This window comes from Eschrichtius robustus, chromosome 3 (assembly GCF_028021215.1).
Source record: "Eschrichtius robustus isolate mEscRob2 chromosome 3, mEscRob2.pri, whole genome shotgun sequence".
NCBI classification, from domain to species: Eukaryota; Metazoa; Chordata; class Mammalia; order Artiodactyla; family Eschrichtiidae; genus Eschrichtius; species Eschrichtius robustus.
Genome location: NC_090826.1, coordinates 14,958,815 through 15,176,644, shown reverse-complemented (window position 1 = coordinate 15,176,644; position 217,830 = coordinate 14,958,815). Strand labels below are relative to the sequence as shown.

Below are 217,830 nucleotides of genomic sequence, written 5' to 3'. Positions count from 1 at the left end.
AGCTTGATGATGTGTTACAGTGAACGTATACTGAGGCTCAAGGTCTAGTGGAAGTCGACTTGTCTGCCACCTTGGACCCATTTGGTTCTAATCAGTTTATGTCATGTCCTCGGGCTATGTCATTCTTTCAAAGGTTGTGTCCTACCCCCTTCCCTCCTGTTTCAGAGCCATGCAACTCTCTGGGGGAGCAGAGTTCTGGACAGAGGGAAGGGCAAGATCAAAGACCTTGAGGCCAGAGGATGTTGGTGTTGTTGGAAGAACAGCCCAGAGGCTGGTGTGGCTGGAACAGAGTGAGTAAAGGGAAGAATGGTAGGAGGGAAGATCAGAGAGACAATGGGAGGACAGATCATGCCCTGGTAGGCCATGGTGACAACTTTAGCTTCTACCCTGAGTTAGACAGGAAGCTGTTGGACAGCATGAGCAGAGGTGTAGCATGATCTGACTTTGGGGTTTTTTGGGTTTTTGTTGTTGTTGTTGTTTTTGGCCATGCTGTACAGCATATGGGATCTTAGTTCCCCGACCAGGGATCGAACCTGTGCCCCCAGCAATGGAAGCACAGAGGCTTAACCACTGGACCTCCAGGGAAGTCCCTGAGTTTGGGTTTTAAAGAATCATCCCACCCACCAACCAACCAACCAACAGCAGAAGGAATACTCTGACAGCTGTGTGGAGAACAGACTGCAGTAAGCAAGGCTGGAAGCAGAGAGGTAGGTCAGGCATCTGTTGCAATAATGCAAGTAAGAGATAATGTTGGCCTCGACTAAGGTGGCCACGTGCTAATAGTGAAAAAAAAAAGTGGCCCGGGTCTGGATGTGGGGCAAGACAATGAATGAACCAACCAGGTGTACCTTGAGGGTCATATGACAATGATGGGGATATTTGTAATTATTCATAAGGACATCCACAGACTTTTGGCCAAAGGGCATCCAACTCCCACCTTCCTCCTATTAATACACAAAGCGCCCTCTGTTGGGACTCACTTGGAGTCTTACAGGACGGGCTATTCCTGACACCCTTACACTTATAAATGGAGCTGAGAGGGCCAGATCCTTCCACCCTCTGTCCCTTAGGGATGGGCCTGTTACATAAGTTCAGCCAGTGGACTCTCCAAAGACAAAGAGAATGGAAAAGGGGTTGGGAACCCCAGATTCATCACAGAGACAGCACTTGAACATGAGTAGCATAGTCTTAGCTATGGTTTCTGCTGCGCAGCCTTCCTCAGACAAGGTTACCAGTGCACTGTACAACTCCAGCGGGGCACCATTTCATGCTATTCTATCTTAGTCTAGGGCAGGGGTCAGCAAACTTTTTCTGTAAGTATTTTAGGCTTTGCGAGCCATATGATCTCTGTCACAGCTACTCAACTCTGCTGTTACAGTGCAAAGAGGGCCATAGACAACATGTAAAGTGATATGCATTCCGGGGGCAGTTGTTGTTCTCTGCAGCCCTGATGGAAGAAACCAGCAATGTTGTAAGAAAGAGGTATTTCCAATAAAACTTTATTTGTAAAAACACGTGGTAGGCTAGAATTGGCTGGTAGGTCACAGTTTGCTAATTCCTGGTCTATGGGAAGAGTGTCTTCTGCTACAGGAATTGTACAAACATGACTGCCAGGCCTTGGAGGTCCCTTTATTCCTGCTGGTTTTCTAAGCTTCCTCTTGATTCTGTGAATCCCCATATCCTTAGTCTTAGTCAACTCAGGCTGCCATAACAAAATATCATAGATTGGATGGCTTAAACACTAAGATTTATTTTCTCACCATTCTGGAGGCTGGAAAATCCAACATCAAGGTGCTATCAAGGCGGGTTCATTCTGACACCTCTCCTCTTGGTTTGTAGGTAGCCTCCATCTCACTGTGTGCTCCCATGACCTCTGTTTTGCGTGTGCTGAGGGTGAGGGGAGAGAGAGAGCTAGCCCCCTGGTGCCTCCTCTTATAAGGGCACTAATCCCATTGTGAGGTCCCCACCCTCATGACTCATCCTATCCTAATTACCTCCCAAAGGCCCATCTCCAAATACTACCACATCAGGGGATAGGGCTTCAACATGTGAATTTGGGAGGGACATAAACACACAGTCCATAACAGCCTTCTAATGAATTTTGGTTTTGCTTAAGGTAGAGTCAGTTTCTGTGGCTTGCAACCAGGAAGCTTAATTGATGCAGCACTTAATTTCATTTAATTTTGTGTGGCTCTTAGGAAAGAAAACAAGAAGGGAGAGTGAGGATAGCTCAAAGTCCCTCATTCCAACTGCTAGAGAAACAGCCTAAGCAGATTACAACTAACAGAAGTCATTAGTGTCATCTTGATTTATGATACATCCGTGTGTTTAAGAGTTTCCTCACTGCATAGTTTTAACTTCCTACCTCTTTCTTAGAAGGTTCAATCAGGACTGCAGTGAACAATAACTGCCCCTGGAGCTAGTTCATTCACGGTCGCAGCCTTCATCCCCACATCCTTCCCTCATCAGCTGCTTGGCTGTTAGAGCTGTGTGTTTCCTGTTTACAAAGGGATATGAAATATATTAGTTGAAGAGTCCACCCCTAGTGTTTCGCTGCTTCCTTCTGCCTCACAAGATGAATTTCACTTGGCCCTGGAGTTTTATTTGACTTTGGAAGTAATGGATTTGATGATGTTTAGAAATTCATGACTATAGAAGACCATATCTGTAAGGTGCTCATTCATGTTATTCATCTGTGTTTTATTTATTTATATAATCCACCCTGTTCCCAAGAGGATTGACTAAATGCATGCTGTGTAAAAGATTAAAAAAAAAAAAATAGGGCTTCCCTGGTGGTGCAGTGGTTAAGAATCCGCCTGCCAATGCAGGGGACACGGGTTCAAGCCCTGGTCCGGGAAGATCCCACATGCCACAGAGCAACTAAGCCTGTGCGCCACAACTACTGAGCCTGAGCTCTAGAGCCCACGAGCCACAACTACTGAGCCCACACACCGCATCTACTGAAGCCCCTGCGCTCTAGAGCTGGTGCTCCGCAGCAAGAGAAGCCACGGCAATGAGAAGCCCGTGCACTGCAACGAAGAGCAGCCCCCACTCGCTGCAACTAGAGAAAACTCACATGCAGCAACGAAGACCCAATGCAGCCAAAAATAACAAATTTTTTTAAATAATAAATAAATAAATAAAGTAAGCGATGAAGCTGGGGCTAAGCAAAAATTAGGGGAGGGAATATATCAGATGAATTAAGAGGCAAATGAGAACACAAAGTTGCCTTAACACATAATGTCTATAGTTATGTGCAGATCTTAGAGATGTACTACAAATCTTGTTCTGAGCTTCCTGGCTGGCAAAGCAAATAGGGAAACACTTTGGTGTATAATTGATAATGCCTTTAAGATAGAAAACAAACTAAATTGTTCAGATAATATGGCTGGTTCTAATTTTTTACTTACACAGTAATTGGTAGTTGAATAGGTACGTTTTGTTTGGGCTCAGAAAACCAAACTTTTTTAATCCCAGGAAATGCTATATACTTTTTAAAAAATATTTTATTTATTTATTTATTTATTTGGTCACACAGGGTCTTAGTTTTGGCCGGCCAGCTCCTTAGTTGCGGCACGTGTGCTCCTTAGTTGCAGCAGGTGGGCTCCTTAGTTGCGGCTCACCAGCTCCTTAGTTGTGGCATGCATGTGGGATCTAGTTCCCTGACCAGGCCCCCTGCATTGAAAGCTCAGAGTCTTAACCACTGCACCACCAGGGAAGTCCAATGCAATATACTTTCTTTTTAAGAAACAATCGGAAATTCATACTTTTTTTAAAATTTATTTATTTTATTTGATTTATTTTTGGCTGCACTGGGTCTTTGTTGCTGCACACAGGCGTTCTCTAGCTGCGGCGAGCGAGGGCTACTCTTCGTTGCGGTGCGCAGGCTTCGGTGACTTCTCTTGTTACAGAGCACGGGCTCTAGATGCGTGGGCTTCAGTAGTTGCAGCACTGCAGGTTCAGTAGTTGTGGCTCACCGGCTCTAGAGCGCATTCTCAGTAGTTGTGGCGCACAAGCTTAGCTGCTCTACGGCATGTGGCATCTTCCTGAACCAGGGCTCGAACCGTGTCCCCTGCATTGGCAGGCAGATTCTTAACCACTGTGCCACCAGGGAAGCCCCCAGTGCTATATACTTTTGATGCCCTTAAGAGAACTCAAGAAAAAAAACTTAACTTTTCAAATCTGATAAATTAGATTTGCCCACTCTCACTGCAAAATAATCATTTCTTTTACAAAGAGCCTCTTTAAAACACTCAAAAGATTTAAAATTTAAATAGTAATACTGTTGCATGTTTAAGTATATGCTTACAGCTAGATTTCTAGCAGGGTCTCGTGGGACCTGAAAAGCCTTCTTGTTCATCCCTCCAGTCTAATAAGGAAAGATCATTAACTTTTTAAAAACTGTAGTGAAAAACACACAACATAAAATGTATCTTCTTGGGACTTCCCTGGTGGTCCAGTGGTTAAGACTCCGTACTCCCAATGCAGGGGGCCTGGGTTCGATCCCTGGTCAGGGAACTAGATCCCACATGCCGCAACTAAAAAAAAAAAAAAAAACCTGCATGCCGCAACGAAGATCCCGCGTGCTGTATCCTCTTAATCATTTTTAAGTGTATAGTTCAGTAGTGTCTAGTATATTCACATTGTTGGGCAACAGAGCTCTAGAACTTTTTAATCTTGCAAAACCAAAACTCTATACTCATTAAACAACACTCCCCATTTCCCCCACCCCCCAGACCCTGGCAACTACCACTCTACTTTCTGTTTCTATGAATTTGACTACTCTGGGTACCTCATATAAGTAGAATCATACAGTATTTGTCTTTCTTTGACTGGCTTATTTTACTCAGCATAATGTCCTCAAAATTCACCCTTGTTGGGACTTCCCCGGTGGCACAGTGGTTAAGAATCAGCCTGCCAATGCAGGGGGCACGGGTTCAAACCCTGGTTGGGGAAGATCCCACATGCTGTGGAGCAACTAAGCCTGTGCGCCACAACTACTGAGCCCACGTGCCACAACTACTGAAATCCGTGTGTCCAGAGCCTGTGCTCTGCAACAAGAGAAGCCATCACAATGAGAAATGAGAAGCCCGCACAGCACAACGAAGAGTAGCCCCTACTCGCCTCAACTAGAGAAAGCCCGCGAACAGCAACGAAGACCAACGCAGCCAAAAATAAATAAATAAATTTATTTTTTTTAAAAACCACAATGTGATACAACCATACTGTTCATCTATTAAAATGGCTAAAATCCAAAACACTGATAACACCAAATTCTGGCAAGGATGTGGAACAACAGGAAGTCCCATTCATTACTGGTGGGAATTCAAAATGGTACAGCCACTTTGGAAGACAGTTTGGTAGTTTTTTTTTTTTTAACAAAGCTAAACATAGTCTTACCGTAAGATTCAGCAATTGCATCCCCACAAATGTATCTCTATTCACCCAAAGGAGCTGAAAAATTATGTCCATGCAAAACCCAGCACATGAATATTTATAGCAGCTTTATTTATAATTGCCAAAAATTAGAAGCAGCCAAGGTGTTCTTCAGTAGGCTGGATGGATAAACATACAGTGATACATCCAGACAATGGAATATTATTCAGTGCTAAAAGGAAATGAGCTCTCAGCCATGAAAAGACATGGAGGACACTTAAAACGCATATTGCTAAATGAAAGATGCCATTCTAAAAAGGCTGATTACTGTATGATTCCAACTCTATAACATTCTGGAAAAAGCAAAACTATAGAGACAGTGAAAAGATCAGGGGTTCAGGGAGCATGGGTGTTGGAGGGGATGAATAGGCGGAGCACAGGGGATACTTCAGGCAGTAATACTATTCTACATGATACTATAATCATGGATACATGATATGCATTTCTTAAAATCCAAAGAATTGTTTAACAAAGAGTGAACCCTATGTAAACTATGGACTTTAGTTAATAGTAATGTATCAATATTGGGTCATCAATTGTAATAAATGTTCCACACCAATGCAAGATATTAAAAATTTAGAGGTGTTCCATACCAATGCAAGATATTAAAAATTTGTTATGTGTGGTGGGGTAAAATGGGATATGTGAAAACTCTCCATACTTTCTGTCCAATTTTTCTGTCAACCTAAAACTGCTCTAAATAATAAAGCCTATGAATTTTTAAAAATGTAAATGGGGGGAATTCCCTGGTGGTGCTGTGGTTAAGAATCCGCCTGCCAATGCCGAGCACACGGGTTCGAGCCCTGGTCCAGGAAGATCCCACATGCCGCGGAGCAGCTAAGCCCCTGCGCCACAACTACTGAGCCTACACTCTAGAGTCTGCGTGCCACAACTGCTGAAGCCCGTGCGCCTAGAGCCCATGCTCTGCAATGAGAAACCCCCACTCGCCGCAACTAGAGGAAGCCCGTGCACAGCAACAAAGACCCAACTCAGCCAAAAATAAATAAATAAATTTATAAAAAACAAATGTAAATGGTATTGTGGTTAAGACAATGCTATGTATCTTCCTGAGAAGATCACATTTCCCAGCTCTCTAAGAGTTATTTATGTTGGCTCCAAGTGACTGAGGTCTGTGCAGTGGAATGTGGCTACAAGCCATGTAAGCTATCTCCAGGCCTGGCCCTTCAAAATGTGCCACCTCACCATCCAGTTTTTTCTTCCTTTTGCAATGACCTTGATCAGATGATGGGAAAACAAGACTAAAGAGGGCTGCCCAACCCACACTGGATTCTGTATGAATGAGGGGGGAAAAAAACCCCACAAAAAAACTGTTATTTTGTTAAGCCACTGAGAGTTTCAGGATTTATTTGTTACTGCAGCGTAGCATGATATAGCCTGACCAAAACAAGTACAAACAGACTTATAACAAAAACAAACAACAAGAAAAATGCAGTTCCCCTAACCTGACCTCTCCTCACTTTCTAGTCTTATTCCCCAGCTGCTGTTTTAGCAGCTTCTTTGGGCATTGATGTCCATATTTCTACATATGATTTTACTTCTAATTTTTTATGTATCTATTTTAGGCATTATCTATTAACTTCCCAGTATGGCAGATGACATTTTTAGCATCCTTAAATCATCAAGTACCCTGACTCTCTGCTTTGCATCTTCACCAGGTGATAAATATGAAATGTGGGGGGTTAAATCCACGTTCAGTTTTGATGTTATTCAGAATATGCAAATGTAGAACCCTGGTGAGCCAGATAGTGTACTATCATGTTTCCTTTCTGAACATTTCTTATTTTATTTTTATCTGGATTTCTACTTGTCTTATATTTGGTTTCATTTGCTTAGTTTTTGTGTTGTTTTGTTTTGTTTTAGTCTATGTAGTACGAATTCTTCCTATACTTCGATAGCAGCTATTTGTCATTCTTCCTGGCTGCCCAGATTTAAACCCTTCCTGTATTTGGGGAATTCCCCCTTAGGAGACTTGTGGGAAGCAGAACTTCCTTCATAGATGTGGAAGATTCTAGATGCTTACTTTCCCAGCCTCTTGCAGCTTAGGGCATGGCCACTTGGCTTGGGCTCCACCCAACAGATGCACACATTTCTTTTTTTTTTTTTTTTTTCTCTTGTTTTTTTCTTTTCTTTTCTTTTCTTTTTTGGCCGCACCACACGGCATGCGGAGCTCCCCTGACCAGGGACGGAACCCATGCCCCCTACAGAGGAAGCACTGCATCTTAACCACTGGACCACCAGGGAAGTCCCATAATGCACACATTTCTGACTTTGAATAGATAACTAATGACTGGAGAAGCAGAAAATACAAGAAACCTTTTTTTGGGTAGAAGAAGTTGCAGCAGGGCAGCAGTGCGAGACAATGACCTTCAGTGTACTAGTTTACAGCCTGCTTTAAGGAGTTTCCTCTAGTAGGGTAGCTATGATGAGTGTTCTCTAACCCTCCTGGCATTTTATGGACCACCTGATATTCTTTGAATAAATTCCCTTTCTCCATAAGTCAACTAGAGTTTGTTTCTCTTAGCTTGCAGATGGGGATGGCTATTGCTATAGTTTTCTTTCTTTCTTTCTTTTTTAAATATTTATTTATTTATCTGGTTGCGCCAGGTCTTAGTTGCATCAGGCAGGCTCCTTACTTGCGGCTCACTGGCTCCTTAGTTGTGGTATGCGAACACTTGGTTGCAGCATGCATGTAGGATCTACTTCCCTGGCCAGGGATCAAACCCGGGTCCCCTGCATTGAGAGCGCAGAGTCTTAACCACTGCGCCCACCAGGGAAGTCCCCAGCTATAGTTTTCCACATGGTCACATGCAAGGCCGACTTCCTGGGCGTATGACCTATGCAGTTCCACAGGGCCCCATTCTCAGAAGAGCCCACGCAGTTTTTGTTTCTGTTTTTTTATTTTATTTTATTTTATTTATTTATTTCTTTTGGCTGCGCCAGGTCTTAGTTGCAGCATGCAGGATCTAGTTCCCCAACCAGGGATGGCAACTGGGCCCCCTGCACTGGGAACATGGAGTCTTACCCACTAAACCATCAGGGAAGTCCCCCACCTAGTTTTTTTAACGCCCTGCTTTTACCATCTTGAAATTCTTAATAAGTTTCAAGCCAGAGGCCTTGCCTCTTTAGTTTCATTTTGCACTGGGTCCTGTAAATGACGCAGGCAATCCTGGTTGCATGGAGTGGATGATGTGTGAATTTCCCTATTTTTCAGGAGACCTCAACCCCGGAGCCCTCTGCCTTCCTATACCCATCTGGCCAGAGCTGTCTGCACAGCTGTCATGCTGTCTTCCTTTTGCCATCAACTTGGGAGTTCCCCTCACTTTTGGCCTGGGTTGGAGCCACTGTCTCCTGGATACTCGTCTTTGTCTTGTGTTTTCCTCTCACATGGGTGGAGTACATCATCAATCACTTTCTGAGAAAAAGTGCATGGGAGGTAAAATTTTTGAGAGTTTGTGTATCTGCAATTATGTTTATTCTGCCTCACATCTGATTGATTGATTGGCTAGGCGTAGAATTCTACCTTAACATTTTTCACTTAGTGTTTTGAAGGCTTTGTTCCTTTGCTTTCTAGCTTCTACGTAATTTATTATTTAGAAGTTCAAGGCCGTTCTAATTTCCAAGTCCATACATGTGGCATGTTTTTGGTTTTTCTTTTCTCAGTCTCTCTCTCTCTCTCTCTCTCTCTCTGAAAGCTTTTTGACCTCCAGGCCAATGCCCACAAGTTTCCTGGGGATGTTCCTCCAATGTCAAAATGTATTTCTTCATACTCCATAGGGTTCAAACTAGGAATAATAATTACAGAATCTCCTTATTTCTTTCATTCAACAAATGATTTATTGAACACTCACTGAGTGCTGGACAGTCTGCTAAGCCCTGGGTTTGCAATGGTCAATAGGGCAGAAAGGACTTTTGCCCTCAGTGGAGCTTGTGCTATAGTAAACAGGGAAGTATGTGTAATTAGATCAAAGAATTGCATATTTTGGTACTTACTATGAAGAAAAGATGGTGTTGTGACAGTGAGGGATGAGGGTGATCAAGGAGAGTCTCTCTGAGTTCTGAAAGATGGGAAAGAGGCAGCACGTGAAGAGCCAGGGTGGAATGTTCCAGGTAGAGGTTTCTACAGATACCAAAGTTCTTGTGCCAGCCTGTCAGACTCACCTGATTAAGATTCCTGTTACTTCTTGAATCTCACCTCTAACTCTCTTCCAGCCCCTCTGGCCACCTCATTGTTCCTTGAACATACTGGACACGCCCCAATCTCAGGGCCTTTGCACCGAATACTGCTTCTTCTGAGAATACTCTGCCCCCACGTGTCTGCCTGGCCTGTTCCCTCACCACCTTCAAGTCTCAAATGTCACCTTCTCGTTGAGACCATCCCTGGCTACCCTGTTGAAAATTGCAAATCCACTCCTCAGCACCTCTGATACCCTCCCTCAGCTTTATTTCTTTTCCCTTAGTCCTGATTCTCATCCAACATACTGTGTTCATTGATGTGTCTTGTTTACAGTCTGTGTCCCCTCACTAAAATGTAAGCTTCCCCAGGGCAAGGATTTGTGCGCATTTTGTTCCCTGCTGTACCTTCAGTGCCAAGGACAATGTCTGGCACATAGAAGGTGCTTGATAAACATATTTCGAGCGAGTGGATGGCTCTGAGTGTGAAACAGCTTGGTATATTTGGGCAACAGAAGGCCAGTGCATGCGACAGGGTGAGCAGATGGGGGAGGGCAGGAGAGGAGATTGGAGAGGTGGGTAGAAGGCAGACACATGGGCCTGGTGGGGCATAGAAAGTTGGGTGGATTTTATCCAAAGCATAATAGAAGGCCTTCCAAGGGTTTTAAACAGAGAAGAGACATTATCCAACCTGAAAAATTTATTTATTTTTTACAATTTTTACTTATTTTTTTACAGTCTTTTTTTTTTTTTTGGCTTCACCATGAGGCTTGTGGGATCTTAGTTCCCTGACCAGGGATTGAACCCGTGCCCCCTGAAAAATTCCCTGAAAATTTTAAAGGATCACTGTAGCTGCCATGAGGGCCTGGACTTAGGATAGGGAGTAGAAATGGGGAGATGAATTAGGTGGCTACTGCAACAGTCCAAGCATGAGGGCAATGCAGATGGTCAAAGTAAACAGATTCCAGATTTGATAAGAAATCTGCACTCAACCCTTGTCTCAGGATCCTTGCTAAAATCCAGGTGTAAGTTTACTTTTACCTCTTTTTAGAAGATCTTCCTTTAAATTTCAAGTTTGGTTTCATGGTTAATGATCCAGTTAGACTCTAAGAGAGATTGGAAGGGGATAAATTAAATCCTGCCAGCCCTCAGAAGCTAAGACCAAGAAGTCAGAGGAATCCTTGCCCTAGCCTTCAAAGTCCTTAACATAAGATTTTCTCCCCTCTACTTGGCTCATGGCTGATCATATTTCCTTGGTATTCCTTGAATCTGTCCTGACCTCTCCATGTCCAAGGAGCGAACCCTTCGTTGCTCTCTCCTGTTCCCAGTTCACCTGGTATGTAGATCAACCTCTGCTTACTGCTCTGCGTTGAAATTATTCACTGGTATGCCTGTCTTCCCAACTAGACTGTGAATTCTTTGAGGGCAAGGACCTTCTCTACTCATCTTTGTGTCCTGGTCTTGTCTACAGTGAGTGGCACATAGCAGTTGCTCAGTAAAAGACTGTTGAACTTGACTGCCATAGCCACACTGACCATGCCCTCAGGACAGCTCTACTGCTAACATCCTCATGGTGAGAGAAGAAAAGCTGGCTTGTCTTTATCAGCCCTGAGCCCTCAACCTGATCAGTCACAGACACTCTTTCCAGGATCTTTTCCACATTAGGCAGAGACTTCCCAGATGCAAAGGCCTCTGACAGTTCTCTCCAGCAAGTGCCGAGACTCGGCTAGCCAGGGAAAGGGTTCTGAAGTTGTCTCCAAATAAGGTGAAGGGATAAGCTGCTGTTAAAACAGCATGGGAGCTGTCAGTAAGGAAATAGTCTCTCTGAGATGGACCCTCCTGAAATTGATAATATGATGCTTTCAAATATGAGCTACTGACAGGACAGAAGCCTGCTTATCCCTGAGTCTGACTCTTCCTTCCCAGCCAGGGATCCAGTGGTGCCAATCCCACTGAGGGCTGGTGTACAACAGATGTCAGGATGCAGCCCACTTGAGATCCCAGGCAGGGAAGGGTCCTTAATTAGTTAACAGGCATGGTCTAGTAATAGTAATGTCACAAGAAAAGTGTGGGTTTAGGCTTTCTGAATAGTGTTAAAACACTATGTAGAATGAACAGTCAGAAGTCTCCATGAGCCAAGTATTATTAGAAAAGCCTTTGTTTCAAACTTTTATCAAGAATATTCATAGAAAGTATATTATTATCTGTTGCTTTGTAACAAATTATCCCCAAACATAGCCACTTAAAATGGCATTTATTGGGACTTCCCTGGTGGTCCAGTGGCTAAGACTCTGTGCTCCCAATGCAGGGGGTCCGGGTTTGATCCCTGGTCAGGGAACTAGATCCCTCATTCCACAACTAAGAGTTCACACGCCACAACTAAAGATCCAGCACGCCACAATGAAGATCCCGTGTGCTGCAACTAAGACCCGATGCAGCCAAATAAATAAATAAATATATTTTTTAAAAAACCCCAGCACTTATTATCTCATGGTTTTTCTGGGTCAGGAAATTGGAAGAGGCTCAGATGGGTGGTCCTTGCTCAGAGTCTCTGATGAGGATGCAGTCAAATCTTTGACTGGGGCTGCATCATCTGAAGGCTCGACTGGGGCCAGGGGATCTGCTTCCGTGATGGCTCACTCACATGGCTGTTGGCAAGAGGCCTCGGTTCCTTATCACATGTACCCCTCCACAGAGCTGCTTGAGCATGCTTATGACATGGCAGCTGTCTTCCCCCAGAGCAAGCGATCCAAGAGGGAGACCTCCATGATTTTTATGATCTGGTCTTAAAAGTTGCGCACTGTCACTTCTACTTTATTCTATTTGTTAGAAGCAAGGCACTAAGTTCAGTTCATAGTCAAGGAGGGGAATTAGGGTCCACCTTCTGAAGGGAGTGTCAGAGTTGCAGACATATTTTAAACTGCCTCATCCAGTCACGAAAAAACAAGAAGACTGAAAGTCTTGAAGCTGCTAAAATTTCTATTGCATTTAGGTCAAAGGGGATTAGGCATGAAGAAGAGTCCCAGACCAAAAGTGATGGCGAGTTTGTTCATTCGTCCATCCATTCATTCATCTATTCATTCCACAGCTACCCATTAACACCTACTGTGTGTAGTTGGGAATCTGGACTATATGTTATAGGGCTCATGAAGAGGCACAATTATAATTAAAGTGACCGTTGCTGACCTTTATAGAGCACTTACTGTGTGCCCTTGCTGCAGAGAGCTTTAGATCTAATTATCTCATTTAATCCTCCCAATAACCCTTTGAGGTACTATTATTGTTCCCCATTTCACAAATGAGAAAGACTTGGAGTGAAGTCAGGTACGGTCAAGAGGTAGAATCCATGATTTGACCCAAAGGACTCTGACCCCAAAGCCCTTACACTTCTACTACTAATAACGGTCACAAGTATTATTCCTACTTTAATTGTCTGTTCCTGTTATTTGTCTGAGACTGAGAGGTTGAGTGACTTGTCCAAACTTGTTTTGGCAGAGCTGGGCTGCAAAGCCAGTTCCTGAGAGTTCCAAGTCTGTGCTCTCTCTCCTTCACTTGCATCAAACCAAGTCCTTTCTGTCCTGCTTCCTGCAGAAACAGAGCTAAGATGGGAAAGGGCCCAGGGGAGCGGGGAGGGGTGTGGAAAGGGGAGAAATTATCGCTGAGGCCTGGAAGCTTTTATAAGCGTGGCTTTCCCCTGGTTGGTGGAAGAACTCATCAGCATCTCTCCCAAGGCTGCTGTGGAGATGCCGTGGGCCTGAAGAGGTGTTGCTCTGCCGAGGCTGTCAGCCAGCTGGCCTCTCAGAGAAGCCCCTGCGGGGTGTGGACACTCCAGACCCTGAGCTGCAACGAGAAATGATGTCAGATGTGGCTAATCATTACGGAGCCCTCACTGAGCGTCAGGCACGTAGCTAAGGTGTTGTGTGTCGTGCACGTACACTCAGGGCATCCTCACAGCTGTAGACGAGTCTGCACTAGCTATGATTCCCATTTTACAGAGGAGGAAGCTGCAGCACAGAAAGGGTGACTTGTCTGAGTCCACACAGACATCCAGGCTTAAAGTGGGTTAACTAGGGCTTGGAGAGGGGGTGAGCCATAAATAGTTTAAGCGCAGGCGCCTAGAGTTAGGGGGTCTGGAGGCACTCCTGCCCTTGTGGGCCTTTCCTTCCAAAAAAAATATTTAAAATCATATTTTAGGACTATGTTGGAATAAGGATGAATCAAATCCAGACTAAATTCGTTATATATTTATTATCATTATATTCATTTTTTTCCTCTCAATTTTAAAATAAAAAATTGGGGGCTTCCCTGGTGGCGCAGTGGTTGAGAATCTGCCTGCCAATGCAGGGGACACGGGTTCGAGCCCTGGTGTGGGAAGATCCCACATGACGCGGAGCGACTAGGCCCGTGAGCCACAGTTGCTGAGCCTGCGCGTCTGGAGCCTGTGCTCCGCAACAAGAGAGGCTGCGACAGTGAGAGGCCCGCGCACCGCGATGAAGAGTGGCCCCCACTCGCCGCAACTAGAGAAACCCCTCGCACAGAAATGAAGACCCAACACAGCCATAAATAAATAAATTAAAAAATTTAAAAAAAAAAAATTGGGAATTCCCTGGCAGTCCAGCAGTTAGGACTCCACGCTTTCACAGCCAAGGGCCTGGGTTCAATCCTGCAAGCTGCCAGCATGGCCAAATAAATTTTTAAAATAAAATAAAATAAATGAAAATTAAAACAATGTGTGGGCCCCTAAAAATATCATGGACTTCATGCAATGTGCCTCTTATGTCTAATGGAGAAGTCGGCCCAGTCTGGTGTCCTGATTCCCTTGCTCACTGACCCTGTGGCCTTGGCAGAGTTACTTGACCTCTCTGTGCCTCGCTTTCCCTCCCTGGAATATGGGAATAAATGGCAGACTATATTATAAACGGTGATAATGAGGATGACATGAAGTAATACATGTAAAATGCTCAGCACAATGCCTGCCATAAATGAAAATGCCCACACCGAAGATATGGGACTCACCAGCCTCCATAACTGTGAGGCTCAATTCCTTATAAACAAACAAACAAATAAATAAATCCATCCTATTGGTTCTGTTTCTGTGGAGAAACCTGAATAATATGATACACTGTCATGATAAATTTTTGAATAAAATGTTTTCTCCTACAAAATAAAAATAATACTTGCATATTAAAGAAAATATTCCAAGACAACCTCTGCTAACATTTGGGTATATTTCCCTCTACCTTTTAAAAACAAAATTTTAACATAGTTGAGCTCTCCATAATTTTGGTTTTTTGCTCTTAAATTTTAACATTATAACAAATTACATTTCCTCATATTATTACAAACCTTGAAAACATAGTCTTTTCTGATTTAAAATAAAAATAATACATGCTTATTGTAGAACATTTGAAAAATACAGAAGAGTGTAAAGAATGAAAAGTCTCCTGTGATTCCACCACACGCTAGTATGTTTTTGTAATACATTCTAGTCTGTTTTCTTTTCATGGATATAATATAATAATATTTATTCTACTTTTTTATATTATAATCTCATTAAATATTCTTCAAAATCTTATTTTTAGTTGGCTTGTTATTCTATGAATATACCATGAGTTTTTTAGAGTACATATCACCCCATTTTTTGGTTTTGTTTTTTATATCACTCTATTTTTTACATAAATTTATTTATTTTATTTATTTATTTTTGGCTGCATTGGGTCTTCATTGCTGCGCGCAGGCTTTCTCTAGCTGTGGCGAGCAGGGGCTGCTCTTCGTTGCGGTGCGCAGGCTTCTTATTGCAGTGGCTTCTCTTGTTGTGGAGCACGGGCTCTAGGCGCGCGGGCTTCAGTAGTTGCAGCACGGGGGCTCAGTAGTTGTGGCGCATGGGCTTAGATGCTCCGTGGCATGTGGGATCTTCCTGGACCAGGGCTCGAACCCGTGTCCCCTGCATTGGCAGGCGGATTCTTAACCACTGCGCCACCAGGGAAGTCCAATATATCACTCTAGTTTTGAACTGTAAAATGTAATTTTAAACTGTAAGTTTAAAATTAAACTCCCCCTAGAGTTAGGCTCCATAAATCACTTCACCATTCCCCTCTGGTTGGACATTTAAGAAGACGCAGTAAATATTAAAAATACCAGATGATTTCTCCTTCCCACCAGTGTCCTGCAAAACTGGTCCATTTGTCCAATTTACCCCCAACCTCTTTCCTTCTGATCCCACACTCCATACTTGCTTAGCTACACTTGTCTTTGTGTATGGGATGAATGAATGACCACAGTGGGCAATAAATTGAATGCCTGCCAGAGGATCTCAGATCTTAGACTTTATTTTATAGGCGACAAGGAATGAGCAAAGACTTTTTAATAACAGAGGGCCTTAAGCAGATCAGATCTGTTTTCCAGAAAGATCAGTCTGGTAGGAAATGAACAGTAGGTGCAGAAGGGAAATGAAAGAGGCAGGAAGTCTAGGTAAGAAGTTTTTCAATTGAGAGGTGAGAGCAGTGGAAATAGAAATGAGGAGATAGATGAGAGAAAGACATTCCAGATAAAGAAGGGACAAGGCTTGGTAATCAAAGAGGAGGGAGGAACGTGGTAGAGAGGCCACTGATAATTGAGGATGATGAAGCCATTTAAGTAAAATCCTGCCCTTATGCCCACCAACCCCTGGAAGGGCAAGCAGGCGGAGTCCACACCCAGGAAGTTCCCCAGCCAATCACAAACATTCTCAACATCAAGACGATAATGTAAAACATCTTCGCTATTCCTGTGCTCTCTACATTGGTACCTTCTCTCCCACTTTGCCTCCTCTTTCATCTTCTACCCCTGGCGCCCCCACCACAGGGCCTCTGGCTCCATTGAGCCACAACCCCTTGTGATTGAGGCTAAAGAGACTTATTTCTGTCTTACCAATATTAATAGGTTCTTGTAGATCTTTGTGGCATTATTATGATAAAAGATCTGCCTTCTCATCTCCTTCCAGGGTTGAGAATGGAAAGGAGCAGAGAGAGCGCAGGGCCCAGGGAAACCTATCCTGCCACACAACCAAGAGAGGAAACACACAAAGGACCAGGTTTGAAATTCATGATGCCAATTTTCACTGGATGCATTGTTCTTTAGGTAGCACAGGCCTTGCCTGCCACAGTCAAGAGGGAGGTTTTGTTGGGCAGAGGGTGACGTTTTCTTGGCAGATGATGTCAATTGTGGTGACTGGAGCAATGCTTTTGAGTCTCGGTTTTTCTACCAGTAATGTGGCCTGAGTATTACCAGTGTTTTTGCAACTATGCCTGAAGGTAAACTATCTCTTCAAGATCAAGTTCTGCTTCCTGATTCAAGCAGTGGTCATCTTCTCTGCCAAGAGGCTGTGTCTGGGGGGTCCTTGACCAGGTCCTCAGTTTGCCCTTATTCTTCATCAAAGTGTCTTTTGGTGTGAACCCCCTTTTCTCTGGCTTCAAGTTTCCATGAGGCAGGAGGTCCATCAAAGTAACATGTCAGCGGCTCTTGGTTCCTTCTCTTACCGTTGTCCATAGGAGGAGGAGTAACGATCTGATTGGCAGGTTTGGGAGAAGGAACTGGACATGCTCAGCTCAGTGCCTTCCTCCTTGCTTCTCTCTAGCAACACACATCTTCTTCTGCTCCTCCAAGCCGTAAGTCCAACAGGAGCAGGCTCTACCCCTGAGGCACAGGTCTGTTCCTGTCCACTGCCATCTCAAACTGGGTGGCTAAGTCTGCCTAATTCTAGGGTGAAGAATTAGAAGGCCCCTTAGTCAGACACCAAAAGCCAACGTTTTCATTATCAGCTTTATTGGTAATGAAATTTCTTTCATCTCTACCTACTTGATTCCTGTCTTCCCTTCATTTTGTTCCAAATTCAAGCAGGAAAGAGTGGCATGTTATCTACTGGGCTTTCCCCAAACCCTAACAGTCCCAGTAGAGACACATCTAAGAAGATGCTTATAATAAAATTAGAGAATTGGACCTCCCAATAAATAGAAATAACACACATTCATTTTAAGTCTAACAACAGAGACAACATATAATTCATTATAAGCCTAGCAACAAAGTGATGGGATTTCCAAAAAAAAAGTTGTGTTCTTCCAATCTGTAGCTAAAATATTTACATGGGGCCCTGGTGATATGCAGGCAGTGGTTTACAGAGCGCAGCCTGTTCAAACCAAACAGTTGCTCTATTCCTGATTTTGGAAACTCGTCAAGGAATCAGTGTTTACTTAGACAACTTGGGCCCCAAGCAGCTCTTGTGTAGGCTGGATTCAATCCAAGGAGAAGCCATGGCTCGGGAACATTCCTTCTTCTCCCCTGACCATTAAATCACAGACCTCTCAGCTCTCCAGGGCCCTCTAGAGGGCATCCAGTCCAGCCTCTGGTCAACTGTCCAGTCCCCAGGCTGGGCTACGTAGACTTAAGTTCTGGTTTAGAACTGGCCCCTTGGCGCCCAACCTAACGAGTAATCCTGTGTGTGAATGTCTTATTCATTTAACTCCCAAAGAGAGAGTATAGGCTTGAGGGCAAAGGATTTGATGTTTAATACGTGGATGACTTGAATTAGTCTGGAGCATAACGCAAGGGGTGGGCCAGCTGTGGGAAACAGACCATGGAGAACCTAGGAAGGTCAAGTCTGAATGTCCAGGAAACAAGATCTGCTATTTCTACCCAAAGTAAGAAAACAAGCCCAACATTATCGAAGAACAAGCACAAGCATGAGGATCAAGAATAATGCACAGGGACTTCCCTGGTGGCGCAGTGGTTAAGAATCCGCCTGCCAATGCAGGGGACACGGGTTCGAGCCCTGGTCCGGGAAGATCCCACGTGCCGCGGAGCAACTAAGCCCGTGTCCCACAACTACTGAGTCTGCGCTCTAGAGCCCACGAGCCACAACTACTGAGCCCACGTGCCACAACACTGAAGCCCACGCGCCTAGAGCCCATGCTCTGCAACAAGAGAAGCCACCACAATGAGAAGCCTGCGCACCGCAACAAAGAGTAGTCCCGGCTCGCCGCAACTAGAGAAAGCCCACGCGCAGCAACAAAGACCCAGTGCAGCCAAAAATAAATACATAAAAATAAATAAATTAAAAAAAAAAAAAGAATAATGCACAGAAAAAGCACGTGCCACTGTACCTCGGCTCTCAATACGAGATAGTATTGTTATTACTGTTCTCATTGAGATGATTTTGAAAACTAATGAGATTAGCGTGTGGGTAGGCCCAGTGCAAATAACAGTGATGGGGTTAAAGCAGTGACTGCCATTGTTTCTGTGTGCTCCATCCTTTTTTCTATTTGGTGACTGCCTTTTCTTGACCTTCCATGGTTCTAATGGAACCATCAGCCACTGCCCCTGTTGGTACAGTGGTGGACAGTGACTTAGGCCAATCTTTTCTTCCAATGTGATTGGTCCTGGGATAGGCACCTAGAGCCCGTGCTCTGCAACAAGAGAAGCCACCGCAATGAGAAATGAGAAGCTCGCGCACCGCAACGAAGAGTAGCCCCCTCTTGCCGCAACTAGAGAAAGTCCACCCGCAGCAACGAAGACTGATGCAGCCAAAAATAAATAAATACATTAATTAACTAAAAAAAAAAAGAAATGGTCTTCAGTCTAGATGCTGGAGCAGTGCTGTCTAATAGAACTTTCTGTTATGATAGGAACATTCTATATCTGTGCTGTCCACTACAATAACCACTAGCTGCATGTGGCTGTTGACCACTTGGAATATGGTCAGTGAGACTGAAGGGCTCAATTATGTATTTATTTAATTAATTTAAATTTAAATATACACATGTGGCAATGGCTACCATATTGAACAGAGCAGCTCTAGACCAAAGCACGGCATTAGCAAACACAGATGTGGGTGAGGATAATACCCAGTGCTTGCTTGGCCAGGAACATGTGCAGGAAGGGCTACAATTTATAAGTGGCAGGGGACAGGGGGACTCCAGGATTGCAGCAGTTGGTAAAGGAAAGTCATCTCTCTAGTTAGCAATTTAAAACAATGTATTCTGAAACCTAGAGATTATCATACCAAGTGAAGTAAGTCAGAGAAAGACAAATATCACATGATATCACTTATATGTAGAATCTAAAAAAAAAAAAGATACAAAGGAACTTATTTACAAAACAGAAATAGACTAACAGACATAGACAACAAATTTATGATTACCAAAGGGGAAAGGAGGGGAAGGGATAAATTAAGGATTTGTGATTAACAGATACACACTGCTATACATAAAATAAATAAACAATAAGGACCTACTATACAGCACAGGGAACTATATTCAATATCTTGTAATAACCTATAATGGAAAAGAATCTGAAAAAGAAAATATATGTATATATGTATACATATATATATATATACTGAATCACTTTGCTGTACATCTGAAACATTGTAAATCAACTATACTTCAATGAAAAAAAAAAACAATGCATGCTGGTGTATGTGCTCTATTGCAAAGCTACAGGACTTCAGAGAAGACTGTCTTAGAATATTTTTTTAATATGTAAATTGCACAGTAATTTAACCACATTACAGAAAGATTAGTAACCAGAGGGGGGAAAAATCCCTCTAAATTCCACCACACAGTTGTGATTATATTTATATATTTACTTTCAGTCTTTTGCACATGCTTGTTTATACTTCACATGCTCATTTATGTAGTGGACATACATTTTAAATTATAACCTCCATGGATATACATTTTGTATCCTACATTTTCCATTTATCACAAGTATTTTTCTGTGTCATCATATTCTGTGTGTAATTTTCAATAACTGCAAAATATTCTACAGGTTACACTCACTCTATATAATTCATATAACCATCCACTGATTTTTGTATTTTTTAGGATATTTCCAATTTTCTTCAGAGGGTTGGCGGGACAGGTGTCCTAAGGCACATTAACTCCCCGCCCCTGCATATTTTGTGGAGCAGGAACATGAGCTTTGAAGGCAGGCAGACCTGGGTTTAGATCCTGGGCCTCCATCACTTAGTAGCTACATGACCTCTGAGAAGATCATTCATCTCCCTGAGTCTCAACTTTTTCATCTATAAAATGGGAATAATAATACCTGCCTTTCAGGTTGTTGTCAGGTATTTGTAAATTGCCTCCCACACTGCCCGGAATCTAGGAGATGTTCATGAATTATAACACTATTATAAATATTTTTAGATTATAGTTTTTTTTAGAAAGTTCAATTACTAGTAGTGTTTATAATCTAGTCAGTGTTCTGAGGACCTCTCAATTGCAAGAAATTTCCTGATTTATGCTAATGAGTTTCATGGCCCATCCCACCTGCTTGGACCAGAATCCCTGTCAACTTAGACGCTGGGACGTGGAGGGTCCCTAAGGCTTAGAGAAATGCGGGCTACGGGGAGACTCGGGGGAGGCACTGGGGGAAGCTGCAGAATGGGCTGGAGAGGTGGGCAGGAAGGGGATTTGCCTTTCACCTACTAACCAAATGCACAAGCTTCCCCTTTGGCTTTTGCTTCTCTCCAAAGCTCTTCTTTTCCCACAGCGATGGGTGACATACTGAAAATGGGGAACATCAAAGTGAGGGCGGAGGAGGAAATAAGAGGATTTACAAGATGTGCTTTCCTGCCAGAGCTGGCCGCCCCGGGGTGACAGGTAAGGCACTAAAATATAGGGAATTCTGTCCCTCTGAGGACTTCTAGTCCTGCCTGAGCTACCGTGAGCAAATTCTTAAGCCTCTGTGAGTTGGGCTTTCCTTGTTGATTAAGTGGGGATGAGAATAATAATGCCCACATGGAATTGAGAAGCTCCAATAAGAAAGAAACAATAGGGCTTCCCTGGTGGCGCAGTGGTTGAGAATCTGCCTGCCAATGCAGGGGACACGGGTTCGAGCCCTGGTCCGGGAAGATCCCACATGCCACTGAGCAACTGGGCCCGTGAAACACAACTACTGAGCCTGCGCGTCTGGAGCCTGTGCTCCGCAACAAGAGAGGCCGCGATAATGAGAGGCCCGCGCACCGCGATGAAGAGTGGCCCCCGCTCGCCGCAACTAGAGAAAGCCCTTGCACAGAAACGAAGACCCAACACAGCCAAAAATAAATAAATAAATTTATTAAAAAAAAAATAAAAGAAACAATAGTGCCCAGTCCTCAAGCGTGGAGCACCTGCTAAGTACCAGGTGCCAGGTGGGGCGATTCACACCCATCACCTCTTCCATCAGTCACAACAGTCCCCAAAGGCTGGTGTTATTTCCACTTTACAAGGAGGAAATCAGGGCTCTGAAAGGTGAAGGCCCGTGCTCACCCCAGTGCACCTCCCTGCTTTGTAAACTGTAAGGCCCTGGACGGCTGTAATCTGTTGTTATGACCCTCTAGAGGTCTTCTTAGCTCATTCCCTGGAGAGTTTTGCTAGAAAGTTCTTCTAGAGGATTGCAGAGTACATTGAACAAACTGATTTGACATGTATATGTTGAGCGCCTACTGTGTGCTAGGCATTGTTGTGGAGACTCAGCAGTGAATGCCACGGATAAATTATCCTCCAAGAGTATACATTTTTGTGTGAGAAGGCTGACGTATTAAAAAACAAACAAACAAGTAGGGAATTACCTGGTAGTCCAGTGGTTAGGGTCCCGCGCTTCCACTGCAGGGGGCACCGGTTCGATCCCTGGTCAGGGAACTAAGATCCCGCATGCCGTGTGTCACAGCCACACAAACAAACAAGTGTATAATATGCCCTGTGATGATAAGTTCTGGGAAGAAAAATAAAACGGAAGGGTGATTTTATGTGCAATGGTCAGAGCAGGCTCTGTGATGACAGCTGTGCTCACCCCTCAGATATTAGGGTCTACAAGGGTGTCATCTCCATAAGGACAGAGCCCTGGGATCTCATTCGTCCCTGTAGCCCCAGTCCCCGGAAGTGGTCCTGGTTCCCCATAGGTGGTGAATAAATATTGATTGAATGAGTGAATAAACAGCCATCATCTCAGACCTGCTGGAGAAATGTCCACGGCAGGGTAGGCACGGGGTTTTGGGTTCAGTTTCTATCAGCTGACACCTATGGAGAACCTTCTGTGTGCCAGGCATTGTTCCAGCCTCTGTGGCCGCAGAACAACACTTTCCTTTGAAGATCTTCACTAGAGATGATGGTGGAGCTTGCAATCTAGGAGTCTAGAAGAGAAGGAAGCGAAAAGAATAAGGGGAGAGCAAGGGGTTAAGTGCAAAGAGTAAGAGTTTCAGGGTCAGGAAGGAGTTCAGCAACTGTATTGCCTGACTTTTTTTTTTTTTTTTTAGTGCAAAAAATAGCTAGTTCTGCTTTTCGGACTGAGGCTGGCTGAGTCAGGGGTTCAAAGAGAAGAGCATGAGGATAGGGGTGGCAGTTGTCATCTGCAGCAGATGGTAATGCCCCAGAGACAGATTTGTGGACTTGAAGATGCTTCCCTCCACCCCCTCTGGCCCAGGAATCAAGGTCAGGGGCAGACAACCAAGCTCAGTTCCCTGGGGTCCCCATCCCAGCCTCTCAACCAGGCCAGCCCTTCCCAAGAACATCACCCTTGTTCCACCCTTGGACTCTACATCAGGCTCAGCAGTCTCAGAGGCCAAGGGTGTGAGAAGAATCATCCCAGCATGTGTTATGAACCATTATTTCCATTCCTTTGGCTGTGCTTTCTCCTGAGCCCCGAAGACACTAGGTCAGTGCTGCTTTCAGCCCAAACGTCTGACGTGCCAGGCCTTTGTTCAGCCTCACAAAAGAAGGGGATGATTATTAAAAGAACAGACTTGCACTCCATATTTACCCCAGATGACATTGCCTTGATCCCTAAAATAACTCCAGATCGCCTGGGTGGAACTTGCTCGTTCTTTTTCATCTTGCTATTTTGCAACTGTTTATGGAGACCATCACCATAGTGATATTATCAGAGCAGGTCAAATGAAACTCCAAACCCTTGGGTTGTTATTGGTTTTCCTTTGTACTTTGGAACATGACTTTTTCACCCTAGACCAGCTCTTTCATTTCTTTTAAGCACTTTTCTCAGCTCCAAGTCAGCAGCAGCACTTTCTAACTGATTCCCAGCAGTTAAAACCACAGAGGTGGTCCACGCTGAGATGAGGGATGGAAGTACTTGGGCTGAGTTTCCAAACTGGAAACCATATTTACCAGAAATCTCCTTTTCTTCAGATAAAACTTGGGTCAAAGTTTCGGAGTATTGAAAGAGGCACTAAATAAACTAAAAGTCTAAAGAACCTTCAGTGTTTGGTCCAAGGAACATGGCTGTAGAGTTCAACAAATAAACACAGCTGGCGTGGGGAGAGCCTTTAGCAAATACTTATCTTCTTGATTATTTTTTTCATAACCATCATCTTGGCCAACAGCCTTTATTGTAGCATTCTCATACATTGCTGGTGGGAGTGTGAATTTGTAGGACTTTTCTAATAGAAAACTTGGCAATGGTTAGGAAAAGCCTGGATAGTGTGCTCTTTCTGTGAAGCAAACTTCTACTTGTGGGTTCTAAGAAAATAATTAGGGATGTGAGCAGAGGAATACATATGAAGACGTTTGTTGCTAATAATGGTGGAAGAATGGAAATAACCAAACTGTACAATACAAAGGGATTGCTTTAAAAAAATCACCATCTATCCATACGATGGATACTAAACTAGAATTACAAATTGTGCCACAGGAGAATCTTTAATACATGTAAAACATTCATGATATGTTCTCAGGTAAGAAAAAACAGGTAACAAGAATGTGCATGCAGTATGATCCCATTTTTGTAAAACATGTATGTATATGGAAAGGAAAAAGATTAGAAGGATAGGTTCTAAAAAGATGGCAGTGATTATTCCTTGGATAATTTTCTGGTTTTGCTGTTGTATCTATAATTTTTACAATGAGCATGTATTTCCGTAGTCAGATGTTTAAAAAGCTATTTTGAAGAAGAATAAGCCACTGTGCCTTTAAAATCACCTCTGGGGACTTCCCTGGTGCTCCAGTGGTTAAGACTCTGCACTCCCAATGCAGGGGGCCTGGCTTCCATCCCTGGTCAGGGAACTAGATCCTGCACGCGGCAATGAAGATCCCGCGTGCCGCAACTAAGACCCGGAGCAGCCAAATAAATAAATATTTACATATTTAAAATCACCTCTGATGGATTTTGTGGGCAGAAACAGACTCTTATTCCAGGAGCCTCCTTACATAAAGCTCATAAGATAGAAAGTGCTCAATGATCTCTTATTGTGGTTGAAGATAATGAATGAATTGTATGGTACCTGGGACCGATAAATATTTAGCAACCATGGGTTTTCTGCCTATTTAGAGTTTAAGGTCAAAAATATACAAGGCTGACATAACCAGGCATAAAACACACACACAATGTAGTAAGACCGGCAAATGTATTTACGAAATACCAAGAACCGTCTGATGTTCCGTAACAGCAGTGAGGATTGTTGGGGGCAGGGGAGGGAACCATCCATAAAATCAAAGAGCACATGATATGCCACCAATTTATTGCCTGTCTTATTTAAACCTCATGACAATTGTACATGGTAGGTATCATACACCCATTTTACAGATGTGGAAACTAGAATATGGAGGTTCAGTCACCTGCTCTCTCACCATTGCAGAGAGATAGAAGATGCAATTATTCAGCTAGAAGAGGCGTGGAGCCCAGCTTATGACTGGAATGGGTGGGACAGGAAGGAAGGAGTACAAGGAGAAGGAAGACCTATATACCTCTATGGCATGGTCCCCAAAGACTTCTACCAGACTGGTAAACATTTAGGTTGCAGGCTGGAGAAAATAATAATTTTAGCTACCCTCCTTTGAGTACCTGGGCACGATGTCAATATAAAAATGAAGATTACAGGATGTCATTGTATCCAACCTCACTGGCTTGTGGGAAGCGGTAGACGTGCTGCAGGAATATGTAGCACAAATATGCCAGGGAGTAAATTACACAGAATCCTAGAGTCTGTCATCATTATGATCATCACTCAAAACATCTAAACACCTCCTTGTTTGGGGTAATGTGGAGAAGTGAAAAAAAGGATAGGCTTTTTGGATCAGACAAAACTCCAGTCAAATCCTGGCTCACCTTTCTATAGTGATGTGACCTTTGTCCATCTTCACTGGCTCCACCTTGAGGTACCTGTGGAACCTTAACACATTCATGGAAATCCTGCTTCAATATTATCATCCCAATCATTTTCTGCTATGTTGGAAGCTATCATGGGTAGCTTTTTAGACCTGTATTAGTCAGGGGAGTGCTAGCTGCTGAAACAACCTTCAGTGCTTAGTGGCTTACAGCAAAGGTTTATTTTCCCCCTAGGATACAGTCTGACTGGATGTTTTCAGTAGACTCTCCTGAATGGAATACAGGCTTCCTCCAACTTGGAGCCTCTGCATTCGGCTGGCTGATGAACAGAGAGAGAGGGAGAGTACGGGGTAGGTCCCAAGGGGCATTTGATGGTCATACCTGGAGGTGGCCCATTTCACTTCCTCCCACATTCCATTCATCACAGCCCCATCACACGACCACAACCTAACTCAAGGGAGGCTAGGAAATGTAGACAGTGCTTGAGCCCAGGAAGAGGAAATGGAAAAGGTGACCCTGTAGCTTGGCAGTGCTACATACCTGTAGCAATCACGAGTAGTGTGGGGCAGAGAACAAAAGGTCATCAAGATAAAGCCTAACAGAACTGCCATGCCAGTTGTCCAGGCAATGCTGCCTGACAGAGAGATATCTTTGGTGATCAGAGTTTTCTCATACAGGTTTTAAACTGGGCCAGATCTTACAGGATCTTAGACCAAGTATGTCTGATCCTATCTGGCAGTTTTAAGCTATAAAGAAGGTAGCACGATGAATATTAGAAATGGGTCCCATCACGACTGGCATTGCTCTGTGCTGAACCACCCGTCCCACCATGCCCTGCACTTTTCCCCTGTGCATTTGGCTCTCAGTGTGCCTACCTTTAGACTTGGTGGTTCATTTTCTCCACTTAGCCACTTTACCTACCAGACTGAATACTTGCCATCACTCCTCCGCCTTTGGCCTTTGCTTTCCTTTCTGGCCCAAATATGGAGTCTTTCTGACTACAGTGGCATTGATTGCCTTAGATAAATAGGTCACCATGTCTAGCCTGGTCCGAGGCGTTAACAGCCTCAACAAGGTCCTCGTATGCTCTGCACTCCAATGGTTCACTTGAACAAAAAATAAAGCTGAATGAAAATAAAAACAAAAATAAACAAATGGGATCTAATTAAACTCAAAGCTTTTGCACAGTAAAGGAAACCATAAACAAAACAAAAAAACAACCCTCAGAATGGGAGAAAATATTTTCAAATTAAGCAACCGACAAGAGATTAATCTCCAAAATATACAAACTTCTCATGCAGCTCAATATCAAAAAAAAAAAAAAAACCCAATCAAGAAATGGGCAGAAGATCTAAATAGATATTTCTCCAAAGAAGACATACAGATGGCCAAAAAGCACATGAAAAGATGCTCAACATCACTAATTAGAGAAACATCAATCAAAACTACAATGAGGTATCACCTCACACAGGTCAGAATGGCCATCATTAAAAAACCTACAAACAGTAAATGCTGGAGAGGGTGTGGAGAAAAGGGAACCCTCCTACACTGTTGGTGGGAATGTAAATTGGAACAGCCACTATGGAGAACAGTACGGAGGTTCCTTAAAAAACTAAAAATAGAGCTACCATATGACCCAGCAATCCCACTACTGGGCACATACCCAGAGAAAACCATAATTCAAAAAGACACATGCACCCCAATGTTCATTGCAGCACTATTTACAATAGCCAGGACATGGAAGCAACCTAAATGCCCATCGACAGACGAATGGATAAAGATGTGGTACATATATACAATGGAATATTACTCAGCCATAAAAAGGAACGAAATTGGGTCATTTGTAGAGACGTGGATGGATCTAGAGACTGTCATACAGAGTAAAGTTAAGTCAGAAAGAGAAAAACAAATATCGTATATTAACGCATATATGTGGAACCTAGAAAAATGGTACAGATGAACCGGTTTGCAGGGCAGAAACAGAGACACAGATGCAGAGAACAATGGGCTTCATTCATAGGGCACCATATTCCAGCTCTGTCCTAATTGTTTGTGATGTGACTCATGGTCCCTGCCTCAAGGAGCCCAGAGAGTAGTAGGGGCAAATTACAAGTGAAAAGGTGTACCTAGTACAGCATTTCCACGGAAACACAAAGAAAGAAGCCCCAAACTCAGCTTTTGAGGGGACAGGCAGAAAATACTGCATGAAGGAAGAGGTGACCATTCTTCTGAGTCTGAAGGGTTAGCCTTAGATGCATTGTAGAGGTCATCCCAAGCCTAGTGGGCAGCTGGTCGGCCGGCATAATAAACTAAATATGACTTCTCCCAAATATGCATATTAAAGCTCCAACAGCTGGCCCACATTTGAGAAGCTGTTCTCTAACTCTGAGCAAGACCTCACAGATGGTCAGGATACAAATACTTCTAGTCCAGCAGAAGGCAGCTGTGAGTTCTCCCAGGTACCTATTAGAAAAGCAAAAACAGGACTTCCCTGGTGGCGCAGTGGTTAAGAATCCGCCTGCCAATGCAAGGGACAGGGATTCGAACCTTGGTCCGGGAAGATCCCACATGCCACGGAGCAACTAAGCCCGTGTGCCACAACTACTGAGCCTGCGCTCTAGAGCCTGCGAGCCACAACGACTGAAGCCCACGCGCCTAGAGCCCCTGCTCCGCAACAAGAGAAGCCACCGCAATGAGAAGCCCGTGTGCCGCAACGAAGAGTAGCCCCCGCTCGCCGCAACTAGAGAAAGCCCATGTGCAGCAACGAAGACCCAATGCAGCCCAAACTAAAAATAAATTAATTAATTAAAAAAAAAAAAAGCAAAAACAAAAGCCCTGAGAGGATGATGTCTAACCTCAGACAAAGCATCCCCTTGACACTGATGACTTTGGGGTGTGTTTTTGTTTGTTTTTTGAATTTTAGAATTTTATTTATTTATTTTATATAGCAGGTTCTTATTAGTTATCCATTTTATACATATTAGTGTATATATGTCAATCCCAATCTCCCAATTCATCACACCACCGCCCTGCCACTTTCCCCCCTTGGTGTCCATACGTTTGTTCTCTACATATGTGTCTCTATGGGGTGTGTTTAAAAGAAGTAGAGTGCTAGTGGTCTGTCTCCCTCCACCTTCTTGCTACGTGTTCTTTCAGGATGCTGCGGGTGGGAAAAGTTGATCTTAGTGGTCTAGCCGAGGCTGCCTCCTTTGCAAACCACACAGTGTTCTGTCTACAGAGGAAATCAGCATTTTGGGGGCCTGTACTCAGTCCTGCTTAGGGTTCCAATGATGAGAAATTTCTGAGACCCAAAAGGAGCCTGTTTTGATAACTTGCATGAGCTTTCCCAGAATGCATGCTTGTAGTGACCATCTGTTTTTTTTTTCTGCTCTTCAGCCTCCCTTTCTCCTTCTTTTGTGAATAGTACCCTGCTTCCCCTCCCCATTACGTGGGAAACAGCTCCCCTCCCCCATTACGGGGTCCCCATCCCTGCCAGCTCCAGGAGTGGGGACGTGACTGAGGCCTGTTGGTAACTGAGGACGTGAGCGTGGATGAGATTGTCTAAGGAGAAGCCGCAAAGTCAGAGGAGGAGAGAACCCCATCATTTAGGGGTTGCGTAGAAGAGGATAAGTCTGCAAAGAACGGAGAAGGAGCAGTCAGAGAGGTAGGACTGAGACCAGGAGAGTCACGCGATGTCATGGAAGCCCGTGGACCAGAGTGCTTTAAGGAGGAAGAAGTGACCAATAGTGTCAAGTACTCCTGGGGAGTCAAAGGAGCTGACGATTGAAACACGTCCATGCGCTTTTCGACATGGAGGTAGGGGTGACCTGAGGGTCATTTCTGTGGAGGAGGGATGGAATAGAAGGGGGAGTAGAAGTGGAGAGAGGAAATACTGACAATTCTGTAGCTGAGAAAGACAGGAGATAGGGTGGTGGGCTAGAGGGATCCATGTAGGCTTTTTCCTTCTTTCTCTTTCTTCCTTTTTTTTTTTTAACATATGAGACACTTACGCATGTTTAAAACCACAGTAATCATCTAGTTGAGAGGGAGTAATTCAACAATCTGGGGAGAGATGGGATAACTGAGGTTCCTGAAAAAAACAGAATCCCCGAGCAAGAATATTGTTTACTGCATTTCCCACATTTACCTGATGGACCATCCCCCTTTAGGCAGAGTTTAATTAGTGTTCTACAGGGAGCACTGTGGCCCAAATTAGGTCAAGGGCCTATCCTCAAACCAAGGCCACACTTTGGCTTCAGTCAATCAGGATCCTGTCCTCAGGAGCTGGGGGTGGGCTCAACTCCACACAAACTAAACATCTGAGAATGAGGAAGGGTTAAGTTGTAGAAAAGACCACTAACCCGGCTGAAGATGGGGAAGATGGAATTACCAGGTGACGTATCTTCCCTCCTGGTACTCTTCCTAATGAAGATCCTTACATTGAATCCCACTAGAACTTTAGTATATGGAGGTAGAATGTTCAAGGAATATGGTCAATAAAATTTAAAAAAGAAAAAAAGTAAATCAACTATACTTCAATAAAATTTTTAAAAACAGATATGGTTTAAACCCCTTGTCTGTAGAATTCAGTGTAGTGAGGGGTCAAAAGTTGGCTAATTCTAGGGTTCTTTCTTATCTCCAGACACACAGTAAAACATCTAAAACCACTGTTAGTAATCTGAGAAGATCCCCACCTCAGGGAGCACGCTCTGGCCTGTTAAAGTCAGAGGTGATTTAGGAGCTAAACAAGCCCCAGCCCCCTGGAATGATTGTGCATTTATTAACCCAACAGTTCCAGCTGTGGAGACTTAATTGAAGGAGGAAAGATAGAAACCATGTTGGGCAAGTGTCTGGGTAATGCCCACTTTACGCGTCTTATATTAGCTGATGAGCATCACAAAAGATTCAGCGTATGGTGGAAGGTTGACTTGAGTCTCCGAGGTCCTCAAGATTGCTTCTTCCTTCCTCGGGTGATGGTACTATTTGGTGCGGGACTTCCTCCCACCCTGCCTCAATTCAGCAAACACTCATGGGCACCTACTATGTGCAAGTTGCCATGCTGTGTGCTGCTATGTACTGTAGTAACATCGTCTTTTGCTGTTTACAAAGCACTTTCCTACATATGATCTCAATTTAGTGATTCTGAGAATTGACTTTGAGTCAGAAAGACCAAAGTGAGGATGGGTTCATCCACTTATTTTTTTTTAAAGGTTTTTATTTTTATTTTTTTGGCTGAGCCATGAAGCTTGCAGGATCTTAGTTCCCTGACCAGGGATTGAACCCGCGCCCTCAGCAGTGAAAGCACCGAGTCCTAACCACTGGACCGCCAGGGAATTCCCTGTCCACTTATTATCTGTGTGAACTTAGGCAAGTCATTTGTCTAAGCTTCAACTTCCTCTTCTAAAGAATGGTAATAATAGGAATTCCTAGTGCAAAGGACTGTTGGGAAGACTTAGTGAGATAATACAAGAAAAGAGCTTAGCACATAGTAAGCACTCAATTAAAAGTTGCCACTACTTTATTATTCATTCTTGGTCCACTTTTCACGCAATAATCCTATGATGCGGATGCTATTATCTTATTTCACAGACCTTCACTGAGCACCTATTATGTTCCAGGTGCTGAAGACCCACAGTGACTAAAAGAGCATTTAGATACAGAAAAGAAGGGACCCCAGAAATGAGTCCTCAGCAAAGGAAGTGGAGGCATCAAAGGGAACTCAGAGGAACCCTGAGTCCCAAGAGAGGTGTAACAAGGAAGAGAGCGGCCAACTGTAATAATGTCAAGAGGTCAGGGACTTACCTGGTGGTCCAGTGGCTAAGACTCCGTGCTCCCAGTGCAGGGGGCCCGGGTTCGATACCTGGTCGTCTAACTAAGATCCCGCATGCCGCAACTAAAGATCCTGCACACGGCAATGAAGGTCCCACGTGCCACAACTAAGACCTGGCACAGCCAAATAAATATTAACAAAAATAATAATACCAAGAGGTCAGCAGTAAGACAAGGCCCCGAAGTGACCACTGGCTTCTGCAACATGGAGTTTCCAAATCGACAGGTGGAGGCAGAAACTCGAGCCAGACTGATTTAAGGAGAAACCGGAGCTGATGTGGAAACAGCCACTGCAGAGAACTCACACAAGGTTTTGATGCTAAGGGGAGCAAATAAATGGGGGAGGTGGCTGGAGGGAGATGTGGGATCAAAGAGATTTTTGTTGTTAAAAACATTGTTTTAGAATATTGGGACATTTTCTAAAGCAGGTGGGAATGATCCAGGATGGGGGAGAAATGAGTGACTAAGGAAGGGAATCCAGAGTAAGGAACTAGAAGTATATTCAATAGCCTGTGATGAACCATAATGGAAAAGAATGTACATGTGTGTACAATGGAGTCGCTTTGCTGTACAGCAGAAATTAACACAACATTGAAAATCGCCTATACGTAAATAAAATAAATTTTTAAAAAAGCACAGGGAACTCTATTCAGTATCTTATAATAACCTATAATGGAAAAGAATTGAAAAAAAGGCATATATATATATACGTATAAGTGAATCACCTTGCTGTACATCTGAAACTAACACAATATTGTAAACCAACGATACTTCAGTTAAAAAAAGCAAGCAGGGAAGGCAGAAAACCTGGGCAAGATGCAGAATTTTTGGTAGAGGAGAGGGTTCCTGTCTGACTCTATCGTGTCTGTGAAGCATGAGGCAAGCTCATCTGCTTAGAGTTAAGGATGAGAAGGGGACAAAGGAAGACGATTGAAAAATCATCCTTGTAGAAAGTAGGAAGGCTAGGCAGGACTGAGGGTTCAGTTGAAATTCATGGACATCAACTTAAAGTGACATCTGCCAGTTTTAATTTTCCAGCAATATTCAGATATTCTGAGACAGGTAAAGAGTAGGGGAAGAGCTTTGTTTAACTAGAGCTGGGCAAGCTAGAAGAAAAGAGAGGAGCAAAGGGGTTATGGGGTTTTGCAAGGAAGTGAGTATATTGATTATGACTGAGTGGGTGAGGAGGGAAGTGAGTACCAGTGGGAAAATAAATGCAAAAATCCGGCAGAGTCAAAAGATTTGCAGGTCTGGATGAGGCTGAAGAAATGCTTGTGTGTGATACTGCAGTAAAGACGTTAAAGTCAGATTTTAGATTCTGTGATTGTGTTTTCTGAGATAGTGCAATTCCTGGTGAGAATAAGTCTGCTTTAAGACCATGGGAGTGGGTATTTGGGGGCGGGGGGACTCAGTGGTGGGGAAGAAATCGGTGAGAAGTCAATAAGATTTCTCATGAAAGGGAACCCTCCTACACTGTTGGTGGTAATGTAAATTGGTGCAGCCATTATGGAAAAAAGTATGGAGGTTCCTTCAAAAACTAAAACTAGAATTACCACATGATCCAGCAATCCCACTCCTGGGCATATATCCAGAGAAAACTGTAATTTGAAAAGATACATGCACCCCAATGTTCATAGCAGCACTATTCACAAAAGCCAAGACATGGAAGCAACATAAATGTCCATCGACAGATGAATGGATAAAGAAGATCTGGTACACACACACACACACACACTGGAATATTATTCAGCCACCAAAAAAAAACAAGGGACTTCCCTGGCAGTCCAGTGGTTAAGACTCTGCACTTCCACTGCAGGGGGCTCGGGTTCGATCCCTGGTCGGGGAACTAAGATCTTGCATGCTGTGTGGCACGGCCAAAAAAAAAAGAACAAAATAATGTCATTTGCAGCAGCAATATGGATGGACCTAGAGATTATCCTACTAAGTGAAGTAAGTCAGACAGAGGAAGACAAATGCCATATGATATCACTTGTATGTGGAATCTGAAATATGATACAAATGAACTTATTTACAATAGAAACAGACTCACAGAGAAAACAAACTCATGGTTACCAAAAGGGAAAGGGGTGGAGAGATAAACTAGGAGTTTGGGATTAGCAGATACAAACTACTATATATAAAATAAACAACAAGGTCCTACTGTATAGCACAGGGAACTACATTCAATATCTTGTAATAAACTCTAATGAAAAAGAATACCTATGTGTATAACTAAATCACTTTGCTGTACACCAGAAACTAATACAACATTGTAAATCAACTATACTTCAATTAAAAATAAAGAAAAAAATAAGATATCGCATGGATTATGCTTACGGATGCTCAAGTCATAAAGTAAGGTGCAGGAGGTGAGGTGGAGGTCAGTTCATGAGAAAAAGGAGGGGTGGCAGGTTGAAAAATATGATAGTATGAACTTCAAGGAGATTAGGTTTTGGAAAGAGGAAAGAAGAAACAGTACTAAAAATATTAATGGCGTTTGCCTCCTACCCACAGGCCCTCAAAGGCAGCTGTGTTTAATGCCCCATGCCTCCATGCTCACAGCAACAGTTGACTGGTCAAGGGGTGGGATCTGACCTGTGGGCAGCCAATCTGTGGGCTGGCCAGTGACCCGTCCAATGAGATGTCATCATTAAAAGATGAGATGAGTTAACTGGATTCTGTCTTGGGATTTGAACTATGAAACACAAAAGAATCTGCCAGTTAATAGAATGAGCTGATGAAGAGAATAAAGGAGGGACAAGGTCACCAGGATGAACCCCATGCAGGCTGAAATGTTGAGGGAATAGGGCTATAAGCAAGCTGAGGATGCCAGACAGTCAAGAATGCAGCAGATGCATCAAAAGCAGCAGAAATGGGGATGTGTGAGAGAGATGGAGTAACCTGTCTCTGAGTTCTGGGTTGGTCCTGAGCCTGCTTATTATGTGGGAACTTAATTTTTAAAGGTTTTTGAGGAGGGAAGCAACAAAATCAGACCTGGGGTTATGAGTGTGGGCTCTGGTCCCAGACTGCCTGGCTTTGAAAAAATTAGCTGTGTGATCTCAGGCAGGTTACTTAACCTCTCTGTGCCTCAGTTTCCTCATCTGTAAAATAGAAATAACAGCACTGCCCTCATAGGGTTGTAAGGAGGATTAAATGAGAAAATACAGGTAATGCATTTTGAATAGCAAGGCTTCCTTTCAATTTTATTTTCTTCAATTAAACAGTTCAAATGTCACTTCTTTCACAAAACTTTCCTTCATGCTTTTATCTCTTAGCTTCCAGGAGGGACACCACCTTCTCGTGGTCTTCTTCCTTCCTCCTAGGTCATTACTCCTTCTCAGGCTCCTTGCTGGTTCCTCTTTCTCTTCTTGACCTCTTCTCTCTACGCTGATCTCCTAAGTGAGCTCACCTACGTGTCTCGTGCTTTTAAGTACCTCAAAATATCATTTATTAGCTGACAGTTCTCATAAATTTATCACCAACTCCAAACTTTCGTATCTGATTACTTGACATCTCTATTTAAATCTCCAAAAGACATCTCAAACATAACTTGCCCCAAACTGACTGTTACCAGCTCCTCCCCCTAAAAACACCTAAACCCCTGCTCCTCCCCCTACAATCTTCCACAGATCAATAAATGGCAAATCCTTCCAGTGTTGATAACGCGAAAAATCTTAGCATCATCCAACTCCTTTCTTCTTCTCATGCCCACTAAGCATCTGTGTCTCTCTGCTGTGTGACTTTGGTTTTACCTCCCCGGGCCTCTGAGGATTAAATGAGTTATTATTTGTAAAGTGCATAACAACATCCATCACATATAAAGCCTCATATAAGTGCTTTTGAAATAAATAAAAAATGCCTTCAATACAGAAAGAGCTTTCTAACGGCCCTAGTCCCCCTACAGTCCATTTAGAACACAGCAATCTCCTGATCCTTTGAAAGGCCAGGCCAGATCCTGTCACTGCTCTGCACCTCTTTGACCTCAGCTCCTGGGGCTCTCCCCTTGTTCAGTCTGGGCCAGCCACCTCTGCCTCCTTGTGCCACCAACACACCAGGGACTGTCCCCATCGGATCTTCGCCCCTGCTGTTCCTTGTGCCTCCCTCTGATCAAATGTTAGTTCTCTGCTGGCCCCACTTTGCTAATCTGCCTGCCCGTTCCCTCACTCTGATTTTTCCTCCCCATCTCTATTTTTACTTAGTAGCTGGTTGTCTCCCCTCCCCCGGTTCAAACTCTGCAACAACACGGATGGTCTTGTTCATTGCTCTATCCCTAGAGCCTAGAACAGTGCTTGGTACACAGTAGATGCTCAATAAATACTTACCAAGTGAAAATTCCAAAGTGCCACGCCCTTTTCTGAATTCCCGTAATACAGGTCTGAATCATTCTTGTGGTACTTACCTGTATCGTCTTTATGCCGGTGGCAGCTTTTACTTGACTGTGAGCTACCTGAAGACGGGGGTCTAGGACATGGCCTGGCTCGTGGTGCTCATTCCTGTCTTTTGTGCAACACTTTACAGTTTACAATCCCCTCACGGGTGACCTGATTTGAATCTCACAAAAGGAGAGAGAGCAAACTAGGGAAGGCAGTTATTATTAGCAGGGCTAGCATCCCAGGCCTCCTGCCTTCTAGACCAAGCTTAACAAATATTTGTTGAATGAAGAGAAAAAAAATTTCTGAGTGACTCTGTGGAATGGGGCAGCCCCACTCGGCAAATGGGAGGGTTCTCTGGAGCAAATGTAAAAATACTCTTAACATCTAACACTTATTGCCCCGGGTTTTCTCATTTCTACCTGTGTGGTCCTCACAGCATTCCCGTAGCAGGTAGCTGTGAGAGCATCTTTATGTCCTGTCCTGTTCACCTCTGTTATCTTTGGTGCCTCAAACAAGGCCTGGTATGTGGTAGGTGCTCAGTGAGTGATGTGGGCCGAGGCTCCTTTTTTAGAGATCGGGTCGAGGTGCAGCGACTTGCTCCAGGTCCCACACGGAGCAAGTGGCAGTGCTGGGATTCCATCTCAGGTTCCTTACTACTCTATCTCTCCGGGATGGGCCTGCCCCGCGGGCCGCACCAGTTCCGGGTGCGCCGCAAGAGCGAGCGCGTGCACCGGGTGGGGCGGGGAGGGACTGACCCCTCCCAGACCCAGCGCCTTCCGCATCCCCGCCCGGAGGCCGACGGGCACCGTCTCTGTGCCGCCCCGCGCTGCTGCATCCACAGGGCCGGGCGTTGGGTCTAGCTGCGGGTAGAACGTACCCCCCAGGCCCGGGCTCCTGCCTCCACCCCTCATCCCGACCCCGCGCCCCGAGCCCTGAGGCGACCCACCCATCCTGCGGCCGCCCACCCATCCTGCGGCCGCCGCGCCGCGGCCCGCCCCGCTCCGCCCGCAGTCCCCGCCCCTCACTTCCCCGTTCGGCGCTCCTCCCCCCGTGCCGCGCTCCTTACTTGGCGATCGCTGCGGCCCTGCGCGCTCATTGGCCGAGAGCCGGCTGCGTGGGGGGCGGGCCCGGGCTGGGCCGGGGCGGGGAAGGAAGGTGGCGGCTGCCCGGAGCGGGAGGAGGGAGGTGCTGACCCGGATGTTCACTCCTGGGCACCCGGGGAAGTGGAAGCGCCGGGCCCTGCTGCGGGGGGGAGAGCCACAGACGCCGGGACCGGGACCGCCGCCGCCGCCGCCACAATGGTAAAGGCCCGACGACCCCCTCCCCCAGGTCCGGGGGCCCCGCCGGAGCTCGCGTCCCCCTTCCCCCACCCACCTCCGGCCCGCGAAGGGTGGGTTCCCCCGGGTGGGGGAGGGGCGGGGTCCCGGAGCCCAGGTAGACACCATCCCTGCCCGCTCAGGAGGGGGCGGCCGGCCTGGGCGGCTTGGGTGGGCAGCGACCCTGCCTCCCGTTCCCAACCCCCGCCCTTGGCTCAAGCTGGGCTCCCACACTCCTCCTGTGGGGCCAGGCTAGTCTCCCGCGTAGCCCAGGCTAGACCCTCCTGGACCCGTGGTCCAGGCCAGGCACCCCCTCCGGGGACCCAGGCGTAGTCCCCCTTTCTCCTCCCCATGGCCCGGGCTAGTTCCCCATCCCCTACGGCCCAGGCTATGCCGTCGTTTCTTCCTCCCAGGGTCCAGGCTAGGCCTCTGTCCCCCACCTCTCCTCCATGGCCTCAGTCCGGACCCCCGTTAGCCCCTTATCCATGGCTTCAGCCCACATTTGTTCCCGTGTCCTCCATGGCTTCAGCCTGAATCTTTTCTTTCCTCCATGGTCTTAAGTCTGGACCCCCCTCCTCCGCCCCTGGCCCCCGCCTGGACGTCACTCCCTTCCCCCCACTCCCTGGTCCCTTTCCCAGGACTTCTCACCACTCTCGGCGTAGCCTGCGTCAGCCCCACTCTGTCCGGGGCTTCACCCTCCCTCCGGGGCCCGGCTCCCTGCCCTGCCCCTGACCCAGGTGGTCCCCTCCCCTCTACCTAGGGCGAACCTTCTTTGCTGTCCCTGGGAAGTGAGAGCAGCTCTCCAGCCCGGGTGGGGATGGGGGTCCCGAGGCTGTGCCTTCTCAAGTTGAAGCGGTGCCCCTTCTGGGAGGCCGCCTGGGAGCGAGCGAGGGCAGGGCGGGCATCCGTATGCCCGTAAGGCAGCGCGGCGCTCTGCGGGCGCTTCCCGCGGCCGCCGCCTGGGTGCCGCGGGGTGCGGTGCTGACGGAGCGTCCTGCTGGGACCCGCGGCGCCGGGGCGTGTGCGGGAGCCGAGGGATGAGGATGGGGGAGCCGCGGGACGGGGATGAACGCACAATCGCCCTTGTGAGGCCGCTGCCGTTGGGAGACCCCCGGGCCCCGAGGCCAACAGACGGCCCGGACACGATGTACCCCAGCAGGCGGAGCCTCCCTTTCCCCCTTAACTGTCAGCTCGTGAGGGTTGGAACTGCTGATTATGGAGGTGCCTCGGATCAGGTGAGCCAGACTCCGAGGGAGAGAGCTCGCTCCACTCCTGCTGTTTGTTTTGGTAATGAAGGCAGGTGCTCTGGCGGCGCTCTGGCCCGAGGTTTCACCTAGGCCCCGACCAGTGAGTCCTGGTCCGCCCTCCCTCCTCCGCTTTGGAACCTTCTGCAGGGCAGGCCCAGCACCCAGGTTGGAAGGGCCAGAGGGCTTCTGCCTCAAGTGGCCAAGGCATCTTTGGAGAGTGGACTGAATAAGGGCGGCCACCTGCTCCTCTGGCCCGGTGCTGGCAGATGTTTGCATGTGGACTTCGGGCCCCAAAGGGTTTTGGGGCTCTCGGTTCCTTGTTTAAGGAAGGGATGTTGCTTCTGAACTAGGGTGACTAATTCGGAGTGGCTGAGTTTTTTCTTCATGCCTTCCTGTATGTTGATGAAAAGCGTGGCCATTGTTATTGGACTTCTCCGATAGCAGCCCCAGGCCTGGGTGGGGAAGGACTTCTCCAGGACAGTTTTGGATGAGGACTTGGAGTGAGGTTTTACAAGTTTGCTGTCAGGACAAAAGCAGGGGAGGGTGGATGGGATGGCCAGGTGGGGCTGCTCAAGGCAGCATCTCTGGCAGTGGTGGGGAGAGGGGGAGCATCTTGCCTTGGTCCTCAGTGCCAGAGTCTCCAGACCTGATGGGAAAATGCCTGTAATGACCCAGAAAGAACAGGATGATACATGAGGCTTCTTGAGAGTCCTGTATTTGGGTCTTACCTGGATAATCGGTAAGGACTGTGGAAGGGGTGGAGGAAAAAGGCTAACTTCTCTGTGGGGAGTGGGAGCGGGGCGGCTACTAGATGCCAGGCACTGTGCTCTGTGCTCTACTTACTTAACCCACACAGAACCCTTTGAGGGATGCTGTGTATTACCATTTTACAGGTGAAGAAGCTGAGGCTCAGGGCATGGAGGGACTTCCTTAAGATGTTGCTTAGTTGACGGGAGCACATCTGATGGGCATCCTTTCCATTGTCCCAGGCTGTTTACGTGTTGTTGGTGATGCAGGCTTATTTAACGTGAGCTCTTTGAGGGCAGACATTTTTGTCTTTTGTTTTCCGTGTCTGTATCCCTGGGGCCTAGAACAGTACCTGGCACTAAAGGAAATAGCTTGGGGTGTGTCTTGAACTTAGCCACTTGGATTTCATACTCATTCCCTCAGTAACTTGTTCTTAGTATCCCCTAGGCTTACAGGTAATTTCTGACTGCTTATTGTTCAGTTTATCCCCTACTTGAATATTCTGACTAATAAACCAGTGTAGACAGTTGGAGTAGGACAGAAGTGGTGGTGTGGGGTTGCGTAATAGGTAAATGTATTAAAACCACTGTGGTTTTATTTTCAGTAGGGTTGATGGTAGAGAAACCAGCTAGATCTCAGTTATCCATGGAGGGAAATAGCAGTTTGAGAGTCTAAAGTGCACTGGACTTTGGAGAAAATTCCGTGATTTCTGTTGGCATCAGTTACGAATGCATAAGCAAATGGAATTTGCTTGCATTCTCTTAGCAGGTAATGATCTCCCACTATCTGTAAGTGCTTTATAGTTTCAAAGCACTTTTCCTTACCCAGCTCTAGCATCTAATTTAGGAATTATTGTCCTAATTTAGAGTTATGATTCTGGTGCTGGATGGTGAGGCTGTAGCATGCAGGGATGGGCCGGGCCCCCTCATGAGTTGTCCCTCCAGCTCCCAGATGGTTTGGCCTGACAAGAGATGATAGGAGAAGCCTGTTATATTGTTACAAGGTGAAACAATACAGTTGGTGTCTTGGCTGGTCTCCTGGTGTAGACCTCCTGGTGTAGGTCTAGCTCCACTCAGACCCCACATGCATATACAGCCTTGTTTATTTAAACCCAACTGGCTGCTCTTTGGTGGAATGCTTGAAAAAAGTAGCCAACAATCCATAGCTTGAGATTAAAGAGATGCTAAATCATATGTTTGTTTGTTTTAACAAATTTATTTATTTATTTTAGTTTTGGCTGCTTTGCGTCTTTTGTTGCCGTGCACTGGCTTTTTCTCTAGTTGCAGCAAGCAGGGGCTACTCTTTGTTGTGGTGCACGGGCTTCTCATTGTGGTGGCTTCTCTTGTTGCGGAGCACGGGCTGTAGGCGCGGGGACTTCAGTAGTTGTGGCACGCGGGCTCAGTAGTTGTGGCGCACAGGCTTAGTTGCTCCGCGGCATGTGGGATCTTCCCGGACCAGGGCTCGAACCCATGTCCCCTGCATTGGCAGGCGGATTCTTAACCACTGGAGCACCAGGGAAGCCCTAAATCGTATGTTTGAAAGCAGATATTCCTATTTATAACTCAGAAGTCCTGTTCTTCTTTTACATTCCTTGGGGGAGGGGAGAGGACAGATGACTGGCAGCACAGGGAAATGGTGGCTGGGCAGGTACTTTGAACATTGAGACTCTTGCTTCCCAGGCTGGGAAACTCTTAGCATTAGGCAAAGACAGTGGTGTGTTAGGCGTTGCTTGAAGCTCATGGGTGTATTTATGAAGTGCCTTCTCTGTGCTGCTTTATGTGCTCAGGACAAGGAAGCATGGTAAACAAGGCAAACAAGGGTCCACGCCTTCACAGCTTATGTTGTTTGGCAGGGAGGCGTGTCACTCTTACCTACAGTTTAAGGAAGCAGAGCCTTGTTTAATGTAACTGCAAGCACACTTGGATGAGATAACGCAGGAGACTTCAGAGAAAGTTGGGGCTTGTGCCCAGCTTCAGCCCCGGCCTTGAGCATGCCTGCCCTTGTTTGGCCACCACCACGGAGGTGAATGGCACTGCACACGCGGTCTGTCCCCTGCAGACCAGAAGCTCTCCCGGCCGGGAAGGTTTGTGCCACAGAAGTCCTGCCCTTCTCACCTGGGTAGCTACTGTTGATTGAGGATCTGCCGTCATCCAGAAACCTTGAGGTAGGACTTAGGTCCTACCTCACCCCGTGATGGATGCTCGCTCGAAAGGTTGAGTGGCTGGTGTGAGGGGCGGGCCTGGGACTTGGCTCTGGGTCCACCCGACTCCTGTGCCGGAGGCTCACTCTGTTTCTCAGAAACAGTGAGAAGTAGGGCCCACAGTACAGGCTCTTGTCCCATTTCTCCTGGAGGCAGATCCCGCCAGTGAGAGTGGGGTGTGGAAGTCCAAAGGGTACAAGATCACCCACGTTAAGACCAGCGAGAGTAATGCCATTTCCAAACCGAGGCTTTTAGAGATCAGCGCTCTGGTGTGAGGAGTGGAGCCTTGCCCGCTGCCGCGAGCTCCGACCCACATGCAGCAGCCCTACAGGGAGGTGCAGCCTTAGGAGGGAGACAGCATTGCGGGCAAAGTTAGGACTTAGGAGCCAGACGGCCTTGGGCTAATAACAGTACCTTCTCATAAGGCTGTTATGAGGATTAAATGAGATAATATTCGTCAAGTGCTTTGAACAGCATCTGGCACATAATTATATACGTAGTGACTATTATTATCACCATTTTACAGATGAGGTACAAAGGGTAAGTGGATAGTCCCACTATAGCTACTAAGTGGAGGAACTGGGTTTTCTGACTTCAGAGGTAGACCCGTTTTCTCCACTGCTTACTGCCTGCTGAAGGAGTATTTGGAGTTTGCTTGGCTTTGGGCTGTGTCTTGAATGAAGAAAGTCCCTGATAGAGCCAGAGGCTCTACTCCACCACAGAAGACAAGGCTCCCTGTGCTGTGGACACCACGTGTTGCTGTATCTCAGGCTCTGGATGCCTCGTCTGTGCCCGGTGGAGCCCCTTATGAACTGAGTCCTTGCCCTCTTCTGGGCTTGGAAGAAGAGGGACAGAGCCTGTGAGTTCCGTGAGAGCAGGGACTTTGTCTCTTTGGTTCCCACCAACCACCCAACACCTTGCACGGGCCGCCTGGCGCTTGGTAAGCGCCTCATAGACACTGAATGAGTGCGTGGTGAGCACTTTTGTCTTCTGCCTGCTCCACAGAACATGGGCTTTGGGGTTGGGCTGATCTGGCTTGGAGTCCTGTCTCTGCGACTCATTGTGTGACCTGCAGTGAGGATCTTACTCTCCCTTGGCCTCGGTTTCTTGACGGGTAATGTGAGGATGGCATTTTATAGGGATACTGGGAGAAGGAAGTGAAATTTGTAATGTGCTTAACCCAGTGCTTGGCGCACAGTAAGTGGTAGCCAGGGTTATTATTTGTCTTATTCTGCATACTACAGAGTGAGGACACAAAGAGAAGCCGTAATCCCTGTCCTCTAATCCAGAAGGGGAGGCAAGGTGCATCCAGAAAATTAAGTGCAGCAGGAAGGAAGGAGTAAAAGGAAAGCCTTAAAAAGGGCCACACGTCTGCCCATCCCTGCAGGCTTGCCTCGCGGTCCGCCGCCTCCACAAAGCCCTGCCGACCACTCCAGCCCCCAGGCAGCCTTGGTGGGGGCTGGGTGTGAACCCGGGGAGACCTTGCCCAGGCGGAGAGGCTGGGGTGGGTGCAGGGGCCTGGAACAAGAGCAGAGGTCGGGGTGACGGTCAGCCTTGTGCGTTTGGGGACCAACCGCAGAGTGGACGGCCAGTGGGGAGCCTCGGTCTCGGGAGGGAGTTGTGGAGCGCCTGAGTTGCTAAGCTAGGGAGTTTGCATTTCATCTGGGACAGTGTGGAGCCAGTTAGATTTTTGACAGGGCAGGTAGAAATTTGAGGAGGCTGGCAGAGTTGTGGTATTTTAGGAAGAGTCATCTGGCGGTGGTGCGCGGGAGGGCCCTGGAGGGAGGCATTCACAGGCGGTAAGCCTGCGAGGTTCTAAGGGTCCTGGCCGCTGGGGGGATGGACAGGAAGGGATGGGTGAGAAAGATAAAGATAGGAAGGCAGAGCCAGCCGTCGTGATTTATCACCTCTGGGCTGAGGGGGAAGCTTCTGCCCCCAGAGCTGCCCTGTTCAGGCATTTGGAGAGGATGCTTTATCATTGACCCAACAACTATTTTTGGGCAGTTTAAATCCCAGATGGTGGTGCCTGCAAAGCCTTGATATGCTGCTAACGCCTGAACGGGGATTTCAGTCTGGTTAGCCCGGTGACCCAGCCGCCCAGCCCTCCCGCATGGGCAGGTGGCCCCGAGTCCCGCTCTGCCTGCGCCACCTTCACGTCGCCCTCATCACGCAGGCCCGCCTGCCTCCGGAGCCCAAGCTCTGGACGCCGGGCGCCTCTGCAGCTCACGTTTGTTCCATCAGGCCATTCATTCCGTGGACGCTCACGCAGCAGTCAGACCTATGAGAACACGGGTCTTCAAGTTAAATGGAGGAGCAAATGGCAGCAGGCGGGTCTGAGATTCCGCCCGACCTGGGCATCAGTGCGGGGGCAGCAACACGTCCCTTCTCCCGGCTTCCTCCTGTTCCCGCCCCGCGGCTTTCGGACAGCTCTGGACACCTGTAGGAGGAGCCTTCGTCTGCAACTTTCTAGCGATACATTTCCAGTCTGGTAGTCCTATGTCTTCCAAGGTAGCAACCCTGACGTTTATACCCACCTGCCCCAGGGGGGTTATTGTGAGGATTGAGTGAGTTTGCGTGTGGCAAGTGTAGACAGTGCCTGGTACGTCGTCGGTGCAGCAGGAGTGATTATTTTATTAACATGGATGGTTGATAGATGGTGTTGTATTTAACCTCCCAGGCAACCTGGATGCAAGTGGTAGTGGCCCCCAGTTCTGCTGAGACCCCGAGAGGCAGAGTCCCTGGCCCACGGCTGGCGATCTGAAGGGCTTCCAGCCCAGTGCTTTCTGGCCGCGAAGCTCTTACCACACTGCAGATTGCAAACGCTCGTTTCCACTGGCTCAGACCCCGAACTTCTCCACCCACTGCTTAAAACTGCTCCGCGAAGCTTCCTCTTCTAGCACTGAACTCAGCAGGACCCTTCTGAGTTAGAATCATGGTTATTTAGTGGGATTTGGGCTTATTGCCTCAGAAGTTTCCATGGGATTTGGGCAGAGGACTCATTACGGTTACCAAGTGAAATATCTTTAGTTTAAGATGTTAGGGTTATGTAAAGATGGTTTTGCCCATACTCTTTCTGCTGGGGTCAGTGACAAGCAGCCTCCCACCAAGTGCCCTCTTCCCTTGTCAGTTGCAGCCCTGAGAGGCAGACAGACAGTTCAGGTCTGGCTTGCTCACATGTCATGCTGCTTCTTGAGGCTTCTTCATTATGAGACTTTGGCCCTGAAGGGGTATGTCTGAGTTCACATGGATGGGCTTCCTGCATGCAGTTTTGTGCTCAGAAACTGAGAGGAGGAGCGCTTTATCCACTGCACACTCCTGGTGAAAAGTGATTTAAGGTACTGTGGCCACTGAAAGACCTACTCTTGAATTTGTCTCTGTCTCGCCTGTGGCTTTGTCTTTTATCAGTCCTTTGCTTCTCTGCTGAGCGCAGCTTGGTCAATGCGTGGTCCCTGGGGCTGGATGTGGACCCAACACAGCAGCGCAGGCTGGGCCGCTTCGGGTTCTTGGCTCTGTGAGAGTTTCTTTCTTTCTTTTCTTTTCTTTTTTTTGCCGCACCATGCGGAATGTGGGATCTTAGTTCCCCGACCAGGGATTGAACCCACGTCCCCAGCATTAGAAGTGCGGAGTCTTAACTGCTGGACCACCAGGGAAGTTCTTCTGTGAGAGTTTCTGATGTGTGCTGTCCTTGCTTTCTTCTGTTTCCTCCTCCAGACAGCTCCTGTCTCGAAATCTCTCAGCCATAGGGGGTGTGGAGCCCCGGTAGTCCTGGGATTTGAGGCCTCTGACTTGGTCTTTTTTTTTTTTTTTTTTTTTTAAAGCACAAACATCATTTATTTTTATTTTTTTATAAATGTATTTATTTTATTTATTTATCTTTGGCTGTGTTGGGTCTTCGTTGCTGTGCGCAGGTATTCTCTAGTTGTGGCGAGCAGGGGCTACTGTTCGTTGTGGTGTGCAGGCTTGTGTTTGCAGTGGCTTCTCTTGTTGTGGAGCACGGGCTCTAGGCGTGCGGGCTTCAGACGGGCTCAATAGTGGTGGTTCGTGGGCTCTAGAGTGCAGGCTCAGTAGTTGTGGTGCATGGGCTTAGTTGCTCTGTGGCATGTGGGATCTTCCTGGACCAGGGCTTGAACCCGTGTCCCCTGCATTGACAGGTAGATTCTTAACCACTGCGCCACCAGGGAAGCCCTCGGACTTGGTCTTGAGGAACAGGAACTGGAGGTGCCCTGAGACAGCAGTCTTCCTCCCATAGGTTGTCAGGTCTCTCTCCTGGACTCTGTACAGTACCACCTCCCTTCTGCCTGTGTTCCTGCTGGATGCACAGTCACTCTCTAGTTCTCTCAAGCCCAGCTCTGTGAGGTCTGTTTCCTCATCGTGCAGATGAGGCAACTGAAGCTCAGAAAGGTTTAGTAACTTGCCCAAGGGCCCCGGCGAGTTAGTGGCCGAGTCGGCGTTCTGATCCAGGTCCATCCACTCATGCCCGTTGAGCTCTGCCGTCCTGTTCCTCTCACACATGGACCCACCAGGATGCTTATTTTACAGATGAGGAAACTGAGGTCGAGAGGTTCACCTATAGGTCCAGCCACGGCGGCTGAAGAAGTCTGGGTGTAGGTTAGAAGTTCGGAGGGTTTTTTGGTTCAGGTTGTTGAAAATGAAAGCAGCTGGAACCTTCGGTCTGTTTTTAGAGAGATACCTGCTAAAGCGTAGGGATGCACCTTGGCTTTCTGGGCAGCACCGTTGTTCTTGGCATACATCCTAGTCATTGTGACAGCCCCTCATTGACGAGACCATACAGGGTGCCCTGGACTTTTTCCTGTGAAGCCTGGGCACCACAGACAGTGTCAGGTTGCCCAGGAACCTGAGGGGAAAGACCATACTGGCCGTTTTAATAGTTGTATGACCTTGAGCTGGGTGAGCTGGTTACCCTCACGATGCCTAATACGTCCTGTCTCTTGTCCTCGGAGGGAAGACAGATGCTAAGTCCCCTGCTCAGAGCTGTGAGTACTGTCGCCGTGTTCCACTGTTCCTGGCACGTGGGCCGTGGCTCCATGGTGTTGAATTGATGAATGTCTAGTAGGTCCTTAATGAAGGTAAGTGCCCTCCCCCCCACTGGGTTGAACCACATGAACTTGCTGTTTTCCTAGGTCAAAAATGGCTGGATACCAGCATTTCATGTGGTTCAGCTTAATACAGACCAAACTCTAGGGCAGGGCAATTCCGGAGTGAAGCTTTCTAGCAAATGTCCAGATCTCCTTTGGGACATGAGCCCTTGGCCACACCTGGCTTCTCAGGACATCAGTGTTGGGCTCCTAGTAGGTCTGTGTCACTTGAGGTGGGCGTAACAGGAGTGGAAGGAGCTGAGTGTGGGGTCTGCCCCTGGGGTTGGGTCAGTGCTCTCCCGCTGGTCGGGCCACTCCTGGCGCCGAAGGCTCTCGGAGGGTCCGGTGGTGGCGGGACCAGGGCCTGGTGGGAACGGGGACCCTAACTGCGCCGGCATTCACTGCAGCTCCGCCACGTGGCCCAAAGTCACACGACTGGCGGTCCTTGGAGTTGAAGGCAGTCTTGATTCTAGAGTCCAGGGCAGTGAAGGGCAGGTTTTGGAGCCTGACCGCCTGGGTCGCGATCTGAACCTGCAGCCTTGGAGCTTCCTACACTCTCTGCCTCAGTTTCCTTGTCTCACAGTGAAGTGAGAATAAGAGTATCTATTACTGATGGACTTTATGAGGATTAAATGAGTTAATACATGTAAAGCCAGACACAGGAGGACATTAACTACTTTTATTAACAGTACTATGTTATTATCAGCAGCATGGACTCTTGGCATGTTATTAGAGCCGAAAGAGACTTGAAATGTGTAAAGTCCCTCTGCTTTTTTTTATTTTTTTAAAACTGTTCTTAAATTTATTTATTTATTTATTTATTTTTGGCTGTGTTGGGTCGTCGTTTCTGTGTGAGGGCTTTCTTTGGTTGTGGCGAGCAGGGGCCACTCTTCATCGCGGTGCGCGGGCCTCTCACTGTTGCGGCCTCTCTTGTTGCGGAGCACAGGCTCCAGACTCGCAGGCTCAGTAATTGTGGCTCACGGGCCCAGTTGCTCCACGGCATGTGGGAATCTTCCCAGACCCGGGCTCGAACCCGTGTCCCCTGCACTGGCAGGCAAACTCTCAACCACTGCACCGCCAGGGAAGCCCCCCTCTGCTTTGTGTTGGGAAGAGTTGGGACTTCGCGTCTGTGTCCATCTCCCAGAGGAGGCGTTGTCTCTCCTAGAGCTCGCTGGAAACACACACCCTTGTTAGTACAGGCCTTGAAGAGCACACACCTGCCTCTGCATGAACAGGTTGCTTGAAATGGTGCTTTTGTTCTAGGTTATAATAAAAGTCACTCTTCTGGAAAACGGCTTAATTTTTTTTTCTTTCTTGGCATGAGTGGCCAACCCTGGAGTGCCAGTTACATATGGTGCCCAGAGCCTCTGAGGGGAGCAGGGCAGGGTACTAAGCAGTGAGCCTTATCCCCCCTCTCCCCCGCACCCGCCCTGGATGTTCTGATCCATTTTCTCCTTTTCTGAAGGTGGCATGTTTTCCCAGGGGCTCTCAGCTGCTGCTAACCAGTGTTGCATTTGTGAACTGCTACAGACCCGCCAGAGTTCACTGCCTCAGGGGTTTCATGTTTTATTTTTAAGAACATGTGTTTGATTTTAAGGTATGTAGAATGTTGGGGTTTAGGGGTATAAGAAGGAGGCAGGATACAGTGGGGGAAAAAACGATTGTTGGAAGGCAGCCTGGTATAGTATAGTGGAGGAGACCCCTGGATCTGGCTGCTTAGGGACTGTGTGAGCTTGAACTACCTACTTCATCTCTCTGAGCCTCAACTTCCTCATCAGTGAAATGGACATAATACCCTTCTCTTCACAGAGGGTTAAATAAGAGTAATACACATGAAATGCTGTAGCTCAGGCCTCATATGATGGCGCCTTATTATCTACAGGAATCTCATCATTTGTCTTGCAGTTTAGCACCATTCCATAGGGAAGAGAATTGGATTGACTAAAAATCCCTGTATTAAGGAATACTGTAAATCTGAAATGCGGGTGTCATGATGACACTAAGGAGAGGCCCTGACCACCAGCTTCCCAGGGGCTTGCTCTTGGGCCGATCCTTTACACAGAGCAGGCCTGTGCACGTTGGCTTAGAGGATTTATCACGCAAGGGGACTTGCATGGCATCAGCCTCTCTGTGCTGAACCTTACAAGTGCCGTCTCATGTCATCTTTCTCATTGCCCTGGTCATGCCCCCATTTTGCTGTTGTGAAAATGGAGGCCTAAGAGGTTAAAGTGAATCTTGTAGAGGATCACACTGCTCGTAAGGGGCAGGGGTGGCCTTTACACTCGATCCTTCTGATTCCAAAATCCAGCCCTCAGTACACACTGGAGGCTGGTCCAAGGGTGCATTTTCAGGTACAGAGGAAAGTATGAGTACTTTCCTCTGAACATCTAACAAATGTTCTTTAGTACTTTTTGCCACTCAGAGCAGACTGTTAGGTGACTGCTCCTAGTTTGGCTTAGATGCCTTGGAGCCCATCTTAAGATGCGGGAGAGTAAGCATGCAGTAGTTGCAGTTCTTTGTTTACAAGGAAGCCTCATGTCCCGCATAGAAACTTCTAACCCACGTCAGGTGTGGAATTGCTTTTGAGGCCTCGGGCACTGTTATAGTCTTTATTCCTCCCTGCACCATCTCCTCTGCTCTGTGCACATCGAGGCAGACTCTGAAATAATGTAGCTGTCAGTGAGCAAGCTAGCATTCGAACTCGGGACCAGCTGCATGCCCTGGCTGTGTCACACTGCAGCTGGGGCCAGAAATGAGCAGCGAGGCAGTGGTTGCGGCTCTCCTAGATGACTAGTGGGTAAGTGATTATTCCGACCTGAAGAGGCAAAACCACACAAAGGTACTGAACAAGGTTCCTGTCCTCAGAGAGGTTAGAGTGCCGGGCTGTGGGTGTCAGCATCTGTCCACAAGATGGGCAGGGTCTCCACGTCCTTGGGTCAGGGCAGCCTCTGTTACTTGTCATCTCGTTTGGCACTAGGTGATGTTCCTGGGAAATAGGTCCAATCTTCCCAATTCCTTAACTACCTTGATTTCTTCATTCTTTCCTTTAAATAACCTTCTCCAGAGGCATTTATCTAACTGCTAGCTAGAATTCCCTTGTCCTTTTGCCTCCCGTAAAGCTGGCTTTATAAGGCTTTTGTGTTGATGGACTATTGGTTTCTTTCCTTTCCTTTTTTTTTTTTTTTTAATTGAAGTATAATTGACAAACAACACTGTATTAGTTTCAAGTGTACAACATAATGATTCAACATTTGCATATGATGGATTGTGGTTTCTGAGCTTGCTGAATTCCAGATGGAGAGCACACAAAAGCATCTTGGGAATTTTCCCCCAGATCCTTTTTATTTTGATTCCGTGGGATCTGTTTGGTACATATTGATTGTCGAGGAAGCAGTTCTTGAAATAACAGACAAGAACTGGTTGCTGTGGTCCCCAAGGAAGGGCCCTCCCATCATGTGCCTAATTGGCAGAACCTGGACATATAAATAGTGTTGGACCTTTGTGTGGTGAGCTCAGAGTGCTCTGTGAGGCTTCAGTCTTACGCCAGCATCCTTGTGTGGCATTGGATTAACCGCTAAAATTCTGTGAGTTGAATTCTATTACATGCCAGAGTCTCTAAGGAAAGGAAAAAAAAAAATGATTTCTAAGCCTCAGGTGATGGGCTGTGTATTGGAACAAGTACAGCCAGATTCCAAATCAGCTGAAGCATTCAGCAGGCCCTCCGAGTCAATAAGGAAAGGGTGGCAGTACGTCTGTTACTACATACTTTACTTAGCACTTTACATGCATTATCCTATTTAGTTTCCAGAATTCTCCTAAGAGTGAGGTCTTATGAATTCAGGACTTTATGTAAATTTGAAGATTTTACAGAGATTGCTAATAAGTGGCAGAGCCAGGACTTGAACCCAGCTGCTCTGACGTTATAGCCTTTGCCTTTCACCTCTGCTGTGTCATGGAATTTCACCACTCACACGGGGCTTGTGGTTTGTCCGGATCCCACAGTGAATCACCAGGCAGCTGGGACTGGGGTCCTCTGTCTAACACTCTAGAATCTGGACGCCACACTCTGGAGTAGGCCATTGTCTTTTCTGCCACATAAACTCAGGCCCATTTTTATTTTATTTTATTTTAATTAATTTATTTTTTTGCCACACTTCGAGGCTTGCGGGATCTTAGTTCCCCGACCAGGAATTGAACCCAGGCCCTCAGCAGTGAAAGCACGGAGTCCTAACCACTGGACCACCAGGGAATTCCCTGAAAACTCATCTTTGAACGTGCTTCTCCAGGAACGCATTAGAAAGACCACGCTTTCCAGCATGACCTGGTGAGGGAGCTTCATGGCGGCTGGGTTGACCAATGCAGAAAGCCAGTACTCTGAGTTAAAGAAGAAATCTGGGGACAGGTCCAGATTCAAACCCAGGTCCTTTTGGGAGTTCCTGCAGTGTACACAGGAGGCATGAATGGCAGTGACAGGGCGCTGAGGAAAGTGGATGTTCAACAGTAGGTTGAAACGGCGGTATGGCTGTTCAGTGGGATGTGATGCAGCTGTTCAGATGTGCAATAGGAGCACCGTGTAGCAGTATGGAAAGGTGTGTGAGAGTGTCGAGTGGTGCGCTACTGTCCTCTCCTGTCCTCAGACTCTGCAAAAATTCACGTCAGAAAACCTACCTCATGGCGTTGTTGTGAGGATTAAAAAGTGAACCATTTGTAAGCCGTTTACTGTGCTCTGTGTTCCTTGCAGTGGATATCTGTCTATATCTTTATCTACACACACACACACACACGTACACGTACACGCATACGTGTGTTGTATGTATTTGTCTCCCCTCCTTTTGAGTCACTTCCTTAAGATAGCTCCTCAGGAGTGGGATTGTGGGGCTAAAGAGAGCAACTGTTTTTCTCTCCACACATTCTTCCCGTCACTTTTCTCTAACAAGTGCTGTAGCCTGTACCTCACTGGTGTGCCCCAGGGCCCTCTGATCTGACCTCACTCTCCCTGCCTGGCAAACTTCGCTTCTTCAGTCTGGCTCACTGTTCTGACCAAGTCGAGAGAGCTCCTTGCTTCCCTGCAAAAATGTCCTAAGAGAGAAACTTTGTCATTACCACAAGCGGAAAACCAATATTAATTGCCATGAGTAGAAAGTACACATTGAAATAAACTTAGGTAGCTGTTGATAATAAAAGATGCTCATCTGTGGACCACCTGAGACCGTCTGGTGACCCCCGGTGTCTGGCTCGTTCCTGTCTCTGGGCCTCAGAAGAACCTGGGGAAGGGAAGATGATGGCTGTAAGGGGTGTGTGCAGGTGCCTTGAAGAAGGGGTCTGGCTGAGGGGAGTCAAGGCAGGGACCCCAAGGGAGAGGTGTTTTGTTGGAGCCAAGATGAGAGGACGCCTTTGCCAGGAGGACAGGGGGCGGCTATAGACATGGCAGTAGAGAGAACAGAATGTGCCAGACGCAGACGTCATGTTCAGGGCAACCAACAATAATTTAAACTGGCGGGAGCCAAAAGACTGGGAGAGCTTGATGTGACTGGGCAGGGAGACAGGGCCACCTCGCAAAGGAAGTCCCACGCCATGACGGAGGCTCCGATTTCGATTTTGCCCTTGTCCATTTCAGCACCCTCTCCATGGCCCGACCAGACTGACAACACAGCCTTTACGCAGGCAGCCCAGCAGTTGGCTTTCTTTCCTTGGGTATTATTTGCTGTCAGTTCACTGCCCGTCCCCGTCCCCCATCCCCCGTCCCCCCCCCCCACCGCCTTTCTTTGTCATTATTTGCTGAGTGTCTCCTGTGTGCCATGCTCTGCCAGGTCCTGGGACACTGGCCTGAAGAAAAGGCGGTCCCTGCCTCAAGCTGCTCACAGCCTAGGGGAGGAGGTGTGTGGCCTTCTAGTTGGGCGTGAGCACCAGTGGCAGGGACCCGGGGAAGCTTCCTGACCTCGTTCCCTGATATAAGGGATCCCTTTGGAATCTGACGTTATTAAAAGAAAGTTTGCAGTGTTTTCTCTTTGTTATAAAAGTAATGTATTCGGGGACTTACTTCCCTGGCGGCCCAGTGGTTAGGACTTGGCGCTTTCACTGCCTTGGGCCTGGGTTCAATCCCTGGTTGGGGAACTAAGGTCCCGCAAGCCGCATGGCGTGGCCAGTAAATAAATAAATGAGTAATATGTTCATTATAGAAGAGTTGGAAAATATGAAAGAAGAAAACAAATTTGCCCATAATCTTACCCTGCCAGCAGGTACTGTTTACTTTTTGGTATATTGCTTCAGCAGCTTTGTGTCTGTATAGTTTAAACATTTTTAATGTGATTGAGTTCATATTGTCTATGCTATTTTTATATCCTGGTTTTTTTCACAAGAATTTTCTTGTTATAAACCCTTCAAGAACATTTTAAATGACTAATACGTCAACTGGTTGATACTGTTACTTACCATTCCCCTGAAGTTGGACAAGTAGAGGTTTCTAATTTTTCTCTATGTTGTACTGTACTGAGGGTCTTTGTACAGTACTTTTTGTTCTTTTTCCTATTCTTATTGCTTATTGATTGTTATGACTGCTCCTGTAGCTTGTGTCTGGAGGTGTGAACCTGCTCTCCCTGCCTGTGTGTATACAGTTTGTTCTTGTTGCTCTGGGTTGTCATTCTGTAAAGTCGCCACGAACACTGAGTTAGCAAATCCTGAACCATTATTCCTAGGGGAACATGGTAAGGTTCCTGGGATGCTCTAGTGACAACATTTTTATCATCTGATTAATACATAACCGGAAAAGACAAATACTGCATAGTATCACTTATATGTGGAATCTTTTTAAAAAGTCAAACTCATAGAAACAGAGAAGAAAATTGGTTGCCATGGGTCAGGAAATTAGGGAGAGGTTGGTAAAAGTATGTGAATTTTCAGCTCAAAGATGAATAAGATCTGAGGATCTAATGTGAAACATTAGAAGAAAAAAAAAGACCTTGTTTTATGTGTGTTTCTGCTTAAGGACACCTTACTTCATATATATTGTTGACTCATCAGCCATGGCCGACAGCTCTGTGACTCAAGTCTGAACGCAGCTTGTCCAGCACGTGTTTTCTCCGTAAGTGCATCGCAGCCCTCTGCTGCTTGGGGCGCTGGGCAGCGCTGCGCTGGGGGCCGTTTTTAAACAGCAGAATCAACAACAAGGTGAAAAATGTGGCACTAAATAGACTGTGAGAAGGGCTCTGTTTACAGCTCGAGAGCTGAAACAAGAAGGCAGAGATCGCCTCATTCACACTCAGCTGGGTCGCGCATGTCGGGTGACCCAGATTCTTCACCACTCTGCGTGTGTCTGGATGACCGTGCAAGTGCCCTGAGTATTGATCTGGGGGTTACACGTACATCTTAGCAAGCGGGCAAATTTGCAGAACGGAATATGCAAATAAACAGAATCGGCTATTCACGCCAGGTGCCCACCAAGCCTGGTTTGTGGCCCATGTTGTACGTACCTCGTGAGGTAGAGGTAGTTACAGTGAGGCTGCTTTAAAAATAAGATTTTAATAGCGTTCTTCCACAAATTTGGGTTTTGTTTTTTTTTTTTTTGTAGGAGGGTGATGTGGAGGAAAGTATAATCCCTATGAGTATTTGATACCTAGTTTTCTAGTAAACCAGTGAGTCTTTCTCAAAGTCTAAGAAGGCTTGAGTGTTTGCGAATCACTTTTTGCCGGTCTTAAAACGTCTGTTCTCCTGTCTCTTGGAGGGGGTCCAACTACAGCTCGATGATAAGGCCCTTTGTGTCCCTGGCGATTTTAGACGAGCATCCCATTCTTAGGACCCACAGGGGTGGGACAGGCACAGCTCTGGAGAGCCCAGCTACCCTGCAGTGTTTTCCGGCTGTACTTCCCAGCAACTGATGCTGGTGTGGAAACATGCGAACCCAAATTGTCCTTTCAACCAAGGCAGCCTTGGTAATTAGGGCTCTTGTGAGCTGGGAGGCTTTGAGGGGGGCTTTTGGCATGCAGCAGAAGAGAAAGGAGAGTCACTGAGGCAAGGAAATGGGTTAAACACTGACAGCTGGCTCAAGTATAGGGAACAGAGGGAGGTCACCTTGACAGTAGTCTTGGAGTGGGGACTACTTAGGACATTTACTCCCCCTGACTGGGCTCATGTGTGGCGTTTGGACCTTAGCGTGTTTGGGGTGGGAAGACTGTAACGTAGGCTGGGTTGGCTTGGCGGGGGTGGGGGGGGTGGGAGGGGGGAGCGAGGCACTTTGATGTCCTGAGCTGCAGGGCACTCAGTCCCTGTGCAAGAGCTGAGTCACCTGCGGGGACCAAGGCGGCACTCCACACCTCTATTGTTCCCCTGGCTTCCTCCATTCTCCCTTCTTTTGTTTCATCCTTTCCTTTTTTTCTTTCTTGCTTTAGCCTGCGCCAGAGTGAGCCCAGGATGGTGTAGGACATGTTCCCCTACTTGGCCATCTACCAGCACCGTTTATTATTACTTATTTAATGTTTTTCTTTAAATTGTCTTGAGCTTAACACCTCAATCTACTCTAAGGAGAAAACATCTGTAAGATCACACGTTTGATGCGCTAGTTATATTTTTTCTATGCATATTAAAAATAGGTAACCACTAAGACTTCCCTGGTGGTGCAGTAGTTAAGAATCTGCCTGCCAATGCAGGGGACACGGGTTTGAGCCCTGGTCCAGGAAGATCCCACATGCCGCGGAGCAACTAAGCCTCTGCACCACAACTTCTGAGCCCGCGCGCCTAGAGCCCGTGCTCCGCAACAAAGTGAAGCCACCACAATGAGAAGCCCACGCACCGCAACGAAGAGTAACCCCTGCTCACCGGAACTAGAGAAAGCCCGCGCACGACAATGAAGGCCCAACGCAGCCATAAATTAATTAATTAATTTTTAAAAAATTAGGTAACCACTAAATTGCATTCGTCCATATCCCTTCTAACACCTCTCTCGAACCCTGGTGATCTGCATACCACACTCTGGAAAATGCTGGAGGGGCAGAAAGAGCAGTTGCTCCAGGAGTCTGGAACCCTGAATGCAGGCCACATCTTGGCCCCTGACCTGCTGTGTGATGTTGAACTGTTCCCCTCCTGCCTCCTGGCCTCATTTTCTTCATATTGGGCTGATGAGTGTCGGCTCTCTCCATGCTGAAGGGTAGTTGCAGGACGCTGTTCAAGTGGTACCTCCGTGGTTCCTAGCTTCTCCAACAGCAGCTCAGGACTCTGACCTGGACATGTGATTCATTTGCTCGAAGAAATAGAGACTTCTAAAATTTTGGAGCTCAGGAACATTTTGTCTTCAAACATACTTCTTACTTTTATTTGGGTTTCAGCTCTCACTGCTTGTTAGCCAAGGAAGCAGCTTGATGGAGTAAGGGTTTTGGAGCCTGGCAGCATCATGACTCTCTCCATCCTTCTGGCTCCTTCTCTCTGATGTGAGAATGGAAGACCCTCCTGGCAGGGCTCTTGTGCTGCGGAGGAGGCCAGGCGCACAGATCCAGGTGGTGTCTGATGTGGGTTCCCTCCCCAGCCTCAGCCTGCATGGGTGTAGAAGTTAGTGTTGCCTCTGTCCCAAGAACAGAGTTGTTCTTGGACAGAGATGTAAAGCTTGGCTTCTGGAGCCAGGCCGCCTGGGTTTAAATTCTCGCTCCTCCACTTTCAGCTACATAGCTTGGAGCTTCATTTAACTCTCTGGGACTGGTTCCTCATCACAGAGTCTATTTGAGGTAAATAGTTAAATAAAGCAGGTAAAATGCCCGCCATCGTACCTGGCGCGCAGTGAGGGCTCCATCCGTGTTGTTGATTCATCATAAATAATGAGGTGATAGATGCCAAATGAGTAGTAGCATCTGGGATATAGTAAGTGCTCAATAAATTGTAGCTATTGTTTTTCTAACATGTGACAGGAGGCCCCGGACTGGGAGTGCTGGCTTCGGGGCCTAGAGGACAAGGCTGCTCTTCTACCTGCGACTCTGGTTGGATCAGACTTTTCATCCTCCCCAACCCCACCCCCTTTAAGCCTTTCATGCCTGGAACCCACCCACAGGAACCCGCCATTGGACCATACTGGCCCAGCTGAGCCCGTGCATAAAGCCCTCCTCTGCGTTTGGCTTTGAAAGAATTGTAACTCAGTTTTGGAAAATGCAATACAGTCACAACTTCCAGAAATGAAAATATGTGCGTAAAGCACTGTATAATGAAAACTCTCCCTCCTGCCCTTGTCCTCATCTGCCCAGTCTCCTCCAGCTTGCCCCTCCCTCCCTAAATCCTTAAGCCCTGGGTAACCACTGTTAGTATTTCTAGGGTCTCTTTGTTTTGTTTATTACACTGAAACTCACCAGTTTTAAGAGGACAGTTTAATGAGTTTTGGTAATAATCCTGTAACCTCCACCACAGTCAAGTTGTAGAATAGTTCCCTCACCCCAAATAGTTTTCTCGTGCCCCTTTGTACTCCCTCCCCTCTTCCTTCACCCCCTTCCCTAGGCAACCACTGACCTGCTTTGTCACTGTGGTTCTGCCTTTTCCGTAATTTCATAGAAATAGAATCACAGTACATAGATTTTTGTGCTTGACTGATTTCACTTAGCATGATTTTTTTTGGAGATTCATCCATGTTGTTGCATGTATTGCTATTTTGTTCCTTTTTAGTGCCGTATGGGACTCTGTAGTATTCCATGGCATGGGTGTACCACAGTTTGTCCATTCACCAGTTGATGGACATTTGGGGTTGCTTCCAGATTTTGGATGTTACGAATCATTTTGCTACAGATCTTCACTGGTGAGTTTTTGTGTAGACATTTTCTTTTCTGTCCTCATTTCTTTAGATATAACAAACAAATACAAATAAATTCTGTTTCTCCCCCCCTTTTTTACATAAAGGGTGAAATATTATAAAAATGCTTCTGGCACCCTCTGTTTTTTGAAAGGGCCTCAACATCATATGAGAAGATCATAGCCAGTCTCTAATTTGGTCACGTGTCCTAGAGTCCTAGGAACTAAGGGTGCCAGGTGGTCTTCCTGGCTCCTGGAGTGGGGGTGCCAGCCTTCTGGGACCTCGGAGAAGGTGATGGAGGTGGGCATGGCTGCAGAGAGGTTTGCTCTCTGGGCCTTGTTCCGTCTAATAGGGCTTCTTGCTCTGTGGATCATCGAGGAGGGCAAGTGTGAGGCTGTGCTGGGCTTAGATGGGGTCACGTGAGTATTTTGGCATCAGAATTGTAAAGGAAATTAGCTCATGCGCCAATCACATCCTGTTGCAAAACCACAGATTCTTAGCAGAGGTGAATACCCGCCCTTTTATGGCCCTTCTGTGTAAGTGAGGCTGGGTGAGTGGGTTGCTGACCTATTTTGAAGAACGTTCAGTTTACTGATGTGGAGGACAGTGGTGCAGATTCTGTGTTTGCTCAGAGCACATTTTGTTAGAAGTCATACTTTTACCTGTCCCCGGTCCCCATTGCCTTCTAGACCCCAATATCCCTCTGCCCCCCAAGGATATACTGTTTTGAACTTTTAAAGGGAAATTAGGCTTGATACAATATGCAGATTTGGATTAAAAAAGGAAGGCTACTGAGGTCTTTACCTTCTTATCTTCTGGTAGTGCTGTTAGCAGGCAGTAGGATTTAGGAAACCAAATCCACCGTTTAAGTAAATAAAGGATACGTTACTTAAGGATGTCTTCTCCTGTGGCTGTACTGTCCACTAGAACTTTCCATGATGCTGGAAATGCCCTCTATCTGTGTGCTATCCTGTAATTACTAGCCACGTGTGTCTCTTGAGCCCTTGAAATATGTGTAGTGTGACTGAGGAACTGAATATTTAGTTTTACTTAATTAGCTTAAGCATCAGTAATCACATGTGGCTACTGTATTGGACAGTGTGGGTCCAGATGAAGGTTGACTCCCATTGAGAAATTTTCTTTAATTAAAAAAATTATTCTAGGGACTTCCCTGGTGGTCCAGTGGTTAAAACTCTGAGCTTCCACTGCAGGGGACGTGGGTTCAGTCCCTGGTCTGGGAACTGAGATCCCACATACTGCACCGTGTGGCCAAAAAAAAAAAAAAAGAAAAAAAATTATTCCAGATAGAAACCATAGGGAACACCCTTAACACTGGACCTGTTTTAAGTGATTTTTAAGCAGATTAGGTGAATATGTTCTTTCATATGGGGTATTATTTATACAGTATGTTTACTGGGTGCTCATTATTTATAAGGCCCATGGTAAGTGCTGTATTGGATAATCAGAAGTTGTCGAAGTTACTTACCCTCCTTGGACCTCAGTGTCCTCATCTGTAATGAGAGTATTGGACAAGATGGGCTTTTTTTTTTTTTTTTAATAATTTTTCTGTGAGTTATTCTTTTTTATAATTCTTTATTTTATTTATTTATTTTTGGCTGTGTTGGGTCTTCGTTTCTGTGTGACAGCTTTCTCCAGTTGGCGGAAAGCGGGGGCCACTCTTCATCGCGGTGCACAGGCCTCTCACTGTCGCGGCCTCTCTTGTTACGGAGCGCAGGCTCCGGACGCGCAGGCTCAGTAGTTGTGGCTCACGGGCCTAGTTGCTCCGTGGCATGTGGGATCTTCCCAGACCAGGGCTCGAACCCGTGTCCCCTGCCTTGGCAGGCAGATTCTCCACTGTGCCACCAGGGAAGCCCAAGATGGGCTTTTTGAAGTCCTTTCTTGTGCAGTCATTTTTATGGTCTTGTCTTTAATAGCAATAGCATTTATTTATTGAACACACCTGTGTTCCAGGAATCGTATCCAGGAAACTAAGTAAATGCGTTATCTCATTTAAACGTAATGATTTAATCTTCATTTGGTCCCAGTGAAAGTAGGTGTTATCCTAGTTTCATAGATGAGGACATTGAGGCTTGGTGAGGTACAGTAGTTTATCTGTCGTTACGTTGCCAGTTAACTGTAGAGTTCAGATTCCCACTCGGGTCTGCCTCATTCTGAGCTCATTTTCAGTTAAATCTTTATTTATGAAATGGCTGTTTTAAAAAGAGATCTGTTTCCTTAAACATTTACAATTCTTGTTTTAAGTAATAATTGAATCAGGTTTTTGGTTTTTTTTTTTTAAATGGACTTTACAGTTATGCTTAAGTCGGGGGTTTAGGAGTGAGGTGAGCAGGTGGCATGGGTGGAGGCCAGCTCACCTGGCAAGGCTCGTGTTCTCCTCCACGCGTATCCATGAAAGGCCTGCTTTGATCACGCTTCTGCTGGAATGCCCTCTGGATGCCTAGGCTGGGCAAAGCTCAGCTCCTGCCAGGAGCTGCAGGCAGTGGCGGTGGCCTGGGAGAGAGGGGAAGAGGTAGAGCTTGGACCTGAAACATCCTCTTGCTCCCACATGCTACCAAGCAAGGGAGGCCCACAGAAAGGCTCATGGATTTGGAGCCTGACGTTGACTCTGCCTACCACCTGCTTACTGGCTGGGCGACCTTGTGCAGATCACTCCACCTCTCTGAGGCTGGATGGCTTCACTCCCACATGCACCAGCAGTACTTCTGGAGACTCCCATGAGCCACACACTGTTCTGGGTGCTGGGAGCCCAGCAGCGAGTAAGAGAAGCTGTGCCTTCGTGACGCTTCATTCTGATTGTTCCTTTTCCCATCCTTGATATAGGGACGCGGACCTCGGGGACCTGCCTCATGGCATTGTTTGGAAGAGTAATGAGATACCTGATTAACCCAGCTTCCGGTGCCCTTCCCCAGAGCTAGCTGGGTTGGTTCCTCAAGGCTAGTACCCTGTGTCAGTTAGTGCATCTTTGGCTGGAGTCCTTGGCTGCCCAGTTGGGCCTGCCCTCGTAGCTGTTCCGAAGTGGCTGGGTGCTCCAGCTCAGCAGAAGGGCAAATGGTGCGGGGGAAGCACCTAGCACGGTGCCCAGCCTTGGCGGTCTCCGGTACTAGGTGTTTCTTTCTCCAACCCCTTTTTTCCCTTTTTTTGGATAAAGAAATTCTACCATGTGGGAACTGTGTAGTAGGGGCTGAGAAGCTGAGCGAGGAGTGGTAGGAGGTTTAAAAAAGAGGTCAGTCAAAGCAGATCTCCCATTCTCTCTTATTTCCTTCGTGTTTTTCTGACTACAAAAGCAATGCTTATTCTATTTGAACAACGTAGAAATGTGTAACTTGCAAAGTGAAAGCACTCTTTAATTCCACCCCCAGAGATATTGCTAAGAGTTTGATATACATATTTTTCTAGATATTTTCTGCCCATGTGCTTATACTGTAAAAAAAAAATAGTCCCATCTCTATAGACGGATATTCAGTCTGCCTCTTTCACAGAGTGACTTCCTGTCCTTCAGATCCTGTTTTCTGGGCACAAGGAATCAGGGTACTTTGCTGAATAAAATCAGCCTTGTCGTGAGGCCAGAAAAGGGAAGTAGACATCCTCTAAGCAGCTGGCCTGGAGAAGTGGGTCCTGGTTGAAGATGAAGGAGGCCTCTGGAAGGGCATGCAGAAGTGAGAGGGGAAATCCAGTAGGGACAGAACTTTCCCTCCATCACACCCTCCTACAAAGAATCACTCCAGTGTTTGACTTTACATCCTGACTTTCCTGACCCGGTGAAGGCTTTCTGCAAACTGTTTGAATTTATAGCACAGAAGTACCATCATGGTAGTGGGTGGAGAACCTGCCTGCATCTTTCAGAATTGGGCTTAAATATGGTGAAACCTTCATTAGGTGTTTTTTTCTATCAGCTATTTCACGTCCTTTTAGAAGGATTTCTTTACTTTTTTGGATTATAAAATTCTAAAGGTTGGCTTTTAGACCGATCAGCTCGTTTGCCCACGTGTGTGGAAATGTTTCTTTATATTAAAGAGTGGGTGGTGGTATAGAATAAAGATAAATGCTATGAATGTCTGAAGTTATTAAAACTTATTTTAATTATAAAACTATTAGATTGAACCATATGAAATTGCCATTTTTGTAGGCCAGAAGTGGGTGACCATTGGCAATTTCATATGGTTCAACTTAATAAGCTTCATTGGGGGAAGTTTGGATCATAGAAGGAAAAATCACTTGTAACGGTTTTTTAAAAATTTTTTTATGAGTCCTTTCTTTTTGCATAGACATGTGATTTTTGACTAGTTATAGTCATAGGCTACATATATTTTTTTATCTTCCTTTTTCAAAATATGACCAAACACTGAGATACCACCGCACACCTGTTAGAATGACCAAAATCCAGAACACTAATACCACCAAATGCTGGCGAGGATGTGAGCAACAGGAGCTCGCATTCGTTGCTGGTGGGAATGCAAAACGGTGCAACCGCTTTAGGAGACAGCTTGATGGTTTCTTACAAAACTAAATGTACTGTTAACTAAACATATAATCCAGCATTGGTGCTCCTTGGTATTTACCCAAAGGAGTTGAAAACTTGTGTCCACGCAAAAATCTTGCACACGGATGTTTATAAAGCAGCTTTACACTCCAAAACTGCACGTCCAAAACTACAACTCTATACGTCCGAAAACTCTACACTGCCAAAACTTGGAAGCAACCAAGATGTCCTTGACCAGGTTGAATGGATAAACAAACTGTGGTCCATGTAGACAATGGAATATTATTTAGCACTAGAAAGAAATGAGTTATCAAGCCATGAAAAGACATGGAGGAACCTTCAATGCATATCACTAAGTGGAAGCAGCCAGTCTGAAAAGGCTACATACTGTGTGATTCCAACTATATGACATTCTGGAAAAGACAAAACAATGGAGAAAGTAAAAAAGATCAGTGGTTGCCAAAGGTTAGGGGAGAAGGAGAGAGAGGAATAGGCAGAGCACAGAGGATTTTTAGGACCGTGAAACTAATCTGTATGATACTCTGTAGGGTGGATACATGTCACTGTACATTCGTCCCAACCCATAGACTGTAACCAAGAATGAACTTGGAACCAAGTAATGTAAACTGTGGGCTTTGGGTGATAATGGTGTTGTCCGTGTAGGTTCATCAGTTATAACCCAGGTACCACTCAGAGTGGTGGGGGGGTGTTGATTAATGGGGGAGGTTATGCCCAAGTCAGAGGAGAGTTACATGGGAACTCTACCTTTTGCTAAATTTTGCTGTGAACCTAAAACATCTATAATAAGTCTATTAAAAAAATTAATATTTCTTTTGCCTTTTTCCACATTACTAGGAAGTCTTCATAATCATGATTCCTTAGTGGCTGCCCAGTACTCCTTAGAGAAGAGAAGGTAGACACAGCAGTAACTTCCCTGATACTCCACCTTTAGGTCACTTCCAGGGTTTTGCATTATAAACAGTGTTACAGTGACTGTGGTCCTTGATGCAGTTTTCTTTGTATTTGGATTCTTTTGTAGGATGGACTCCCAGGGGTAACATTATCGTGTCAAAGTATGAACACTTTCACAACTCTTGATAAATACAGCCAAATTGTTTTCCAGAAAGTGTCATGCCAAGTCATAAGGCCACCAGCAGTACGACTGTCATTTTATTGCTTTCTTGTCAACCTTGGGTGTTTTTCTCCCTTGATTTTTAATTTAATAAGCAATAAATAGTAGCTTATTTTTCATTTGTAGGTTAACAAGTTTGAATGTTTTTGTCCACATATGCGCTTGCTAGTTGCATTCAATGTTGTTTCTCCCCACCTTCGAGCCTTATGTGTGTATATGCTTGACCCAAGTTAGGGAGTTATCAGTAAGTAGTACTGTAAGAATAGAGCTCCCCAAGTGTATACGGTGGATTACGCAGCCGCCCCCTGAGCCATTGTTTGGGGAATTAGAGGTGCCTAATTAGTGTGGATCAAGGCTGGAAGCAAGCGCTGTGGGCCTTGTCTGCAGTCTCTGGGGCTCAGTGGTGGTTTCTGTGCTGTCTTCCACCTTCGGCTGTTCCGTGAACCCAGCTGAAATTTGATCACATTACAGTATGTCTAAAGGGCCTTATTAGCTGTAAACCTCAGGAAATTCGAAATTAAAGAGTCCATTAATCCCAAGGCCCCTCCTTTTGTGAATGGCTCTAATTCCCCTTTGGTTTGCTTTATTTTCCTGCTGTGCTTTAGTTCAAACAAGACTTGGATAGAATGACAGCCTATTTGCTGGAACTTCCTGCCTTTCTGGGGTTAAATGTAACCCTTTAAGGCCTCCCCTCTCGCCTCCCCCCACCCATTGAGCTAATCTCTGATTAATAGTCTGGAATGCTGGTCATTATTCCATTTCCTGGATGAAAATCCTCGAGTGCCTTAAGGTGTCTATAATGACCCTTAATGGTGCCCCTTACCATCTTGTGACCTGGAGGGACAGAGATGACCTGTGCGGTGGCACCTCTTGCTGAAGTCGTGGTAGAGACTAAGCATCCCTGTTTCTTCTCCCTTTAAAATGCTAGCGGTCTTGTGCTGGGCTTTGGATTCCTGTGGCCTGAACAAAAATCATAGAGCAGTCAGACCACTGCATTCTCCCTTCCCAGGTAGACCACAGGGGCAGCTCACGTGAAGTACAGTCTGTTCGAGGATGTCATATGGTCAGATGGGCTGATACTGAAAGACAGGCTGGGCCTGGGAATTAGAGTGTGCCTTTCTGTACAGCGCAGTCGTGCCTGGATGGGAGCGGCTCTGCATTCCTCCTAAGGCAGTGTATTTGTGAACTAAGGGTACCTACATGTAAGGGAACTCAAGACTGGGATTTTGAGGCTGGTGGTGTTGGAAAGATGTTCCTGTACGCCAGCCTCTGTGAAACCAGAGATCTGTCTGGTTTCACGCGCGCGCGCGCGTGTGTGTGTGTGTGTACGTACTAGCTTCCTACAGAATATCTGATCCTGCCTTGGATTTGCAGCGGACCCTCTTCTGAGAAGTTTTATTAGCATTCAAAAATTATTTTTGTATTTCTTTCATCTACTTCTCGAAGCTCTCACTTCTCTCTGTAACTCGTTCATTTCACTGTATCAGTTGCTCTTTTGAAAATTATGAACGTTGCATGTAAGAACCCTATAAAATGCCGGAAAATAGGTCTTTATTTTTCTTGCATAAATAACTGGCTCTGAAATCGTGACCTCTTCATAGCTTGGAAACGAAGTGTCTGGTAGTCTCTGTGGTGCTGGATGTGGCCGTGGCTGTGGACCTCTGCGTCTGCCAGCCCTTTGGGAAGAATTTAAGATGACCAGCACGTTCGGGCCTTGGGGCTGTTGTCTTCTCTCTCTCTAGCTCCTCGGCGACTTTTGGATTGCAAGTCCAAAGGGCCATCGTGGCAAGTAGATGATATCAGTGAACTGACCTGGCCGAAGAGACCCAATAAGTGGCAGGGCCATGACAGACAGAAGGGCACATAGCATGGATGTCCTGCTTGTCCGAAACTGCCAGTGTGTTACAGGATAAATTAAACTGTGTGAAAAACTAATGGTCCCAAGCTATAACGTGAGGATCAGGGAGGGATTCCTGCTCATCTGGGCCTCTCATCAGGTGGGCATGCAGAGGCCCTCTTGAATTGGCTTCTTTTTAAATTTTTTTCTCAGTTTTACATTTTTCTTATAACTTCAGGTTTGTACCTGTTGAATACCCTTGTCTAATTCCACCTTCCCTCACCCCCGCCTCTGGTAGCCACAAATCTGATCTCTTTTTCCATGAGTGAGTTTGTTTTTGAAGTATAGCTGACCTACAACACTATGTTAGTTCCTGGTGCACAAAACACTGAATTGATATTTCTGTAAATTTCAAAATGGTCACCATGATAGTGATAAGTCTAGTTGTCATCTGTCACCATACTATATTGACTATATTCTCCACGCTGTTACATTTCCTACCTCTGACTCTTTTTTTTTTTTTTAACTATAGGATTTTTAAAAATTGAAGCATAGTTAATTTACAGTGTTGTGTTAGTTTCAGTGACTCATTTATTTTGCAGCTGAAAGTTTGTGCCTCTTAATCTCCCTCACCTCTGTTTCTCCTCCTCCCACCCCAGATAGGCCTCTTTTAGAAAATAAAGTTTATTTATTGAGTTAAAAAATAGAAATGGGGAGAGACTGGCATCAGACTCTTGCATGCTCTTGGTTGGCAGTGTTGGTGTTCGGTGCTCTCCTGACACACGCCACTTGCTTGGTCTGCAGTTTGGCTTCCTCTTTGCAGGACGGTTCCTTTAGTTGAATTCACAGTTTGAACTCACCCTCTCAGCCCCTCCTCCTTCCCTTTACCAGGAGTTTATCTCTCCTCCAGGGTTCCTGCTAACACCCGAGGTTTCTTGCCTGGGGAGCTCTAAGCTGCGATGGGGCGCTTGCAGCCAACACTTAGAAGAGCCGGGCTTCACTCAAAGGTGGTTCTGGTTGGGCCTTCCAGCCTCAAAGCTCTACTACTTGAATGCGTACTTTCAAGTCATCTGTAGAAAACTGGGACACGTTTCTGAAATGCATTCTCGAAGCTTTCGGCTTTTCTGGTAACGAACGAAAGTTTGCAGTCCGACAGCCTGGATTTCCCGCCTCCCCCTGCAGTGTGGCCTGGGCCAGGTTCCCTCCAGTCACTGAGCCTCCCTGGTGGGTTGGGATGATCGTGTGAGCCTCGCAGGGTTCTAAGGATCGAATGAAGATGGTGTGTGAATGTGTAACATGTAGAAGACAATTAATAGTAGTTGTTAGTAATCGTGTGTAACTTTCCAAGATAAAAGCAGTAGGAAACCCCTTCCAAATGTCATTTGCTTGGAAAAGCAAATGTCCATTTCCTGTGGAAAAGAGTTTTTAAAGACCAGAGTGTAGCTATTTTAGGGTGAAACAGGCGGCCTTACAGAACAGACTTGCTCTTTGGAGGGTCCGTCGTAGCGGCTGGTACCTCGTTCCTTGTGGCCCCCAGGGGCTGCCGCCTCCTCGCAGGTGTGGGTGAGAGGGAGCTGCGCTGCTGGCCTTGCCTGTGCTTTGTGTGGCTTCCCCCATCCCTCGGTTATTTCTAAGCTTTTATCCAGGACCTCCTATCAGAGGGCCGGGCCCTGGGGAGCAGGTGCCGTTGACACAAGGTGCCCGCCCTCCAGGCGCCCCCATATCTGCAGGAGACGGAGCTGTGATCCGGGAATGCACGAGAGGCAGCCCCCGGGGTGGTGGCCAGCAGCGCGGTGCTGGAGCTGGCTGCCTGGGTGTGAGTCCCACGTGTCCTTTGTTCCTCTCTCTCCTCGTCTGTGGAAGGGGAGTAGGGTTGTTGTTTGGCGGGTGAGCAGATACATCTCTAGGGCCGCTTTCACTGCCTGGTACCCAGGAGGGACTTGGGAATTGTTTGCTATAAACGTCATGAGAGGCAGTGTTCATCGGTAGCGTGAGCAAGACCAAGTCCCTGCTTTCTTAGCAGGAGCGTGGACGGTAATGAGGGCTGTGAAGAAACAAAGCAGGGCATGTGCTAGGACCTAGGAGGAGGGGCGGGCCGGGAGGGCAGGGAAGGCCCCATCCCTGGGCAGCTGAGCTGGGGCAGCTGAGGGGGAGCCAGCCATGGGGGCATCTGAGGAGGGGACAGCTGGGGTCAGGGCAATGGGTGGAGGAGAAGGGTCTGCTAGTGAGCAGAGCACCACGTCGGGTTGCCAGGTCAGCGGGATCACACAGGGCCTCGTGCTCCAGGCTTGCTTTTAATGGTAACAAGGAGCCACAGGGTTTTAAGCAGGAGAACACTGTGATATTACTTATGTTAAAAGAGGTTATTCTGACTGCCGTGCAGGTAAAGGATGATGAGAGGCCAGGGTAGGCGCAGAGGGAGAGCAGTTAGGATGTCCAGTGAGAGAGAGGGTGGTGTAGTGGAGGCGGACAGAATTGGGGTTTGCTTGGAATCATAGGACTTGGAGATGGACATTGATTCCAATTAGCAGGCCCCTGGGGTTTGTCTGGGTTGAGGGACGGACACCGGGTACCGTCGCCATGAGGCCTCCCGAGTTGGACATGCAGACTCCACATGCAGTGTTCTTCCTGCGCCTCCCCGCTGCGTCCACGTGGTGGAAGGCCCTCCAGGACCCGGAGTCAGCTTGCAGCCCCTCCTCTTCTCGGTGCTCAAGCAGATAGCAGAGTCATTGATTTGTCCCACGAATGTTTATTCACTCTCCATGAGTTAAACTCTGTGCCGGGCCCAGGTGTTATGGAGGTGGCTGGGAAGGACATCACCCTCGTTCTCCTGAGCCTGTAGCCTGGTGGGGGAGATGGACGCCAACCAGATAGTGGCCGTGCCCAGAGGGAGGCACGCTGCCATGGGACAGAGGGCCGGGCCGGGAGGGCTAGGCTTGCGTTGAGGGAATAGCAGCGAGCAGAAGGAACAGCACGTGCAAAGCCCCAAGGCAGGAAGGAGCGTAGTGAGTGTGAGGGCCCAAAAAACGAGAATGAAGAGATGGGCGGGTCTGTCTTTATCCTGGGAGCCCTTGAAGGGTGTAAGCAGTGAGGGGTGAGTTTGAGTTCGAGTCTGGAAAAGCTTTCTCTGAACCAGGTGTGGAGAAGGGAGGGGGCTGGCACAGGTGTGGGTCCGTCAGGGGACGACAGGTAGAGCAGGTGAGACCTGATGGTGCCTTGGGTGGGGGTGGGGTGGGGTTGGTATTGGGGATGGAGAGAAATAATAGTAAAATAATAATTATAGTAAATAATAAGTTAAAATGCTTCGTGATGTTATTACTGACACGTAAAATGCTCAGTAAACGTTAGCTATTACTTACATGATAATTACAGGTTTTGGTAGAGGAAAACCCTGAGGTTCGCTTTACATAAATTGAGGCTGAGGCACTTTTGAGTCATCCAGAGAAGTGGAGGCAACAGTAATTGGATGACTGAGCGAGCATCACTCGCTAGTATTTCCAAACTGTCCTGTGCAGAAGTGCTCACTTCTAGCCGCAGCCTTGTCACTGAGCAGCTGTGTGACACTGGGAGCGCTGACCCCCCAGAGCCTCTGCCCCCTTTTCTGTAAGCGGGGCTGGTGTCGCCTACCTTACAGCTTTGTTTGAGGGTCCAGGAACTTAGCTGGGAGTGCTCTGCAGGCTCTTTGGTGCTACACACATGCGGGGTGGGATATTATTTTGTCTGGTATCATATGGTCCTTTCCATCATTCCACCACGTGTTAGTTGGGAGTTGGGAAAAAAGGCTTTCATAGTTAACATTCCTAGGTTTGTTCACTTCCGCTCTTCAAGGCTTCTTGTATGCCATCTGGGTCAGGAAGTTCTTTTCCTCTCACCCGTGGTCTTCGTTTCCCTGTTCCTTTCCTGTTTCTGCCTCTGCCCCCACCACTCTCCTTCCTTGATCCACTCCCCTGCCATGAACCAGCGCCCAGAACCCATGCTGGGTTCTTCTTGGGAAGCCGTGCTGACTCTGGGCATTTCTGAGCAGTTCACCTGCTGAGGTTGATGAGCTCTTGGATGAAAGTGTTGTTAAGGTCTTCAAGTAAAATAGGAACAGCTGGTAGTGATGCGAGGCGCAGTGACAGTCCCTCCACGTGGCTGATTTGCTGCGTATCAGTTTGCACTGCAGTGTGACACATACAGGGCAATGATAACTTTTACAAACTTTATAATTCAGCAGTCTTTCCATGGCACCAGATGAGAGCATTCCTAGCATGCAGGAATGAGTCATGTAGCCGCAAAGATAATTCTTACAAATAATAAACATCCCTTACTATTATTCCAAAGACAGGCATTTGGTGGTGGTGTCAGTGGGGTTTCTCATAACCTCTTGTGGACTCCTGACTGGTCTTTTCCAAAACAAACATGGCGAGTGTCTGCATTTTAGGTACTTTCCCTCCCTGGCCCCTTTATCCTTCAGACGTGCAAGATTTCCCAACACAAGCCTAAATATCAGCTGACATTGCCAAAGTGTAAAAGGATAGTCTTTAAGGGTTTTTGCTTCCAAGGGGTCTTGGGCCAGCTTCCCTTTTTTTTGGATTCAGGGTTCTTGTTTGTGAAATGACAGGGTGAACTTTGAGCATCTCCAAGCGCTCTCCCTCCTCCTGCTTCAAGGTGGATAATCCTGTCGGGTGGCCTTTGCTCTTAGGGTGGCCTTTGCTCTTAGACCGTAGAAACACTCCAGAAGTGTATAGTCAGTAATGTTGACTTTTTGGGTATCAGACAAACCCTAAGGGTCGATATAATGAACTTAAAAAAATTTTTTTAAGAAGAAAACTTCTTCTGCCACATGTGGTCAGCCCTGGTCGGAGGTCTGTTGAGGAGGTTGGGGGAAGGACTAGAATGCTCATCGGTCTGGTTTCCTAAAGCAGGCCCCCCTCCCCGCCCCAGCGGGTCAGGAAGCAGCAGCAGAGCGTGGTCGTGCTGTGGCCTGGCTTACTATCAGCCTCTGAGGGCGCCTCTTGGGAAGTGCTCCATCGTCCAGTTTTGCAAATGGGCACGTGTTCGCCACTGGTCCAGACCGTAATCCACAGTGATGTCGTCACTGTTACCCATCTGAGCCTCCTGAGGTTGAGCTTTTTGTCCTGATTGGGAGACCTGGGTAGGGCCAGTGTCCGTGGGCCAGGTGCATATTAAAAGACCACCACAGGACTTCCCTGGCGGTCCAGTGGTTAAGACTCTGCGCTTCCACTGCAGGGGATGCGGGTTCGATCCCTGGTTGGGGAACTAAGTTCCCACAAGCCGCACAGTGTGGCCAAAAAAAAAAAAATCATCACCACACCACTCTGACCTGGAGTGTACCAAAATGGCAACCAAGTCTTCCTTCCTGAATTCAGTGCTGAAAAATAGACTGCTCCTAGGTACAGCTTTAGGAGGCGAGGGCCGAAGCTCGCTCCCAAGACCATCAGCATCAACCTGTCCGTGAACTTGGACTGAGTTAAGGACAGCTGGGGGATTATGGAACCAGGGGGATTAGGTTTCGAGTGTGAACAAAGATACTGAGAACCGCGTTGTAATCATTTCAACATGAGGTGTGCACTCTCCTCCCTGGACCCTAAGGAGTCTGAAATCGTTGAAAAGAAAGGGAGCAGCCCAGAGAGGAAGGTGGTGATGAGAAGCCCCTAGATTGTGGTAGCCTGTCCGTCTTCACCTGGAACTTGCCCTGGAAGGGGTGTGGGCCCTGGAGGTGGGCAGACATGACCTGAATCTTGGTCAGCCTCTTCCAGGCACCATAGCTCTGGGCAAGCTCCTGAACCTCATTTTCTTCCCTTCATCCACCAGGGAGTAGTTAGGAAAAGCTGACTTGAGGTATGTTACATGCCTAGTAGGGTGGCCCTCAAGAAGTGGTAGCTGTTCTTATTGTGAATAATGTTTTGGGCCCCCTGGAAAGGATGTAATGCTGTTATGCCAGGTTCTGTGCCAGGAGCTCTACCTGTGCTCTGATTTCATCCGAACAAGTCTCTGAGGTTGGGAGTGGTCCTCCCATCTCACAAGTTAAGAAACTTGTGCGCTGGTGGGGTGGGTGGTTAAGTAACCGTGTGAGGGTTTCATTAGACTTGCTGGCACTGATTACTGACGATCCCTAGTGCCAGCACACTGAGTATCTTTTTTTTTTTTAAGAACATATAAATGATAATAGTTTTGGTCTCCTTCTGATTTTGTAAATTGTAGAAAATTAGAAAAATAGCAAAGTACAAAATAAAATCACCTTAATCCCATTACTTAGACAAAACATTCGTTATTTTGGAGTATTTCTCTCTGGTCTTTTATAATAATTTAATTTTTTGGAGGGTATATACCTAGTTACTATTATGTCTGTATTATATTGTGAGTGGCAGTATTGCATGGAGTCAGAAACATGGCTTCTGGAGCCATGCCCTGCCACTTACTAGCTTTGTGATCTTTCACAAGTTCCTTGACCTCTCTGTTCCTCAGTCCTCTCATCTATGAACTAGGGTTAATGACAGAAGCTGTCTTATAGGCATGTTGTGAGAACTGAATGAGTTAACACATGTAGCTAAAGCACTTAGAACAGGGTGCCGCCCGCAGAAAACCCTTGGTCAGTGTAACTTGTAATCACCGTTTTTGTAGATCATCACCTTTTCCTTTTAAGCCTGATTTTAGCTGTTTCGTAATATCACATTGTGTAGGTATGTCATAATTAACATTGAAGACCTGCTTATTCCTTCGTTCTCTTGGGCGTGTTGGAAAAATGGCTCCAGGACAAGGTCCGACTTCCTGGCGTCTTCAGTGTGAGACGCGGTGGGGCCGTTTTGAAATCCTCTCCCTGTGTCCACAGCTCCAGGGCCAGACTTTGAGTCGCCTCTTGTCACACCAGTGCATTTCTTTTTCTTGGCTGTCAGAATTTTCAAGCACCTAGACCCCACTTTGTTCTTTAACCCCCGGTTCCGGCCTTGGGGCGTGTGGCCTTCCACTCCCACTTGGTGATACACAGGTGCACTTCGTGCCTGTCAGCTTTACGGCGACTCAGGGGTCGGGGCTTGTGGCCGCGGAGCTGCTGGGGCTTCATCTGGAAATGAAAACCACCTGGCCAGCTGCTTGGGCCAGACGGAAGCCAGATGGAGGAGTCAGGAGGGGCACCGGGCCGGGGCTTGGAGCAGTGTCCTGTGTCCTGTCATCCTCCCGCTGCCCCGGCCTCTCCAGCTGCAGACGGTGGCTCGTAACCGTCATCTCCTCCAGTGCCCAGAGGATTCCAGGATACGGGGCTCCCCCATCCGGGCCCTGGCCAGCCCAGAAGACGTGACCCAGAACCTAGAGAAGTGTCAGATCGGATGAAAGAAGAGGAGCAACAGGTGGCTGAGTGGCCATGAGGGTGGGAACTTTCACTGTTGCGGTGAAGGGAGACGGCAGGGAAAGTAAACAGCAGAGTTACTGCAATGCACACGGCACACAGGTAGAGATTTTTGGATGTGAGCGAGGCCAACCTGGCAGACCCTGAAGACAGTCGTCCCACGCCCCCCCCTCACCCGCCCCCCCATGTGTTGGCTGACGACAGCTGTTGCAGACTAGGGAGTGAAGTTGGTCAGGCCACCAGGCAACTCCTAATGTGAATCATTTGCAGTTGAATGAAGGATAGAAAGCATAGGTAAGAGATGGTGAGACACTTTGCATCTTTCTTTGGTCCGGATTGTCACAGCTGCCCCAGGTTTTGATTCGTGGTTCAGAGAGGGAAAGTTTGGGAGTTTTTACCTCTGGGCTTTGTGGATTAATGAGGTTGCTGGAGTGGGAACTAATTATTTCCGTCTCTAAATGCTCTTCAACTTGGGGCAACAAGAGTAGAAAAATATTCATCAGATGCCCCAAAGGGTGGGAGGGAGGAGGAGAGGCGATAGATAGCCCTTTCAAATTGATTTACCACGAGGAGTCAGAGCTCCGCGTCTTTGGAAAGGAACAGAGTCCCCTCCCAGGTGGAAAGTGCCAGGAGAAGGTCGGCTTTTGGGTGTTTGCTTTTGCCTCTGGAGCGGCCCCAGCGTTCCTGACTGTGCCAGCGGCACACCCCCGTGTGCTGTTGAAGCAAAGGCGCTGCAGCCCCGATCTTACATTTGATTACTTGGAGATTGTTTGGCTTCCCATCTCTCTAGACCATGGCCCCTTAACGCTTGATTGGCTGATAGGTGGGGTAGGCTCTTAACCTCCAGGAGGAAAACGCACCCGACGCCCCGCCCACCCCACAGCAGAGGCTGGGATCTGCTTAGTCCCCACACCCCACCTCCGCCACCTCTGTCTCCATCTTTTCTTCCCACGTCCAAGAAAGCTTGTTAGAATGCAGGTGAGAAGGTCGTAATTAGAGCGCAAACATGGAATCTGTTCTGACTCTTAAACGTGGAATAAACTTTATACTTTAACTACAGGTCCTTGCAGATAGGTTAGGTGGCACCAGCTCTTCCGTGTGGCAGAGCATTGGGATTGAGACCACTACTGGAGGAGCAGAAGGCTGGCGAGCTCCTGGGGCTGCGCTGAACAGGGCTGGTGAGCTGTGCCCGCCTCCACCAGTTCTCAGCTGAGCTAGCTCTGGGCAACTGCTCTGACCCTGAACCTGGGGTGGCATCCCTGGGGCACGTCTAGCTATCAATAAAACTCATTTAGCTGGATTGTTGGGTCTTTTTAAAAAAAATAAATTTATTTATTTTATTTATTTTTGGCTGCATTGGGTCTTCGTTGCTGCGCGCGGGCTTTCTCTAGTTGCGGCGAGCGGGTGCTACTCTTCGACGCGGTGTGCGGGCTTCTCATTGCGGTGGCTTCTCTTGTTGCAGAGCACGGGCTCTAGGCATGCGGGCTTTAGTAGTTGTGGCTCGCGGGCTCAGTAGTTGTGGCTCGCGGGCTCTAGAGCGCAGGCTCAGTAGTTGTGGCTCACAGGCTTAGTTGCTCTGTGGCATGTGGGATCTTCCTGGACCAGGGCTCGAACCTGTGTCCCCTGCATTGGCAGGTGGATTCTTAACCACTGCGCCACCAGGGAAGCCCCTAGCTGGATTGTTGTGTCCACAGAATACTCTTAGGAAGGCACAAAGATCTTGTGGTTCCATCTTCCTTCTAGGTGATGCTGGGTTCCCTCAAGGATCCGGTCTGGTCCTGCCCAAAGACTCTGTCTGGGCTAAGTTTTAAATTTGTCAGTATTTTTTTTCTCACAATAAAACAAAGCAACAACTACTACAAAATCCTTGTTTCCCAAAGGGTGGTAGAAGTTTCATATGCTCCTAGTAGAGATTACTCTCGGCGAGGCCTGGGCTAGGCAGCACACCTCCTGGGGGCTCACTGTCATCACGTGTGTGGCCGTATTATCAGTGGGGTTGTAATTTGAGGAAGCACATTCAGGGTTAGAATTTTATGTGTGGAGAATAAAGTAAAGCCTAGTTTCTACACAGTACAAACCCTAGAGGGTAAAGTTAACAAAATCCAGTTGGCAGATGGATCACAGATTTTTTAGAGATTGAGAAATACTTTCACAAAAAATTTGGAAAGTTCAGAAAAGTAGATAAAAGGAGAAAAAGAATCTCTTAATCTCCCTACCCAAAGAAAAACACTGTTAACATTTTCATTTATTGTTTCGCTCCAGGATTTGGACATTTTTTTCTTAGTTGGGATTAAATTTTTATATCCTTTGCTAATTTAACATAAAATAACTTCCCCATGTTTTCAAGGGCACTCTACACAGACATGGTAACAATACAGACTATTTGATCATTTCCCTATCGTTGAGGAAGTTATTTCCATTTTTTTGCAACAAAATAGTGGGCATATTTGTGCATAAATGTGAGTGATTTCTTAGGTTAGATTCCTGAGAGGGTATGAATACTATAAAAGCTTTGCATACATAGTCGCCAGTTAACTGTCTAAGAGAATCGTCCTCTCCTGCAACCTTTCAGGCATCCCAGGTGCTTTTCTAGTCTGTAGTCCTTGTGCCTTTTATGTAATGAATGATCTTCCACTCACCTCTTGCAGACGGCTTATTGTCATATTACTCATTTTTAACTTTGGCCCATTTCTTTTCACCTTTGAGGACTTCCAGGGAGTGACATCCTGTCGGGGGCGGCTTTACAGTTTCTGTTGAATGAGAGTAGTGTTCTCAGTTCTCCCACACAGCGGCATCCTGAGCTCCGGAAGGCATTTGGGCCAGTGCTCTGTCTCCCCGGCCACTTGTCTTTGAGGCGAGCGTGGCAGCTCAGCCTGAGCCTTGTGAATGGCTTTTCAGGACCAGTGCTTTTCTGCGTTCTAGGTACACTGGAACTGACCTCCTCCCTCCTCCCTCCTCCCCCCCCCCCACCCCCCATTATCTGCTGAGCCTCTCCATGTAGGCTGTTTGTCCAGTGATTCTGAGAGGCTGCCAGCTTCCTCTCTTCCTACCACATGGTCTTGCCATGTGCTCTTGAGAGAAACAGGGCACAGAGCCGCGGGCGGAGATGGGGCAGCCAGCACTGCCCGCTCCTCCAGACCTGCCGCTGTGTGTGGTGTTCGGTTTTTTTTTTCCAACTGCTTTATAGAGGTGTGACTTAACATATCATAAAACTCCCTGTTTTTAAGTATGTGATTCAATTTTGTGAATTTTTTTAGTAAATTTAGAGTTGTGGAGCCATCCCCACAATCTAGTTTGACAACATCTTTATCGCCCCAAAAAGATCCCTCACACCCATGTGCGGTTACTCCCGGTTCCCACCCCTGCAACCACAAATCTTTCTTTCTGGACACTTGATACATATGGCGTCACATGGATTTTTTTTTTTTTTTAATTGTTTTATTTATTTATTTTTGGCTGCGTTAGATCTTCGCTGCGGTGCGCGGGCTTCTCATTGCGGTGGCTTCTCTAGTTGTGGAGCACGGGTTCTAGGTGCGCGGGCTTCAGTAGTTGTGGCTCGTGGGCTCAGTAGTTGTGGCTCGTGGGCTCAGTAGTTGTGGCACATGGGCTCAGTAGTTGTGGCTCGTGGGCTCTAGAGCGCAGGCTCAGTAGTTGTGGCGCACGGGCTTAGGTGCTCCATGGCATGTGGGATCTTCCCGGACCAGGGATCGAACCCGTGTCCCCTGTATTGGCAGGCGGATTTTTAACCACTGCGCCACGAGGGAAGCCCTGGATTGTGGTTTTTTGGTTTTGGGGGGTTTTTTTTAAGGAAATTATTTGATTGTAAAAATAATGCTTGTTGGAAAACATCTGGAAGAGCAGAAGCCAAATTATCATTAGTAGTTACCTTTGGGGAGTAATTACCTCTAGGTGGTGGGATTATAGGAGGACTTTTTATGTTCTGTAATGCTTGAATTTTTTACAGCAAGCCAGTATTATATTTACAGTCGGGGGGAAAAGGTGTATGTTTCATTTGTGGAAAATGCCAAAAAGTATAAAGAGGATGAAAAGATAACAGTCACTTAAAATTCCCCCTCTCATGGATAAAACCACTTTTACTTTCTTGTGTTTTTCTTTTTCAGTCTTCTCTGAGCATATTTTTAAAATATAGCTTTCATATTTAAAATTTTGCATCCTGATTTTTCTCATTGGCATCACAGAAGTCTTTTCCCCACCTAACTTAAAACACCTTTGCAAACTTCCTGTTAATGATTTTAAGTGGTTCGCCTTTTTTTTTTTTTTTTAGCTGCTTTGCATGGCATGCAGGATCTTAGTTCCCTGACCAGGGATGGAACCTGTGCCCCCTGCAGTGGAAGTGCGGAGTCTTAACCACTGGACGGCCAGGGAAGTCCCTTTAAGTGGTTCATCTTAATGGTTGTACCATAGTTTACTTACACTGGGCATTAAGGTTGTTTTCACTTTTTGCTACTATAAACAGTGCTGAAATGAATGTCTTTGTAAAAGCTTTGTGTAAGACCTCTGCAGAATTCTGGGCCAGGGGGTTTGTACCTGAAGAAAAATTCTTTTCTCCCAGTTTGGAACTGTTTTTGCAAAATCACTTTGTAGAATTCTTCTCTGAATTTCTACTCCTTGAAATGACTTACTTTGACCCCAGGATTTCCTGGAGATGGCTCCTTTATGTCAGGTTGCAATACAGGGCGGAAGTGGCAGGAAGATGAGTGAAGAGCCAAACCAGGGCTCCTGAAGATGACGGTGCCCTTAGAAGCCAGGATGTCCTTTATCTCAACAAAATCTTGCAGTCTGGACAGTGTTTAGGCACGCTGTGTTTTCTGTAAATAGTCCTTTTTTGTTGATCCTTGGTTTTCAGCAAAGTTTGTGTACTTATATGGGTGAGAAAATGTTTTGGTTGTTTTAAGAGGGTCCAAAGAGATTTTTGATCAGATTCAAGCCAGAGTTGCCAAGGGGTGGGGAGATGGCAGCACGGACACAGAAGGGGCGGGAATTCCCTGGGGGTCCAGTGGTTAGGATTCTGCACTTTCACTGCCAAGGGCCCGGGTTCAATCCCTGGTCGGGGAACTAAGATCCAAAAAACAAAACAACAACAACAACAATAACAAAACCCAGAAGGGGCAGCCTCAGGGGACACACAACTAAAGGAGGGGGAGGTCGAGGCCAGTATACATTCCCCACCCCCTATCCCCCCCCACCCCCTTGCTCGCAGAAGTGCTTCAGAATCTGAACAGAGGTTTTAAACCTGGGATGTTTGGGGCATGAGAGGGATCTGTGAATCCACCAGATATCTTATTCAAACTTTTGTATGTGTGTGCATTTCTCTGGGGAGAGGGTCTGTAACTTTCATCACCTCCCCTCTGGCCTCACAGAGGGTAAGAAGCATGAGCTGCCTTGGAGGTTTGGTGTCTTCCTTGACGAGGAACACCGTGTCTGGTGCACACCCAACACTCTGGCCACCACGCATCCACTGTGTGGTCTTGGTCAGGTGACCTAGCCTCTCTGCACTTCAGTTTCCTCATTTGTGAAGTGCTGGGCACACTGGAGGCACTCATATTCACATCAAAATTATTACTTGAATTTTTGGCTCACGAAGGTTTTAAAGGCAGCCATGGACCAGAAATTGACCTGGGTAACTTTTTTTTTTTTTTTTTTTAATATGTATTTATTTGGTTGCACTGGGTCTTAGTTGCGGCAGGCGGGCTCCTTAGTTGCAGCAGACAGGTTCCTTAGTTGCAGCATGAGAACTCTTAGTTGCGGCATGCATGTGGGATCTAGTTCCCTGCCCAGGGAACGAACCTGGGCCCCCTGCATTGGGAGAGCAGAGTCTTATCCACTGCGCCACCAGGGAAGTCCCGACCTGTGGGTAACCTTCTGTCTCTCACAGCTGGGCCCTGAGTTGGGCGATGGTTGTGTGGTTCTGTTATACAATATCTTGTTTATTTTAAAATGAGGAATGGATTTTTAAAAATCTCTTTGATAAAAGTAAGACATGCTCATTGTATAGGAGGGTATAATTATTATTTTTAAGTGTTTGGGAGGGGGAAGGTATGAAATCAAACCACTGCTAGACGTCTACGTGTTCACCCATCTGAACACTGATGGGGTGGGTGAATGCAAATAACGAAGCCTTCTTTTAGTGCAGTTGGTGTAGAGTTAGTTACCCCAGCATGAAGGAGCTGTATTTTTATGGTGGCCAAACTAAAGCCAGAAGCAATGGAACTTTCCTGAAAACAAACCAGAGTTGCAGATTCTGGAGTGTCTGGTGGCATCTTTACAGGAAACCTGTGAAAACACAGCTTTCCAAGTTGAAGGGGTTTTGGTGATTTTTGAGGATGCTTTGTGTTTTCGGTCCTTGAAGCACCTGTTCTGTTGCAAAGTTTCATCTAGGGTTTCCTTTTGCTCATCCTTTAGGAGGGCTTCTCTGGACCAAGTGCAAGCGAGAGGCGGTTGCCTAATGTCCGGCAACCATTAGACTCAAAACAGGCCTTGAAGCCTGCAAGAGCCTGGCTTAGATGGCACCTGGGACTTCACGCAAGGGAGGGGTGCCCGATTTGAATTTTTTAAAAACTTTTTATTATGGAAAATTTCAAGCACATAATATAATGAACCCCGTTTACCTGTTGCCATGGCCAGTCTTGTTTCATCTATACCCACCCACTCCACCCTCTCCCAGCTTAAATTAGTTTGAATCAGATCGTCTAGTTTTATTTTAATGAGCAGTCTGGGCCTCTCCATTCTGAGAACAGAATTCTCCTACACACTGTACCAAGGTTTCATCGACCAGAGTGATCACGGGCTTTTGTTTTTTGAAAATTGTCAGTTTATATACTTTTTAGCCCTTTTTATGATTAAAAAGTAACGCCTGCCCATTACAATTGGAAATCACAGACAGAGCTTAAAGGTGTATGAAACTCTCTATAATGCCACCATCTGGAGACACCCATAGTGACGATTCTGAAGGGGCCCTGTGGATGCCTCAGGGCTGCGGCTGTCTGTACCTTCTGCTCTGGCCACCCCCCGCCCAGAACCATCGTTGCCTCTGCCTCTTTGGAGCCTGGGGAGGGTCTGATGTGGTCCTGTGCCGTTTGAGTGAGTTGGTGACACACTGGGTGCCAGTTGTACAGCAGGGTTGAGCACGCCCATCACCACCCTCCATCAGTGGCTCGTTCTTTATATCCGTGGTCGGTGCCCAGGGGGTGACGTTAAATTGATGTGCTGTACCCCACTCCCACTGGGCCAACAGGGCCTTCTGTTTCTGCCTTGAAACCCTTCTCTCCCTGAGCTGGGCGGGTAACAAAGCTGAGTCCCAGAGAAAACTGTAGTGCTCCCAAGTACACCTCCTGCACTCACTCCACTTCTAAGGAAAGTCCTCAAGCAGATGAACTCCTGGTATGCTGAGGCCACCAATGTGCCACGTGTCCCCACCCTCTGAAGGCAGCGAAGGGGTAGACCCCAGGCTTAGCACAAGTGCACAGCCAAGAAATGCACAACAAACTAACTGGGATTCACTCTTTTAGAGTTTTCAGCCCTGAGTATTATTATATTCTGTGTATTTTCTAATTTCATTATTCTTCGGAAACGTGGTTTTAACGTAACAGTCTGTCTTAAGGATGAACTGGAGTAAATGAGTAGCGCTGGATGCAGTGACGGCTATCCAGACACTGATTCTGAGTCACTCTGCCTGGGGGGGCCTCAGCTTGGGTGTCTGCAGACTTTCCCTCCTTACCTCGTTCACTGGGGTACAGTCCACACGTCCCAGCAGCGTGGCTTCGGATCCAGTGGTTGCCATCCAGAGCAGTCGGCCTTAGGCTAGACCGAGATTTACCCTTTCTCTGTGAGGAAAGGTTGGACTGAGCTGCCAGGGTTGCATTTCAGGAGAAACGCTTGATCTGCGTAAGAGAGCAAATTGTTGTTACATCACCTTTCCCAGCATCATTTCTAACAAATATGCATTACAAATGAATCTTGTATTAAAGTGTTTTCTGAATGATTATACCTCGAAGTACTTTCTAAGCAGTTTGTTGGGTGTGACAGTAAAGTGTGTGTGTGTTTTCCCTCAGCTGTTGGAAAGTTGGGTAGCCACCCCTGCCTGCTCACGCTCCGGCCCTGTCCTGCCTTCTTATGCCTGGGCAGAGGGTGTAACGGCAGCTGGAGAAACTGCTGAAGTACTAGATGTTAGGACCTTGATTCCATCAAAAAAAAAACAAAAACAAAAAAAAAAACACCAACAAACTCCAGGGGCTGAATCTAACAGGAATAAGATCTAAGATGAGTGGCATGCGGTAAAACACTCAGCGAGTCAGTGGAATTAACCCCAGGGACACCCGATGGTGAGGGGTCCCAGAACTGTGTCACACGCAGGGCACAGGCAGAACCAGGAGTGTGTGGCCAGGAGGTGAGGAAGGATGTGATGATTTGCTTCAGGGATCTGAAGGGATGTTGCTTGGCCAAGAACTTGTACATCTTTGGATGGCCCTAGAGGACAGAAGGATGGACAGTGGGTGAGTTGCAGATGTTCGTCCAGTGCCGTGTGGAAACAGGCTGCCCTGGAATGTGGGGAGTTTTCCCCCTCTGGTGACGATCAAGCAGAGGCTAAAAGACCCAGTCCTTTAGGGATTTCCTAAGGGGGAAGTGGTCACTAACACTCTGAAATTCTGGATTCTTTTAGAACAAAAGACCTTTAACTCAAAGACTTTACTAGTTGATACCATCTTTTCCCATATTAACGCGAATGTGCATGCTTATGTTCTACAGGAAGGAGGTGGTAGTTAAGGTGGTTTTAAAACTTTTATTTCTGTAGAACATTTATGTGAAGGGGGTGGTTTTGTACTTTATCTCACCTTTCCACTATGGGAGCTTTGGGAATACCTTCCAAGGGGCATGTTGTTTCCTGTCTCTCTGATGGGCTCGCCTCTTCCAGCGTGTGCCACCACACTCCGTACCTCCTTGGACTTCTGTGGTCTTGGGTGGAACCCACTGATTTTTACATCCTGCAAGGAAGAATCCTGGCCGATGAGGAAATCTGTTTTCCATCACTGATTGGAAATGGATTCCTACCCCTGCCCCCTTGCTCTGGATTTAATCTTCCTATGAGAATCAGCTAAGCCATTTTCCCCCATCACAGGACATCCCAGCACTGACCAGCGGCCTGCCGTTGGTTACAAGGGAAGCCAGCAGGAGGGTGGGCAGCCCTTGCCGGTGACCTTGAAGGCTGCTCAGGGCCTGTCAGCCTCTGGTGGGGACCTGTCTGTGTACTGACTTCTTTGAACAGCTCAGTGTGTCTGAGAGCTGAGATCCTATCCTGGGCTCTCCCCGGCCCCCTTGCTCCTGTGCTGAGGCTCACTAGGGAAGCCGCACAGGAAAACGGAAGAGGTAGGGCAGATCTGGTCTGGGTTCTAGTTCTGCGTGGAAGCTTGGACGGGGCCCCGGATTCCGCGGAGGGTGCGGGAAGCCTCTGGGATCATCTCCCAGAGCACCTCGGTGCTGAGGCCTTGGGAAAAACCTCCTCTTTCACTCAGCATGCTCTGGGTTTCCATAAGTTTCCTTCCTGATCGAATTTTCTCATTAAAACCTGCATTCCCTGAGCTGTTGGGCAGCAGTGCACTTTTGAGGTGGAGGAAGAGTGGCCGGCTCTCTTGTTTCTTTTCTTTTCTCCCCACCTTTCCTGAGGTCTCACTGAAGCACTCTCAGCCGCACATATGTAAAGTGTGCACAATTTGATCGTTTCTAGTTGTTTTATGATAACGGGTGACATCTGCCTCCCTGCACTCCCCTTCCTCCTGCGTCTCGTCCTGCATTCCCTAGCTTTCCAGGCTCTTAAGGAGCAGCAATCCAGCTGGCAGAGCTGGAACAAGTGTTTCCGTAAGCATTCCCACGATCCTTGAAGTGAGGAGCTTGACCTCGGAACCATGTGCCGGGTCCCCTCCCCTGATGTAGGAGGAGGTGGGAGGTAAGAACAATACTTGGATGGGTGGATCCCTGTCTGGGGCACAGCCGGAAAGCTGAGCATTTGTAGGCCATCCAACCACTGGCGTTCTCCTGGGATTCAAGGGTTAGAGGGGAAAGTGAATTGATTTCTACCTTCATGTTAGAGGCAAGAGCCAACAAAACAGCCCCCTTTACTTTTCTAAGCTCTCCTATGGTGCCTCCCATTCGTTTTGGTCACAGAACTTATGAGCTAAGTATAAGAAAATTGGCAAAGTACAGCAAAGATGTTTTCTCTTTGTGTCATGAAGCTCTCCCGCTGCGGAGTTGAGGCTTACTTTGCTGAGGTCCCTGGTAAACAGTTTATTGGGTTTCCCCTGGGCTGGTGGGAACACGGGGAGAATGCCTTCCTAGCTTTGGAAACCTAGGAGGGTGTCTTGCTGTGACCGGACCGGGGATGAGTTTCACTGCCCATTGTGTTTTGTTTCTAAATCGCTTTTCCAGTTGCAGATTCTCCATTTCATATCAAGCCTTTCAGACTGTGCAGAAGGGGTGTGAGCGTCTTAGGCCGGCTGACTTTGCAGTCTATTTATTCCTGTGATGGAGAGACAGGAAGTAATTGACGTTACCATTTATTTCCTTTATTGGACACCAGCAAGCATCCCACTCAAAAACTTATTTAGGAAAGCATGTCTCCTGGGGCTCAGTGGCGTGCTGCGTGGTGCTGACTGCAGTTTTCCTCTGTAGGTGAGGAGTGTCCGAGCTGGAGGTGATTAGGGTAATAATATCCCCGCCCTTGAGTCGTCCAGCACCTTGTCCTCAAATTTCTCCCCATCCTGCCCTCAGAACACATTGAGAAGGGCCTCTGGCCTGAGGCAGAGTGATATTTCTTATATTCATGGAAGACCTTACTCAGTGAAGGTTCCAAATTACAAGACTGCTTTCTAAATTTATTTATTTATTTATTTTTGGCTGCGTTGGGTCTTTGTTGCTGTGCACAGACTTTCTTTAGTTGCGGCGAGCGGGGGCTACTCTTCGTTGCGGTGTGCGGGCTTCTCATTGTGGTGGCTTCTCTTGCTGCAGTGCGCGGGCTCTAGGCACATGGGCTTCAGTAGTTGTGGCTTGCGGGCTCTAGAGTGCAGGCTCAGTAGTTGTGGCGCATGGGCTTAGTCGCTCCACAGCATATGGGATCTTCCCGGACCAGGGCTTGAACCTGTGTCCCCTGCGTTGGCAGGCGGATTCCTAACCACTGCGCCACCAGGGAAGTCCCAGGACTGCTTTTAATGAAAGCAGTCAGTCAGTGGATTTCTATATCTGGATGAGGTACAGTTTTATCTCCTATGGAACAGGAAAACACTATTCTGAGGAATTGAGTGTTGAGATTCATAAAGAATTGTAAGCCATCCTTGAACTTCGGCTCTGTAGACGGGCATGTGGAAATAGACTCAGCCCAAATCACCGAGCCTGGTCTAGCCCTCCTTTGATCAAACCACCAACCCGTCAGGCTCTGTGGGCCCAAGAACTTGCTGGTGCCGTGCCTGGATGCACACAGCCCAGCATTGTTTTCTAGAGTTTGGCAGAAGGCCAGAGAAGCCTTTATTTTGAAATTTTAGGTTATATCCTTCTACCTTTTTCCCCTTCCTCTTCCCTTTTGACTTAACATGTAAAATGTATATGTCACCAGGTACGTGCTAAGTGCTCTGTGAGCATGAACCCCACTTGATCTTTAAAATAACACTATGAAGCATGTGCTATTTAATTACCCTTGTTTTACAGATGGGGAGACCTGAGGCTCAGAAGAGTTTAGTCACTTGTCCAGGGTCACACTGCTAGAACCTGGCAGAGTCAGGATTTGAATGCAGACCTCTCTCCCAAACCTGTACTGTTAACTAGAGAGCTGTCCCTCCCTTGCTGCTCAGCTGTGCAAAAGTGGACGTTAAGTTCCTCTTCTTTTGGAGCCTTGAAAACAAAGAGGTGGCTTCTGTGATCCTTAGGACAAGAAGGGAGCATGGTGGCAGCAGGTGGCCTGGCTGCCGGCAGTACAGGGTAGGCTTTGGGGTCAGACCTGCCTTTGAAGCCCAGCCCCACTGCCATTACCTGTGGAACCTCACCGTGTTGCAGTTTCCGCATCTGAGAATAACACTAGGACTTACCTCCTGGGACTGTTTGTAAGATGAGGTGAGACAGTGGCATATAAAGCACTTAGAGCAGTGATTTAATACGTTTTAGCTATTGTTTTTATTAATGCGTTCTGAGCCCTTAAGTCTGAGCCTGCCATGGAGTAACCGCCCAGCGACAGGCGTTGTTGGCAGTGGTCGTAGTGTTGCTGCAGGGCCTGCTTTGGACGGTGGAGGGAAAGGTGGTCCTCATAGTGCTGTGCAGTGCTTGAGCTTAGTCTCTGGTTTTCAGAAAGATAGCTTGGGATTGGAACTTGTTGCTTCCCTTTCTTTAATTATTTTTGCTCACTGAAGGACTTTAAGCTCCTTACTCAGCCACCAACTTTCTTGAGACGTAGCACTCAACGTTTAGTTAAGGATGGAGGGAAAGAAGGTTTTGAGCTTGTGAAAAATGTCTTGTTGGCAAGATGTTCTCTAAGGAAACTTGTCTGTTGAGAGAAGAATGGTGTTTTCACTCATAATGATCGGTTTCCTCTGGCCCAAAAGAGTGAAAAAGGGGTGGCCGTGTCCAGTTTGATTTCTCAGGCTCTTGTTCCATGGCTACCCACTTGCATGCCTTCAGGTAACGTTAACCACAGAAGTGGGGGGTGAGGTGTGTGCGTGTGTGTGTGTGTTTTAATGCCATGTGGGAATGTTAGAGTCCTGTGCCCTCTGAAACTAAACTCTGTGGAAGAGGATGGTGATAGCACCTATTGTTTAATTGAGCACTTAATATGTTTTAGAAACTACTGGTTTCTTCACACATACTTTATGATATTGTCCTCAAAACAACGCTGCAAGATAGGTATTATTGTTAGTTTCATTTAACAGATGAGGGAAATGAGGCTCTGGAAAGTGAAGGACTTTTCCAGACCTCCATTGCTAGGAGGTGGCAGTGAAGGATTTAAACCCTTGTCTGTCTGACTTCCAAGGTCCGTTTTGCCACTCACAGCCCAGCAAGGGTGTCTGTCTTAGGTCTTAGATATCAAAGCCGGAAGGACCTCGCTTTTAGGCATCTCCCTGCCTGGTGGGTCCTGACACCTGGAAGTTTTGTAACAGGTCTTAGGTTAAATTTACAAATTTAGCACAGACTGGTAAAATGTTGCATTGTCCTTCACTGTCACCAAAAGCTGTGAAAGCTTTGGGGATGTATTTGGAGGTGCCAGAGGGCCCAGCATTGTTGCAGGGATTCCCTTGTACTGTGATGTGCTGTGCCCGTGGTTGATGGTGTAGAGTGTGGCCCTGTAAGAAGGAGCTGCCCTGGAGCTGGGTAGGGCAGGCAGGGATTCGGGGGGTTTCCACGTTGATTCACACTGGCATCTGAAATAAGAGCTCAGGAACCCAGGGAGGAAAGGGGCCAGCTGCTTTGGTTGACGCGTCAACACTGTGTTCTTCTTTTCCTCAAACCTCCCTTTGGATATAAGTTAAAAGGCAGCACTGCCCTCTTGTAGATGAAATACTTAGGTTGACGGAGGCTTTGTCTCCTCCAAATCCCTTAAATCTTGCTGCTTTCCCATCATGACTTGTCCATTTGTGCTGTTTGCCGTTTGGACCCAGGCTCTCCCCAACACCTCTGGAAGCCATGTGCATCGTGTTATTGGCGGAAACCCATGGCCAAATGTTACGGATTTCATCCAGGCCATCTTATAAATCAGCTTGGGGGAAGGTTTACGTGAATTGGCTGCTTCTGCTCTGAGAAAGGGAGTATGCTTTTCTCAGCCTTCGTCAATGAACATGCGGATGATGTTTTTTCCAAAAAAAAGAAAATTCTTTAACTCTTCTTTGGAATATAGGGGCACTCTGCTTTAACCATCTTTGACTTTGGTTAAAGGCTTCTTGAATTTCTTGTGCCTTTGAGGTAGAAGTGGACAGCACGCATGGCATCCATTGAAGACGTCTCAGGATCTCCCCTACTTCTGTGTCTAACTACCAGTTGACAAAGTGGAGGGATTAGTCTCTTGTTACATGAAACCAGCCAGGGTCCTGCAGAGGCAGCAGCTGTAGACATCTGTGAAACATCGATGATCAGACAATAGGTAATGGCACCTTGCAGATCTTCTGAAGGGGTCCAGGAAACCATCAACCAGAGAAACTCTCTGAAAAAGCCTCTACCGTTTTTGAGAAACCCACCCATCAGTGATAGTGTTTGTGAGAATAGAGTCTGTAATGCAGGGGGACAGGAGATTTCAGAATTTGGTAGGAGGTAGAACTGTCCATAATTTGCCCAGCCTGGAAGAAGAGACTTCCTGCCCCTGTCTGGTTTTGTGAGCTAGCAAGTTGTTCTCCAAGTCATTTGAAATTAATTTTCTTTTAGTTTGGGTTGGTTAACATTCTCTAGAGATTGTTTGGTCACAGGAAGCAAAACATGTTTTGTTCTGTGTCCTTCTCTGTTATTCAGTGCCCAGGATCTAGGACAAGTCACTTAACCTTCTGAGCCTTGGTTTATTTATCTGTAAAGCTGGGATAATAGTGCCCATCTCAAGGAGCTGTTGTGATGCTTTCCCAAAAGCCACACATGCAGTGTCTGGTCCACAGTCGGCCCAGAAATTAAGCTAGAGAAAAGAAAATCATAAGGAAAAGAAATACACTTACAGTACAAAATATGTATTTATTGAAAAAAATCTGTGTGTAAGTGGACTCACACAGTTCAAACCCATGTCGTTCACGGGTCAACTGTGTAAGTACTCTTAATGATGCCATTGTTAATTCTAATAATATGCAGTTTTATTTTAAACTGTATTTTTTTAAAAAGTAAATCCAGTCCCATTCTTCACTTTTGACTTACAGTTAAACTGTAAGCAGATGGAAAGTGCTAAACTGTGTAATGAAGAGATTCATTTTCTGGTCCTGGCTCATTTGCTGTTTAGTTATATGGTAAGTTTTAATTAGTTATGGATAAGTCTGGGCCTCAGTTTTCCTCATTAAAGGAAAAAAAAAAAAAAAGAGGATTTCCCTGGTGGCGCAGTGGTTAAGAATCCGCCTGCCAATGCAGGGGACACGGGTTTGAGCCCTGGTCCGGGAAGATCGCACATGCCGCGGAGCGACTAAGCCCACGAGCCACAACTACTGAGCCCACACGCTGCAACTACTGAAGCCCGTGTGCCTAGAGCCCGTGCACCGCAACGAAGAGCAGCCCCTGCTCGCTGCAACTAGAGAAAGCCCTCACGCAGCAATGAAGACCCAACGCAGCCAAAATAAATAAATAAATAAACAAACAAACAAACAAATTTTTTTTTAAAGTTGCCGATTAGATGGTTTCTGAGATCCCCTTTAGCTTAACATTTCTGTGATTCTGTTTTAAAATCTGGAGAGGTAGAGGGAGGCACACCCAAGATACAATGCTCCAGTTCACCCAGCTGGCCTGTTAGCAGAGCCAGGAAGAGTGCGTGAGAAATCTGGCAGACGGAGGTCCATCCCATCCGGAGCCGTGGATGTGTCAGCTGTCATCTGACCTGGGGTGTTTCCCCGGGTAGACTCATCACCGCTGCTTTGTATGGCAGAGTCATAAAGAGCAGGCGGCACTTGCCTTCAGGTTGGGTGCTGATTGGGAACCGAGTTGCCATGCGTAGAACGGGTCAGCAAGCTTTCTGAGGTACTGGCGGGGCTGGATAGAGGTGGAGGATGCCGGAGGGAAGGGGCATCTCTCTGCTTCCAGGGGAGGTAGAAGACCCCAAAATACACTGCTCACCTTGCTCCGAGCAGTGACTGCTTGAGCGGTTAGAATGTGCTTGCACCGTTGTGCCTCCTTCGGGACCCCAGTTGGCTAACTCCTCGTTGAGAGTTTTCGCCATTCCACCAAACTCACCAGGTAAACTTTGTCCCTGCAGAGAAGCCATTCCCGGTTCTGCAGTTACAGATTTGGGGAATGTAAACATTGAATCGGTTATCTGAGACCTTTTTCGTCCTCAGCGTCCTCAGCCCCTGGCAGAGATAGAGCTCCACCTCCTGAGTGATTCATTTTGGATCCTCCACTCCCTGAAGGGACGTGTAAGGGAAAAATCAGCGGATGGCTGTTGTAGTATTTGACACGGAGCCTGAATGTAGGTTGCTAAGTTTTGCTCCAGAATAAATATATTTTGGAAATTCTCATTGCTGGATAGGGAGTCGAGGTAATTTTGGGGTCTCTGCTAGCACTGTCCCAATTTTATGTTTCTGATGGCCTCAGCTGGGCTTGGGAACACCAGCAACTAGGGAGAAGGCGAAATGGCGGGAATATTTCTCGGTGTCATTCCGGACTAGAGAGATGGGTCAGAGGACTTTGGAAAGAAGGCCGAACAAGGAGAGGATAGTACAGAACAGAGAAACAGAGGGCAGAAGATCCTTTGTGGGTGAATGTGGACTTTGGTCAGCTCGTACCTGGTTTTCTGCCCAGGAGTTCTGTCCCTTCTCCCACTCGGGTTGTAGGGGAGCTGTGCACTCCTTGTAAACAGGGCGCGGTGGCTGTGAGTGGGGGAGAGTTGTGGCATCTGCTCTCCTTTGCTGGTGCTTAATGACTTGGAAACTGAAGTAACACTCCGCCTGCCTTTCTAGAGACTCCTGGCAGCCTAAATGGAAAACTTGTGTCAAATGAGCAAAAAATCAGGGAGGAAAGGGCCCTTGAGCACCCAAAAACTATTATGTTAAAGTCCTAGCAGATACGCCATGTGCTTCACATCCTGGGAGAGTTCCTAGCGCTTGTAGAGGACGGACTGTGGGGACGCCCTCCAGGGTCAGATGCTGCGCCACACACGTCACCTCATTCCCAGCGGCCCCGCAGGGTGGAGCGTTGTTAGGCCCATGTTTTAAGGTTTGAAAAACTGACGCTCCAGGGAATTAAGGGATGACTTGCTTACTCCCACCCTGCAGGTTAAGTGGAAGAATAGGAATTTTGATTATTAGATCACATCTGTGCCTTTACAGGCTTAGACTTCTTTGAGAAAAGGACGAAAGCTGTGGGCCCTTAACCTTGAAACACACACACACACACACACACACACACACACACACACGCACGCGCACACACACACACACACACACACACACACACACACACACACACACACCCCTACCCCTACCCCTACACTGTCAAGGTGCTCACAAACCGTGGGACTATGACTCTGGACCCCAATTTATGAATCTGTGATTTATTCCTTCTCTCAAAGTTGGGGGTTTTCCCCTGTTTTTTTGTTTGTTTCTTTTTGTTTGTAACAAATAGGCTTCTGATTTCCTAACCCATAGCAGATTAGATGAGGGAGTGTAGCTGATGGCCTGTCCAAGAGGTAGAAAAATTTAAAACGCAGACACAGGGCCATGTTCCAGGAATGGGCACTCCTAACGGTGTCCTTGGCCAGTGAAAAGTGGTATGAGTGTGTTCATTGCATTGTCCTCTGTGTAAAAACATGGACCTTATAATACATTTAAGAGGGAGTCCCATCTTTTAGGATTAATAGAAAGTTGGTACATTTGTGCCTCAGTATATCCACGGGGGATTGGTTCCAGGACCCTCTGCAGAGACCAAAATCCAAGGACGCTCAAGTACCTTATATAAAATGTCATAGAACAATGATTACAGTCGGCCCTCTGTATCTGAGGGTTTCGCATCCCTGGAGACAGAGGGCCAGCTGTGCTTTGCTTATCTGGAAAAGGTCCCTGGGAGGAGTGCCCCGTGCCTCTGTGATAATGGGATAGCTCTAAATATAGAGTAGGAGGGTGCAGTCCTTCTTTCTCGCATCTTTTTTCTGGCTGTCTTCTTCCCCGGGTCACGAGCTCCTGGAGGGCAGGGACCACGCCTCAGTAGTTCAGCTCTGTGTGCCCAGTGCCTCCCCGTCACCCAGCAGTTGACTGAATCAAGTGGAAAGATGGCAGGGGTGTAGTAGCAACCTCTCATCGTGATACAGAGTCAGGTGCTGATTCTGCCACTGACTGTGTGACCCTGCACAGCTTTCTCTGAACCTCATTAGCTGTCTGTAAGATGATGGGGCAGGGCTTAGATAAACTTGAAAAGTATATCCGGACCTAAATTTCTGTGATCTGGCAGATTTTTTTTTTTTTGACCCAGAATTTTATTGTGTCAACAACTTGGTTTTCTGTTCTTTCTTTCTTTTTTTTTTTTGGCCATGCCATGCAGCTTGCAGGATCTTAGTTCCCCAACCAGGGATTGAAGCAGGGCCCGTGGCAGTGAAAATGCTGAGTTCTAACCACTGGACAGCCAGGGAACTCCCCTGGCAGAATTTTTTTTTAAAGCAGAGACTGGTAAAGTGATTGTTTTCACAGTGCTCAAAACCATATTGACCCAAGGCACTGAATTAATTCACCTTGAAATGGTTAATTTTATGTTGAAGATGACCTTGGCCCAGCTGTGATGATATACAATGGACCCCAAAAGGTAGAAGGAGGCTTGATCTGCCAAATGGGCTTTCACTGTGGTTTTGATTAACTTGGTATAGGGTTTTGGATTTTCCCATGGGAAGGAAAGTCATGCAAAGGGAACGCTTGTGTTTGTGTTTGGTGAGCCATCAGCCTCCATGTGCTGCTGTCATCTCTGTGTCCCTTCCAGAAGATTCAACCAGAGGGCCCTCAGTCAGTGGGAGAAACACTTTTCTTTTTATTAATCCAAACTGTGCAGTTTTCCAGAGTGACCTACAAATGAGTGGTTGGCTGGGCTGGCCTGTGAATCTTTCCCAAATAGCCGCCAGCACAAATTTTTCCTGAGCCACATGGCAGAAAACAGATTCAACTCTTAAACAAAGTTGCTTGTTGGGTCACAGATTATACAAGACAAACCATGGTTAGATTAGACTCGATAAATTTGTGATAAATCAGCCTGGGCTCCAGTGAAGATTACCTTTGTGTTGTCTGTGAAGTATTTTCTAAGCCTCTTGGGAGTGTAAACGAGTGAAGGTCTTGATGAATTTAAGAACAAACTGTGAAGGCCTTGAAGCTTTGGTTGGTTGTTTATGTTTAGACAGATGCTATTAAGTAATGATCTGGGGACTTCCCTGGTGGCGCAGTGGTTAAGAATCTGCCTGCCAATGCACAGGACACGGGATTGATCCCTGGTCCGGGAAGATCCCACATGCCACGGAGCAACTAAGCCCGTGCGCCACAACTACTGAGCCTGCGCTCTAGAGTCTGTGTGCCTAGAGCCCGTGCTCTGCAACAAGAGAAGCCACCGCAATGAGAAGCCCACGTACCGCAACAAAGAGTAGCCCCGGCTCGCCGCAGCTAGAGAAAGCCCATGCACAGCGATGAAGACCCAACGCAGCCAAAAATATAAATAAGTAAATACATTTATTTATTTATTTATTTAGAAAAGGACTGATCTGCCTCAGCCAGTCACTAGAGCAGGCCACGTAAGACTTATGCTCGGAAAGCCTAGCAGTTTCGAGTTACTGCTTGTCCCTGAAATTACAAACACTATTTTAAAAGGGCACACACAGACATACACACACCAGTGAGGCTGCGGCATCATCTTCTAGCAGGTGGTCCCCACTGGAAAACTTAGTCATCTCAGACTTCTCGTTTCTAGTCGGTACCCTTGACTTGTCTGTCCTGCCTCTTAAAGTCTTTGACCCTCCCTTCCTCTCCAGCCCTACAGCCAGAGAGCCCTGGTTGCTGTGGCGGCCCCTCTGCTGACCCTCTTGCCCCCAGTCCCATCTCTGCTCAGACTGCCTCCCCACAGTCACCAGAGGCATCCTTCTCTATCTGTTACTATTGCGTCTAACAAAGTCACTCCAAAACCTAGTGACTGAAGATAACAGTAATCCTCACATTATGCATCTCCAGTGGTTTTGGGGGCCAAAAACTCAGGAGAGCCTTGGCTGGGCGGTTCTGGCCTGGGGTCCCATGCTGTTGCAGTCAGACAGCTGAGGCTGGAGCAGTGGGGGCCTGGAGCATGGGGCTGGCCGGGCGGATCTCTTGAGAGTCACAGGGTCTCTTCCTGTGGCTTTTCCACCTGTTGCTCTTCCTTACAGCAAGGCTGCCTCAGGGCAGTTGTTGTGCTGTTTACATCACCGCTTGGGGCCTGCAGGCGTGGGTGTTCACCACGAAAGCTGGAAGACGGTGCTCTTTTCTGGCTCAGGAGTGACAGAGGTCAATCCTGCTATTCTGTGTTGATAAGAGCAGTCACAAGACTCTCCCCATTCCAAGGGGAGGGGATGGGGACGCGGACTCCACCTCGCAGTGGAGGAATGACAGAGTCACATTGTAACGGGGCGAGGGGGTGGGAGAGCTTGCTAAGGCCGGTTTTGGAAACCGTAATCCGCTTCACCTTCTAAGACAGGACAGTATTCCTCTCAGTCCTCTGTGGAAAAATCTTCCGGGGCTCCTAATCCCTTCTGGAGAAGCACATTTTAAAGTTTTACAGGCCAAACAAGCTGTACCTATAAAGTCGACAAATGCAAGACGACTGGGAGCAGCGAGGTTCTGTCCCCAGGCCTGGGAGCTCTGTGGAGCCCGGAGCCTGCTGAGGACACCACTGCCCTCTGAGGGGGGGTTTGGCTGTAACGCAGCCTTGCTGTGGGCCCTGGACCAGGGCCACACCCCACTGCGTTGCCTTCCTCCAAGCGCGCCTCGGCTCTCCTGGCCTCGGCTCTCCTGGCCTCTCCTCGTCTCAGTGCGCCTGCTGCCTCCGTGTCTGCCCGGGGCACCCCTGCCCAGCCCGGGATAACCGGTGCGTGTACCCCCTCTTCTGAGGCATCTTTTGCGGTTCCCTGCACCACTCATATGTACCTTTGCAAAACGTTTTTCATTTTTGTGGATAGGTGTGTTTATTGTATTAAGCTTTTTTGAGTTTATTGCAGTTTGGGACATGTCCTGTTCTCTGCATCCCCACCTGGGGACTGAATAGCTGTTGTTTGGTGATGATTTTCAAATTAGTCTCTGCCTTTTTAGTTCATTGAGTAGGCCAAGTTTCACAGTTATGCAAATTGCTGGCAACACTACCCAGTGTCTGAAAATTCCTTAGTAGATTTTTTTAAGCTGTAGTGTTTTATTTGACTTCTTATTCTGAAAAGTTGTTGTAGTCTGTATTAACAGTTGTTTTACTTGTTGTAAGGTGATTTTTAAGCAGTTTGTGTGTTTCTTCCAGTCATGTGAAAAAAGAGCAGAAAGTGAAACATTCCCCAGCTCAGTTTATATTCTGAAAAAACACAACCAAAAATCTAAACCGACACCTTGAAGCCTCACCAGCTTAAAGCAGGGGCACTGTCCCCTCCATATTCTGACATCCTAACAAGGATTCATCTTCTGTCTTTTTCTGTATAGATTTTGACTACACCATAAGTTCCTGGAGACAGGGACTTCGTTATGTTAACCATTCAGCGTCAAAAACAGTGCTTGTTACCTAGGAAACCCTCAAATAATTATTGAATGACTAATTGAATGGGCAGAGAATTATGGAGAGTGAAGTGAAATGGTCATTCTTTTTTTTTTTTCCCCCCTGAATGTTATTTATTTATTTATTTGTCTTCATTTGGGTCTTAGTTGCGGCAGGTGGGATCCTTTGTTGCAGTGCCCGGGCTCTTCGTTGCGGTGTGCGGGCTTCTCCCTGGTTGTGGCGTGTGAGCTCCAGAGCGGATGGGCTCAGTAGTTGCAGCATGCGAGCTCTCTAGTTGAGGCACGCGAGCTCAGTAGTTGTGGCGCGACGGCTTAGTTGCCCCGCGGCATGTGGGGTCTTAGTTCCCCGACCAGGGATTGAACCCTCGTCCCCTACATTGGGAGGTGGATTCTTAACCACTGGACCACCAGGGAAGTACATCATTCTTTTACTATTTACCTTTCAACTTGGAAAACGCCACCCATGGAAGGTGGAACTGGGAAAGCTCGTTTTATGAGGGAAGTGTCTAGGATCAGTTAGGGTTTCAAAGGAGCCATCACATGGAGAGCCCTTGGTCATGAGGTGACAGTATACAAAATCATGGAAAGCCGGGAAATCCTAGGAATATAATTGATACATGAAAAAGTGTACATCAGTGTATTGTGAGCTATGCCTCATCTCTGTAGCTTCTATGTCCCGTTGCGCTAGACATCACACTTGCCTCATATGATCATATGCCTCACATGATATGCTCTTTTGTGGATGGTTCCTTGAGGGTCAGGACTAGGTTTCATTCACTGGGCCTGCTTCAGGGCGGGGCCCATGGCCGGCACTCAAGGCTTGGTTGTTGAATTGAAACCTAGTTGTTGGCCTGCAGGGGGCCGTTGAAGGGCAAGGTGGGTGTGGTGGGTGCATCTGCGCAGAGACTGGGATACAGTGCACAGCCCGCTAGAAGGAGTCTTAGAGGCCCTCTCCCCCAAATCCCAGACCATGAGGTTAAGTGAGCAGACTAGCTCGCACAGACATCCAGTGGCAGGGCAAACTTTGGACTCCGAGCTCCTAATTCCCAATTTCTGTCCTTGTTTGCTCTTGTTTGTATTTTTTTCTATTACCTTTAAAAAATATTAAGTGAAGTGAAACCGTGACAGTGAAACAGAGAGCTCAGAAATAAACCCATGCATATATGATCAATTAATTTATGACAGAGGAGCCAAGAATATACAATGGGGAAAGGATAGTCTCTTCAGTAAATGGTGTTGGGAAAATTGGACAGCCACATGCAAAAGAATGAAACTGGACCCCAGTCTTACACAATACACAAATATCAACTCAAAAATATTTAGATCCTTGATAACTATAAAGGAACATATTAACATATATGTAAGTTTAAGCATCATGATATTATGAACATCCTTGAATCCATTATTCTGTGCAAGACTTAGATGAATATCAACTTTCGTCTTCCCCTAGTGGCTTCTTCCCTTATAACTATTCTTCTCACTCTTCTGAATTTTGTAGGTAACATTCTCTCGTCTTGGCTAATAAGAAAGAAAGCCTTGCTATATTGGTTTAAAATACAGACATACACACACACAGTGTGCGTGCGTGTGTGTGTGTGTATGTGTGTGTGTGTGTGTGTGTATCTAAATAACAGTTCAGTATTGCTGGGTTTTGAGCATCCTAGGTAGTCCCCGTGGACTTGCTTCCCCTCCCCCACCATCATTCTGTTTCTGGGGCCATTCATGTTGTTGTACGTAGCTGTGGACCATCCATGTTTTCTTCATTCTCTTGTGCTATTTCCCGTTTGGGACCCTCAGGATTTGGGATGACCCCCCCCACACACACGCCCCCCAAGCCAAGGGCTCCAGTTAACAAGCTGTCATTAAGCTTTCCCATGTTGCTTGGCTTATGGGAAGCTTTTAGTCATTTTCTAATTTAATGCTAGTTAGACATCCTTAGCCTTAGAAATTTGTAGTGAATATTTCCTATTAAGATTGTTAGGATTAATGCAAAATACAAGTTAGACCATTTTGCAGTAGTATTTTAGTGCTTTCAACTCAATCCAGTCAGAGGACTGTCCAGAAGGAAGCCTTCATGCTACCAGCACCCTTGGGGGGTGCGGCTGTGGTCAGCGTATTGGGGTTGGGGGCATGTGAACAGGCTTCTTGGAAGGGTTAAAATAGTGTCTTCTCATGTTGACCTTCTCTGGACAAGTTATGACTTTCCTTTTCCTAGATAATACACTACACTCAGTTTCTAGTTAATCCCTTCTGAACATCCCACTGTGTTCTGGATTAAAGATTCAGTGTAGCTAGGCTTATATCTAAAATTTTTTTCTAGTTCTCAGGAGTATTGTTAATATCCAGTTGAGACAGTTTCCAAAGACCAGCTGTTTTTAGGGTTACAGGTAGTCTGTGAGTTAGAACTGTATGTAAAATGTTCTGTGCCGTTTTTTGGGGCCTTATCTTTGACCAGAGTCTGGGAGTCTGTAGTCCCCAAAACAATCCTTTTAAACCAAGGTTTCTCCAGCTTGGCTCTGCTGACATTTGGGGCCAGGTTGTTGGGGTCTGTCCTATACATCGCAGATGTTTTGAAGCATCCCTGGCCCCTACCCGTTAGATGCCAGTAGCTGCCTTTCCAGACAGCGATGACAACCGAAAACGTCCCCATACATTCCACATGTTCCTGCGGGTTGGTGGGGAGGGCAAAATCGATCCCAGTTGAGAAACACTAATTCACACCTTTGAAAAAAAGAAAAATGACTTGATTTTTTTAAAAGCAGTTTTAGGTTCAAAGCAAAATTGAGCAGAAGGTACAGAGATTTCCCATATACTCTGTGCCCCCCACACATGCACAGTCTCTCCCACTATCAGCGTCCCCTACGAGAGTTACAATTGATGAATCTACACTGACATGTCATAATCACTCAAAACCCATAGTTTTCATTAGGGTTCGCTCTTGGTGTTGTACATTCTATGGGTTTGGACAAATTTAAAATGACACATACCCACCATTATATATAGTATTATATAGTGTAGTTTCACTGCCCTAAAAATCCTCTGTGCTGTGCCTACTCTCATCCCTCTCTCCCTTCCATCCCCTGGCAACCACTGATTTTGTTACTGTCTCTATAGTTTTGTCTTTTCCAGAATGTCATATAGCTGGACTCATATAGAGTATGTAGCCTTTTCAGATTGGCTTCTTTCACTTAGTGGTAGACATTTAAGTTTCCTCCACATCTTTTCATGGTTTGATAACATTCCCTTGTCTGGGTGCACCACAGTGTCTTTATCCATTCACCTACTGAAGGCATCTTGACTGTTTCCAAGTTTTGGCAGTTATGAATAAAGCTGCCATAAACTGTTGTGGGCAGGTTTTTGTGTGGACATTAGTTTTCCTCCTTCCTCCCTCCGTCCCTCCCTTCCATCCTTCCTTCCTCTGCACCGGGTCTTAATTGCGGCATGCGAACTCTTAGTTACGGCATGTGGGATCTAGTTCCCTGACCAGGGATCGAACCCAGGTGCCCTGCATGGGGAGCGTGGAGTCTTAGCCACTGGCCACCAGGGAAGTTCCTGGACATTAGTTTTCAGCTACTCTGGGTAAACACCAAGGAGCGTGATTGCTGGATTGTGTGAGGAGTATGCTTAGTTTTGTAAGAAACTGCCAAACCGTCTTTGGAAGTGGCTGTGCCATTTTGCATCCCACCAGAGTTACTGTTGCACCACCTGCTTTTCAGCTTTTGGCGTTAACAGAATTCTGGATTTCATTCATTCTAATAGATGTGTAATGGCACCTCATTTTAATTTGTATTTCTCTCGTGACGTGATGTTGAGTGTCTTTTCATATGCTTATTTGCCATCTGTATATCTTCTTTGGTGAGATGTTTGTTAAGGTCTCTGGCCCATTAGTTTACACCTTTTAAGTAGTTTGACTTGAATCATTTAGGGTTTTCTCTTCTTGCTCGGCCAAGGGAGCACATAGCTGTTTACGGAGTTTGAATACCTAGCTCCAGATGAGAGCAACAGGAAAGATTTCTGGGTTGGGTCGAGTGGGGCAAATGTTATAAAATACTTACATTTTAAAAATTAAAACACATGTTTGCACACATACACAGAAAACACTCCCAGTTAAATGCATACTGCTGCGTATTAAACAATTCACAGGTATTAATCAAATCATTCCAACAACCCTATGAAGTAGACACTATCCCCATTTTATGGATTATTGACCTTAAAAATAAAACAGCCAGTTATTTTACCAGTAAAATGGATTTATTCAGGAATTGCAGAGAATTGCAATTCAGGGACGGAATAGCAAAGACTATATAGGCAAGTCCAGAAAACAAAGGAGAGGAACATTACTTTACAGAGAAAAACGAAGTTGGGGTGGGGGGGGGTTGCTTAGAAGGAATGTCCATCAGAGGAAGGCAAGAGTTCAGGGTGGTGATGGCTTCCCATTGGCTGGGCTCGCTGCTGGACAAGGAGAAATCTTCTTTCCTCCTGCTGGCAATACAAGGTCCCTCTCTTCCTGTTGGGGTGTGTAACTGATGCCTAGTGCTGGTGCTCGAGAGCTCCCCCTTCTGGCCTCCTGACTCCATTTTAAATGTGGTTTTCTTTATTCGGTGTCACAGGATAAATAGAGGTTCCTGGAGGTTAAGAAATTTGCCCAAGGTCCTAAGTTAATGAATGGCAGAACAGAGCACTGAATATAAGTCTCTTTAGTGTCAAATCAGTTTATCTGCGTTCTTGACCCTAGAAGTGGTGTTAAAATGTCTTCCCATGTCAGCTGGCCAGACCCATGTCCCCGTGGCCTTGGCTGGCATAGAAGGCACGGCACAAGTAGGGAATACCTGGTTGCTAGAATGTTTCACTAAGCAAAACAAGTGCTGTAAGGTTTCTGGAGTGTGTGTGTGTTTCTTTGCAGGGTATAGCCAGTTTGTTGTGCGTCCCAGAATAAATTGTCACTGATAACCATCTCGAGCAGGGGACAGGTCTTTTGTTTTTGTTTTCTTTTTCAAAAACAGCCTGCTGTATACGCCACATCGATTACCTGGGAGTGAAACTGCTTCCAGTTAACTTATGTGTTATGTGTTAACGTCTCTGGTGTATACAAAGTGGGTCCTTGCGTCCCACAGCCTGTTTGTGGTTGATGTACCTTGAAGTGCAGATGGTTGGATTCAGAGGTTATATTTCATTACCGCCAAATGTGGCATTTCCAGGATTACCTTGTGTACTTTATAAAGATTCTTAAGCGGAGATTAAGGAGGAGATTTAGGGCTTTCAAAAGTCCTGAGATTGGTCTGAGCAGAGCAGATTCAGGATACAAATCAGATAGTGCCTCTGGTTGGTTGTGTTGGGGGCTCCACCTGCCTTACTTGCACTTCTTAGCGTTGCATGCAGTGGTCTTCATCATTTTCCTGGGCCCACCTTTCCCACCTTATTTGTGGTTGCTCCTCTTGAGCCTCTGGCCTTCCTTCTGTGTTACAGCCCACTGTACACTGAATCAATACTTTGCACCCTACCAGACTCTCTACCGGTCTCACCCTCACTCAGTGCCTTCCTTCCTCTCTCCATTACTTATTGCATGTTTATGGTGACTGGCACGTGATGGCTCTCACTAAACATCTGCAGCATGAATATTAAATGAAGAGATCATTGTGAGAACGAGAGCAGTCTTTATCCTCCCGGGCCCCTGCGGCAGCACTGACCCCGATGTACGCATTTGTTGTTCACTTTGCCAGCGAGAGTGAGCTCTCGACTGTAGGTGTTTTAGGTCTTGGTCTGTTTTGCCCGGGCCTGGCACCTGGGAAGATGGGCCCAGCCTCAGTAGAATGACTGAAGCACTTAAACGTTTGTGCACATCTTGCCGCTTGTTCTTTGCCTGGCTTTGTCCCTGGCTTGGAGCTCATCAAGGAACCTGGCCAGGTGACATTTCCTGACGTTCATGTCCAGGTTACAGCAAAGAACAGTGCCTAACCTGCTCCTCGAGCCTGCTCACTGCAGAACCACTTGGGAGTTAATACATCTGCTGGTCTGGAGAGCTGCTGAAGGAAGTTGGTGAGGCTTTGAGACGTGGACTGAGCAAGGCAGCTTTCCAAACTCTCCAGCCCACTTCCACATGCTTGACTGTTTTTTGGATGCCTCCACTTGAGACAGACACTGCCATCCGGGAGGGACTGGCTAGTCTCCCCCCAGGAGCCGTGCCAGAGGGCCCACTGCAGACCTCTTTGGTCTCAGGGTACCTGGGCAAGTTGCAGCTGGTGAAATGCTTTTGAAAAGGGGGTTTTTGGTGTTTCTACTGGCAAAATGACTCAGACACTCCTGTTTCTCCTTTGACAGAGTGATCAGCAGCTGGACTGTGCCTTGGACTTGATGAGGCGCCTGCCTCCACAGCAAATCGAGAAAAACCTCAGCGACCTGATAGACCTGGTATGTGCCTTGTTCGTATGGTTTTATTTGGGGGCTGGGGCTCGTACTAGATTGCTTTTGTGTACCCTTTTCCACACACAATTCAGATCACACAAGAAACCTCCTCTGTTTCCAACTAGACACCACCACTGGGTCATGAGATTCCTCCAGAGAGGAGAAGGGTTTCCTCTGATTGTCATTCTTTCAGTGCCACCTATGTAAATCAAGCCCAAGATAGGAGCTCTGAAGTTGATACTACCTGTCCCTTTCCCCCAGCTGCCTTCTTTTCACTTTTAGAAGCTTACCTTTAGGCCTAGGGAAGAAGAGGCCACACATATCCAGCAGGTGTTCAGCAGGGCCTGGTTCCAGGCTTTACCTAGTCTCTTTGCCATTGTGGAAGTTTCTCTAGCCAAAGCAGTACAAAAATCTAGCCTCTCAAATGCTTTGGTGGCTTCACTTCTATCTTGAAATGGCATAAAACACAAAAGTGGGCTTTTTAAGAGCTCATCACATCTATTTTTTAAAATATTTATTTGTTTATTCATGCATATATGTGGAATGATTGGTCTCAAAATGATGCCAGAGATTAACTGGTACCATAATGTTATTTGAAAATGTTCAGAGTATTCAAAAACACCTATAAAGCTATGGTAAATGATGAAAAGAAGTAAAATAAAATCAGGCCCCAAGAGCCAGCCGAGTTAGTAGATCATTTGGCCGGTGAGTTCTGGCTCCGGGTTGGAACCTGAGCCCTCCCAGGTCGTCCTCTGTCCTTTTCACTGTGTCCCCCATCTTCTTGGATGTAATTATCAATTGCCAACCATTGCTCAACCATCAACTAGATATCTTTTAAAATAGTAGCTTGAAAACTTGTTCATATGCTGTAGTGTGATACATTTAGTTTCGTTGTAATCATTCAAAACAGTTTCACTAGGGGAAAACGTTACTGCAGGAGACTCATGTCATTCACAGATAAGACTCTCCGCAGCAGTCTGCAAGGTCCACGGTGCAACTATTTGTGTATTTATAGAGACACAGACTCCCAGTGAGAGGCAGCTCTGTGAACAGAGTGAGCCTGTGGATGGAGTTGTGAACTTGCTTGCTTTTCCATGTAATAATTCAGGAAATGAGGCGGAGGAGGTTTCTCAAGGTAAATAGCCCTGATGAGAAAGCCAGCTACAGGTGCTTGTGATGGAAGCACTGAAGCTATCTGCCCAGCCATTTTAGATGACTGTTAAAGAACAGAATGCTGAATTGTGATGCGAGCGAACCCACCAAATGCTCGGAATCGGGGGCGGGGGCGGGGTGGGGGGATGCCACACCCAGAGCCCTGGGGGGGTGACGTAGATGGCTGAAGTGGCCTTGATGTAAAGAAGAGGTCTGGCCGGCAGGCCCTTTGCTCCTGTCACTTCTTGCCCTGTGGGGTCTGATTCTCTGTGGCTTGTTCTCAGATTTTTCTGGAGGTGCCGTACATACATTTGGAGTTTTAGATGAAAGATCCTAATTTTTAAACATTGGCTCAAACATTGGATGGTCGTGTGAAATGTGAGTCAGAGAAACAGTCTCTGTTGGGAAATGATGGAATATAAAGTTGGATGGGTAGGAGGTATCCTTGGAAGTCGGCAGGAGGGCTTGGATTTGATGTGGAATTGTTGCCGTCAGCCCACGTCCTGCACTTTGGACACGGCGTGCTGTGCTAAGCGTTTTCCTTGCGTGGCCTCATTTAACTCTCAGCGATCCTGTCAGGTAGCACCGCAAGACGCAGCCTGGGAAGTGCGGTGTGGCTTGTTTTTCTTGGTTGGAGAGTTTTGGTTGAGCAAATGCGGAAGTGGGTGGGCAGAAGCCGTGGGTAGGATCAGGCCCCTAACCTGGTCAGCTGCAGAGGCTGATGCCGCTTTCCCACTGAGCACGACAGTGTGCCCGGCTGCGTTTAAATTTAGTTTGCCAATTTAGTTATTACTGTATTTTAGAAGTAGACCAAGAATAGAAGTAAGAGATGGGCAAATTTTTCTCGGTAGAGTCTTCTTGGCGTTTCACAGGCTATTTTGTTCTTATGGCAACTGAAGTGTTTTCCTGTAGCTGTGTCGCTTCTCTGTGACTCGCTCGTCACTGTTGCAGGGATGTGTGTGTAGCTACTTCTGTGGAAACCTGGTCAGCTGGTATACCAATTGCTGTCTATACCAATTTTACTTGGGCTCAGCAGGGAAATTACAGCATTGATGGTGAATGAAAGAGCCATGTCAAGAGCCGTCCTTCACCTTGGCCAGATAATACTGGGTGAGAGAATCGTCCTGAGGGTTTAGTTTGCAGGAGGACACTTAGACCCAGGTTGACGTCCTGTACTCTATCTGTCCCTGATGTTGCGATGTGTAGTATGTGACATCCCAGAGATTACTGTCAGAGTGTGCTGTTTTCCCACTTGTCACGTTGTCATCTGTAGAATATGACTGGAGAGGGGATGGAGGCAGATGTAGGTTGTAGGGTCGACAGCTCCCGTTTGTTGAACACCTGCTATGTTCTCTGGACTGAGCTGGATGCTGCTGTTTGTGTTATTTATCATTTCATCTAGTTTTCACAGTACCCCTCTGATGCACGTAAGGCCACTGCACCTTTATTGGATGCTGTAGACTCTGAGGAAGAAGCAGGGTGGTACTCTGGCCAACCAAGCAGCACGGGGAATCCTCCTGCCGGGATAACTGCTGGGTACCTTTGGGTCGAATCGCTTACACTCAGAGCAACAGATTAAATATGGTGTGTCTCCCTCATCTGTCTGTCTTTCCTGTTTGGGGGGAAAATGTTAAATAATTTAATTCATTTCTAATCTGAAATATTTAAAACATAGATGTATTATGGAAAATAATTTAAAGTTCACATAATTAAAAGAAAACCAGAGACTTGAAAGACGTTCCCTCCTTTGAGCCGGGCCACTCAGACTGCGCAGTTCGCTCTGGTCCGCTGCTTCCTGGAGGACCTGGGAGGTACTGACTTCCCCTCGCCAGGTTGTACGGGACCCGCCTTGGGCCCCATCTACCTCCAGAGGCTGAGCAAGAGGCCATGATGGATTCCCATCGTCCAGGATGGGCTGGGGAGTTGGCATTCTCATTAATTTTTAAATTTGAAGTATGATGAGTGTCGAAATGGAAATGGGGCCTGACTTTTCACTGAATTAGGGTCTGGTAAGGCGTGGCCTCGTTAAAACTATATTGACATGCTTCTGAAAGCCACTTGAGGCCCCTGCTGTGCACTGTAATGCATAAGGAGCATCTGGGTTGGTTTTGTAGTCCTGGAAATTACTCCTTTGAATGTTTTTCTTTCATCACTGCTATTTTTCTTCCATTTTCCCTGGGAATGACTGATTTTCCTTTTGTTCTGTTTTTTGTTGTTGTTTCTTTTAAACTGGATTTGCAAAATTCTTCCATTCCTGTAAGAGTCAGTTCGTGCTGAGTGTACTGCTGTGGCTCTGAAGTCCACTTGTAGTTTTAGTTCCTTCCCAAAGCTGTAATTTTAGGAAACTCGCCCTGTCACGGGTCTCCTAGAAGCAGTGCATCCGGGCCTTTGTTCCGTGTAATCTGGGATCGGTCAGACGTTTTCAGAGCCGCTAACGCGCTGGCCCGGTGCACAGCACTGCCGTCACTCCTCCCGCGCTCACCTTGCCGCAAGTAATGACGGGGAGGTGGAGGTGGTTTTCACGCAGAGTCTCCCATTCTGAGACTGACAAGAATGTCCAGATTTGCCAGCAAACCCCATGAAGGGAACGGCCTCGCTTAGACGTCGGCGCCAGAGAAAATGTGGGGAACTTTTCCGGTCCACCAGTGGTCCAGTTACAGGGGAGTATTAAAGAGAAATGCGGCGTATGCTTGGCAGCTAGGCCGAGGCAGCCCAATTTATCGTGCCAGATCGGTTTTCTTTTCTCTTTCTTCTTTCCACTGTCAGAGCTTTCGCTGCTTGGGATTATGATGCGTGCTCTGATTGGTGGGAAATGACCTTCCTTTGCAGATGGCCAGAACATCATTTTATTACATATTAATCCCATTGTGCTAGAGTGAAGCCAGCCGAAATCCGTCGTTAAGCTGTTTCAGAAATACCCACAGGTCCATGTGGGCCAAGAATCATATGATGTTAAGATGCTCCCTCGGCTTCCTAAACTTTGACCTTCTATGGCTTTACTCTGCACACTGGCAGCAAGAGCCAAAACTTCTCCGCTGGGGTGTATTTTGAGCCCTGCGCTGAGGAAGGAGTTTGTTTCTGCAAATTGGCACCCAGCAGGCCGCCGTCCTTTGCCTTTTTAAGAGCAAACCAAAAATAGACCTAAATCTGTTTAACCAAGTGGAAAAGTCTTTGCTTGCAAACGTTGGTCACTTCATTTTTTAATTCCTTCTCTCTACTTTGCTTATAGCCCCCCGAAGATCCAGCTCTTGGGCGTCCCGCAACGGGAGGGAAAGCACCCAGGCCGTCCCGCCAGGCCTGTGGGTTAGAGGTGGAAGAGCCATCCTGATGCTCTGACCAGGGAGTTGAGAACTTGATCGGTTTTCATTTCAGCATAGTTCTTTTTAGCAACCAGAATTGCCCTCCAGAAATAGAAAGGGCCAGCCTCGGCAGTGCCAGTACTTTGAACAGCTCGCAGAAACTGTCCACCTGTAGGTAGTGCAAGGTCCGCAGGGAGATTACCACTTGACAGACTAGAAGGCTGGCGTGCACGGGGTGCACCTAGACGTGGGGGATCCTGAACCAGTGAGTGGAGACCTCCAGCTGGTGCTGCCAAGACCTGCTCCCCGTGCGGGAAGCAGCCCGTGGAGCCAGGCTCACACACCTTTGTGACTGAAATTGAGGCTGATGTTATTATTTAACAGTCATTAATATCATTGATTATCTATCTCATCTCTGCTAAGCATTGTTAGTTTCCAGTCCCTAACAGCTGAACCTAGGAAATGTGGAACTGATTTTCCCAGTGATAGCTGTGTGAAGTAAAACTCACAACTCAAACTCAGTTCTGTCCCCAGACGATGAAGATGTGCTGGGCCTGGGGACCTTAAGGCCAGACGTGATCTGGTTCATCTGTGGTCAAGAGGGACCAGGCCCGTGTTTTCTTCTTGCCTGGCTTCCCAGTTACCGTCACCGTTTAAAATAGTCCCGTACCAGCATGTTTTCCTCCTTTGTTTCAAAGACAGCATTTAAAATGTCTTCTTTCTGAAGAGGTCTTAGACTAAATAGGTGAAAAGTGAGTGGGTTCAGTCAACGTTTACTGAGCATCTCCTATGACTCCGACACAGTGCTCGACCCGGGAAGAAGTGCAGCCTTTCTTCCTCGTCTTCTCTTCCACAGGGAAAAAAAATGCAGGGATCCTAGAGCTTGATCCGTGATAAAGCAGCTAGGCCAAGGACCCCTTGGCTGGGTCCTCTCAGCCCTTGGGTCTGGACCAGCTAATCAGCTCTGAGGACAGCTGTCAAGAGTTGCAGAACTGAATTATTCTTCCTACAAGCATTTAACATCTCCCTGTGCCAGACACCATTCTGGGTGCCGGGGGTACGAGATGAAAGGCCTGGCTCCGCAGAGCTGACGTTTAGTGGGGAATTCAGGCAAGATTTTCTGGAAGGCGGAAGGCTTGGCCACGCCAGCTTTGCACGCTGTTATCTCCCTCACAGATCACAGCAGGCACGATTATTTGTCTTCACTTCTGCGTAGAAGTAGTCTCGGCTCTCCGGTGAGTTTCGCCCTCCCTTCTGTCTCCTTGCTGGCCACCTTCCCCCTGGCCTCTTACTGTTTCTCAGATTCTTTTCCCAAAGCATTCCTGACAAAGTATTCCTGACAAGAGCAAACACTTATCTTTGTGGAGTTTTGAGGGCAAAGCCAAAAGTGGCTGCCTCTAGCAGAGAATTTTATGTTTTGTCTTTTTAAAAAAGAATTGCATTCCAGTTCATAACATGCCCACATGCAAGACATTTTAACATAAAAAGAATGCTTTCTTCACCGAAGCCTCGAGTCCAGTTGGCGCTCCAGGAAGTAGGGCAGGCACTCCATCCCCACGCCCTGGTGCCCTGGGACCTCGTTGGAGATGCTCAGCCGGGCTTTGTGACCGGGCCTGCCCACAGTGTTTCGTTTCCCTGCTGCCGGCCCCTGGGAGCCGAGGGGAGAAGGGCTCCCGACCCTGGGGCCAGGGCTCTGTAGGCACGCCAGGCCCAGGCGAGCAGGGGGCCTTCGCTGGCACCTGGGCAAGTTCCCTGTGGGTTTCTGTTGGAGGTGGGAGCGTTTGGCTTCCACTCTTGCATTTGTGGTGGGGTCTACAGGGAAGTTTTCTCCCCCAGGCCAGATGTTGTCTCTGGAGCAGGCGTAGGGCAATGGATGGAATAGTCGGTAATTATGCAGGGACCCCTGAAAACAGTCTGTCGCACTGATGTTTCTGAGCTCGTTCTGAGCTTTCCTACAGGCGACTGTGCTGCAGTTCCGGTTTTACAGGGCCAAAAAGCATTCCAGCCAAGGGCCCCCAGCAGTATTTTAATGAACTCCATTCCTTGGAACGTTGTGGTGAGCCTTTTCATGCAAACGTTTTGCTCCTTGAATGGACTGCAGCTGTAGTGACTGAAGCAAGGCCGAGGGAGAAAGCGGACCCCGGACTCAGGGTGCTGGACCGGCCCTCTGTTCCCCACCCAGGGTGTCTCTGCGGAGGGAGGTGGCCTTTCACGACCCCAGCCTGTTGCTGAGGCGAGGACTCTGCCACCTGATGGTGATTTATGTCAAGGTGGCGCTAGGCAGCCCTTCTAAACTAGGACTAAATGTCATGATTTGCTTAGAAAGAGGAAATGGGGCTTCCTGGTGGGCCCTCACCCGACCCCCCCCCCCCCCCCCGCATAGATATGGCCGGAAGTTATTTGAAATTCTGATGAGTTCTGTTATATGCAGAATAATAGACCCTCATTTGATCCAGTTAAGGAGGACGTGGATTGCCTCCTGACCATGCAGTCCAGACCTGTTAAAACTTGAAACCGAGTGAATAAAGGAGAAGAGTACAGGGTCATTTGCTTTCTTGTGTGTGCGTGTGTTCCTCGGGGAGCAGAGGCGGCTTTGCTCCCGGAGACTGTCCTGAGCACTCTAGAACAGTCGAGGCAGATTACCCACTATGGCTGCGGGCTTGAAATTCTCCAGAGCTAGGAAATTTGAAAATTAGTTGTCTCCCATCCCCTTTAATGTCAGCCACCCAGTAGTATGCTTTTGTTATTTTTCATAGGATATTATAGAGCTCAAAATAAAAATTATTTTTTGTTGGGTCTCAGATTTAGAGTTTGCTTCTCCCCTCTTTTCATTCTTCATAAAATCTTTTTCACTGGATGACATAAGAAAATAAATTGCTTTCATGGAGATCCATCAAATGTCAGAAGCACTGATATATATGGGCTTCGTTATTAATACATTTTATCCATTACCTTGTTTAATCTCCACAGCTGCTCTGTGAAGCGAGTGGCGGTGGGGGGGGGTCCCCTTTTATAGATGAAACTGAGAATGTTCCGGCACCCCATGAGTCCCATACCTGATCCGTGACCGAGAGGAGAGTCTTGTCCGTTGAATTGCTGTCTTTAAAAATGAAAACATTACAGTATGTCATTTCTCAAAGGTCCTGCTAGGGCCAGACTGTCTTGTAAGGTGAAACTATAAAAGACATTTGTGATGGGGGCAGGGTAGGCACCGTGGAACTTGTTAGGTACCTCAGGAAAAAAGACGTGTAGAATCTCTCTTCTATCTCTCCTGCTATGAAGACCTTTCAGAGTTTGATGAGCAAAGGAGCAGCTGTGCCGAGGTGACTACCCCCACCCCCAAAATACACACACACACACACACACACACACACACACACACACACACGGTGTGCACTGTGTGTGTTGGGGGGTGGCCTGCTCCTTACAAAAGCATGTTGCCCAAACCCAAGTAGTATGTCCCTATCTCTTCTTTCAGTTAATTAAGCCAATCTAAAAATTTTAGGAAAAGCAAGTTCTTGCACTGCAGGATCTAAAGGGATGGGTCAGGAAAGTGACTGCTTTTAAATCGAATGTACCAAAGTTAGCATACACACCAGCATAAACCGGTTAGAATATATAAGGTGCCAGGGGATGGGAGGGCAAGATGCCACTTGTAACAGCAGAACAACATGCCACCTAGGAATAGGCTTCCCACAAGGCAAGTCGGCCAGGCCTGCACAGGTCGGAAGTAAGGGCAGAGCGGATGCGGTCCGAGAGCTCAGAAACAGGCCCCGGGGTGTAAGAACTTAGGGTGTATTACAAGTGATGGTCACGGTGCACTGCGAGGAAAGAATTGATTCTTCAATAAAATTGCTGGAACAGCTAATAGTTTTGAGGGAAAACAAGCTGAATATCTATTGCACGGCATGTACTCATACTCCTGATGGATTAAGGGACTAATATTAAACGAACATGAAAGAATCAGAGGGAAAACGTCAATAACGTTTGATGTTGAGGTGGGGGGAGGCCTTTATAAGGCATAGAAGCTAATGCCGACGTGATGGCTTTGAAATATGCAAATTTAACTTAAAAGTTTAATCAAAAAAAAGTTAAAAGGCAAAGAACAAACGCTGAAAAATACTTGTAGCCTCTGGCCAAGAATGTATCTCCTTATATCTTCAGAAAACACCTTCTGAGGTTGTTGCTGTCATCCGTCCCTACTAGGCGGAAGCAACAGCAGGGGCTTCGGCCACTTGTCCAAGGTCACCAGGTAGTGGTGGAGGAGCCAAGCTGTGAACCCAAGCAGCCCAGGGCCCTCAGCCGCTGTGCGCCGTTGCCTCCACTAATGAGAAAAGTAGGAATACTGTGTGGGACAGAGCAAGATGCACAGGGGAGGCCGTGCAAAGGCCTAATCCGCAAACAAAACAAGATGGGCTGGCTGGGAGAGTCTCCTTCACTGCTGGCCCCTGTTTCTGCTCAGTGGATGGATTTTATTTCCTCCTGGATGCAACTTACACTTTTCCCGACTTTCATGAAATTGGTCAGCTCACCTTGGTGTTGAGCCTCTTGAGGAACAAAGACAGCGAACAATTGAGGAAGCGTGGCGCATTCTAATTACCTTCTAGGAGCTTCTCCTCCAGCTTGTCATGTTAAAGGTTCTGAGAAGTCCTGCAGTTAGCAAAGGAAAAGGGAGAAAAGAACCGGTTTTCATTTAACTCAGCATTTCTCTAGCTCACTTTCATGAAATCCACTTTGGAAAACACTGGTTTCCTGGAAAGGTTCATAACCTACATATCAGATGACCTGGATTCTAGATCCTTTTGGGCAATGGTCCTAAGTGTGATGTTTAAATTTTCATAACTGTTTGGTAAAGTGTCATGGAAAGAAACATAGCTTTTCTTGTTGCTTTTTTCAAATAGAGGACTAATTCCTTCAATAGGAGAGAGAACACGCTGCGTACATTAAGCAAGTCTTATTGGAAGCCAGGAGGCCTGGGTTGTGGCCTTGGGTGCCACCAGCTTGCTCTGTGACCAGCAGGTCTCTCTGGGTCTCCGGCTCCTCCTCTGTGAAGTGAGAGCTGGGTGGTCTCAGGCTCAGAATCTGAGTTCTGTTGCCCAGCACTAAAAGAACATCACCATGGATACCCTTGTGTCGATGTCACTACCTTCAGGATCCCCTTTTGCTGGCAGAAGAAGCATCTATTTCCCTTGGGTCTGTGAGAACATAACCTGCCCCGAAGGGTAACTCTGGGGAGAAAGGCAAGCAGGTGGGGCCCCTGGCACACACCCCTCCCCCACCCCTCCGGTCAGGCAGAGCGAGGCGGACCCGACTTGAATCCCTCCTCGGCCGCCGTCCAGCTTTGAGAGGCAGGTCACCTTGCCCCCCAGAGTTGCCTCCAGTACACAAGATTGGCATAGGAAACCTGCATTCCTGGGGCAGTTGTGAGGGCTTGGGAGTGCGTATGAAGTGCTAACGTGTGCAGGAAAGACAGGTGCTTAAAAAAACGCTCACTGATGCTTTTACTACCTTCACTGGCTTCTAGGACCTGTTTGCTAACCCCCGGGTTCTGCCTGCCTGGGGGCTGTGCCCTGACGTTCTGAGCAGCCTTCCTGGCTGTTTTCACAGGTGGGCACAACCCCGGCTTTGACTTGCGTGGGGGTGGGGTTTTATGACCCAGCGCACGAGTGTAAGGACTTGATTGGTTTCACCCGGAAGGGAGGCGGTGACAGGGCCCTCCACCGAGGCATTTTAGATGGCCTTGAACACCCGCCGCTCCCTCACCCGCCACCTTTCCTGAGTTCTCAAGTTGGGATCCCTACACGGAAAGCTGGGAAACGCCGTTGCCCGGCACCGCAAAGCCACCCCAGAGCCAGTGGAGCGGGCCAGAGTCAGGCTGTGGCTGACGGGTTTCGTGACTAGTAACAAGGCCCATCGTTCCACAGAGGTGGGGGTAATCTGAGAGCACACTTCTTGGTCTGCCCTGGTGGGGCGTGGGCTCCCTGGATGGTGTGGGTCTCTTCCACTCCCCTTGCTCATTGCTTGGGCGGCCACTCTTCTCACTGCTCCAGGTAGTTGGATGGTCTTACGAGGTGGAGAGGGGTTTTAAGGTTGATCTCAATGTCCAAGGACAAGCCAACTGACATTGTCACCTCCCAGGTCATTTGACCTCATGACCTTCACTCCAGCCATCCAGGGGTGCCACCCAGGTACCCACCTGTATATCATCCCGTACAGGCCAGCTGCAAGCTCTGAGTCCCCAGGATCCCTTTCTCTATTATCCAGTGTCGTGCTTTCTCATGCCTTCACTTGCATTCACTTTACACTTGCACCTTATCAAGACTGCTCATTTCTTGTCCCTGGCTTGAACCCCCGTCTCTAATTTTTATCCTCCTCCTCCCCACTGCCAGTGTAACCCCCAGGCACCCCTTTTATCCAGCTGGAGAACCCCCAAGTCCACACCTGAGGCTCTTTCACAGTCAACCGGCAGTGGTCCTCTATTCCATGGTTTTTGTCCCCTCTTGAGCCTCTCCTGAATCTGCTTCTCGTGGTGGGGAAGCTATTTTAGCATCTCACCTGCTCTTGCCTGTTCATATCCTCGATGCATGTGCCACCAGCCAAGGAGTGGAAGTTTGGGGGGTGGGCTGGAAGCAGAGTGCCCGTTTATTTTGCACTCTCCTTCGAAACAGATTGGTTATTTAATGGTTCCCTTCTCCCCGTCCCCTCCTCTCCCCCTTACCCCACCATTTGCCAGGTTAAAACAGCCTATTTTCGTATACTTGGAGATCAAGCTTCTGTAAAATTCTTGGTTAGGTGTTTTTAGGGCAACTCTTAGTCTGAGACCGGGTGGCCGACATGTCTGCTAAGGAGCAGTGGGATGTGATTCAGTTGAACGCCTTGCAGTCTGAAGCGCCAGCCAAACTCTGCTCTCATCTTCATCACATCTTAGCTGTGTGTCCTCGGAGCCTTGACTTCCCCGTCTAGGAGGTGGTGGGCCTGACGACCCTGACCTCGAAAACTAGAGATCGTGTATATAAAGCTTTAGCATAGTACCTGGCTTAGAGGGGCTCCACGGAGTTCTGGGGTCGCATCAGATTTGCACAAGTGCAGTGTGGTCAGTGTGCAAATGAATAAAAACCGTGCTGGTCTCCTGGCTTTAATTGATAACCATCAGATGCCAGAGACTGTTCTAGACGCTTTATACATTTACCACAAGGTTAGTCTTCTATAGCCCCATTTTACAGATGAAGAAACTGAGAAGCTTAATGAGTTGGTCAGAGCCTCACAGCTGATTAGTAAGTAGCAGCGTCAGGGTCCCCAGGCCCATCCAGTCAGAATCCTGCCCTTCTCCTGCCTGCTGGCTCTGCCCACAGCTCCCCCAGGAACAGCTTTCTCCTTGTCACTGCAGGTCACCAGCGGATGGCTGGCTCTGAATGCAGATATTGTCACAGTAATTAGCACCAGCAAGACGCTGTTCAGTCTTCAATAGAGTGTAGCTTTCCCCTTCCCACCTTGAAAGGGCGTCCTGTTCAGGCGTCCGTGGTTTAAGCCGAGAGCCTGACGGAGACGGAAGCATCCACGGTAATGCTCACATGGTCCCCACCTCCAGGCAGCGGCTGCCACCACCCAGCGGCACCACCGCCCCTGTTTTTTTTTTTTTTTGTTGGGGGATTGGAGGCGGGGGAGGCTTCCCATTGCTCGCATAAAGGAGTAAGAGCTTCTGAAAGGGTGCAGGGGTGAAGGATGATTCCGCCGTCCTCCATTTTTGGGTCAGTGGCCCTCATCAGGCCGGACACTTTTTATTCATTAGTCGGACGGTTCACGGTTGCCCCTTTGCCACATCTGTTGCTGCCTTCCTGGGCCCGTCGCACTCACAATTAAGGTTGATTAGAGACCCTGTCAATCACAACATGCACAGAACCTGCCTGTGAGAGGCCTCACGAAGGGGCCGTCCAGCCTGTGGCGCCCCTTTGCACACGATTACCGACCAAACTCTGGATGTTTGGTGAGCAGAAGAGGTATGAATGGCACTTGTGACACTCCAGACTTTCGGGTCCTAGCGGGCCTGTTACCTTCCATGTAATCGAAACCTTCAAGCTAAGAGCAGAATTGATGTTAGAGATGGTGGTGGTAGGAGTTATGTCAGATGGAGGCTTTGGAACAAGTATTTGACAGCAGGCTACTCAGAGGAGCGATTGGAAGCCAAATACAGAAGAGATTTAATTATCGTTAATCTCCCTGTCCCCTCTTTCTGGAATGTACAGGCACACTTAATTACTGTTGACTGGAAGCTAAAATAACACTCTGGGTTCAGAACAGAACCCTTCAGGAGATTTGCCCCAGGCTGGAAATGATTATCCTTCACACGAGTGGGTTTTCCTCTCTTTCTGACTGTGTGTCGAAAGCAGTTGGGAGTAGGGATGTGCACCAGGCGATGTAAGTTGCTCACCTACTACTGCCTCCCCAGCATTTTCCTCCCTGTTTCACTGAGCTTCCTGTTTCTCAGCACTGTGTGTTAGGGAAGCCACGTCTCCAAGTTGTGTCACGCAGCAGGGGTTGGCTTCGAGCACTTCCTGTTGATGGTGTGCTGTAATTTTGTATTATTAGCACCCAAGGGCCCTCTGGATTGGAAGCACCTGTGGGATGTAACCATGCACGTCCGTATCTCCAGACCCTGTGCAGTGCCTGGCCATGTCGTCGATGCTAAATAAATACTAGTTAACCATCCAATAAACCCGCCCATCCCCGAACTCTGCGAGGGGAGGGGGCATATTATGCTTCCTATGCTGCGTCATCTGAGGCGGAGAGATGCAGGGAGACAAAGATGCTGTGCAGCTGAGACGTAACGCAGGAGACCTCAGCTCCGCATGCCCAGGGCTGGTGGCCCTGGCAGGTGGCAGTACTCGGAAAGGCGGTAAATCATCTTGAGTCTTTAAGACCACGGGAGTCTGAGTTAGCGGCCTCTGGGTGTGCCCTGAATTATCCAGGTGACCTTGAGTAGGCGACTTCAGTTCTCTGTGCCTCAGTTTCCTCGTTTATACAAGGAAGCGAATGATGACTTTACCTCATTCTCAAAGAGGGCAGCTGTGAGGACTGAGTAGCGTGGCTCAGGGGCTTGGGGCGGTGTCCGGTTGCAAGTGAGCGCTCAGTGTCAGTGCTAACTGCTGTGACAACGAAAAAGAAGATGCTGGCCAGCTCTCCTTGTGGCCTTGATGACAGCAGGTAGTGAGTGGAGAAGTTCAGTGACAGAGCAGCTTGAATTCTTGGCCTTGCCCGTTAGAGCTCAGCTGTCCTTTTAAGGAGTGTGCCCCTTGTCAGAGTGGTCTGCTTTCCCCCTGGGCCCGGCCGCTGGGTGAGTGCTTCCTGATCAGGCTCTAGGAGATGCAGCCGGCTCCCCGCCGGGAAGGGGGCAGTGAGGCGGGCTCAGGCCTCCTCAGTCTTAACGCCAGTACCTCTAGTGCTTCACCTCCTGGGTCTCGACAGTGAAGGCGTTAGTAAGCAGGCGTGTGACGGCTGGGGGTCCAGGAGAGAGGCAGGCCCCAGCGGCGTTGGGTGCGGCTCAGACAGTTGGAGACTAGGGGAGACATGGTTCCATGTGCCCAAAGTGGTCACTTGGAAAGAGCGCTGCCCACCCCCATCCAGCCTGTCGGCGGAAGGTGTGTTTATCTTCATGTTAGAGCAGTCCAGTGAACACTCTCTTGCTGCTACCCAACCCTGGATCACTGGCTGCCCCTGCCAGCCTCTGGACCTCCGTGCCTAACAGCCCCCACCTGCCCCAGCTCGCTTTCTGCAGCCAGAGTAGCCATTGCCCACGTGGTGCCGGTCATGACCCTCCGCGGCCCTTCACGGCTCCGCAGTGTCATCAGGGCCGAGCCCAGACAGCGGTCTGGGTTTGAGAACTCTTGATCGGGCCCCGTCCACCCCTCCTGCCTTCCCCACGGCCCCTCTGCTCCAGCCATACTGACCTGCTCTAGGGTCTCCCAGAGGCCCCGTGGCCTGTCTCGTTGGGTCTTTGTCCGTGCCATCCCCTTTACTGGGAACACATCTCACACCCACCCTACTTGTCTGGCAGCCCTCCGCTTGGGCCCCACTCCCCACCCCCTCCCACCTCATCACCCGGCCACGGCGCTCACCTTTACTCTCGGCAGGAATGGCTTAATTATAGGAATCTGCCGCTGCCCACTCAGCTCTCTGAGGGCAGGGATCTCATGTCTGCTCTGTTCACCTTTGTATCCCCAGTGTGTGGCACGTGATGGACACTCAGGGAAGGCTTGTTGGAGCCCCTGCTGAGTGCTAGGGCCTGAGCCAAAGCCCTGGGGTCAGAGTGATAAGTGCAATGAGATTTGTCTTCAGAGCGCGCACAGTCCTGGGCAGGAGGGGGAGCAGATACCCAGGTGGATCCACTACAAGGATTCCCATGAGAGGAGCACAGAGTTCTGTGGAAGCACCACCGAGGGGCACCAGGGAAGGCTCCTCGGAGTAGGTGGAGCCTGAGACAGCCTCACAGGGCGCTAGGAAGGGAACCAGCCCGGCCAAGACTGAGCAGGGACAGTGTGTTTCCGTCCCGATCGCAGCCCGAGAACCGATGCCTGATGAGCCGTGGGCGCTGGCTCAGGCCTTGTGGATCCCTTGCCAAAAAGCAGGTGATGGGCGCACACTCCAGTTGTGCTGAGGATCAGCTGTTGGTTGCTGCTCAGACTTTCTAGGTGGATGAGGGAGGGGACGGAGATCAATTGACTACCTGTAATTTCAAGATTAGGGCTGGGAAATGGGCCTTTTTCTTAGGTTACTCCATGTGCCCGTCTGCCTCTGGAAAAGCCCACCTCAGTCCTCTCCTGGGAAGCAGTGAGCTTGCTGGCCAAGTGCTTTATGGAGCTGCCAGTGCCACCGGCCTTATCTTGTCTGATCTCACAGAGACCTGGGACTTTCTGAATCCGATCAGTCAGGCGTTCTGTCAAGTCCGGGCGCCTCCTTTGCAGCTCTGGTCAGTAACAGCTGCTGCCCCTGAGGGAACCCAAAGTAAACTCCTGACTTTCCATTTTTCCTGAACTCTTAGATTTTGGTGGTGGAGAGGGGTGCAAAGTCTGTGCCTTTGTTCCTGATCCTTGTTACCCTTATCATTTAAGATTTGGTAACTCTTCTTGTGACTGCTGGGAATCCTCACACAGGGTATCCTCCAAAGTAGAGTTTAATTACCTGTGCCCCAGCGCTGCATTGAATGTCACCATGTCCCAAAAGAAGAGTATCAGCGCGGGTGTCGGCTATTTGGGGAAAACCATTGTTTCTGCTCCTGCCCCTTGGGAGTCCGAGTGTTCCATTTGGATGAGCAGGGGATATCATTTTTCCATTTTATTACAGATCATTTGCCCAAGTGCAGGATATTTAAGTCCACTGGAAATACTTGTGAGAGTGCTCTATAATACATGCAGAAATACAGTCCCTAGGTCTGGGCGGGGGCTGGGGGGGGAGGCGGTGCCAACGGGTTAGTTTTCCCTTGAATCATGTTTTTGCCTTAAAAGTCCTTGACAGAAGAGCTTTCCTGCGTGCTGTCTGTGGGAAACACCCTTAGGAAGGAGAAAATCCAGCCTGTCTTCGCCCACGGCCTGGTGGTCGTCTTCTGTTGCTTTAAGGGATCACTGGGACCGCTGAAAGGTGGCAGGGGACAAGACCACGTGCTTCCTTCTGGGTGAGAGTGTCAAGCAAATTGGAACTTGTTGATTACCCCATTGCTTTCCACATTCTTCCCATTCCGGAGACGACGGGGAGATTTGCCTATGCTCCACAGGCTTTGCAAATCTTTCCCTAATTAAAGGGCCTCCCAGCTGCGTGCATAGCTCTTCTGCCTCAAATCTCTGCCCTTTGGTGTTTGTGTTTAAAATTCCATCTTTCCGAAATGTTTGCCACTCAGCAAGTCTCCCTGAAAGCCCCCACTCTTGTTTGAGGGAAGTTTTTTCCTTTTTGGCTTTTATTCTGCCTCTGTACAGGAAATTTAAGTCTCTTTGGAATTGCGTGCACAGGTGCTCTTTGGTTATTTGTTGTTGTTAACCTCGTTGTCTGTATCTCAGCACGGCACTGGGAGGTGGCAGCGGGTGCTGCTGGTGGCCATGCTGTTGTAACTTCTAGGTGGATGAGGACAAAAGAGCTTCGTCCCTCCCGTGCTTCTGTTTAATGGGAGCCGTGCTGCAAGGCCAGGGAAGTACTTCAGAAGGAATCTGACCTAGGTGAGGATCAGGATGTGTTAGCAGGAAGCTAAGCTCTCCCCAGGTGAAGAAGATACCTGGTCCTTGTCAGCTGGAGCCAGAGGCACAATTCATCAGAAATGCACAAAGACCCCTTCCTTGGCCTTGCCCTGATAGAATTCTCCAGTAGGAGGTCTGCCTAGCGCCTGCATTTCAGGAACTGTATGGCATCCTGTTGCTGGGGGGCTCAGAGAGCAGAGTTTTGTGAAATGCTCGGAGAGCTTCCATGAAGAGGGCTCTCTCTAAGTTAGATCCTGCCCTCTGGTTGATGAGCAATATGATACAAGTGAGTTGGAGAGAGATTCCACTTCCCAGGACCAGAAGAGGCAGAAAGCGTTTCCTTTCTGAGGGCCGTCAGGAAGCCCTGTGCAGGCTGGCAGGCACTGGCCCTGGAGGAGGAGTGCCCAGGTCACGCCCTTAGTGCGTGTCTAGTTTGGGAGACAGATTTAAACCCTTGAGCAGAGCGTGGCACTCTCAGCCTGCTTTCCCCAACCTTTGCAGTCGGCCGAGAACAGGGTCCGTGAGGAGCAGCTGCGGGTCCTGCCGGCTCTGGGTTGAGGCCACCCAGCAGGAGCCTCAGATCAGTGAAGGGGACACTCAAGTTGATAAAGAAAGGTCTGTGCCATGGGGAGCAGGAAAAGCTGGGCTTCCCTTTAGGGAATAGGACTGGGGCAGGGGCCTCTGGGGGCAGGAGAGCACTCCTGGAAGAGAGAAGGGGGGGTGGTAATTTGGGTTTTACAAATAGAGAACTTTCCTAAGAATTTTAAATTTGAACTGGAGTTCAGGGGAGAAGCGCATGCAGTCACAAGCTTTCTTCTTCTTCCCCTGTCGTGGGTCATTCACGCCTGTGCATCTTGGAGACAGGCCCAGGGCTTAGTCAGTTTGGGGTCTCACCAAGTACCTTGCTCAGTAGACATTTTGTTTTAGGAAGAACGTCACAAGCTTTTTTTTTTAGAATGTCACAAACTTTTGATGAGTTCATACAGCCATATCCTGGATGGTCGTGGAGATGATAAGTAAATAAACTAAGTTTTGCGCTATGAAACTTTGTAGGATCTTAACACTGAAATGAACCTTACTGGTCATCTAGTCTAGTGGTTTTCAGACATTTTAAAAATTAGTGGAGCCCTCTTTTCAAACTAAATCTTTTTTTTAATAAAGTTTTTTTTTTTTTTTTTGGCTGCGTTGGGTCTTCGTTGCTGCGTGCGGGCTTTCTCTAGTTGCGGTGAGCGGGGGCTACTCTTTGTTGCAGTGCGTGAGCTTCTCACTGCAGTGGCTTCTCTTGTTGCGGAGCACGGGCTTTAGGTGCGCGGACTTCAGTAGTTGTGGCATGTGAGCTCAGTAGTTGTGGCTTGCGGGCTCTAGAGCGCAGGCTGAGTAGTTGTGGCGCACGGGCTTAGTTGCTCCGCGGCATGTGGGATCTTCCCGGGCCAGGGCTCGAACCCGTGTCCCCTGCATTGGCAGGTGGATTCTTAACCACTGCGCCACCAGGGAAGCCCCAAATTAAATCTTATAGCAAACTTGAATGGATCGTGTTGGGCCCAGACTTCCCCTCTTACTCTTTTACCACCTTGAGCCCCACCAAGTGCCTCTCCTCTGCCTTGGAGAACCATGACATCCATCTTGTTCAGTTTGGGTCCATTTTATTTTATTTTTTTAAAAGATTTTTTTGTTGTGGACCATTTTTTTTTTAATAGATCTTTATTGGAGTATAATTGCTTCATAGTACTGTGTCAGTTTCTGTTGCACAACAAAGTGAATCAGCCATATGCATACACATGTCCCCATATCCCCTCCCTCTTGAGCCTCCCTCCCCTCCTCCCTATCCCACCCCTCTAGGTCGTTGCAAAGCACCGAGCTGATCTCCCTGTGCTATGCTGCTGCTTCCCACCAGCCAACTACTTTGCATTCAGTAGTGTATATATGTCGATGCTACTCTCACTTCACCCCAGCTTCCCCCTCCCACCCCGTTTCCTCAAGTCCATTTTCTGTGTCTCCTTCTTTATTCCTGCCCTGCAACTAGGTTCATCAGTACCATTTTGTTGTGTTTTTTTTTGGACTCCATATATATGCGTTAGCATACGGTATTTGTTTTTCTCTTTCTGACTTACTTCACTCTGTATGACAGACTCTAGGTACATCCACCTCACTGCAAATAACTCAATTTCGTTTCTTTTTATGGCTGAGTAGTATTCCATTGTACATATGTGCCACATCTTTATCCATTCATCTGTTGATGGGCATTTAGGTTGGTTCCGTGTCCTGGCTATTGTAAATAGTGCTGCAGTGAACATTGTGGTGCGTGTCTCTTTTTGAATTATGGTTTCTCAAGGTATATGCCCAGTAGTGGGATTGCTGGGTCGTATGGTAGTTCTATTTTTAGTTTTTTAAGGAACCTCCATACTGTTTTCCATAGTGGTTGTATCAATTTACATTCTGCTGTGGACCATTTTTAAAGTCTTTATTGAATTCTTTACAGTAATTGCTTCTGTTTTGTGTTTTGGTTTTTTGACCCCGAGGCATGTGGGATCTTAGCTCCCCGACCAACGATCGAACCCACACCCCATGCATTGGAAGGCTAAGTCTTAACCACTGGACCGCCGGGGAAGTCCCTGGTCCATTTTAGAGCCGAGGAAACTGAGGACCAGGGCAGCTGTGGCTCATCTGGTGATCTAGCCCCACTTCACTGAAGACCCACCTCTGGCTGCCAGGCTGGTGATACATCCCTACCATGTGCTGCATTAATTTATTCTCATTTAGAAAGCTCTGGGTTGTAAGGGTCAATAACCAGATAGATACAAGAGTGAAGAGAAAGATAACCCTGCCCCTGGTTCCTGATGCCCGGGGTCACTTTTTACTAACCTAAAACTTAGGTCATGTAACATATTCTTATCTGCTGGAAACCCCAATTAATTTTTTTGTATTTGCATTGAACTTACAGTTCCCTGGAATATGCCTATGCTCTCTGCCTAGAATATTCTCTCAATTCACCTTTTTTTTTTTTTTTTATTATATGCAATAGAGATAAAATTGTGATTATGTAGATACAATTCACGTACTATAAAATTCACCCTTTTAAAGCGTGCAGGGGCTTTTCAGCATCTTCACAGAGTTGTGTAGCCGTCAGTGTTCGGCGTTCCACGCCGCACTCCTTTGACCAGATGGGCACTCCTGCCTCTCAGTCCCGCCGGCTTCTCTGTGACCTCTTCTGCCACATACGTGCTTCAGTTTTTATAACTGAGCTCAGATGTTAGCTCCTCAAGACATGTACCCCGGCCTCCCCTGCTCCTCTTCCCCTCCAGAGAAGCTCTGGGCAACCCCCCTAGTATCCATAGCATCCAGTACTTCCCCGGTCCAGAGCACAGAGCACGCTGGGGCTTCACTTGTGCCCCGCTCTCTCCTATTAGACTTTGAGGATGGGGACACTGTATTTAATCCTTCATACGTTAGGTAGATTGTAGCTGGAGGATTTGGGTTTTACTTCCTAATGAGCCAAAGTGGAGAAACAGAGGAGCTCTTGATCCGGGAAGACACAGACAGCGAAGGGGAGACATCCATTACTCCTGAGCGGATCTGACTGTTTCCCCAATAGGAAGAGTTGCAGATTTTTCTTTGGCCGTGCGTGGTCATTTTCTCTGGCTGACTTGGTGAAGTTAAAACAAAACCTTGATGAGACATCCATCCAGTGGAAAGAATCCAGTGTGAAACGTTGTGGCCAGCCAGCCAGGATGATTTTTGTGCTAAGGCGGAAAGAAAAGCCACCGACTTGTTCTGGGTATCCCTCACATAACGTGGCACATCCGTGCTGGCCCCCACCCTCACTCAGACACACGTGCTCGCACGGCGTGAGCGGTTCCACTTGAAGGGGACCGGCAGCATCACTGGGTTCTGGTGGACTGTTGCGCTGTCTGGGTTGTTTACAAGTCTGTGGTCTTGAGAGTTTGGAGAGAACATATGGTGGAAAGAACCAGGACTGTGGCATGTGAATCAGTGGTTGCGTGGCTCTGAGCCTTGGCTGCTGCCTCACAAGGTCCTTGGCCTCCCCGGGTGGCCCTGAGGAGTCCTGGGGTGGGATTGCGTGGGTTTCCTTGAATTCTGGCTCTGCCACCTGCGACCTGTGTGACCTTAGCCAAGTTATTATTACTGAACCTCCCTGTGCCTCAGTGTCCTCATCTGTAAATTATGAGAACTCGGCATAAATTGGGATAACAGTAGCACCACTGCTTCGTACAGGGTTGCCATGATGATAAAATGAGGACGTGTGTTCCGTGCTTAGAAGAGTGTCTCATGCATAGCAGGCACTTAAAAAAAAAAAAAAAAAATCTTTGCTGTTGTTAGGATCATTGCTTTAATAATACTAATAACACTAAAACGGTAATACTAAAACAGATGGACCCTCTGTCCGGCCCGTGAAGTTACATTGTCTTTGCAAAAAGACCATGTGATAAGCGAGTTGTTTTAATGTATTTTTCCCTGGTCTTTTTCCCAGAAAGATTTGAGGTGATTTGTAAGAATGCACCCAATGCGATAATGCTTTAACACAGCCTGAGAAAGCAGGACCGCAGGCCGTTCGGGAAGAGATCTACACTCTGTCCACACATGCCTTCCTCGCACAGGGGAGGCTATGGGCCCAGCTTCAGGAGGCGCCTGTGTGGAGTGTGAGGGGCAAGGGCCGGCCCCACAGGTCCTCGCAAGGTGGTGGTCCACACCCCAGGGAAGGTGCAGGAGCTCAAGTCTGCATCCGCCTTGGGAGGCCCTTGGTCACAGTGATGCGGTGCCGCCCCAGGTCATCACCCTCTCACTGTCGCCCCCACCCACCCACCCAGCTGATCCCTAGTCCAGCTCTAGGAGAGGTGCTGAAGAACACTGGGGGGCGCTTCCCGCTGAGACAAGACATGGGCTTCAAAAGATCAGAGCTCCACCTGAGTGGCCCTCCTTTTCCACAATTCAACCACGGTCCCACCGGCATTTAGGAAGCCCAGCCAGCCTTACGCTAGGCCCAGGGCCGTCCAGACATCTCATCCCTGCCCTGAGGAAAGACACCCCATCCCGAATCCGTGCGGCCTGGGACCCAGTCTCATATAGAGCGGCAGGGGCGTAGCCCGTAGATGAGGGGCATTGCCTTCGCTAAGGAAGCCTTGGGCATGCGTAGAAGAGGACCTTGAAGGATAACTGGGGGTCACTAGGTAGCACCGGGAGAAGGACAGGCGATCCTGGTGGAGAGACTGTCAGGATTTCGGCTGGAGGGGTGGCTGAGGGGCTCGCGGGAGAGACATGGGGCTGCGGCGGGAGGCTGGGCCCAGGCCAGGTCGGGGAGCTTCCCGCCCGCGGCCGTCCAGGCCGAGGCAGTTGGCTGCCCCGTGTGCAGCAGCTCCTGAAACCAGCCTGGTGGCTGTGCGAAGCCCTCAGGAGCCAGTGCACGTAACTTAGACCCAGTGAGTTTTCTGCCTCTGGCTTCTTAAAGGTGCTTGTGTATCGTGCCCTATCCCTCGGGGGCCAGCCCTTCATTAAGAGGAGTGGGTGGCTTAGAAAGACCCCAGCTTCTCTCAGCGCAGACACAGGTGATGCGGTCGCTCCCGGCCAGGGAACAGTTAATTTAATTAGGCTCCAAGCACCTGGTTCGTCCCCTTCCGGAAGCTTAGGGTTACATGTGGACAACAGGAGCCTTGTGTGTGCCCCTGGATGACCCACATGTAGTGATTTCAATTTCCCCTTCCAGTTTGTCTTCTCTTTGTCCTGCCCCCTCCTGACCCTTCTTCAGAAAAGGCTTCTGGCTTCTTACTCCAGCCTGCAAGCTTCTAGAAGGCAAAGCTTTGGGGTATGAATGGCTGAAACCCAGCCCAGGAAGTTTGCCTTTGTTTATTATTTATCTCTGGGGTGGTTTGGGGCACCTGCCTAAGAAAAGAGCGGCGGGAGGCTTATTGTTTCTTGAGAAAGCTCTTTGTTGTTAATGGCACATGAAAAATTGATTTCTAGGCAGAATAAAACGTGTTGATCAGAAACGCTTTCCTAATGTTGGCAGCTTCCCATGTGTTAGACCCTCAGCGATGAGACCCGGCTGGCAGTGTGTGACTCTCAGGAGCCCGTGCCAGTGGCCCGAATCGGAGGGGCACGGTTCGCACACGTTATGATGTTGCCAGAATTGGGAGATTGCTTCCTACACTTGTCGTGGACATTTAACAGTGCTCTCCTTAAAAGCGCATTTTATAATTCGCAGTCTTCAAGTGAAGGAAGCGGTCTGAACTTGTACTTAAAGAATATTGTTCTCAGAGTCCAATGATAGCTTAATTAGAAGAGAGGCCGGATCTGAAACACGAGGAGGGCCGGCGGCCCTGGGGTCAGGCTGTGCTGGGTGGTGGCGCTGGCAGTGGCGCAGGCCCCTGCCCACAGCGCAGGAGTCGGGGTGGGCGGGCAGGGACCGTGCAGACCCCGAGTTCCCCCCGATTCTCTTCCTTTTTCACCCCCTCTCCTCGGGGCCCCACTGGAAGGGGGAGTGGGAGCGGGAGCCCCTCGCCTTGCCGGCCCAGCGGGGCCTGTGCTCTGGAATCGCTGGGTCAGAGCCTGGAACTCAGAGTCCAGTTCTGCCCTGCCCCCGCCTAGCCGCCTGTGTGAGGCGCTTCCCTGCACTTGGGTTTTCCCGTCCGCACGGTGGGGAGGGTGGGGTCCTGCAGGGTGAGCAAGGTCCCCTGGGCTCCCCCTCTGCTTCCTCAGGCAAACCCTCTGAGTGGGTTTACAGGGCGGGGTGAGGTGTCCCCAGTGCGGGGCACCCACACTCGGAGAGGCGTTACATCAGTTCACTTGGAAACTTTGCTTCCAGGGCCCAAGGTGTTTCTGGTGACAGCTAAGGTCCTGGTAACAGAGCTGCCGCTGGGCTGGGACTTCCCTGGTGGTCCATTGGCTAAGACTTCGTGCTCCCAGTGCAGGGGGCCCGGGTTCCGTCCCTGGTCAGGGAACTAGATCCCCCATGCCACAACTAAAGATCCCACATGCCACAACTAAAGATCCCGCATGCCGCAACTAAAGATCCTGCACGCCGCAACTAAGACCCGGCACAGCCAAATAAATAAATATTTAAAAAAAAAAAAAAAAGTTGCTGCTGGGCAATCGTGGGGAGGACTTTGTTTCCTCCACCCTGATCAGGGGGGTGGGGCTTGGGGGGGTGTCCCTCATCTCCCATAGGCTCCGGAGGCCGCCTGGGCCCACGTTCACGGATGGGTCCTCAAGTGCATCCTACTTAAACCTGGGAGTCTGGGGAGGAGGTGGGAGGGAGGCTTTAAGAAGTTTTATGAAAAACAGTTTGCCGGGGCTTGCCATCACATTTAAAGGGACCCACAGGCACTGCTCCACCTGGCCAAGGACTCCAGCGCACAGATGCTTCTCTCTTCTACTCTCCTCGGGGTGGGGGCGGGGGGAGCCTGGGGCCGGCTCTTCAGTCCCATCACAGTGCCTCTCCTTTCCTCCACTCACGTGTCAGCTCCGTCCACCTCCTAGACCACCGAATCCCTGCAGTCCCCCTCCCATCCCCATCAGGTCCGCGTCACAGCCCTCGCCACTCTCAGGATGGCTCCTCGTGCCTTGTCTGTTTCCAGCGACTGGAGCGTGCTTTGGGAGAGCAGGGCCGTGCCCGTGCATCTCGTCTGCCGCTGAATCCATAGCAGGTGCCTGGGGTGGGCACTCAGGATCTACTGAGGTAGGTGTTGTAGCCCCCAGTTCTGAGGTTTAGGAAGGTTACACTCAGCCAGGAAGTGGCAGACCAAGGATTCGAACTTGTGTTTGATTTTGAGTTTGGTGTTTTGCAGAATGCCACCCTGTAGGTTGTGTTTCTGACACAGGCATGTGTGTCATTGAAAGCACTCTCCTTATTTTCTTTTTTAATTTTTATTAGAGAAAAGCGGGGAAGGTTTGGGGCCTTGGAAAAAATAAAAGGAACAGATTGTAAGCAGAGACCTCTGCTGGCCACGGGGAGGGAGCCCTGGCATCCTGATACTTTGCTGTCTGCCGGGAAGTGGGGCCAGCCAGCACTCTGCCCAGCCATGGTTTCAACAACGTTACTCATCTGAGTGTGCGACCCAGCGAACACGGTCTGTTTTCGATTCTTATCTCTCTGGTGGCGGGCTCTCAGCCAGCGGGCAGATCAAAAGACGGAATGTGTTCATTTGGCCATTTTTTTAAAAAACCGAGGTACAAGGGTGCATTTCTTAAAGACGAGGGCGCCGTGGATTAGATTATCCGTGGAGTTCAACTGGTCTGGCTTTTGTGCTTTTTTAAGGGTTCATCTCAAGTTTCTTTTTCTGGTTGAACAATTTTTTTCAACATTAATAACTAATGGAGAAGGGGAAGAGGCAAAGTAGAACCATATGGCGGCCCAAACACAAACCTCACTTGTGGCCGGAAACTTCTGATTTGTATCTCTTTTCATGTGATAAGCTGTTGGGCTAGATAGTAGAAAAGGATTCAGTTTGAGGCAACAGCAAGAGTGAATGTAATTTTTATTTAGTTATTTTGTATAGCTTTTTAAAAAATTTATTTATCTGGCTGCGTCGGGTCTTCGTTGCGGCGTGTGGGATCGATCTTTAGTTGTGGTGTGCGGGACCTTTAGTTGCGGCATATGAACTCTTAGCTGCAGCATGCAGGATCTAGTTCCCCGACCAGGGATCGAACCCGGGCCCCCAGCATTGGGAGTGCAGAGTCTTAGCCACTGGACCACCAGGGAAGTGGAAGTCCCTGTAATTTTTATTTTTTTAACCCAGATATACTGTATGTCACATGTCTTTGCTTAGACATTGGCTAGTAGCTGTGTGACTTGGGGCAAGTTACTTCTCTAAGGCCCTATTTTGCCACCACCCCTCCTTTATTTATTTGGTCGCACCATGCGGCATGTGGGATCTTAGTTCCCCGACCAGAGATTGAACCCGTGTCCCCTGCAGTGGAAGCGCGGAGCCCTAACCACTGGACCACCAGGGAATTCCCTCGCCCTTCTTTAAAATAGGGACAGTAATCATATCTATATGCAGGGCTGTTTTGAGGATTAAAGGAGGCGATGCAGGCTCTTTTCTCCCTGGCTGCTTGAAGATCAGCCACCATCATGCCATCATGAACAACACAGTAACTATCCGGACCAGGAAGTTCATGACCACCCAACTACTTCAGCGGGAACAAGTGGTCACTGATGTCCTTCATCCTGGGAAGGCAACAGTACCTAAGACAGAAATTTGGGGAACACTAGCCAAAATGTACAAGACCACACCAAACGTCATCTTTGTGTTTGGGTTCAGAACCCATTTTGGTGATGGCAAGACAACTGGCCTTGGCATGATTTACGATTCCTTGGGTCACGCGAAGAAGGATGAGCCCAAACACAGGCTTGCAAGACATGGCCTGTACGAGAAGACCTCAAGAAAGCAGCGAAAGGAACGCACGAGCAGAATAAAGACGGTCATGGGGACTGCAAAGGCCAGTTTGGTGCTGGCAAAAAGAAGTCAGCTGGAGATTGGACAGCAGAAGGAGTAAAGATTCTGCGGCGTTTGTGCAGATTTTTCGTGAGAGAATTAATAAACTAAGGCCTTTTACATGAAAAAAATTAATAAATAAAAAAATCAAGGCGGCGACGCAGGTAGAGTTTACGTAGTGCAGCGCCTGGCACCCCCGCCCCCTCCTGGTGTCCGTCTCTTTATTCTCGGTATCGTTAAGGGGTCACCTGAGGCAGTAGCTCGTCGCGTGCTAGCCTCTCTCCTGCCTTCTACCTTCTGGATTTTTTCCTCTCCCTGCCCTACTTCGCTTTATTCCTGTTTCACCCGATCTTTCCTGTGGCCCCGTGGGCACTCGTCAGCCAGGTGGGGGTGCCGGTGGTGAAGGGCGAGGCGGTTCCTGCTCCCTGGGGTGTGGCCACAGAGTGGCAGTGGAGAGACCGACGGAGGCGTGAACTTCACCACCAGAACAATGACGGGAACGCTGTCTTGGCCAATGCAACGTTGTTTATTATTCCACGTCACTTGGAATTAGGTTTAAATCCCCCCAACAGCTTGGATTGGTCTGACACCTTTGGTGTTAAATGAACATTCCTTACAAAGGCTGTTAAGCAGGTCAGATGGGCCGTTTGGACAGAAACCGTCCAGCCCTCGGGTGGTCGACACCAACCACATGTTCTCGCCAGAGGCCCTCCTTGGGTCCCGAGGCAGCAGAGCCTATGACACTCACACCCTGAAGTGAACTCCCGGCTTTGTTTGGACCTGTCCTTTCATTTAAATTGCTGTGCAAACTTGTGATCCGTGAGACTTAATGTGATTTCTTCCACTGTTCCAAGCATTTGACATGACTAGGAGGTGGGGTGGGGTTGGGTCTGTACTGTGACCCTAAATCATAGGATTGATACCCACTTACACCAACACGCCGGAGCACCCACCAGTGTACGAGTCACTGGCCTGGGTCTGGAGGACCGGCCTCCGCGGGCACCGAGTCAGCGCTCAGTGAAGAGTGTTAAGTCTCGAGGAAGGAGTAACCTGATAGTTGAGGCCAGTGTTAGAACAGCCGTCCCCAGAGCATTTAGGATTCAGTTGATACCATCGTCACTGCAGGAATTCCAAAGACGGTGACATCTTGATAAGGAAGTTGGAGTTACGGCTGGGCCCTGAAGGGTGGTAGGGTTTAAGACTATATGGGGATAGGTTGCCAGATTTAACAAACAATATATGTCGTGTGTAAACTGGAGACATACTAAAACATTATTCATTATGTGTCTGAAATACAAATTTAACTGGCCAATGCATTATTTTATCCAGCAGCCCTAAGTGGAGAGGATTTTTAAGTGGAAGAACGCATGTGCAAACTCGCATGTCTAGAAGCACTGAGTAGGACAGTGTGGTGGTTTGAGAGGGTTCAGGCAGAAGCGCAGGGGTGGGAAGGGGTGGGATGGGGTGGGAGTGAGACGAATTGGTGGTGGTGCCAGATCATGACTAATGCACCCTTGGCAGCTGCTCTGGTACGAATCTGCGAGCACACCGTGTAGTCCACACTTCTCGTTCCACATGACGACAATAATGTTATTTTTACAGAGCATTTTATCTTTGATCAAAGAAACAGGACTGGTGGAGGGAAACAGAATACAAGGATATGGCCCAACTTGGGAGTTTATCCAAAAGGCGAAAATTGTACCTGCTGGGGTGGAGAATCATCCAGCCATATCACAACCAGGTGCTTTTCGTGGTGGGGCAAGTCATCCATCATTCATGAGCTCTCTGTGTTTTTCTGTGCACAGCCGTAGCTTTGTGAGTTACAGTTCAGATGTGTGTTTTCCTTAGGTTGGTTAGAACCTGGCCGTAGATCTTGAAAAGTCCAGGCACAGATCTTCAAGGGTGGCTGGATCTGGGCGCTCAGGTACTATCTCCACGGCCCTGCAGTGCTCAGAAATGCAGGGAGGTACTCTCCCGATGCCTGCTGCAGCCCAGGCCCTGCACCCCCAACCCAGCTGCCCTGGCAGAAAGGAGGTGAGCCGTGTATCCCTCCATCGCCCCTGGAGAAGACTCTTCCCTGCATATGCCAGGGGCTGAGGCCCTCTCGTTGCCCATGGCTGGTGGTGGAGTAGAGATCAGCCTTGCCCAACCATATGGAGTGAGGAGCTTTGTGACCAGAAGAATAGGAAAGGAGGCTGGGCAGGCAACAGGAGTGGCCATTGATGACAGCTGGTACCACGGATCAACCCCTTGCGCTGCTGCCTTAATCTGCGTCGTCTGTGCTTCGAAGGACATGCGTTACAAAGTGGGGTGTGGAGGGGGGGTGGAGCCCCTCCTGCTCCTTTATGCTGGCCTTGAAAGTACCCAGATCTACTTGGACAGGTAGGGAGGGCTGGATCCCATTTTCTAGAAAAGTGGCTGCCACATTTTTTGATTTCACAGGCCAGAGACATTTAAAAGAGAAGAGGAGGAATAGGTCATTGGTTGTGAACCTTTAGAACAAAAACAAAACCTATCGTTTCATCAAGTTACAGACACCTTAACAAAAACAACCCAAGAAGGGGGCATTCTCAAAGGATGAATACGTTTAACCATATGAAGAACCTAATAGTGTCTTGATTAGAGGCTTTCTTTACCTGAATTATTTGCACCGAAGCAGTGAGGCTTTTACAGTGGCCCAGCAGCCATCTGTGTCTGATGCAACTGACCTGCTGTGTTTCCCAGATGAACAACCTCGGGCCCAGCCCCGGTCTCCGTGGCTAGTTAACAGCTGAGCAGGGGCTCGAACCCAGGTCTCTGAGTTCTCAGTCTCGCACTGCCGCTGTGCTCCTTGGGGTCATATAGTAACACAGACGCCAGGACTTTCACTAAAACTCCCGCTCTGTCTGTCTGCTGCTCTGGAACCACATCACAGGTCATATTCCTGGTTGGAGCCACGGTGAAATTGTCATTGGTATCCATCAAAGTTTAGTTCTTGACTACACACTCTTTGGGTGAAGATCCTTGCTACACACCAATTTATTAAGTTAAAAATAAAGCCGATTGGCATTTGGGAGGCTCCGTATTGTAAAACTCCTCCCTTCCTCCTTCCCACATACGTCAAGCACTTGCTCTGTGTCAGGCACTGCCCTGGGCACTGAGGATTCAGCGGTGAACAGGATCAAAGCCCTCGCCCTGGCAAAACCTACGTTCTAGGGAGAGAGACATGACCACAAATAATTAAAAAATCATTTCAGTTAGTATAAGTGCTGGGAAGAAATTATTGAAATACTTTCGATCCGTGGATTAGTCTCTTGGATAGGAGTGAAGTCAAGCCTGTTTTATACTAAATCCCATTATCTTATAAGCTTCTCCTGTTGGGGGACTTAGCCACCCGCAACAGGACTGGCAGGAGAGGGGCAGCATGACTCTGGGCAGAACTGGATCTCAGTGGTGCATTTTCATCCAGTGCCTGGGGCAGCACAGCAAATTCAGGTGCAGCCTAGGCCGGGGCTGCCGTCCAGGCCGGGGCTGCCGTCCAGTCTGGGGCTGCGGGCTGAGAATGACAGGCAGCAGTGGTGTTGGGGACCGAGGGGAAGCAGGGGCCTCAGTGCGTCCGTTCCTCATGTGCACGCGTTGCCCCGCACTGGACGCTTTGCTGGGTACTGAATGCATCATCGTCACATGCAATCCCCAGCCGGGTTGGTTTTTCTTATCCCCACTCTACAGGTGAGGAAATGCAGCTTGGTAGAGAAATAAAGTGACTTGCCCCGGGCCAGGAGGCCCGTGAGTCGTAGAGTCAGGAAGTCTCACTTCAGAGCATGCTTGCTTGGTCTTTACTATACTCCAGGATAAATTAGGCCAGTAGTGTCAGGGCCCCAGCCAGTTAGAATGGGGTTCTAGGCAAAAGTCAGGGCCCAACAGGTAAGCCAAGGAATCAGCCCAACAGAATAGTGATGGCAGGGAAAGGCTGTAACGTGATAGGCGGGCACATAGGTGCCCAGGGCCCTTGCACTTGGCCAACGACAGGAAAGCAAGGCCACTTCAAATCCCAGCTGCCTTGGGTGGAAGCTGTTAAAATCTTCCTTGCCTTGATCTGGACTTTTTTTTCCAGGTGAAGGGTTCCATAGCTGAACAGGGGTTGGGTGCGAGGGGGTCATTTCCCAGCAGAGTGTGCCTTTGGCGTGTGCTCTTCTTCCTCTCAGCTGTCCGTTAAACCAGAGTTCCGGTCAGAGGGGGAGACTTCTCTCTCTACTGCTTTCTTCTTGTGTGGGCGTTGGGCAACCTCACGACTCCGGGCCTCAGTTCTCTCTAATCTGTAAAACGGGGAAAATAACTACTTCACAAGATGAATGTGAGCTTCCGGTAGACAGTATGCCATCTGTAAAGGGCCCAGCATAGTGCATGATACGTGGCAGAGGCTTGGTATTCTCAGCACCAAACTAACTGAAAACAGCCCCATTTTGTTTGTATGTCTTTCTACTTGGGGAGGTGAGTACACAGATGGGTGTTGCATCCAGAAGGAGTTCTGAAATAAGCACGTTGTAGACAGGGGTTAATGGTGTGTGTGTCTCAGGGGGCTGGCTGCCCGGTGCTGCTCAGCGTATGAGAAACGGCTGTGAGTCACCAGGAAGGTCACCATCTCACAGGTGTGCCAGACGGCACCTTCCAGGCGGAGTTCGGAGGCACCCCACCATCAGCAGAGATGCCTCGAGAAGCCCATGGAGGCTGGTGGTTTCCGAGGTGGCTGTGGCCCCATCCGTGCCTCTCTGGTGGTGGCGAGGGTCTTCCGGCAGAGCACGGGAACTGCCGTGGCTGGCCGCCCCTCTGCTGAGCTGCTCTTTGGGTGTCTTGCCACATGATTCAACTTTTCCATTTGGAAGGGTTATTGGTGCAGTTGGCAGCCGCTCGCCGGGTAAACGATATGGTGGGGCCGCCGTAAACCCGGGCCCATGAAACGAATAAGTCAGCACATTGAAAATACAGCATGGAAGTGACTCAAGCCTGAAGGAATCCATTTTGGAGAGCGCTGCCCTCCCTTCCTGGAATATTTCGGTGGAAATTGATGTTTGAGTTGGGAGGAGGAGGCCAGAGGCCTGCTTCCTAGCAGGGCTCTGTGTCCGATTCAGCAGCATCTGCCCTGGGATTCAGCCCTGCCCGCCCCCCACCCGAGGGCCCCCCTCCTCAGTGAGGGGCCCAGGAGGGTGAGCCTGAGCACAGCAGCTGGAGCTCGGCACCGTGGGAAGCTACCTTTGCAGCAGGTAGGATTGACTCCGTCAGCCAACCTGGTAACGCTTGGCTGGGGTCCTGGAAAGTACTGGAAACTCCACCCAGCAAGGGAGCCTGTGGGAGCTCTCGGCACGGACTGGCTCTTCTTCTCAGAGCTCTCTGGACTCCTGTGTGTTTAAAGTGTTTACCTTCTTCTCGGGGCTTCAGCTTGTGCTTTGCCCACCAGAGACCAATACCAAGCACGTTCGTACGTTACTTAGACCACCCTGGCGACCAGGTAATTAAAAGCTGCGCGCAGTTTGGAAGGAAGGCTGTATTGGAAATCACGCTCCACTGTAATTCAAGAACAGGTTTCTTTATAGAGGGACACGGTTGGTGTCAGACACATGTGGAAAAGAAAAGCACAGGCCCATAATTCTGGCAGGCTACCAAGGGCCAGATGTTAAATATGCTGACCACGGTGTGGCTACAGATGCCGTTAGCCAACCTGGGTTTGATGTGTTATTTTAACCTCTGTTCTGACTTTTCCTCTCTCTCTGCCAGGTCCCCAGTCTATGTGAAGATCTCCTGTCTTCTGTTGACCAGCCACTGAAAATCGCCAGAGACAAGGTGGTGGGAAAGGATTACCTTTTGTGTGACTACAACAGAGATGGGGACTCCTATAGGTGAGCTCCTGCCCCACGAATGCAGCAGGCATGCCGCGCCCGCCACAGCCGCTTGCCACTGCTGCAGCATCTAAGGGACTACTGAGCTTTGACATCTGACAGCCCATCAGCCTTCTTTCTGCTTGTGCTTCTGCTAGGCTTTTCTCCTTCCCTCCCTCCCTCCCTCCCTCCCTCCCTTCTATCCATCATTCCATCCAGTCGACCAGAAGATGTCTGTGGAGTACCCCCACTGGGCATTGGAGATGCAGCAGTGAACAAGAAGCCCCTGCCCTGGTGGGGCTTACAGTCTAACAGGAGAGGGATGTTGATAAAAAACAACAACAACAGGGACTTCCCTGGAGGCGCAGTGGTTGAGGGTCCGCCTGCCAATGCAGGGGACATGGGTTCGAGCCCTGGTCCGGGAAGATCCCACATGCTGCAGAGCAACTAAGCCCGTGTGCCACAACTACTGAGCCTGTGCTCTAGAGCCTGTGCTCTAGAGCCTGCATGCCACAAGTACTGAAGCCCGCGTGCCTAGAGACTTTGCTCCACAATAAAGAGAAGCCACCGCAATGAGAGGCCCACGTACCACAACGAAGAGTAGCCCCCAGTCGCCGCAACTAGAGAAAGCCCGCACTCAGCAACAAAGACCCAACACAGCCAAAGATAAATTAATTAATTTAAAAAAAAAAAAAAAAAAAAAAAAAGAACCTCCAGCAAGCTGCTTCATTAAAATCACATCAGATCCTGCAAAGGAGAAGGTCCAGGGTGTGTCCATGACAGGAATCCCGAGCCCAGGGAGGGCCTGCGTGCTTAAGGGCATGTGAATGAAGCTCGTCTGTCTGATGTGCAGCTCTCCTTTCTCTCTCCATCACCCTGTCCAGGGCTGTGAATAACTAAGTCGACTTGCATCCCTGCCCTGGGTGATCCGTGGTCTAGAACAGGAGATGCACCCAGGAGCTGATTACTGTGTGACGTGATTCCTGCAGCCAGGGCCAAGCTTATTGAGGGTAGCATAGAGAAGGCCGAGGTTGACTCCAGGAAGACTTCCCGGAGGAGATGATGCCCGAGCTAGGTTTTTAAGGGTGCCTAGGAGTTCTTAATATTAAAAAAAGACTGGGAATCCCTACACCCATCCACTATTCCTGTGAGGGATGGCTGTAGTCAGTACCTTGGAGAATGGTGGAGGAATGCCGTAGGCTATAGGTTTTTTTAGAAGCCGCAGAACCTGGGCTGAGTCTTAGCGCTTTGGCCTCATGCTCTTTTGGGGGAGGGGTTGGGGCCTGAGAAATGAAAGTAGGAGAAATTGGCTGGAGGTAGCCGACATGGGCTCCAAACCAGCCCACTGCCCCCTTGAGCAGACGGGAACTTTGACAAATTACTTATTGTCTCTGGACTCTAGTTCTCTCATGTATTAAGTGGAGGCTGATAGTGTTCATTCTTCTAACAGGATGCTCAGTGACACGTTTCTGTGAGCAGGCACTCGTGTGTCAGACACTGAGTCACTCTTCTGTGGCGCTTGTGTCCTAGTGAGGAATCCAGGGAGTCAGCAGCTGCATAAACAGAATATATTGTTGAAGAGCAAATAAAGAAAATAATGGAAGACCAGGGGAGGGAGAGGTGGAGGGGTAAACAGGGAAGGCTCTGGCGTTGGCGGTCAAGTGTGAAATGAGACTTAAGGGTGAGAAGGTTCAGTCCCGCGCAGGTCTGGGAGAAGAGTGTCCCCTTTAAAGGCCTTGGGTGGGGTGAGCTGTCAGGATGGAGCCTGGCAGGGAGGCCCGAGTGGGAGACAGCAGTGAGGGGAGGCCAGGGCTAGGAGGTGAGGCCAGAGGCCTTGAAGTCCAGGGCTACAGGGCTTGGCTCGGGGCACTTGGGGGTTGAAAGAAATAACACGTGTGAAGGGCTGAACAGCACAGAACTTGGGAGAAATTACGAAGAATTCATACTATTTAAACAAGACTAGACGACTGTCATGTGATCACGTCCCTTTCCTAGTTTCAAATGGAGGTCAGGTAAAGAATGTATTTTGGTCTAACCTAGACTGGAGACTAGAGCGGAGATGGGGAGAGGTAGTCGGGTTTGAGGCAAGTTTTAAAAGTAGAGCCAGCAGTGTTTGCAGGTGCGGGGGTGGGGCGGATGAGCAGCTGGAAGGTGGGGTCACTGACTGTCGAGGTGAGTGAGGAAGGCTCTAGGAAGGACTGGTTTGGAGGCATTTTAGGCTTCAGATGCCCATCGGGTGGACGTGGGGAGTCAGCTGGAAGTTGGGGTCACTGACTGTAGAGGTGAGGAAGGCTCTAGGAAGGACTGGTTTGGAGGCATTTTAGGCTTCAGATGCCCATCGGGTGGACGTGGGGAGTCAGCTAGGCTGTGGGTAGTCTGAGTTTCCGGAGGTCTGTGTGGAGATGGAGGTGCAGAGGTGGGCATCCAGCTCCAAGGTGGTGAGACAAGCCCTGAGGCAGATCAGGCTCAGCCTGGGAGGGCCAGCCACTGTCTGGGTTGTGGGCATAGGGCCGGGTCTAGTCCTCACCAAGGGAGAGGTCCCTGAGGGTGCCACGTGGGCTGACAGGCCAGGGAGCCCACGGCCAAAGGGTGAGTGGCTTCACCAGGCATGGGGTTCAGGGGAGGCACCCTGCAAGAGGGGGGCCTGGAGCTGAGTCTTGCTTCTTCAACATCGTCGTCGTATTTCTTTTTTCCACCTGAAAATTTGGGCTTGCTGTGTGAGGCAGCTGTTGCCCAGCAGCCTGTGGAAGGCTGGAATCATTTCCAGTCCATGCCCAGGCCAGGCTTTCCCAGGATGTGGTACCTCCAGGTCGCCCTGCTGGCTCCCACCTACATTCCTGGGGCTCCGTAGGGGGCCTGGGGGTCTTCAGCTGAAGAGGAGCCCAGGGTGTCAGGGCACAGGGCTTTCCTTTTTTTCTCTTCTCGGTATAAAACTTCAAGGTCTTCCGAGTTTCTCCACACATTTCTGTCCTGTGTCTGATCGTTGGCTTAAATAAGACCCTTATGGTGTGACGGTTTGCAGCAGCACTGTTTGAAACCTGTTAGCTGAGACAAAAAGCATTCTCTGAGGGAAATGAAAGGCCTGGCTTTTGAAATCTAAGCGTTCCTGTCCATCTGTCTTTTTTCAAATGGCCTCCATTTAAGCTCTTAAATGTGTTCTGAGTGCCCCTTCCACTCAGGATATTCTGGGTAATGTTATGATTTTTCCCCCAGCTACAATTACCCCGGCTCCAGGACTAACGGCTTGAAATGCTGTCGTCTGTGAGCAGGGAGAGATGTGTCTTGAAAATCCCAGACCCCCAGTCTTCAAGAGAGATCGGCTCTTATGTCTAATCAGGTCGCCTTTAAATGAAAGCCAGTAGGGGTGGGACTTCCAGGCCCCCAGGACAGCAATGGCTCTGTAACCGTGGAAACGAAGGTCAGACCCCGGAGTGTGCTGAGGAGAGCCTTGGGGTCTTGAGGAGCCGCAGGGCAGGTGGGGAGTTCAGATTCTCCCGCTCAGATTCCTCTGCACTCCCCTTGGTGAGTGGAGGTGAGGTACCAAGCCTAGTTTACAAATAAATAGTGGTGGTGACAGCACTCTGCAACTTCATCTTTGTCTCTGGATCTGGCAAGAGGTCTTCGTTGATTTTCTTTTTTCTTTCTTCTTTTTTTTTTTTTTTTTTAAATGCTTAGGTGTCCCTCAGCAGAAAAAGCAGAAAGTTGCTCCCTCTCTGCTGGTTTGGAGGAGCACCAGCAGGATTGCCGGGTGTCCTTTCCTCCCCACCCCGCGCTGCAAGGCTTCAGCCCACGAGCTCTGTGTTGGGTGCTGGGGTGCGAGGGCAGACTGCACAGGCTTCTGCCTGGAGCGCTCTTGTTGTCAAGGGCGGGGATGTGCCCGCTGCAGGAACCGACATCTGTGTGGGAGTGAGGGGACAGGCGGGGACAGTGGTTACTTTTGCTTTGTGTCGGGTGCGAGATCATTCACTCGTTCCTCTGCCTTTTTTTTTTCTCATGAGCATGTGGTTGAGCACCAGGCACTGTTCCAGGCGCTGAGCAAACAGTGGAGAGCAAGACAGACACAGCTCTTGCCCTCTGGGAGCTGAGGTTCTAAAGTTGACTGTCTAAGCGAATTCAAGTTCAGTAAAATTTAAAATTCGGTTCCTCGGTCACACAAGCACTCAGGAGCCACATGAAGCTCGTGGCTACCGTTTTGGACAGCGCAGATACAGAACATTTCTGTTGTCGTGGAAAGTTCTGTCGGGCAGCACTGTTCTGAGGGGTGAACGCAGCGATAACGGACGTGTCAGCCCTGCCCAGGGAGGGAGAGGCCTCGGGGAGCGTGAGAGGGTGCCCGGCGCCGGCTTCTTGCCTGCTCCTCGAGCCAGGTGGGGTCCTGGCTTGTCCAACAGCCCTTGGTTTGCTGTGGCCTGTGCACAACCCAGTGTGACCACAAGAGCTGGCTGCTGGTCGCGGGGCCGTGGGGAGCGTTTCAGCCCACTGCTGCACAGTCTCTCCCGACACTGGTGAGGGAGGTCAGGGGCTGGTGTGGAAAGAAGGGTTTCCAAGCACCTCCTGCTTTGAGGTGGCCTGGGCAGCTGCTGCATGAGGCCCTTTTGGGACACCAAGCACAGCAACTCTTCCCCCACTTACCTTTGTGGACCAGCAGCCAAGAAAGCGGGGACCCCTGCCTGAGGGTGGCTGGGAGCGGAGGTCGCCCAGCTGACTTCACGTGACCTGCTGCAGTAGGTGCCAGGCATCAGTTACCGCGAAGAAAGACGTCTGTGCACAGAATTAGCTAAAACTGGGCTTCAGGAGGCGGTGATGCCTTTTTTCCCTTACCAACAATCCCAGATCAGAAGGTTCTTTGGAGTCCTCAGTGATGTGAAGTGGTGTCATCGGGGGTGGGGGGGGGGGGAACGGGAGAGGCAGTGGGGTTTCTTACCGTGGACATGTCGAGGTGTTTATGCCCCACAATCTGAAGGACTTTGTCCGAATTCCATATTGTCCTCTCCTCCTTTCTTTTACTCTCTCACCTTGTTTTTTTTTTTTTTTTTTTTTTTTTTGGGCTGTGTTGGGTCTTTGTTGCTGCGCGTAGGCTTTCTCTAGTTGCGGCGAGCGGGGGCTACTCTTTGTTGCGGTGCACGGGCTTCTCGTTGCGGTGGCTTCTCTTGTTCCGGAGCACGGGCTCTAGGCACATGGGCTTCAGTAGTTGTGGCACGTGGGCTCAGTAGTTGTGACTCACAGGCTCTAGAGCGCAGGCTCAGTAGTTGTGGCGCATGGGCTTAGTTGCTCCACGGCATGTGGGATCTTCCCGGGCCAGGGCTCGAACCCGTGTCCCCTGCATTGGCAGGCGGATTCTTAACCACTGCGCCACCAGGCAGGCCCCCCACCCCCTCACCTTTTTAATACTCTTTCTTTGAACCCCCAGCTCTGTGAACTCCACCTGCGGGAATTAATGAGTGGCTATTTCCCTTATAACCCCCCTTCCAGCACTCTCTGTGATTAAATGCTTTCCTGATGTGGCAAAATACATTTTAAAAAATGCAGCAAGACTTTGGGCTGGAAAAAGTGAGACTGGTTCTCATTACTTCACAGTCTTCTTTGTGTGCGCAGCCCTTGGAGGCTGGAAGGCCGTCCTCTGTTCACAGGGAGAACTCTGTCCCTCAGGCTTTCTTACGTGTGGTCAGCCTGTCCCCATGGGGCTGGCTCTCTGCCTCTCTTGCTGCTTCCATTACTGACAGCTCTCTTCTTAATCCTTAATCGTGTAAGAAGATCTTTGAGGAGTAAGAGTTTCTCCAGAGCTGCCAGCAGGCCAGGGAGGAGAGAGGGGCCTCTGTTGATCAAAACAATGGTGAGAACAAAGGAAAATTTTAAAAAGGGTGAGAAAGGAGTCACATTTGTTGAACACTTACTACATGCCCGTCTCTAATCTAGGCACTTGATGTATCAATACTTTTCTCCTTTGCTCCTCAAAGCAGCCCTGTGGGTAGATAGTAGTCTCAGTTTGCACATAAGGAAAGGGAGGCTCAGAGAAGTCAAGACACCTGTTGGAGATGCACAGCTGGTGAGAGTTGGAGCCTGGGGTTCATACCCAGGTCAGATGGAATCTGAGCCGTTGCTCTGCAAACCTTGGGAAAGCCGTGTCTATGCCCAGGGCCTGTGGATAATGGCTTTTCCTCTGAAATTTCAGAAGCTGGGGCTTGGGCCGATGGCTCGCTGGAATGATTCATGTGATCTCCTTCTCCTTTTCCCCGCCAGGTCACCGTGGAGTAACAAGTATGACCCTCCTTTGGAAGATGGGGCCATGCCTTCTGCTCGGCTGAGGAAGCTGGAGGTGGAAGCCAACAATGCCTTTGACCAGTACCGAGACCTGTGAGTTACGGACGCCCTTTGCCCCGCAGCGCTTCTGATAAGTAGTTCATAGATGAAACGCGAGGCCAAGTCGTCTCCCTTAGACCTGCCACCTGGCTGGCCTAACTAGTAAAAGTTCTGAGCACCCCCAGCAGGGTGCTGGGCCCGAGTGTGGTCATCGGGTCAGTCGTGAGAGGCTGCTACCTTGCCCGGGCAGTACTCTGCGTCGTGCCTCTCCGGAACAGCAGGTGCCATTGGGACAGCACCTCCTGTGTGCAAGACTCAGTGCCAGATATTTCATACACATCATCGTAAATCCTTAAATCCTCACAAATGTGGTCACTGTTTTAGTCCCCATTTCCCAGATGAAGAAATCAAACTTCAGAAAGATTAAGGTGTTCGTCCAAGGCAAGAGGCAGAGTGGGGAATCAAACCCGGCTCCGTCTGTCTCCAGAGGCCCCTCTGGTTTTCACTGCACTGCCTGCCCTGACTCTGTTCTTACCTGGAGCTCAGGGCCCCTGCTTCCAGACCAGTCACCAGGGCGGGAGGAGTCGAGGTCCTTAAACAGTGGGCCTTGGGCAGCCACCTCTGAGCCAAGTTTGCTGACTCCCGAGTTGTTGGGGGCCTCAGCCTGCACTTTGGGAAGCGTTTTCGCTGCGTCTGCTTTCTGCTTCCATCCAGTCCCTCCACGCCACCAGAAAGGTGGCCACTTCATTAATCCGCCTTGCAAGGAAAGGCTCCAAAGCAGGTTATCCTCTGAAGCGTTTTTTCTTAATCCGTAGAATCTCATTTTTAATTAAGTTCTGTATTGAAAATGTAACAAAACTGTAATACATGCAATGCTACCTCAGTACAAATTCAGTCATTTAGGGGAGGGCGTGGCATCCACTTCTGTAAAGGGCCAGATAGTAAACATTTTAGGCTTTACAGGCTACACAAGTCTGTATCACTTTTTCTTTGTTCTTTCTTTTTTATGTATATATTATCCTTTAAAAATGTAAAACCATCTCTTGAGCCTTGAGGGAGGTGGGAATTGGCCTTCCGTCTACAGGGTGCCCTCCCTGACCTGACCTAGGATATAGGCAAGAAAAGGGAAATGAGAGAAACGAAGCATCTGAACGGCTGAAACCATTGTCTGAAAGCTGGTGTTGTTACGCTTCGAGAAGGAGTTTCAGGTCTCCATCTTGCAGACAGTTGGCGTGGTTTTCCAGTTTTTAGCAGATTTGATATAAACGCATATAATAAAGAATTTACTTTAGAAGCTGGTTTGGGAGGAAAAGTGACACTTCTCAGTCTGACACACGGACAGACAAAAAGACCCACAACACACAAGCAGAAGCTCTGAGGAAACCATGAACACATGGCCCTGAACATTTCGGTAGCCCCCGAATGCGTCGCTGTGTGACTCAGCTTTATCTGCGGTACCTGTCATGTGCCAGTATTGTATATACATTATCTTTAATCCTTTCACGAACCTCTGGGGGAGATGATTTTCCCTTTTTTACAGATGAAGAGATTGAGGTTCCCAGGGGCTAAATGACCCACCACAGGACGCAGAGGCGAAGAGCCTAGGACTTGAGTCCATATTTGCCTGAAGTTTCCACAACTTATTGATTTTCACCGTTAGAGTGAATTCACTGATTAAAGAGTTCTTACGTCTAGAACTTTGCCCTGTGGTAGAATAGCTCCTCCTCCAGTGATGCTGGGAGATTTCCTCGTTGCTGTCATCTCTGGTTTATTTGTAGTTGGTCTTACCTGGCCATTTGGCAAGAAGCCTATCCAGCCGCTAAATAAGAATTCCCAAGTGGAATCAGTTTCATGGGATAGTGACAATATTGATAATAAGATAGCGGTGGTGATAACAGCAGTTACCAGCCAGTGGCTGGGAGAGCCCAGTGTTCACTGCCTCTCGGTCTTATTTGATCTTCACATCAGCCTGTGCAAGAGGATTGTCCCCGTTTTACAAATGAGTTGACAGGTTCAGGGAGGTGAAGTCACTTGCCCAACTTCACACAGCCAGTAACGTATTTCGCATGTTATGGTCCAGTATGAAACCATCCTTATCCAACTCCAGAGTCCAACAGTTATCCATTTACCTGACTGACATTTGAGTGTTTGCTTGCCAAGTCCTGGGGCACCGGCCTTGAATACGGAGGACCACGTCCCTGCCCGCGCGGTGCGTCCACTGTGAGAGGACAAACAATAGAGTGCAAACAAGTCGGCGCGGTGACAGTGATGGGACAGGGAGTGACTCGGGCTTTCAGTGGGTGGGGTTGTTGGGGGGGGGGGTCGGGAATGCCACTCCAGGAGCTGACGCTGGAGCTGAGGGCCGGCGCCTGGGCCGGAAAGGAGCGGTCTGGGCAGAGGGCTGCCTGTGCCGGCGTCTCCAAGGATCAGAACGAGGCTGGTTCTGATTTCTTAGAGGCTAAACATTTGGGCTGTGATTTCCCGAATAAAGCAATGCAGACGTGTTGGTGCCCTGTGCTGCCGTTTGGGGCCAGGCCCAGGGAAGAGGCCGGTGTCGTCTCTGACTCCTTTCTCCCTCCTGTCTCGCTGGTTCATGTGTATAATGACACGTGGTCAGTCTTAGACGTGTGGCTTCTGTGGGGTCTTGACTGGCCTAACATCGTGAGCATTTCCCCATCACCATTAAAAAGTCTTCACTGTGATCCCCCAGTCCTTACAGCGACTCTGTAGGGTAAGTGGGAGTTACCTCGTTTAACAGACGATGAAACCGATGCTCAGAGAAGTTCTCCAGGTGGTTTACCCGCTAGGAAACGGCAGGAGCTGGGCTCATACCCTAGGTCTGACTCTCTGTACCGCCTCCTGAGAAGGCTCCCCTGCCTGGGCGAACGTCCACTTTGAAGGTGGCGTTAAGCCTTAATGACCCGTATTTCTCTGGGGGTGTGCATGGGCCTGCACTCTCCTGTAAAGGTGAGCTGGGCTGCGGGGGCTTTGGCGGGGGTGGGGGGGGTGACAGGACCGCTTCCTCCACCCAGTGGCAGATCTAACAGGACAAGCCAGCCCCGGAGGTTCTGGGATGGTCTGTAGAGGTGGAATCCTGGCCCAGAGAATGCCGTCTGTCCCCAGCGGCATCAGTGTGCTTTTCCGTGGGGGAGGAGAGAGTACAAGGCCTGCAGGTGGCGCCCACAGAGGAGGGCAGGAGGCCCTTCATGCCCTTGTATGTGAGGGGAGGCCCAGTTCTCCCTGTCACAGCAACCTCAGGCCACCGGGCTGGCTAGAGCTGTCATTGGGCAACCAGAGTCAGCAGTTTCAAAGCACCCTGTGTTATCAGTGTCCTGAGGACGCCCCCTCCTGAGGCCGTACGTGAGGACCGTTTTCCCAGCTGGACCACACTTGATGAGCCAACTCATTTCTGGTCTAGTAATTACGAACGCAAGTCTCCTTTTTCTTTCTTTCCTTCCTTTCCATTCCTCCTTCCCTGCCCCCTCCCTCCCAGTACCTTGCTCACCTCTGGAAGTCCCCGTCGTCAGAGTGCCCTGTGACTTGTTGGTGGCCATGTCAGTGACCTTGGCAGGGCCAGAGCCTGAGCTCTTCTCCCTGTGGTTCTGGAGCAGACGGAGGTTAGCAAGGGGCTCGGAGGCCTTGAGCAGCACAGGCCAGTGGTTGCTCCAGGTTTTCTAGGGACCAGATTGTTCCAAGGGAGGCAGGGGCAGTAGGTCATGCCTTCCTCTTTATCCTTCATCCCTGCCCCTCCGCAGTATAGACCTCTTCCCGCAGGAAGGAAGACTCCTTTGCTGTCATCCCAGTGAAGGAAGCCACCGCGCTCCTCCGTGGATTCTTCCACCTGCCTGCCTTTCACGTGGACACGTGGGCTCAGGCAGCGGTTCCTCTGAGGGGAGGCTCCCCGACACTGCCTCAACGGTCTGCTGGCTCTGGTTGCCGAGTTGCCGCCCGAGCAGCCGGGAAGATGGCCTGTGTCCTGGGCTTGCCGAGGGGTGCCGGAGCCTCAGGCAGACCCCACCCCTGCCAGAAGGAAGAGAGAGTGACTGAAAGGACGCTGCCAGGAGAGGACCGGCACACCATCGCTCCCAGGAGGGCTGGATGCGGACGGCCGCCGCTCCAGGGTGCCCCGCTCCGAAGTGGGGCTCGGCCTGTGCCCCCCGGGGGTTGAGGACTGTGACGAACAGGCCCGTCCCCTGTACTGACCCCGACTTTATTCCTGACGACGTGGTGTTTGTGAATTCTGGGACCCTGATGGATTGCAGAGTTAGGACTGAGTTTGGCTTGTGCTCCGGCCTCTCGACCACTCCCCCCCTCAAATGACTGAAAGCTGCCAGACTCTGGCCCTCGGGCTTAGAATTAGAAACCCCTTGTGTTGCGTGGAGCAGCTGCTGTAAGGAGCCTTCGGGGGCTTCTTGTTCCATGACTCTTCGCAGGAAGGACCCTCGCTCTACCCTGGGAAGGCCCCGCTGAACTCAGCTCACAGAGATTTGCTGGCTTCTGAAGGGCTGGAGGGTCGACAGAAGAAAAACGGGGACTTCCCTGGCCGTCTAGTGGTTAGGTCTCTGCGCTCTCACTGCTGAGGGCCCGGCTTCAACCCCCTGGTTGGGGAACTAAAATCTCACAAACTGTGTGGCACAGGGAAAAAAGGAAAAAAAAAAACCCAACAGGATAAAAACAAAACAAAAAAAAGAGGCCTAAGGTGCTCTTTCCTGCCATGTCCTCCTCCGGCGTGGACCTCTCCCCCTCCCCAGCTGTTCGCTGTGCCTTAAGACTGAACCTGTGGACACGGTAGTGAAGACAGCTTCCTGGTTCCCCTTCCTCCTGGGCTGGTCCTGGCCCATCAGCCTGTTCTTACTCCTGATGTTCTCCTTACCAAGATGAGTGGAAGGAGACTTCGGGGAGCATGGAGCCAGCTGAGACACAATCCAGGCCAGGCGACGGAGGCTTCTCTCTGCAGTGAGAGAGAAAAGCTTCTTCCCCAGCGTCCTGAGGGAAAAGCCTTGGCTTCTGTCCTCGGGCTCTGGGCTTTGATCCCTGGGGCTGTAAAGGTTTTGACTTTGTAGGGAATTAGGATATGGAACTGGTATGGTCCGAGTGAGGGGCCAGGCCAGGGACACACTGACCAACAGGCCCTCTGGCTTACAGCTCCGGTGGGGATGTGGCCCCCCTCTCTCCTGCCTGTGCACAGCATTTCTCCATATAGCTTAAAAGTGCCAGCAATTTGGAGCACAACTCCTTTCCCAAGGTGGGCATGTGGCACGTAGGGGCCCAGGGAGGTGAGCTGTGTGTCCTGCATGATTTCCTTTGAAGCCCCCCAGTTCCTGGCTTCCCCTCTGCTCCTCCCAGGTCCCTGCCACGTTCTCACCCTCCCATCCTCCCATCCCTCCCACATTTACTGATTTCCTTCTTTGCTGTCACCAGTGACAGAAAGGGATTGTGGTGGTAACTTTTCCCCAAGAGAATAACTGTTAAGCAACCGTTGATAGCACAACTCTGATTTTAGATGAAAAATAGTCCATTTGCCAAAAATGCTCAGGAGATGATGGGCAGGTTTTGCTGGAGTGCTGGCGCTGGGGGAAGCCCTGATCAGCTCTCCAGTCGTCTGGGACGTCATCACTTCTCTCCCCGCAAGCCCTCCCACCTTGGTCGCTGACATCCAGGCTACTCTCGTTCTCTGCCAAGCCCCCAGATGGTTTCCTGGCTCTAATTCATGGGCTGGCTCAGTTAGCCCCTGGGGAGTAGGGAGAGGTCACAGAAAGGGCCGCCTCTCGGGTGGCTGGCTCACAGGGTCACTGCTTTCTTGGCAGAGTTGTCTCTGCTTTCTCAGGCCTTAAGCCTGGGGTAGCTCGTCGGTCACAGAACCTCATCACGTGACCTGCGTGAGCCATCGTTCTTGGGAGAGACTTAGTAGAGGGTCAGCACTTGCAGCTGCCAGAGAAACATCTTATTTGTGGTGTGAGCCACCAGTTGGCTGCCATGAACCCCACGATCAGTGCTTTGAGTTTTCAGGCTCCCAGAGAAGATGGGAAACCTTCCCCACTCTGGCTTTCACACTGGGTCCTCTGTCGGCCCAGGTTCTGTTGAGACCAGATGTTCTAACCGAAGGGGCTGGCACTGCTTTCTTTCAGAGATGATTGCTCCCATCTGTGCCAGGCATCTTGCCCCGTGCTCTGCGATCCTTGGCTCTTGGCTTGCAGCAGATAATACCTTCAAACATGCGGTTGCAATTTATTGGCCTTATAAGTTAATTTTAGTGGGTGTGCAATTGATTGAAATCAAAGCTTAACGAAGGCCAGAGTCTAGGGGGTGGAGGAGCGGGGCGGGAAGGCATTTTGTGTTCTTCCTTGCTTCGGGTCTGAGATAATCTTCAAAAGCCTTAATTAGGTTTCCTAATCAGCCCTTCTTGTCTGGAAGACGTTTACAGAGTGAAACAAGGCTGGCGTCCCTGTGGCAGCCCCAGAGCCCGCGAGCCTCTCCGGCAGCGGCCGGGCGCTGGCAGATGAGCCTTCCCCCGGCTCCCTGCCTCCTCTCCCCCGCTGGGACCGGGTCACAGTTGTGGCTGTTTCCGCTCCTTCCTTCCATTCTCTGCGCCTCTGTCAGATGACGTTTGAGCGACACCAGCCCAGCGAGGGCGGGGCATCCATGTTCCCGTGAGGAAAAAGCTTGTTGCCTTGGTTTCTTGGGTCCTTGAAACTCCATGTTCCCAGCTGCCTTCTCAGACCTCTTACCCTGGGCTCCCCGGGGCTACCCCTTCCTGGTATGTGAGCATCGGGCCTGGAGAGTTTCAGTGTTTCAGTCCTGATGGGACGCGTAGGTGGCAGTGGGAGGCTTTCTGATGAAATGGAGGTAGCCGAAGTATGGGAAGCAGATAACTGGTGGTCGGTGGGGACACCCTGGCAGCAGGCACAGACACCTCCCAGCAGAAGTCACTGTATCTGGGTCAGGCTGCAGAGTGGGGAGGCGCTGGGCTTTGAAAGAGACTTGGCCTTGATGCTCTGTTCTGCCCTTACTCACTGACTTGGGGCGAGTGGTCCACTTTCTGGCCTCTGTTTCCTTATCTGTCAGCAAGGTGCCACTGCCCATGTTGGGGGGGGGGGGTGGGGGGTGAGGGCAGCCAGTCAGGCGCTGTTCCCAAGGCTCACCTTGCACTCATGGTGTCCACTCGCACCTTCAAGTGTGACAGAATTATCCTCATCTTGCAGCAGTGACCTGTGTGGATGTGTTTTTGATTGTGGCTGGGGGGCGGTTTTGGTGCAGACGTGGCGAGGCAGCAGGCCGCGTTAGGAGGCTTCGGGTTCTGGTGGGGCTCTGCCATAGACCGCAGCAAGACCTTGAGTAAATCTGTTTCAGAAATGGAGTGAAGTAGTTCCCATCTGTGCTGACGGGAGAGAGTACTTAGGATGGAGCCACAGATACTTCCCGAGAGCCTGCCGTGCTCTGAGCACTGCAGGTGCCATGGGGGTGGGTCAGGCGGGCCCCTTGGGCCCAACAGGCGTGAGGAGGTACACAGGGAAAGACGTGAACAAACGAACAAAGGACTCGCACCCTTTGGTAAGTGCTGAGAAGGACCAGAAACTGGGCGCTGCATCTACAGTAGTGGCCGGGGAGGGGCCGTGGGTTGACTGGAGCGGGCGTCCCTGTCGCAGAGGAGCATCGTCAGAGCAGGCCTGGCTGGCATCTGGGAACTTGGACTTGGGAGGTTTTGTTCCATTCCCTGATAGGAGCAGTCACCACGTGGAAACTGTTGCGCAAGCGCTATGGTTTATGCAGCACTGCAGCCTCCGTGCTGGAGTCTGGAGTTGCGGTGTGTGCCAGGCAGAGGAGCTCAGCAGTAGGAACCCTGGGCACCGAGGCTCGGGGTGGGGGTGGTGGGCTCCCCGGGGACAGCACTTCACACGCGGTCCCGGCCCATCGCTGGGGAATTAGGCGCACCTCGTGTGACTCCCCGGGGCGGGGCAGGGGCGGTCTTGGAAGCTTCTACCCGGTTCCCTCCCTCGGCAGCTTGTGCCCTGTCTCCTTTCCCTGGAATAACTCACGGCTGCAAGCACGACTCTTTTGAGTCCTGTGAGTCCTCCTAGCGAATCGTGGAAGCTCAGGTGGTCGTGGGGAGGCAGGCTCAGCCGTGTAACCTGGTGGGGAGGGGCTCGCTGGTGTGGCCAGGGGACAGGAGCCGTGGGGAGAGGTGCGCGGGCCCTTGTCCGGCGCAGGCCTGGGGTGTAGTCCTCAGCGCCTGGGGAAGGGTCTGGAGGGTCCCGGGGTACGTGGGACAGCTCTGACTGTACGTGCTGAGAGATTCCTCCAGAAGCCGTTTGGAGGCTGGGGTGGAAGACCCTGACCCGGACTCCTCTTATTCTGGTTGCTTGGTCCTGACTGGTCTCCCACTAGTCTGGCTGAGCGACACGTATGGTTTGAGGTTACCCTGTGTTTCCCACCACCAGAAGCAGCCAGGCCAAGTTACCTTTGGTGTCCAGAGTCAGAACCCAGCTGGGAGATGGGTGGAAGCACTGAGCAGAGTAAGCGTGAGGTGATGGAATCGTTCAGGAAAGTTCTGGGGCAGGTGAGACCTGGACCATCGGGATTGGCCATCGGCCTGGCTGCCTGCCCCTTCACACAGGTCTGGGTGGCCCCCGCCGCGTGAACCTTTTCCCCCTTGCCCGGAGGTGGAGGGCCTCTCTCTCCCGTGTGTGTCTGAAGGTCTCCCGAGGGACCCTGCCACAGTGCCGCTTGCTACACATCCTGTGCCCCAGGGACCGCGGTGTAAAGGCGGGGAAGTCGTGTCTGGCTCTGAGCTTGTCGGCAGCGTAATTAGTGTTTGGGTTTCCACATACATTATTCGTATCTTCACCCATGCGTTTGGAGGGCCTCTGAGAACCCGCCCTGCCTGCTGTGGGCCTCCGGCTGCCAGTCTTGGGCCGGTGTGAGAGTGCTGGAGGCAGCTAAGGGGGAAGCCAGGGTCGCCTCAGCTGCGCTGTTTTGATCGAGTGGGAGACGCGTGGAGAGAAGCCCTGTCTGCTTTGTGGGGAGTTGGGTCGAGTCGCTTCCTGCTCTCGTGGTGTAAGTTTCAGCTGCTCTGAGCCCTGCTCTGAAGCAGGGGCATTTCCTGCGGTTCCCAGAGCCCATGCACGCAGGGTCCAGACAGGCCACTCGTTGCCCCCCAGCCTGGAGGCCAGTGATGGTGCGTCCACGTGGGTCCCCTTCGCCAGGTTCCTGAGGTCGTGCCCAGGGTCTGCTTGCCTTGGCACGCACTGTCTGCTTTTCATCTGCTGGAAGAAAGTTAAATGGAAAACAGGAGCGTGCAGAAAACAAGCTCATTTACAAACATGATCCCCGAGTCAGCATCAAGGACTCTGGTTCCTCCAGGATTCCTGGGTTTCTGTCCCCGCACGGCAGCCAGTCACGCTTCGGGTCGTGTGGCTGCACGTGTTGGGCTGAAGCGAGGACCGGCTTCCTCCGGTGGTGGTGGTGCTGCCTGGTCCTGCCGGGCACCCTGTGCTGCCAGGGAAGCTGCTTCGTGCAAGGATCGAGGGTGGCTGGTCTTCCAGCGGTTCAGCCAGCAGGCCTCTGCTGCCACCCTGAAGTGGAGGGCCCTCCTTCCAGAACTCCCAGTGCAGGGTTCTCGGTGTTGCCCAGACTCCTGGCCACTTGGTGTACCCCTTCCTTCCTTCCCTGACTTTCTCCTGCACCTTGAGGCAGCATTGTGTACAGCGTGTGTGTGTGTGTGTGTGTGTGTGTGTGTGTGTGTGTGTGTGAATTCACCTAAGTCCAGCCTCACAGGCTAAACCAGGGCCATGAGAACAGGACGTGGCTCTGGGGCAGCCAGCTCCCCAGTTCTCAGCTGTGTGACTTGGGTGCATTCCTTTCGCTCTCTGGGTTTCCACCATCTTAACTGTAGAATAATGTATGCAGAGCCCCTGACACAGAATGGGTTCTCAAAAACGGCAGCTCTTGGGCGATGGCGATGGCGACTCCAGAAGGCCTTGACCGTCCACATCCTCCGGGGTGGGCAGTGTGTTCACGGGTAGCCCGGAGAGGCGGAGGATGCTCACGGGTGGCATGCAGTGCAGACGGCGTGGTCAGGTGCCAGGCCAGCTCGGCGGCCCCTGCAGCAGAACCATTGTTTCCAGAGAGGCCTTCATTATTCCTCTTTAAGTAAAAAAATAAAAACCTCGTAAAGCGAGGCTGTAAAGCGCCGCAGCCACGGTCCAGATGTGCACATCTAAGTGCAACTGGCATTAAAGTCGCGCATGCCTAAGCCGATCGGCATGTTTGCTCTGGGGGTTGTTGCACCTGTGTGTGCTGGAAGGAATGTCCACAGAATACCTGTCCCGTGTCCGTGGGCAGATTCTGGGACGCGTTCCGAAAACCGTGGTGGAAACGGCTGTCACTGGAGGTGTGTAAGCAGAGTTTTGGTCAACTTAAGATGTTTGGAATCTGCGCTGTGGCACTCAGAGTCTGCCTCACACCGGCCCTCATGCAGCCACCTGATCCTGGAGTGTCAGAGCTGGGAGAGACCCTAGTGAACCTCAGAGCCAATGTTTTCATCTTACAAATGAGAAAACCACATTGGTGCCGCATAAATATTCCTTGCCTTGGCTTTGTTTAATGAAGCCGACTGCAGAAGCTCACACTCCAGCACCTAAGGGTGTGGCCTTGTGCTGCCCACCCACCGCCACCGACTTGTCTGGGTTTGGGGGTGACTGCCCGTCCTCCGAATCGCAGGTGTCATCACGCTGCCAGAGATCCACGTCCGCTCCGGCCTCCTGCCCAGTCCTGGGAAGGCTGCCCAGCCCGCTTTCGGCTAAAGGACCACGTCTGAATGAACCCTGCTCCCAGCAGATCTGTGCTGGCTGTGGTTCTTTTGTGGGGGTCATGGCATGTGACTCATTACCTGTTGGGGCCTCTGTATTAGAGCCGCAAGTCCAGCTATTCTCCCAGGAGGCAATTTGATGGGAAAGAGGGAGGGCCAACCTCCAAGCCGATTCCAGTCCCGGCTTCCCTGTTACATGCGCAGCCCCGCGTTGGCCAAGCCTGGTTACAGCCCAGATTCCTGAGACAAGTTTCCATCCCGGTCTCCACGCACACCTCAGCCTCAAACACTCCATAAAGCTTTAGGAGCCGAAATAGGTTTGGTTGTTTTGTTTTTTTTTTCCCCCTTTTGTGAAGTAGGTCATTTTGAGTATGAAGTATTATGTTTTCTCTTTTGTCTCCTCCTCCCCAGAAGTCCTGAGGTTGGAGAGTTATGGTCATAGAATCTGTATGTGTGACGCTGACTTTGGTCAAGTGGAAGAGTGCATTTCAGGGGGAAACGACATAGCTCTCTGGGAAAAAGAGAGTCACTGACACCCCAGGCTTTTCGCTGATGCAGGTTCAGGGTCTGACTCGCCCAGGCGCTTCAGTGTGATTGGCTGTGCGGGTAAATAGCCAGCCCACCCTAGGGGCTTGCCTGTGGCTCCTGGCTTATCCAGCACAGAGCTGTGCCCTGGTGACCTGGTCTTTTGAAGTTTATGAAACCTGGTTGTGGTCAACATACTGTTTTTCAGATGATGGGACTTAACGGAGCCAATCCAGGTGCCCCCATCTCCTTAATGCCAGCTGTCTGAATTCTCTGCAGTTCCATTTGCCTTAAAAAAACTGTTAATCTGCTGGGAAGATCTTGAAAGCCACCAACTGTGGAGCCGATGGCACTTGGTTGAAAGGGTTCACTCTTGGGTGGACATCAGAGCATCGTTTTCCTCTCGTTGTTCCCGGGTTGGTCTGGGTCGGTCTATCGGTTCCCCTACTCCTGACGTTCCTGGAGCTCTGAAAGGCCCCACTGTTCCCTGGTTCGACTTTCCAAGCCGGCTTCTCCGCAGTGTCCCCACAGACTGTCCCTGTGTCCCTGTGGCTAACAGGTCGTTCACCCTCCTCACCGTGTGTGCGGATTTCAGCCCTCACTCCCTGAAGGTGCCAGGCCTAAGAAAAGCCCAGGGGTTTCGTCTTTGGGCGTCCACGTTTTAAAGATGTTCCCCAAGCTGCCCCCTTGACCAGAGACCTCTGGGCCTTCCCTTTTGTGCCCAGCGCAGCTGGGCCATGGCAGTGGTCCTGGGACCGTCCTCCCTCCCTCCCCTGTGGAGCAGGGGCAGAGCACAGGCGGGCCGAGTGAACCCATCGGCAGCCCGCTCGCAGCGCCAGGCCACTCTTGATGCTTCGTTCATGTTGCCATGCGCGGCCCGAGAGTGAGTCGCCAGGGATGGCAGAGCCCCCTTATTGAAATAGCATGTTAGCATTTAAACAGTATTAATACTATTTGACTCATTAAATATACAAAGGCCAGTTACAGTGCTTCCATGTGTGTGCTGTTAGTTCTGGCGGGCGACTCCTCAGATGGCTTTATGTGGTTTCAGACAACATTTTAGCACATTCTTAAAATACCCACAAAAGCCTTTATGTAAAAACTCATAAATGTGAACCACGTAAAAATTATTTTTTTTCCCGTTTCATGTCATTATGATCAAAGTACAAGTAGGTAAGAATAAATTTCCAAAAACTTGTTGAGGTCCCTCTTTAATTAACGCTTCACGCGCAGAGCAGGGCTATAAACCGTGGGACGGGGGCTGTCCGTGCCCCGCAGCCACTCTGCCACAGAGGCTGGCCTTCTGGGCGATTCTGAGCGGCCCCTTCTCATCACGCGTCCTCCAGTGCCTTTGTCCTGGAACGTCAGGTTGAGACTCGCAGCCGTGCGCGTCCCCAGAGGTCCCTTTAGGTGAATGGAATGTGGGTCCGCTCTTGAACAGCACGAGGAACAGTGGCCACTCTGGTGCTGCCGCCCTCATCTCTTCACTGAAAGTCAGACCGCCTGTAAGTGAGGGTACTACCCGACGGGACACTGTCCCAGCTATGAAACCAATTACGGAGGTCACGTGGCTCCGTGGAAAAGGTGCTCGTGATTCCGGCCAAGTGAGGAAAGCCGAGCCCAGCCCAGTCCCCTTGCCGTGCCTACAGTTACATAAAAAGTAAGCGTCTGGACAGAGACCGGAGGGGAATTTGGAAAAATGAGATTTACGGGATAAGCTGATTTATGGTGTTGTGGGCTAAATTTTAAATTTCCTTTTTTTAAAATAATGTTCTTCTAATAAATTTTTTAATTTGGGGGAAGAATAGTAACCCACGTGAGCATCAGAGTCGAGCTTGCATTTTTACCTCCTTTGTCTCCAACATTTTGTAACTTTGGGCCTGGTCAGTGTGGCCCACAAGGGAGGCTGAGGATGCCGGGAGGAGCTGCCCGGAGGGGGAGCCGGGCCGTGAGGTGGGACTTTGGAGTGGAAATGGCCAGTTCCGCCCCGCAGAACGGTAATGCTGTTGTTTTATTTTTCTGGAAGAAAACAGAAATCTAAGGGAGGGGACTGAGAGGGCTCAACCACAGGCCATCCGGTGCCTTTGAACTGGTTGCCAGGTGGTGTCGAGGAGGGTTGTCAAGCCACCAGGCCCTCCGCTGGTTCCCTCCCAGGGCAGCCTGACCTGCCCTCCCCCGAGTCCCAGCACAGAGACAAGAACAACACTCTGGGCTGGAAGGCGCCTGAGGCGGGGGGCCGTGGGCTTCGAGGGGCAGAAGGACGAACACGCCCGCTGGGCTTCGCGCCTTCGCTCCAGGAAAGAAGGAATTAGCGGCCCACTTCTGCCAGCACAAGAAAAGCCACATTTTTAAAAGTTGTTTTTTCCCTTTTGATGTGGGGCTGCTCTCCCGACAAGCAGGCAGAAAGGGAAAACCATGCGATGGAACCCAGCCATCTGTCACCGAAAGGACGGTGTTGGCGGGTCTGCCCTGGGCTGCCCTTCCCGCCCGCGGTAGTGCTGCTGTGCTTCCCCGGGGAATTGGGGGAGGGGGCACCAAAACCCCGGAGCCCATGCCGCCTGCTCACCTGAGCGAGGGGTCTGGTCCCAAGGTGACTGATGCGTCCCCACATGTCCCAGGAGCGTTCCAGGGTGGCCCGGCGTGTGACCAGCTCCCTGCAGGGCTGGGCCGGGTCACGGTGGCCCTGTGGAGGGAAGTGGGGGGGGTGCCTCAGGCTCTACGCCAGAACACTTACCTACTTGGGGTTTGGGGAGAGATTTAGAACAAGGGAAAGCGCCTTCCTGAGTGGGGTCCCCGAGTGCCCAGCGTTGGCCAGTTTCCCGGAGTTGCCCTGGGCTGGCGCCGAGCTCGGACCCGCAGGTTTGTCTCTCCCTTCTCCCGTGCTTTCTCCTTGCAGTTCTACGCTCTGCTGCCCTGGTTGGAAGCCAAAGTCCTCAATCCCTCAATCTTTCCTTTCCCTCAATCCCTCAACCTCAGTCCCTCAATCTTTTGACCAACATTTAGCCCCGGGGCTGGCACCTCATACAGCCTCCTGCCGCCACCTGCCTTCTGGGGCCGACTGGCCAGGGGAGACAGCTGTGAATTTCACTTGACGGCTCAGTCGCAGTGGGTAGCGCGGGATGGAGCAGTGGGGACAGTCTCCCTGAGGACTGCTGGCGGGGAGGACGCGAGGGGAGCAGGCGGAGGTGTGGACCCTCATGCGCCACGCCCAGTGGGCCTGCGGTGGGTCAGAGCCAGAGACAAAGCAGCCACGGGGCCCTGCAGCTCTCCAGCGTGAAGAGAGACTACCTCTTCCGTCTGATTGTCTCTCGGTTACACCCTGGTGTATATCACATACTGGCCTTTGTACGAAAACTTTTTAGTTTGAAAGAGTTTGATTTACAGCAAAATTGTCCAAAAAAGAGTACAAAGAATTCTTGGTATACCCATCGCTTACATTCTCTAAATATTAGCATTTACCATGTATATTTTTTATTATGTAACAGCGTTATCGAGGTGTAATTCATATACGTGTTTATTTTTATTACTTGTTTTTGTTATGAAAATAATCATCTTTGGTCAGGTATCTACTTTCCTGTATAGTTTTTGTCTTTCAACAATCCTAGAAAGTAGATACCATCCCTGTTTGTTTGGTTTTTTAAATATTTATTTATTTATTTATTTGGCTGTGCCGGGTCTTTAGTTGCGGCATGTGGGATCTTTTAGTCGTGGCATGCGACATCTAGTTCCCTGACCAGGGATCAGACCCGGGCCCCCTGAATTGGGAGCGTGGAGCCTCTTAACCTTAGCCGGACTACCAGGGAAGTCCCAGTACTGTCCCTGCTTTATAAAGAAACTAAGGCCCAGTTCGCACAGCTGGTAGCTCTTGATAAGTAGTCATTGGGCGGATAAGCGCATGACGTAACTGGTGACTGGCGGGGCGGACGTGGGGACCCGTGCCTGCCTGACTCCCCAGCCCGTGTGTCTCGGTGCCTGCCTGCTCACATCCGAGGCCACAGCCCCGGGCCTCCTGGAGAGTCCCGGAGTGCACCTGCGGCACCATTGATGCAGGGTTAAATGGGGTCAGAGAGGCCACAGACTTTCTGGTAGAGTGTGCTATTAGCCACCAGAGACGCCATCTTTCCAGAGTCGTAGTTGGTCGTCAGCAGAATTTGAGGCGCTGCACGTCAGCTGGTGGTCCGCCTCTGCTTTCTGAGCTCCTCGGACCTGTACGGACAGCCGCTGCCTTGGTGCCCTTGAATTTGGGATCCTTGCCTGATTTCCTTTGCTCCTCTGGCCTTTTCTTTCCCTCCTGCATTTGATCTGAATTAGGAATTTTTCAGTATTGCCTCAGACTTGCGGAGGAAGCTCGGTCCCAGCCTTAGCCCTTCGTTTCAGGCTACAGTGTTGCAGCAGGTTGCTCTGAAAAACCCACAGAAGCCCCCAGTGTGTGCAGGCCCTGGAGCGTCCCGGGGGGGAACAGAGCCCTGTCTGCTCTCAGTGGGAGAAGTCTGGACTGTGGTTGCTCTGTTTTTCCTGTTTTTCGCCTGTGAAGTAGCCATCCCAAAAGATAGGAGTATCACACGATAACGATTACTCAGTAGTAATGAGCCCCATTGAGGGTCTGTTACACGTCACACACGTTGCTGGATCCTTCGTCTGGAAGGAATGTGAAGCCCAGAGAAGTGGGGTCAGCTTGCCAAAGGCCACAAAGCCAGAGGAAGGGCAGCTCAGACTCAGACTCATCTTTTGGACTCCTAATTCCGTGTTCTTTCTGTGAGCCCCCCACCCGAAAGGATGCTTCATCCCCTCCCCTGACCAACGAATGAGCAGGACACATGCAAGAATCAACCCTGGAGCCACCGTAGGGAGGGTCGTTAATCCCAGAGAGACATTTAGTAGATGAATCTTTGCCAAACGACCACCCCTGGGACCTGGGATGATGATCTGTAATTTGACGGGCTTTACCTCTCATGGACACGTGGGCCTGTTTCCTGCAGGTATTTTGAAGGCGGCGTCTCATCTGTCTACCTCTGGGATCTGGATCATGGTTTTGCTGGAGTGATCCTCATAAAGAAGGCTGGAGATGGATCAAAGAAGATCAAAGGCTGCTGGGACTCCATCCACGTGGTGGAAGTGCAGGTACAGCTCCCCCCCGCAGCTGGCAGCCCAAACGGTGCGGCCTGTTCCCTAGCAGGTGCTTCCTGATGGGGGTATGTTGTGACGTATAAACCCCTGCTGATTGCTAAAAGTGCCCACAGCCATGTGGATAAAGATAAGTCAGGATCGCAGTAGTCATTGATGAAAAAGATCCCCAAAGAACCTGGATACAGTGACCGCAGATTCGGCCCCTTTAAAAACCATTTGGGATGCTGTAAGGTCATGTCATGGCGACGTGTTAGGAAGGGACGTGTTAGAATGACCTGAATTCAGGGGCCATTCGGGCTCTCCTCAGCTCAGGGTTGTGCCCAAGGCTCTGACCTCTGTCTCATCCTGCAGGAGAAGTCCAGCGGTCGCACCGCCCACTACAAGCTGACCTCCACGGTGATGCTGTGGCTGCAGACCAACAAATCCGGCTCTGGCACCATGAACCTCGGCGGCAGCCTCACTAGACAGGTAGGGTGGTCAGTGCCCCCGGCTGCAGCCCCAGGGCTGGCCGTGTGTGGAGGTGAGTGGGCAGCTGCCCCACAGAGGGTCCTGGGGCAGCCCCTGCGCCTGACGTGATCTCCCCACAGGCCTGTCCGTGTTTCCCGACATTCAGTCACGGGAGGTTTTACTTGGGGTCAAGGTGCGTTTATGTTAAGATGCTCCCGTGATGTTTAGGGCATACTGCTGGTAACATTTTAGAATGGATTAATTTCTCGGTTGTGGCTTAGATGATGTATTAGGGCTCTTGGTTGCAGGTGACGGAAGTGAAACTCTCACTGACTTAAGCGAAAATGGAAATGAGTCAGCTCACCTAATTGTGACGTTCGGACATCGTTCAGCCCACCCGGGTCTAAGACACGAATGATGTGGGCGGGACTCTGGCTCTCCACGCGGGGGCTCCTGGCAGCCTCTGGCCATCCTGGGGGAGAGCCTCTCTCGCAGAGCAGGTCTGCCGTATAACCCCAGGAACGTCTCACTGCCGGGTCGGGTTACTTGTCCAGGACAGAATCACTTCCTGACGCTAGGGTCATGTGACTACCCATGGTCGAGGAGACGAACAGGGGTGTGGGTGTTGATTTCCTAGAGTGAAATCAGGCAGCTTTCTCACAGTCGAGAGGGGGCTGGGTGTGGGCAGCCCGCAGCCACTGGACAATGGAGAGGTGCTTTCTGCAGCGAGAACGGATGGCCGTGATCTGTGGATGGGGGTGGGCAGTGAGGAGTGACGGCAGCCAGGGGGTCAGCCTAGGGGCTTGGCAGCAGGCTGCTGGGGGATAGTAGCCAGGGTCCCCAAAAGGAGAGAAAGGACTGAAAAAGAAGCTTCAGGGATCCAGAAGAGGGAGAGCCTCTTAAGCATCCAAGCGGGTTTACCGGCCTCCCCAGGCCGGTGCCCTGTGGTACACGCCTGCTCTCTGCTCAGCTCTGGCCCCCGCAGCAGTGCTCCAGGGATGCAGGGGTGCAACGGAATGATAGTCACCGGCATCCTCCACTTTTGACCCCAGCAGGGCACTTTTCAAAACTCAGAATATTCGTTCACCTCATACAGAAAAAATGGGTATGTCTGGTCAAAGCAGTCCAAAGACTGCTTGAGTCACAGGGTCTTGCCATGGGAAGAGTTCAGAGGTCATCTCCCAACCTGACAGGACAGTTTGTGCCGCTCTGCTCGGGTAGGACCAGGGAGCTCACTGCCTTGGGGGATAGCCCGTTCCTTTTACATCAGTCTCCATAAAAAGAGGCATCCGGAATGGGCCCCGTGCTGCTCTGCTGGCACCTCACAGGTGTGCAGTTGGCTAAATGGCCCCCACTGGCTCCCCCCCCCCCCATCTCTTTTCCCACGAGCTGCTGACGGTCCGGGGGTTTCCCTTCTGTTCTTGTGCAGTTGATCTTTTCTTAAAATGAGGTTTTACATGTGAACTCAGGTTTTGGTGTTTGTCCATTCCGCCAGGGACAGATAATGTCGAATCTCGGTTTTGGTCATCCAGGTGTTAGCTGTTCCTTCCGGCTTTCTTCCTTGCACGTTAACTAAGAGGACTCTGTCTTCGTATTAGTTCAAGGCCAAGTTTGGAGCTCTCCAGCCTGGCTACCAAAGACTTCCATGGGGGGGAGACATCAGTCTGATAACCGTCTTTCTAGGGCACTGGTCTTCAGGGTGAGCTTGTCCAGCTCTGATTCACCGCCTAACCAGGGCTTCGCATTTCCAGATAGATGCCGTTTGAGCCACCTGTGGTTGACCGCCACCTGCCGTTTCCCAGCCGGCTCCCTGCCGTGCTAGGACCAGGTGACCGCAGGCTTGGCCGTGGCTTCTCTCTCCTCGCCCTCAGCGTGTCTCTGCACTTCAGGCTCCTTTGATGTGGTGAGGAGCGTTGCTTTGCTCTGTTTCCCACCTCTCTGGTCCTGAACAGCCCGGCCAGGCAGGAGGGCTCTCGGAGAGCCTCTGCTCTGCAGCTGGAGGGAACCTCACAGCTATTCTCACAGTGTAGTCCAGGAGGGACCAGCGTCAGCACCACGGAAGAGCTTGTCAAATGCAGAGAGCTTGGGGTCCTACCCAGACTCACCAAATCAGGATCTAAATTTCACAGAATTCTCCAGGTAATTCATGTGCACATTAAAATTTGACGAGTGCTACTCTTTGGGGTTCTGCACCTAATTCCATCTTGGGGGGCGGCTCCCCATGCCACCAGCAAGCAGTACTCCAGGCACCAGCAGGGTGCCCTACAATTCACCTACGAGCCTGACGCTCTACCTGGAGGAGATAGCGTCAGATCCCACAGGTCCGGGGCTCAGTCCCACAAGACTGCCTGCCCTCCTCCCCTGAGACACACCTTCCAACGCTAGTGGCAAGTCCAGGTTGTCCCCTGTGCTTCTGACCTACTGGATACAAATCAGAGGTTCCCATGACCCCCTACTTGGGTTCGATTAATTTGCTAGAGCTGCTCACAAAACTCAGGAAACCCGTTTACTCATTAGATTGCAGATTTATTCCAAGGGACATTTAAAGGTTACGCATCAACAGCCAGATGAGGAGATCCGCGGGGCGAGGCCTCAAACAAAGGAGCTTCGTTCTCACGGAGTTCTGGGGCCCCTGGAAGCAGTTTGGTTCCCCAGCCTGGAAGCTGATTCCCATCTTTCGTGGGGTTTTGTGGAGACTTCATTACATAGGCATGATGATTAACTCATTGGCAACTGGTGATTGATTCAACCTCCAGCCCTTCTCCCCTGCCTGGAAATCAGAGGTAGGACTAAAAGTTCCACCCCTCTGTTTATGGTTGGTTCCCCTGGCAACCAGCCCCCATGCTTTGGTACTTTCCAAAAGTCACCTCATTAACATAAACCCAGTTGTGGTGGAAAGGGGCTTGTTATGAGCGACAAGGCACCCATTTCACCTTTATGGCCCTGAAGCGATTGATTTCAGGAACTGAGGACAAGAGACCAAATGTAACAAAAGATGCTCCCATTGGCTCTTATCGCCCAGGAGATTCCAAGGGTTTGGGAGCTGTGAGCCCGGAACCATGGATAAAGACCAGATGTACGTGAGAAATGTATTTTGGTCATCCGAATGACCAAATTGTGTATTTCTTATACATCACAGTATCACAGCTGCTGTGTACCTTTCTCTTGCCCGTCTTTGGCTGAGGTGTCATGAGCAGCCCATCTTCAAGGTGTCCCTTCTCCGGCGTGTGAGGTGAGCTGGGAGCTTGGACCGGAAGGTGCCGCCTCCCCCGGGGCAGACTTGTCTTCACTTCTGCTTCACGTGCTACTTGAAGCTTCTGAGCAGGTTGAAGACCCTTGTTTAAGAGTCCTGTTGAGGACTTTTAGCAGCCCCACCCGAAGGGAAGGCCTTAACCCAGTGCCGGTGCAGGGCAGTGGCGCCTCTGTGTGACAGGAAGAGGAAGCACAGGCGGGTAGCGTGGCCTGAGCCTCCTCTGAGACTTGGCCTCAGAGAAGCCGGTGCTGGCTGCAGCGCAGTATCCCTCAGAACGGCCTCAGGAGGGAGCCTTCCTTGGCAGAGATGGCCGTCGCCATCCTCATCCTGGGAGTGCCTGACTTCATGAGGATTCCTTTTAATATCAAAATGGCTTTTTCAGTAAGATAATAATTACGCTTTTCATAACCATTAATTTTTTAAAATGTGGCAGAAAGGATACATTTAGTAGCTCTTTTTAAGTGCAGTCACAGAAGCATCTCCGTGCACTTGAACAGTAGAAGTGCAAGGCAGGTGCCTGGGCTGCGTGTCGGAGCCTCACACTCTCCATGCAGAACCTGCACCACCTCTGCCGTGTCACAGGGCCTAGAGCCGCAAGGGATCTCGGGGGTCCCCTTCTCTGGCCTCTGGGCAGGGCTGTCCCCACACCATCCCAGAGGCTAGTGCTCACTGGGCAGAGACCATCCTTTTGCGTGGAAATGGGCCCTTGTCTTCCAGGAACCACTGACCAGGGAGGGGCCGCCGAACCCCAGGCAGCTGGCTCTCTCACAGCCGTCCTCCCCGACACCCTGCCACCTGGGGAGTGGTGGAAAATCCTAAACCCGTATCCGGAGACTGTTTCCTGCATCACTTACCGCTCCGAACTGTTTATAATTCCACCCGGTTTACGGTGACCTGGACAAATATTTAATCCTCAGCCTTGCTAATAGTTTAAATCAGAGCTGTCAGCCCACGGCCAGGGTCTGGGCTTGCTGTGAGCAGCGCCCGCTGCCAAGCCAAACGCAGGCCTGATGAGTGGCTGTCCTCAGCGCACCGTGCTGGCCCGCGGGCCTGTTTGGATTGCCTGTGCTCTTGGGCTTTCATGAGGAAATTCATGCTTCTGTCATCATCCTTGCGGCCGGTCGCGTAACTCATCTGAGGTGCATTAAATCTGGGGCTGGTTTCCAAAGTAAGTAACTGCAAAAGGAGGGGCAGGGAAGCAATGAGGGTGACAAATCTAAGTTAATGATGCGTAGCTTCTGCGCATACAGGGGAAATGAGGGTTGCGGGTTTAGCTGTTTGTCCCAGATGAGCCTTGGGAAAACATCTCTGGTTCTCTTGGATGGGGAGCGAAGGGGTTCCAGGAAAGCTGAGCAAATCAGTGGTCAAGAGTGAACACGTGTGGTAATGTGGGCTGTCTCCGTTGATTGGGTTGTCAACAGCATAGAGTTATCACTCCCATTTAGCAGGTGAGGAAACTGAGGTTCAGGCTATTAAGTAATTTGCTGTGGTGACTTATCTAAGTAGCAGGCAGAGCCGGGATGTGAACCCAGGTTTGTCTGCCTAGAAGAAAAAGAAAGCTGCGTTCTGCCACACTGCATTTTTTTGGTCTTAATCTGTCCCCTATCTGTAGGCCTGGCATTTAAGAGATGTTCAGTAAGCATTTGCACAGAAATGCATTGAGCAGTCAGTCGGCTCAGTGTAAACAGGACACTGCCCTGTGGGCGCCCGGGAACATTCCGTTGGCAGCCCCTCGAGCAGGCAGCGTGGGCAGCGGCAGTGGACCAGTGGCCCCAGAAACAGGCCCCGCGAGTGGGGCCAGAACCGCGGAGTCCAGTGGAGGCGCCAGGCCTCCCTGGGGCGTGCTACGCAGCGCCACGCTTTGGGTGCCTCTTGCAGGAGCCCAAGTGACCACATGAGACGCCTTCACCACCACAGGTAGTGCGGAGGGCTTTAAGATTTTTTAAGTAGTCAACTGATCTGATCAGATCTGTGTCTTCAAATGATGGCCCCGGCAGCGGCTGCAGTGACTAGTCTGTGGCCGGGTGGTCAGTGAAGGAGCCTCAAGGCAGGAAATAACGAGGAAGGGCAGAGGCAGGAGGAGTAGAGGAGGGACGGGTTGGAGACGTCTTGGGGTGACCCCAGGGTGTGAGCGCTGGGCTCAGGTGGGTCTTCTTCGCTCGAGTTCCTCCAGTAAGCGGTACTTGCTGTGACCCAGGCGTCGTGGCAGCCCCACACTCACTTGCACACTCACACCTTCCCCACGTGTGTCAGGAGGGAAGGGGCCATCTCACCAGGCCCACAGTGCCAGGCCCCGACCCTGGCAGCCGTCCTAGCCAGCGGTCGGGAGCACCCAGCCAGGCCGAGGGCTCCCAGCTCTCCCGTTTCCATCCAGCTCATACTGGCCACCCCGCAGCTGCATAGGCCGGGGCCACCCTCCCCTGGCACGATGCCCAGGGCTCCCCCACTTTCCTGCTTCCTGTGCCTGTCCTGGGAAGGGCCGTGGCTTGGGCTTGGCGGAATGTCCCCCCAGGAGTCCCTTTCCCTGGCTCCCCAGGCTTTGCCTCCATCTTCTCCTCTCTCAAGGCGCCCTCACTGACTTTTTTTTTTTTTTTTTTTTTGGCTGTGTTGGGTCTTCGTTGCTGCGCGTGCTTTCTCTAGGTGCGGCGAGCGGGGGCTGCTCTTCGTTGGCTTCTCATTGCGGTGGCTTCTCTTGTTGTGGAGCACGGGCTCTAGGCACGCGGGCTTCAGTAGTTGTGGCTCGCGGGCTCTGGAACGCAGGCTCAGTAGTTGTGGCGCACGGGCTTCATTGCTCCGCGGCATGTTGGATCTTCCCGGACCGGGGATCGAACCCATGTCCCCTGCATTGGCAGGTGGATTCTTAACCACTGCGCCACCAGGGAAGCCCCCGTCACGGACTTTCTTACTGCTCTTGGTAAATGTACTGGAGCTGCATTTCACACCTCGTTGTGACCTGCCGGCTGTGGAGATGCCCCAGGGGCTCAGACCAAGGCGCCCTCACCCATCTCCTCCACTCCGGCCCTTTGTTCCCCCGCCCCCGCCAAAAGATGTCTCTTAGGGACGTCCCTGGAAAGCAAGCAGAGAAAGTGTTTTGGCAGATCCCTGCAGCTGTGGGAGGCAAGGTGAGGGCCGTCTTCGCAGAGCCTCTTCGCAGAGCCTCCTCACGGCCAATCCTTGAGGGCAGGAGGGCGGCAGCTGCCACCTGGGCCCCGGTGGGAAGGCTGCTTTCCGCAGGCCAAGTACCAACGCGCTGAAAAGGAAGTTGCACCGAGAGGTCACTTCTGTGTGACAGCTGGAGGCGTGGGAAAGAGGCAAGACTGTGAATCTCGGGACAGAGATCCAAGGTTTCCAGCCTGGGCCCGGGCCCTGCAGATGTTCATTTGACATTTTTTTCCGACTCTAAATATTTAGAAACAGAGGTGGAATGTCCTGTGGAGCTGGGAGATTAAGGCGGACACTCGGAAGGCGAGCTCTCCCCCCAGCTCAGCACCGGGCTCCCTTGTGATGTATCTTCGAGCAGTGAGACTCCAGCAGAGGCACTTGCCCGCGTGTCAAGGCAGGGAAATCCTCTTTGACTCACGCTTGGCAGTCAGGCAAGGCGGCGTGTTGCAGGGGGAAGAGCCCATGGCCTTCCCTCCAGATGTGGGGAACAGAGGGGTCCGGGCCAAAGTCGGGGTGGTTCAGGGAGGACTTTCTCACCCGGAGAGGCCCAGCCCCAGCTGCCCCCTTGTTCCCTAAGGTTCCTGGGTTCAGGGGTGGAGAGACTTGAGTGGCGTGGCTTCTAGGGATGCTTTGGTTTACGTCCGGTGACCTGGGGCGGAATGACCCAGCCTGGTCGAGAGGGAAAGCTGGTGTGAGGCTGCCTCCCTGTGCCCATCCCCCGCTAGGAAGGTTGGGCAGGCGAGGAAGGGAAGGGTTGGGGGGAAGGCAGGCGGATGAGGCAGGGGTGAAACTGCTCGGAATTTCTGAGCCCCGGACTGCGGTTTGTCCTTGAGTTTTCCAGTAAAGAACGTGGATGAAGTTGAGAAAATGGAGAAGTCTCCTGGAAGAAAACAGGTTTTGGAATCATCCAGACCTTGGTTCAGATCCTAGCCCGGTCTCTTTCCAGCTGCGTGACCTGGACGAACCACTTCCCTTCTCTGAAATTCAGCACTTTCACCATCGAGCTTAATAATGCCCATTTGGCAAGATTGTTGTAGAGCAGAAATAAAAAAACATTTTGACATATGTGTTATGCCCAATAAATAATAGCTGTTACTGCTATTACCACCTATCACGCAAGCAGAGACTTTTCCATCTTCTAGAGTGTATACAGTTTTAGGCTCAGTTAAATTTTTCCTAAACTGGGCAACCCGAACCTTCCTTGAGAGGCTGTCTGACCACTGTCTTCTGGCTTGACAGCATGTTAAGTCCTGGCCTCACAGCCCCGCTCTGACCCGGAGCACAGCCCAGTAAGTAGGAGGAACCAGGCCGGGGAGAGTCCCGGGAACGGAGCTGCCGTTCAGCCAGGCGCCGTTCTGGGCCTAGTGCACATATTAGGTTCTTCAGAACAGTGCAGAGGCAAGGAAGGCCCTTGCCCCACAGGGCTCCAGAGCAGGAGCCGTTAGACGGGGCTGGCTTCCTGCAGGTCCCCACCCTCCGGGCTCTGCTCACTGGCAAGTGCCGCACGGCACTCTGCTCACGTTTTCCCTTTTGAGGAAAACGGCCTGCTTTTCTACACACTCGCCCTTGTCCTCCACGTCGCCGGGCCGCGGAGAGGAGCCGAGGTGCTTGATGGGGACAGGCGGGCGGGGCTCTGACTCCAGGCTCGGTTGGAACCACCTTGTGGAACATCTGTGCGACCACAGCACATAAAAATGTTTTCCTCTGGCAGCCCCTTTTATAAGGATGTACTAATATCTGCAATGCAAGAATAGTTCCATTTTTGGCAGGTCAGCTTTGCCAGCGAGCTGACCCTGACCAGGTGTGAAGGGAGTCGGCAGGGGTGCGGGCAGGGGGGCCGTGGAGACATGTCTGTGTGCTGGGCCTCTGCCCCGACCCCAGCCCACCCTCTTCCTTCCCTCCCCCCGGGCCCTGCTGGGCCTTTGCCTTGGGCTCAGATTCCCTGCCTCAAGCTTCGTGGCCCCTGGTGTCCTCCCTGGGGGAGGCTCACCCGCCCTGGCCCCTATGCCCAGACCTCTTTTATCTTTGAGCGCCCAGCAGTTCCAGCCTTTTCCTTTGTTGGAGGATGGCTCTTGATTCTGAAGCAGAGGTGACACCCAAGCGGTCGGGTATCTGATGTGACTTTGCTTCCCTGATGGCCCTGAGCCCTTTGCCACCAGTTCTGGCCTCAACTTTGGGTGGTTGATGCGCATTTAAAATGGGGCCCTCACTGAGCTTCAGGGCCTCACTGCTTCCCTGGGGTTGCCAGGAGTCTGCCGTCTGCGTGGAGCTGGGGAGGCGGAGAGGCCAGTTTGTGGGAGGACGTAATTCATTTGGGTCAGACCCCCCAGGCCTCTCCTTGCCCGGAAGAGCAGCCCTGAGCTGCCGTCTGGGCGGGCACAGAAACCCCTTCCACGTGGGAGGAGAGGACACTCAGTGCCAGCGTGTCGGTGTCCAAAAATGCCTTTTAAGAATGGGTAGGCAAGCGCCGTCGTTCCTCAGGGCGGAGCGTGGTCCCAGCCCCTGTTCAACACGCACACGCTCCAGTCGTCGTGGCCGCAGGGTTTTGCTCGGGGCCCGGCATGTCCCGCACACGCCACGGCGCCACCCAGGGTGGGGTGCTCATCCACCTGAAACGGTGGGGAGTGGCTGCACTTTGAAGTCGGTGGGCACGCTCACCTCCTGTTTTGTGGCAGCCCCTGAGTCTCGGGATCAAGACTCCCCAGGATCACTGGCCAGAGTGCCCGGGGTGGCTCAGGGCCCGGTGTTGGCGGCAGAGCAGCCGATCATTCTAGCATCTCACTCAGTCTCTCCTCTTTGGCCAGTCCTCAGCCAGACGGTCTTGCCAGAGCCAGGCGTCTTCGCTCTCAGAGACTCTCAGAGACCAGGCGTCTTCGCTGTCAGACTTAGTCTCCTGACTTAGAAAGGGCCTCGCAAGGCCGTGGGTTCCAGACCATCACTCTACTCCGGATCCCCCTCTTGTAGCATCTTGACACATGGCCACCCCGTTTCTCCCCAGACACCTGCAGGGACCCGGGGCTCATTGCTCTGTGAGCAGATGCAGATATAATAACAAGAGAGCTCCGTCGCCCCTTGGCAATGACATGGATTGCCGGACACGCCCCTGCTGGACAGCAGGCCCTCAGAGCATGGCCAGGACCTCCCGAGTCTTTCCCCTCCTGGCCTGAGATATCCACATTCTTTCCCATTTCTTGGGGTCAGGGTGTTCAGACCTTTTAAGCCGAAGGACTCCAGTTTGCCCACGGCTCTCTGAAAACCCAGACTGCATCCAGCCCTGTGGATGTGGCTGGGCTGGGACGGAACGGAGGGGCCCCCCTCAGCAAGTGACGCGGCCTCGCCCCTGCAGCTTCGTCGTGTGATGGGGGGCGCACCGCCCCTGAGCTGGGCCCCAGTAATATAGCTTCATTTTGGTCCCATCACATTCTTGTCAAGCTTGAAATCACCTAAAACCCACAAGTCTCTTCACTGGGCTTGTTCCTCATCTTGTTCTCGGTGAGATTAATGTTTGAGCCAAAGTAGGTGGTTTGCGTTTGCCCTGGTGAAGGTATAGTCAGCACACAGGGGCAGGAGGAGCAGAGGTGGCGGGGTCGAACGGGGCTGTCATCTGGGCAGAGGCACCTGACACCTTTAAGCTTCGGTTTCCTCGGGTTTAAAGTGGTTCTCGTGAGGACCAGGCGGAGTGAGGTGGCTGCCGCCAGGGAGCGCTGTGGTCTGCAGCCGACCCGTGTCTCGGGTCCTGGAAGGACCCTTCTCATCACCTCCACCCTTGATGCTGGCAGTAGGATCCCATGCACCCTCTGCGCTGTAACTTTCTTTAAGTCCTGGACAAACAGGTAGACCCAGGGCCAGGTAGAGAATCCTGCGAGATGCCCTGGAGGCCACCTTGGGAACATGAGCGGGCTGCCGTCCAGCCTCGGCCACAGGATCTTAGATGGGAACCTGCCACAGTGATGTGATCCTAGAGGAGCCCCCTGTTCTGCAGCCCAGCATCCCCTTCTCAGTAGGAAATTGGAGAGTCTCGCAGCAGGTCACGTTCATGGCGAGCCCGTGCTGGCTCCTGGAGTATCTCACGTGAAAGTGTGCCAGCAGATGATTTTTTTTAACAGTCCCATCAAAAATAGTTGTCTGGATCAGTGTCAAACCAGTGTTTAATTTCCAACTCCAGTCTTCCTTCTGTTATGGAAGTGGGGTCAGCCTCTGCCCCTCCCCCAGTGTTCTGGCACCTCTGAAGTGTGCCGTAACTTTTCAAGGATGTCTCTGTCACAGAATCGGATTTTTTTGACCCTGAAACGTCATCATTTAAAGTGACTTGGGGACTTCCCTGGTGGCGCAGTGGTTAAGAATCCGCTTGCCAACGCAGGGGACACGGGTTCGAGCCCTGGTCTGGGAAGATCCCACATTCCGCGGAGCAACTAAGTCCGTGCGCCACAACTACTGAGCCTGCGCTCTAGAGCCCGCGAGCCACAACTACTGAATCCCGCGCGCCTAGAGCCCGTGCTCCGCAACCAGAGAAGCCACCGCAATGAGAAGCCCGCTCACCACAACGAAGAGCAGCCCCCGCTCGCCGCAACTAGAGAAAACCCGCCCAACAGCAATGAAAACCCCACACAGCCAAAATAAATAAGTAATAAAATAAAAGATATTAAAAAAAACAAAAAAACAAAGTGACTTGGTTCTCTCCTACCATCTGCGGCTTTGTCTCCCTCCTAACGGGGTCTGTTCTACCTTTCCCAGCCTGGAAGTCACTCTCCCTAATGGGTAAGAGAAGTAAAAACAGGTGAGACTGGGCAGAGGCCTTTAGCCTCTGAACAGACCACCACGCACCCCAAGCATCTGCCCTGTTCTTCCGGTTCTGAAGGTAGTTAACCTTCCACCTTTGCTCTGCTTTTTTCACTAGTCTGAATTCATTTTGAGCTCTAGCCTTCCTGATCCAGTTCCTGTCTTCTCATCCTGTTTCTTGATTGCCTATTTCAGCTTCCAGATTTTTTTTGTATTTTTTTAAACTTTTTATTTCATATTGGAGTATAGCTGATTAACAGTGTTGTGATAGTCCCAGGTGCACAGCAAAGCGACTCAGCCGTACGTATACGTGTATCCATTCTCCCCCAAACTGCCTCAGCTTCCAGATTTTATTTCAGTAACAGTGGCGAGGGACTTCCCTGGTGGTCCAGTGGTAAAGAATCCGCCTTACAATGCAGGGGACGCAGGTTCAGTCCCTGGTCAGGGAACTAAGATCCCACATGCCATGGGGCAACTAAGCCCGCACGCTGCAACTACTGAGCTCGCGCGCCTCAACTAGAGAGCCTGCGTGCCGCTAACTACAGAGCCCACCCACCCTGGAGCCTGCGCGCGCCACAACTAGAGAGAAGCCCGCGTGCTGCAACGAAGAGCCCCCGTGCCGCAACTGAGACCCGACACAGCCAAAAATAAACTAAATTAATTAATTAATAATAAATAAATCTTTCTAAATAAATAAATAACAGTGGTGACCGTAGCTACGCTTCCACTCGGTTTAAACAGCGTTTATGCACTTAGCACTCTGCTAGGCACCTGTGAAGTGTAAAACAGGTACATACATCTGCCCTTAAGGAATGTATAATTTTGTGAGGGAAGTAAGCCTTAAACATAGGGCGGAAGTTGCGGGAGAGCTCTGCGTGCGTCATGGCTCAGTGCTCGTGTCAGGGTCATCAGTGCCTTCTCCCCTCCCTGCCCCCTTTCCTTTTAATACTCAGAGTACTGATCACTGGGCCAGAACTGGCTCGCTGGGTCCCACCTCCTCTAAAACCCCCTCTGTCATAACCAGGGATGCGGATTGAGATTCTCTTGTTCAAGTTCCACACGGTCACTCGGCCGGCCCTGCAGCCTCACAGAGTAGAAGGAATGCAGGCTTGGAAGTAAGCATGGCTTTGACCCGGGCTCTGCTGTCACTCCCTGTGTGACCTTGGGCGGGTCACCCCATCTGTCTGAGCCTCGGAGTCTCCTGACGCCCGGGTTGCCGGTCCCTCCCTCCGTAGCTGCCACGCAGGCACGGCAGCGGCACGGCACTTTGGGGGCTCATCTGCGACATCAGGCCCCAAGCTGAGCCTGTGCCTGGCAGGGGTGGTCACCTGTGCCCTCCCTGCTGTGGGCTGTGGAGGTGGAGGTGGGGTGTGCTCCACAGGGCGGAACAAGACTCTCCCCTGGAAACGGGGCCTCGGGGCTTCTGCTGGCTGGACTGTCTGCGACCTGAAACTTGGGTTGCTTTGTGCTGGGGCTCCCTCACTGGAAAAGTGGCCTTCAACCCCCGCCAGCTGGCCCCGGCCCTGCCAGCAGGGAGAACAGGCCCTGCGCCCTCACCCGGCTCTCTGACCGAGAGGAACATTTCTGTCTCTTGCAGATGGAGAAGGATGAAACCGTGAGCGACTGCTCCCCGCACATAGCCAACATCGGGCGCCTGGTCGAGGTGAGTGGGCCTCCTGCTGCCGCGGTTCACCTCCACCGCACGGGATGTTCGCCCCTGGAGCCCGGCTGCGGGCTGCTGGCCTCCTTTGCTGCTCCCTCGCAACTCCACAGCAGCCAGCAGCGCATTTCTCATGTTTTGCCCTGGCCTCTTGTTTCCTGAGCCTTCTGATCTGGACGCAAGCAGGGCCCAGCTCCAGAGGCACCCCCTCTACTGTCCCCCAAGCACGTGCACCCAGAAGACTCAGCTCGGGAGGCCCTAAGTCCTGTCTCCCCCATTCCAGTGGGTGCGAGCGGAGACCTGAGCTCAGACGGGAAGCAGATCCCGGGAACACCAGTGGGCTCTGGAGGAGGAGCTTGAGCTGCACCTCAGCTCCCCCTTCCCCACGCCACCTGGAAGAAGGGGGTGCTCTCCAGCTGCACAGGGTTGTTCACAGAGCTGGGGGGAGGGCTGGCGGGTGGTCGGGCGGGGTGGGCCAGCTCCCAGTGAGGGTCAGCCTGGGACACCGGGACCTGGTACTGGCGTCCTGGGCGCCAGGATGGGGAGGCGCTCAGAGCACACGTGACACGCGCGGTCTTGGCCGTGCGGCTCCCTCGCCGGCTTTGGCGCACTCACGTGCCTCCACCCTGCGGTCACAGCAGGGACTGCAGGGGTGCGGGGCGGGAGGAGGGAGGGCGTTCCCGTCAGTCTCACCGGCCTCCTTTTCCAGGACATGGAAAATAAAATCAGGAGTACGCTGAATGAGATCTACTTTGGAAAAACAAAGGACATCGTTAATGGGCTAAGGTAATGTACCCCAAAGCACGGGCTTCGGAACCAGAAAGATGTGGATTTGAATCCTAGGTCACTTATGGCCTTGGGCCTCTGTTTCCTCCTTTGTAAACCAGGGCTGAGGTATCCTCCTTATAGGGTTGTTAATGCAGATTTTGCAAGGTAAAGCCCGGCATACAGAGTGTGTACTCAGGATAGATGTGGGAATCAGAGTAGACTTGCACCATTTTTGTTTTCCTGGGGCCCATTCACCTTAACAATATCGGTGCCCTTGTCCCTGGAGTCACCTCTCGGTCCCTCAGCCTGAGTCCCACCTAAAGAATCTGCCCGGCCCCTTTGGCTCCTGGGCCTGAGGATACCTCCAGATCAGACCCTAAGACACAGGAGGGCATGACACCACTGGCCTCTGGTTGGCTGGTTTCCAGGGCAGCAGAGTATCCCACAGAAAGAGCCCCCCGACCTGCTGCTTTCTGGAGAGGGACCCGCCACCCTGGGGTCCTCTCAGGGCTGTTGGCTGCCCCTCCCCACACGTCTTGTGCCCTCGGTTCTTCAGCGTCGGCCCAAGTGAAGGCCGAAGGGGGCTCAGGGGCTCGCTGGGTCCTCAGGGTCATGGTGGGCAGGGTAGGAGGCCAGAGCCCCTTTGGGGGCAGTGGAGGCCGCTGTGGAGCGAGACGGGCCTTGGATTCGGGAGGCCGGGATCTCATGCAGCCTCTGTCAGCCAGAGCCGTGTGACCTTCGACCAGGGACTCCTCCCAGTGGCCCTCCGCCCGTCCAGGAGCAGGGCAGCCGAAGGGAGGGGGTGGGATGGAGGCCGGCGTGCGGCCCTACACCACCACGCGAGTCCAGGGGCTGCCGCTCTGCCCTTGGCTTCCAGCCCTCTAATCCCCCACTGTGGACACATCTCTCCTTTGGGAACAAGGAGAGGCAGGAAGCAGCTCTGGTTTGTGAATCTGTCCAGGAGACAGATGTTTTAGTCTTTCACTCATAGAGTTTTAAAAGAGTGGGCCCACTTTGGACTCATCATCTTTCTGATTTCCTCCCTGCCTGTGGGGAACGTGGTCTGGCCCCCGGTGGGTTTTATTCCACCCCCAGAGCGTTGCTCTCTTCTGGCTGCTGAGCCTGGGGCCTCATAAGTCATCTCTGCCCAGAGCTTCCTGGCCTGGGGCCCCTGAGCCAGCCACGCACCCGCCTGGCCTGCTGGGTCCCCGGGCGGTGGCTGAAAAATTAGAGAAAGCTGCAGGGAGCCTGCGGGGTCGTGGTCTGAGCCCCCGAAAACCGTGACGGCCGCCCGCAAGAGCACCGCGGCCAGAACCTCCCCACCACAGCCCCCGAGCGGCAGCGGCCTTGGTGACACTCCCCTCTCTCTTCTGCCTGTGTGTCCCCTGCACTTCCTCTCAGCTGTCGCCCCCCTGTGCTCCTGGGTCCCGTCCTCCCCCTCCCGCTGCACTCACCTCTGCACACTCTCTGTAGATCTGTTGACGTTATCCCCGACAACCCCAAGTTCCTGCAGCTGCAGAGGGAGCTTTCCCAAGTGCTGACGCAGCGCCAGATCCACATCCAGCCTGATAATTAAGCCGCTCCAGGTACCCTGCCTGAGAGGCCTGAGCGCCCGCCCCACTAAACAGGACTCACCAACCCGCCGAGACCCCGCCGGACCCTTAAACACCACTAACCCCGTGTCCGCTCGGCTGGGAGCAGCCCCCTTAACGTGCAGACTCGCCCCGCGTTACACGGACCTGCATCACGCGTGCGGTGTGTGTGCTTTGCGCTCTGGGCGGGGCTGCGTGTGAGGGCGGGCCGTCTGGGCTTCTGCCCCCCGGAGCAGCCCGGGCCGGCCTGGCAGGCCGGGCATCACCGTCGCCTCTCCGGCAGGAGCCGCTCGCCTGCGCCGCTCCCGGTGGCCTCCCGCTCGGCCGGCGGCCTTGGCGGCCTCTCTGCTGTGTGTGCAGCCGGGGCTTCGCCAGCTGTCCACCAAGGATCCCAGAAGCCAAATGAGCCCCCTTCTCGGTGGGAGATTGACTGGGGCTAGCCGACCTAAAAGGGGACGGTGTATCGCCCTGAGTCTGAGGATGGGACACAGAGTGGGGCTGTAATCCCCGGGCCGGGCCTGGTGCCCCCAAGACCGGGTGCCGCTGGAGCCGCCGGGACCGGCATAACCCTCTGCCCCTGGCGAGCTCAGCTGTCCTCCTAAATGCCTTACGCCGATGGAGGGGAAGTAGTCTGGCTGTAGACAATGGCCGAGGACCATGACTTGAGCTAGTGACAGATACAGATGTGTGAAAGCAGTCAGCGTCCCCGGAGAGGAGGAGGGAAACTGATTTTAATAAGAGGCGTTTGGAAACCCAGCTGGGCAGGGCTGTAGAGCCTGGACTTAGGGGCTTCTTCCCAGGCCCAGGGGCAGGACTCGGAGACCCTGACCCGGAAGAGGCCCGGTGGGCGGGATGGAGGTGGGGCACCTGTGTAACCAGGCGGAGCGGCTCTTCTGCAGCCGTGGGACCGCAGCACAGTCTGGTCTGCGTGTGTGCCAGCGTCAGGCCTGGGGCATCTGTCAGCCTCCAGCCTCATGCTCGGACCGTCACACGCCCATCAGAGCATTAAGAAAACCCCCTTTTAAGTCATTCCAGGTAGTGCAGTTTTCTCTCCAGCCCCTCAGCTTTTAGGGTGGGTCTAGAATCTTCTGGATCCCTCACCTCGGCCAGTTCTGTGGCCATTCACTGGAGGCTTTCTGATATGGACCCCCTGCAGCAGTGGGCAGCCTGGCACCTTCTGTCCAGGACAGACCCTCCTTCCCACCTGCAGGCCTTGGTTCCGAGTTGCTTGGCAGTGACCTTCCCGAGCTCCTTTCCCTAAACGAGTGCCCTGCTCCTTACACCTCCAGCCGTTCCAAGCCTAACCTGCTGTTTCTTACCTGGTTCTAACACTGGAAATTTCTCCTTTGTGGGGGTAGCGGGGGGCTGGGTACAGCCCAGGCCTGGTGTGCTCCTTCCCAGAAGAGCCCGCACCCACTCGGGCCGGGGTGCCGTGGGAGCCACCACTTCGCCCACCGCATCCTCCCACTGGGCAAGTTAGCCTCCCATTGGGAGCTTTCCAGAAGCCCGTGGTGCGCTGGCTGAGGTCTGCAGCCCGAGGGCCACCAGGGCTGGTGCCTGACCCTTCCTTTGGCCGTCACAGAGCAGAGCAGAGCAAATACTCAGAAACGTGTATTCAGCAGCATCAACCAAAAATGTCAGCATTTCTCATGGGAATTTTTGTAGTTGCACATAGACTCTTTCAAAGCCTTGTCTCTGCCTCCTTCTTTACCATCCTGAGGGCACTTCCCATGATGTTTCTAGGACTCAGTAGCCAGAATTCCACGTGGGATGCTCCTGGGTCCTACTTCATTGTATTTCACCCATATTCGGCGCTGGGGGATTATTTTTTGGTCTCTCCTTCCCATTCTGTTTCACGGCCAGTGCGTGTCAAGCGTGACATTCCCGTGGCTCCACAGCATTCCTGCAAGGCAGCCTTCCACTCTTTGTTTCCACTGCTTTGAAACTGTTAGGAAGTTTATAAATAGTAAGTTCCTGGTTAACCCACACATCGAGGAAATCTGACAAAGTGATCGTTAAGGTCATTGCCAGGAGCATTTCTCTGAGCCTCAGTTTCCTCATCTGTAAATTGGGAATAACGCTCAGACCCCTCCAGGATGCTTGTGAGAGTGAAGTGTGCGTGAGAAGCACTCTGTAAATTGTACAGCCTCTACAAAGGTTAGCTGTTGTTCGCTCTAACCTGTGCGTAAGCGCACTCCCGTGAACATTTCCCCACAAATTCAGGATTTGACAGCAGCGACCCAGGGCCACTTACCTGTCCCTTCCTGCCTCTTGAAGTTCAGGCTGAGGGACTTTCTTGGCCAAGTTAACAGCTGATGGTGCCTCGCAGAAGCCTGAAAGTGCCTGCCCGCAGGTGCTGCCCAGGCAGCGGGCTCAGACGTCCGAGGTGCTGGTTCTTAACGCTCGCTGGGTGGCCAGCCCCTTGCACCCCGTGCTTTGTAACGGGGTCCTTATCTCTCGGCCTCTGGCCTGAGTCTACAGCTGAGCTGAAGCACAGACGGTCTCTGCTGTGTCGTGCTTGGAGGCCCACTTCTGGTTCAGGCTGACATTGGGACCTGTGCCCAGCGTCCAGGTCACGCCCAGCCTGGTGCAGAGGTGGGCCGTGGCCTCCCCCGCGGGGCCGGCCTCGGGCTCTGGGCCCCTCTGCCCCCTCCGCACAGCTTGCACCTCGCACTCCCAGAGGATCGGGGGCGGGGGGGGGGGGGCACCCAGCCCAGTGACCCGGCCCCTCGCCCTGGACGCACGGGCAGGGCTACACTCTTCCTGTTCAGCCTGCTAATGACAGTTCTTCTCCCCGGGCAGGTCTGTGCAGACTTTTGCAGACAAATCAAAACAAGAAGCTCTTAAGAATGACCTGGTGGAGGCTTTGAAGAGAAAGCAGCAGTGTTAAGCCTCGTCTTCCCACTAACCGGACACGCCGCCGCCGTGCGCTCATTAGATTCCTTTCTTAGAAACTCGTTTTCTGCTCCCTCCCTCGTCCCTTCCCTCCGCCCCCCCAGGTCACACAACAACTTGCATCACCACTGCACAGCGCCATCTCTCCCTGAGAATAAACCCTATAAACACCCTTCTTGTCTCTGAGGCCTACTTCCCACCATATTTTGCTATCAAAACTCGGTATTTCCATAGAAACCATGTTTTCTGTTTGCCCCGGCCCCCCCCCCCCCCGTCTCTCCGCCACCACCCATTTATAGGCATAAAATACACTGTCTGTCTGCCTCCCTTCCCTCCCACCCTTTTGTTACATTGGTGTAAAAAATGTAAAACAAAAAAATTTTATGAAATAACTGTGGTGTGTGAAAGATAGAAGAAAAACTGGAAATCTGATTCCACGTGTGTTTGGGAGTTGCTTGGGGTTGGGGGTCGGCGGGGACAGGGGACAGCTCTGGGAGAAAGGAGAGGTGGCCCTCAGCGTCGTCCCGCAAGCCTGGCCCCTGTCCCGCGGAGACCACACGGTGGGGGGCGGGGACCTGCGGACCGTCCTGCTCTTCTGGCCAGGTGCTTTTCTGTCAATTTTTATGGAATGCAAAAGGAGTTTTTGTTTTATTTTGTTTTTTTGTAAAGCTTAAAAAAAAATCTACATCTTATACTTGAGCTTCCATACTTAAAAAAAAAAAAAAAAGAAAAAAAGAACAAAAAAAATAAAAAGAAACTGGGATGCAGTTAGCACTGGCCTTGTGTTCTTTCTCGCCTGCCTCGCTGTCCAAGCATGTGTGAGCTCGGCTGGGAGGGCTGACCCCAGTGGGGGCGTGGGGCCCACGTGGTGAGCGAGCAGGGGGGTCCTTGCAAATCCCCAGCCGCTTCTCTGGGCCCCCGCTCCGCGCAGACCCCGCCCCACCTGTCCTGAAGAGCTGGGGCCGTCCCGTCATCAGGTGTGATGGGATGGGGGCTCTCCCCCGCCTCCCCTTTCATTTCAGCAAACGCCTGCTCTGTGCAGGCATGTCCGCACTCGTCCCACGCCATCTTCACCGCCCTGGGTGACGTGGGGAAACAGGTTGGGGTTAACGCGCCCAAGGGCCCTCCGAGCTGCAGTCCGTGCTCTCCAGGCTTGACACCAGGGCAGCTGTGGCAGGGCAGTAGGGCCCACACCCCGGCGAAGCCCCTCTGGTTTGAGGTACCTGGGTCCCTGACACGCCTGTCCCCCAATCCTTGGGCCCAGCTCCTCTCTGTGTGTGGTCTGATGAGAAAGTTCCCAGATGGGGCACATCTTTACTGAGTGCAGAGTACCACTGAGATAGAGACGGGGAACGGGAGAGACACCTGCGTGCAGTTCCTTTCAAGGACCTTCAGGTGGAGAAGCTGAGGGAGGCGGACAGGTGAAGGCCGGAGCTCTGTCAGTGGACCCAGAGCCCTTCTCCACACGTGTACAATGGAAATGACATCCTCGTGGGCTCGTGGTAGCAGAGTGCTTGGCACAGATAAATGAGTTCATTTTTATCAGGTGTTCGATCACGTGACCAAAATAACAACTGGAAGCCAGAAATTGTGACTGTGACGTATGCCAGGCCTGATCTTACTCTTCCTTCTAAAATCTTCCATCGCTGGAAGAGCCATCACTGCTGTCTCTTGTTGGTGCTAAGTCAAGCCAGTGAGATTAGGGACACTGGGCCCTGAGACCGGGTTTCCTCAGTGAGGGGCAGGCGGACCCAAGTGGCGGAAGAGGTGTGCCCCTGGCTCGGGGCCACCTTCCAGCTGGTCCTTTCCCTGCTCTGTGGGACCCTACCCGCCCGAGGGGTGGCGTAGGCCTTGTGGACCTGTTCACGGCCCCTCTTCCTTCTCTGGTGCCAGCCCGCTCCCCGCAGCCTCGGCGCGGTGTGGCCATGGCGTTCCCTCATCCCCACCGGGTGACCCACAGTAGGCCAGTTACCACGCTCTCTCTTGAGAGACTGATGCTGAAACAGTGCCATTTCACTCCCACCAGGAATGGTTCCCCGAGCTGTAGTGCCTGTCCTTCCAGACACCGATGGCTCACCTCTTAACCCTCCCTCCTGTGAGCCCACACCCGGCCAAGAGCCTCTGCTGCTTGCTCAGCGAGTGGGCTTCTGCTCCTGGTAACCAGTGAGCCCTAAAGAGGCTGGAAGAAAAAGGGCACCTGTGTCCAGCCAGCATCTACTCAGCCAGACACTGGACCTGGGGGCGGCCTTTGCTCTGAAGCCTCAGAACAAGCAGAGGCAGACAGCCTGCTCCCACTGGGATATGCAGCCTGGAACTAAGATGGAACCAAGATCCCACATGCCACGAGTGGCCAAAAAAAAAAAAAAAAAAAAAAAAAAAATCGCAGGTTCGCTAAGTAACCAAGGGGACCCTGGGCTGAGAGGGCCTGGGGCCGGGCACTGAGGATGGGTCTGTGGGCTAGTCCTTCTTTGTAGCTGCCACCTGCCTGCCCCCCACCCTGAGGTTTGGGGTGCCCCAGGCATTTTCATAGACGGCATCTCATTCAATAGCTAACACGCAGACAAATACCATATGCTATCACTCATGTGGAATCTAACTTTGAAAAAGATGCAAATGAACTTAACTTACAAAACAAACAGACTTACAAAGATATCGAAAACACACTTAACAGCTACCAAAGGGGAGGAATAAATCAGGAGCTTGGGGTGAACATACACCATACTACTATACATAAGACATAACCAACAAGGACCTACTGTATAGCACAGGGAACTCTCTTTAACATTCTGTGATAAACTGTATGAGAAAAGAATCTAAAAAAAGAATGTACACGTATAACAATCACTTTGCTGTACGCCTGAAACTAACACAACATTGTAAACCAACTATACTCCAATAAAATTAAAATATTAAAAAAAAAAAAAAAAAAAAAAGCTAAGGGGGCTTCCCCGGTGGCGCAGTGGTTGAGAATCTGCCTGCCAGTGCAGGGGACACGGGTTCGAGCCCTGGTCTGGGAAGAAAGATCCCACGTGCTGCGGAGCGGCTGGGCCCGTGAGCCGCAATTACTGAGCCTGCGCGTCTGGAGCCTGTGCTCCGCAACAAGAGAGGCCGCGAGGGTGAGAGGCCCGCGCGCCGCGATGCAGAGCGGCCCCCGCTCGCCGCAACTGGAGAAAGCCCTCGCACAGAAACGAAGACCCAACACAGCCATAAATAAATAAATAAACAAATATTTTTTAAAAAAAAATAAATAAATAAATAGCTAAGGGACTTCCCTGGTGGCACAGTGGTTAGGAATCCGCCTGCCAATGCAGGGGACACGGGTTCAAGCCCTGGTCCGGGAAGATCCCACATGTCCTGGAGCAACTAAGCCCGTGTTCCACAACTACTGAGCCTGCGCTCTACAGCCCGCGAGCCACAACTGCTGAGCCCACGTGCCACAACTACTGAAGCCCGCGCGCCCAGAGCCCGTGCTCTGCAACAAGAGAGGCCACCGCAATGAGAAGCCCGCGCACCGCAACGAAGAATAGCCCCCACTCGCCGCAACTAGAGAAAAGCCTGCGTGCAGCAACAAAGACCCAATGCAGCCAAATAAATTAATCAATTAAAAAAGAAAAAGAAAAAAAAGCTAACATGTAAGCCGTCAAGGCAGGGATCTTTGGGGGTGACTGGCCCAGCCTCCTGCTCCCCGTGTGGGTCCTGAGGGAGAAATCCTCCTGGACACAGTTACCAGGGCAACTGGTAAGTGCAGAGCCTGGGTCTGAAACCAAAATGCTAAGTCCACGCTTCAAGCGAGAGGAAGGCTCTCGTCCCTTCAGGCCACACCTAGAGGTGAAGCCCCTACCAACGCTTGCCTGCAGCCAGGGGAGAAAGGAAGTCCACCCGGGACCTTGCACCTCAGGGACCCCACCAGCCGGTGAGCACGGCCCAGTCCGGACGGTGGAATTGATTGATGGTCAGACTGGCCCTTCTGCTATTTGGGAGGAACACGGGGAGGGTCCCAGTACTGGTGGACACGCTGATGAGCCTTCACCCGGCACGACAGGCTTGCAGGCCTGTCCCGTTTGCCCACTGCCACGACGTCCTCCATCAGACAGGACATGCCCGTGGTCTCCCCCATCGGACTGGGGCTTTCCTGAGGAGGAGGGAACCACAGCTCTCGGCAGACTGGGTGGTGCCTGCAAGCAAGAGCCATCACCCCATCACCCCCACCAGGGCAGGGGCTGTGATATCTCGTTCTTTCCTCCCCACCCAGCTCGAGCCCAGGCCCACACCTGGGTTCACACTGCCAAGCTGAGCCCCCAGGTCCTCAGGCCGGGAGGGCACTCAGCCAGGTCACGGCCCTGGGTAGAGCCAGATCCTGGCTGCAAAGGGCACTGAGCCAGCTGGGGCGGGCGTGGGCCCTGGGGGTGGGAGGCACCGCTCAGGACAGTGGGGAGGGGCCCTGAGCACAGCAGGGTCGCGCCGCCCCCGAGGACAAGGGTGAGGCTGGACGGCACCCGGCCTGAAGCCCTGGACCCCCAGCCAAGGGCGGAGGCAGGGAGGGGACTCTGAGGGCCGGGTGTGGGATGGCCCCCCGCAGCTGAGGGACCTAATGTGGATAGAACAGCTGTCACTCCTAGCTGGGGGACCTTGGGGGAAGCTGCTTAGTTCCTCAGAGCCTGTTTTCCCATCTGTAAAATGGCCGTGATGACTGCACCTGCCCCACCTACCTCAGAGGGGGCTGTGGGGACCGAGCGAGGGCACAGCCCAGCCCCGCACACAGCAAGCGCTCAGTAAACATCAGCTGCAGGCCAGGTGACACCCAGGGTTCTGCTGGCCCGCCCAGGACAGGGCTGAGGCGCCGCACCCCACTCGCCCCACTGCCCAACTGAACCTCAGAGGCGCCCCCCTCCCTGGCCCCCCCAGACCATTCCCTCCTCCGCTTCCCCCAACCAAACCAGGTCACCTGCCACGAGCGCTGGCGGCTGGCCCTGCCCCCACCATCCTGTCCTCACTCCAGCCCCACCTTGGCAGCAGCCCTGACTCCCGTCTCCAGGCCTTTGCACACACCCTTCCCTCTCTCTCAAGATTCCGCTCCAGGGCCACTCCTCCACGAAGCCTTCCCTGGTTGAGCCGCCTCATCCCCACGGCACTTTGTACCTTCCGGTTACAGTCCTTCCCTCTAGGGCCCGGCAACCGTCTCCCCTCCTTGAGGGCAGGGACCAGAGCTGGGTCACCCCCATCCCAGACGCCCCGCACAGCGTGGGCCAGGGTGGAGAGGAGAGCTGCGCTTGGTAAATACTTGTGGCACCAAACCGGGCCATGCGTCTCCTCGCGGCCGAGGCTGCAGCCCTGTGGCCTGGCTCCTTCCTTTCTCCGACGCTGGAAGAGGAAGATTCTAAAAGAGAGGCTCACACTGAGGCCCAGCTCCTCCCTACCAGCCTTAGCCGCACCTGGCACCACCCACCCCGATGGCTCCTGGGACCTGGGGGGCCTCCTGGGACCGGCTGTGTGTGTGTGGGGGGGGGGGGGAGGGAGGTGAGACAGCAGGCCAGCAGGGAGGGGAGCTGGCCCCTCCGTCCTCAGGCACCCATGGGGTTGTGGTCAAGAAGAAAGTGGACTCAGGTTGGGGTCTGGGAGGCAAACTAAGGTTGGGGCACAGGAACTAGAGCTCGAGGCTAAGCCCTGCCCTCCTCTCCACCCTTCCCGCCTGCAACACTGGCACTTTCCCCGTTTATCTCCTGCCTGTCCTTCTGCCATGTCACCTCTTCCAGGAAGGCCTCCCTGATTTCCAGGGATATCTGGTTGTCCTTCTTCTCCAACTAAAAATGATAAAAGCTAACCTTCAATGAGCTCCTACTGCATGCCAGACTTCAGGGCTAACATCCATAATCACACCATTTTATTTAATCCCTAGAAGGACGTATGAAGTGGTAATACTGTCATCCCATTGCACAGATGAGGTAACTGTGGCACAGAGAAGTTGAGATGCAGAACCAAAGTCTGAACCTTAACTATTCCGCTTCTTGCTGAGCACCGCGGAGCAGGGAACCTGTTGGAGGAGTGTCTTTCTCACTGCTGTGTCCCCACCACCAGGTGTGGAGCCTGTCACAGAGAAGCAGGTTGAAGAAACCGGAGGCCCAAGAGGCTGGGCAGGGGCGGGCCAGCAGACACAGTCCCCTCTGGCTTGGCTCTCCCACATCCTGACCCCTTAGGCCCCCACCTGGGACCTGTAGGTGGGATCCGGATCCCCATCCATCACTGTTCCCCAGAGCAGCCCAGAGCCCGGCCCCTCGGGGAAAGAGCACCAGAACAGGCCTCACTGGGAGTACCGTTTACTAGGCCATCTGCAGTCGACTGTATAGTCCAGGGTGCACCAGGCTGAGCTGGGTTCCTCCCCAGGCGGTTGGGTGGGGGAAGCAGGCAGAATGAGGTAGGTGAGCCGAGGGGCGCCCGCACTGTCTTCTGAGCTGCGAGGTCTCGGCTGCAGCCCCTCCCTTCAGGCTCCAGGGGCAGTTGCCTCAGACCCTGGGGGTGAATCCCAAGGCGGGGTGGGCTGGCCCTGGGGGCTGACCTGCTCCTGGAAGAGTCCGTCAGTCAGGGCTTCCGGAAGGGTCAGCTCATGAGGTTTCGGAGGTGTTGGGGGTAGGCGGTCGGGCCAGGAGTTCTAGGCACCCCCAGCTTCCTCCACGGCCCAGCCCAGGGTCAGCAGCACCGTCACTGCCCATACTTCTCCCTCCCTGAGTGCAGCATCTGCAGGTCCCTGTCATCCTGGGCTTGGCCTGGGCCCTGCTCAGCTGGGGAGGAGTGGCTGGCGCTCTGATGAGGTGGCGGCATCCCTGTATATCAGGAACTGTATGGAGATCCGAAGGAGTCAACGTCAAGGCCAAACGGAGCAGAGCCTGGGTTGGACCTGCCCCAGGGTGGCCTGTGGCCCCATCCAGAACTGCTGCCCTCTTCCCTCCCTGCAACTCGGCCAGGTGGGCAGGGTCAGCCATGGCCTCCTGGCCTCTACTCTTGCTGCCTTCCCACCCTTCAACCGGCCAAACCCCATTTATCTGCCAAGTCCAGCGCTTGGGTCTTCCTCTCCAGGCAGCCTCCCCTGACCCCAGCCCCAGGATCTTGCCCTCCTCTCACCCTACAGCATCCTGGGGGTTTCAGCAAGTGGCAGGGGCCATTTGGGGGCACTAGAGCTTAACTTTCTTCATCTCTCATTGCACCCACCAGGAACTCTGCAAACGTCGAAACAAGGGCCCCGTTTACCTCCTCCCAAAGGAGATGGAAATAATGCCCTGCTCAGCCATCCAGCAAACATTTACTGAGCACTCACTGTATGCTGGATCCGGTGCTGGGTGTTTCCAGAGACCTTAGCTTATGTAATTGCCCGATGACCTTGGTGAGACAGCAAGATGAATACATGGAAGCACAGAGAGGCTAACGGTTTGCTCTGTGTCACACAGGACACCGGGGAGCCAGGATTTGAACTCAAGTTTTTCCATCTCTAATTCACGTGTGTGTGTCTCCACATTGCAGCTTTCCTTCCTCCTGCCTGGATGGGCTGATTTATGCCCTGTTCCCCAGACCCTTTCCAAAAGCTGTGCCAGGAACACCCCTCCCTTGCCTGTGCCTAACTTCTCCTTCAGGGCGCAGTTACAATGGCACTAGTGGAGGCCTCTGCTGAGCCTCTAAACCAGGACAGACAGCCCCGTGGTCACACACTCTTGCAGTTTTTCTCTGTGCTACTTGGTGGCACCACAATGAAGTAATTATTTATGATTATGTGTATCTTGTCTGCCTCCCCACTGAACTGTGAGCTTCTTGAAGGAAGGACCATTCTGTTCTTGCTCACAAATAGATCCGGTACCTAGAGGGGTGCACAGCACATGGGAGGTTTGACTCTTGGATGGATGGATGGATGGAAGGATGGACAGAAGAGTGGATGGGTGGATGGATGGATGGATGGATGGATGGATGGACAGACGGATGGATGGATGGACTGGAGGGAAGGATGGATAGAAGGATGGATGGAAGGATGGATGGATGGGTGGAAGGATGGATGGATGGATGGAAGAATGGGTAGAAGGACGGATGGATGGATGGATAGAAGAATGGATGGATGGATAGAAAGATGGGCGGATGGATGGATGGAAGGATGGATGGATAGAAGAATGGATGGATGGATAGATGGATGGAAGGATGGATGGATAGAAGGATGGACGGATGGATGGATGGATGGATGATGGATGGATGGAAGGATGGAAGGATGGATGGATGGAAGGATGGATGGATGGATGGATAGAAGAATGGATGGATGGAAGAATGGATGAAGGATGGACGGATGGATGGATAGATGAATGGATGGATGGATGGATGATGGATGGATGGAAGGAAGGATGGAAGGATGGATGGATGGAAGGATGGATGGATGGATGGATAGAAGAATGGATGGATGGATGGATGGATGGATGAAGGATGGATGGATAGAAGGATGGACGGATGGATGGATGATGGATGGATGGAAGGAAGGATGGAAGGATGGATGGATGGATAGAAGAATGGATGGATGGATGGATGGATGGATGGATGAAGGATGGATGGATAGAAGGATGGACGGATGGATGGAAGGATGGATGGATGGATGGATGGAAGGAAGGATGGAAGGATGGATGGATGGATGGATGGATGGGTGGAAGGATGGATGGATGGATGGAAGGATGGGTAGAAGGACGGATGGATGGATGGACAGAAGAATGGATGGATGGATAGAAAGATGGGTGGATGGATGGATGGAAGGATGGATGGACAGAAGAATGGATGGATGGATAGATGGATGGAAGGATGGATGGATAGAAGGATGGACGGATGGATGATGGATGGATGGAAGGATGGAAGGATGGATGGATGGAAGGATGGATGGATGGATGGATAGAAGAATGGATGGATGGATGGATGGATGGAAGAATGGATGAAGGATGGATGGATGGATGGATGGATAGAAGAATGGATGGATGGATGGATGGATGGAAGAATGGATGAAGGATGGACGGATGGATGGATAGATGAATGGATGGATGGACGGATGATGGATGGATGGAAGGAAGGATGGAAGGATGGATGGATGGATGGATAGAAGAATGGATGGATGGATGGATGGATGGATGAAGGATGGATGGATAGAAGGATGGACGGATGGATGGATAGAAGAATGGATGGATGGAAGGAAGGATGGAAGGATGGATGGATGGATGGATGGATGGATGGATAGAAGAATGGATGGATGGATGGATGGATGGAAGGATGGATGAAGGATGGACGGATAGATGGACGGATGGATGGATGGATGATGGATGGATGGATGGATGGATGGATGCTGAAGCCACGTGCAGGTGGAGGCTGCTGTGGCCCCCCCACCCCCCCACCCCCACCCCCTGAAGGATACGATGGTGTCGAGCAGCAGGACGCCCAGGCTGCCCACGAGCCAGGGCAGGTGGTGCAGCACATAGCTGCCCTCGCTCTGGCCTACCTCGGGGTTCTTGAGCAGCACGCTCAGCCCATACAGCGTGTTCCCCAGCATCACCAAGGCGAACAGCGAGTAGGAGATCCCCTGGGTCGACTTCCGCAGGAACTGGAGGCGAGGGGTGTAGGGTCAGAGACCTCAAACGGGCCTCTTGTCTCTCTGGGCTGTAACTGTCCATGTGTCCGTCTGCCCTGTCACACTGCGCATGCTCCGAGCAGACTGCACACGGTGTGACCAGTGTCCGACGTGGGCCTGGTGCCCAGACCAGCCCCTTCCAGGGCCTGACTCCTCTCCCCGTCCCAACATCATCTCCCGGGCCCCCCTGCCCAGGTCGCAGGAGACTAGGACTGCACCACCCTGCTCGCCCCAAGGTGCCTGCTCCCCAGCCCTACGCTGACTCACTGCCCAGCAAGGCTTCCCCATCTCTGGCTCCCCACCTTCTCCTCTGCTCTCAGCCCCTCGCTCTCACCTGACCTCCTACCTCCCTGGGACACATGCAGGTCACATGTACCCCTGGATGGCAGGCATCTCATGCCCATTTCCAGAGGCAGAAACTGAGGCTTGGAGAAGTGGATTAAGTCACCCAAGCCAACAGTGAGTGTGGACCAGACCTGCTGCTACTCCTTAACCCAGGGGCCCGAGCTGCCAGCCGGCTCCTCTTCCCTTGGCCCCAGTGCCCCTGCCCACGGCTCACATTGGTGCGGATCTGAGGCAGCCGGGAGAGCAGGTACAGCATGCTGGACACGGAGCCGATTATGAAGCCAATGATTTCCTGCTGCGTGAAGGGCTGAGAGGGCAGAGTAGGGTGCTCAGTGCTCAGTAGGGGCCGGGGTGCAGCTTGAGAGCCCCAGCTCCCTCCTGGAGGGCAATTCCCCTGACCTCGTGGTCACGCAGGGGCGGGCCCTCGGGGTGAGCCAGACCCCCACCCCCGCTCTACCCTCACGTGCCCACACCTCACCTTATTGCCCGGCTCCACAGACAAGAGCGTCCGCCCCCGGAAGACCTCCCTGGGGGCAGCCACCGAGCCAGCGCTGCTCAGCAGTGGGGCGGTACACGCCACCCCCAAGATGAACAACAGCACAGAATTGATGGGGGCAGACCCTGGACATGAGGCAGGAGGGAAGCTGAGATTAGGGATCTGAGTGGCGGCAGAGAGACTGGGCTTTGAGTCCTGGCCTTGTCCCTCAGTGGCTGTGTGACCTTGGGCAAGTGACCTAACCTCTCTGAGCTTTCACTCCTCATCTGTAGAATGGGTATAATGAGAGTACCCTTCTCCTAAGGTTGTAAAGGTAAACCGATGAGGGCAGTGGGGGCAGGAAGGGGATTATGGAGTGTGGAAATGCTGAGACAGCCCCACCCCCAGGTGCCTGGGTCATTTCTTGTACAGCCCTGGATCTGCCCCTTCTGAATCCTGTGTGCCGTGTCCTTGTTTCCTCAGCTCCAAGCCCAGGGCCTGGCACCGAGGAGCAGCTGAAGCCATGTTTGCTGAATGAGAGAACTTAAGTGAAGGGGACTCCCTGTGGTCCTGCCCGGATGTGCTCACTGCCCTCTATCTCGGCTCATCAGGGGATCAGGGCCCCAGCTTTCAGATAAGGCCCGAGGAAGCCTTTTTGAGGTTTGGTTTATCACCAGCAATGGGAAACCTTCCTCCTCCCAAGCTTCCAGGCCTCCTGGCTGCCCTCAGGCACCTGACACAGAGGGATCCCCGTACTCACACAGAAAGGGGCGTTTCTTAAACTTGTAATGAAAGTACAGCGACAGCATCAGCACGTCGGCTAAGACGTAATACACGGCTGTGTAGGTCTGCAAGAGAAGAGGGGCCCCAGGGCGCTGGCTGCAGTCTCCGGCTCGGGGACCACACCCCAGCACCCGGGCAGCTCGGCCCCATCCCAGCTGGGTGACCCTGAGCAAGTTGCTTCACCTCCTGGAGCTTCTGTTTGCTCATCTGGAAAGGAGGGGATCACAGTTCCTACCTGGCAGAGCTAGACAGCAGGTAGGCAAGGGCCTGGCAGGTGCCCGTCTGGGCAGAGGGAGGAAACGGTGGCTAGCATGACCAGGCAGGACAAAATGGGACTCAGAGGTTAAGTGGAGACTACCATTTGGCCTGATACAGGGGCAATTTACAGCCCCCCTTGGGAAGACAATAGATTCCTGATTTTGAGTCCCAGCTCCACCCAGCCACAGAAGAATGATGGCACCTGGGCCTCCCAAGGGAAAACCTTCCTCTTCCAGGGCCCCATGCCCTGAAAGCTCAGTCAGGATCTTGGCACCTCAGAGGTCAAAGACCCCAGCCATCCTGTGGTTCGATGTGCTCATCTTGTAGATGGCGGAACTGAGGCCCACAGCCCATTGTCACACTGTGCAGCAGGCAGAGGGCTCTCTCTATAGCATGGGGCCCTCACAAGATGGAAGCCTCTGCAGACTGTCCCTGGCAGCCCACCCAGCCCGGGGACTGGCCTACCTGCAGGGGCAGCTGGTCAGCAAGGAAGGAGCCAATGAGATTGCAGGAGTCTCCGCCGATCCAGCCCAGGAGGAACCACAGGGACAGGGCCTGGTCCATGTTGCCCGTCTTGCAGGCCTTGATGTACTGGCTGTGGCGGAGGAGGGAGATGTGTGCTCAGGGGCTGACAGCTGTGATACTGCATGGAGGGTAAACATGGGAACAGCCAACGCGGAATAGGGGGGCCGGGGCAGCGTCTGCACAGGGGGTCGCCTGGGAGCTGATCCTTCCCGCCGGCGGGATCCTCATGGGCCTTTCTTTGCCCTTTGGGGATTCTTACCAGGGGATCCCTTCCAAGCCAGGAGCTCTATGGGACATGCATCTTTCCAGAGAGAGCCATTGCATGATAGATTCTCCTCCACAGCGGTCTCTTGGTGGGGACCTGGGGACTTTACAGGGTCCTGATGTTTTGTGTCAGACCCTGAGAACCACTTCACAGGGACCCTGGGTTCTCTCTTCTATGGAGGAGCGGGGGTGGGGGGTGGGGGGGGTGGGGGGGTGTTTGGAAGGAAGGATGGTGGTTGCCCTACGGCCCGAGGCCTGGGTGCTGCCCTATCTCCAGGGGAGATGGAAGATAACATGGGCCTGTTATCTTCAAAGGGCAACAGAGAAGCCTGGGGCTGTGGCTCCCCGAGCTCTGATTACAAAGCCATGGGGTCAAGTCTTGATGGGCCTCTTTGGGGATGGAAAAGTCAGGGAACCAGGATTCACACCCAGACCCTGAGGCTCCAGTCCTGCTCTGAGTCATTCCACAATGGCCATCTGCTGCTTACATTTCGCTTTAATCATTTGCATGTATTTAAATTAGTAAAAGGTAACTAAATAGCACCTCACCCCACCTACCACCCAAGACAGAAGCCAGGAAAGCTAGGCCTGGCCCTGGTTCTTCACGGTCATCCTTCCACCTCCATCTCCTGCTGAGCCCCGCCCCCAGCTCTTTAGGTCTCCCACCCAAGCCTGTGTTCCTTGTTTCCATCCTCCCGCTCAAGGATCTCTCTAAAACCCCTCTCTTGCCAAAATCCTTCAAAGCCTCCCACTGCTGTTCAGTAAGGACCCCCACCCTCCTGAGCACATCCCGACAAGGCCCCCAGGTCCCCTGTCCCTCTGACCCCCACCGCCTCTTCACCAGGACTGCCTCCTCTTCCTCCAAACTCTGCATCAGCAGCCGGCTCACCCAGTCCCTCCTCTGTATCTTTCAGGAAATATCAGTTCCTCCTCAGGGCCTTCCTAGAAGGGAGCTCTGCCAGCATCGGTCAGTTCCTCCTGGACTCAAGCTTCCTGAGGGAAGGGACAGTGCCCAGCACGGGCCTGGCCCGGAGAAGGCCCTTAAGGTTTACCCCGTGGCCCTGCGTAAACCCCCTTCTAGGATACTGTGACTTGAAGAGCCTTCATAAATTTCAGGGGAAGTGATTTTGTCACACTCAGGAAAGGCCGAGTCCTAAGGAGAAGCAGGAAGGGGGCTGCCCTCCCTGCCATCACCTGGGGCTTCTCCCAGACCTCTGACACCCCCTCCCTGGTTAATCAGCCAGGCCCAGGCAGGGCTGGCATTATGCCCTGGTGGAAAGGGGAAGCCTCAGCCAGCTCCACCAGCTCCTCATGCTTCTGGGGAAGCTCTCACCCCGAGATAGGGAGTTTCTCTCCCTTGGCCTCCACCCATCACCCAGACCTGTCTGCTTTGCCTACTAAGGGCCACCTATCCAATCCCCCAGACATCATTGCTGGCTGGATGCCTTACACAGCCTCCCTGCCTCCAGTCTCTCCCCCGTCCCTCCAGTTCTCCTTCCCTAATAGAAGGTCTACAAAGGCAAGGATGGGGTCGGTGTTTCTTACTTCTGCCACATCTAGTATGGCAGCTGGGACAAGGTGAGTCAGTAAAAATGTCAAGCCCTAGACAGCATGTTGGGACAACTTGATGAGGTAAGGGTAGTCTTTTTTTTTTTTTTTGGCCGCTGCACGGCTTGTGGGATCTTAGTTCCCCGACCAGGGATTGAACCTGGGCCCTCAGCAGTGACAGCACAGAGTCCTAACCATAGGACTGCCAGGGAATTCCCAATGGTAGTCTTTTTAACACATGGTACTGGGACAACCGGGTACCGCATGCAAAAGAACGAGGTTGGATCCCTACCTCACACCCTATACAAAATACAACTCAAGCTGAATCAAAGCTCTATATGTAAGAGCTAATTTGTGATACTGTGATTTATAATAAGAAATATATATATTTGGTCTTCTTCCCTGTTCCCTGCACAGAGCTCTGCTAAGAATGTCCTAAGGGGTGAGAGAGAGAAAGAGAGAAAAAAAGGTGTCTTTTGTAACATTAATGAGGTGACTTTTGGAAAGCCCTTAGGTCACCTGAGGATAAGGACTCATTGCCAGGGGAACCAACAGTAAGATTAGAAGGTTGGGACATTCGGTCTCATGGGCCCCTATCCTGCCCCCCTCACCCACCTCAGGGGAGGAGAGAGGCTCGAGATTGAGCCCAATTGCTAATGGCCAATGACTGTGTAATAAAGCCTCCATAAAAATCATTTCTCTGAGTTCTGTGAGCTGCTCTAGCAAACTAATCAAACCTGAGGAGGGGTGGGGGGAATCTCCAATCTACAGCTGGAGGTCAGAAGCACAAGTGACAACCTGGACTTGTGATTGGTCTCAGAAGTGGGGAGGAGGGAGCACTCTTGTGGGACTTGTAGGACTGGGCCCCTAACCTGTGGGATCTGAGGCTGTCTCAGGTGTAGATAGTGTAAGAATTGAGTTGATTACTTGACGGTGTGGCAAAAAAACACATCAGAATTGGTGTCAGACTTGGATAAATCTTATAAAACTCTTAGAAGATAAGGGTGAATCTTTGTTACCTGGATTAAGCTATCGTTTCTAGACATGATATCAAAAGCACAAGTAACAAAAGAAAAAAACACATAAATTGGACATCATCAAGGGACTTCCCTGGCGGTCCAGTGGTTAAGACTCCGAGCTCCCATGCAGGGGGCTCGGGTTCGATCCCTGCTCGGGGAACTAAGATCCCACATGCTGCACGGAGCGGCCAAAAAAAAAAATTGGACATCAACAAATTTTTGAATTTTTGTGCTTCAAGCGACACCACTGAGAAAGTGAAAAGACAACCCACTGAATGGGAGAAAAGATTTGCAAAATATATCTAGAATATATAAAGAACTCTTATAATGCAACAACAAAAAGACAAATAATCCAACTGAAAAATGGGCAAAGAACCTAAATAGACCTTTTCCCAAAGAGAATATAATTTGGCCAAGAAGCACGTGGAAAGCTACTTAATATCACCAGCCAACAAGGAAATACAAATCAGAACCATGAGATACCACTTCACACCCACCAGGATGGTATAATAAAAAAGACAGAAAATGACAAGTGTTGATGGGGATTTAGAGAAATTGGAACCTTCATATGCTGCTGGTGGGAATATAAAATGGTGCAACTGCTTTGGAAAACAGTCTGGCAGTTCCTCAAAAGATTAAACACAGAGTTACCATGTGACCTGGCAATTCCACCCCTTAGGTGTATACCCAGGAGAAGTAAACACACGTCCCCACTAAAACCTGTACATAAACATACATAGCAGCCTTAATCACACTGGCCAAAAGGTAGAAACCACCCAAATGTCCATCAATGAACGACTGATTAAACAAAATGTATACACATACAACGAACTACTATTAGGACGTAAAAAAGAATGAAGTATTGACACTAGCTACGTATGACGTGGATGAACCTTGAAGATGTTATGCTAAGTGAAAGCAGCCAGTCACAGAAGGCCACATACTGTATGATCCATTGATATGAAATGTCCAAAATAGGCAAATCTACAGACAGAAAGTAGATTGGTGGTTGGGGCCGGGAGATTTAGAGGGAAATGAGGAATGACTCATTTCTTTCTGGGTCTCTTTTTATGGTGACAAAAATGTTCTAAAACTGATTGCGGCAATGCTTACACAACTCTGTGCATATACTAAAACCTTGGACTTGTACATTTAAATGGGCTAACTCAATGGTATATGAATTATCTCTCAATTAAACTGTTATCTTTCTCCCTCAGGAGAAACAGCATAACATTTCCTAACAGTGGAGAATGCCCTTACATTACATGGCCCTGGATGACCTCTTTGACCTCATCTCTCCTCTTTGGCCCCTCCTCTGCCCAGCCATGGGACTGAGCATATGGTGTGTAAAGGCCATCCTCATAGCAACCCTGTGAGGTAGGGAAAACATTCCCATTTTACAGATGAGAAAACTGAGGCACAGAGCAGTGAAGGGACTTGCCCAGGTCACAGTGTGTCCGCGTTCCCTAATCACAGCAGTGGCCATGCTGTTTTGTAATCACTGCTTGTCCTCCACCAGACTGTCACAAAACAAAGGCCAAGTTCGATGCACCCCAGCCCTCCCACTCCTCCGCCTCCTCTCTGGCTAGCTGTGCAATTCACAGCAAGTTAGTTAACCTCTCTGGGTTTCTATTTCCTCGTAAAGTAGGGATACAGATTGTATCTATTTCACAGAGTGGTTATGAGGATTAAATAGGGTAAAGACATGTCAAGTGCTTAGAAATGAGCTAGGTACACAGTGGGCACTCACTGAACAGGTGTTATTATTATTACCTGTGTGTCAGCATGGTCCAGCATAAGGCGGGGCCTAGAGTGAGGTTCGCTGTAGGGCCCTCCAGGGTGGGCTGGAAGTCAGTGAGTGGGGGTGGGAGAGGGAGCACACTTGGCCTTGAGTCTGGAGAGGCCCAAGGCCAGCCAGGGAGCCCCTCTTCGGTGCAGCCCCAGGAGCACTTGCCCCACCCGTGCAACCCAGCCCTGGTCCCACCACCCTGATGCTACTCACGGGAGGGTGGATGCAGCAAAGCAGAAAATGGAGATCAAGCCCAGGCCCACGCTGGCCTTGTCCCAGCCATCCTGGGCACACTCGCCAAACACGTCCCATATCCACTGGCTGGAGCCATTGGGGCAGCTGGAGAAGTTGCTGGAGCCCAGCTTCCTCCAGACCATGGCTTCGGAGGGAGGGAGGGAGCCGGTGTGCTGAGGCAGGCGACGGCTCTACAGGGAACAAGAGAGGGGCCTTCAGCCTTGGGAGGTCCGGGTCCTAGTCATGGTCCCGCCACTCTAAGCCCATTCCAGCCTTATCACCCAGCATGGACTGAGCCCCTGAACCAGAGAACACGATCAGTACAGAGATCACAGTAACCACATATGCAGGGAGGGCACTGGATGTGTGGTCAGAGACAGGTGCATTTGAATCCCCACTCTGCCTGTTAACGCCTCGACTTTGGGCAAGTGACTCAGCCTTGCTGTGCCTCAGTCTCCTCATCTGCAAGATGGGGCGATAACAGCGCCTCCCCCACACAGCTGTGAGGGTTCAATGAGTTCATAAATCTAGTGTAGAGAACTGAGCCCTCAAACAATGCCACCTTTGTCCTAACTCTTGAACATTTCGATTGTTTCCAATCTTTTCTTCTTGCAAATCACGCTGCGAGGGTCTGCTGAGACCAGGCCCACTAAGTACATCCTCTCATTTAAAGTACAGCTATCCTGGGAATCCCCTGGTGGTCCAGTGGTTAGGACTCAGCACTTTCACTGCCGGGGCCTGGGTTCAATCCCTGGTCAGGGAACTAAGATCTCACAAGCCACCTTACTCAGCCAAAAAAAAAAAAAAGTATGGCTGTCCCCAGTACATTGGTCAGATGAGGCAAGTGGCGAAGAAGGAGCAGGTGAGTTGCACATGTGGCTGGGATTCAAGCTTGGCGTGCTCAAGCCGCATTCTCCCAGCAGCTCGTGTGTGTAGGACGCCTGCTGGCAGAGTCCGGAGCCACCTCCCCATTCTCACTGCCGACAAAGTCAGGAGCTGGCTGGCTGCAGGGGCAGGCAGGGAAGTCCCCCCCTGGTGTCCTAGAGCAGTCACTGCCTGTGTGACAATCTCAGAGGAGAGAGAGGAAGTGGGGCTGCTGGAGCACCTCTGCTGGGCAGAATCATCACAGTCCCTGATCGCTGAGCACTTTACCAGCCCTGTGCAAAGCACCTTACGTAGGCCTTTCTGCATTTTGCTGCACATCAACTCTATGAAGTGGGGGCTACTGATATGTCCGCGTGGACCCGGGGAGGTGACTTGCCAGGGCCACCCAAGCAGGAAGCGCTCATAGCCACCATGCTTCTGTCCCTGGGAACGGCGGCACCTTCCTGTGGTCTGGCAGGGCCGCCCAGGGTCTCATGCAGCCAGAAGGCAGGCTTCCCCTTTTCTCACTGCACTCGGAGGGGCTTTCCTCACCTGGGATGAGGCTCTCTCCAGCCACCTTCAGTTTCTGCTTGTGTCAAAAGACCCAGGATCCTCATAAAGCAATGCCCCACGGACAATGCCATAGACCAAATGTTTATGTCCCTCCTGTCCTGTTGAAATCTAACCCCCAATGTGATGGTATTTTTGAGGTGGGGCCTTTGGGGAGTATTTAGGTCATGAAGGCAGAGCCCTCATGAATGGGATTAGTGCCCTTATAAAAAAGACCCCAGAGAGCTCCTTCGCCCCTTTTGCCAGGTGAGGACATATCGAGAAGACAGCCATCTATGAACTAGGAAGTGGACCCTCACCAGACATTGAATCTGCTAGCACCCTGATCTTGGACTTCCCAGCCTCCAGAACTGTGAGAAATCAATGTTTGTTTCTAAGCCACCCAGACAAATGGTATTTTGTTACATTGGCCCGAATGGGCTGAGACACCCTGGCTGGACCCTTGGAACTGCTGAGGCCGCAGCGATCTGGGAGCGTCAGGCAGGGAAAGGAAGCGAGTCAGCTGCTTTTCTTAGGAAGCTCTAGGCTCTCAGCTCTAACGTGACTCAACAGCGAGCCCCAGAGCTGGGGGCAAGGGCACCCCAGGTCACTGCCTGCTTGGTTCACTGCAGTCCCTCTGGGGCCCTGCAAAGGGGGGCTGAAGGTCTCTTCCTGTACCTTGGTGACCACCCCCCTTGACCTTCAGCACAGCTGATGTTGGAGCCATTTATCTGCTGTCCTGCCACCAGCAGCTGCAAGGCCACCCCAGGTTAACACGCAGTCCAGGTAGGAGCTGGGTTTTTGCGGTGCCTCAGGCATTTCAAATCAAGTCCTTTTGTTCCCCAGCCACCCCTCCGCTGGACCACCTCCCCAAGCCTCCTCTGGTAGAGCCTCAACACACCACAGCAGGTCAGCATGGTAGGGTACCGCCATCTGCATTAACTTCTCTGTGAGGGGAACTGTCCTCATTCTACAGATAAGGTTGAGTGGCCTTGTGCAAGTAACAGTCTGAGCCTGTGTATAAAACGAGAATGACGCTCACTCCTCAGGGTTGCATAGATAAAATGCACATAAAGCTCTTAGCCCAGGGCCTGACACAATGGTAGTGACTGAGAATGAGAGACCAGTATCTCAAGCACCCTGAGGTCACTCTCACTCCCTCTTTTCACCAGGTTAGGGAAGAAAGAAAGTGGACACATGCCCAGTGAAGGAGGGAGGGATGTCTTGGGGGATGTACCTTGGCTCATAGGGCCCAGGGCCCTGGGTGGGTGGTCTCCTGTCCATGTGCAGCTCGGGGCTCAGGATACTTTGAGACACACCTGAGCCCTGAACAGAAGACACTTTCCTCTGAGGGCCACTGTGCACAGAGCCTGTCACCCATGGGTTCTGACCCAAGTAGGAAGCCAGCCTGGGCCCAGGCCTGGCTTCTGAGACCAGGCCCACCTCCTAGTCCAACAGCACTGAGCAAATGGATGGCCAGGGTTGCAACAAAGGTTGACCAGGTCTGTAGGTGTGACAAAGACCACAACAGGGGTGCCTTATTGTTTTTGTTTTTTTTAATTGAAGTATATAGTTGATTCAGGGGTGCCTTGTTATCATGCAGGGCACATGTTTGAAATTCAGGATCAGTGTGTCAGAGCAGGGGATCAGGGACCTTGGGTTTAAGAAGCTCCCCCCACGGATTCTGACCACATGTATTCTGTGCACGTGACCACACTTTAAGAAAGGCGGAGGGACTTCCCTGGTGGTCCAGTGGCTAAGACTCCGCACTCCCAATGCAGGGGGCCCGGGTTCAATCCCTGGTCAGGGAACTAGATCCTGCATGCCGCAACTTAGAGCCCACATGCCGCAAATAAAGATCCCGCATGCCGCAACGAAGACCTGGTGCAGCCAAATACATAACATAAATAAATAAATATTAAAAAAAAAAAAAGAAAAGAAAGGCAGCCCTGGAAATGGCATCCGCTGCCACAGCCATGTAACTCTTCCAGATCCCAAGCTGAGTCACAGAGATGCTCCCCACTGAAGCTGCTCAAGTGGCCACCTTTATCTACCAGATAAGTCCAAATGCCTTGAGACTGACCCCAGGGTACTCCAAGAACTGCCCTCCCCCCCCCCATCTCCTGTCCCTCCCTCTAGGCCTTCAGACGGTCAGACGGTCATTCCCAGGTCTCCTGACTTCTGTCCATGCCGTATCTTCCCCTAGGCTTGGCCTTTTCATCCTGGAGGGCATAGTAAAGAGAAACTAAGACCCAGTTCTAAATTGCCATCTCAATTTAGAGGGGCCTCACAGGAGCTGGCGGGAAAACACCTGTCACCTCTTCCCTTACCCTCCTCCACAAACCCGAAGAATGCCCATCGCACTCCTCAGCCACTACTGCCCTTTAAGCCCACTCCTCTCCCTTCACCCTAGTTGTAAACTTATTCTTAGGCTCCAGACACACCAGCTGCACAGTAAAGGTTCAAAAAACAGCAAGAGACAGACAGACAGACAGGGAGGGAGGGGAGAGCGAGAGAGAAAGGAAAGAAAAGAAGGGAGAAAGAGAGAGAAACAAAGAAAGGAAGGGAGAATGGGAGACCTAATTGTGAGCTTGGATGGCCTAGGGTTGAGGAGAAAGCACTCTGGAACTGACCTGCCTGATGCCTACTAGTAATGAATTCTTGGTCAAGTGACTGAGTCTCAGAGTTCCAACCTGTAAAACGGGGGAATAATGCAAGAATCCACCTGCTAGGCTAATTGCAGAGTTAAATGAGATAATCCAGGCTGAGGGATTAGAATGGCGCCTGGCACAGGTTAAACCCTCAGGAGAATAACCGGGGATGGCTATTATTCTGTTCTGGCTATAGCTCTCTCCCCTCCCCCCACAGGGCTCCTGGCAAACAGCAGGCTTCAGAAAGCCTTGAAAAGACAAGACTGGTCAGTCCTCGTACTTCCAAACACAGACTCCCCATGTACACACTTGGAAACCTGTCCTAGGCATGGAGTGGGAGGGGACAATCTGGGCTCCCTGCAGAATTGGGGAGCACCTGAGGGGAGGAGCATCCCGCCTTAGGGCTACCACCCACTCCAGCCCTCCAGGTCCTCGGTCACAACTCCCTCCTAGTGACTCAGCCGAGCACGGGCCGCCTGTTTGGCGGGGATAATAACAGGGCAGCCGCTGGGGTCAGCGCTCATTCGCCGCGAAGCCCCCTCCCCTGGCCCGCCCTGGGGAAAACAAAGTCGTCAGAAACGCAGGGGCCCGTCGGCCGGGAACAAGAGGTGAAAAAGGAACCCAGACCCCAGGTCCTAGGTCAGAGAGGCCCGAGGGGTCATGCTGGTCGCCCTTGAGGAGGGGGACCTGGGCCCCCGCCGAGGGCCTCCCAATCCCAGCCCAGAGCCTCGCTCCAGGATCTCGCGCCCCGAGGTGGGGGCAGTAGCCCCAGGACCATCCAGGGGCTGGAGGAGGGTGTTGGAAAGATGTAGCAGGGAAGGCCCAGAGTCCCGAACAGCAGCCCCAGCCTCAAATTCGGCTTACCAAGTTTAGAGCCTCCCCACCGCCCGGCTTCTGGGCTCTCCAGCTCCTGCCTTCTCCAGCTCCTGCCTTCATCAGCTGACCAGAAACCCCACCCCGCCCCGCCCCGCCCCGCCCCGCCCCGCCCCGCCCCGGAGCTGCGCGGCTCCGCCTCTTGCGCCGCGCACTTGGCGGAAGGTTCCGGGAGTCGTGGCTGGCGAGCGAGCGTATCTTGCGTGAGGGGGCGCAGCGCTTCTCCCCCTCGGCAGGGAGGCGGGGCCCGAGGTGCCCCAGCGCGCATGCGCCGACCTCATGCTGAGCACCTTGTCTCGCGCCGTGGCCCGCGCCGCCGTCCGCTGCGCTCGTACCCACGGGCCGCCCGAGGCTCGCACCGCCGCCACCGCAGCCGCCATGTCCCGGGGCCCGCGTGCCACCTCAGGCTCCCCGATCCGGCCCGCCACCGTGCTGGGCACCATGGAGATGGGGCGCCGCATGGACGCGCCCGCCAGCGCCGCGGCAGTGCGCGCCTTCCTGGAGCGCGGCCACACTGAGCTGGACACGGCCTTCATGTACAGCGACGGCCAGTCCGAGAGCATCCTGGGCGGCCTGGGGCTCGGGCTAGGCGGCGGCGACTGCAAAGGTAACTACTGGCGCCCGCGCACCGACCGCCTGTCCTCTCCCTGCACCGTGCAGTGCAGACCCGTCCCGCAGGACGCTGACCCGACCCCAGCCACGCGCACGCTGCGGTCAGGGCCGACAGCTTCGTCCCGCCCCCGGGGCGCGCACCTCCCCTGGCCATCCCGCAGCTCTGTGAACCCCCCGCTCCTCAAGTCCCTTGCACATCCAGCCCCGACGGCTGAACAGCGCTTTATCCTGACCACCTTCCCCTCCGCTTCTTCGTCTGGGGATTGCAACTCGGTAACCCCCGAGCCTGATCTAGTTCTTGGCTTCCTACCCCAGTTGCTTTCTTAGTGCACCTCTCTGCGGCACTGGTCTCCAGAGCTATGCCATACCCCCCTCCAACCCTGCCAGGTGCCCATAACCGGTCCCCAGGCGCTCTGCCTATGCCCGTCTCCCCATTGTCCTCAATGCCCATGCGCTCCCCGAGAGCCCTTTTCTCATCCAGGTCTTTCATCAGTCCCTAGACTTTGCTCTATTCAGTTGGCAGTACCCCTGGCTCTCTCACGGAGAGCTGTAGCATTGCCATAGACCGGGCTGGGGGAGCAGGGGTGGTGGGGTAAAGAGTGGAGAGGCGTGAGAGAGAGGGTAAGGCATTTCTGTCCACTCCTGTAGCCCTATGCCAGCTTCTTATGGAGCTATAGGAGGGAAAGTGTCTCTAACCCACCCGCAGGGAGCTCAGAGTCTAGTGGGGAAGATTGAAGCAAATGATTGCAGAGGAGCCTAGAAGAGGAAGCACTTTTAGGGAAGGCATGATGGGGCCAGGCAGAGGCCCTAGGGAAGGCTCAGAGTACACTGAGGCTGGGCCTTCAAGGAACAATAGTAGTTTGCTGGGCAGAGCATGAGGCAAAATGTTATGAGAGGCTGGGGGCATAGCTGTGCCAAGACTGCTGTGTGGATGGCCAGGAGGCAGGTGTGCTTGAGTGGAGGATGTGTGTGTGGAGGGACGGTCCCTCATCAGCCTGATGCCATTGGAAGTGCCTAGGAGGGTGCCTGGCACATGGTGGGACCCAGTGAAGTCAGCTGATACTATTACTACTGCACTCTGCCTCCTCTTTTCCATCCTGAGGCTCTTTCTTCCCAGCCCTTGTGTTGGGGGCGTCCCCCTCTGGGTCCTCCTTAGATTCATAGCTTGGTGGATCTGGAGGAACAGACTTGGGGATGTGCATCTCAGACCCACACTCTCTAGTTCACCTGGGTGCCTCTCGTGACTAATGAAGATTTTATTTCTGAATTGGTTTCTCCCTCCTCCAGTCCTTCCTTGCTTCCTTCTTTGAGGCCAGGCACTCACAGAGTCAAAGTCCTCAGGTCAGACCTGAGGCAAAGTTCACACCAAGAATGCAGGGGTTTTGAGAAATGTGGGGAATGGAAAAAATCTGGACGAGAAGCTGAGGGACTTGGTCTCTCCAACATCCAAGTGGTCTGATGACTCCCTCCCCTCTGGATTACTGAGTTGCATTTGCCAAGTATGGAAAGTGCAGAATCCAGAGAGCCAGCGTTCTTTTTTTTTAATATATATATAAATTTATTTATTTATTTATTTTTGGCTGTGTTGGGTCGTCATTGCTGTGCGCGGGCTTTCTCTGTTTGCAGCGAGTGGGGGGTACTCTTTGTTGCGGTACGCGGGCTTCTCATTGTGGTGGCTTCTCTTGTTCCGGAGCGCGGGCTCTAGGCGCACAGGCTTCAGTAGTTGTGGCTCGTGGGCTCTAGAGCTCAGGCTCAGTAGTTGTGGCGCACGGGCTTAGTTACTCTGCGGCATGTGGGATCTTCCCCGGCCAGGGCTCGAACCTGTGTCCCTTTGATTGGCAGGCAGATTCTTAACCACTGCGCCACCAGGGAATCCCCCAGAGAGCCAGCATTCTTTATAGCACTTCCAAGCTGCTTGCAGGGCAGAACACTCTCTTGTTCTCAGGCAGAGTGTGTCTCTACGGTGGATATGCGGATGTGCACGCTTCCAGGAGTCTGGAAGGAGAGGGGGGAAACTGTCACTGCCTTCTGCCCATTTTGCCTTCTACCTCTCTCTCAAATGGATCTGCCAGTGGTTATGTTCAGCAGCTGCATCTCTTTCCTGAATTCCTGCAGCAGCCTCTTTACTTGTCCCCCTGTCTTCAGGCCTGCCCCCTCGACTTCTCTCTCTATACGGCAGCCAGAGCGAACACAGCTGACCAGTTCACTCATAAAACCTTTGAATGATGGTATTTGAGAAAACCCACTGGGATTAGGTCTGGACCCCCTTCTCTGTCTCATGTACCACTGCTCCCTGCCTGGAGTTTATAACTCAGAGTTGCACGTATGGCCTTCACGTACTGTGCTTTCTTGCCTTTGTGACTTTGTCCAAGTTCCCACCCTTCGGAATGTGCTTCCCACCCTTCCTTGTTGGCTGGAACTCTTCTTTTTTTTTTTTTTTTTTGGCCGCACTGTGAAGCATGCGGGATCTTAGTTCCCCGAACAGGGATTGAACCCATGCCCCCTGCAGTGGAAGTGCAGAGTCTTAACCACTGGACCACCAGGGAAGTCCCAGGATGCTTTTTTGGAGACTCAACTTGCGGGGTCAGGAAGCTCTCCCTGGAATTCCCAGGTTGGCCACATACCTCTCCTCTGGGCTCTACTGCACTTACATATTGTAACATCACCTTCTAGCTTGTGACCTCCTTGAGGGCAGAAATTGAGTGTGTTTAGTTCATCTCTGTGCACTTGGCCTCTACTACAGGGCTTGGAACAGCTAGCAGTTTGGTGACTAATAATATAGCAGCAGTGAGCATTGGGAGCTCGCACATGAGACATTATTCAATCCTCATGCTCTCCCTGTGAAGACAGTTCCATTGTTACCATCCCCACTTTATAGATTAGAGAACTGAAACTCAGAGAACTTAAGTAATTTAGTCAGGGTCACATGGCTAGTAAGTGGTTGCAATAAGTTTCTTAACCATTACATTCTTCCCACAAAGTGAAAATCGCTACCAAGGCCAATCCCTGGGAAGGGAAGTCACTGAAGCCTGACAGCCTCCGGTCCCAGCTGGAGACGTCACTGAAGCGGCTGCAGTGTCCCCAGGTTGACCTCTTCTATCTACACGCACCGGACCACGGCACCCCTGTGGAAGAGACGCTGCGTGCCTGCCACCAGCTGCACCAGGAGGTGAGGGCAGCCCCCCAGCTCCTCTCCTTGGCCTGTCGTTGCCCAGGAGAGTGGAGGCTCCAGGGCTGTCCCAGAGCAGAGCTGGGGACAGACCCCACTCCCAGGGTCCCCAGCCAGTCTCTCCTTCCTGGTGTTCTGGGCTGCAGTGGGTTCTGATCTTGGCCTCTCCCCCGCAGGGCAAGTTTGTGGAGCTTGGCCTCTCCAACTATGCCGCCTGGGAAGTGGCCGAGATCTGTACCCTGTGCAAGAGCAACAACTGGATCCTGCCCACCGTGTACCAGGTGAGACCAGGGCTGCAGAGACCTCTGTCTCCTGGGTGCCTGCTGGTCCCGGGTCCTCTTGGCCCCTCCCACTCCCCCCCCCCAATCTCCCCCCAAACCCCGTGCCCTCTCCATAGCAGCCACTCCCCTGCCTCCCCTGCTCACAGCCTGTAGATGGCTCCCGGGTACCCTCAGCCCAGCCAATAGGCACCTGCTCTCTCCGGCCCAGGCTCCCCTTCCTGCCTGCTTCTCCCTCTGCAGTCAGCCTGGAACACTCCTCCCCGCTTCTCGTGGGAACGAGTGCCCAGGTCTCACTTAGATGCCTCTTCCTTTGGAAGCCTTTCCCAACAGCCCAGCGGGGCCTCCCATCTCCAAACCCCATCTTCATACATTGAGCAAGTATTTGGGAGAATCTGCTATGATCACCGAACTCCCCTTTATGTGATCACCTGACCTCTGTCTTTGTTTTTAACTCGACTCTAACATCTCTTGGAAGCAGAGACCTTAGTAGATCCGCTGGTGTTTGGGAACTCAGTGTCCAGCCCACAATTGGTGCCTACAGATATGTGTGGAATGACATATCCCGTCCACTGTCTTTTCCTGGGGCCCAGCACCATCTCCCCATCGCCCAGCCACCACTAGGGATGTTGGAAATCATTGCTGAAGTCCTGGGCAGGTTTTGACTGAAGGTTTTTAAAGAAGACTGGGGTCCCCTGACCCATGCACCCTCTCCAGCTGGCCCTTCTGCCCACAGGGCATGTACAACGCCACCACCCGGCAGGTGGAGACAGAGCTCTTCCCCTGCATCAGGCACTTTGGACTGAGGTTCTACGCCTACAACCCTTTGGCTGGTATGGGATATGGGCTGCTGTGGGGACGGGCTCCCCTCCCAGATCCGGGGGGGCATTTCTGGTCCTGTTTCTCCCTATTCCTGACCTGGGGGATGCCCGGCCCCGAACCTGGGAAGCAGGGAAGGGTTTGACAAGAGGCTGGGCTGGGTCCTCCATCCCTCCTGGGTCCCCCACCATCACCCCCACTTCCGGTCCAGAGCAGCCTCTGGGAGCAGTGCCAGGGGATCTGATTACAGCCTTCCCGCAGGGGGCCTGCTGACCGGCAAGTACAAGTATGAGGACAAGGACAGGAAACAACCTGTGGGCCGTTTCTTTGGGACCAATTGGGCAGAGATCTACAGGAATCGGTGAGCTGGAGATGGGTTGCATCAGGATGAGTGGAGTGGGAGAGGGTTCCCTTTATCTGAAATGGAGGAGTTCTAGGCTGCTTTCCTGGGTCTCCAGGCCATCCCTTGCTGCCTGGACCTGCCTCTTTTGATTCCTGGAGGAATTCTGAAGCCCTCTATAGGGTTTCTTCTTGTTTTCTTGGGACCTCCGTGAGGAATGAGGATCCCTGGACCTTATGCCAGGTCTTCCAAGTCATAGCTCCTCCCTGAGAAGTGCTCATCCCCTGCAAATAGGGAAGGAGAGGGCCCTGGATGGAGGCTCAGCAGTCCTGGGGCCGAGTCATGCCCCTGTACTTGCTGCCTATTTCCCTAGGTAAAGTAAGGGCAGGCTTTGCGTTCTTAGGGGTAAAGATGTCATTGAGGTCTCTGGTGAGGGAGCCAGCATCCTGGGTGGTTCAATAAAGCAGGAGACCCATTGCTAGAGGGGATACCAGCCCCTCCATGCTACAGGGTTGGGGTGAGAGCAGCTGTCCTGTTTGACTCTTTGGCGGTGGCCCCCAGTGTGACCCCGTGGTCCTGACCCCTGTGCTACCCTCCCCACCTGCTCAGCTTCTGGAAGGAACACCACTTCAAGGCCATTGCCCTGGTGGAGAAGGCCCTGCAGGCTGCGTATGGCCCCAGCGCCCCCAGCATGACCTCGGCCGCCCTCCGGTGGATGTACCACCACTCCCAGCTCCAGGTAACCCATCGTCCCTGGAAGCCCCACTTCTGCTCTCTTCAGGAAGCCAGCGTTACCTTCAGGTGATTCCTAAGTAGTTTTTCCCTCTGAAATTTCTCTTTGTTCCAGTTTTCACGGCAGCCTTTCTGTTGTTCTGAGTAGCTGTCCAAGTGCCAGGCCCTATAATGAGGGCTTTACTAACATGGATTGAATTATTATCTAGGCCTGATGAAGTGTGATTATTCCAGTTTTACTGATAAGCAAACTGGGATTCATACAGCTGTGAAAGGGATAGAAAATTATCACAGATTTGACTGTAAAACCCACTGGTCTGGCTCCTCTGGGGGGAGGTGGGGTTTCCCTCTCTCTTTGGTGTCCCCTGTCTTCCTGGCTAAAACTTTTCTCCAGCTTCAGCCTTACATAGTTGCATAGTCTCTGACATGTATATAGTAGGTTTTCAATAAGTGGGAGCTAAATGCTTTGCATAATTTCTCATTCCCATAACCACGCTGAAAATTGAGAAGATTTGAGTCTCAGGGGGGTTAAATAGCTAAACCTAGTTTACACAGCTGCTGAGTGGCAGAACTGGGCTCTGAACTTAGGTCTGAATGAGGATGAGCAGTGTGGCAGCAGGAGGAAAGAAGACAGGGTTTGGGGTCACATAGTTACAGTTGTTGAAGGTACCTTAAGTGCTCTCTAGAACTATGTAGAGTATACATTTTAAAAATCAGGTCCCAAGTTTTGGCAGGGGCAAGGCTGTGGGGGGAGTGGGGGGAGCGTGTGTGACTGGGGTCACTGTGGTGCACTAGTGTGTTGACGTCTGGCCGTCTCCCCTTGCAGGGTGCCCACGGGGATGCGGTCATCCTGGGCATGTCCAGCCTGGAGCAGCTGGAACAGAACTTGGTGGCCACTGAAGAAGGGCCCCTAGAGCCAGCCATCGTGCAGGCCTTTGATCAGGCCTGGCACCTGGTTGCCCATGAATGTCCCAGCTACTTCCGCTAGGCCCCAGCACAGCTCAAGCTGCCCAAGGTTTCTTCCTTTTCTGTCACCTCTTCTACTCTCTCACCCTGGCCAGTCTTTGCCTTAAGCTGATTTAGCATGGTCTTTCTCCATTGTCTGGATCCATGCATTATTTTTCTAGATCCCTGCCTCACTCCCAGTTGCCTTCACAATGTGTAAAGTCTGGGGCTGAGCCCCATTCATGCATTTCCTGTCTGAATAAAGCAGGCACTTGACCTGGCTGTAGCCCAGGCCCGGAGTGAAGCCCACAAATTTGTCTCCTCAACTGCTTACGACTTGTTTCCACCCTGCCTGGGGGCTTCCTGCCAAAGGGCTAGAACCATGAGCTGGAGTCGTCTAAAGGCAGAGGCGGTGGGAGGGTCTCCCAGCCTCCTGCCCTGAACCCAGCCTAACCTCTCAACTTCGGGGCTGCAGGTGGCCCTCACGCTTCTACACGCGACAGAAGAAAAGAGGGTCATATACCCTGAGGTAGATTTTCTCTCATTCAGAATTACGTCATTAAATACTTAGAAATGGAATAAGTTGGGCAAAAACCTACTGTTAGCGTCCCACGAAGAAGAATAAAACCTTCCAGGATGCTGTGGGACATTTTAACACACACTCATTTCAGCAGCGGCTTTACTCTTAGCTAAAGCCTCCTGTCTTCTGGTCTTCCACAGATTCTCAGCTCTGCTGCTGGGCCTCCTTCTGGTGGGAGTGGGCGTGGGCAGCCAGGACCCCCATTTCCCTCAGCAAATCCCTACCCCAAGTAAGAGGCACCCAAGGCTGCAGAAGAAATGAAATCCCAGGTCAAGTGGTTGCTGTTTGAACATTACCAGGGCAGAAAAACCACACCCTGGGCGAGAGGTAGGGTGTGGGCCAGGCAGCAGCAGTAGGCAGCATTTGGACCAGTCTCTTCAAGTGACGAAAGGGGCTCAACCTGGAAATGCAGAGAAAACCGCCAATCAAAGACTCTTTGTTCAAAGGAAAGTCCTACTTGCTTTCTAGAAGGAGACAGCTTTCAGATGAAGTTTTATTATTTAGAATGAAGACACCCTCCTTTGTCTTCACCCATAATAAAATGGATGCTTCCCCAAGTGGGGTAATACCAGTTATTACCCCACTCATATTAATAATAGTATCAGTTATTGTTGTACAACAAGCCACCCCAAAATTGAGTTGCTTAAGATGACAAAATCTGAAATTGACCTAATAAGATTCAGTGCAAGCCCTATCAAAACCCCAGCTGGATTTTTTTTTTTTTTACAGAAATTGGCAAAATTTTTAAAAAATTCATATGGAAATTCAAGGGATACAGAATAGCCAAAACAAATTTAAACAAGAACAAAGTCCTCCAATTCCTGATTTCAAAGCTTACTACAAAGCTAGAGAATAAAAGCAGTATGGGACTGGCATAAGGGTAGACATATAGATCGATGGAACAGAATTGAGAGTCCAGAGGTAAGTCCATAATAGCTAAAAAATAGAGACAGCCCAAATGTCCATCAACTGATGAATGGATAAATAAAAAGTGGTATATCCATACCATGGACTATTATTTGGCGATAAAAAAGAATGAAGTAATGAAACATCTACAATGTGGATGAACCTTGAAGATGTTATCCCAAGTGAAAGATGACAGTTCCAAAAGGCCTCATATTGTGTGATCTGACTTGCGTGAAATGTCTGGAATAGGCAAATGTATTAGAGACAGAAAGTAGATAAGTGGTTGCCTAGGGCTGAGGGGGTGTTGGGAGGAAATGGAGATTAACTGCTAATGAGTACAGGTTTCTTTGGGGGGTGATGAAAATAAAGTTTATTATGATGGTTGTATAATGCTGAATACACTAAGAAAAAAAAAACATTGAATTGTTGTGGCGCACGAGCTTAGTTGCTACGTGGCATGTGGGATCTTCCCAGACCAGGGCTCGAACCCGTGTCCCCTGCATTGGCAGGTGGATTCTTAACCACTGCGCCACCAGGGAAGTCCTAAAGCTGTTTCTTTTTTAAAAAAAAACACAGTCATTTAGCTCAGAAGTCTGCTGTTTGACGGGGCTCAGTGGGGAATACTCATCTGTTCCCCTGTGTCTGAGAAGTACCATTACAGCTGGAGGCTAAAATCACCTGCAGGCTAATTCACATGTCTAACAATTAATGCTGATTGTCAGCTGTTGTCATCACTTACATGTGACCCCTCCATGTGGCCTGGGCTTCCCCACAGCATGTGCTGCTAGCTTCCGAGGGCAGGCATCCCTCTTGCCTCATGGAGGAGTGTCTGAGTTATCTTGTAAAAAGAGGATGTGAGAGAAACAGATGGTCATCTTTGGAAGATAAACTCTTTCTCAGGGAGCAGTGGTCCTAAGTGGTCAGGTCAAGAAGATGAGCCACTTGACTGGTCAGGAGACCTTTAGTCCCGAGTGTCTCCATCAGGGATGCGTCATATGCTAGGTCATTTCCCGTCTGTTAGATCCTTTCGGGGAGGGTATCTCACACATATTTGATGGTCACTTGAATTCAGCCATTTCATTACTAAAGAGCTTTTCCTTTTTTCTTTTTTTTTTTTTAATGTTTATTTTTTTTTAAATTTATTTATTTTGGTTGCACCGGGTCTTAGTTGCGGCACACGAGCTCTTTAGTTGCGGCACGTGGACTTCTTAGTTGTGGCATACAGACTTCTTAGTTGCAGCATGAATGTGAGATCTAGTTCCCCAACCAGGGATCAAACCCAGGCTCCCTGCATTGGGAGCACGGAGTCTTACCCACTGGACCACCAGGGAAGTCCCTACTAAAGAGCTTTTTCAAAAGACAAAGGAACAGAGTTGGATCTGGAAAGTGACAAACATACTTAACCAACCTCAAAAACTAGAGACTTGTGTACAGTATAGAAGACCGGAAAAATGAGTTGGCATAGATTTTGTGTACTCGAATCAATGTGACAGAAAGGGGACTCCTGAAGCTAAAGGCTCGAGGGAGGGCATCTGGCTGACCTATGTGCTTCCTCTCCATTCTGGCCTGCTTGTTACTAGTGGTTGTGATGGTTAATTCACCAGTGTCTCAAATTTGCATTCTGAATACATTTTAGAAGCAGTAAGGAAGGTCGGAATGTCAAGATCCTTAATTGCTTATGAGAAAATACATTTCTACTCCATAGGTTTTTATTTTTTAATTTTTTTTAACACCGCTTCTGCCTCAGCACTCTTCTAGGTATAATAAAACAACCCTGACTTTCCAAACTTTCACACAAGAAGCTTTTTGAAAATCTTTATTGCTTCCCAAGAATCTTTCCAATTCCATATTGGAGAGACTTGTACTTGATAACAAATGCTCTTACTAGGGACATTAATAGTAATAGTAAATACCAGTTGTTAAAGAATTTTCTTGTGGTTGTTATCAAAGTGGAAAATGGCATTGTAGAAGTAGAGAATGATCAATGAATATACAAGTAAATCAATATTCTGTAGTCTCATGATAATATAAGGAAAACTTAATTCCACTGTGGTCTGTATCAGAGGTCATCAATCTTTTCTGTAAAGGGCCAGGTAGTAAATATTTTATATTTTGTGGGTGTCAGTCCATTTGGGCTGCTAAAACAAAATACGACAGATTGAGTAGCTTATAAACAATAGAAATTTCTCAGTTTTGGAGGCTAGAAGTCCAAGATGAAGGCATCAGCAGATTTGGTGTCTGGTGAGAACCTGCTTTCTGGTTCATAGGCAGCCATCTTCTTGCTGTGTTCTCATTTGGCAGAAGGGGTAAGGGAGCTCTGTGGGGTTTCTTTTATAAGGGCACTAATCCCACTCATGAGGGCTCCACCCTCATAACCTAAGAATCTCCCAAAGGCCCCACCTCCTGATACCATCACTTTGGTGATTAGATCAACATGTGAATTTGTATAGTGACTATTATAAGTGCCACCCAACCAATTAGTGGATTAGCCCTAAACTAACCCACAAACATTCAGTCCATATCAGCAGGCCATATGGTCCCTATTGCAGTGATTCAACTCTGCCTTTGTAGTGAGGAAGCAGCCACAGATGATAAGTAAATAGATATGGCTTTGTTCCAAATTTCCAATAAAACTTTATTTGTGAAAACTGACAGTGAGTCAGATTTGGCCCATGGGCGATAGTTTGCAGACTCCTGGTCTATACTGTCTGAATTGAATTACGTAGTGATAGAGAGATTCTAACAGTGAAATTGTAAGCCAGTTGCTCTCAAAATATGGTCTCAGGGCCGGCAGCATCAGCATCATTGGGGAACTTGTTAGAAATGTAAATTACTGTGCCTCACGCTTGACCTACTAAATCAGAAACTCTAGTGGGTGGGGCCCTGCAATTTGTTTTAAGCAGCCCTTCAGGTAATTCTGATGCACACTTGTTTGAGAACCACTGTTGGTGTTTTTTTTTTTTTTGAGTTATAGGGAATTTTATTAGGACCTAAAGCAATCAGCAGGGGATCTCTCAGCCCTTAGAGTTATTATGAGGTTTTTCTGTTTCATTCACTTTTTTTTTTTTTCAGTTGACTTTTTTTTTTTCACACACACACACTGTATTTTATTTTTACAAGAGATAAATAGACTGACACCAAGCATTGTACATGGATGACCACAACAAAAGCAACAATGATTGCAATTACCAAACATGAAACACACTCATACTATGTCATAATATTGACATTCAGTCCAGTAATCCTCCACTGTAACAGCTCCTTTACTTTGCAGTGAAAATTGATTTGTATATTCTTTGCCTCTGAGTCCTTGTGGGATTTTTTTTTTTTAATTCAGACAGAAAGTCACAAAAATTATATTCATCCTCATCAGTTCACTCAGTCCCATGTAATTAATTTTTTTTTTCATCTTGATCTTTTGTTAGCAGTTTTATGAGTTCATCAGTTTTTCATTAGAGTTCTGAAAATGCTTATTCATTCAGTTCAGCAGTGCAGTCAGTTACCAGAAACCTGTACTTGTCAGAGTCTTTTCCATGAACTTCTTAAAAGATGAAACCCTTTTATAGGAACATATTTGCAAAAGCATCAGAGTACACCCAGAACTGTCTGTAAATGACAAAAGACTTAAAAATGACCACAGTTAAAGATTTGATGAAAGTTCATAATAATGCAGTTGACAAGAAAATTAGTTATTTCTGAGATATACATTTTAAGGTAATAACTAGGATTATGACTTATAACATTATACCAGAACATATAAGATTTTTAGAAATTTCACGTAATGTCTGAAACATTTATATTAACATATTTCCATACAAATAACCCAATAAAAGTTTAGTATTAGTTGTTTTGTTTGTTTGTTTGTTTATGCTGCAGGTTCTTATTAGGCATCAATTTTATACACATCAGTGTATACATATCAATCCCAATCGCCCAATTCAGCACACCACCATCCCCACCCCACCGCAGTTTTCCCCCCTTGGTGTCCATATGTCCGTTCTCTACATCTGTTTCTCAACTTCTGCCCTGCAAACCGGCTCATCTGTACCATTTTTCTAGGTTCCACATACATGCGTTAATATACGATATTTGTTTTTCTCTTTCTGACTTACTTCACTCTGTATGACAGTCTCTAGATCCATCCACGTCTCAACAAATGACTCAATTTCGTTCCTTTTTATGGCTGAGTAATATTCCATTGTATATATGTACCACAACTTCTTTATCCATTCGTCTGTTGATGGGCATTTAGGTTGCTTCCATGACCTGGCTATTGTAAATAGTGCTGCAATGAACATTCGGGTGCATGTGTCTTTTTGAATTACGGTTTTCTCTAGGTATATGCCCAGTAGTGGGATTGCTGAGTCATATGGTAATTCTATTTTTAGTTTTTTAAGGAACCTCCATATTGTTCTCCATAGTGGCTGTATCAATTTACATTCCCACCAACAGTGCAAGAGGGTTCCCTTTTCTCCACACTCTCTCCAGTATTTGTTGTTTGTAGATTTTCTGATGATGCCCATTCTAACTGGTGTGAGGTGATACCTCATTGTAGTTTTGATTTGCATTTCTCTAATAATTAGTGATGTTGAGCATCTTTTCATGTGCTTCGTGGCCGTCTGTATGTCTTCTTTGGAGAAATGTCTATTTAGGTCTTCTGCCCATTTTTGGATTGGGTTGTTTGTTTCTTTAATATTGAGCTGAATGAGCTGTTTATATATTTTGGAGATTAATCCTTTGTCCGTTGATTCATTTGCAAATATTTTCTCCCATTCTGAGGGTTGTCTTTTCGTCTTGTTTATGGTTTCCTTTGCTGTGCAAAAGCTTTGAAGTTTCATTAGGTCCCATTTGTTTATTTTTGTTTTTATTTCCATTACTCTAAGAGGTGAATCAAAAAAGATCTTGCTGTGATTTATGTCAAAGAGTGTTCTTCCTGTGTTTTCCTCTAAGAGTTTTATAGTGTCCGGTCTTACATTTAGGTCTCGAATCCATTTTGAGTTTATTTTTGTGTATGGTGTTAGGGAGTGTTCTAATTTCATTCTTTTACATGTAGCTGTCCAGTTTTCCCAGCACCACTTATTGAAGAGACTGTCTTTTCTCCATTGTATATCTTTGCCTCCTTTGTCATAGATTAGTTGACCATAGGTGCGTGGGTTTATCTCTGGGCTTTCTATCTTGTTCCATTGATCTATGTTTCTGTTTTTGTGCCAGTACCATATTGTCTTGATTACTGTAGCTTTGTAGTATAGTCTGAAGTCAGGGAGTCTGATACCTCCAGCTCCGTTTTTTTCCCTCAAGACTGCTTTGGCTATTCGGGGTCTTTTGTGTCTCCATACAAATTTTAAGATGATTTGTTCTAGTTCCATAAAAAATGCCATTGGTAATTTGATACGGATTGCATTGAATCTGTAAATTGCTTTGGGTAGTATAGTCATTTTCACAATGTTGATTCTTCCAATCCAAGAACATGGTATATCTCTCCATCTGTTGGTATCATCTTTAATTTCTTTCATCAGTGTCTTATAGTTTTCTGCATACAGGTCTTTTGTCTCCCTAGGTAGGTTTATTCCTAGGTATTTTATTCTTTTTGTTGCAATGGTAAATGGGAGTGTTTCCATAATTTCTCTTTCAGATTTTTCATCATTAGTGTATAGGAATGCAAGAGATTTCTGTGCATTAATTTTGTATCCTGCAACTTTACCATATTCATTAATTAGCTCTAGCAGTTTTCTGGTGGCAGTTTTAGGATTCTCTATGTATAATATCATGTCATCCGCAAACAGTGACAGTTTTACTTCTTCTTTTCCAATTTGTATTCCTTTTATTTCTTTTTCTTCTCTTATTGCCGTGGCTAGGACTTCCAGAACTATGTTGAATAATAGTGGTGAGAGTGGACATCCTTGTCTCGTTCCTGATCTTAGAGGAAATGCTTTCAGTTTTTCACCATTGAGAAGGATGTTTGCTGTGGGTTTGTCATATATGGCCTTTATTATGTTGAGGTAGGTTCCCTCTATGCCCACTTTCTGGAGAGTTTTTATCATAAATGGGTGTTGAATTTTGTCAAAAGCTTTTTCTGCATCTATTGAGATGATCATATGGTTTTTCTCTTCAATTTGTTAATATGATGTATCACATTGATTGATTTGCGTATATTGAAGAATCCTTGCATCCCTGGGATAAATCCCACTTGATCGTGGTGTATGATCCTTTTAATGTGTTGTTGGATTCTGTTTGCTAGTATTTTGTTGAGAATTTTTGCATCTATATTCATCAGTGATATTGGTCTGTAATTTTCTTTTTTTGTAGTGTCTTTGTCTGGTTTTGGTATCAGGGTGATGGTGGCCTCATAGAATGAGTTTGGGAGTGTTCCTTCCTCTGCAATTTTTTGGAAGAGTTTGAGAAGGATAGGTGTTAGCTCTTCTCTAAATGTTTGATAGAATTCACCTGTGAAGACATCTGGTCCTGGACTTTTGTTTCTTGGAAGATTTTTAATCACAGTTTCAATTTCATTACTTGTGATTGGTCTGTTCATATTTTCTGTTTCTTCCTGGTTCAGTCTTGGAAGGTTATACCTTTCTAAGAATTTGTCCATTTCATCCAGGTTGTCCATTTTATTGGCATAAAGTTGCTTGTAGTAGTCTCTTAGGATGCTTTGTATTTCTGCAGTGTCTGTTGTAACTTCTCCTTTTTCATTTCTGATTTTATTGATTTGAGTCCTCTCCCTCTTTTTCTTGATGAGTCTGGCTAATGGCTTATCAATTTTGTTTATCTTCTCAAAGAACCAGCTTTTAGTTTTATTGATCTTTGCTATTGTTTTCTTTGTTTCTATTTCATTTATTTCTGCTCTGATCTTTATGATTTCTTTCCTTCTGCTAACTTTGGGTTTTGTTTGTTCTTCTTTCTCTAGTTTCTTTAGGTGTAAGGTTAGATTGTTTACTTGAGATTTTTCTTGTTTCTTTAGGTAGGCTTGTATAGCTATAAACTTCCCTCTTAGAACTGCTTTTGCTGCATCCCATAGGTTTTGGGTCGTCGTGTTTTCATTGTCATTTGTCTCTAGGTATTTTTTTATTTCCTCTTTGATTTCTTCAGTGATCTCTTGGTTATTTAGTAACGTATTGTTTAGCCTCCATGTGTTTGTCTTTTTTATGTTATTTTCCCTGTAATTGATTTCTAACCTCATAGCATTGTGGTCAGAAAAGATGCTTGATATGATTTCAATTTTCTTAAATTTACTGAGGCTTGATTTGTGACCCAAGATGTGATCTATCCTGGAGAATGTTCCGTGTGCACTTGAGAAGAACGTGTAATCTGCTGTTTTTGGATGGAATGTCCTATAAATATCAATTAAATCTATCTGGTCTATTGTGACATTTAAAGCTTCTGTTTCCTTATTTATTTTCATTTTGGATGATCTGTCCATTGGTGTAAGTGAGGTGTTAAAGTCCCCCACTATTATTGTGTTACTGTCAATTTCCTCTTTTATGGCTGTTAGCAGTTGCCTTATGTATTGAGGTGCTCCTATGTTGGGTGCATATATATTTATAATTGTTATATCTTCTTCTTGGATTGATCCCTTGATCATTATGTAGTGTCCTTCTTTGTCTCTTGTAACATTCTTTATTTTAAAGTCTATTTTATCTGATATGAGTATAGCTACTCCAGCTTTCTTTTGATTTCCATTTGCATGGAATATCTTTTTCCATCCCCTCACATTCAGTCTGTATGTGTCCCTAGGTCTAAAGTGGGTCTCTTGTAGACAGCATATATATGGGTCTTGTTTTTGTATCCATTCAGCAAGCCTGTGTCTTTTGGTTGGAGCATTTAATCCATTCACGTTTAAGGTAATTATCGATATGTATGTTCCTATGACCATTTTCTTAATTGTTTTGGGTTTGTTTTTGTAGGTCCTTTTCTTCTCTTGTGTTTCCCACTTAGAGAAGTTCCTTTAGCATTTGTTGTAGAGCTGGTTTGGTGGTGCTGAATTCTCTTAGCTTTTGCTTGTCCGTAAAGCTTTTGATTTCTCCATCAAATCTAAATGAGATCCTTGCCGGGTAGAGTAATCTTGGTTGTAGGTTCTTCCCTTTCATCACTTTAAGTATATCATGCCACTCCCTTCTGGCTTGTAGAGTTTCTGCTGAGAAATCAGCTGTTAACCTTATGGGAGTTCCCTTGTATGTTATTTATCGTTTTTCCCTTGCTGCTTTCAATAATTTTTCTTTGTCTTTAATTTTTGCCATTTTGATTACTATGTGTCTCGGCGTGTTTCTCCTTGGGTTTATCCTGTATGGGACTCTCTGCGCTTCCTGGACTTGGGTGGCTATTTCCTTTCCCATGTTAGGGAAGTTTTCGACTATAATCTCTTCAAATATTTTCTCTGGTCCTTTCTCTCTCTCTTCTCCTTCTGGGACCCCTATAATGCAAATGTTGTTGCGTTTAATGTTGTCCCAGAGGTCTCTTAGGCCATCTTCATTTCTTTTCATTCTTTTTTCTTTAGTCTGTTCCACAGCAGTGAATTCCACCATTCTGTCTTCCAGGTCACTTATCCGTTCTTCTGCCTCAGTTATTCTGCTATTGATTCCTTCTAGTGTAGTTTTCATTTCAGTTATTGTATTGGTCATCTCTGTTTGTTTGTTCTTTAATTCTTCTAGGTCTTTGTTAATCATTTCTTGCATCTTCTCAATCTTTGCCTCCATTCTTATTCCGAGGTCCTGGATCATCTTCACTATCATTATTCTGAATTCTTTTTCTGGAAGGTTGCCTATCTCCACTTCATTTAGTTGTTTTTCTGGGGTTTTTTCTTGTTCCTTCATCTGGTATATAGCCCTCTGCCTTTTCATCTTGTCTGTCTTTCTGTAAATGTGGTTTTTGTTCCACAGGCTGCAGGATTTTAGTTTTTCTTGCTTCTGCTGTCTGCCCTCTCGTGGTTGAGGCTATCTAAGAGGCTTGATGGGAGGCTCTGGTGGTGGGTAGAGCTGACTGTTGCTGTGGCAGTCAGAGCTCCGTAAAACTTTAATCCACTTGACTGTTGATGGGTGGGGCTGGGTTCCCTCCCTGTTGGTTGTTTTGCCTGAGGCAACCGAACACTGGAGCCTACCTGGGCTCTTTGATGGGGTTAATGGCAGACTCTGGGAGGGCTCACACCAAGGAGCACTTCCCAGAACCTCCGCTGCCAGTGTCCTTGTCCCCACGGTGAAACAGAGCCACCCCCCACCTCTGCAGGAGACCCCCCAACACCAGCAGGTAGGTCTGGTTCAGTCTCCCCCAGGGTCACTGCTCCTTCCCCTGGGTCCCGATGCGCACACTACTTTGTGTGTGCCCTCCAAGAGTGGGGTCTCTGTTTCCCCCAGTCCTGTCGAAGTCCTGCAATCAATTCCCACTAGGCTTCAAAGTCTGATTCTCTAGGAATTCCTCCTCCCGTTGCCGGACCCCCAGGTTGGGAAGCCTGACGTGGGGCTCAGAAGCTTCACTCCAGTGGGTGGACTTCTGTGGTATAAGTGTTCACCAGTCTGTGAGTCACCCACCCAGCAGTTATGGGATTTGATTTTACTCTGATTGCACCCCTCCTACCGTCTCACTGTGGCTTCTCCTCTGTCCTTGGACGTGGGGTATCCTCCTTGGTGAGTTCCAGTGTCTTCCTGTCGATGATTGTCCAGCAGCCAGTTGTGATTCTGGTGCTCTCGCAAGAGGGAGTGAGAGCACGTCCTTCTACTCCGCCATCTTGGTTAATCCTCCACTGTTGGTTTTTAATTTAATAAGACTATTTTTAACAAACACTGTGATGCATGAAGATTTGTAAGTATATGGCCATTACAAAAACATGTTTATCTTCATTGTTGAACTTCATAACTGAATTTAAAATATCATTCACAGTAGTGTCACCTTCAACAAAACGAACTTCCAAAAGCTTTACTTTGATTCCATGAATTGGGTGGAAATTTTTTATTATTATTGGAATTGACTGATTTTCTATTTGAAGTATCTGACACTGATACAAAACTGGCATTATTTTCTATTTGTGAAGTATTTCTGTTCTTGATACCACACATCAGCAGCTGCTGCTTTACTCCTCTGACATGCATAAGAAATCGTAGAATGAAAAATGAGCGAATTTAATTGAGAAGAATAATTATATAATCTAGATCAAAAGTTATAAGTGAGGACTTCCCTGGTGGCACAGTGGTTAAGAATCCGCTTGCCAATGCAGGGGACACGGGTTCGAGCCCTGGTCTGGGAAGATCCCACATGCCGCGGAGCAACTAAGCCAGTGCACCACAACTACTGAGCCCGCCCGCCACAACTACTGAAGCCCACGCGCCTAGAGCCCATGCTCCGCAACAAAGAGAAGCCACGGCAATGAGAAGCCCGTGCATCACAACGAAGAGTAGCCCGTGCTCGCAGCAACTAGAGAAAGCCCATGGGCAGCGATGAAGACCCAACGCAGCCAAAAATAAATAAATAAATCTATTAAAAAAAAAAAAGGAAGCTCTACTTGCTGTATAAAATAAATAAATAAAAGGAAGCTCTAATTCTCTAATTCAACATTCTCATCCTTAATAAGTTCTTTCTGAATCAAAACCATGTAAGTTGGGTCATGTCCAAAAAATAATTATTGTGATGTATTAGAAGATCCAGTCAAGGACAAAGCCTGGTCCTTAGGTGTATTCATGAATAAGCAGTTGTCCACCCTATAGAGACAGAGAATATCTCAACTTCTGCTTTACCCAGATGAATGGCGCTATGGATCCTTAGGTACAAGACTTGTCCAGGGGTAAGAAAGCATGATTCAGAACAGTGGAGTAATGTAGCCACCAACCATGATGGTAAACTAATTGGTTTTTTAAGTTATTTTAATTTTACCTATTCTCATGGGGAATGTATCTCATTGTGGTTTTAATTTGTATTTAGGAATAATATAAATCTTTAACAACCAGGTTTATTGAGGTATAACTTACATACAATAAAATTCACCAATTTAAGTGTGTAGTTGGTCACTTATGCTACTTTATAGTCAGTACATCCCTCAAACTCTGCTCCTAGAAACCACTACTCTGCTTTCTGTCAGTATTAATTTGCCTTTTCTAGAATTTTATAAAAGTGGAATCATGTAATATGTAGTCTTTTGTGTCTGGATTCTTTCACTTAGCATGATTTTTTTTCCCTGCCACGTGGCATGTAGGATCTCAGTTCCCCGACCAGGGATCAAACCTGTGCCCCCTGCAGTGGAAGTGTGGAGTCCTAACCACTGGACCAGCAGCGAAGTCCCGTAGCATGATATTTCTGAGATTCATCCATGTTGTTGTGTATACCAGTAGTTCATTCCTTTTTATTGCTGATTATATCATATTCCATTGTATGGGTATACCACAAGTTAATTGGTTGTTTCCAGTTTGGGGCTCTTGTGAATGAACTGACATAAACATTTGTGTGTAAGTATTTGAACATATGTTTTTATTTTTCTTTGGTACACATCTAGAAGTGGGAGTGCTAAATCATATGTAAAGTGTATTTGTAACTTTATTTTTTAACATGCCAAAATGACCTCTGCTTACAGGAAGATAAAATAGACATACTTTTCCTTATTCCTCCTACTAAGTACAAATAAAAACCCTGGACACCATGCATAACACAAACATGAGAAGACTCTGAAAGGCAGAAAGAAGAACCCAGACTAGCTAGGGACCTCAGTACCCAAGGAATGACAGAGGTGAGTTTCCTGAGTTTTCTTTTTCCTTATATATCCCAAACTCAAAGCTGACAAAGCCAGCAACCTGGAAATGCATACTGACACAGACAGAAAAAGCCCCAGCAAAAGCCTGCTTTCTCTAGCCAAAAAACTAGGAAAGGGGCATCCTGGCAAGACAGAAAAGTGTATTCCAGCCAAACATCGTAGAATAAAAACTGTGGCCTCCCTTACTACCACCCATGCCAGCAAATACTGAGAAAAGAAGGAAGTGGTGCAACAATTTTTCAAGTGCTGAAAGAAAAGAATCATCAACCCAGAATCCTATACCCAGCAAATATGTCCTTCTGGAATGAAGGGGGAATCAAGACATTCTCAGATGAAGAAAAACTACAACTTTGTTGTCAGCAGATCCACCCTAAGTGAATAGCTAAAGGAAGTTCTCTAAACAAACAAACAAACAAATAGAAAATGATGAAAGAAGGAATCTTGGAGCATCAGGAAGGAAGAAAAAACATGGTAGCAAAATATGGGTAAATACAATAGGTTTTCCTTCTCTTAAGTTTTCTAAATTACATTTGATGGTTGAAGCAAAAATTATAATACTAATGTGGTTCTAAATGCATGTAGAAGAAATATTCAAGACTATTATAAGCAGAGGAAAGTGAAGGAATGGAAAGGGAGTTAAGGTTTCTACACTTAAACTTGTAAAATGATGCCACCAGTTGATTGTTGCTCTAGAGCAATCTTAAAAAGTGATACAGGTACTTCCCTGGTGGCACAGTGGTTAAGAATCCGCCTGCCAATGCAGGGGACATGGGTTTGCTCCCTGGTCCAGGAAGATCCCACATGCCACGAAGCAACTAAGCCCGTGCACCACAACTACTGGGCCCGAGTTCCACAACTACTGAGCCCGCGTGCCTAGAGCCTGTGAGCCACAACTACTGAAGCCCACGTGCCTAGAGCCCATGCTCCGCAACAGGAGAAGCCACCGCAGTGAGGAGCCAGTGCACCACAACGAAGAGTAGCCCCCGCTCGCCGCAACTAGAGAAAGCCAGTGCGCAGCAACCAAGACCCAATGCAGCCAAAAATAAATAAATAAAATGAATAAATTTATTTTTAAAAAAGCTATACAAAGAGAAACACTCAAAAACACTGTAATTAAATCAAAATATAATTCTTTAAAAAATGTTCAGTTAACCTACAGGAAAGCATAAAAAAAAAAAAGAAACAAACAAAAAACTGAGACTAAGGAATTCCCTGGTGGTCCAGTGGTTAAGACTCCATGCTTCCACTGCAGGGTGCCTGGGTTCGATCCTGGTCGGAGAACTAAAGCCATGTGGTGTGGGGGGGGAAAAAATAAAGAGAATAAAACAAAACCAAAAATAAAATGGCAGACTTAAGTCCTAACTTGTAAATAATTACATTAATGGTAAATGGTCTAAATATATCATTTCAAAGACAGAGCTTAGTAGAGTGGATTTTTAAAAATGACCTTACTACATGCTTTCTACAGAAACTCACTTAAAATATAATGATATAGGCAGGTTGAAAGTAAAAGGATGGCGAAAGTTATATCATGCAAACATTAATCAAGAGCAAGCCAACATGGCTATATAGTTATCTAAGAAAGTAGACTTCAGAACAAAGAAAACTATCAGAGACAGAGAGGGACATTATATAACGATGAAAAGAGTCAACCCATCAAGGAATAGCAATCCTAAATGTTTAAACGCCAAAGAGAGCTGCCAAAATATGTGAAGAAAAAATTGATAGACATGAAAATAGAAAGAGATAGATCCACAATTATAATTGGAGGGGACTTCCCTGGTGGTCCAGCAGGTAAGACTTTGCGCTCCCATTGCATGGGGCCCGGGTTCAATCCCTGGTCAGGGAACTAGATCCCGCATGCCGCAACTAAAAGAAGATCCCACGTGCCACAACTAAAGATCCCATGTGCCACAACTAAGACCTGGTGCAGCCAAAATAAATAAGTATTTTTTAAAAAAAACAACAAAATTGTAATTGGAGAATTCAACACCCGTCTCTTAACAATAGGTAGAACAACTACCAGAAAATCAGCAAGGATATAGAAGAACTCAAAAGAGTCATCAGCCAGCAGATCTAATCAACATTTATAAGACACTCCACCTAACAAAAATAGTATCTTGCAAGATGTTGCTACTGAGGGAAACTGGGAAAAGGGAACAAGGTATCTCTTTGTATTATTTGTTACAATGGCATATGAATCTAAAATTTTCTCAAAAATTAAAAAGTTTAATTAAAAAAAGGAATACCTGTACTTTACTTCTCATTTAAAAGTACAGTTGACCCTGAACAACGTGGAGGTTCGGGGTGCTGACCCTCCTCACAGTCGAAAATCTGCGTATAACTTATAATCAGCCCTCTGCATATGAGGTTCCTCTGTATCCATGGTTCCCTCTTCTGCACCAGAGATTCTACATCCTCAGATTCAACAAACCTTGGATTGTGCAGTATTGTAGTATTTACTATTGAAAAAAATCTACGTATAAGTGGACCTGCACAGTTCAAACCTATGTTATTCAAGGACCAACTATAGTCAGAAGGTTATACATATTAATCTTATACTCCTAAAATCTGTATTTAGGATGTACACAACATAATCTGAGACTTACAAATTCTATCTTGATTGATTCAGGCAAAGGTCATCAATAGATGAAACCATAAGATGAAAGATCGATGGGAACTTTACAGTGGGGGGAACAGGTTGACACCACATGAACCCACTGCTTGCTCTCAGCA

General features: G+C 49.7%; 3 protein-coding genes, 1 long non-coding RNA gene and 1 pseudogene across 10 annotated transcripts; 3 read left to right on the top strand and 2 right to left on the bottom strand.

Moving 5' to 3' along the window:
• Nucleotides 1-12,588: 12,588 nt before the first annotated feature.
• Nucleotides 12,589-36,855, bottom strand: LOC137761917 (uncharacterized). 2 transcript variants are annotated; one of them, XR_011073466.1, is made up of 4 exons: nt 35,930-36,855; nt 22,599-22,777; nt 22,217-22,359; nt 12,589-13,467 (listed from the first exon to the last, which is right to left on the bottom strand). It is a non-coding gene; the product is annotated as an uncharacterized lncRNA (long non-coding RNA). The 2 variants fall into 2 exon arrangements; XR_011073467.1 differs by lacking the exon at nt 12,589-13,467 and adding an exon at nt 17,004-17,364.
• A 198-nt stretch (nt 36,856-37,053) lies between these two features.
• On the top strand, nt 37,054-173,609 carry CAPZB (capping actin protein of muscle Z-line subunit beta). Of its 2 annotated transcripts, XM_068539047.1 has the most exons (10): nt 37,054-37,204; nt 99,809-99,898; nt 131,762-131,883; nt 138,103-138,216; nt 154,474-154,615; nt 154,973-155,089; nt 167,860-167,925; nt 168,632-168,708; nt 170,164-170,276; nt 173,085-173,609. In XM_068539047.1, exons 1-9 carry the CDS (start codon nt 37,202-37,204, stop codon nt 170,264-170,266), a joined length of 834 nt encoding a protein of 277 aa, XP_068395148.1. In that variant the 5' UTR covers nt 37,054-37,201; the 3' UTR covers nt 170,267-170,276; nt 173,085-173,609. The 2 variants fall into 2 exon arrangements, with proteins under 2 accessions (XP_068395148.1, XP_068395149.1); XM_068539048.1 differs by lacking the exon at nt 170,164-170,276.
• LOC137760864 (small ribosomal subunit protein eS24 pseudogene) lies at nt 125,655-126,071 on the top strand (annotated as a pseudogene).
• A 5,427-nt stretch (nt 173,610-179,036) lies between the features above and the next one.
• SLC66A1 (solute carrier family 66 member 1) lies at nt 179,037-195,059 on the bottom strand. 5 transcript variants are annotated; one of them, XR_011073465.1, is made up of 9 exons: nt 194,977-195,059; nt 190,028-190,239; nt 185,135-185,264; nt 184,389-184,476; nt 183,632-183,774; nt 183,368-183,460; nt 182,596-182,781; nt 179,489-180,009; nt 179,037-179,208 (listed from the first exon to the last, which is right to left on the bottom strand). XR_011073465.1 is itself a non-coding variant. In XM_068539045.1 (8 exons), the coding sequence occupies exons 1-8, from the start codon at nt 195,046-195,048 to the stop codon at nt 179,950-179,952; spliced, it is 984 nt and encodes a 327-aa protein (XP_068395146.1). In that variant the 5' UTR covers nt 195,049-195,059; the 3' UTR covers nt 179,037-179,949. The 5 variants fall into 5 exon arrangements, 3 of the variants coding, with proteins under 3 accessions (XP_068395146.1, XP_068395147.1, XP_068395145.1); XR_011073464.1 differs by lacking the exon at nt 179,037-179,208 and adding an exon at nt 180,487-181,020 and having other exon boundaries at nt 179,975-180,009; nt 182,680-182,781; XM_068539045.1 differs by having other exon boundaries at nt 179,037-180,009.
• Nucleotides 195,060-195,231: 172 nt separating this feature from the next.
• Nucleotides 195,232-202,193, top strand: LOC137761914 (aflatoxin B1 aldehyde reductase member 2). The gene is made up of 7 exons (XM_068539043.1): nt 195,232-195,592; nt 198,579-198,766; nt 198,943-199,047; nt 199,781-199,877; nt 200,125-200,224; nt 200,813-200,942; nt 201,762-202,193. Exons 1-7 carry the CDS (start codon nt 195,265-195,267, stop codon nt 201,921-201,923), a joined length of 1,110 nt encoding a protein of 369 aa, XP_068395144.1. The 5' UTR covers nt 195,232-195,264; the 3' UTR covers nt 201,924-202,193.
• Nucleotides 202,194-217,830: the final 15,637 nt, after the last annotated feature.

Bases quoted from the DNA above. Each gene is read 5' to 3' on its own strand.
- CAPZB (XM_068539047.1), top strand. The intron at 138,217-154,473 runs GTGAGTTACGGA...TGTTTCCTGCAG, and splicing joins TTTGACCAGTACCGAGACCT to GTATTTTGAAGGCGGCGTCT. The intron at 168,709-170,163 runs GTAATGTACCCC...CACTCTCTGTAG, and splicing joins GACATCGTTAATGGGCTAAG to ATCTGTTGACGTTATCCCCG.
- SLC66A1 (XM_068539044.1), bottom strand. From the start codon at position 195,048: ATGAAGGCAGGAGCTGGAGAAGGCAGGAGCTGGAGAGCCCAGAAGCCG. The intron at 190,240-194,976 runs GTAAGCCGAATT...TGTTCCCTGTAG, and splicing joins GTGGGGAGGCTCTAAACTTG to AGCCGTCGCCTGCCTCAGCA. The intron at 185,265-190,027 runs GTGAGTAGCATC...CCTCCGCCACAG, and splicing joins TTTGCTGCATCCACCCTCCC to CCAGTACATCAAGGCCTGCA.
- LOC137761914 (XM_068539043.1), top strand. From the start codon at position 195,265: ATGCTGAGCACCTTGTCTCGCGCCGTGGCCCGCGCCGCCGTCCGCTGC. The intron at 199,048-199,780 runs GTGAGACCAGGG...TTCTGCCCACAG, and splicing joins TCCTGCCCACCGTGTACCAG to GGCATGTACAACGCCACCAC. The intron at 200,943-201,761 runs GTAACCCATCGT...CTCCCCTTGCAG, and splicing joins ACCACCACTCCCAGCTCCAG to GGTGCCCACGGGGATGCGGT.